Here is a 288,358-nt window from a genome sequence, read left to right as displayed (position 1 = left end):
CATTTTTGTTTGGTTCTCTGCCTCGTGTGACATACATTTTCTAGGAAGTACAAATCACTGTCCCTTGCCCAGTCCAGTAGTTCAGTGTCTCGCTACCAGGTGGCTACGAGCAGTGTTCCCGATGTTACTCGACTGCAGTGAACGAGCTTCGGGGGTCCCCCGTGATCGTGGGATGATACGTACAACCTGTTTGGCAGACGAATATACTGAGGTGATACAAGTCATGAGGCAACGGCCTTGCCACAGTGGATACACCGGTTCCCGTGAGATCACCGCAGTTAAGCGCTGTCGGGCGTGGCCGGCGCTTGGATGGGTCACCCTCCCGCCGCCACGTGCTGTTGCCATTTTTCGGGGTGCACTCAGCCTCGTGATGCCAATTGAGGAGCTACTCGACCGAATAGTAGCGGCTCCGGTCAAAGAAAACCGTCATAACGACCGGGAGAGCGGTGTGCTGACCCCATGCCCCTCCTATCCGCATCCTCACCTGAGGATGATACGGCGGTCGGATGGTCCCGATGGGTCGCTTGCGGCCTGTAGACGGAGTTCGATACAAGTCATGGGACAGCGATATGCACATATAGAAATGCCAGTAGTGAAACTTCCTGGCAGATTAAAACTGTGTGCCCGACCGAGACTCGAACTCGGGACCTTTGCCTTTCGCGGGAAAGTGCTCTACCATCTGAGCCACCGAAGCACGACTCACGCCCGGCACTCACAGCTTTACTTCTGCCAGTATCTCGTCTCCTACCTTCCATACTTTACAGAAGCTCTTCTGCGAACCTTGCAGAACTAGCACTCCTGAAAGACAGGATATTGCGGAGACATGGCTGGGCACAGTTCTGCAAGGTTCGCAGGAGAGCTTTTGTGCAGTTTGGAAGGTAGGAGACGAGATACTGGCAGAAGTAAAGCTGTGAGTGCCGGGCGTGAGTCGTGCTTCGGTAGCTCAGATGGTAGAGCACTTGCCCGCGAAAGGCAAAGGTCCCGAGTTCGAGTCTCGGTCTGGCACACAGTTTTAATCTGCCAGGAAGTTTCATATCAGCGCACACACCGCTGCAGAGTGAAAATCTCATTCTGGAAACATCCCCCAGGCTGTGGCTAAGCCATGTCTCCACTATATCCTTTCTTTCAGGAGTGCTAGTTCTGCAAGGTTCGCAGGAGAGCTTCTGTAAAGTTTGGAAGGTAGGAGACGAGATACTGGCAGAAGTAAAGCTGTGAGTATCGGGCGTGAGTCGTGCTTCGGTAGCTCAGATGGTAGAGCACTTGCCCGCGAAAGGCAAAGGTCCTGAGTTCGAGTCTCGGTCGGGCACACAGTTTCAATCTGCCAGGAAGTTTCATATCAGCGCACACTCCGCTGCAGAGTGAAAATCTCATTCTGGAAACATCCCCCAGGCTGTGGCTAAGCCATGTCTCCACTATATCCTTTCTTTCAGGAGTGCTAGTTCTGCAAGGTTCGCAGGAGAGCTTCTGTAAAGTTTGGAAGGTAGGAGACGAGATACTGGCAGAAGTAAAGCTGTGAGTGCCGGGCGTGAGTCGTGCATCGGTAGCTCAGATGGTAGAGCACTTGCCCGCGAAAGGCAAAGGTCCCGAGTTCGAGTCTCGGTCGGGCACACAGTTTTAATCTGCCAGGAAGTTTCATATCAGCGCACACTCCGCTGCAGAGTGAGAATCTCATTCTGGAAACAATGCCGGTAGTGTTGTGAACACAGGGCATAAAGGCGCAGTGCATTGGCGCAATTATCACTTGTACTCCGATGATGCATGTGAAGAGGTTTTCGACGTGATCATGGCCGCACAATGGGAATTAACAGACTTTGAACCACAAAGGTAGTCGGAGCTAGATGCATGGAACATTCCATTTCGGAAATCGTTAGGGAATTCAATGTTCCGAGATCCACAGTGTGAAGAGGGTGCGAGCATACCTAGTTTCAGGCATTACCACTCAGCACTGACAACGCAGTGGTCGACGGCCTTCACTTAACGACCGAGAGGAGCAGCGTTTGCCGATACTTGTCAGTACTAACAGACAAGAACACTGCAAAACTCAGTTGGGACGTACGACGAAATATCCGTCAGCACAGTGCGGCATAATGTGGCATTAATGGGCTAAGACAGCAGACGATCGACGCCAATATCTTCGCAGAGAGCGCTATATCGCCTGCAGCGCCTCTATTGGGCTCAAGACGATCTCGATTGCACCCTAGGCGACTGGAAAACCGCGGCCTGGTTTCAGTTGGTAAGATATGATGTTGCGGTTAGAGTGTGGCGGAAACCCCAGGAAGTCAGGGACCCAAGTTGTCAACAAGGCCATGTACAATTTCGTGGTGGCTCCAGAATGGTGTGGATTGTGCTTATATGGAATGGACTGGGTCCTCTCGTTATGTTCTGCTACCTGGAGACCATCTGCAGCCATTAACGTAGTTCACATTCTCAGACAACGACAGAATTATTATGGATGACAATGCGCCATGTCGCCGGGCCACAGTTGTTTGCGACTGGTTTGAAGAACATTGTAGACAGTTCGAGCGCATGATATGGCCACTCTGTTGACCCTACATGAATCCCGTGGAATATTTATGGGACATAATGGAGAGGTCAGTAAGTGCACAAAATCCTGCACCAGCAACACTTTTGCATCTATAGACGGCTATAAAGGCAGCATGGCTCAGTATTTCCAAAGGGGTCTTCCAACAACTTGCCGAGTCCACGCCATGTCGAGACGCTGCATTATGTCGAGCGAAACGAGGTCCGACACGATATTAGGAGATACCCCACGACTTAAGTCTCCACCGTGTGTGGCTCAAGTGAACGTCCATGCTAATGAGTTCCAGTATCGGCCACCCGTGGCGCTGCCATAATGCGCTGGTGGCTATATGCCAAGGCACAGCTGTCACGAGGTGGTGATAGCTGCTACCATAGTAGTGCCAGAGCCTTGCATGTTGGGCATACCTCAACGGTGCAGCGTGAGATGTGGTGGCGGTAAGTTGCTGTTACGCTGTGTCCGACGCTGGCAGGTACCCAGCGCCTCGGTGAGCAGGAGGGCATTAATTCGCCCCTCGCTTCAAGCAGTAGCAGTTTGCATCAAGATGAAAGTCGGCTCCCGCACGTCGCAAGCCAGTACACAGCGGACGCCGATTTGAACCCAGTTGTGGTGAACCGCGCGAGCCTGGCCGGACCGTCTGCTTCTACACGAGACAAGGCAGGGGTTGATGCGGTTGACGTCACGTACGGAGCCGGCCCAGCAGCGCCGACAAGCCTCGAAATGCCAGTGACTGCCACGGGCCTCTGGTCATGTCGTTGCTGGTATGGCGTAAATGTTGAACTTGCAGATGTTGTAAAGCGTTAATATTTGGCCAATGGACCCCTTCTTGTGCCTACGGCGGTCTGATGATCACTGACATAAAATAAAAACTGGCCCGGAGCGAGAGGAACTCGCACTCCGTGGGTTCCGAACAAACTTAATAACGCATAAACACTGAAGAGCCAAAGAAAGTGGTACTCCTGTCTAATATCGTCTAGGACTCCAGCGAACACGCAGAAATGCCACAGTACGACGTGGCATGGACTCGACTGATGTCTGAATTAGTGCTGGAGGGAACTGACAGCATGAATCCTGCAGGGCTGTCCATAAATCCGTAAGACTACGAGAGGGTGGAGATCTCTTCTGAACAGTACATTGCAAGGCATCCCAGACATGTTCAATAATGTTTTTTGTCTGGAGCGTTTGGTGGATAGTCGAAGTTTTTCTGGCCTTAGTGGTGTGACGTTGTCCTGCTGGAATTGCCCAAGTCCGTCGGTATGCACAATGGACATGAATGGATGCAGGTGATCAGACAGGATGCTTACGTATGTGTCACCTGTCATAGTCGTATCTAGATGTATCAGGAGTACCATATCACTCCAACTGTACCCGTCTCACGCCATTACTGAGCCTCCACCAGCTTGAACAGTCCCATGCTGACATGCAGGGCCCATTGATTCATGAGGCTGTCTCCATATCCGTGAGCGTGCTTCCACTCGATACAATTTGAAATGAGACCCGTCCGACCAGGCAATATATTTACAGTCATCAACAGTCCAATGTCGGTGTCGACGGGCCCAGGCGAGGCGTAAAGCTTAGTGTCGCGCACTCATCAAGGGTACACGAGTGGGCCTTCAGCTCCGAAAACCCATATCGATATATTTCGTTAATGGCCCACAACTGAAATCTGCAGCAATTTGTGGAAGAGTTGCACTTCTGTCACGTTGAACGATTCTCTTCAGTCGTCGTTGGTCCCGTTCTTGCAGGATAATTTTCTAGCCGCAGCGATGTCTGAGATTTTATGTTTTAAAGGATTCCTTATACGAGTATTCACGGTACTCTCGTAAAATGGTCGTACGGGAAAATCCCCACTTCATCCATACCTCGGAAATGCTGTGTCCTATCGCCCGTGCGCCGACTATAGCACCACTTTCAGACTCATTTAAATCTTGATAACCAGCCATTGCAGCAGCAGTAACCGATCTAATAACTGCGCCAAATACTTGCTGTCTTACATAGGCGTTGCCGACCGCAGCGCCGAATTCGGCTTGTTTACATATCTCTATACGAATTACTTTGGCGCTTCAAGGTAGAAAGTTCACGCTTTCCGGTAATGCAGAATTTCGACGATTTCTGACTGGCTGAACATTGATACAGGTTACATACCGATCAGTTGTATCCCAAGATTTTCTGGAATATCTTAATTTCAAGTTTGAGGTATTTTACTAAGTGACAAAAGAAATAGTTTTTCGTGTGACAGAATTAAAAATACCAACTTTCTGATTTTTTCCATGTCTTATGAAACCTCGCCTATTTTTCAAATTTCAGGATTGTAATTCGGAGGGAAGTACCCTATAGGTTTTAATGAGTGACTTTGCAAGTGTCAAAATATGCGACATATATGGCCGCATTCTTGGTTACATTGACTTAGAAGCTTTACTTTCTTTCACCACCAAGGGACTATAGATCTTAGTATGAAGTTCAACTTGACACGTTTACCCGTCCCTGAGAAAGAACCTGTTTCAACAGACTTCCGAACAGAGAGACAGTCGGATAGCACATGACAAAAAGGTTTTTCTTTTGTGTGATACAACTAAAACCTAACAGTTTCGGATTTTCCTCTTTATTTGTAATATGTACAGTTTCCTCTTACCAAATGTCAAGATTCTGCACCAACAGGAAGCGCTCTTTAGGTTTTGGTGAGTGAAATAGCCAGTATATAACTAGGCAACACAAATGACCGTATCTTTCACTGCACTGATTTCGCAGCTAATGTTTATTACAGCGCCTAGGAACCATATACCTTAGTATGTGATATAAATTTCATCTTGACAGATGTACTCGTTTTTGAGGAAAAGAGTTTCTAGCAGTCGGACAGACAGACGACGGACCACCAAGTGAGCCCATAACAGTTCCGTTTTTATCGGTTGAGACACGGAAGTCTAAAAATTACATTATTTTCAATTTCTCACTTGAGTTTCGCCACTGTGGAGACCGTGGGAAGTCCACATGTTGTTACCTACATTTGTTCGGACCGGTGTGGAATTTTGATAATATTTCGGAATAAGAGGTAAAATATTCACGAAGCAAGGCCACATCACATTGATCGACATCAAGAAAACACTAACGTCATAGAAAAGTAGTTTTTAAAATTATTGAACGTAAATGAAAGTTCTCCTACTGCATCGATTATTCTGAGAGTTAATTAAATATCCGATACCTGTGTAGTTATATATCATCAGGCACAGAAGTCGTTGTTGGAAAGTGGAAAAGCTTCGTAACACATAAATGTGTTAATATCTATCTCCCATGCAACAAAATGAGCTTCAGGAGAATAACAGCGACAATCGGACTTCGTAAAAAACGTTAGATTGCACGCTCGAATTTTTAAAATTTAAATGCATACACGATAACGCGCTGATTACATCTTCATCGCTGGTGTTAATATATCCTGAGGAGTTATCGTCAGGTTGAAACGGGAAAAACGTATCCATTGTCACTTCAGTCCAGCGATCGTGGAGCAGAAGCAATGATGTGAAGCCTGGAGTCTTTCTTCACCGTGTTGTATATGAGTGTTATATCCCAGTTTCTCTGTTAACATCGTCGTAAATCGAGAGCACATCTGCTTCGCTGTTTACCGCCAAGTTGCCTGCGGCTGACGCGACGTCCGGGGGGCGCAGGCCGCGTTTCTAAGTGGCGCCGAGATCGCTGTAAACAGCGGTGCAGTCGCGTGGGACCCACAGTACTCGAAATGAGAATAAAGGCGGGGGTCCTACGGAACTAAACATTGTAAACTAGTTCACAACGTCTAAAGCAACATGTGTTTCACTATCCTGTTGTTGTATTGCATTTTTAGTACTTTTACTAGTCTCTGTTCTTACCAGTTACCTCAAAAATTCTTTTCGGCACTGATTTTATTAGGGTTTGTAATTCTTGCAGTGAAATTCTCTCATACTCTTCTTACATACGGCCTCAAATTGCCTTCTATTGTAATAAACACGCCTCGAAAGTATTCCCGAAAGGTTTTCTACGCGCTACAGATCCGGGTACGTGCAGGGATCTTTATTCTCAAACCACTTTTTGGTTGCAACAGAAACTTGCACAGACGCATTTTATCGTAGGAGCATTAGGGTTTGGTCTCCTAGGTCACCATACATTCTAATCAGTTCAGTTCCTACCATCTCAGCGCACATGTCCGAGTTCCTTCTAGCTTTCAGCCCTTAGCGCAGAGGGCTGCTAAAATCATAACTCTAACACCACCCAAAATTCCGTTCCGTCCATGTCGTGCACCTAATCTAACGACAGTATCATTCACTGTATTTGAATGGTTGATATTCTTAGCAATTTGACGGGTAGGGTGTTCCGTTTCCTTCTACGCACAGATTTTTGGTTTTTCATCACAAGGCAACTGTTTTCCGGGCGGCACTGTTACAGTCGTGGCTTATGTACACAACACTCACTGTCACTAATGGTGTCCGTTTCCTGTCTGTAATAAAGACTCGTACACAACACTAACACCGCACATTGCCGACTGCCTTTATACCCAGTTCCACCCTGTGCCACCTGAATAGTTGACGAGTTCTTATGTACTGTAGTAGTGACGTCAAATGCGATACCAATTGAGTGGATTCGTCGGTATTCTGTATCTCATCCTATTACATATACAGGGCTATTACAAATGATTGAAGCGATTTCATAAATTCACTGTAGCTCCATTCATTGACATATGGTCACGACACACTACAAATACGTAGAAAAACTCATAAAGATTTGTTCGGCTGAAGCCGCACTTCAGGTTTCTGCCGCCAGAGTACTCGAGAGCGCAGTGAGACAAAATGGCGACAGGAGCCGAGAAAGCGTATGTCGTGCTTGAAATGCACTCACATCAGTCAGTCATAACAGTGAAGTGAACAGACACAATGTGCGAATCTGGGCGGTAGAGAATCCTCACGCATTCGTGCAACAAATTCGAAATTCACCAAAAGTTAACGTGTTTTGTGCAACCTCACGGTTTAAAGTTTACGGCCCCTTTTTCTTCTGCGAAAAAAACGTTACAGGACACGCGTATCTGGACATGCTGGAAAATTGGCTCATGCCGCAACTGGAGACCGACAGCGCCGACTCCATCTTTCAACAGGATGGTGCTCCACCGCACTTCCATCATGATGTTCGGCATTTCTTAAACAGGAGATTGGAAAGCCGATGGATCGGTCGTGGTGGAGATCATGATCAGCAATTCATGTCATGGCCTCCACGCTCTCCCGACTTAACCCCATGCGATTTCTTTCTGTGGGGTTATGTGAAAGATTCAGTGTTTAAACATCCTCTACCAAGAAACGTGCCAGAACTGCGAGCTCGCATCAACGATGCTTTCGAACTCATTGATGGGGACATGCTGCGCCGAGTGTGGGAGGAACTTGATTATCGGCTTGATGTCTGCCGAATCACTAAATGGGCACATATCGAACATTTGTGAACGCCTAAAAAAACTTTTTGAGTTTTTGTATGTGTGTGCAAAGCATTGTGAAAATATCTCAAATAATAAAGTTATTGTAGAGCTGTGAAATCGCTTCAATCATTTGTAATAACCCTGTACTTACACACCGTGCACAAGTATTCGAACCGACAATGGTAATTTCCCAACGAATACTCACTACCTTCCACTACTGTACTCGCGTCCACCCGGTCACGAGCCCACGTTACCCCGCGCTAGTATTCCTACGCGCGTGTGCTTATTTGGCCCTCCGATCTCCTCGTCGCCCAGTTTAACCCCAGCTTTAAAAACGGATCCTCAGCCACGCAGCGAGATTACGCCTGCAGCTGCTGCAACACCACCGGCATTGCCGTTTCGCTCCGCCACCGGACTAGCAGGCACTACTGTACGGCAGCCTCGGAGGATCGAGCTCCCACAGCTCATAGCCTCTATCAATGATCAACACTTCTTCCTGGAGGGCCGGCTACGTAATCACCACAGTGGTTGATTCCACTGTATTCTTCAGCCGTCACAGAAGTAATTTTTCAGTTTTACTGGATGCGTGGACTTCGTCCTCAACTGTACAAAACTGAGTTCATGTTCGATAAACAGTGCTTCTTCAAGCGTACCACCGGCCGCGGTAGTCGAGCGGTTCTAGGCGCTTCAGTCTGGAACCACGCGGCTGCTGCGGTCGCAGGTTCGAATCCTGCCTCGGCCATGGATGTGTGTGATGTCCTTAGTTTTAAGTGATTCTAAGTGTAGGGGACCGATGACCTCTGATGTTAAGTCCCATAGTGCCTAGAGCCATTTGAATTTCAAGCGTACCAATCTATCACTTCCTTGGTACATCACTCGACAGGAAACTTCAGAAAGAATCAGCTGTCCCGCCTATTACCGTTTCCCTGCTACCAGATAAAAGAATTCTCATCTGCCACTGTTCTGTCCGCTGGCCGTGAATATATCGGACCTAGAAGAGATGAGACAGGGAGAGGGGGCGGGGGTGAGGTGCAGACAGCAATTGAATAATATCAGAATATATGGTTCGTCCGAAACAGAGTAAATCTGAGATAGTCCTGTGACCTAACAAGACCGAAATAAAGCCACAACTGATGATTACTTGGTGCGCAACCGTTTTGCTGTACGAAAAGGAAAGTACATGAGATGGTATCAAACAAAATGTCGTCGATCAGTTTCAACACTTAGAACTGAAAGCGCGGTTAATATAGTAGCAATGTAAAACCTGAATAGAGCTTCCCGATAGAGATGCTATTTATACAAACATCAATTATTCCAGAATATACGAGGGTTGTTCAATAAGTAATGCCCCACATTTTTTTCTCAGAATATATTTATTTTTAAGAGTCAGAATTTTGTGACAATATACATCAACATGTATATTGAAAAATCCACCACGGTTGCGAAAATTTTCTGGTCTTTACCCAGGTTTCGGCTAGAATAATCTAGCCTTCTTCAGAAACATAAAATTACCATAACATGACAGAGTAAGGCACAGCTACCATTAAAAATTAAAACCTATAGTACCGTGGTAGTTTTAATTCGACATGGTACCACGGTACTATACGTTTTAAATTTTAATGTTGGCTGTGCCTTACTCTGGCATTCGACATGGCACCACGGTACAATACGTTTTAATTTTAAATGTTGGCTGTGCCTTACTCTGGCATTCGACATGGTACCAAGGTACTATACGTTTTAATTTTTAATGTTGGCTGTGCCTTACTCTGGCATGTTATAGTAATTTTATGTTTCTGAAGAAGGCTAGATTATTCTAGCCAAAACCTGTGCAAAGAGAAGGATTTTTCAATGTATTAGTCTATCACAGTTTATGACGGGGCTGCAATATGCTAAAAATTCTTACATGAACATATCTTGTCCATCACGTTCTATGGCCGTACGCCAACGATATGGAAGAGTATATATTCCCTGCTGCTAAAAGCTCTTGTCCTGTACGCGTAGCTACGTTTTCACTGCGTGACTGACACTCTCGTCATCTTCAAAGTGTGTTCCCCATAGAGAATCTCTAAGCGGCCCAAAGAGAGGAAGCCGAGTGTGTAAGGTCTGGACTGTAGGGTGAATGAGGCAGTGATGTCCAACCCAATAAGGCGATGTGTTCCCAGGTGAGCACCTCTTTGAATATCCGAGAGTCTCGAACATTGCAGACGCACTTCCAATGCTGACCGACAGCTGTAGAGCCAATTGTCGATTTGTAATGCGCCGGTCGGCACGAATAATGGCATCCGCACGATTCAGCATGACTGTGACAGGAAGTCCCGACCATGGAATTATGTTTCTGCATTTCCTCAGACTGTAACTTTCCTTACCCATCGCCCAACTGTACTCCTATCAACGGCAGCATCACCACGCGTTGCACATAAACGTTTATGGATGCTCACCACGGGTTCTATCTCTGAACACTAGAATTCGATAACAGCACGCTGATTCTAGCGTGAGTCGTATGTAGAAGCCATTTTGACGCTTTACTACGGCTCTGCCATCTGTCAGAACGGTTCGAAACTTCACCGGCGCACAGAACAAACATCAAATGTGAAGCACTAACAAGGAAGTTTGTCTATGTATATTAATGGATTGAAAAAATGTGGGTCATTACTAACTGAATGTCCTTCGTACAAATATGATAAACATAAGCTGTTTCAAGAACCGTCCAGGAATGATAAACACTAAATAGCGGCTGGTCGTCCGGGTTGAATTTGCGACCTGTAGCACACCAGCCATGATAACGACTACGTCACTCAGCAAGCACCAGAACTCACCGCAGTACCGAACATGAAAAGCAAGGACCCAGACAGATATCCGTTGGGCACACCTGATTTATCTCTACTTCTGTTTATAACTCTACATCCAACATAACATGGTGCTGTTGTACTACCACGAAATCATCAGCTTAGTCGTAAATATCCTTTGACACCCAATACGATAGCACTTTCGGTAATAACTGTAGTGTGGTGGTGAGTCAAATGCTTTTTGGAAGTCAAGAGGTATTGCATCTATCTGGAGGGATAGAAGGGTGTTAGCGCGTGACGCTAAAAAACCGCGAACTGGGTGCTAGACATCCATACTGGCTGCCATAGTGGAGGTCAATCTTTTTGAGGTACCGCATTGTGTTTGATCTCAGAATCTGAAAGATACCACAACGGATGTCAAAGATATTAGACAGTAGATTTATGGATCACTTGTGCTACCCTCATTATTGACGGTTGTGATATATGCCTTTTGTCCAATTACTGGGTACAGTTTTTGTTTGACGGACCTACTTTGTGTTATATTTAAAATAACAGCTAACGCAGGCGTAATTTCTGCATAGAATCTGACAAGAATTCCATAGAGTCTCGGAGCATTGTTCAGTTTTATCGATTTCAACTACTTCTCGACGCCACTGACACTAATCGCTAGTCTTGGTAATACACAGATCGGCCTCCTAACGTACTTTGCATATTTCCACGTAATAATGACCTATGGAATAGTTTTCTGGGGTGACTCACCACTTAGACATTAAGTATTGATTTCACAAAAGAGAGCAGTGAGAATAATTAGTGGTGTTCACACAAGGACGTCATGTAGGCACCTTTTCAAGGAATTAGGCATTTTAACTGCACAATCAGAATACATATATTTGCTAAAGAAATTAGTTACAAATAATCCATCTCAGTTCGCGAAGAACAGTGATGTACATACGCACAACACTAGAGGGAAAAATGACCTTTCCTATCTTTTATTAAAGCTGTCAGTTGCTCAAAAAGGAGTACTATATTCAGCAATAAAAATTGTTGTTCATTTACCCAACAACATAAAGTGTCTGGCAGGCAGCAGATCAAGTTTTAAATCTAGCTTCCAATCATTTCTTTTGGACAACTCCTTCTACTCCATGGACGAGTTTCTGTTTCAGAAAGGCTAAAAAAAAAAAAAAAAAAAAAAAAAAATTGTACCTCTAAATGTAGTTGCATGTGTAGAACTAAAAATTTCAGTAATATTAATATTAGCACTACTCATGTGTGTATATATATCTTGTAATATTACTTGTTCCACATCATATCGATAAAATAATCAGGAAAATGATCTATGGAACACGACCTAACTAAAACTAAACTAAAACTAATATCTGCATCATTCACCTTTGCAGCATACTGCAAATTGAACTGGGGCAATAATGCTTGATTTTCCTTTATTGAGAAGCATTTGAAAACGGAGGTCAGCACCCCCACTTTTGCCTTGCTACCCTCAGTTTCAGTGCCTGTGTCATCCTTGAGTGTTGGACACGAACACTTTGATACCACTAGGAGCCACTGCATTTGACCTGACTTTCTTTGACATTTGTGAGAGTTCTTTGGAAAATATTCCACTATGGTAGTCACTGAAGGCATGACGATTTGCCCACGTAATAGAAAAATACGTTTTACTTAGCGTTTCTCTGTGTGCAGACCTATGCTTCGTTTCTATTTGTATTGGCTGTACGCCATAGAGCAGTGGTTCCCAACCTGAGTGTAATTACCACCTGAGGGGTGAAATGAAACTTTCTGAGGGGTAAAATCAAAACCATTCGATTCTCTTTCAGTCACGAAACTAAATTATTTTCAAAAGATAATTACTATTATCACAATTTTATATGGCTATATAACTGATTATGTAAGTTACCAATAATTACTTTTTCTCAGTCAGCAGCAGTAATGCGGTGCAAGTTACAGTTTGCTCACATAGTCCCCACACTACGCACCTTATGTTGTGCCTTGTCCCGTAAAAATGCTAAATATATCAAGAAAATGTCTCTTCCAAGTTGTAGATAGTGGCTGCAGTAGTCCAGAAATTGATTCATTAATCGCTTCTAAACAGATAAATGAGTTAATTGACAGCACGACACAGCAGTAACTTCATAAGAACTACTATAGTGCTGAACACAGTATTGTTATTATTATTATTATTATTATTAGTGACTGTTGCCAGGCAAAAAGCATGAACAGCCTGAAGACTTCCAATTTTTCACAGTTTAGAAGTAAGGAGTGCAGCAACTTAGGAACAGTAAGTATAGTGTACACACTTAAACTTCGTTGATTTTAAGTGGGGTTGCAGTGTGCAGATCAAACCTGTGCCGCAGTGGAGAGGAATAACAAACGAAAAGTATGTTTTGTATTAAGTGTCTACCGTCTCTGTGGATAGTTAGTTTTCTTATCTGAGAAAGAGTTGTGAGTAGCGTATGCGAAGCACCACGAATTCCTTCGTCATTCGTTCTAACAGCTTCCCCCCCCTCTCTCCCCCTGTCCCTCCCCACCACTCACTCACACACACACACACACACACACACACACACTAAATATCAATCATCTTTGATCATTTTAAAAATAAAAGTGTTCCAAGAAAAGTCTTTAATTCTACAATTTAGTTAGGTGCTAAAGAAGGTGGTAATGTGGGGGGAGGGGATCAACAGATGACGTGGAGGGGAGGGGGCGAGGTCGGGGGTACTACATGATGTCTAATTGCGTTGAGGGGCAAAAGTCTAAGAAATGTTGTTCAGAAGCACTGCCATAGGGGGTCCCTCCCATCATGATTTTTCCAACTTAACTATCCAATGCATGTTCAAATATTCTACACTTGAGCCATAGTGTTTCTACATGCTCCTGCCCAGAAGTCCAAGTTCTTCATTAAGATGACAATACTGCCTGTGTATCTAGTTTCTCAATATGTAAATCTTTCAACTTGTTTTAGTTTCTGTTTCTGTTTTGGCAGTCATTATTGCTACAACCAAAGGAAGGAAGATCAGTCGTTTACACCCTACCGACGACAAGATCGTTAGAGACAGAGGACAAGCTCACAACTGTAAAAGGCTGCGAAAGGAATTCGGTCCGGTTTTCCCCAAAGAAACTATTACCGCTCTTGCCTTTAACAATTTAAGGGAAGAACGGAGAACTTAAATTTAGAAGGTCCAATGAGAATTTGGACCGCCATTTTCCGGTATCTCTGCAACAGCCTCACTACAACTGTTACCAACGAAACACGAATCTCTGACATGAGCTGAGAGAAAGTTCGATGTGAGGAAGACAGAAGTAAGCGATGTCCTTGTTCGCCCGTCTTAGGCTGCCATTAACTGCCTGTAAATACCGAAGATCTAGCAGGCACGCTTGTAAACGACATTATCTACTACTGAGTTACAGTATGATCAATAATCTAATGAAGTTAAATATTCGGCATTGGTAATCGTATCTTTGATTACCCTCATTGATTTGGAGGATAAACTGGAAGTAGACTAGATGCAGACGACTCAATTACATAACCTCTCTGACATTCCGCATTACACGTACCAACAGACGTTAAACCTGAAGCACTTCAGAGGCCCAAACGTGGGAATTGCTCGCACTCTATGCACTACTTCGCCATCCGTCTAGGAATCAAGTGTGATATGACGATACTGATTGATAACATGTCGTTGTGCGACCCTTAATAATTGCATTATGTGTTGTACCTGCCAGGATTTCCTGGGAGGCCAGCAGCGCAGGTGTTTGCAAAATTCTGTGGTCACTAAAATTCCTCGCTGGTTGGACGAGAGACGCTTGAGGCTTACTGTAGTTGAATAGCGGCGCGTCGCAGAATTTTAGCATGGATGAACCAAGCTGAATGAGACAGCTGGCCGAAAGGGTTATTCTCTGGCCGGTGGTACTGCTAGCCGCCAGCCGCCATTCTGCTGCGTGCTGGGCTGTTCTTCGGGTGGCTCCTGAAGACCTTGAGAAACATAATTGGGAATTACCTGGAAGTATAGCAGATGAGATACCGTTGCCATATTTTCGCACACCGTGTGTCAAACGAGAGACGTTTTGCACGGAAAAGTGCAGCCAAAAGGACAGAGAGCACGACCTATTGCCAACTTCTGGTTAGTCTATGTCAATACAACAAAAGCAAACTAGAAAATTTTGGCAAGCCTTCCCTGCAAATCGGGGTAAAAAACGAAATTCACGCTTGTCGTGGTGGCAAATCTGGGGACTGGCTCTCTCCATGTGTGGGAGCAGAGGGGGGTGAACTGGAGTCAGGGAGCAGGCAGGTTGCTGGACCGTCCTACCTGTCACCGCCCAGGCTGGCTGCACGTTGTGTCCGGTCGAGCCAGGCGCTTCCTTTTGCTGTTACGAGTAAGTGACAGGAACAGCATCTGCGCTACTTGCAGTACGCGCAGGTTTCAACTCGCTGGTGCTTCCCGAAACTTGGTGATTTTGCTATTTGGTTCAGCGTTGGTACTACGAAGATCTTGTTCTGAGCTTCACCAGCTGCATTTTGTGAGCCGCCCAGGCTGTGACAAGTAGTTTGGGCAAGAAGTTAACGGTATGCCAGATAGATTTCACGTACCTTCTGTTCTCAAATAATAATTTCAAAGTTACTTTTTAATTAATTTCCCCGAATACCTGGATTCTCGCTCAGTGATTTTAACTGATTGAGAAAATATATTTTCCAAAAATGGATACGTGAATAAATTCAATTTGCGTCAATGATTTCACGTTCATTTTAAAGATTATTTTTATTCCAGCTATCCTACAACTACTTTGATGAGGTCACCCTCTATTAATTTAAAATAAACATCATCAGGCGGTCTTATGGCTCTGAATTGTGTGCTTACTGTGTCGGCTTTTCAGTGTTCAACAGGTGCCACTACCTGGAACATTACTGGTTAACCAGGCGAAGAGAATTACTTCACTTCCGCTTTAAATAAATACTTTTATTAATTTTTCTTACTGATAATTTGAAATTCTATTTCCGCACGTAGCAGAACGATTGTTCTGCTCTTTCAGTATAATTTTGTGGTCTGATAATTTCACAAGATACTAATTTGCTGATAGAATCAGTCGTGAGTGGAGTTCGCTAGAGTGCTAGGCAGATTGCACTATTTACCGCCGAGCGTGTCACACGTTCCACGGTTGAGCTTATTGGGTGTGAATTTGCTGGTAAATTTAAGTGTGCTTTCAGACCGCGAGTGTGGCAGGCCGACTGCAGTGACCTCTGCCGAACACCGAGCGACCGCAGACGCACAACACAAAAAGGGAAAGAAAAAAAAACGACAAGGAATAAAATAAGAGTTTAAAAGTGCCATGTAACTTTTTGTGATACGACTGACACTGGAGAAAGGAATCTGTTCTTTACTTTGCTGCTAATGGCTTCTTTAATTTTTATCATCAAATATGAAATGCGTCAAAGGGGTTCAGAGCAATACAGTCGACGCTGACATATTTTGAGACTCATCGTTTACTTTAGCACATCTTTTACAAAAACGGGAGAGCGCAAACTGTGCAAGAGAGCGCTTAATTGATAACGAGGAACATTTACCGAGGAAAATAAAGACTAGACTTTATATATAGCCATACAACTAAATGGAAGGACTTACTGTAGCATGACAGGACACGTATAACAAGTTTCCAGAAATGGCTCTGAGCACCATGGGACTTAACATCTGAGGTCATCAGTCCCCTAGAACTTAGAACTACTTGAACCTAACTAACCTAAGGACCCCTGCCCGAGGCAGGATTCGAACCTGCAACCGTGGCAGTCGCGCGGTTCCAGACTGAAGCGCCTAGAACCGCTGTGCCTCAGCGGCCTGCGGCCACTTTTGTCCCTGTGCACATAACAAGTAAATTGAACTGCCTTACCTCTAAAGCTACAACGGTGGAACGCGATATATTCTGGTCTTTCATAAAAAAATAAAAATATGCTATCTACAGGCTCAGTGGTGCGCAGTGCTGGCGGTAATCCTTTGAAATTCACATGAAATTCTTTTGACTGATAAATGAAAACATTTAAGAAAAATCTAACGTCTTTGAAAAACATACGACCTGGACAGGGAGGAGGTACTGACTGTGGTGAATTAGTAACACTGATTTTTTTGTGAAATTATATTCCAAGTTAAGTTCGGCTTTTCAGAACATCTGACAAGTGAAATTACATTCCTCAGAAAAACATTCTTTTTACTAATTGACTGACAAACAATGAGATGTATACAGCAAGTACTACGTAACCTCACTGAAAATGCATGAACACAAATCATCAAATTACATATAACCGTTTTAATAAATCTTAGAAACATAACAAAAGGGAAATATCAAATTACCCTTTACATCAGATCAGTTTACATACATTCTGGGATCACTCAACAATTACAAATTATCAACCAACTCATCTATACTAGCACGCTGACAAAACAAAAATTACTGTTTAGCATCTTTATTTTGCTGCTTGCATGTTGTCGTAATTCCTACCTTAATCTAACACTCGATGGCTTCACAGAGCACACAAACTGCATACTTTATCCTCCTTCGCTCACAGACAGCTACCCACTACTGGGCACCATACGCTCTCTTACTCCAACACTACAATCTAAGACCAGAAGCAGTATCTCTGGCTCTGCGGTCGTGCACAGGCAGCGATGCGCACTATAAAGCCTATCAGAGAAACACATCGTTTATAATATAATAATTTCATTTTAGTTTACATTAATATTATTACCAAATTCGGGTGGCACATACAAGTGTTCCCAAATAGACTCCTTTCAGTCCATGGCAGCAGAACACTGACGCGGGTGCCTTTGTTAACACCATGACATCGACAGCATTGTCTTTCCTGGGCTCGTGACCATGTCGGTTGGATCCTAGACGACTGCAAACTGTAGCCTGGTCACATGAGTCCTGATTTTAGGTGGTAAGAGCTGATAGTGCGGCTAGAGTGTGGCTCAGACCGCATGAAACGATGGATGCAGGTTGTCAACAAGGCAAGCTGGCGGTGGCTCCATAATGATGTGGGCTGTGTTGACATGGAAGGGACTGAGCCCTCTGGTCGAACTGAACCAGTCATAGACTGGAAATTGTTATGTTCGGCTACTGGGATACCATTTGCAACCGCTCTTGAACTTCATGTTCCACAACAACGAGGGAATTTTTATAGATGGGAGGCGCGTCATGTCACAGGGGCACAATTGTTCGTGACTGATTTGAAGAACATTTTGGGCATCTCCAATGAATAATTTCCACTCAGATCAGCCGACGTGAATTCCATCGAACATTTAAGGGACATAATCTAGATCACAGTTCGTACACAAAATCCGTCCGCGGTGATATTGTCGCAATTATGGACGGGTATAGAGGCGATAATGGGGAAGACAAGAGACCTTTATAAGAAAATTAGAGAAATTAAAGGAAAATTCCAGGCACAAATTGGAATGATAAAAGATAGAAACGGGGAAGATCTGAGTGAAGCAGAGGATGTTAAGGAAAGATGGGCAGAATATGTAGAAGACCTATACAAGAAAGAACTGCATCATGACAGGGCTCCTACTGCTGATGTTAATGTTAATTTAGAACTAGAGCCAGATATTTTGGAGAGCGAAATCCAGTGGGCCCTTGAAAATATGGCTGATAACAAAACTAGTGGACATGATGAAATACCAGCAGAATTGTTTAAAGTCACTGGAAAGGATGCAGTGAAAGTGCTGCACTCAATATGTCAAAAAATATGGATCACGCAGCAGTGGCCAGAAGACTGGAAAAGATCAGTATTCATCCCCATTCCAAAGAAGAAAAGTTCTAAAGAATGCTCAGATTACCGAACAATCGCACTTATTTCACATGCTAGCAAAGTTATGTTGAAAATCTTACAAAATAGACTTCGCCAATATCTAGATCGAGAGCTGCCAGAAGAACAAGCTGGATTTAGGAAAGGAAGAGGAACTAGAGATCAAATTGCTAACATTCGGTGGATTATGGAAAAAGCAAGAGAATTCCAGAAAGATGTGTACCTCTGCTTTATTGACTACGCCAAAGCCTTTGACTGCGTCGATCACAACAAATTATGGAATGTACTGAAAAACAAGGGTGTACCAGATCACCTCATTCATCTGATACGGAGTTTATACCTTGACCAAGAAGCCACGGTGAGAACTATGTATGGAACAACGAAATGGATAAAGATTCAGAAAGGGGTCCGGCAAAGCTGCATACTGTCACCGTACTTATTCAATCTGTATGCAGAACATGTCATGAGGAATGCGAGGCTAGATGAAGGAGAAACAGGAATTAAAATAGCTGGAATAAATGTAAACAACCTCAGGTACGCGGATGATACGATCGTGTTGGCAGAAAGTGAAGAAGAATTGAGAACACTCTTACTGAAGGTGAAAGACGAAAGTGAAAAGGCTGGTCTTATGCTGAATGTGAAGAAAACGAAAATTATGGCAACTACACCTACCAATTCGTGGGATATAGCAGGACAAACCATGGAGGTAGTGACCACATTCAGTTATCTCGGCTCCCAGATCTCTGCTGATTGCGACTGCAGCCATAAAATCCGGAGACGCCTGTTGCTCGGTAGACAGGCGATGTCAAACCTTGACAAGGTTATGAGGTCCAGAGATATAACACTAGCAACAAAGATGCGTATTGTGAGGGCTATGGTCTTTCCAGTTGTGATGTATGGATGTGAGACCTGGACCATTAGAAAGGCTGAACGGCGAAGAATTGACTCCTTCGAATTGTGGTGTTGGAGGAAACTTCTTAGAGTTCCATAGACTGCAAAGAGAACCAACAGATCAATATTGGAGCAAATTAAACCAGATTTCTCCCTGGAAGGTCTAATCTTAAAACAAAAGCTGACCTACTTTGGACACACAATGCGAAGGCATGCCTCGCTGGAAAAAACATTAATGCTGGGGAAGATTGAAGGAACTAGAAGAAGAGGACGTCAGAGGATGAGATGGTTCGATGGCATCACAGAAGCAATGTGTTCCAACCTGGAAGGTCTACGGGAGAAAGTGCAAGACAGGAAAAAGTGGTGTGATTTGGTTCATGGGGTCACGAAGAGTCGGAACCGACTAAACGAATAGAGAGAGAGAGATAGAGGCGATATGGTTCAGTGTTTCTGCAGGGGATTTCTAACGACTTGTTGTGTCCATGTGAGGTCGAGTTGCTGCACTAAACCAGTCGAAAGGACATCCGACATGATATTGGGCGGTATCCCACTACTTTTTCGCCTCTGTCTAAGACAGTTCCTGTATTACGGCTTTCTAAGTATGATAACAGCTGCACGGCAAGAACAGTTATTCTCGGAAATAGTACTTACTTCTCTGCTGTTTTAAAATTTTTTTCGTTACCGACAGCTTGCCTTTGGTGTATTACGCCATATTACCTTTCATGGTGATGTGCCACTCATTATTACATAAAAAGGTATCTGATCAAAATATATGAAGTTAGTATAGTAACAAAATATAAATATAACTATAACGACACTTCCCCTCATAAAAAAACCAAAATTACGAGTAGTAGTAATAAAGTTGTGATGATCACGTCGAAAAATAAAATCACGAAATAAATTTTTTGTTTGGTTGCCTCTACATGTCTGCAGTTATGGTACTCACTAAAATCTCTCTGCTATAATACCACAGGATACGAGTAGAGGGGCCAAAACAAAATCGATTTTCTCCTCTGTCCTTTCTCCTCTGTTATCGTATCAGTCCACTTAATACTCACTAACTTTCTGTTTGGTTGCCTCTGCGTGTCTGCAGTTATGTACACACTAAAATCTCTCTGCCATAATGACACAGCACACGAGTAGAGGAGCCAAAACTAAATCAATTGGCTAATCTTTTCTTTCTCCGCTGTTATCAGTTCACTTAATAATCACTAACTTTCTGTTGACACAAAATATCAAATGCTTCGTTTCTGTTTTTTGCTCTTCTTCCATGGTCCGTGATTCACCTAATACCGCTGAAGTTCCTGATCGTATCCTCAATGTGATCCTTTGTCATTTTTAATGAACTGGTTCCCATTTTGGTATCGCCAACGGAACGGTTCCTTGCACCATAGGCGGCGGCGGCCTTTCCCGAACAAAACATGCTCATCAGGGTGAGCTGGGCTGCAACAGTAGGAGGTACGACAGAACACGCCCACATTGTCGTTCCGCTCACATTGAGGGCTAACCCTTTACGGGCCAATTTCGTACTCGCATCTCTCCGTCTAAATGAAAAGGTGTGAGACAGCCGTCTCGCTAAGTGGTCCCTCGCAACTTTTTCGCGCCAGTATTGTAAACGCACCTGTATAGAAAGAGGTGACTGTAGAATAAAGTAAAAAAGGAGCAAACCCCCTTCAATTGGAGCACAAAACAATAGGATGAGATTAATAACATACAAGGGAAGATATTAGAATTGTCAGTGGTATTCAAGAAAAAAATGCATAAACAGCCGTGGTGGCCGTGCGGTTCTAGGCGCTGCAGTCCGGAACTGCGGGATTCCTACGGTCGCAGGTTCGAATCCTGCCTCGGGCATGGATGTGTGTGATGTCCTTAAGTTAGTTAGGTTTAAGTAGTTCTAACTTCTAGGGGACTGATGACCTAAGATGTTAAGTCCCATAGTGCTCGGAGCCATTTGAACCATTTTTTTTTAAACAGCGCAAAATACACTCCTGGAAATGGAAAAAAGAACACATTGACACCGGTGTGTCACACCCACCATACTTGCTCCGGACACTGCGAGAGGGCTGTACAAGCAATGATCACACGCACGGCACAGCGGACACACCAGGAACCGCGGTGTTGGCCGTCGAATGGCGCTAGCTGCGCAGCATTTGTGCACCGCCGCCGTCAGCGTCAGCCAGTTTGCCGTGGCATACGGAGCTCCATCGCAGTCTTTAACACTGGTAGCATGCCGCGACAGCGTGGACGTGAACCGTATGTGCAGTTGACGGACTTTGAGCGAGGGCGTATAGAGGGCATGCGGGAGGCCGGGTGGACGTACCGCCGAATTGCTCAACACGTGGGGCGTGAGGTCTCCACAGCACATCGATGTTGTCGCCAGTGGTCGGCGGAAGGTGCACGTGCCCGTCGACCTGGGACCGGACCGCAGCGACGCACGGATGCACGCCAAGACCGTAGGATCCTACGCAGTGCCGTAGGGGACCGCACCGCCACTTCCCAGCATATTAGGGACACTGTTGCTCCTGGGGTATCGGCGAGGACCATTCGCAACTGTCTCCATGAAGCTGGGCTACGGTCCCGCACACCGTTAGGCCGTCTTCCGCTCACGCCCCAACATCGTGCAGCCCGCCTCCAGTGGTGTCGCGACAGGCGTGAATGGAGGGACGAATGGAGACGTGTCGTCTTCAGCGATGAGAGTCGCTTCTGCCTTGGTGCCAATGATGGTCGTATGCGTGTTTGGCGCCGTGCAGGTGAGCGCCACAATCAGGGCTGCATACGACCGAGGCACACAGGGCCAACACCCGGCATCATGGTGTGGGGAGCGATCTCCTACACCGGCCGTACACCACTGGTGATCGTCGAGGGGACACTGAATAGTGCACAGTACATCCAAACCGTCATCGAACCCATCGTTCTACCATTCCTAGACCGGCAAGGGAACTTGCTGTTCCAACAGGACAATGCACGTCCGCATGTATCCCGTGCCACCCAACGTGCTCTAGAAGGTGTAAGTCAACTACCCTGGCCAGCAAGATCTCCGGATCTGTCCCCCATTGAGCATGTTTGGGACTGGATGAAGCGTCGTCTCACGCGGTCTGCACGTCCAGCACGAACGCTGGTCCAACTGAGGCGCCAGGTGGAAATGGCATGGCAAGCCGTTCCACAGGACTACATCCAGCATCTCTACGATCGTCTCCATGGGAGAATAGCAGCCTGCATTGCTGCGAAAGGTGGATATACACTCTACTAGTGCCGACATTGTGCATGCTCTGTTGCCTGTGTCTATGTGCCTGTGGTTCTGTCAGTGTGATCATGTGATGTATCTGACCCCAGGAATGTGTCAATAAAGTTTCCTCTTCCTGGGACATGAATTCACGGTGTTCTTATTTCAATTTCCAGGAGTGTAGAACGAGCAGAGCTTCAGTATATAATTCATTGAGAACCTACCAGGAAGCAGAATCAGATGGGAAGTTGCAAGAAATGCATAGGTAGTTTCAGAAGAACGAACAGAGGTATAGTACAAAACTGAGATTATAATACATACACCTTCAAAGAAGGAGATAAAAGGAATGTTTTAAAAATCGTTGCTTGTTGTGGTAAAAGATAGATGTCGCGGAACAGAGCAGTAGGAAGGAAGGGTGGCACCAATTCATTGAGTTGTCTTACAAATACAGAAACTTATACAGGGTGAATCAGGAGGAATGGTACTTGCTTTGATGGGTGATACTAGTAGTGATTCTGAACAAAAAACTCCTAATAAACTTATGCCCTTCTCTTAACCGTTTCCGGGTAAATGAATGAAAACAACTAGGAACGAGAATCGTGTAGTGTCGTCCTTACTAACCGTGTCAGCACGCAGTTCACTTGCCGGCCGCTGTGATCGAGCGGTTCTAGGCACTTTAGTCCGGAACCGCGCTGCTTCTACGGTCGCAGGTTTGAATCCTGCCTCGGGCATGGCTGTGTGTGTTGTCCTTAGGTTAGTTAGGCTTAAGTAGTTCTAAGTCTAGGGGACTGATGACTTCAGATGGTTCAAAAATGGCTCTGAGCACTATGGGACTCAACTGCCGAGGTCATTAGTCCCCTAGAACTTAGAACTAGTTAAACCTAACTAACCTAAGGACATCACAAACATCCATGCCCGAGGCAGGATTCGAACCTGCGACCGTAGCGGTCTTGCGGTTCCAGACTGCAACGCCTTTAACCGCACGGCCACTTCGGCCGGCTGACTTCAGATGTTAAGTCCCATAGTGCTTAGAGTCATTTGAACCGTTTGAGCAGTTCACTTGCGCATGGTGCAGCTGTTTATTTCAAGTCTCAGTCCGACCTTGCTTGTCGTAGTGCACGGTACTACGGTGTTGTTACGTGAACAACGAATACAGTTTTGTGTAGTGAAAATGCCATGGATCTTCATACGTGCAGAGTACGCTGACATGGTGTTTGTCTATGGTTTCTCCAATGGGAACTCCAGAGCTGCTGTGCGAGAATACCAACAACGATTTCCGAGTCGCAGAGTGCCAGATAGCAGCGTGTTTAGCAGTGGGTTTCAAGGATTGCTTGAGCGTGGTACGCATCCCAGCGTTGATGTTGTCTTTGAACGTCCCGTACAACAAACTCTTCATGAAGTTGAGAACATTTTTCAAGTAGTGGAAAGCAACCCTATTACTAGCTCTACAAGAATTGCTGCCAACTCGGCATGCCACAAACACGAGTGATACGTACACTACACGAGCACGGTCTGTATCCCTTTCATCCGCAGAGTGTACAACATCTGCATGAAGGAGATGCTGCCACCTGGCAAGAATTCTGTCAGTGGATCATTGCCAATGAGCGATAAATTCCACGCATTCTGTTAACTGATAAGTCAACATTTATCCACAACGGAATCAACAACACGCGCAACTCTCAAGTATAGGCAAATGAAAATGAGCACGCTACTGTTGAAATGAATTTTCGAAGACGTTTCTCAGTCAACGTGTGGTGCGGTATTATTGATGACCAACTCATCGGTCCAGTTGTTTCAGATAACCGTCTTACTGACACCCGGTACCATGTGTTTCTTCAAAATGTGTTACCAAAATACGTGGAGGATATCCTTTTGGCAACACGATCTTTCAGCATGACGGAGCTCCTACACATTCCGTATGGCCTGAACTACACAATGTATCCTGGTCGTTGGATCGGTCACCGTGGAGTCATTGCTTGGCCACCGAGGCCACCCGATCTTACCCCATTGGATTACTGTTGGTGGGGGTGTCTGAAGAGAGACACACGAGAGTAACTTCTCGCTCGTATTTTACATGCTTGTGCCCAGGTAAACGATGCTACGGTCGCAGGTTCGAATCCTGCCTCGGGCATGGGTGTGTGTGATGTCCTTAGGTTAGTTAGGTTTAAGTAGTTCTAAGTTCTAGGGGACTTATGACCTAAGATGTTGAGTCCCATAGTGCTCAGAGCCAGGTAAACGAATGCAAAGCTGAGCTCCCACCGGCGACACAACATCTGTCTACAAGAGTAGCAAAAGTGCATTGAAGTTGACGGTGAACTGTTTGAACATCTTCTGTGAGGAAACGTACACAAGTAACCAAACCATAACATAACAGTATCTTAATTTACCGTCATGAGCACCTTTCCCGTTTCTAGCTGTTTTCATTGGTTTACCCGGAAACGGTTAAGAAAAGGGCACATATTTATTAGAAGCTTTTTGTTGATAATCACCAGCAGTCTGGTGTTAAGCGCATCTTCCTAGTGAGCAGGAGACCTGGGTTCGAATGCTGGCCTTGGTACCAACTTTCAATCATCGTTTCAGTCTGCATATATCCATCACAGGTGTTTGTGGCTTAAGAAGGTCTCGGGAACCATTTAGTTTCTTTTGATTATGTGGACACTAACGGACAGAAATCACAACACAAAGAAATAGTTAATGTACATTAATGAAATTTCTGGATGCGTTTGTTTACACAACATATTTAAGTGAATAATATTGCAAGATGACATAAGCGTGACATAATCCATGGCAGATGTGAAATCCTATTACATTAATAACCGGTGTATCCACCAAGACGTTGAATGCAGCCATGGAAATGTGCATGAATTGTGTCCCACAGGTGCCGGATATTAGTGTGTTGGATGGAGTTCCATGCCTGTAGCACTTGGTCGTTCAATACAAGGAAGATCAATGCTGAATGTGGATGACACTGGAGTGGTCGTCCAACGATGTCCCCATACATACTCAACTGGAGACAGATCTGGAGACCGAACAGGCCAGTGCAACATGTTGACACTCTGTCGGGTCACAACAGCGGTATGCGGCCGAGCGTTATCCTGTTAGAGAACATCCCATGGAATGCAGTTCATGAATGGCAGCACAACAGGTCGGATCACAAGACTGACGTAAAAATTTGCAGTCAGGGTTTGTAGAACAATCGCAAGAGGGCTCCTGCTGTTACACGAAATCGCACCCCAGACCATAATACCAGATTTAGGTCCAGAGTGTCTAGCACACAGACATGTTGGTTGCAGCCCCTCAACTGGCCTCCTAAACAACACACGGCCATCACTGACATAAGGTAGATCCAGATATAATTAGAAAACACAACAGATATTCAACCTTCCCTCAAATGATATCTCGCTTGATACAACTGAATTCGCAAATGACAGTGGTTTAGGGTCGGTTGAATACGCGCTACAGGGCGTCTGGCTCGGAGGTGTCCTTGAAGTAACAGAGTTGTAACAGTTCATTGTGCCACTGTGGTGCCAGCAGCAGCTCAAATTGTTGCTGCTGGTGCGATACGATGCGCCCGAGCCATACACCAAACACGATGGTCTTCCTTCAAGCCTGTTCTTCTTACGAACGTAGGCGTCTCTGTTGCCTTAAAGGCATTCTTGCCTAAATCTGTCGGCACACGGACCGTGCATCAGAACGTTGAGCGTTGAGCGTGCCGAGTTTCTGACGTCATAGCATGGAATAGCACGTTCGGGAGTCTTTCCGAAAGTGCAGAGCAATATGTAGCATGTCAGATATTCTGAGCGTGCGTCTGAGCGTTGACCAATGAGATGGCACAACGCCACCTACGTCACATGCACGCCATCTCTTTTCAACACATAGTTGTGAGGCGCCATATTGGTATTCATTTCAAGCCTGTACGTATATATGCCATTTCTGCGCACCAGCAAATTGAGAATCACTCGAAAACCCATTGTTAACTGAGGGATTCGTTGCAAAATGATAATAAGAGACATCTTATTCGTGGCAATAGTATTATTGTAACTTGAGTGTTATGAGAGTATGCCATTTGAAGGCAACAAAACACTGAGGATCCACGAAAAACCCATTTACAATTTGTTATAATTAAATTTCAATTAGTAACATAGGTACGATTAAAGCTTTTAACAAATGGGAATACATTAGGATTGGCCATTCGAGCGTTGTTGTCAGTTTAAAGTAGTGAGTAGCGTTACAGACTTATCAATTTTTTTCCCATAATATTCGCGTAATAGCTTCTGACGCAGTATTATTAGTTTAATATAAGTAAATACTATAGTATTTGATGTTATGTAAGTATAAGTTCACCTTTTTTTTTGAGGACAGAGTTTGTTCTATTGGCTTAATCTACAGGACAGCTTGCGCTACTTGTATAATTATAGTTTGCTGCTTTTTCTTTTACGTTTCGTAATTCACATGTTGCAAAAATTCTGCTGCTGGGTAGGAACAGTGATCAAGTAAGAATTACCTTAGGGTTTTGCTAAAATGTGGGAATGCTGAAATAATGCTTATCTTATGTAGAGAACTATTGCAAAATTTGTAGTATAACTTTTATAAGCCTTACTTGTTGGACATGGTACTTTCCTTTTCGTCTTCAAACATGTACATGGATAGTGAAGTTTTTATTTGTGTATATTACATATAGAACAAAGTGACTAGCCTATGAGCAGTGAAGGAAATGTACGTTTTGATAGGGTTAATGTGGGAATTTTAAGCTCAACCGTTTGGTAAACAGTGTGATTTACCTCGAAACATCCCGCAACTGACGCTGGAGTGCGTTGTGATCGCGTATACCACGTTGAGGCCCACGTACCGTATGCACAAGTCGCATCGTTCCTGAGCGTTCAGCACCACGTTGAACTCGGCACGCTCAACGTTGACGTTCGACAGCACGGTCCGTGTGCCGACGGCTTTACATCGACTCACCAAGTTCAGTCTCAAAGGTAACTAACGCTCACGACCCTTACAGCTAGTACATAAATCAAAACTCATTTCCATCCTCATAGTGGTGCTACTGGCGCCACTCTTATGCGACTGGTGCGAGATCTGGATAATCGACTTTCAGGTGTAGGAACACGCCTATTAACTTTCGTTTATGTCGCACCATTCCTTCTTGGTGTTGCGATTTTTTTTCTGCCAGAGAAAATTCGAAATCATCCTATGTCTCCAGACCTCTTGCACTTACGCAACCTATTTTCAAGAATCTTGAACCCAATTTCAGCGATGGTTAAATTTCGCTCTGTGTAAAATTATACCAGGACGCTTCCTCTTTAACACTTTTCCCTCTTTCCACGTCCCCCACTGTTTTTCATTCCCTCTATTTTACTACAATCGTATTATAACTTCCCATCACAATTGAATTTTCGTTTTCTTAAGTATCTCAATAATTATCTTTCTCTCATTACACATTTTTTCAGACTTTTCATCATCTGCGGGTTTAGTTGCTGTGTGCTGGTATAGAAGCTTACACACATTCATGTTTTATGGTTCATTAATAGACCTGCTACTGCTAGTTAGTTAGTTACTTAGTTAGTTAGTTACGTGTTCCATATATCATTTGAACAATTCTTTAGCCGAAATAATATGGAATGAGTCAGTTTACAGGCTATGTATACATGATTAATGTCAACATTCTTAAAAGCTCCGTCTTTAGGCCACAAGTGGCCCTTCCGGGACCGTCCGGCCGCCGTGTCATCTTCCGAGGAGGATGCGGATAAGGAGGGGCGTGTGGTCAGCACACCGCACTCCCGACCGTTAGGACGGTATTCTTTGACCGAAGCCGCTACTAATCGGTCGAGTAGCTCCTCAATTGGCATCACGAGGCTGAGTGCACCCCGAAAAATGGCAACAGCACGTGGCGGCGGGATGGTGACCCATCCAAGCGCCGGCCACGCCCGACAGCGCTTAACTTCGGTGATCTCACGGGAACCGGTGTAGCCACTGCGGCAAGGCCGTTGCCAATGTCAACATTAATGAACAAATTATTATTTGTAGCCCTACTCATGCAACTGCACTTAAATATCTTCCTTGTCTAGTGGAAATGATTCTAAATTAAATTTAAAAGTGGCTTCGCTACCTGTCAGACATTTTATATTATTCGGCGAACGATCAAATTTTTGCTGCAGCATATTGCACTCTTGTCTGAGTACTGTCAGCTTTAACAATAGGTAACAAAGATCATTTTTCCCTCTAGTCTTGTAGGTACGTGCATCACTGTTCTTCTCAAATAGTGATGGATTATCTATGATGAATTTATTTTTCGACTATAAGTATCGTGACGGCGAAGTTAAAATGTACAGCTCCTTGAAGGGCTAGCTACATAACGTCCGTGAGTGAGCAGCGCATAAATATTCTTACTGATCGCTTTTGTGTAGTCAGTACTTTCTAACTGATTCCAGAAAATTATTCTGTACGACATTACTGAGTGGAAATGTGCAAAATATATCAGGCGTATGATACGTTGGTTTCCGAAATTAGCAACTGTATGAAGAGAAAAAGTAGCTGAACTTAATTCTTTGCGAATCTCAGTAATATGCTTCCTCCAGTTCAGGTTCTTATCAATAGGTACACCCAGAAATTTGGGGCTTTCTACCCTGTTTACTGTCTCCTGCTTATGTGCTACATCAGTTTTTGGTATTACCCTATTTGTTAAACAGTACTGGATGAAGTGTTATTTTCAAACGTTAGGGGGAAACCATTTTCACAGAACCACTTGCTAATTAGCCAGGAAATATCGTTTACCAACTCTTCTGTTGCTTTCTCTCTAATTGGATTTATCATAACACTAGTGTTTCCTGCCAAAAGTATCAATTTTGCTCATTCACACACATAAGGAACAGAAATACACCCAACATTGAACCCTGTGGAACTGCCTTTGTGACTGTCCCTCAGTAACTAATATTTTCCACCTTTCTGACACTAACTTATTCAGCAAAACTCTTTGCATTTTGTTTGTTAAGTTTGATTCAAACCACCTGATTGAAAAACCATCAGTTCCATAAAACGTAAGTTTTTCTAAGAGACTATCATGATATACACAATCAAACGCCATAGAAAGATAACAAAAAAAAAACCCGCTGGCGATATTTTATTATTTAAGGCTTCTAATATTCTATGAGTGAATGTATAAATACGAGGGTTGCTCGGAAAAAAATTAACCGCCTTTTTTTCCAGGGCGAAAACAATGCTATGAATGTGAAACATTAGGTATGAATTATTTGAAGTCTCTTCAGTGAGAGTGCCAAGTTTCCGTCACTTCCGACAGATAGCGTAGCTGCAGAACAGTTCCCAAATGGTGGTTGTAGGTGACTGCAAGCAACTTGTCGTCACTGAATTTCTCACTGCAGAGATAAAAACTGTGGGGGATATTCACAAACGCTTGTACAAAGTCTGATGTCGTCAGAAGCACAGTTATTCGCTGGGCACGAAGGATGAGGTCATCAGACGGTGGTTCGGCAGAGCTCCACGATTTGCAGCGGTCAGGGAGACCATCCCCGGTTGTCACACTCGGCATGTTACAGTGAGCTGATGTTGTCATTCCCGATGATAGACGCATTACGATTTGGCAGTTGGCGTTGCATCTGTCAGTCAGAAAAGGAAGTGGGGATGCAGTTATCCACACTTTTGAACATTCAAAAGTCTATGCAAGATGGGTTCCGCAGTGCCTTAACGACGGATCACAAATCGCACAGAAAAAAACACTTCTGCTGATTTGTCGCAAAGTTTTGGAGCTGAGGAGGAGCTCTTCTTGTCCCTGATTGCGACAGGTGATGAAACCTGGATCACCGTTTTGAGTCCGAAGCAAAGCGACAGTCGATGAAATGGCGCCTCTCCCACTCGCGAAGCAGGAAAAAATAAAAATAAAAAAATAAAAAAAACAATTGCTTCCGCCGGTAAGGTCATGGTCACTGTATTCTGGGACTGTGAAGGTGTGAATCCCATTGATGTGATGCCGAGAGGCGAAACCATGAATTGAGAAGCAAATTTCAACACATTAGAAAAACCGAATACGCGCTTCCGGCGACTTCGGCGCCACAGCAACCCAGGAGATGTTATGCTGCAACACGATAACGTTCGATATTTTAAACATGGGTGCAACAGCAACTGTTAAAATTCTTCACGATAAAGGATGACAGCCAATACAGTTGGAGGATAAAGATTTATTAAAATTCCTGACCAAGGTTTCCGTACATATAAATAAACCGTCATCAGAAGTAAAAAATCCTGAACAGGAAGACACTTTCATTAGAAAAGCCTTAGCATCGGAAGTGAGAAACACAAGAGCTTAAGTAACGGTGAAATTACCAGAGAAATACAGGCACAAAATCTTTTAGTTACTTACTAAAATTACATCATGCAATGGAGATTAATAAATCAATTGTGCCAAAGGCGTCGTCAATAATTAAGACATCTTCTCCATTTGTAAAACATGACTATGGGCAGAGGGTAAATGCGAACAGTTTAGCACCAGTACTTCGCCTATGAACTATCAAGACAAGCGTGTGAAAGAACTGGGGCTGATGGTTTCGCCGAGAGAGGGCACTTGTGGTATGTGCCAGACACTCGCGCATATTAAAATCCATGAATACCTACATAAGCGCATCAAAAATTATTAAAAGTTGTGTTAATTCAAACCTTCTGTCTCAATAAATAAAACATATCAGACATTTAAAAACATTTATGTAAAATAGAAAATATAGAACCAATTTACCTGTGTCCTAGTGTCAAACAGATGAAGCTTGCACTATGGAGCACATCTAACGAGAGAGGGCATTAGTGTAATGCGCGAGAATGTCGCGTAGCGTAGGAGCTGAAATACATACTAGCGAAAAGAACCAAAATGTTATAATAAAACGAAACCACCTGTCGTTGTGAATAAAAACATACTGGTCAATTAACCACACATACACATCTAAAATCACAAACAGCAAACATCAAAAATACGTAAAATCTCAACAAGACAGGAAAAGCGCATTTCACCGGCATCAACAAGCAAGAAAACTAACTTCTACAGACTATATTACGTTAAGGCAAGGAGGGGTTTGAAACTGCCTAAAAAATTTTTGTTTCTAAGCTGCACCTGTTCATTAAGAACAAAACAATCTTTTAGAGACAGATGCTTGAAAATCTCTAATTCTTCGAGCGAGTCCAGTTTGTAACCCTTATTCGCTTCATGAAGCAACTCTACGTCGTCTAGTTCACGTAGCGTATGCTGTAAGAGCCATAGATGTTCGGCAAACGTGGAATTATGTACGTTTTCCCCATTTTTGCCTAACATGTGTTCTTTATACCTTACTTTAATGGGTCTACCTGTCTGTCCAATGTAATAGTTTGGGCAGTCGTTACAAATAATTTTGTATACACCGGACTTAGTGCCGAGTTCTTCCCGTGTTCAAATAGTATGAATTACTCTTTGTTTCAGGCTATTATTTACGGAAAAGGCAACTCTATAACCGTATTGTTTCTGAAAAAGTCTTCTTATCTTATATGAAACGTTCCCCAAAAATGGAATAGAAATAAAGTTATTAGCCTCATTCTTTTTCGCCTTGTTATCTCCTAAAGTTGAACATTTTACTGCTGTTTTTAACAATTTGTATTTCTCTGGTAAATTAACTGTTACTTAAACTTTTGTGTTTCTCACTTCCGATGCTAAGGTTTTTCTAATGAAAGTGTCTTCCTGTTCAGGATTTTTTACTTCTGATGAAGGTATATTTATATGTACCGAAACCTTGGTCAAGAATTTTAATAAATCTTTATCCTGCAACTGTTTTGGCTGTCATCCTTTATCGTGAACGATAACGTTCGGCCTCACACAAGTCTGAGGACTGCTGAACACATCGCTAATCAGAGTAGGACATTGTTATCCCATCCACCACACAGCCCTGACCTAGCCTCCTCGGACTTCCACTTGTTTGGGCCATCAAAGGATGCCATTCGTGGAAGACATTTTGAGGACGATGAGGAGGTGATTCACACCGTGAAGCACTGGCTCCATCGCCAGGACAAGAATTAGTACCCTTTTCGCCCCGGAGGAAAGCCTTAGAACGGAATGGTGATTACGTGAAAAAATAGGGTGTGAAGATAAGACACCATTCTCTCGTGTGTGTATTTCTCATTATGTTCGATAAGGAATCGTTGAAGAAAAAGAAAATGAGGTGCATCACTTTCTGGGCAATCCTCGTGCCAGTCACAGTCGAACAAGCCTTCTGTAAATCAAACTGCGATATGCTAAGCAAATAGTTTCCACTTAAGTGTGTGAGTATCCTTAAATACATAACTTTTTTGAATATTTTAAAAAAAGAAGTCAGTAAGGAGATTCGACGATGACTGTTTACGTCTGTCTTACCACCTTTATTTTGAAGTGGTTTAATAACTGCGAATTTTAAAAAGTCTTAATAATTCCCTGATATGTTGCATATATTACTAAGCACATTACTAATTAAATTCTAACAACTTTTCAGAATTTTGTTCGAAAATCTATCACGCCTACATGACCTATTGCCTTTTAGAATTTTTATAATTGTATGACTTTCAGTGAAGGTTGTTGATGTCACTCCTAGTTGCTTAAACCTTGATGGAATGACATTTTCAATATACTCTATTGCTTCTTCAACTGAACCATTTAATTGTATGTTTGCTGCTACGTTGAGAAAGTGTTTGTTAAAAGTACTTGCAACTTGTAAATTATCCGGCACAATATTATCATTTAGTTTAATTGCTATGGAGTCTTGTACATTCAGTGACTGTCTTGTCTCCCATTTGACAGTGTCGCATATAGTTTTTTTTTAATTTCTATTCACTTTATTTATTTCTGTCTGGACTTGCATACTTCTGGACATTTTAACGACTTCCCTTAAAATGCAATAACATTTTTTGCAGTATGCAAGTAATGTGGTATATTGACTTACTCTGGCCCATACAATAATTTCTCTCTTCCTTATACATGAGATTTTAATTCGCTCAGTTATCCACAGCTTAGTTGTTTTTAATAGATCTTTTGGATATTTTTTTAGGAAATAAAATTGACAAATTTACTATGCAATAAACTGAATTTGACATTACCATCACTTTTCTACGTATGTATCACTCATCATACCCCTTTTAGCCTACTCTTAGAAAATGGATCCTGTTCTTATTAATAAGCGTCATGGCTTTTTATAAACCTTGCTTAGGGTTTTAAGGTGTCATACTATTTATTTCCACTAAGTACTCATCATCATCAGATAGTCCAATAGCAACTGTTTCAGCCTGATCGTAGTCTATGAAAATGTTATCAATTAGTGTCCTAATATTTGGCTGTACTCGAGTTGGAAAATTGACTTCTGAAATTAGATTGAAACACCCAAATAATAATGATAGTTTATTTTTGCTGTTCGTATCTTTTAAGAAATCTACATCGAAATCTACACAAACCATGTTTCTTCTTGTCTGACACATAGCTCAATAATGCATCTACATTTCTCATAAATACCTGAAAGCTTCGTAGAGGACATCTATAGACTCTTACGATTACCAGAGGAGTATTCTGCAATAACAACTCACAAGCATAACCTTGTAACTTGACTCTAATCTACGAAACGTACCATTTTGATTCCGGTACTCAGAGGGATTTTGTCTTGTGTGCCTGTTGCTCCTTTACATTTTTTGCAAGGTGCTCAGCTAATCTTTCCTTCCACCTCCTATTCAGATGCAGGCCATGATTAGTAAGTCCTCATCTCCCAAACGCAGAATAAGACATGGAATAGATATGAGACTATTTTTCAGTCAAAAGTCACTCAACCCTTTGTTGACACGGCTAACAGGTAGGTTAACCTAGGGCGGGTCATGTCGTTGTTGTTGCTCCTATTTCTTCCAGGTCACCTTCAATGTTATTTTCTAAGCTGCTTGGCAGGGTGTTTCTGGCTCATCTTACTATAACTACCTTATCCTCGCCCCAAAAATCTGTACACAAGGCCCCTAAATTCTCTGTCATCTGTCTAAGCTTGGCGCTATGTTTCACGATGCTTGTGACCTGATATTCTAAATCTAGCTTTTCCTGCAGCAGTTGTCTTGCACTTCTCCCGTGACTGCTCCCTAGTACCAAGACTCTTTTCTTTCAATGTTACTTCTCTACCGACCTAGCCGTAAAGTTGTTCCTAAGAGTCTGTTGCACCCTATTAAGCTCAAAAACTAGCTGAGGGTCTTCCCCTACTTCAGGTAATAAGCCAGACCGATTACTAACTAAAATTTTGAATGTTATTGCTGAGGTTTACTCCTTTTGCCTATTGCTTGCCACCTTCTCCCAGCGCTCTTTGTCTCTTTTCCGGTCACCGTATCTAATTTGAAACATGCCACTTACAAGTCTGCGTGGAGGGTACAAATCTTTAACTCGTGTTTCACGAATTTCTTGTCTCGGCTACATAATCTACAACTCCATCGAAGAGCCTCATCTAACACTTTTATTCTTCCCTGTTGCATTCTTCCCAGTGAAACACCAATCCACAGTCCAGAAATGTTTCTCCCTTACAAATTAGCCCACCGAAACACCCACATGTTTCACACATGAGTCTACTGTTATAGTAAACTAATAAGTCCTACAACATACTTAAACTGCATTAAAATAATCAACAGTAAAAACTTACCTTTCGGTGAGTTGTGCAGCTTACTTCCGAGCGTCAGGCAAACATAGAATAACACGATCAAAGTTCGTTGAACCCGGGTAGTACCAGATACGAAGTGAATTAAAACTAAAAAAAAACGATATTTTCTAACAACGCTCTTAAATCGAAATTAAAAATCAATTATTTAAAGCACTGCAAAGGATTCAAGACAACACGCAACGATATATGCTGAGTAGAAGTTAACACTAGCTTGTAAACACAACACTCATTTTCACTTAACGTAGGTTTTGAACCACAGAAGACACGAAACGAATGAAAATTCTAAACGCACGATATTTCTATGAACAGAATTAAACAGACACAATCCGGAAAGTATTAAGAGCACTGCGCCGGCCGGAGTGGCCGTGCGGTTCTAGGCGCTACAGTCTGGAGCCACGAGATCGCTATGTTCGCAGGTTCGAATCCTGCCTCGGACACGGATGTGTGTGATGTCAAATGGCTCTGAGCACTATGGGACTCAACTGCTGAGGTCATTAGTCCCCTAGAACTTAGAACTAGTTAAACCTAACTAACCTAAGGACATCACAAACATCCATGCCCGAGGCAGGATTCGAACCTGCGACCGTAGCGGTCTTGCGGTTCCAGACTGCAGCGCCTTTAACCGCACGGCCACTTCGGCCGGCTGTGTGTGATGTCCCTAGGTTAGTTAGGTTTAAGTAGTTCTAAGTTCTAGGGGACTGATGACCTCAGAAGTTGAGTCCCATAGTGCACAGAGCCATTTGAACCATTAAGAGCACTGCGCTGTATTCAAAACAACTAGTAATGCTCCGCTACTGCTGTTGTTTACTCCTGAGCGCTTCGGTGCGTCCGACCGCCACGGCTACCAACTCCCAACCTGCATCACTTCTGTTTGATTTTGTGTTTGTAGCCATGTACTTAGCTGACCAGAAATTCTGATCCTCCTCTTACCTCAATTCAGTATTTTCCATTATATTTAACCTCAGCTTATCCACTTACCTTCCTTAAATTCTCTTGCGTATCTACCTGACTATGAGACGTAACTTTTCACCGAGCGAGGTGGCGCAGTGGTTAGCACACTAGACTCGCACGTCGGAGGACGACGGTTCACACTCGCGACCGGCCATCTTGATTTTGTTTTCCGTGATGTCCCTAAATCGCTCCAGGGAAATGCCGAGGTGGTTTCGTTGAAACGACACGACCGGATTCCTTCCCCACCCTTCCCTAATCAGATGTGACTGACGACCTCAGTCTATGGTCCCCTCACCCCACATCAATCACCCAACAAACCTAACTTTTCACACTCTCAGCCGTGGGAAGCCACTTTGGTTTTCCTGATGACGACGTCCTTTTAAGTAGACCCCACTCGGAAATTCAAGTTGTGGACTATTTTATCTCCGCAATATTTTATCGAACTGGATGCCATAATAATTCAACGATACATTAGAGCTGCCTGCCCTCAGAATAAATAAAGGCTGTAGTTTCTCCTCGCTTTCAGTCGTTTACTGGCCGCTGTGGCTGAGCGGTTCTAGGCGCTTCAGTCTAGAACTGCGCTGCTGCTATAGTCGCAAGTTCGTATCCTGCCTCGGGCATGGATGTGTGTGATGTCTTTAGATTAGTTAGGTGTAAGTAGTTCTAAGTCTAGGTGATTGATGACCTCAGATGTTAAGTCCCATAGTGCTCAGAGCCATTTGAACCATTTTTTTCAGTCGTTCACAGTGGCAGCACAGCAACACCATGTTGCTACACTGTCAAGTCAGTCAGTCATTCAGATTGCTGCCCTGCAGCTGCCGCTGCCACTGCCCATTTTCGGAAAACACAAATTAGATCTCTCCATACACCGTAGATATCACTCCGCTGTGACTGTACCTACGGTGCAGCTATCTGTATGGTTGAGGCACGCAAGCCACACCACCTCGTTAAGGTCAATAGTTCATGGAGGGTGGGGGACGTTGAACTGTGTCAGAGTTCAGTTGGGTACGTGTATGATGTCGTCTGCCCTGTTTCGAATGTTATCGAGCTATCTAGAGCAGCTTACGCTTTAACTCTACGTAAGTAGTGTTAGTATTCAGCAGACTATAAGAATGACACTCATCGCGCTCTTATTTGACACACATATACCCATCAAAATTAAAATCATTTTTATACGTGATGCGCAGTCGCTTCCGACTACTTTCACAGTGTCCAGTGTGCGACAAAAAGTCAACCGTTGTGGGATTAGTTCAGCTGAGATGACTTTAACTATTATTCCTAATCTCGGTTAGACTCCGGTTCTTGACAATGGCTTGAAGAGGTAATAACACCACGTGACACTCAGAGTTTACATGTGAACACAAGGAGCCAGTATTGTCACTTTCAGACCTACACACAACGTATACGTAACAGCTTTAATTACGTAATGTATTATCAAAACTACTGGTGTAATGGCTGTTCCGCTATTTGCAAACACTCCCAAAAACCATTTTAATTACTATGGCAAAGGTATTCTCAATAGAAAACCACTGTAATTAATGCAATGTCTTATCTCCACGTGACGATAATACGACGTAATTAAATTTAATTAATCCAGCAAAATGTTAAGGGATCGTCGGTTTATTCTCTCATACCATTACTGACTGCAAAATATTTTGACGCCCTTGTTAAAATAACTGAGATTAAATTGCTTTGATACTTTTTGTACGTAATTATTTCTCGAGTCTTGTTATTTAGCGTAAAAATATAGCCTTCTTTTGTTGATTCAGAGATATGATAAACTCTCTTACTCAGATGCCACTATTACGTAAATAGTGTGTGTGATCTAGAATTCTTATTACTAAAATATTAACGATAATTTAATTTTATTTTATTCTTTTATCTCCACTTTGGAGTCTCTTCCTGTTAAATATGACACATTTTAATAACTTTCGAGTTTTGTATTTTTAATTACTGTGAATTCATCGACGTAAAGCAAACAATAAAAATATCTTTGATTCAGAAAACTGTTACACGTCACGTGTATTGGTAGGCAGTTTCTCATATGTACATCTTTTTTCAAATAACTGGAAACTATACTTGGAATTTTGTCGTACTGCTGTATATTATGTCAATAAAGACCTTTTCAAATAACACGACAAATATGCACATTACTTAAAATTTGTTGCATCTCAAGCACACGTTAACACACACTACGAAATTAGAAGACGAGTTTTTAAGTTTTGCTTGCTTTGGCAGTCTCGTGTATCTTTTTTACTCATTGATAAAAGCTCAATTATTATTACATACTTCGTATACATATGTGACAAAAAAGCTGTGTCCCCTCAAATGAAATACAAAAAGAACTAACTGGTAATATGATGGCAACTTTCTGACTTTCAGATCCTTTTCTTTACACGTTAGACAGATCGCAAACTTCACATAAGACGCTGCGTTCAGCAGCAAAATAAAACATCGTTCCCAATATATGAATCATTAGCGACTGGAAAACGAAATATAAAGTACATCGAGACCTCCTCTCGGAAACCACAGTAATCCTACAACCAACAACCACGGAAAAAGCACGAACTCTGTCACCTCAGAGGTGGCCAACAGATTCGTTAACACTCTGAAGGACCCTTAAAGTCCAAATAAACTACCTTCCATTGGAATTATCCAGCATCACAGATACACAGCTTACACCACCAGCATTTAAGTGCATTCTGCCCTTAATTAGTCAAATTGTAGCATGCGGAACCTCACAATTAGGAGAACTACTAAATTTCCTAAACTATACAGGTTTCGGAACCAGCTAACCGCGACATTCAGCCGTTAGACTTATCGATCAAGGAAAACTATTACCAATATTATATCCCGTCGGACGATCTGCTGTATCCTAAGGCAAATCGGTGAACCAACTGTCTGACAATGTCAAGATCTCCAGGAATCGTATTACAGACAAAAGGTAACGATTTTTTGACTTAACAATAATGTTGAAATTGCAGAAAATAGCTCTCACGGCGTCGTATAGCGGCTAGATAACTGTTATGGCGGACTATCTCTGGACTCCGCCGTCGCCGCTGCCCAACCTCTAATTTGCTGCACAGTTGATGGGTCTTGCAGCCGTTTGACGAGCTGGATATCTGCAACATATATACAAAAACGCTTAGGCAACAATTACAACATGATTACATGAAAACCCGTCGTATTTGTTCTCTATAAAGCACGTAACGTAGCACGTATGTGGAGGCGAACAACGTCTTTAGATGTTCGTTAAATCTGACACAGTTCAGCCACCAAATCCGTAAATGCTATAAATCTAGGTGTGGCTGTCAGTCTTACTTCTAAGTCGTAGGGTTCGTTTCGCGTCGTGCGTCCCAATAGGTTTTCACAACCAAACGTTATCTTCCCAAAGTTCGGCTTCTGCTACGTTTTTATTAAATAACCCTAGTCAGTGTTCCACAGTCATGAGTTGTTCGTCTAACGAAGTGGTAATATTCACACCTGTCAACACCTATGGTAACTGCATTTATTACATTCTTCTTGAAGTCTCAGGCTATTTCATCAATGTCATATATCTTGCAAGCTTGGCGTAACAGTCTGGTCGTGGTATGATCTCTAAAAAATTTCAGAAATTCGGAAGGAATTTCGTGCCCTCCATGTGCCTTCATTCGACATACCTTTCAACGCTCTGTCAAATTAACTTTTTCTGGCGGTATTACATCTTCGACTCATGTTCATTTGCTTCTTCTTGCTTTTCAATAGTACTATCTTGATACACAGACACACACACACACATACACACGCACACACACACACACACACACACATACACATACACATTTTTTATTTTTGTCCGCAATGCTGGATAACTAACACACATAAATAAATAAAAAGTAAATCCTGCCCCCAGGTTTCGATGAAGGTTTTCGGAAAGTTTCCCTTGGAAGCTCCTCTGTCCCAGTCAAAGCTTACTGGGACATCCGCTGTGAAGCACAGTGTTGTTAAAAGACCGAAGTTCTAGAACAGCCGATCCAAGCCCTATGAGTAACAAATTAAATATTGGAGTTGGTTGGGTTGTTTGGGGAAGAGACCAAACAGCGAGGTCATCGGTCTCATTGGATTAGGGAAAGATAGGGAAGGAAGTCGGCCGTGCCCTTTCAAAGGTACCATCCCGGCATTCGCCTGAAGCGATTTAGGGAAATCACGGAAAACCTAACTCAGGATGGCCGGAAGTGGGATTGAACCGTCGTCCTCCCGAATGCGAGTCCAGTGTGCTAACCACTGCGCCACCTCCCTCGGTATAAATTAAATATGACAGAGGCAAAAACTTCAAAGTTGTTTCCTTATTATAGCACTTCCAAGATGACTACCTAGAACAACTAAAGTGTATAATGTCACTTTCTAATTTGGGAATTGGTGGTTTTTGTAGTTTATGGCATACGCCCTCGGATACTACAGTGTTGGTAAATACCGCCTCACGAATGATTAAGATAAGAGAAATTTTAGTGGTCACTGGAGTATAGGCGTCACAGCGCGCTCCAGATACCGTCACGTCACGCCCGGCTGAGTGATGGACAGCTGGGGGAGACACGTATTATGTGATGGCCCCCTAGCGTGACACCGGCTTAAGGCCCGTCTCCTTCGTGTCCGTCGCGCCACGCCATGTGATTAACTAAATACAGCCCACATGCTACACGGGAGGCGCATTACCCCAAATACCTCGGCATGCGAATGCTGCCCACTTGGAACCGGCTTGCAAAAGCGGTGACAGCAGGGAAGTTCTGCCAATAACGAGCTACACTGTCCTTCGTTGCTTTGTCTCTCTAATGAGGCGTCCATCTGTGTGTCAAAAGATCTAGTCCGCATAGAGTCCCTATGTAGACAGTGGCATTCAAATCCATGCATATTATTAAAATGTATGCATGTGTGTGTGTGTGTGTGTGTGTGTGTGTGTGTGTGTGTGTGTGTGTGTTTGTAGGTGGCTGGGTGGGTATGTCCCACTTCTCCTAACCAGTGGACCGATTTCAACCAAACTTGGTACACACGTTCCTTACTGTCAGTCAGCAATCGCCGTTTGCGTAAGAACCACCTATCTATAATAGTTCATGTATAACGTTTAAATTCATTACGAGGGTAATCCCAAAAATAAGGTCTCCTATTTTTTTATAAGTACATAGACCTGTTTCTTTCTACAGTGGTTTACATCAGTTTACAGCTTGGACATTTAGCTACTTTTCGACATAAGCACCATTTCTGTCGACGCATTTTTGTAGACGCTGTGGCAGTTTTTGTATGCCCATGTCATACTAGCTCGCCGCCATGCTGTTCAAAAAGTTATGAACCTCTTCTTTCACCTCGTCGTCGCAGCTGAATAGCTTTCCGGTCACATGTTCTTTTAACCTAGGGAACAGATGATAGTCACTGGGCGCCAAGTCAGGACTATAGGGTGGGTGGGTGATTATGTTCCACAGAAACTGTTGCAGGAGAGCAAAGGTTAGCCGAGCGATGTGTGGGCGAGCGTTGTCATGGAGAATGTGTACGCCCTTGCTAACTTTCCACTTCTCCGGTTCTGAATTGCCAGTTTGAGTTTTTTCAGAGTCTCACAGTGCCTGTCATCGTTAATTGTGGTCCCAGTGGGCATAAAGCCGACCAACCATACCCCTTTCCGATCCCAAAAAACGGTTGTCATGGCTTTACCGGCAGACTGTGTTTGTTTTAATTTCCGCGGCTTTGGCGAAGAAGGATGCCGCCACTGGCGTGATTGTTGGTTGGTCTAAGGTGTAAAGTGGTATGCCCAGGTTTCATCACCCGTGACAATTGAGTCCTGACAGTTGTCCTGTTCGGCTGCAAGGCGGTGAAGAAATGCGCGGGAAGCATCAACTCGTTGCCACATGTGGTCCTCAGTCAGCATGCGTGGCACCCATCTTGTGCACACCTTCCGGTAGTTCAATGTTTCCGTTAAAATTCTGTGAGCGGTGCTTCGGGAAACCTCAGGAACCAGCGTGCAGAGATCATCCAGGGTGATCCGCCGATCTCCACGCATGCTTATGCTTTGCTCAACCTTCAGCACTGTCTCCTCAGAAATAGACAGTCTCTCCCGCTCCTTTGTTCGTCGTGAATTGCAGTCCTACCAGCTGCAAACTCTCTACACCACTTAGCAACATTTTTGACATCCATGCACAACTCACCTTACAATTCCATCAATTGGCTATGGAATTCAATCGGCGCAGTGCCCTTTGCGTTCGAAAACAGATTAACTGCGCGCAATTCGCACTTGGCGGTAACACCCAACGGCAGCTCCATTCTCAACGGCTGACAAGCCAAGACTGAACGCCTCAGCGCAGCGTGCGCATGTTTACACACAGCCCGCGAAGCACTCTTCATAACAGTGTGACCAACTGCCACACAGAGTTCTGTACTTATACAAAAATAGGATACCTTACTCTTGAGATTACCCTCGTACTTCTGTGCTACTAACTTAATTCTCAATAAATTCCACACACAGTATCCATACACGCCTGTAAATGCTTCTACAAAATCTTATCGTGGTATCAGACATGATACAGTAGATATGACGTCATAAATACTGAGGTACAAAAAAACTGTCACATTGTTGGTGAATTTTAAATTTATTACTTCTTTGCTACTATCAATATCGAACGGCAGCTGACGTCTTAACTCTAATTGCAACATATTTCACAGACGCTATTTCCATATGTCGCTAAATATACATACACATGTATGTCATTGTACGTCAAGTAGTTCAAGATATACGACGTCATAAACATGTGCCATTCATCGCGTTTTAATACATTTGTTCCTTACTACTAGGACACTCCTACGGTCGAATCATTTTAAGAAAATTCGTGACACTCGGCAGCACTTTTGACAATCTTCAACCACGAAGCAAAAACGACAGTAGACGAGAAGAATAGCCGTATGTAGAGCTATGAAGAGGCGCTGCCATAGAGACGTTCACAAAAACGCGTTCTAGACACGCGAATCAGCTGCTGTTACACATTTGTACATTATGCATATTTCATTGTCTGAATGTTTCATAATTTCAAAAGTGTTTTCACAAATGTATGGAAATAAAACTTTTTCGATATCACGCTACAAACACATATCATTGTTCGTTTCCGTTTCTGACAGAAAACTGGGAAAAGGAATACCCGGGCAACGCCGGGTTTGTCAGCTAGGGTATGCACGTTTTCTCTACTACTACCAATTACATCCACTACGGACTAAACCTCTCTTTCAGCTCACATTCTGCTACAAGGAATTTTCAATACTTGTCACTAAGCACATATATGTAAAAGATGCCTTTATTTCATGATGACAATGGTGATGGTGATGATTATCATGATATAACCATAGAGTCGCGTAATGGTTTAAGTAAAAGCTTGTGACTGACGCAGAATTATCCGTATTTATTTCACCCACTGGCGTGTGATGCTTAGTGTATTGATTTGAGTTTCTTATGGTAAATATTAAAATTCTTGACGTGTACGCCACTTTTCATGGTATCTTAATATGTCAGGCTGATGCTTTCATACAGTACAAACTTCAAGGAAGGTATAGACAGTCGTACGCATTGCTCAAAAGGTGGACGGTACCAAAGTTTATTAGACGACTCGTATCTGCAGTTTCCGACCAGGCTCCTCCTTCCTCCATCACACTGTCATTTGTGGCGATGCTGGAACGTTCCAACGCAGTACATAAAGGCTACACACCAAGTAACATAACACATTTATAGTAACATACCTGTATCTCACAAGTAGTTCTTTCACAGGGTTGAACTGTTTACAAGCTACTCTCTTACATGAATCGGATCACCTTCACCGTCTACAGATCTCTGTTTCGTCAGAATTATTAAGCGTTTTCTGTTGCAATAATCACTTATTTGCAGAAATCACAATGATATGATCAGGATCAGAGTATAATAGACAGCATGATATTTTCAATGTTAATTCTTATGTTCTTATGATGCAGTTCACTCTTCAATAAAGCAGCTCAATCAGCGCGGCGCGGCAGATCTATTTGACCATAATTTATAACACGCGCGACATGTCTTAAATTGTGTATTGAAATGTGTTTCTGGTCCATTGCGCGGCATATATATGCATGTACAACTAGTTACTTGCTTTTTTACCGTTTAAATACGTCTTTTAACGTGACGTTCCACATCATGATTCCTTGGCCAAGCCAAGCACACCTACCTCTTTGTACTGAGGTATGCCGACACTTTCTGGATTCCCTGGGCAACAGCCATCGATCGTGCGCCAAACGAAAAAACGTGACGCTAACGGCTGACAATCGACAGCCTCAACAAAGATGAATTTTCGTTTACTGGTGTTAAAGACAACGGTAATAACAGTTTCATATAACACTATAGATCTAAACGTACGTATTACCTTTTTTGTATGTTTTTCAGAATGACTCTCTACCGAGCTTCTCACTTACGACCTGCTCACGGAAAGAGGTACTTCGGAGAAGTCAGCGGAGAGGAGAAAAAAAAAAAAAAAAAAAGAAGTTGAAGAAACGGTAGAAAAGAACGAAAGACTGATATAAGCGTAGTTTCTATGCAAGAGGTCCCAGTGCTCTCTTGGACACGAAGTACTGCCCGAAATTTTACCGAAAGGTGTACGACGTGGATGACGATGGCAAATTATGTTCCCGCTATGAATTTAATGCGGGTTTTGCTAATACGTAAGCCACTGGGTAATTATTTTGAGCGTAACTGTCACCAGAGCAAAGTTTAGTGCTATCAAAATTTTTGGAAGATTGTCTTAGGAAAAACAGTGTTATTTATTACATTATAGCTTCTTTCAAAACACACTTTTATTTTCAGATGACCAGCTTAGGTCTTTTAAGACGTCACCTTCAAATCTTACATACCTTGACGAGGAATTGTTGGCGAGGCGCAGGACCATCAGTGCAAACGTGGAATACTCCATTATAAAGTCGATACAGACCAGCTGACAATAAGAAAAAAACAACTTAAATGTGATCACGACTGTGCGTATCGGAATAAGTTTTCGTGTTATGCCTAAGTTTGGCCGGCCGGTGTGGCCGAGGGGTTCTAGGCACTTCAGTCTGGAACCGCGAGACCGCTGCGGTCGCAGGTTCGAATCCTGCCTCGGGCATGAATGTTTGTGATGTCCTTATGTTAGTCGGTTTAAGTAGTTCTAAGTTCTAGGGGACTGATGACCTCAGAAGTGAAGTCCCATAGTGCTCAGAGCCAACCTAAGTATGGCACAGGCAATGATCACGATAAATATTGCATGACAGTTATGTTTTGGCAAGAATCATCTGACATAAAAGGTGATGCTAGAGGGATACTGTAGTGGGGCGCGAAATTGAAGCGTCACCCCTCCACCAGTGTCAGCCCAGTTTGCAGGTGAATATAGGTTTAATTTAATTTTTGTTTATGTATTTTTTGTAATATTTGTAATGGTTGTGAACTGTCTAAAGTTTGTATTTATTTTTTATGTTTCATGTACGGAGAGGGCGGCGCAACGAACGAAGACAGCATCTTCGTTGCCGGGACCAGAGAGAAAATTGCTCGCCACTATACGTCGCGGGTCGACAGCCAAAGAGCAACAGAAGATCCTGAAACCGAGTTGTTGCGTCGTGCTTCTAAAAATTGAAAAATTATAATTTTTTAATGTTTTGTATAACAATGACGTCATTGAAAGTTTAATCATGTGTAAGTAGTCAGTCCTATCCTGTCAAGGCTCAGGTTCACGTCTATATGTATGAAGCTAATAAAGTAGTGTATACTACTATACGTGTTCCGAGAATTTATTTATGAATAATTATGTGAATGAATTAATAATCTATTTGACAAGATCATTAATTTTGACAACGTTCATCGAGAGTTTGAGTCTTGAAAGTTTATGGAATGTGGTTCTAATATTTATTAAATCAGATAACTTACGTTAATATAACTTCTGAGAAGAAACAAAACGACATCTAAATTGAGAAAAAGTTTGCGCAAACCAATAGGACTGAGTGACGTAATTCTGCGCATACGAATCAAATGATGATGTTTTAATTACAGTTTCGTTCAAGAACCATTCAGAGACAAATTTTAAAAAGAGTTTAAATAATTTTGAAGTGTGTTGTAACTGACGTAGGTGACGAAGTCTGCACATGGTCATATGTCAAATGAAAATCATTTAAACAAATCTATACGTCGTTACGCTACAATACGTCTACGGAGAAAATGACGTAGAGGACATAGCACGTAAAAGTGAGAGTTACAACAATCCTTGTTTAATATTACAGCCAACAAAAGCGAAATATGAGAGGCATGTTTTACTGAAGTGCTCGTGACTATATTTAAGTACTACAAGAAAGGTGAAAATGATGGTGGTTCGCAGAGGAAACGGAAACACCTGAGGGTGAGCCTGTACCCATTATCTGGGCCAGGGAGGGACGGTGGGGGTGGGGGGTGGAGTCGAGGGAGGGCGGCTGAGGAAGGGGGTGTTGCAAGGCATCTGATTTTCGATCCGTGGAAGGATGTCCTCTAATCACCAAACGAACTGACGCTACTGCGTTACAGTAGTTAAATATTGTCTGCGGAATCCTTTACTAAAAGTAATTAGCTTGAGAATTGTACATATCATTTTGCTCTCAAGCTTGTAACATTTAGACATTCAGATACATGCAATACTTTCTATACTCACATTCTTAAATGCTTTTCTCAGTAGTTGCTAATACGAAAAGAAAACAAGGCCGTGTCCTTAGTAAAGTGACAGAACCGCCCGACAGCGCACATTACCTCAGACGACGAAACAACTGCAGGTATAGTTACGAAAGTGTTCAAGAAAAGTGACGTCCGCGGTGCTGCATGTCCTCCGCTACAGTTTACGAACTTTGAATTCAAAAATGTTTGTATCTTCTCACTGCAGTGCTCGCAGACAGTGAGAACACCAGGTATGAGTCTTCTAAGCAAAGTGCTGGAGTGGGCGTGACGGCTGTTTTGAAATATTTATCGTCCGTTTTGGAGAAAACTATTCGGTGAAAAAATTTGATTCTTCCAGATCTTCCAGTTGGATATCTTCGCTCGATAAACGACTGAATTTATTTTCATTATTCGTCATAGTTAGTGTGCTGCACGAATCTAAGTAAAGTACTGCACGAAAGTTATAAAAGTTAGCGGAGGCATGTATGCATTACGTAGATTTCGCGTGTTGTTCATTTTACGTCATATATGTGCGTGGATGAAATGTAGCCAAGATACTGAGATTGTATTTAAAGATGAAAACAGAAATATATGTCTGTTAGTGCTCAAGACTTTGATTCAATACGTGGCGGACGGCCGCGCGCAGTCCGCTCTTATCCATCACTGAGCATCGCGAATCATGTGATCGAAGAAACCGTCAGAGTACGTAAACGGTTCAGTATAAATCACAGCACTCACAAAGGACGTACTTCGTTGCATAATTAACAATCGAAACCTTTTGGTCAATTCTTCGAGCAGAGCAAAAGCAGGACCGCCTATAAATTACAGAATGGGTTCTTGTACAAATTTTCAAAGCCAAACGAGTAGTGACGAATGGGCAACTGGGGCATCAAAGCGACCAGCGTGAGGTCTAGATTTGGAGAAAACTATTTAGTTGTTGGATAGTAATGAGGGTATTTAAGGAAAACTTAATTATTGATTTCAGGGGAAATTGAAATATTTTAAGATCACTTTCGCCTATCAATGTAAATGAAGTGTCTGAAAGTACATCTCTTCAAGGCCTAGGTGTTTTGCTCATAAAAAGACACATTGGTGTGATATTAAACTATCAGAAAGGCTTCCTTCCAACCAAATATTAAATTCAGACATTTCAAGAACAGAGGATGCTAGGAAGAAATTTGAAGTTTCAGTAAGCTCATGCTTTCTTAATAAAAGTTTTAATTAAAGAATGAAAGAAATCGGTCAAATAATTTGTGAAGTGATCTGTGTAAAAGGAGTAAAAATAGACTAATGAAACATTTGAAATGCCTTTGAATGATGCTCGAAATCATGTACAGCGAATGAGTTTCATCAATTGTTTCTCGAGTCCATTTTAATTCATACTTTTATACAAATCATTTCACAGAACGTTCGACCTTTGTTTTCAAAAATTTATATGCTTTATTTATGCAGACTATTTAGATTAATTGAAACAATTGGCTTTAATACCGACTGCTTATAAATGACATTGCCAGCAATCAAATAACAGTAAAATTTCATGGTTGTTCAGTGTGATTTGTTAGAAATTCAATGTATGTGATATATTGGAAAAGATGTGTTTGTACTTAAGGATGAAGCACTTTGGCGAGGTCTTAAAAATATACTATGAGATGCAATGTAAAGGATATAGATAAAACTTAGTACACAGAACATGTGATAGGATTGTAGTTGAGTAAGTTAAGATGTATAAAGAAACCAAGGCCAAAAGAAGGACCCATGACGATTCATATTACAAGCCAAAGACGGTACCACCAGACCATGAACACCTCATGACCACAATACTCACTTTGTCGTATATACATTAGTCACTCACTCTTCCACATTTATCGGATGTTCAAAGGCTTAGATCACTTAAGGAGAGACAGAAGACAAGTGGCCTTCAAAAATTCGATTTTTAAATTTTAGCATATTTGAAATGCGTTGTCTTCCCTGTGTGAAACAGTTTATGTTTTATATAAATACGACAATTTTTTTCTTGAGATATGATGGTTTTCCTGACGCTCTGTACAATTTGGCATTTAAACGCCATGCCTTACTTTTTGCACCATGTAGAGATAATGCGCAGCATTCTTTTACTCCATGTATATTATTTCATATTTTCATTAGTAATGGATGAAATTAAACCCATATTTAGAGACCTTTGTAAAGATACTTTGATGGAGAAATGTCTTCATGAGAATGCCCAAAACTTAAATGAATGTGTGAATTCTGTCGTTTGGAACCGGTTACCGAAAACTTCAATGATTGTATAATAAGAAAACTGGATGTTTTGGAATTATTGGGCATAAAATCTACTAGGAATACTGCAAAATCCTTGGTGCAAATAGATAAAGAGAGAATCGGCAAAGTAGATATTACTAATTTAAAATGCACAAAAGAAGGCAGACAGAAATGAAGAGGGACCAAGAGAAGAAGAGAAGATCAGTATGATTCAGATGTTGCTCAGTACGATGCAGGAAAATATTAGTGGTAAGTAATTCTCATCAATAACTACTAGAATAGCAATATTAAAGTTTAAATGGATTGTTCCCAAAACTACATTTTTTTTTTACTTTCAAGTACCATTATTTGATAAACTAATGGGGTTAGAAACATAAAATCTGGTCAATTTGTGCTGCAGATGGTAATAAGTTATTACAAGTAAATTGAGAACCACCAAACAATCAGAAACTGTTTTATAATTATTAATGTACAAAAAAAGTTAAATTTTACAAGTGAAAGAATTTTTTTTCCTTCAAAACCATAAGAGGTATTATGTTCATTTTACTTGTAAATTGAGGCATATATATATATATATATATATATATATATATATATATATATATATATATATATATGCAGAAAAGATTTCATTGTTTTATCACTTATAGTTCTTTTGAAATGTGTATGTATTCAAAGGGTAATACAGCATTGCGAGAACAGAGATAAAAATTGCCTTCTGTCACCCCTTAAGAAACACTTGTCTTTAATGCATTAATGAGACAGTCGAACATATCTCTGCTTAGCTGTGTAAATTCAAATAATGTGTCTGGTACTCTCCATAGTTTATTGTATAAATTAACAAATTCTCCTTGAAGATTCCTTCCTTTGGATTTTCCTGCGCAGTGCTCCTTTATCGCCGTGTTTTCCTAAGTGAAGCTAATTTTTCTGTCTTATTGTCGGGCTGCAGTATTCTACTGTGTATGGGCGCCGCTTCATAGAAGCAGTTTGTCAGCTCTGCTAGCAGTCTTGTAGCAAGGGTTCGTCGCTCGCAAGCAGGACACCAGGGCATTTCGACAGACGCTGCTGCTTGTAGCTTAAAGATCGCGTTTCCAGGCATCACGCGCTGTCGGTAGCTTCCGTCGCTTACGTAGGACGTGGCCCAACGTGAACTGAAGGTAGTTGCAATGCTACGGGTAGCTTTTAGAGCCCAGAGGCGTCTGTCATTTTTAGTTGCACGGAAAACTGCGTTGAATGCGGAATGACTCTGAGATTTTACGACAAGTGGCTGTCGGTACACCAGACGTGACACCTCTCCATTTCTTTTTATGGGAAGTCATCAAGGATACCGTGTTTCTTGTACCTCCTGTACCGGCTTCTCTACCTGAACTTGAGAATGAATTTACGTCGACACTGAGCAAGTTACACCAGCAATGGTAAGGCGAGTCTGGGACGAAACTGACTTTCGATGGGATCTGCGCAGGATAACCAACGGAAGCCACACAGAACATCTTTAGTTTAGGGTAACAAAATCTGATGTGTTTCCCTACAAAATAACATTAAACCCAGCTCTATACCTTCTTTCAATAAATTTATATGACTTTTTGAAGTTGTGAAGTCATTTTTGAAACAGACTGTACTATTACATGATGCTAACTGCACGTAAATAATTTCTAATGAAGACTTGCGGAAGTAAGGCTCTGACTGCGTGTTGTGAATCGTGGTTGGATATTTTAATCAGTAGTGATAGCCCATGGAAGGAAAAAATTCCAAGTTCGAGTCCCAGTCTGGCAAGCAATTGTGATCTGACAGGAAGCTTCAAACCGTAACTCTACCCGTTAACTGTCCCTTATGTGAAAAAGACACTGAAGTACGAGGTGCATTCAAGCTCTAAGGCCTCCGATTTTTTTTCTCCAGACTGGAAAGAGATAGAAACATCCGCATTGTTTTAAAATGAGGCCGCATTTATTGCCAATACGTCCCAGAGATGGCAGCACCGTACGGCAGATGGAATTTTACAGTCAGTGGCGAGAATGAGAACTGTTTTAAATACTTAAAATGGCGACGTTTTCCTTACTTGAACAGCTTGCAATCATTCGTTTTCTGAATTTGCGTGGTGTGAAACCAATTGAAATTCATCGACAGTTGAAGGAGACATGTGGTGATGGAGTTATGGATGTGTCGAAAGTGCGTTAATGGGTGCAACAGTTTAATGAAGGCAGAACATCGTGTGACAACAAACCGAAACAACCTCGGGCTGACACAAGCCGGTCTGACGACATGATCGAGAACGTGGAGAGAATTGTTCTGGGGGATCGCCGAATGACTGTTGAACAGATCGCCTCCAGAGTTGACATTTCTGTGGGTTCTGTGCACACAATCCTGCATGACGACCTGAAAATGCTAAAAGTGTCATCCAGGTGGGTGCCACGAATGCTGACGGACGACCACATGGTTGCCCGTGTGGCATGTTGCCAAGCAATGTTGACGCGCAACGACAGCATGAATGGGACTTTCTTTTCGTCGGTTGTGACAATGGATGAGACGTGGATGCCATTTTTCATTCCAGAAACAAAGTGCCAGTCAGCTCAATGGAAGCACACAGATTCACCGCCACCAAAAAAATTTCGGGTAACCGCCTGTGCTGAAAAAATGATGGTGTCCATGTACTGGGACAGCGAGGGCGTAATCCTTACCCATTGCGTTCCAAAGGGCACTACAGTAACAGGTGCATCCTACGAAAATGTTTTGAAGAACAAATTCCTTCCTGCACTGCAACAAAAACGTCCGGGAATGGCTACGCGTGTGCTGTTTCACCAAGACAACGCACCCGCACATCGAGCTAACGTTACGCAACAGTTTCTTCGTGATAACAACTTTGAAGTGATTCCTCATGCTCCCTACTCACCTGACCTGGCTCCTAGTGACTTTTGGCTTTTTCCAACAATGAAAGACACTCTCCGTGGCCGCACATTCACCAGTCGTGCTGCTATTGCCTCAGCGATTTTCCAGTGGTCAAAACAGACTCCTAAAGAAGCCTTCGCCGCTGCCATGGAATCATGGCGTCAGCGTTATGAAAAATGTGTACGTCTGCAGGGCGATTACGTCGAGAAGTAACGCCAGTTTCATCGATTTCGGGTGAGTAGTTAATTAGAAAAAAAAAATCGGAGGCCTTAGAACTTGAATGCACCTTGTACAGTGTGTGCTCATAAAGATTTACTCGATCTCGAGAAGCTGTATGTTCTACAAGAACAACGACAGACACTTGGGGTACATGTTGACACGTTGACTTATGTTCAGAGTTTGTATTTAGAAAAGAAACATCTGCTTTTAGAATGATGTACTTCTTACATATATGCATATATAACCTTGGGGTATATTTAACAGTTACGTTTAGGATAAATATTGTCATTTACCTTTCGCAAATGTTTAGTGTGCTCTCAACCGGACATCCCATAAAATTCTAGAGGACAACAAAACTCATACTGCTGCGTACAAATTTGGATTTATTGCGATCATGATGGAAGCTGAAGAAATGAATTAAAATTCGTACCCCAGTGGGATACACCATTACAGTACTACAGTCAAGATATCTGCACGAACAGTCCAAGTCGAATGCCCTCCCCAACACAAATTTCAGTTTAAATCTTCAGCTTATTTTCCCCTTTACTTGTCACTATTTCCAGGGCTCTCCGACATTGGAATAGCAATAGTGACAATTAAAGGGGAAAATAAGCTGAAGATATGAAAGTAAAGTTGTGTTGGGGAGGACATTCGACTTGGATAGTTCGTGCAGCAGAGGTGACCATAGTCCTGCGGTGGTGTAATGTACAGCATTTTTTGTTCTGCGTAATAAGCAAGAAGTTCAGGATTCGTGTCCGCCCGTGACACAAATTTTAATTCATTTCCTCAGCTTCCATCATTACAGTAGATAAAGATGTGGCTTAGATGTCTCGGGGAAAATTTAACTATAAGATTTATGGATTTATTGCATTCACTGCTGTCGCTGTGCTGTGTCACACTTCGCTCAAAGTTTGTGGAAGGAGATTACGCACTGATAGATTCTTTCACAAATCCGATAGAAACAAAATATCACGTCATGTGAGATCTGGGGACGTAAGGCGCCAGTAGTTCGGTACGAAGTCAGTGTGTAACACGGACCGCGTATTCGAAAGTCAACGTAGAGCGTGCCGAGTTTCTGACGCCACTTCGTGGAAAATGACCTTTCGGGAGTCCTTGCGAATGTGTAGAACAATATCAAGCATGACAGATATTGTGAACATGCGTTTGAACGTAAATGGGATGGAAGAACGCCACCTACGTCACACGCACACCCTTTCAGCACAGATGTGGGAAATGTCACATTAGCTATCAGTCGGAGCCGATATTTGATGGGTTTTATATTATTATTTACCTCCTATGAATATAAACCATTTCAAAGCACCACAAAATCGATCTTTTGGAAACCTGTCGTTTTATTGTTGAGATTAAATGGTGGGTAATGTTATATTGGTCAAATAAATTTCGAATTTTATGTCAACGGCCGTGTTATGAAGGTATATCGTCTCCAGGCAAAGGCACATTGAAGTTCCACCGAGACACATTTTCCTGCTACGATTTTTTATAGTTAAATATCGGTTAATAATATATCTGCGATTACAGCCTTCATAATATAATATATGTAAATGTAAGTACGCTCTTTCTCAGGAGTGTGTGTATTCAATTGGCCTTATGTACAAGGTAACTAGCGCTAGTTGCAGTATGATGTTTTGTGGTTTCTTGTTTAGCATCCTTTATGGATAAAAGTCTTTTAGTCAGGTGAATACAGGGTTATAAACACAAAATGAAATAGGGGTAATGCAGGAGTAGGTTTAATAATGAATAAAAAATATGAGTGCGGGTTAGCTACTACAGCATAGTGAACGCATTATTGTGGCCAAGGTAGACACGGAGCCCACGCCTACTACAGTAGTACAAGTTTATATGCCAACTAGCTCTGAAGATGATGAAGAAATTGAAGAAATGTATAATGAGATAAAAGAAATTATTCAGGTAGTAAAGGGAGACGAAAATTTAATAGTCATGGGTGACTGGAATTCGACAGCAGGAAAAGGGAGAGAAGGAAACATAGTAGGTGAATATGGATTGGGGCTAAGAAATGAAAGAGGAAGCCGCCTGGTAGAGTTTTGCACAGACCATAACTTAATCATAGCTAACACTTGATTCAAGAATCATGAAAGAAGGTTGTATACATGGAAGAACCCTGGAGATACTAGAAGGTATCAGACAGAGTATATAATGGTAAGACAGAGATTTAGGAACCAGGTTTTAAATTGTAAGTCATTTCCAGAGGCAGATGTGGACTCTGACCACAATCTATTGGTTATGAACTGTGGATTAAAACCGAAAAACTGCAAAAAGGTGGGAATTTAAGGAGATGGGACCTGGATAAACTGAAAGAACCAGAGGTTGTACAGACTTTCAGGGAGAGCATAAGGGAACAATTGACAGGAATGGGGGAAAGAAGGACAGTAGAAGAAGAATGAGTAGCTCTGAGGGATGAAGTAGTGAAGGCAGCAGAGGATCAAGTAGGTAAAAAGACGAGGGCTAGTAGAACTCATTGGGTAACAGAAGAAATATTGAATTTAATTGATGAAAGGGCAAAAAATAAAAATGCAGTAAATGAAGCAGGCAAAAAGGAATACAAACGTCCCAAAAATGAGATCGACAGGAAGTGCAAAATGGCTAAGCAGGGATGGCTAGAGGAGAAATGTAAGGATGTGGAGGCTTATCTCACTAGGGATCAAATAGATACTGCCTACAGGAAAATTAAGGAGACCTTTGGAGAAAAGATAACCACTTGTATGAATATCAAGAGCTCAGATGGAAACCCAGTTCTAAGCAAAGAAGGGAAAGCAGAAAGGTGGAAGGAGTATATAGAGGGTCTATACAAGGGCGATGTACTTGAGGACAATATTATGGAAATGGAAGAGGATTTAGATGAAGATGAAATGGGAGATACGATACTGCGTGAAGAGTTTGACAGGGCACTGAAAGGCCTGAGTCGAAACAAGGCCCCGGGAGTAGACAACATTCCATTAGAACTACTGAAGGCCTTGGGAGAGCCAGTCCTGACAAAACTCTACCATCTGGTGAGCAAGATATATGAGACAGGCGAAATACCCCCAGACTTCAAGAAGAATATAATAATTCCAATCCCAAAGGAAGCAGGTGTTGACAGATGTGAAAAATACCGAACTATCAGTTACATAAGTCACAGCTGCGAAATATTAACGCGAATTCTTTACAGACGAATGGAAAAACTGGTAGAACCCGACCTCGGGGAAGATCAGTTTGGATTCCGTAGAAATGATGGAACACGTGAGGCAATACTAACCTTACGACTTATCTTAGAAGAAAGATTAAGGAAAGGCAAACCTACGTTTCTAGCATTTGTAGACTTGGAGAAAGCTTTTGACAATGTTGACAGGAACACTCTCTTTCAAATTCTAAAGGTGGCAGGGGTAAAATACAGGGAGCGAAAGACTATTTACAATTTGTACAGAAACCAGATGGCCGTTATAAGAGTCGAGGGGCACGAAAGGGAAGCAGTGGTTCGGAAGGGAGTGAGACAGGGCTGTAGCCTCTCCCTGTTGTTATTCAATCTGTATATTGAGCAAGCAGTAAAAGAAACAAAAGAAAAATTCGGAGTAGGTATTAAAATCCACGGAGAAGAAATAAAAACTTTGAGGTTCGCCGATGACGTTGTAATTCTGTCAGAGACAGCAAAGGACTTGGAAGAGCAGTTGAACGGAATGGATAGTGTCTTGAATGGAGGATATCAGATGAACATCAACAAAAGCAAAACGAGGATAATGGAATGCGGTTGAATTATGTCGGGTGATGCTGAGGGAATTGTATTAGGAAATGAGACACTTAAAGTAGTAAAGGAGTTTTGCTATTTCGGGAGCAAAATAACTGATGATGGTCGAAGTAGAGAAGATATAAAATGTAGACTGGCAATGGCAAGGAAAGCGTTTCTGAAGAAGAGAAATTTGTTAACATCGAGTATAGATTTAAGTGTCAGGAAGTCGTTTCTGAAAGTATTTGTATGGAGTGTAGCCATGTATGGAAGTGGAACATAAACGATAAATAGTTTGGACAAGAAGTGAATAGAAGCTTTCGAAATGTGGTGCTACAGAAGAATGCTGAAGATTAGATGGGTAGATCACATAACTAACGATGAATTATTGAATGGACTTGGGGAGAGGAGGAGTTTGTGACACAACTTGGCAAAAAGAAGGCACCGGTTAGTAGGACATGTTCTGAGGCATCAAGGGATCACAAATTTAGCATCGGAGGGCAGAGTTGAGGCTAAAAATCGTAGATGGAGACCGAGAGATGAATACACTAAGCAGATTCAGAAGGATGTGGGTTGCAGTAAGTACTGGGAGATGAAGAAGCTTGCACAGGATAGGGTAGCATGGAGAGCTGCATCAAACCAGTCTCAGAACTGAAGACTACAACAACAACAACATGGATAAAATACTCTGATCAGCCACAATATTATTACCACCTCTCTAATAGCCGGTACGTCCACCTTTGGCACAGTTAACAGCGGCGACGCGTCGTGGCCTGAAAGCAATAAGGCCTCAGTGAGTCGTTGGAGGCAGATGTCACCACATCTGCACACACAAGTCACCCAATTCCCGTAAATACCGGGGAGAGGTGCGGTGAGCTCTGACGCCATATTCAGTCACATCCTAGATGCGTTCTATCGGGTTCAGATCTGGCGAGCTGGGGGGGAGGGGGGTTAGCATGTCAATTGAAAGTCGCAACTGAGTTCCACGAACCACTCCATCACACTTCTGGCCTTGTGACACAGCGCATTGTAAAATGCCACTACCGTCAGGAAACTTGATAGTCGTGAAGGGATGTAAGTGGTGTGCAACCAGTTTACGATACTCCTTGGCCGTCGTAGTGCCTTGCACGATTTTAACTTGATCGATGGATGCCCAGCCGGCCGGAGTGGCTGAGCGGTTAAAGGCGCTACAGTCTGGAACCGCACGACCGCTACGGTCGCAGGTTCGAATCCTGCCTCGGGCATGGATGTGTGTGATGTCCTTAGGTTAGTTAGGTTTAAGTAGTTCTAAGTTCTAGGGGACTTATGACCACAGCAGTTGAGTCCCATAGTGCTCAGAGCCATTTGAACCATTTTTGATGGATGCCCACGTGAATGTTCCTTAGAGCATAATGGAGCTCCACCAGCTGGTCTCCATCCCGGCGCACAGGTGTCAAGGGGCTGTTGCCCTGGAAGGCAAAGGATTCGTGCCATTCAATCGGCTTGATGAAGAAGGTATTGGGATTCATCAGGTCATGCAACGCACTGCTCATGTATGCATTTCAGTCACAGCTGCCGATGTCGTGATGTTAACATTGGGATTTTCGTGGGTAGTCGGCTGCAGAGGAGCATCGTTACGAACGTTCGGTCGACTATGTGTTCAGTTACACTTGTACTCAGCCCAACATGAAAGTCTGTTGTTAGCTCCGCTATAGTTCACCGCCTGTCCTGTTTTAGCAGTCTGCCCAGCCTCCGACGTCCGGTATCTGTAATGAAGGGTGGTCGCCTAACCCCACGACGTGGTTTAGCCACGTCTTGAAGACATTCACCACAGCACTCCTCAAACACGTGACAAGTCGTGGAGTTCCCGAAATGCTAGTGCCAAACGTCCGGGCTATCACAATGTGCCTTCCTCGTTCTAGACATGCGCAGCACGCTGACGGATACTATGTAGACCGTGCGTTTGTCTGACTAACAGTCATTGCTCGACAGTTACGCTGATATCGCCTGTACGGATTTATATCGGTAGTAGGTCGGTGGTCAAAATTTTGTGAGTGATCAGTGTATCTTAAAAATTTAAAATCCTGTTATTATCTACTCTTTAAGAACTATCATCTTATTTTGAAAGATTAATAGACTAAGACAAATATTAAACATAGAAAATGCGTTTGTCTTGTCGTAGCGTTAGTTACGGCGCACAAATACTCGGACTTTATTCATCCAGTTTTTGACTTTATTCATCCAGTTTTTGAGAATGACAGCACTTAGAGACTTCCAACAAACATTAACTATAGTACTTAGAGACTTCCAACAAACATTAATTATAGTTTTAAAGCGTCCCAAACTTCTTCTCGCTTGCATGCCTGAAGTCAAATATTTAACTCGTTTAAGTCAAATATTAAACTCACTGGAGTTCTATTCTTTAAGGAGTTTACTGGCTTATCAGAAATGATGTTACATCCAGATGTCATGTGGTGATGCTCTGTTCCTTGGAAGTAAATTAATTTTCCCCATGTCGCTGCAACTCTGGGAAAGTCCACACTCCAAACGTGTGTCATGTCGCCGTCGGATACCAGAAATTGCTTTCCCGGTATTGAATCTCCTGCAACGTCGGCATAAGTGCTTCCAACGTACCCAACGTACCAAATATGTCAAATTCCTCACAGTTTTTGAAATGATGGAACAGTATGAAAATTAATATGAAACTACAAATGTTTAACACCAGACTAACAACGAGAATTTACGGTATGTTTGAAGATATAAGGTCTGATAAATGACCATTCACCGTGGCAAAACCAAATGAGGGAAATGTACATACTGAAATCAAACGAAGTTCAAATGCTTTTATCTATATGTTTTTATAAATAAATATTGAAATTTCATTTCAAATCGAAATACTAGAGGAAATATTGTCATGTATTATATGGAACGCAGTTTTATTCTAATATCGCAAATATTTCGTAAGACAAAACTTAACTACTTTCAACATTCACCATGGATTACACTGTTAATTTTGTTCTTTGATCACCGTTGGATATCTTCGTTTGTACACCGAAAACGTATTCACTTTTAGCCGTTAACAATGTTACGTCTTATCTTTTTCTAAATATCTAACCACCTGTATGTAAGAAATCCCTTACTCATCCATTTAGAATTGTAAGTTGTATTACCCAAGTATCGACTTGAAATGGAATGTGGAGAGTAATCAACGCAGTAAACGCGCACAATTTTATGGAAACTGTAATTTCCCGAAAACATTTGATAGTATAATTATGGAGAAATTTTGTTGAACAATTTTAAACAAAAGTCGTTTTTCAGTGCACTATGTACCTCAACACCTGTTCTTTACCTTTTGCACTTAACCTGTTGAGTCATTGCTGTGATTAAGAAAGATATCAGTCCTGTCACACCTGAATTATTTTTATTTTTTATTTTTTTGAATGAAGGTAAATTTTTCTTAATGTGGTAATACTTGTAGGTGGTTTTTAATGATATTAGATGCAAGATTTATACAAAAGTATGTACCCGTATTCAAAACATACTTAGCACACCTCGTTCATTTTATGGTTTCCAATAACTAACTACGAAATATTCGCTATTGCAGCAAATAGCTAAATGATCATTCAATAATTAACATGCAGAATAAAAAAAATACAGTGGAGTATAGCGAACCAACCACATCTGTGTATTCTGGTGGTCACCAGTTGATGCATACTGCTACAGTGACTTGCTGACGTTTTCCTAGTGATGCCCAACATTGGCAGCACTTGCACGTCATAACAGGCTGAATCTTCAAAAATGTGTACCTCAGGTGTCCACTGCGAAAAAATACTTCTGTTGCAGCTAAGACACAGTAAAAGTTAATGTGCACAATTGGAATAAAGGGTTAAATAGACCTAAAGTAATTATCTGTTATCCATTCTCGGTCTTGTGCAATAAATGCTTTCCTACGTTCTGCTTCGTGTTACAACGCTTGTGGTAGTGGTATTCACAGTTTTTCCAGATCTACGTGTTGCTATGTCTGTATTTAAACCATACGTTCGTTATTTGGCGATAAGTTCAGCTTTTGCAGCATGGTACAGAACCGGGTTTGTATTAGCCCGTTCGAATACTAGGGCATATGAATTCACCACAGTGTCGTTTAGTGCGCCTTGAAGGTACATTAAATTTCTTTTGTTTAAATCTTTCAGTTGTGGTGATCTATTGTACCACGACCTCGTCGCATAATGTAGCAATCTTTAAACGCAGCTCTTCTCTGATTCAGATTAATATTTTTCCCAACTGAATCAATTTATGATTTAACACCTCAGACGTAAGTCAGCAATTCCTATTTTTCACCTGAGATCGAGGATAGTCTATTTTCTGCACAAGGTTATCAGTTATTGGTAACAGCATATTCCAGCCGGGCAATTTTTGTGCCTTAGCGACTTTAGCCTCACCATTACGAATTACCGTTTGCCGTCTCCTATTTCATCAACTGCTACAATTATACACTGATTTATTCCTATAACAGAGGCTTTTTCAATTAAATCAGTTCCTATTTTCCTTGTTCTGTCCCTGCGGCATTTCGTATCTACGCTGCCTCTGTACCATACATCATGAGCTAAAAATTATCAATGAAGAGCGCCGCATTTCGTTTGCCTTCATCAGAGACACAGGAATTTTCCGTTAGCCACGACTCGGTGCCACAGTTGACTGAAAAGCGGCAGCAGGGCTTTGCCTCTGTGCTTCGGGCGTGTTTGCTTAGCATAATGCTAGTGAACGGTGTTCTCCTAATGTCCTCTGCTGCACCAAGAATGCGAGGAAAAATAACACGAAGTCCGCAACCGACAAGAAGCAGCCTGGTATTTCGTTCTGCTGATGGCGTCTCTTCTCTGTACACAGACGTTGCAGAATGTATACCAAACGCTGAACCTGCCCCACAGCAACTTGCACATTAATTTGCGCTGTTAAGCTCACAAGCTATTTGCACAGCGCTGTATACAATGTTTGCTCGCTGTATACGCCAGATATTTGCCAGTGTGCTGTGTAACCCAGTGATTTAAGTAACTACAACGTATCCTAGACCATAATTATAGCCTGTAATGTAACAATACTTTATTTGTTTTACTTGCTATTACCTGTTGTCCTTTTTCATGTTCAGTGACCTCCATGTCGTCACAATTTGTAGTTTTTTTCTTTTTAATGATATTATTTTTTTCTATTTGCCACCCGTTTACATTTCAGTACTAGGAGGCAGACTGGCAGCGACCAAACTGTCACACTTCAGCCATAGCATTTTAAAATTATACATCTATAATGTAAACATATTTTTAGTCGGTACAGTAGACAATTCTATTGAAATCTTGTTGCGTATTTTTTAATTCGGATTACGTCCAGATATATAACCTGTATTTAGCCCTGAATAAATGCTCTATTCTATTTAATTTTTAAGCCCAAAAATTATATCTCACAGCTGTTCAATACAAATACAGCGCGGTGACAAAAGTCGTGGGACACATCCTAATGTGATGTCGGAGTTCGTTTTTCCCAGCTTAGTGAAGCGCTTTGAAATTCTATAGGTGGCAGGGGTAAAATACAGGAAGCGAAAGGCTATTTACAATTTGTACAGAAACCAGATGGCAGTTATAAGAGTCGAGGGACATGAAAGGGAAGCAGTGGTTGGGAAGGGAGTGAGTCAGGGTTGTAGCCTCTCCCCGTCGTTATTCAATCTGTATATTGAGCAAGCAGAAAAGGAAACAAAAGAAAAATTCGGAGTAGGTATTAAAATCCATGGAGAAGAAATAAAAACTGTGAGGTTTGCCGACGACATTGTAATTCTGTCAGAGACAGCAAAGGACTTGGAAGAGTAGTTGAACGGAATTGACAGTGCCTTGAAAGGAGGTTATAAGATAAACATCAATAAAAGCAAAACGAGGATAATGGACTGTAGTCGAATTAAGTCGGGTGATGCTGCGGGAATTAGATTAGGAAATGAGACACTTGAAGTAGTAAAGTAGTTTTGGTATTTGGGGAGGAAAATAACTGATGATGGTCGAAGTAGAGAGGATATAAAATGTAGACTGACAATAGCACGGAAAGCGTTTCTGAAGAAGCGAAATTTGTTAACATCGAGTATAGATTTAAGTGTCACGAAGTCGTTTCTGAAAGTATTTGTATGGAGTGTAGCCATGTATGGAAGTGAAACATGGACGATAAATAGTTTAGACAAAAAGAGAATAGAAGCTTTCGAAATGTGGTGCTACAGAAGAATGCTGAAGATTAGATGGGAAGATCACGTAACTAATGAGGAGGTATTGAATAGAATTGGGGAGAAGAGGATTTTGTGGCACAACTTGACTAGAAGAAGGGATCGGTTGGTAGGACATGTGCTGAGACATCAAGGGATCACCAATTTAGTATTGGAGGGCAGCGTGGAGGGTAAAAATCGTAGAGGGAGACCAATAGATGAATACACTAAGCATATTCAGAAGGATGTAGGCTGCAATAGGTACTGGGAGATGAAGAAGCTTGCACAGGATAGAGTAGCATGGAGAGCTGCATCAAACCAGTCTCAGGACTGAAGACCACAACAACAACAGTGCAACATCTCGCCCTGTCATGGTCTCAATAAGTCCTTGGAAGTCCCCTGCAGAAATACTAAGCTATGCTGCCTCTGTAGTTTTCCACAATTACGAAAGTGTTGCCATTGCAAGATTTTATGCACGGTATGACCTCTGGATTATGCCTCATATATGTTCGATGTGATGGCGTTCTGTGTGGCCAACGTATTCGCTCGAACTGTCCAGAATATTCTTCAAACCAATCACGAGCAACTCTGTCCCGGTTACAATTTCATCATTGTTTGGGAACATGGCTTCCATGAAAGGCTGCAGTTGGGGTTCAAGTAGCCGAATATAACCATTTCCAGTCAATGATCGGTTCAGTTGGACCAGATGACCCAGTCCATTGCATGTAAACACGACCCAAACCACTACGAAGCCACCACCAGCTTACACAATGCCTTGTTGACGACTTGGGTCCATGGCTTCACGGAGTCTGCGCCACACTCGAACCAACAGCAGTCAGGACTCATCCAACCAGGTCACGGTTTTCCAGTCACATAGGCTCCAACAGATATGGTCACGAGCCCAGGAGAGGCACTGCACGCGATGTCGTGCTGTTAGGAAAGGCATTCGTGTCGCGCTGTCCACCGCTGCCACAGCTCATTAAGAACAAATTCCCCCACACTGCCCTAACAGATTCGTTCGTCGTACGTCCCACATTGGTTTCTGCGGTTATTTCAAGCAGTGTCGCTTGTCTGTTAGCACTGACTGCTGTACGCAAACGCAACTGCTCTCGGTCGTTAAGTGAAGGCCGTAGCTCACTGCGTCATCCGTGGTGAGATGTCCGAAATTTGGTCTTCTCGGAACAGCCTTAACACTGTGGATCTCGGAATATTGAGTCCTTAACGATTTCCGAAACTGAATGTCTCATGCGACTAGTTCAAACTACCATTCCTCGTTTAAAGTCTGTCAATTCCCGTTCTACGGCTATAATCACATCGAATACCTTTCCACATGAGTCACCTGAGTAAAAATGACAGCTCCACTAAAGCACTCCCCTTTTATACCTAGTGTACATGACAGTACCACCATTTATATATGTGCTTATCGCTATCCCATGAAGTTCATCACCTCAGTGTAGTTAAGGGAAAAGACAAAAAGAATACGAAGAGTACCTTACATTTCACAACATAATAGTAATGGGCATAAATGAACATTCACTTAATTCTGTGTATGTACTGACTTGTGATAAACTCATAGGTTTGCTTCATAGATACGTAGACAGCAAAGCCTATAGAGAAGTTACGTGCAGTGAGCATGTTTAGTTCAATTGTCAACGGGGCTTTCAGTTTCTACAAACCTGGAAATTTAAGAAAGAAAGCAATCACATCGAGTATACGTTGATGAACTGCCACTCTCTCTCTCTCTCTCTCTCTCTCTCTCTCTCTCTCTCTCTCTCTATATATATATATATATATATATATATATATATATATATATTCGGTTCACCTGGCTCCTGCCCACCAGGGGAGTAACTGCTGATATCACGATTAAACAGTTGACCTCGGTTTTTTCTTGGTTTGGCCCACCCCGCTCCTGATTGCAGTGCAGTGTTGGCCCAGTATTATTAGTACCTCTACTGGAGATAGCAATCATACAATATATATATATATATATATATATATATATATATATATATATATATATATATATATATAAAACTTCACTGCTGACTTACCTTTTATCCTGAAAAAAAAAACCATGCAAAGAAATATTCATTCGAAGAGTCCTGTCGATTGTAGCTTTGACGAACATGTATTCTGATTTCCTGATTTCAGTGTTTGCCCAGTATTATTAGTACCTCTACTGAAGATAGCAAACATACAATATTAATGTAGAGCACTTACCCGCGAAAGGCAAAGGTCCCGAGTTCGAGTCTCGGTGCGGCACACAGTTTTAATCTGCCAGGAAGTTTCATATCAGCGCACACTCTGCAGCAGAGTGAAAATCTCATTCTGGAAACATCCCCCAGTCTGTGGCTAAGCCATGTATCCGCAATATCGTTTCTTTCAGGAGTGCTAGTTCTGCAAGGTTCGCAGGAGAGCTTCTGTAAAGTTTGGAAGGTAGGAGACGAGGTACTGGCAGAAGTAAAGCTGTGAGTATGGGGCGTGAGTCGTGCTTGGGTAGCTCAGTTTGTAGAGCACTTGCACGCGAAAGGCAAAGGTCCCGAGTTCGAGTCTCGGTCTGCCACACAGTTTTAATCTGCCAGGAAGCTTCATATCAGCACACACTCCACTGCAGAGTGAAAATCTCATTCTGGAAACATACAATATTGTGTAAAATTTGCTAGATACCAATAGCAATGTGCATAATCAATTGTAGAGACATCAGATGAATAGCAAGAAATCACAAATGAACTTCCGTAATTTTTAACAAGAAGATGAAACTGCATTTAAAGCTTCCAACATGTGTGCATGGAGGCCATGGTACGAACAATCACCAAGAGTGAAAGATACAAACGGAAACAGCTTCTTATGTATTAGAAAATATTGGAAAACGCCCATTAAAAGAGGGTGTGTTGAATTCAAACGCTCCAGTATTCAGAGGGACTAAAATAAACTCTACTCTTTATCATGCCTGAAAAACTGAAGCTGTGAATACCACTGGTAACAGCGAATACCCTATTCAAAAATCACAAGAAGACGAGGTAAACTTGGAAAAGGACGAGAGATACAGAAAGTTTCCATTTCGATAACATCATGGTCAGGCAGAGATTCATAAATGAGATATTGGTTTGTAAGGTCTACCTAGTGGCAGATATCGACTCAGATCACAATCTAGTAAAGATGAAGAGTAGACTGAAGTCTAAGAGAAGAGTGAGAAAGGATCAATGCACAAAGAAGCGAGATACGGATGTATTAAGGAATAAAGAATTACTCTCGAAGTTCTCTGAGGCTGTACCTACTGTAAAAATGTGTAGCTCAGAGCGCAGTTGAGTTACAGGTGAATGGATATTCCTAAAACGGCTAACAGGACAACCACAAGAGTTGCAAAGGCCGAGCGGTCTAAGGCGGTGCAGTCATAGACTGTGTGGCTGGTCCCGGCGGAGGTCCGAGTCCTCCGTCGGGCATGGGTGTGTGTTTGTTCTTCGGATAATTTAGGGCAAGTAGTGTGTAAGCTTAGGGACTGCTGACCTTAACATTTAAGTCCCATAAGATTTCACACACATTTGAACATTTTTTTGAGATGCAAAGAAAAAATAGGTACAAGGAAGGCAATTACGAAGAAATTATCGGTAACAGAAGAAATGTTTCGTTTCATTGATGAAAGGAGAAAGTACACAAAATTGAGGAGGCCATTGAAATTCGCGTAACGGACAATCTCATAAGCCGAGACACAGGTTTTGAACTAAGCAAGGCATGGCAACCATTACTTAACTCCATCAAGGAGTCACGCGACAAGCGGACACAAGACCCTTCTACGACGGCCGCAGAGGACACTCCACGGGATTCTGCATCTTCCACCACCCGCCGCGACGCCGCGTTGGGCGCGAATCTGGGTCGGCGCCCCCAAACGAAATGTCGGCGGTCGCAACCGGAAGTTCGGCGGCCGCAATCGGACCGTCGGCGCAGGGAATCGAAGCCCGACTGACGGACAAAGATAACACTGACAATGAGCAGACAGACCAAACGCCTTCTGTTGTTCCCCATTCAGCAGACCTCACTAGGGAACAGATAATACCGAAAGAGCAGTTTGGCTTTCAAAGAAATCACTCTGCGACACAACAGCTGATGAGGGTAGTAGAGGCCGCTACCCTAGCACACAGCTAGCAAAGGCTACTGTGGAATGGTTATGCTAGATGTAGGAAGAGCCTTTGATACGGTCTGGTACATAGGATTACTGTATAAGCCATACACCCAAGGTTTCCCTGGGGCATTGGTCAAACTAATAAGAAGTTATCTCACAGGACGAACTTTTGTAGTCAAAATCGACGACAAATGTTCCACCAAAAGGGACATACGAGCGGGAGTACCCCAGGGATCGATATTAGGGCCCACCCTGTACAACTGCTACACAGCAGAGACCCCCCACAGCCCAGCATGTTAAAAATGCACAGTTCGCGGACGACACCGCCTTCCTCTTTCTCAGTGGGAATCGCAATGTCGCTACTGCGCGCCTTCAGTGCATCCTAAACAAAACGGAGGCGTGGGCCAAAAAGTGGCGTATCACACTCAATGCCGACAAGACCCAAGCAATAATGTTTACAAACAAGCTAGGGAAAAGACCTCGCCGGCCGCGGTGGTCTCGCGGTTCTAGGCGCTCAGTCCGGAACCGCGCGACTGCTACGGTCGCAGGTTCCAATCCTGCCTCGGGCATGGATGTGTGTAATGTCCTTAGGTTAGTTAGGTTTAAGTAGTTCTAAGTTCTAGGGGACTGATGACCACAGATGTTAAGTCCCATAGTGCTCAGAGCCATTTGAACAGACCTCCCAGATACCGACCTCCCCCCGTGCTGACATTCCAAGGCAGGAATCTACCATGGAGGAACCCTGAGCAGTTCCTCGGGGTCACGTTAGTTAAACGCCTCACTTGGCAAACACATATAGCTAACCTGAGAAAAAAGGCAAGCACCAGACTGCAGGTTCTATATCCAATCTTAAACGCCAGTAGCGGCCTTTCCGGCTAACCTAGCAATCAGGGTCTACTGAAGCCTGATCAGGCCCACATTAGAATATGCGTGCCCAGTGTGGGGCTACGCAACAAAATGTCACCTGAAGAAGCTCCAAACCCTACAAAATAGAGCACTTAAAAGAGCCATACACGTTGACACTCAGTTCCATGTAAAGATCTCCACGACATAATTGGTTTAAAACCAGTAAGAGAGCGCTTCAAAGAACTCTCCATAGCATTTTACAGGCAGGCCCATCGCTCACAAAATGAGTTCATCAGCGGTCTAGGGCAATACGACCCACTACAGTTTAGGTGTAAGAGGCAAAAAATACTTACACTAGATGACAAATAAAAACACGAAAACCCCACAAAAAATATATATACACGCACACTACATAAAAAAACATAAAAATAAATGTTTAAAAAACACACAAAAAACTTTAAAACACACAGAAAAACGCAGCAAAATGTCACCTGAAGAAGCTCCAAACCATACAAAATAGAGCACTTAAAAGAGCCATACACGTTGACACTCGGTTCCATGTAAAGATCTCCACGACAAAATAGGTCTAAAACCACTAAGAGAGCGCTTCAAAGAACTCTCCATAGCATTTTACAGGCAGGCCCACCGCTCACAAAATGAGTTCATCAGCGGTCTAGGGCAATACGACCCACTGCAGTTTAGGTGTAAGAGGCAAAAAATTCTTACACTAGATGACAAATAAAAACACGTAAACCCCACAAAAAAAAACAAAAATACACGCAAAATACATAAAAAATGCATAAAAAGAAATGTTTTAAAAATCACAAAACAACTTAAAAACACACAAAAAAACTCAGCAAAATGTCACCTGAAGAAGCTCCAAACCATACAAAATAGAGCACTTAAAAGAGCCATACACGTTCACACTCGGTTCCATATAAAAGGTCTCCACGACATAACAGGTCTAAAACCACTAAGAGAGCGCTTCAAAGAACTCTCCATAGCATTTTACAGGCAGGCCCACCGCTCACAAAATGAGTTCATCAGCGGTCTAGGGCAATACGACCGACTACAGTTTAGATGTAAGAGGCCAAAAATACACTAGATGACAATTAAAAACACGAAAACCCCACAAAAAAACAAAAATACACACAAAACACATAAAAAATACAAAAAAATAAATGTTTAAAAAACACACAAAAACAACTTCAAGACACAAAAAACAATAAAAAGAAAAAAAGGAAAAAAGGCATGAAAACCGGCAATCTGCCCCACAGGACATACAAGAATCGTGTTCACTGGACATCCAGGACATACCTAAAATAGGCCAACATTAGTAACACAAATTCCACTCTAGGCAGGAGGAAATGTCTACAGACAACACCCTGCACACAAAACCGGCTCTCAAATATGAGGCCAAAGTTTAGTGAAAGCAGCAGCAGCAGACAGACCATTCCATCAGAACCACCTGATGATGGCGGAAAGGGTATTCTCCGAAATATAGTGGGACTTCAACGATCGCATCCGGCTGGACACCCGTGAGCCCTGGAAACAACGTATACGCCGGGAAAGCCTCCGATCACATAAGTACAAAAATGTTCAAGGAAATTCAGGAATACAGAAGTGCAAGTCACTTGCGAATGAAGTAATGGAAGTGCAGGTTAGCTGGGGTAAAACAGCTACATGAAAATTGTGAACAACTCAAAAAAGAAATGATAGTCTCAAGAACTGGCTCAGTACACAGAAAGATCAAAACAACCTTCGCGAAAGTAAAAACATGGGCGGTAACACTAGGAGTGTATTGGAGATTCCACTGTTAAATGCAGAGGAGAGAGCGGATAGTTCTAAAGAGTACATTGAACCCCTGTGTGAGGAGGAGTTTAGATGGGGCCCCTCCACGCCCGCACCAACGTGGTGACCAAACCAAAAGTTCTCCTGTCACCCCCGTCAACATGTTAGTTATCTAGTAAGTGGATCACAGGATGCTGGGCTGTGATGTTATCCCAGCGTCTGGGTAAGACTACGCATTGACACGATCCATCAGGTGATAGTGGACGAAACGCGAGTGAGGGTAGCGATTTGAAGAGCAGAAGGAAAAAAGTGCCAAGGCTCGTGCGGAGGTAATAAAACCTCTGCGACAGTGGGATGGGTAGTAAAAGCAGTAGTGGCTTACTAGCTGCGATAGTTCATGCAAGGTTGGATTTGTTAGTATGGGTATCATGCATCATTACCGTGGCAAGCGATGGCGATGTACCCAGTTGCTGCAGCCGCTACATTCCTGGAACAATCAAGATCGTTGTATAGTAGTGGGAGATTGGCCATAGATCATCTCACTGTGTGGGGGGGTGTGTGGAGCTTGTCTCCATGCAGTGTACGGTACGGCTTCCCTGCCTGGTGCCAGTTATTCGGCAGTGTGTTCCAGCTGGGAATCCAGTAATGGCGTCTGATTAACAGGGGCTCACCTGTACCGTTGTGTTTGCGTGTGCTTGGCCGTAGATGTTAGGAGAACAAGTTTGATGACATTACAGGAGATGGAACAGGAGTCGACAGCGAAGAGCTAGGAGATCGAGTATTAGAATTCGAATGTCAAATATGTCAGTAGGGATACATAACATTCCATCAGAATTTCTACAGACGTAGGGGGAAGTGACAACAAAACGACTATTCACGTTGGAAAGCAGAATATATAGACTAGTGATATACCATCAGACTTTCGGAGAAACCTTATCAACACAATTCCGAAGATAGCCAGAACTTACAAGTATTGAAATTATTGCACAATCGGGTTAACAGCTCATGTGTCGAAGTTGTCTACAGGAATAATATACAGAAGAATAGAAAAGAAAATTGTGGATCACTTATATGACTTTGGGAAAGATAAAGGCGCCACAGAGACAGTTCTGACGTTGCAGTTGATAATGGAAGCAATACGTTTGTGGAATTCATCGAAATAGCTGGAAAAAGCGCCAGACAATGTCAGGAGGTGCAGGTAGTCCAGCGATGTAGACATTTTGCTAAAATTGTGCAAACGTTACAAGAAACAAGAAATAACTCTAACAGTTCTACGAATTTTTCTAATTAAATTCCAGAATAAAAATAGAGCAGCTCCCAATTTCTAAGAAAATATGCACAGTAATGTGTAAGTAGGCTGTTTATGTTTTCTTATTGGCAACGCTACATAGCGCTCTGTATGAAAATCACTGACTGTGCTGTGTGCGGTCTGTGGCTAGTTTGCATTGTTGTCAGCTAGTGTAGTGTTGGGCAGCTGGATGTTAACAGCGCGTAGCATTGCGCAGTTGGAGGTTAGCCGCCAGCAGTGGTAGATGTGGGGAGAGAAATGGCGGAGTTTTGAAATTTGTAAGACTGGATGTCATGAACTGCTATGTATATTATGATTTTTCAACACTATTAAGGTAAATACATTGTTTGTTCTCTATTAAAATCTTTCATTTGCTAACTATGCCTATCAGTAGTTAGTGGCTTCCGTAGTTTGAATCTTTTATTTAGCTGGCAGTAGTGGCACTCGCTGTATTGCAGTAGTTCGAGTAACGAAGATTTTTGTGAGGTAAGTGATTTGTGAAAGGTATAGGTTAATGTTAGTCAGGGCCATTCTTTTGTAGGGATTTTTGAAAGTCAGATTGCGTTGCGCTAAAAATATTGTGGGTCAGTTTAAGCACAGTCATGTACAATTTTTCTAAGGGAACGTTTCATATGTCGACCCTTAGCCGAGGATACCTCACTGGAATCTTCTGATTTTCTTTCTTGTAGTTTGTGTAATTAGTGTAGCTATTGTTTATTGCTAGCGCGTAATTGTAGAGAGAATCTCCTTTGTAGTTGCAGTCTTTCACAGTTGTTGTGGCATGCATGTAGATTTGCACCAAGTACACTCCTGGAAATGGAAAAAAGAACACATTGACACCGGTGTGTCAGACCCACCATACTTGCTCCGGACACTGCGAGAGGGCTGTACAAGCAATGATCACACGCACGGCACAGCGGACACACCAGGAACCGCGATGTTGGCCGTCGAATGGCGCTAGCTGCGCAGCATATGTGCACCGCCGCCGTCAGTGTCAGCCAGTTTGCCGTGGCATACGGAGCTCCATCGCAGTCTTTAACACTGGTAGCATGCCGCGACAGCGTGGACGTGAACCGTATGTGCAGTTGACGGACTTTGAGCGAGGGCGTATAATGGCCATGCGGGAGGCCGGGTGGACGTACCGCCGAATTGCTCAACACGTGGGGCGTGAGGTCTCCACAGTACATCGATGTTGTCGCCAGTGGTCGGCGGAAGGTGCACGTGCCCGTCGACCTGGGACGGGACCGCAGCGACGCACGGATGCACGCCAAGACCGTAGGATCCTACGCAGTGCCGTAGGGGACCGCACCGCCACTTCCCAGCAAATTAGGGACACTGTTGCTCCTGGGGTATCGGCGAGGACCATTCGCAACCGTCTCCATGAAGCTGGGCTACGGTCCCGCACACCGTTAGGCCGTCTTCCGCTCACGCCCCAACATCGTGCAGCCCGCCTCCAGTGGTGTCGCGACAGGCGTGAATGGAGGGAAGAATGGAGACGTGTCGTCTTCAGCGATGAGAGTCGCTTCTGCCTTGGTGCCAATGATGGTCGTATGCGTGTTTGGCGCCGTGCAGGTGAGCGCCACAATCAGGACTGCATACGACCGAGGCACACAGGGCCAACACCCGGCATCATGGTGTGGGGAGCAATCTCCTACACTGGCCGTACACCACTGGTGATCGTCGAGGGGACACTGAATAGTGCACGGTACATCCAAACCGTCATCGAACCCATCGTTCTACCATTCCTAGACCGGCAAGGGAACTTGCTGTTCCAACAGGACAATGCACGTCCGCATGTATCCCGTGCCACCCAACGTGCTCTAGAAGGTGTAAGTCAACTACCCTGGCCAGCAAGATCTCCGGATCTGTCCCCCATTGAGCATGTTTGGGACTGGATGAAGCGTCGTCTCACGCGGTCTGCACGTCCAGCACGAACGCTGGTCCAACTGAGGCGCCAGGTGGAAATGGCATGGCAAGCCGTTCCACAGGACTACATCCAGCATCTCTACGATCGTCTCCATGGGAGAATAGCAGCCTGCATTGCTGCGAAAGGTGGATATACACTGTACTAGTGCCGACATTGTGCATGCTCTGTTGCCTGTGTCTATGTGCCTGTGGTTCTGTCAGTGTGATCATGTGATGTATCTGACCCCAGGAATGTGTCAATAAAGTTTCCCCTTCCTGGGACAATGAATTCATGGTGTTCTTATTTCAATTTCCAAGAGTGTATTTCGCAGCTGCGCTTGCAATTAACTAGATATTATTTTCAGTGCTATGTTAATGTGTTTTCTTATGTTGCTCTTCAAGTTGTGGTTTTCTGTGTTAGTGTGACAATAATGGCGTGTGAAATACGTAATACTAGGCTCCAAAGTAGACTGAGAAATGACAGTGAAGACGAAAGCAGTATGTTAGTGCCACCGAGTAATGAATTAACTAATGTTCAAAGTAGTAATTTGGTAATTGTGAATAGGGAAATGGAGCGCGCGGCAAACAATGGTGTAGACAGTGAATCAATTAGTGAACAGGGAAGCATTATCGATCGATCGGTCAGCAACAGTTCGCCTCAGGAATCCGAAATGGCAGGACACAATCTTGCAAATACTGTAGATTCAGGTTTTGGGTCCTCACCGTTTTCTCAAATAAGTCAAGACACATTTTCTGCTTTTCAAAATGCGAATATTGCCGGTTCAAATGCACTGCCGAATAGCACTGAGGAACATGTTTCAGACACCAGTGCATTGTTATTACAGTTAATTCAACAAATGGGACAAAGGCCACAAAAGTTAGACACAACGCTTGAACAAAATCACAATGGAACAACACCAGAGACAAACACAGCAATGGAACAAAATCTTCACACCACGCTTGAATAAACACGTGAAGATTTAACTACTGAGTTACATAAAATCGAATCGAAATGTCAAAAAGTCTGTAATGACGTAAAAACACAAATTTGTGAGCATTTACAACCTATTTTTCCGCGTCATGAAAATGCATTACAGAATCACGAAGCAGCCATAAAAGAACTGCAAACTATTGTTCATGAAAATCATGAGACCTTGCAAGCTGAAATTGACTCAGTTACATCTACCGATTCAGTTACGCAACTTGCAAAACTCAGGAGAACTTAAAGGACACACTAGATACTCTGAAAATTGGTTCAGAAAGACACATGGAGGAAATTAGTTCATTATCAGAGAAAGTAGTTGAACTTTCGGATCAGCTAAATAATTTATCTACGAAGGTAGATGATAATCTGAATGACACAAAACCTGTAGTCTTTAATGACACAGAAGAGTGCGAACAAATTAGGAAATTCAAACAAAATCAGAACCAAATTAATACACAACACCAAAGAGAAATCCGGGAAGTACAAGATCAGCTGACACAGGTAAAACAAGAATTACGTATTTCAGAGGACACTCGCGCCCCAATATGGGAAGAGGGACATAGAAATACTGAATAGCCACAAAATAATAACACAGCGCATTTCGGAAATTATGAAAAAATTGGCAAGGTCCACCGAATTTTCAAATGGAACCGCTGAAACGACGTAACAATGACCAATATGTGACTCGCCGACATGATGATTTTGACTATAAACTGCTCATTACTACACGTAAATAAACATTTAAGAATTCTGGCAACGACATTCATCCACAAGCGTGGCTCCATCAATTGTCTCACTGTTTTCCTCCCAACTGGTCATTAGAGCACAGATTAGAATTTATGTGTGGCTATTTAGAGAATGAACCAGCTGTAAGAATGAGATCGGTCATTATGTCTTCCTCTCAGCATATTGGTCTCAAGCTACACAAGACCGAGTAAAACATAGCATCATAATGATGAAGCATTTCGAACAATCTGAATTTTCCAGTCTTTTGAAATATTTTGAAGACATGTTGCACAAGAATCAGTACCTGTCAAACCCATACAGCCCCTCAGAACACATCCGCATTTGCTTAATCAAATTACCTGAACATTTACGACATATTATTTTGGCAGGACGTTGCAAAGACGACATTGAAGCTTTTCAGGGACTCTTACCAGAATTAGAAATTGACACTGAGAATCGCGGAACGCAAAAACAGGAGCACAACAATTACAGGTCACGTCCGTCGCAATTCCGCGATGAAATAAATAATAACTGGACACGACGAGGCTGTTCTCACAACACAAATCGTGACCAAAACAGACACCACCCGTATGACAACCACCGGCAGAGTAATAGTTACAGAGAAAGTTTGCATTTCCGTAGTAATAAATATGACAGAGAAAATCATAGAAACAGACAATATGATAACCAGAACTATTATTATCAAGGGAGACAGAATAATTTCAGACGCAACAGTTCAGTGCGCAGTTACGATTCAGGGAGAAATTCTCCACCATATGACCGACAAACAAGAAACTATGTGAACTACCGACAAAACGGCAGACCTGAATTCCATCAGAACTGGCGATCTTCAAACAGGACAGGGCCTTCTCGTCAAGGTGAATTTGTGGAAGTTAGGTCTCCTAATCCCAATAACGGCGCGCGCCAACAAAGAGACAGATAATGACTTGCACCGCAGGCAGCCACGTGCGCCGGCTGGCTCAGAGAAAAATAACATAGATGCTAACCTTGAGAAAAATTCCAGTATTCTTTACCGACATATACCACACGGTGATCCCGTTGAAGCTGGTGCTCTGCATAGTAGTAAGAGTAAAGGTTTACACCCCATTTCACATGTAAAACCGGTTATTGAAAGATAATTTGCTTTTTAACTTTGTCTTGGCCATATAACTTTTCACTTTACATTACTAGTATGCTTTGTCAGACTTAGAATCTGTTAACATTCATCAATGTTTGAAGTTAAATATCCAGTCAAGAACCAAGAGAACTTATTTAAACAGAAATTACGAATGCATTGTTATAGTGAACAGACGACACAGTGTTGTTATTTGTACATTCTTGCTTGTTAGTTGCACGATTACGTGACTATAAGGCTTACATACTTAGAACATATACTGGTACTGCTAATGAGATTTTAATGCAACATTTTGGTTACTTGAAAATACATTCTGGATTTCAAGTACTTTCTGTGAGATACCAGATGACACAGTGGTTAGTTTATGTGACAGCTACACGATTTTATCACGACGCTACTGAGTGACAATTTACAATGTTGCTTTTGCGGTGTTTCTGTTTTATATCTGCACAGTTTTTCTGTATTATTCTGGAAAGTAAAACATGTTTTAGTAGTAACTTTTGTGGTATAGCTACAATGAGACAGCCTTTTCTGTAGCACAACAATACGTTACAGCACAGTACTTTCTTCATCACAGCAATAAGCGTAATAACTAAGATATCTATACGGAAATCATTTCACTTTTGTTTATCATGAGGTAAGTACATTGACTTTTGCGGAACTTAGCTTTCGGAGGACGATAACTACGACACTTCCACAGAGATCATCTTACAACAAGACGCACAGTTTAGTGCTACAGTACACGTATTTGAGTGTTTAATTTTGTACTTAAAACATTTATTTTTAAAGATATTTGAAGTACAATGATACAAAGGTTTTCCGTGATACATTTCGTTCCATTGCTGTAATCTGTAACACCTGAGGGTATAATTACATTAATCCTCAGGGGGTACATGCCTACCTTGTGTACCATGTGTTTGGCAATCACAAGGAGCCCTAGCTAATATGGTATTTGCTTATACAACTTTACACATCGGTACCATATTTCTCTAACACTTAAATGACACAGCTATCTGATTATTTAACAGAGAAACAAACATTTTTTTTACTACATCAGTGACACATGTTTACACAATTACGCAGTTGGATAACTTCACACTTATGAAGCTGTATTTTGTCTGTACTGTATGAACTGTTCATAATTTTTTGGAACCATTGTGATACTATGAGAGCTCTGAATAATGTATTTGGTATGGGGTCATGATTTTTAAAGTACGTTGGAGGTAGATGAGACTGTTGAAATGAGCAGAGGTTTTTTTATTTAGGTTTTGACATTATTGCAGAAAGCTATAACGTTTTTGAGATTTGACTGAGGTGTTATGATGTTATTATTACGATGACTACGTGTATTATGCTGTTGCGGTATGTTTATGATCAATAAGCTGATGCTGTATGAGTTATTTGATTATGCTACGTATATGTTATGATGAAATATTGAAGAAGTGTCGACGAATTAGGTAAGGAATAATGAGTAGTGGTTAGGGACTCTGATTTGTGGAAAAGGTTGTTGGAAACCAAGAATCGTACTTTAAGAGTTATGAAATGTATGTAAATGTGTGAGTGTATTACAATGCCAACGAAAATTTTTTGGACACTGTTATATCAATAGGATTTTGTTTCTACAGATTTGTAACGCAAATTCTTGACCTGTGAAATATTTTATATGAGACTGTCACTGTAGCGGAAACTGCTGTCATAAATATTTCGGTAAGAAAGTTAAGTGACCACCTTCACGTAATGCGTCGTGGGCACCCAGCTGCGCCACAGATGCCTGGAAAAAAAGCCATTAGTGTGTGCCTTTCAGAGGCACAGGTGGAGAAGAAAAAAAAAGAGGCCATTATCCTCGCTATTGACATTCCTTTGTAGAAAGCATCGTAAATACGACACCCTCAAACTTGAAAACATGATTACACTGTAGAGTTCTTAATTTATGATGTTTACTGAAATGAAATGATGAGAAACATTTCATGTCTATTGTCTTGCTAGTTGAAAGATTGTTTACTGCATTACGAAATGCCATATGGCTAGTGAATGACGTTTCACGCCTTGCTTTGCCTATTTTGTTTAATATCTAGTTTCTAGCTGCACTGCAACATTGGTTAAAATAAAATTTTATAGATGTACTAATATAGATATTTTCTGTCTATAGATGCAGTAAATAATAATTTTGTGATACTTCCAAAAAAAATGAGGGAGCACAAAAAGACATTTCCCTTCACAGGAACTGCATACATAATTTTCTTTTCAGGTATTTGGTAATTTATTTCATAGAATAAGTTTTTGTGATGTACCACTTTAATGACATAGACATTAAGATATGAATAGACATTTCCCTTATCTGCATTGTTGTCTTTACTGTAATATTTTTCTGCTTTAGCTTTGTCACGTTTATATATAAGTTATTGCATTTGCTTCTGCTGTTTGCCAGGCATAGTGCTACTAAATTTCACTTTGTATTACTCTGTTAACCCAGTTTTACTACTGATTTATTTTCCTTGTTGCTGCACATTGGCTCATATTAGTTTTAATATTGCATTTGCTTGGTAATTTAGATTTACTGTAGCTTGCTTTGACAGTTTCCATTTTTTTATTGCTGTTTGTATTAATTGTTTTGCGCTGCTGCATTGCCTCGTCCTTTAGTTTAGCATCTGAGCTCAGTAGATTTATGTTAGCTTAAGAGGGGGTAGCCTATATAAGAGAATGAGTTGCGATGCATTGGAAGAAATGCATTGAGAAGTTATACAAAAAAAGTATAGAAAGCAGGTATAGATGGGACTTTTTGGAAATGATGAAGAACGAAGGGAGATCTCCGAGAAGTAAAGAAAGTTTTGTTTGCAAAATACTGCAGTAAAACAAACCCTGTCCTTTCCTTGTGTTATCCCACTATGTGTTTGTGTACCCTTGGGTATTTGCGTTCTTCCTGTCTTTATGTGTTTATCTGATGAGAGTTCAATTGTACAATTTTTTCTGATAATATGTTATTTACTTAGTAAAGGTGTTTATACATTATTTATTCTGTTTTGTTTTAATGCTCATGTGTGAAGTTGATGTTTCAAAAGTTATTCTGATCTTTTATGTATTTACTTATGTCATAATTCCTGCAACACTGATGTATATGTTTATTTCTATTCTTTTGTAAAGCCCCTATTACTACAAATGTTACCTGTATTGTTATGTTCTTTAATGATGTATTCTGTATCTTTGTAATTGTATTCTTATGTTATAAAATTGTAATGGACACCAGTTCATCAGATTAAGTAACTTGTAAGTTACATTTCACTGCACATGTTTCTGTTGGTCATAGTATATGGACAATATGTGAGAAGTAGGGACTGATAGTGTTTGCACGTGTGTTAATAATTCAGCAAGGGACTGGATAACAGCATTGCTGGTTCTAAGGACAATTCCAGAAACTTTGTGAGTTCACAAGTGGTGGTTATGGACTTGCTATATTATCTGCAAGACTCTTCAATGGTGATTGTGCACCTGCACAGTCACAACAGATGGCTGCTGGCCATCTCTACAAGGACTACAGTGGGTCTACATCTTTGATGACCCACCAATACCATTATTTCTACAAGGACTGCAGTGGGTCTGCACCTCTGGTGGCCCACCAATACCGTAATCTCTACCAGATTTACAGTGGGTCAGCTCTGTGATGACCTACCTACCAATACTCTTCAAAACGTCGAATGACTCTGCTGTGGGTTTGCTCTGTTGTGGCCCATTACCTGTCAGCATGTCAAGAGTTAGCACTGACTTTCCGTTGGAAGGACAACACTACTTCTTCAAGGCTGCATGGAAATCCACTACTTCTGTGTGCATTGTCTTTTACTGCTCAGACTTTGAGAAAAGAAACGGCAGTTTTACTGTGATGAATGATCAGGACTGTCTTTATGGAGTGTGAGAAAATTTTAGCATTCGACCAACATTGTAACAATAAGTGTGTGCATTTGATTTCTTTGTTACTGTAATTGTGAAAAAATTTTTAACAAATATGTATTGGGCAGTGCCCAAAACAATTTGTAAAATTTTTTGTGGGGAGCATGGGGGCTACGTAAGTAGGCTGTTTATGTTTTATTATTGGCAACGTTACGTAGCGCTCTGTATGAAAATCACTGGCTGTGCTGTGTGCAGTCTGTGGCTAGTTTGCATTGTTGTCTGCTAGTGTAGTGTTGGGCAGCTGGATGTTAACAGCGCGTAGCATTGCGCAGTTGGAGGTGAGCCGCCAGCAGTGGTGGATGTGGGGAGAGAAATGGCGGAGTTTTGAAATTTGTAAGACTGGATGTCATGAACTGCTATGTATATTATGATTTTTCAACACTATTAAGGTAAATACATTGTTTGTTCTCTATGAAAATCTTTCATTTGCTAACTATGCCTATCAGTAGTTAGTGGCTTCCGTAGTTTGAATCTTTTATTTAGCTGGCAGTAGTGGCACTCGCTGTATTGCAGTAGTTCGAGTAACGAAGATTTTTGTGAGGTAAGTGATTTGTGAAAGGTATAGGTTAATGTTAGTCAGGGCCATTCTTTTGTAGGGATTTTTGAAAGTCTGACTGCATTGCGCTAAAAATATTGTGTGTCAGTTTAAGCACAGACAATGACTCGCACCGCAGGCAGCCACTTGCGCCGGCTGGCTCAGAGAAAAATAACATAGACGCTGACATTGAGAAAAATTCCAGTATTCTTTACCGACGTATACCACATGATAATTGCGTCGAAGTTGAAACACTGCGTACTAGGAAGAGTAAAGGTTTACTCCACATTTCATTTGTAAAATCATTTATTGAGAGATAATCTGCATTTTAACTTAGTCTTTGCTATAAAATTTTTCACTTTACATTACTAGTATGCTTTGTCAGACTTAGAATCTGTTAACATGCAACAATGTCTGAAGTGAAATATCCAGTCAAGAACCAAGAGAACTTATTTAAACAGAAATTACCACTGCATTGTGATAGTGAACAGAGGACACAGTGTTACTGTGTGTGTGTACATTCTTGCTTGTTAGTTGCACGATTACGTAACGACTATAAGGCTTACATACTTAGAAAATATACTGCTAATGAGATTTTAATGCAACATTTTGGTTTACTTGAAAAGACATTCCTTATTTGAAGTAGCTTTTGTGAGATTAAAGATGACTTAGTATTTGGTTTCTTTGACAGCTACACGATTATATCACGACGCTACTAATGTGTGACACAATTTACATTGTTGCTTTTGCGGTGTTTCTGTTTTATATCTGCACAGTTTTTCTGAATTACTCTGGAAAGTAAAACATGTTTTAGGAGTAACTTTTGTGGTATAGCTACAATGAGACAGCCTTTTTCGTAGCACAACAATACGTTACATTATAGTACTTTCTTGATCACGGTAAGGTACGTAATAACTACGATATCTATAAGCAAAGCATTTCACTTTCGTTTATGATGAGGTAAGTACATTGACTTCAGCAAAACTTTGCTTACAGAGGACGATAACTACGACACTTCCACAGAATTATCTTACAGAAAGACGCACATTTAGCGCTACAGGACACGCATTTGAGTGCTTCATTTTGTACTTAAACCATTTATTTTTCAAGATTTTTGAATTACAAAGAACGTTTATAACACTCCCTGTCTTATACCGCTACACCATAACCTTAAAGCTGGAAACAGGTTTTGAAATAAAACTATTTTGTTATAGCAATTATTGTATAAAGCATCAGAGCAGTGTTACCCTCTGAGAGGAATTTTGTTATGTTGACCGTGTTATTCCTAACGGAGGTGGCTTATCGGAAATGAAAGTCAGAATTACGTAAATAATTAAACAGTAACAAACAAGATTTTTGCCTATCTGCACTGTTTAACATATAAAGAAAACGGTCGCCAGCCTAACTAGGCAAGAGAATGATTAACATTCTCGTTTAAGAAAGTAGGTATAAGTAACTATAACGGACAAACACAACCTAGACTTGGCCACACGCGAGTGCAATGAACTTTGACACACATATATATTTTAAGATTGAAGCTAACAACTGGAGCAGCACAAACTATTTGCAAAATTATAAGAGATACCGAAACACCCTATTACTTTCAGGCTTACATAAAGTGAGTGGTCTTTATAACATTACTATTAATATGCACTTCTAATACACAAGATAGACAAACACTTAGCAAACATGAGTATGTAATTTCCTACTATGCAGTTTTCCACTTTTACTACCGTGAGACATAAAATTAACATAAATGTAAGATACTGACCCACTTTCTGAGATTAACAACAGGCAGTAATGTGATCATTTACTAAGCAAAACTCTATAAGCCTCAGTCTTGAGAAATTTTAATTAGAAGTTGGCAACAACACATTAATAAGTAGTTTTACTAGGAAAATTATTTCAGCAAGCATCATTAACTTTAACTCACTCTCTTGCCACATTAACTTTAACTTTCTCTTTACTATGTTCAAAGGGGGCATTAATTAGAAAACTGGGTTTTAATGTACTTTCAGTAAGGACACTCGGTAATCACTTTAGTTCAAATGGAGAGGACCCTGAGAGGTGTTATGATGAGGAGAAAAGTCAAGGTAGGTACACAAATTCAGATACAAATTACCTTATATTTCAGCACATTAGCACATCCATTAAGCTGATCCTTCACTGTACATCATTATAGTATTACGTTGCAATGATTGTGCAATGTGGTGGCAATTGCATGTTGGTAGGTGGAATTGCAGGCATAATTGCTGGACTCTTGTCATTTCTTGGTGGCGATGATAGATACAAATTCCAGAATAGTTCCAGCTATTTATCCATCCATCCGAGGCCTTGGAAAGAAGCAGGAAAAGCCTCTCTCGGAATCAACACAATATGCATCTTTTGCATGGCAGTGCACGGACTCGTAGCTCGTCCCCGACTCGTGCTCGTCCCCGACTGCTGGCTCGTCCCCGACTGACTATCAGTTCCACCTTTCCCACCTAGGCCAACCACAATTTCCGCGCGCTACACAGTTCCGTTCCCGAGGGGAACCACAACAACTTTTACTTACAGAATAACTAAGAATCCTAAGTGAGGATCAGCAATTTACATAACAGCAACCAAATACATTAAATAAAACAGAACATTTGCACATATTGACGTTTCTACAAAAAATTATTCCCACAAAATTATAATCATATACAGTAAGTTTTGTTTCCTCCAAATGGGTCAAAGCATTTAAACGAGAGATACGCTACACAGCATACAATCAAATCATGACATGAAAGTTTTAACAAAGAAAGGAGTATACAGTTTTGTGTTATCTATTCAAACAAACACATTTACAGAAGCACAGCAATGTAACATTAAATGAAACAAAGGCAAAATAAATCAGCACAGCATTAGAGCTATGGTGTTAACATGCCCCATGTTTCGTTGAAGTTTCCTGTAAGGGATACTTCAAGGATACATCTATAACACCTAAGTGGTGTCGGGTACAAAAACAAAATTTTTACCATCCAACTTCAGTTGGGACAAAAAAAAATACATATTACAGACATACAGTATAAACACTAAGATATTTCCTACATTTTTTTCCAAAACATTTTTAAAATAAGACATTTACAGTAATTTTCATATTCACACTAGTTTAAGGAAACTAATTTTCATCATTACTCAAGATCTCTTTAAGCATGTTCATTTCATACACACCCAGTTCAAATAATACACAAACAGTACACAAAATAATCGGCACATTAGCAGAATATGTATAGCCTTCAAATATAATAAAAAAATAAATACATATACAAAAGCTCAGTACATTTTAGCTTAACAAAGCAGGAATTTGTCTTTCAATATTTTCAAAGAAAGTAAATATTCACAGAAACACAAGCATGTTAATGATCATAGTACATTTTCCAAGGTTCAGCAATTAATGAGATTTTGAAAATTTCAGTTTGCATTCACATGTGCACAAATATCTAAACAATCAGCTATGGAAACCTATCCAAACTGACTCCTTAAATACCAAAGTATCTTTGCAAGGTTTTTTTTCAAAGTAATTAACTTTAAAGCTGCCCTTCAATAATAGCAGTCCAAAATGTGTGTTGCACATAAATACACTAACCTATTCAGAACCTATCTTTAATCATCACTGCTGTATTTTTAAAACAAGGCAGTCCAAAACTTCAAGTTATTCCAGAAAACCTAGTATCAAAAACATCTACATCCATTTGAATAAGAATGCATATATGTTTTATAAAAACTTTTCACTGTCCTCAATAAGAATAGTCAGTTCATAACACATTGACCAATAAGCCTAACTTACTTCACTGCTTGCCTCAGCACTAGCAGTCCATATTACACATTCTGCCCATTATTGGTTTGGCAGTCTTTGTATGTAAACATTTAGACACAAAATATACAATTTTAGATTAAGAACACTAAAAGACACGTTTTTAAATTAATACACTGCCCCATCCTCTAGGTTTGGCAGTTCATGACCACTTATCAGCTCCTTGCCCCACAATGGCAAGTCCTTTAGCTACTGTTCACATAGCATATTTGGTAGCCCTCAACTTCAGGACCACAACATTTTTATTCTTTTGTCTTGTTTTGCTGCCCAACAACATATTTTTGAGCAGTTTATTGTCATCCCTTTTGAGGTTTTCATAATTATGTCACATCTTTGGAAAAATTTGCATTAATGGTATAAAACATAAAACCTGTAACTTCAAAACAGTAATTAGACACTGCAACAAAACCATTTCTTTTCAAATGACAACATCAGGTAACATATACATTAATCAAGAAAAATTTAGATGTCGTTTTCGGTATAATGACAATGTTCAGTAGTTATTTGAGAATCCCAGATTTGTGGTTTTTCTCCCCACTTTCTTATTTTTTCAGTAATATTTCTTTTAAAGTCAGTATCAAGTTTAACTACACATTTAGGTCATCAGATATGTCAAGCTCAGAACAATAATTTTACATCCTACTGTAAGTGATTTCTGCCTACTCTTTGTGGCACTAGACACATATATTTCATATCTACTTTACACATATTAATCAGGTTTCTCTCCTCAGTTATGACACAGAACATTTTTCATCATCGTTCTTACCCATTTCTATACAACCATCTTTAGACATTAATCATATTAGATTATTCACTTTAAACATTACCTTTATTCACACTTGCATCTTTCTGCATAGAACCATTTATTCATTTTCTTTAACTGCATGTTCCTATTCCTTTTTACTGTACCCACTATATTTTCATTATTCCTAGCCATTTTCTAGTGTACCCATATTATTTATCCATTTACTTGTCCACAAGCAATACACAGTATGTTACATTATTTCTACACGATGCAGTTTATTCTGATAGAGAAGAAGGAAACAAGATAGTAAAAGTTCTGAATGATGAAGAGGAAGGTTGGCAGCACGAAAAGAAACGGAAGTAGTACTGGCAACGACTGAAGTACCTAGTGTTCGTCAGACACTTGACAATGCAAAGAGTGCATGTCCCCTGAGGCTTAAGAACCCTCATCTGAGGACATGTACCTTTAAATACACAACATAGTGCAAACATAAGCTCTTTTTGATCTGTAAGTATATTATAAATTAATTATTATCTTATGGAATTCTTTGCACTTTCATAAAGTTACCATAAGCATAATCATTCATAAAGTTTTCAGGTTTCTCACACTACATGGCCCTCTCTTCATAATTAGACTGGCAACAATATGTATTCATTTCAAAATAAACAGTTCCTAAGCAAAGTCAAACAGTACACTACAGTAAATAAGCAACAACCTGCCACAGGCCTCACGATCAACAAAACAATAATTCATTTTCAGGTAACACTCAGATATAATAATAATAATAAAGTCATGCATAATATTAATAATATATACAAATACAGCATCCTGCCCCCAGTCTCTTTATTAACATGGCAGTCTTTTATGGTTCATGAAACAGTCACTTAAGTCTGGTGGTTTTTAGGCCTCCTATTTTCTACATCTTTCACTAACCTATTCAGATCTTGCCAACGTTTTGTTTCATCGGGTGGCTTTTTAGGTTTTGGAATTTCAAAGTCTTTAGCAAGGTAAAACATTTCTTGTTTTGCTATCATTTTATCAGGTGGTTCTTTTTGTTCCTGTAATTCACACTCCTTCAAAACATTTATTAAGGCTTGCCGCAGTATAGTATCATCTGGAGGTTTCTGTAAATTATGCCCCTGTGTTACATTAATAAATAATTCACTCGGTTTTGGCCCAGTTTCACTTTCTGTATCTTGCTGTGGTAAAATGTCACTAATTTTTTCGTACCCTCTGTCAGTAAATGTATATTCACTTTCGTTTACACCTGAAAATTCATCTTCACTGGAGTCATCACTACTCTCTTCCTCACCATCAGATTCACTTAAGTACGCTACTTTTGAACAACAGGGAAAGTTAGTATATTCATTCTTATCTGTATTCATATACCCTTCATCACCTGAACTATCACTGATTTCATTTTCGTCATCAGATTCGAGCAGGAAAGCAACTTTTAGACAATGGAGCAGATTATCTCTAGATCTTTCAGCCACTTCGTTTTTCGATTCACTTTCTACACAATGCACACCGTTTGGACACTCAGGTACTTCTGTTCTATCACTTTGTACGATTTCAGCCTTAACTTCATACATAGTATAATCGTCGTAGACTTCGATAACTTTCATTTCATTTTCCCCTTTGTTATCATTTTCAGATAATTGTGCGAAATTCCTACCAGACTCCTCTGCATCAAAACCACAAAACACCTTTCCATTAACAATAATTTCATCTGCACTGCTTATAATATCATATTTACTAACGTCCTCCTCTACATCATTTTCACCTATTATTAATTGTGCACACGTCTTTTGCGTGGCATATTCTACCTCCATTTCCTCTTTATTCATCATAACCTCCCCCACATCTCCGTCTTTTACCTCATACACATCATTAACAGCACAAATATTCTCCTTTTCACTCGCCTTTCCTGGCTCCCTTTCATTCTTTAATAAAGTCTTTTCGCACGATTCCGATACTGAGCTATCTTTATCATATGACATATTAACTTTATTTCCATTTTTACATTCATTTACTACTGAAACCGGCCAACGGAAGTGTCCGATCCCGCCTCTTCTGTTTCTCTCTACGGCAGCCATCTTGTTCTGACGTCTGCCATTTGTGTGTGCTGGCAAGTGCAATGTACGGTGTTCCAGCAAGCGCTGGCCCGAGCACGAACGGTCACGTGACTTCACATTGGGAACTCCACTATGTGTCACTCCGCGCCCGTCTCCTATAAGTGCATCCTTAACCTCCCTGCCCTGTAGTTTACATCTTTCCTTCTCGAATTTATTATTTGACATCTTTTCTTTGGGCCCAAAACCGGTTTCCGCGTGAATCCGGCCCATAACACACGCGGTTTTCAGTTTTCCATTTCGTCTCTAGTTTGGAAATTCCGCGGCATGTATCCTCTGCCGCGCATAGTATAATTTTCTCTACCTCTCGCGCGACCTCTCTGAATTGTGTTTACACGAAACCTATCATTTTCATGTCGTTCAGCTTGGTCATTATTTTCTCGCGAATGATTGTTGTTATTATGAGGACGGGGCTCGCGATTCCTTCGCCAGTGATCTTCATCCTCTACCCTTTCCAAAAACGCAGAAAAACTTCTGTGTGTACTTCCAACATATCGTTTAGAATCCTCAGGCAGTTTCTGCCAAAGAACCCTGCCCATTAAAAACTCACGCCACAACTGGTCTTGTTTTTGTTCTGACCAGTATTCGTCAATAAATTTTTGCTTAAAATTTTCAAAAGACATCTGGTTTGTATCCAGATTCAACCCCCACCTTTTAGCTTCTCCCGTTAATGCACTGATGACAACATTGATTTTTTCCTGGTCGGACAAATATTCAGGAAAATTTCTTTCGCAATTCTTTACAAAGTCTAGGGGGTGCCATCCGTTATGCCTCTTTGCAGGGTCGAATTTCTCTTCGCCCTCTAATATTTTACTGAAAAGCATTCTTTCAGTAAGATGTGTAGGTCCGGTTTGTATTTTTCTTTCCAAGTCATACATTTTGCCTTGGATTTGTGAAGTGTTATGGTCACACTACCTTTCGCAAGTAAGAATCTGTTTGGTTAGAGCTCTGCTTGTTTCTGTTACAGACTGTTTAATCTGTGCAAATTCCGCGTTACATTCGGTTTGTATTTCGGATTTAATACCGAATATCTTTTCGACAACCTTAGTACAGACTAAGGGTTCTATTTGATTTGGAATTTTAATTACTTCAGTGTCAAATCTTTCGTTAATGTCATCAATTTGTCCCTGTATGTTGGCAATATTGCCATTGATGACAGTAATTTCGCTTTTGAGGTTTTTAATTTCATTACTCACACTGTCTACTTTTACATCAACCTCCTCAATCTGTTTACTTAGATTCTTTCCTTGCTCTTGCATTTGTTTACTAATATCACTATCCTGTGTTGTAATTAGCTGCCTTTGTGCTGCAATTTGATGCCCCTGTGCTGCAATTTGTGCCTTAATATTGTCATTTTGTGCAGCGTTTTGTTGTCCTTGTGCTGCAATTTGTGCAGACAACATTTTTAACAATTCTATCATATCTAAATTCTTTTCACTTTTAGGTTCTGCTACATTTTCGTGTTCAAGTTCTACTTTCCTTTCAGTTTTTGGTGATTCAAACATATCCCGAGATTCATTAACATAACCACTGTCTTCCACAACATCACTCATACTGTCTTGCTTAGTACACGCGACACACATAGCTTCGATCTGTTTATTGACGTCTGCGTGATAACATACATAATTTAACTCGCACGTAATGCCATCTGTTGGTGTGCTGCCTGAACTGCTCTCGATTGCATTCTGTTCTCGCGTGTCTAGATTTATTTCTAGTTTCCTATCCATTTTAGCTATTACTATGTACTGATACCTTTTTTTTAATTTAAACTGAACTTTCACTATCCGTTCTGTCAAATAATGTACAGGTTCGTGCCGCTGAACGTTTTATGTTCACTCTATGTTTGTAAAATGCTAACTACATATAATTTTTTCCGTCTGTAGGTGCAAACTGAACAACGTCCTGTCACGCGGCGCCACATATAACACTCTCTGTCTGCTACCGCTACACCATAACCTTAAAGCTGGAAACAGGTTTTGAAATAAAACTATTTTGTTATAGCAATTATGGTATAAAGCAACAGAGCAGTGTTACCCTCTGAGAGGAATTTTGTTATGTTGACTGTGTTATTCCAAACGGAGGTGGCTTATCGGAAATGAAAGTCAGAATTACGTAAATAATTAAACAGTAACAAACAAGATTTTTGCCTATCTGCACCGTTTAACATATAAAGAAAACGGTCGCCAGCCTAACTAGGCAAGAGAATGATTAACATTCTCGTTTAAGAAAGTAGGTATAAGTAACTATAACGGACAAACACAACCTAGACTTGGCCACACACGAGTGCAATGAACTTTGACACACATATATATTTTAAGATTGAAGCTAACAACTGGAGCAGCACAAACTATTTGCAAAATTATAAGAGATACCGAAACACCCTATTACTTTCAGGCTTACATAAAGTGAATGGTCTTTATAACATTACTATTAATATGCACTTCTAATACACAAGATAGACAAACACTTAGCAAACATGAGTATATAATTTCCTACTATGCAGTTTTCCACTTTTACTACCGTGAGACATAAAATTAACATAAATGTAAGATACTGACCCACTTTCTGAGATTAACAACAGGCAGTAATGTGATCATTTACTAAGCAAAACTCTATAAGCCTCAGTCTTGAGAAATTTTAATTAGAAGTTGGCAACAACACATTAATAAGTAGTTTTACTAGGAAAATTATTTCAGCAAGCATCATTAACTTTAACTCACTCTCTTGCCACATTAACTTTAACTTTCTCTTTACTATGTTCAAAGGGGGCATTAATTAGAAAACTGGGTTTTAATGTACTTTCAGTAAGGACACTCGGTAATCACTTTAGTTCAAATGGAGAGGACCCTGAGAGGTGTTATGATGAGGAGAAAAGTCAAGGTAGGTACACAAATTCAGATATAAATTACCTTATATTTCAGCACATTAGCACATCCATTAAGCTGATCCTTCACTGTACATCATTATAGTATTACGTTGCAATGATTGTGCAATGTGGTGGCAATTGCATGTTGGTAGGTGGAATTGCAGGCATAATTGCTGGACTCTTGTCATTTCTTGGTGGCGATGATAGATACAAATTCCAGAATAGTTCCAGCTATTTATCCATCCATCCGAGGCCTTGGAAAGAAGCAGGAAAAGCCTCTCTCGGAATCAACACAATATGCATCTTTTACATGGCAGTGCACGGACTCGTAGCTCGTCCCCGACTCGTGCTCGTCCCCGACTGCTGGCTCGTCCCCGACTGACTATCAGTTCCACCTTTCCTACCTAGGCCAACCACAATTTGCGCGCACTACACAGTTCCGTTCCCGAGGGGAACCACAACAACTTTTACATACAGAATAACTAAGAATCCTAAGTGAGGATCAGCAATTTACATAACAGCAACCAAATACATTAAATAAAACAGAACATTTGCACATATTGACGTTTCTACAAAAAATTATTCCCACAAAATTATAATCATATACAGTAAGTTTTGTTTCCTCCAAATGGGTCAAAGCATTTAAACAAGAGATACGCTACACAGCATACAATCAAATCATGACATGAAAGTTTTAACAAAGAAAGGAGTATACAGTTTTGTGTTATCTATTCAAACACATTTACAGAAGCACAGCAATGTAACATTAAATGAAACAAAAGCAAAATAAATCAGCACAGCATTAGAGCTATGGTGTTACACGTTTTCCGTGATACATTTCATTCCATTGCTGTAATCTGTAACACCTGAGGGTATTATTACATTAATCCTCAGGGGGGGGTACACAGTTACTTTGTGTATCATGTGTTTGGCAAGCGCAAGGAGCCCTAGCTAATATGGTATTTGCTTACACAACTTTACACATCGGTACCATATTTCTCTAACACATAATTACACAGCTATCTGATCATTTAACTGAGAGAGACAAACTTTTTTACTACGGCAGTGACAGATGTTTACGTAATTACACGGTTGGATAACTTCACACTTACGAAATTGTATTTTGTTTGTACTTTGTGAACTGTTCATATATTTTCGGACCCATTGTGATATTATGAGAGCTTTGAATGATATATTTGGTATGGGATCACGATTTTTAAAGTACGTTTGAGGCAGATGACACTTTTGACATGAGCAGAGAATTTTTTTTAGGTTTTGAAATTATTGGAGGAAGCTACGACGATTTTGAGAGTTGACTGAGGTGTTATGATGTTATTATTACGATGACTATGTGTATTATGCTGTTGCGGTATGTTTATGATCAATAAGGTGATGCTGTATGAGTTATTTGATTATGCTACATATCTGTTATGATGAAATATTGTAGAAGTGTCGACGATGTGTATATGTATAATAAGGTAAGGAATAATGAGTAGTGGTTAGGGACTCTGATTTGTGGAAAAGGTTGTTGGAAACCAAGAATCGTACTTTAAGAGTTATGAAATGTATGTAAATGCGTGAGTGTATTACAATGCTGACGAAAATTTTTTGGACGCTGTTATATCAATAGGATTTTGTTTCTACAGATTTGTAACGCAAATTCTTGACCTGTGAAATATTTTTATATGAGACTGTCACTGTAATGGAAACTGCTGTCGTAAATATTTCGGTAAGAAAGTTAAGTGACCACCTTCACGTAATACGTCATGGGCAACCAGCTGTGCAACAGACGCCTGGAGGACGACGAAAAGATTGTTAATGCAGTTAGGTTCTTTCGGTAACAAATTGTGTGATTCAGCATGTCACTAAAAGTTTTTCAGCAGCATCAAGCATTTTCAAAAAATTGTTGGACAATATAATTTCAGATAACTGTTTGTCATTTTGCTTGTGTATATAAAAAAACTGATTTGCATCGTCATAGTGGCGCTCCTCCTGCATTCTTACTCGACTGACAGGGTGGTCCATTGATAGTGACCGGGCCAAATATCTCACGAAATAAGCATCAAACGAAAAAAAACTACTAAGAACGAAACTGGTCTAGGTTGAAGGGGGAAACCAGATGGCGCTTTAGTTGGCCCGCTAGATGGCGCTGCCATAGGCTAAACGGATATCAACTGCATTTTTTAAAAAAGGAACCCCCATTTTTATTACATATTCGTGCAGTACGTAAAGAGATATGAATGTTTAAGTTGGACCACTTTTTTCGCTTTGTGACACATGTCGCTGTAATAGTCACAAACGTATCAGATACGTGGTATCACGTAACATCACCCCAGTTCGGACGGTATTTGCTTCGTGATACATAACCCGTGTCAAAATGGACCGTTTACCAACTGCGGCATAGGTCGATATCGTGTTGATGTATGGCTATTGTGATCAAAATGCCCAACGGGCGTGTGCTATGTATGTTGCTCGGTATCCTGAACGACATCATCCAAGTGTCCGGACCGTTCGCCAGATAGTTAGGTAAATTAAGGAAACAGAAAGTGTTCAGCCACATGTGAAACGTCAACCACGACCTTCAACAAATGATGATACCCAAGTAGGTGTTTTAGTTGCTGTCGCGGCTAATCCGCACGTCAGTACACGACAAATTGCGCGAGAATCGGGAATTTCAAAAACGTCGGTGTTGAGAATGTTACATCAACACCGATTGCACCCGTACCATATTTCTATGCACCAGGAATTGAATGGTGACGACTTTGAACGTCGTGTACAGTTCTGCCAGTGGGCACAAGAGAAATTACGGGGCAATGAAAAATTTTTTGCACACGTTCTATTTAGCGACGAAGCGTCATTCACCAACAGCGATAACGTAAACCGGCATAATATGCACTATTGGGCAACAGAAAATCCACGATGGCTGCGACAAGTGCATCATCAGCGACCTTGGCGGGATAATGTATGGTGCGGCATTATGGGAGGAAGGATAATTGGCCCCCATTTTATCAATGGCAATCTAAATGGTGCAATGTATGCTGATTTCCTACGTAATGTTCTATCGATGTTACTACAAGATGTTTAACTGCAGGACAGATTGGCGATGTACATCCAACATGATGGATGCCCGGCACATAGCTCGCGTGCGGTTGAAGCGGTACTGAATAGCATATTTCATGACAGGTTGATTGGTCGTCGAAGCACCATACCATGTCCCGCACATTCACCGGATCTGACGTCCCCGGATTTCTTTCTGTGGGGAAAGTTGAAGGACATTTGCTATCGTGATCCACCGACAACGGCTGACAACATGCGTCTGCGCATTGTCAATGCATGTGCGAACATTTATTGCATTAATATGGTATTTACAGGAAATCACGCTGAAACAGCGTGCGTTCTCAGAAATGATAAGTTCACAAAGGTACATTTATCACATTGGAACAACCGAAATAAAATGTTCAAACGTACCTACGTTCTGTATTTTAATTTAAAAAAAACCTAGCTGTTACCAATTGTTCGTCTAAAACTGTGAGCCATATGTTTGGGACTATTACAGCGCCATGTATCACAAAGCGAAAAAAGTGGTCCAACTAAAACATTCATATTTCTTTACGTACTACACGAATATGTAATAAAAAATGGAGGTTCCTATTTAAAAAAACGCAGTTTGACCTATGGCAGCGCCATCTAGGGGGCCATCATCGCGCCATCTGGTTTCCCCCGTCAAGCTAGACATGTTTCGTTCTTTGTAGTTTTTTCATTTTATGCTTATTTCGCGAGATATTTCGTGCGTTCACGATCAGTGGATCACTCTGTAAAGATGGAGTGGAAATTTCATTTTGATTGAAGTGGGATGGGTAGAGTGATCTACAACTGGAGGAAGGGTATGTTTCAGGGTTGAGTTTTTGGTCTGGAAGGGGAAGACAATTAAATTCACTTTGGGAATGGAAATGGAGAGTCTGGAGAATGAAGGAAGATGCCATGAGGTAACGGAGTGGCTGTAATGAGCAAGGGTTGTTCTGCATGATCAAGGCCGTAGGGTGCTGCGACTCGAGTTTACGGGAGGTGAGGGAGAAACGAAAGGGTTGTGAGAGTTTGAGGAAGTTTGGGAGCTTAATGAGCTGGTCCAGAATACTAGTTGGAGACGGTAACTGGATACAGAAAGCGAGCTGGAGTTTACATCCTTACAGGAATCGGAGGGAGCGGTACACAATCCCACACGAGCTAATAAGAACAGTTCCTTCCCGGTAATTATGTAGTTCCATCGCATTGCGCAAAATGTCCAAATGAGCTAAAAAGCATTGTTCCTCCTCGGTAATTATGAGGTTCAGTCCCACTGCCCTTTACGTAACATCAACATATCAGGTGAAAAGAGAATAAGTTAGTGGCCACAATATTTACTCAAAGACGCCGTACAGTAGTTTTAAAAGCGTCTAATAAGTTAGGAGATGCAAGATATCATCTCACGCCGTCTATGATCCAATAATTAAATGAGTATAGTGCGGAGCCACCTGGAGCTAGAATGAAGAATGAATGGATCAAACTGTGGTAGTTGGCCCTGAGCGTAAATAAATGTTACATATTGCACATAGATTGGAAGAGACATCTACCACTGCACAATTACACTATTGATGACAAACTGATGGAAACAGCACCTACGTAAAATATTTACGAATGACTATCCAGAGCAACCTTAAGTAGAATGATCAAGTAAAGAAAGTAGTAGGGGAAATAAATGCCACACTGAGATTCATAGGAAGAATCTTATGGAAATTTAACTAACTCGTGAAGGATGTGGCGTACAAGGCTCTCTTCTTGAGTGTAGTTCGTCTATCTGGGACCCTTACCATGTAGAACTGATAGAAGAGAAAGAGAGAGAGAGAGAGAGAGAGAGAGAGAGACAGAGAGAGAGAGAGAAGATCCTACGACGAGTGGCGCATTTCGTTATGGGATCGTTTAGTCGGCGCGAGAGCGTTACACAGATTCTCAACAAACTCAAAAGTGGCAGACGTTACAAGGGAGGCAAAAAGCGTCGCACAGAAGGTTACAATTGAAATTTATAGAGAGCACTTTCCCCAAAGAGTCAGACAACATATTGCTTATAGAAACACAATAGTATTTTTTAATTATTTTCTTGGTTAACTGAAATTATTTTCTCTTATCTTTAAGAGCAGAATTAAGAGGCTGTCTACGAAATGCGTTATTTTAACAACAAATAAGAAAATGGAGGGCATACACATGTAAAATATAAAACCCTAGAATTGGAATGTTCGAATTTCGGAGGAATGTATGGAATGACAACATTTTCCCTGTAAATTAATGCTTGTCTTTTGTCTGATACCCTTCAAATGTCTCTTCTTTCTTCATCTTTTCTTTTGTCCTTCTACTGTTAAGACAAATGCGTTAACGCAAGTGTGTTTGAACAACTGGTCTCACACACTGGGTAATACTTTTCCGTTAGGTACTAATAATATCCTTTGTATGTTATTAACGTTTTCTTAGGGTAATCTCGGAAATAACAGGCTTAGACAAAGTTTTCATGGCCGCCATTCCGGCTGTGTCATTGAGGTAGTTACATTGAGCAGTTATTATTCAGAACCCTGTAGTGGTTTAATTTGTCAGTGCGAACAATATTGACACACCTGAGATATTCAAAAGTTCTTACGGCTGCGAAAACATGAAACGAAGCCAATTAATAATACACTCCTGGAAATTGAAATAAGAACACCGTGAATTCATTGTCCCAGGAAGGGGAAACTTTATTGACACATTCCTGGGGTCAGATACATCACATGATCACACTGACAGAACCACAGGCACATAGACACAGGCAACAGAGCATGCACAATGTCGGCACTAGTACAGTGTATATCCACTTTTCGCAGCGATGCAGGCTGCTATTCTCCCATGGAGACGATCGTAGAGATGCTGGATGTAGTCCTGTGGAACGGCTTGCCATGCCATTTCCACCTGGCGCCTCAGTTGGACCAGCGGTCGTGCTGGACGTGCAGACCGCGTGAGACGACGCTTCATCCAGTCCCAAACATGCTCAATGGGGGACAGATCCGGAGATCTTGCTGGCCAGGGTAGTTGACTTACACCTTCTAGAGCACGTTGGGTGGCACGGGATACATGCGGACGTGCATTGTCCTGTTGGAACAGCAAGTTCCCTTGCCGGTCTAGGAATGGTAGAACGATGGGTTCGATGACGGTTTGGATGTACCGTGCACTATTCAGTGTCCCCTCGACGATCACCAGTGGTGTACGGCCAGTGTAGGAGATCGCTCCCCACACCATGATGCCGGGTGTTGTCCCTGTGTGCCTCGGTCGTATGCAGTCCTGATTGTGGCGCTCACCTGCACGGCGCCAAACACGCATACGACCATCATTGGCACCGAGGCAGAAGCGACTCTCATCGCTGAAGACGACACGTCTCCATTCGTCCCTCCATTCACGCCTGTCGCGACACCACTGGAGGCGGGCTGCACGATGTTGGGGCGTGAGCGGAAGACGGCCTAACGGTGTGCGGGACCGTAGCCCAGCTTCATGGAGACGGTTGCGAATGGTCCTCGCCGATACCCCAGGAGCAACAGTGTCCCTAATTTGCTGGGAAGTGGCGGTGCGGTCCCCTACGGCACTGCGTAGGATCCTACGGTCTTGGCGTGCATCCGTGCGTCGCTGCGGTCCGGTCCCAGGTCGACGGGCACGTGCACCTTCCGCCGACCACTGGCGACAACATCGATGTACTGTGGAGACCTCACGCCCCACGTGTTGAGCAATTCGGCGGTACGTCCACCCGGCCTCCCGCATGCCCACTATACGCCGTCGCTCAAAGTCCGTCAACTGCACATACGGTTCACGTCCACGCTGTCGCGGCATGCTACCAGTGTTAAAGACTGCGATGGAGCTCCGTATGCCACGGCAAACTGGCTGACACTGACGGCGGCGGTGCACAAATGCTGCGCAGCTAGCGCCATTCGACGGCCAACACCGCGGTTCCTGGTGTGTCCGCTGTGCCGTGCGTGTGATCATTGCTTGTACAGCCCTCTCGCAGTGTCCGGAGCAAGTATGGTGGGTCTGACACACCGGTGTCAATGTGTTCTTTTTTCCATTTCCAGGAGTGTATTTCGTAGAAGCTTAGAATTTTGAATTACTCATCAACTTAACTCTCAGGCTTTGGAGAGTTTGAATACTACATGTTACTTCCCCGCAAGTAAATTTCGCGAAACGAGCACGACGAGAAAATTCGAGAAATTGTAGCAAATAGAGAGGCTTACCGACAATTCTTCTTCGTTACATTAGATTGAGTTTTCGTTCCATAGACCAAAAGAATGAAATGATTTTCGTGGGTGTGGAACATGTCAGAAAGCATAGCATTAAAAACTTAAAACATTTTAATATAATATTTACTACCCCGATAATTTGTCGATAGATTGTCAAAATAGGTGAACAGAATACAGTAAACTGGAACAGCTATTATTTACAGAATTAATACGCTATCACAAAGAAACATTGTTATGCACTATTAATAAAATTATCATACACAAAATACCTAATCTTGACTGTTGTGTCCAAGTGCTGTCAAAACTGAAATCTGGAAGACATTTTTGCTTAAGCCGGCCTAACAGTCTCTGTTAAAACAGTCATCTGTAGAGTAGAAGGCGTTGCGTATCAAAATGTCTTTGAAAGTCTATTTAAATCGAGCTTTATCTGAAACCAAGTTTTTAATTGTTGCTGGCAATTTATTTACAATGTATGTTCCTGAATAGTGGACCCCTTTTTGGACTAAGGTAAGTGATTTTCAGTTTTTATGTAGGTTGTTATTATTCCTAGTATTGATACTATGTATTGAGCTATTGGCTGGAAACAGTGATATATTACTTGCAACAAGTTTCATTGAGGAATAAATATACTGCATAGCAGTGGTTAGAATACAAAGTTCCTAGAAGAGATTTCTACATGATATTCTTGAATTTACACCACAAATGATTCTTATTGCACGCTTTTGCACGTTAAACACTTACCCAGTTTGATGAGTTACCCCAAAACATGATCCTTTATGACACAATAGAATTAAAATAAGCAAAGGATGCAAGTTCTTTAATATTTATATCTCCTACGCCTGACATCATTCTCACTGCAAATATAGACTTGTTTAGGCGCTTAAGCAAGTCTGTGATATGCCCTTCTCAACTGAATTTATTATCGAGTTGTAATCCCAGGTTCGAATCCTGCCTCGGGCATGGATGTGTGTGATGTCCTCAGGTTAGTTACGTTTAAGTAGTTCTAAGTTCTAGGGGACTGATGACCTCAGACGTTAAGTCCCATAGTGCTCAGAGCCATTTTTGTAAACCCAGAAATTTAACGCCGTCAACCTCTTTGATCTGCATGTCTTCAATTGTTACACACATGCTGGAAGGAAATCTCTTACATGTTCTGAACTGCATATAGTGGGTCTTTTCAAAGTTTAATGACAGTGAATTAGCTTTAAACCATTTATTAATATAAGGGAAAATTTTATTAGGAGCTATTTCTAAATCTGTATTTGGCTTGCTACTTATTGCAATGTTTGTATCAGCTGCAAACAAAACAAACTTAGCAGCTGGCAATGAAACAAATAAATGTATACCAGAAAAATCAGTAGACCCAAGATGGAACCTAGAGGAACATCACATGTAATTAATTCACTATCAGATGAAGACTGACTGCAGGTATTTCGCAACGATACCCTTTGTTTCCTGTTAGATAAGACTCAAAAACTTTCGCATCACTGCCGGTGACGCCATAATATTCTAATTTGCTGAAGAGAATGGTGTGGTTCACGCAGTCAAAGGATTTTGACAGGTCACAGAAAATGCCTGTAGCCTCTAATTTATTATCTAATGATTCGCTTGTCGGAATAATGAAGGGGGGCATCAGTTAGTGGTATCTGAAGTATCTTCCGCCGTACATCGTTAGGTGACTTGTAGAATATAATGTGGATGTTAGCATGTTCAGTGAATATAATGCAGCGTTGAGAATAAAGTTGGGTATCCTGTTTCCATTCTCTCGCTTTAATGTTCTACATAAATTGAGAGATAAAATTTGAAATTCGTTTTCCAGGGCAATACTTTCATTCAGTTGTGTAGTGTAGCTAAATACTTATGTAACACGACGGCACATAAAGACTCAAAATTTACCTACATCCTTTCGCATAGACCCCATCGTGACTTCAGCTTTCGCTGTCGAAATTCGTTTCCTGGCAAATGTGGAAGAGACACGTTCCCACCAGAATAACATCTATTTGCACTCCAGACAATACCAGCTTTTTGTCTGGAGTCTGAAACGCATCACAGATAGACAGGAATTAGTTGTCTTTTACGCACTGAATTGTTCTGTACGCTCCAGAAGAGCTATCACAGGAAATCCTGTCTCTGCACTTTTACTCCTATCCGTAAAACAAGAAATCGTAGGATGTACGGAGATCACAGCTGTTCCAGTTTGAAACACAAAGGCAACCCCTTACATGCCAGGCGTTCTTATATCAGCGCCGTCCAATGCCACAAAATCGATAGCGCCTGCTAGTCGCAGCGATCTATGATTGATGCTCGTACCGTAGATGCGAGAGGCGGCTGCATTAACTCTGGCTCTTTGCCCGACACAGTGGTATACAGTCGACTGCTCAGCGCAGTAACAGTCATTACATTCTGTACAAATCTATTTCTTATATGCGCGGCTATTCTCCTGGTATCTGTTGCTGTTCACGATGGAACACTACACTTGGCACATGACTGAAGCGAATCAGTTATGTGAATGCGTGGTGTCTGTTCTTTTGGACTTGTCTGACATATCCGAAAGAACAGCCACTACACTTTCATGTAACTGATTTGCCTTGATGGGCAGTGAATCCACAGCCTTCAGCGGGGATGCAAGTTTACTTTCGACCTCCAACAAGACTCTAAAATTAGCGAGCATGGAGGATATGGATGGTGACTGTGAATAGTTCGTGCCAGGTCGGATTGTGGGTTGGCTGGGAAACGTGCCGCTATAGTCGACGCAGTTGCGATAAACACCGTGTGTGGGTGGCACAGTGGCTCATGCAGCTGCCTTGTGAGTGGGAAATCCTGTGTTCGAGTCCCAGTCCGGCACACATTTTCACTCGTCGTCACTGATATGGCGCAAAGTCCCGATGCAGCTCACATAATAAATTCCTTCCCTTTCCTTTCTCCCTCCCCCCTACAGTTTACGTAACATGGCTGAGCGTTCACTTGCTGGCTCTCCGTATGGTGCTTCTGGCTCTGTCGTACGCAGTCCGTTTACGAGGCAGCTCCGCTGCTGACGCTCATGAATCCTAACTTATGAGTCCACGTTCCTTCTCAACTGGCGACGAGTACCTTACTCAGGGAGTCAGAGATGCCTCAGATCTCCGGTCTCTTCGAGGCAGCAGTTAATCTTATGGCAGCAGCTTAGGCAGCATCTCTAGAGTTGCTGCGGCCTCTTTCCAAATAGAAGACGATGACGCCAGGAGCGTCTCCTTCTGCAGTATTTATGTGCTCTGAAGATGTTAATGAAAGCCGGTACCCACATCTGCATCGCTCCCTTCTCCACTTCAAGGCTAGTAACCTTTAGATTAGCGAACGGCGAAGTGGGTATCTTCAGGAAGGTTGTTAAACCGCGTCCGTAGTTGGCAAGTTGCGAATGTTTTTGGAAGCTAATAGTCTTTTGTTCAAAGAATCGTGAGACGTGCTGGCAGATCATTTATGTCCCGAAAATCACATCGTGACTGCAAGATTCTAGTTTAGTGAATACGCAGAAATATTTCGTCAATGTTACGTGATGCGGGCTGCGGAATCGCAAGTTCTCTTACAAGACTGTAACTTTTCGTGCTTATCTTGTGAACCATTTGTTGTGGAGTCACTAATCAGAGACGTATTAATCAAACTCGCTACCGACACGGACTTTATAGCTGAGGTACTGGAAGTGTCGGACCAAACCCCTGCAAATATTCTTAAAAATGCTTAGGCATTTGAACCTCGGAGCTGAGTCGTAATCGGCGTCATCTGATGACACTTATTTTGCAGCTCATCACTGCTCCCCTGTGTAGCAGCAACGGATAGTAAAGTAGATACACTACGTGATCAAAAGTATCCGGACAGGTGGCTGAAAATGACTTACAAATTCGTGGCGCCCTCCACCGGTAACGCTGGAATTCAATACGGTTTTGGCCCACCCTTAGTCTTGATGACAGCTTCCACTCTCGGAGGTATACGTTCAATCAGATGCTGGAAGGTTTCTTGGGGAATGTCAGCCCATTCTTCACGAAGTGCTGCACTGAGGAGAGGTATCGATGTCGGTCGGTGAGGCCTGGCACGAAGTCGGCGTTCCAAAACATACTAAAGGTGTTCTGTAGGATTCAGGTCAGGGCTCTTTGCAGGCCAGTCCATTACAGGCATGTTATTGTCGTGTAATTACTCCGCCACAAACCGTGTAATATGAACAGGTGGTCGATCGTGTTGAAAGATGCAATCGTAATCCCCGAATGACTCTTCAACAGCTGGAAACAAGAAGGTGCTTCAAACATCAATGTAGGCCTGTGCTATGTTAGTGCCACGCCAAACAACAAGGGGAGCAAGCCCCCTCCACGAAAAGAACACGACCACATCATAACACAACCGCCTCCGAATTTTACTGTTGGCACTACACACGGTGGCAGATGACGTTCACCGGGCCTTCGCCATACCCTCACCCTGCCATCGGATCACCACATTGTGTACCATGATTTCATACAACATTTCCCCACTGTTCAAGCGTCCAATGTTCACGCTCCTTACACCAAGCGAGGCGTCGTTTGGCATTTACCGGCGTGATGTGTGGCTTATGAACAGCCGCTCGACCCTGAAATCCAAGTTTACTCACCTCTCGCCTAAATGTCATAGTACTTGCAATGGATCCTGATGCAGTTTGGAATTCCTGTGTGATTGTCTGGAGAGACGTCTGTCTAATACACATTACGATCCTCTTCAACTGTCGGCATTCTGTAAGACAACAGACGAAATCTGCCTGTACGCTTTAGTGCTGTACGTGTCCTTTCACGTTTCTACTTCACTATCACATCGCAAACAGGGCACCTAGGGATATTTAGGAGTGCGGAAATCTCGTGCACAGACGTATTACACGAGTAACGCACAATCGCCTGACCACGTTCAAAGTCCGGTAGTTACGTGGAGCACCCCATTCTGCTCTCTCACGATTTCTAATGACTACTGAGGTCGCTGATATGGAGTACCTGGCAATAGGTGGCAGCACAATGCACCTAATGTGAAAAACATAGGTTTTTGGGAGTGTCCAGATATTTTGATCACATAGTGTAGCTCGTTAATTAGATAAACAGTGCCTGCCGTATCACCCACGTCGTCGGTAGATGCTAGGAAAGTGAGTTTAGAGTACAACGTCGATTTAGTCGAATGTGTACTGGTGCATTTGGAAACCGCCCCTCCGTTGGTGTTAACCAAACCTGGTAGCTTGTGTGGTATCTCGTATCGATACAGTCCCATGGGCGTGAGTCTTTGCTCGCTTGAAAAGTAAGTCAAGTAAATCTTGTGTTTACTGTGTTAACTTCTTCGCTAATCATTTCTGATCCTGTTCAGCTTCCCTTTGATGACAGTTGCTGCACCATTGTGTGGCCCAACTCTCCTTACCACTGTGTACGAAGTCGCATGCAGCAGCTTAGAGCCTAGGAAATGATGTTCGCATTGCCGTCAGAGGCATGTCGGATGTCCGTGCCCATGCCGTGACGTCAAATATGATGAGTGCCGGAGGAAAGGGGCAGTAGCTACCGAACGTAGGCCAATAGGCTGTCGAGCGGCTCGGCCACAGTCTGGTACCAATATCGGCGCTATCACATCAGTAGACACAGTATCCGACGGAACTCCGACATTGTTGATAATCACCTTAGATGCATGTGGCCCTTGTTCGATTCTGAACCGGATCGGATATTTTCTCTGCTCAGGTACTATGTGTTGTGTTGTCCTTACGTTCGTATCGTCACCTCAAACACTCTATCGTACCATCTTTACCCTATTGTGATGGCTACATGGGCACGAAACAAAAGCCAATAAATGGGAATTAAGAAAGGTAACACAGAGGTATAGCCATATTTCTGATCAACTTGGAGACATACCATACGTTCACATACGTTATATAAGCCGCAGGAGAGGGTAGTGGACTACAACAATCAAAATATTCTATTGACAGGCCAGATGAAATTGCCAGAGAAGTGTAAAGATCGGCATCGAACGTTTTTCGTAGTTACTTCACCATTTTAGTTTGTACCGCAGATATTTCCATTGTTTTTGTTTATACATGGAATATAACTAACGTCGACTTGTGTATCACTGAAAGCCTTAGGTTAAGTTATGTGATTGAATTCGCTCTATGTTTTGTAAGCTGTGACGTGAATATCCAAGGGCCAAGTGGCGGGCTGGGAGCATGGCGTCCAGCAACGACAAGCAAGATGCATAGTATAGCTGTGTACACCAGAAACGCGTACATAGCGCTGTATATTTATTAAAGTGTCAGCTCCGACGTCTACAAAAAATGCGAGATACAGCTCTCAAGTGTAACGGCTATACGGAAGATTGTGATAACGCCACCATAGCATGGAGGGTTGTCATAATGTATGAATGACTTTGATGTCGTTTTAAGTAGATCTAAGGCGCTTATTTCGATAAAATAATACCCATAAACTAGACGTTGGTCATCAGTCCAGTCTTTAAGCTTCCACTGTAGTAATAGTAAACGGCTCATGATATCCGTTGTTTCTAAGGGCACCCAACAACAGTAACAGTTTACTAATCGATTTCCTAGTTAAATAATTAAAATTATAGGCAGATGGCTAACGTTCTGCACACGTTCAAACGCAAATAATCGATTACCCATATTGAAATTAAGTGCAGTTGCAAGAGATGGACTAAAAATACTAACGAGTTCTTTAATGTTAACATTAATCATGTGTGTGTATCCTGTAAACTGACTCGTTGTTGTTGTTGTGGTCTTCAGTCCTGAGACTGGTTTGATGCAGCTCTCCATGCTACTCTATCCTGTGCAAGCTTCTTCATCTCCCAGTACCTACTGCAACCCACATCCTACTGAATCTGCTTAGTGTATTGATCTCTTGGTCTCCCTCTACGATTTTTACCCTCCACGCTGCCCTCCAATGCTAAAGTTGTGATCCCTTGATGCCTCAAAACATGTCCTACCAACCGATCCCTTCTTTTAGTCAAGTTGTGCCACAAACTTCTCTTCTCCCCAATCCTATTCAATACCTCCTCATTAGTTACGTGATCTACCCACCTTATCTTCAGCATTCTTCTGTAGCACCACATTTCGAAAGCTTCTATTCTCTTCTTGTCCAAACTAGTTATCGTCCATGTCTCACTTCCATACATGGCTACACTCCATACAAATACTTTCAGAAACGACTTCCTGACACCTAAATCTATACTCGATGTTAACAAATTTCTCTTCTTGAGAAACGCTTTCCTTGCCATTGCCAGTCTACATTTTATATCCTCTCTACTTCGACCATCATCGGTTATTTTACTCCCTAAATAGCAAAACTCCTTTACTACTTTAAGTGTCTCATTTCCTAATCTAATTCCCTCAGCATCACCCGACTTAATTTGACTACATTCCATTATCCTCGTTTTGCTTTTGTTGATGTTCATCTTATATCCTCCTTTCAAGACATTGTCCATTCCGTTCAACTGCTCTTCCAAGTCCTTTGCTGTCTCTGACAGAATTACAATGTCATCGGCGAACCTCAAAGTTTTTACTTCTTCTCCATGAATTTTAATACCTACTCCGAACTTTTCTTTTGTTTCCTTTACTGCTTGCTCAATATACAGATTGAATAACATCGGGGAGAGGCTACAACCCTGTCTCACTCCTTTCCCAACCACTGCTTCCCTTTCATGCCCCTCGACTCTTATAACTGCCATCTGGTTTCTGTACAAATTGTAAATAGCCTTTCGCTCCCTGTATTTTACCCCTGCCACCTTCAGAAACTGACTCATTGCACATCATTTCGATAAAAGAATCATTCGAAAGATCCATAGAACATGTAACTAACTAATTAATTAAGTAAGTTATGTGAATGATATAAGCAAGTCTTGCTCACTCAGTCGGTTGTCGTAGGAATTCGTAGGCACATATCAAGTTAGAGGCACAAACCCGCCTTGTCGCTCCAGCCCAATAAAATTCGCAATCCGCGACTTAAATTTCAAAAGGGGTTTTACGGTAACGGAGAGCTGAGGATCATGACCGCCATTCTTGCTAGCCGTTGGGAGATCCAATGGCCATCATGAAGAAACCAAAAGATTCTAATTTTGTGTGACCTATGGATATCGCTGTTGAGGCGTATGGACTTTTTTGGTGAGCTCATGTATGTACAGACAACATGAGTTACTGTTTGGAGCTATCCGCTGTGTGATAGGGTTCTTTATACCATGTTCTTCAGGTCTGGGTTAATCTGTTTTTATTAAAAGAATTTACTAATTGTGCAAACTGACATTGATTCAATTCCTTAAGTTACTCTAATTTCTGTCTATCAGGATCGAGCCTCGTTCGTAGTTTATACATATTGTTGACCCCGATTTTATCCAATTGATTTATTGCTAAAGATTAATTTTCCTGATTACTGTGTCAAGGTTAGCTTTGACGGTGCTCTTATTGAAATTTTATTTATACATTTATTTAAAAAAGTCAGCTGACCAACATCTATTTAGATTCAAGCTAAGTATATTGCTACTTGTTCTTTGGCTGAGATTATAATTTTAGTTATTTATGATCGGTCAGATAGTGTTTCTCCGATCAGAGTTTCACATTGATTTATAGTCATTCCTTGTCTGTTTTGATTTGCTGTGTTTACACCCATCAACTGAACCGTTAACTAAATGTTTCTTGATGACTGATGTATTCATACGGTGCTACATTGAATTTACATGTGGCAGGACTACCGGCATGAGAGCATGATTTACACGACTTCAACATTTCTAATTTCAACTTTTTTTGTTGGTCATATCTTGCATTTATCTCAGCTTGTAAATTTATAATGTTAAAATAAATTTCTAACAACAGCTTCAGAATATTTTTATTAATAACGCTTTTCGTCGGTAAAGTGTTCAGCTTATTGTGGCATGTCACCTTACCACTCCCAACCTGGTCGCTTCCTGAAGAATATTAAAGGTAGCAGAGTTTGGTTGTAGTGGTGAGTGAGCTGAAATACCAGAAATCAATAAAACGCAAAGTTCGTTTTAAACAAGTATTTTTGGGTGCTGTGTAATGTTCAAGAACTTTTTTACTTTTTCCAGTTGATTCTGTTTTCAGTTACGGTTGTAAGAATTGTAGTAGGGACTGGGCCTCATGAGAAAAACCTATTAGCTTATGAATTACAAATACTCAATTAGCCACTGAAAGCCAGTGTTAACGAATTCGCACAGCACTTCCGCGGCGCGTTGGACTGCCCTTCGTAGCTGAGCTTCAATATCCCTGGCTGGGAAACTCAGGCCATAGTTGTTTGCCTCACAGTATTGACCGGATTCACGATAAGTATCTCCCATAGTCTCAATTATTTTGGGTGCAAGCCCATCTCGATTACTCAAATAATCACATACGGGATTTGCGTAAAGCTAACAGTGACATATAGCAGAGCGTAGGAATCGAAGGGTTGCAACAGAAGTTTACGGAACTATAGCATCTCGGCAATGTATTACAACTGGAGGACCTCTGACAATAAGATAACGGCAAAGCATGATTGTGAGCCCAAGTTTGTTTTGCGAAATGGCGATGGCATGAAGATTTGGAAACATTTTAATCGTTTACCAAACACTATTATGGTTATTATATTAGGAATCACTAAATTGTTAATGGAGACTATTGATCAAATTGTAAAACTTCTGTGTTTGTCGATTGAGTAACGACAGCAGGCTACTGCACTTCAAATTGCAGGTCTTGTAGTTCTTCACATCATTTACTCACTAACTCAAGAGGGGTTAGCTGGCATCGTTGAATAGGTTATTCGAGAATGCGATACCTTCACTGGTTTGCTTAGTAAGATTGTTAAGCAATGTTTTTCACATAGAATGAGAAATGTATTAATTGACAAATATCTTTTGGGCTAAGAGATCGACATGAAACCATTGTAAATTATATTGAGTTTAATAGCCGTGATCAGTTATCATTATGTGTTCAAGTCAGCGAAAATCAGGTTGTCGGTAATACAATCGAAGTCTAGCCTCCGGGCAGTACAATGTATCCACAGCTTAACAAGATATAACATGCGCATTGGCGTCAGGCATTTCAGAGAAACGCTATCAGCTTCTCTGGCTGTGCAAAGTCAAGCCCCTGGTCGCAGATAACTTCGTTAGATATGGCATCGTAAACACTACCAACTGTGACTTTATTGAGTGACTAGTGGATCACCAAGCAAACACCAAGGAAGTAAGAAGTTTCTTTTTTCTATCTCGTTGAAGGTAACATGCTGGGGAGTGGGTGGGGGGCACGAATAGTCCAAAATTGGTAGACGGGCTATGACATAGGACTTGAGATCCACTTTCTAGAGGGGCAGTCGTAACAGTCGCCTGATCTGGACGATTGCACTGAAGTAATATGGGGCACAAGTGCGGTATACACATTCAGGCTTGGACATTTGGTATGACTGTGACCATACTAGAACATCTGTAAATTGTTAGCAAGTGATAAACTTTTTAACAAAGTGAAGACTACTGCAGATTTTAGATTAGTATGTTCATCAGTACACTGACGGGAAAAAATCGCAACACCAAGAAGTAATTAATGTACAGTAATGAATTTTTCGGATTATTTTCGTCTAGGTAACGTTGCACGTTCATAGGTTAATGTACTCGTACGCACGAGAAAACCATTGCAAATGTGAAATGCTGGTACATTAATAGCCTGTGTAACAGCCACAATGTTGAATGGAAGCATGCAAACGTCCGTGCATTCTATCTTACAAGTGAGAGATGCCAGTTTGTTCCATGCCCTTAGAATTTGGTCAGTCAATAGAGGGACTGGTTGTGAATGACGCATAAGTTCTCATCCGACGATGAGCCATATGAACTCGATTTGAGATGGATATAGTGATCGAGTAGACCAAGCAAAAATGTCAACACATTGTAGGATTGGGTTACAGCAGCACTATGTGGACGAGCTTTAGCCTCTTGGAAAACAGCTCCTCCAATGCTGTTCAAATGGTTCAAATGGCTCTGAGCACTATGCGACTTAACTTCTGAGGTCATCAGTCGCCTAGAACTTAGAACTAATTAAACCTAATTAACCTAAGGACATCACACACATCCATGCCCGAGGCAGGATTCGAACCTGTGACCGTAGCCGTCACGCGGTTCCAGACTGAAGCGCCTTTAACCGCACGGCCACACCGGCCGGCAAATGCTGTTCATGAATGGCAGCAGAACAGATCGAAACAGCAGATTCACGTACAAATTTGCTATCATGGTGCGTATAATAACCCAGAGAGTGCTCCTGCTGTCATACAAAATCGCAACCCAGACCATAAATCCAAGTATTGGTCCAGCGTGTCTAGCACACGGGACAGGTTGGTTGCAGGCCCTCAACTGACTTCCTTCTAACCAACAAACGGCCACTGCTGTCCACTCCACCTTCAATGGCCTCTCAAATGACACCATTGAAGCCGCAAACGGCGGCGATTTGGGGTCAGTGCGATTCACGCTCCAGGGCGTCTGGCTCAGAGCTGTCCTTAAATAATCGATTTGTAACAGTTGCTTTTTTCACTGCGGTGGAAACTACTGCACGAATTGCTGTTTTGGTTGCAGTTACGATGCACCAGAGCCACACGCCGAACACGGTGGTCTTCCCTCTCCATAGTGACATGTGGCGGTCCGGAACCCGTTGTTCTGGCGGCGGTACTTTGCCGTAACAACCGCTGCCAGTATTCATGTACAGTGACTACATCCCTACCAAACCTTTCTGCAATATCCCGGAAAGAACATCCAGCTTCTTGTAGCACTATTGCTCGACCCTGTTCAAACTGAGTTGTTCATAATGGCATCTTCGTCGTCTTAAAAATAATGCATTCTTGACTACTGTCAACTCACTACGGTCAATCTCAAAGTTACACTCTCATATATACACAGAACTGCTTCTTGGTGTTGGCATTTTTTTCATCAGTGTTCCATTGACATTAATTAGTTTAGAAATAATTTAAAAGCCAAGATCGCTTAAATACTGTTTACTGGGTAAGCGGTTTCAACATGCTAAAGGTGCCATCATCGGATCTGAATGTAGATTAACATTTATAAACCATTTGGATATAACGATACATGAGGCAGACCAGCTGATATAAAATCATTCTCACAAAAATTGAAAAACAACTTCTGTCATTGTCATTCTTTTCCATAAGATCTATTTTGTACATGACCCCTGCTCTACTGACAACGGTCGGCATGACACTGCCCTATTCCGCGCAGGTATCCCTGCTGCGATACTAGTGGTTCACCACCTTCACAGTGAAGAAATCATTGTATGACTACATCTAAAGCAGAACCATCAGGGACCAGCAGTATCCTTCAACCAGTCAGGACCTGCAGTGGACCTGCCCCCCAACCTCTCAGTGAGAACAAAGACACCCCCTTTCCAGGAGACCAGAAACAGAAGTGATGACCTTCAACCGGTGGAGACTCGAGGAGTGCCAGCAACGATGCCAATAAGATATAAAACCGACATGCGCAGAGCACAGTATGACCTCCACAAGAGAATTTCAGGGAGATAACACGTGTGAACTATGAGTTTGCCACATCAGTAGGTCTGAAACCTCGCAATAACGTCGTTCGAAATAATGAAAGCAGTAAAGTATGACGAGCATATAATACGTCAGCAAAGGGATGGTACCACTACAGTGGGATCACGGCTTCCACGTAATGCTTTACCATTCCTCTTTCGTGAGATATAGTATGAATGTAGGCATAGCATCAACTCTTAAAATGTATGTCTCTGATTCTCCTTCGGATTTGAGTGGTTTACGAAGTGCTGGGTGGTACATAGACGAGTCAGTGGGTAGAACAGCTGAAGAGTACAGGAGATTCACTGAACGTGAACCTCTAAAACTGCTTGTGGGATACTTTGAAAATATGCAACAACTTATTTATATTCTAAACAGGAACTTATTCTGGAAAGGAGTGCAACAAATAACAACTCATACATTCAGGGCGCACAAGAGGAGAATGAGAACACCATCAACAAAATAGTATGGAAAGTTTTACATATTACTTTATTAGATGAGTAGCATTTGAAAGCTGTTAATGCAGGTGTATGTCTGCTATTATCTTTCCGTTCATAGGAGCTTATTGAAAAATCAGTTATCTCTACTGGAAGCAGACAAATAAGGACTATTTAAATCTCTGCTCAATTGAAGAGAACTAGATTTATTATACTTGCGTTCCAGACCAACAGAAGAACTAATATAGCAAATGATTTCACCAAATTTGATAGATGTTTAACAAATGACAAAGTCTGCCTGAACTCTGAATTCTACCCATACGACAACATATACCTGCAATGGAATGCAAGTGTATACAGCCAAGCATTTAACATGTATGTGGAGTTCTGTGTTTCTTACTATGAAGAAGAAAGGTATGTTCTCAGATCATGGAAATTCAAGGATATGGTGCCAGTCATAGTAATAGACTGCTCAAAACAGAATGAGATAGTTAAACTGGAGCTTGTAGATGTGAGAATTGAATCTGAATTTTCAGCAAATTTCCCTGAGCACACTGAAGCACCTGCTCTAGTTCTACTTGACCATGCAATTAACTATAGCCCACTTACTGATGTTGTGCAACGATGTGTGTAAATGAATAAGTGCTGAGCCATACCCAAAGCATTTCTCAGTGGTACCTCAAGGTGTGATGATCACTGCTGACATTCAGGGTTTCTGTGATGAAGAGAGGGAAGCTCATATTTAAACATGTTGTATTCATAGCATATACAGAAGATGCTGGTATAATAGAGACATTCTCAGCGTGCATTGCGTCGCTTAGACCTTTCAAGAATGTGAAGTGTTTTAAAATATGGAGGAGAACTAAGTGGTTAACACATTTCTGCCATGCAGTTCACAGGGATGATCCTCATGCACCCTAGAAAGATATGGTGACACTACGAGTATTTGACCACACAGATACCATCATCTACATCAAAGGTGAGGATAAGGTCACAAGGATGCGTCGAATGTTCACATTTGCTGCTGTTCAAGACCGGGAATTCTGTGGGAGCTCTGCTCTCCATCACTGAAGAGGAAGGCGTTATGGGAAAATAGTGTAGCGTCTCCTTACGAAAATGTAAAATTACTTTGTATAAGATAAATGAATTTTTACCTCATAATCTGTGTGTACTTCATTTCTTTCACACTTTGTCAGTACTTCTCCTGAAAGACATAATATTAGATATGAAATATATAATATTAAATACTTTATTATAAAATTAAATATGTAATATACACTCCTGGAAATGGAAAACAGAACACATTGACACCGGTGTGTCAGACCCACCACACTTGCTCCGGACACTGTGAGAGGGCTGTACAAGCAATGATCACACGCACGGCACAGCGGACACACCAGGACCCGCGGTGTTGACCGTCGAATGGCGCTAGCTGCGCAGCATTTGTGCACCGCCGCCGTCAGTGTCAGCCAGTTTGCCGTGGCATACGGAGCTCCATCGCAGTCTTTAACACTGGTAGCATGCCGCGACAGCGTGGACGTGAACCGTATGTGCAGTTGACGGACTTTGAGCGACGGCGTATAGTGGGCATGCGGGAGGCCGGGTGGACGTACCACCGAATTGCTCAACACGTGGGGCGTGAGGTCTCCACAGTACATCGATGTTGTCGCCAGTGGTCGGCGGAAGGTGCACGTGCCCGTCGACCTGGGACCGGACCACAGCGACGCACGGATGCACGCCAAGACCGTAGGATCCTACGCAGTGCCGTAGGGGACCGCACCGCCACTTCCCAGCAAATTAGGGACACTGTTGCTCCTGGGGTATCGGCGAGGACCATTCGCAACCGTCTCCATGAAGCTGGGCTACGGTCCCGCACACCGTTAGGCCGTCTTCCGCTCACGCCCCAACGTCGTGCAGCCCGCCTCCAGTGGTGTCGCGACAGGCGTGAATGGAGGGACGAATGGAGACGTGTCGTCTTCAGCGATGAGAGTCGCTTCTGCCTTGGTGCCAATGATGGTCGTATGCGTGTTTGGCGCCGTGCAGGTGAGCGCCACAATCAGGACTGCATACGACCGAGGCACACAGGGCCAACACCCGGCATCATGGTGTGGGGAGCGATCTCCTACACTGGCCGTACACCACTGGTGATCGTCGAGGAGACACTGAAGAGTGCACGGTACATCCAAACCGTCATCGAACCCATCGTTCTACCATTCCTAGACCGGCAAGGGAACTTGCTGTTCCAACAGGACAATGCACGTCCGCATGTATCCCGTGCCACCCAACGTGCTCTAGAAGGTGTAAGTCAACTACCCTGGCCAGCAAGATCTCCGGATCTGTCCCCCATTGAGCATGTTTGGGACTGGATGAAGCGTCGTCTCACGCGGTCTGCACGTCCAGCACGAACGCTGGTCCAACTGAGGCGTCAGGTGGAAATGGCATGGCAAGCCGTTCCACAGGACCTCATCCAGCATCTCTACGATCGTCTCCATGTATGTATGTGCAGTTGACGGACTTTGAGCGAGGGCGTATAGTGGGCATGCGGGAGGCCGGGTGGACATACCGCCGAATTGCTCAACATGTGGGGCGTGAGGTCTCCACAGTAGATCGATGTTGTCGCCAGTGGTCGGCGGAAGGTGCACGTGCCCGTCGACCTGGGATCTGTCCCCCATTGAGCATGTTTGGGACTGGATGAAGCGACGTCTCACGCGGTCTGCACGTCCAGCACGAACGCTGGTCCAACTGAGGCGCCAGGTGGAAATGGCATGGCAAGCCGTTCCACAGGACTACATCCAGCATCTCTACGATCGTCTCCATGGGAGAATAGCAGCCTGCATTGCTGCGAAAGGTGGATATACACTGTACTAGTGCCGACATTGTGCATGCTCTGTTGCCTGTGCCTATGTGCCTGTGGTTCTGTCAGTGTGATCATGTGATGTATCTGACACCAGGAATGTGTCAATAAAGTTTCCCCTTCCTGGGACAATGAATTCACGGTGTTCTTATTTCAATTTCCAGGAGTGTATGTATGTAATTATATATATATATATATATATATATATATATATATATATATATAATATTTGATGTTTGTTATATGTCTTCAGAAGGAGGAGTGGTCATGTTCCATCTGCTCCCAAAACAAAACACGTGCATCACGGTAGGCATAGTCATAAGCAATCATTACTTATACATCGTTATTACGATACGATACGTGAATGTCATCCTCCGACCGATAGTATAACCATATCGACAGTATATGGGTGAGGCATTCGTCTTCATGGTCGACAATTCGCACCCCCATCGTGCACATTTCGTGAATGACTTCCTTTACGATAATGACATTGCTCTACTACAGTAGCCAGCATGTTCTCCAGACATGAACCCTATCGAACATGCCAGGGATAGATTAATGGACGTCGTGACCCACCAACCACTCTGAGCGATCTACGCCGAATCGCCGTTCAGGAGTGGGACAATCTGGATTAACAGTGCCTCGATGAACTTATGGATAGTATGCCACTACGAATACAGGCGTGAATCAATGCAAGAGGACGTGCTACTGGGTATCAGGAATACCGGTGTGTACAGCAATCTGGATCACCACCTCTGAAGGTCTCGCTTTATGGTGGTACAACATGCGATGTGTGGTTTCCATGAGCAATGAAAAGGCGGAAGTGATGTTTATGTTGATCTCTATTCCAGTGCGTGTGTTGTCCTTTGAGTAACTTAGGTTAAGTAGTGTGTAAGTCTAGGCACCAATGACCTAAGCAGTTTAGTACCTTAGGAATTCATACACATTTGATCGTTTGGAAGTGGAATTTTCCAAACTGTTGTGGCGCTAATGATGGGAAACAGATAACAGTTCAAGCACCAACAAATTGCGGTAGTGATTACTATAATTAATCAGCAGCAAATAGTGCTTATGGCCATCGTGGATCACGATTATGTTTAAGATGGTTCAGATGGCTCTGAGCACTATGGGACTTAACATCTAAGGTCATCAGTCCCCTAGAACTTAGAACTACTTAAACCTAATTAACCTAAGGACATCACACAACACCCAGTCATCACGAGGCAGAGAAAATCCCTGACCCCGCCGGGAATCGAACCCGGGAACCTGGTCGCGGGAAGCGAGAACGCTACCGCACGACCACGAGCTGCGGACATTATGTTTTAGATATGCAGATACAGGCTCAAATGGTCTTAAAGCAGATGGTGGGGAATTCCAATACTACTAGTTATATCCTTACCTAGAAAACAAGTTTTTGTTGCCTGGAAATGGTGTTCTAGTTGGTGATGATACTTTCCCTTTAAAGCCGTGCTTACGAAAGCCCTATAGACGTACACAAAGTATATGAGAAGAGATCTGTAATTATAGATTGAGCAGAACAAGAAGAACTGTTGAGAATGGGTTTAGCATTGTAGCACCTCGGTTTCGTGTTTTTGCGAAACCAATTCAAGTTAAAGAGGACACTGCGATGAAGATCGTCTTACGTGCATGTGCGTTACGCACTCCATTATATACCACCAGGATCGACAGATTATGAAAACATAATGAAGTTTCAGATCTATTTGGGGCAGTGGAGGTCAGAAACTCATGAATAACGAAGCATGCATCCCTCGCGGATCAGTAGTAGGTCCTAAGCAATAGGACGAAATAGGCGAGATAAATATAAAAATTACTTCAATGGCGAGGGAGCAGTTACTTGACAAACTAAAATGCTAGCACCAGTGATTATAAATATTATAAATATGATTGTGTGATTGCAAATAAAAGTATAAAAGACACCATAAATAAAATACTATATAATAATAACATACTTACCAAATTACTTGTTGTATGTTTTTCTTTTATTTTTGTTATTTTCATCATGGAATCCATAGCATCAAACCATTTCATGGACGGTTTATCCATTTGGTTTACTTTCGTCAACTTTCAGTAACTCCTGGTTATATGTAGAACGTAAATTTTTGATATTGTTAGTTCATCCGTATCTTGTAAGCCCTGTTCCACGCGAATGTGTTCAAGCAAAACTTTACGCAAATCTCTGTTCATATAATGGGGATTCAAACAAGTCTATAGGTTGGTCTGGTCCTTGTATAATTCCACAAACTTTATATTTGGTTCGGATGTCCATCTACCCGTCGTTTATTTTTATTTTAACAGCTCTTAGAAACACACACACAAACACCAAAAAAAAAAACACAGAAAAATATCCAGCAACGAATAATGCACCCGACGGGCTCCCGGTCACATTGTCATTTCACAACAACGTGCAGCTTGACGTCAGAGTCTCATGCGAGCTGCTGCTTGCGGTGTGGTGCTGTAAGGCAAGAGGCGAGTAAAAACTGAGTAATTTGTGGTGACTTGGGTGCGAGCTACTGACGGACAGTAATTCGCATGATGCTGTCACACGGAGCTATTAGCCGCACAGCAGTAACTACACTCCTGGAAATGGAAAAAAGAACACATTGACACCGGTGTGTCAGATCCACCATACTTGCTCCGGACACTGCGAGAGGGCGGTACAAGCAATGATCACACGCACGGCACAGCGGACACACCAGGAACCGCGGTGTTGGTCGTCGAATGGCGCTAGCTGCGCTGCATTTGTGCACCGCCGCCGTCAGTGTCAGCCAGTTTGTCGTGGCATACGGAGCTCCATCGCAGTCTTTAACACTGGTAGCATGCCGCGACAGCGTGGACGTGAACCGTATGTGCAGTTGACGGACTTTGAGCGAGGGCGTATAGTGGACATGCGGGAGGCCGGGTGGACGTACCGCCGAATTGCTCAACACGTGGGGCGTGAGGTCTCCACAGTACATCGATGTTGTCGCCAGTGGTCGGCGGAAGGTGCACGTGCCCGTCGACCTGGGACCGGACCGCAGCGACGCACAGATGCACGCCAAGACCGTAGGATCCTACGCAGTGCCGTAGGGGACCGCACCGCCACTTCCCAGCAAATTAGGGACACTGTTGCTCCTGGGGTATCGGCGAGGACCATTCGCAACCGTCTCCATGAAGCTGGGCTACGGTCCCGCACACCGGTAGGCCGTCTTCCGCTCACGCCCCAACATCGTGCAGCCCGCCTCCAGTGGTGTCGCGACAGGCGTGAATGGAGGGACGAATGGAGACGTGTCGTCTTCAGCGATGAGAGTCGCTTCTGCCTTGGTGCCAATGATGGTCGTATGCGTGTTTGGCACCGTGCAGGTGAGCGCCACAATCAGCACTGCATACGACCGAGGCACACAGGGCCAACACCCGGCATCATGGTGTGGGGAGCGATCTCCTACACTGGCCGTACACCACTGGTGATCGTCGAGGGGACACTGAATAGTGCACGGTACATCCAAACCGTCATCGAACCCATCGTTCTACCATTCATAGACCGGCAAGGGAACTTGCTGTTCCAACAGGACAATGCACGTCCGCATGTATCCCGTGCCACCCAACGTGCTCTAGAAGGTGTAAGTCAACTACCCTGGCCAGCAAGATCTCCGGATCTGTCCCCCATTGAGCATGTTTGGGACTGGATGAAGCGTCGTCTCACGCGGTCTGCATGTCCAGCACGAACGCTGGTCCAACTGAGGCGCCAGGTGGAAATGGCATGGCAAGCCGTTCCACAGGACTACATCCAGCATCTCTACGATCGTCTCCATGTAGGTATGTGCAGTTGACGGACTTTGAGCGAGGGCGTATAGTGGGCATGCGGGAGGCCGGGTGGACGTACCGCCGAATTGCTCAACACGTGGGGCGTGAGGTCTCCACAGCAGATCGATGTTGTCGCCAGTGGTCGGCGGAAGGTGCACGTGCTCGTCGACCTGGGATCTGTCCCCCATTGAGCATGTTTGGGACTGGATGAAGCGTCGTCTCACGCGGTCTGCACGTCCAGCACGAACGCTGGTCCAACTGAGGCGCCAGGTGGAAATGGCATGGCAAGCCGTTCCACAGGACTACATCCAGCATCTCTACGATCGTCTCCATGGGAGAATAGCAGCCTGCATTGCTGCGAAAGGTGGATATACACTGTACTAGTGCCGACATTGTGCATGCTCTGTTGCCTGTGTCTATGTGCCTGTGGTTCTGTCAGTGTGATCATGTGATGTATCTGACCCCAGGAATGTGTCAATAAAGTTTCCCCTTCCTGGGACAATGAATTCACGGTGTTCTTATTTCAATTTCCAGGAGTGTATGTAATTTTTATATATATATATATATATATATATATATATATATATATATATATATATATAATATTTGATGTTTGTTATATGTCTTCAGAAGGAGGAGTGGTCATGTTCCATCTGCTCCCAAAACAAAACACGTGCATCACGGTAGGCATAGTCATAAGCAATCATTACTTATACATCGTTATTCTCCATATTAAACTTCATCGCTTCATCTCCTTGATAGGACTCATGTTGAAAACTAATAATACTTGTCTCCTATACATCCTTTATGTAAACAGATAAGCTATGTTTTCTGTAAACAACAGCAATAAAGACGTATGGTAGCGAATTTCTTTCATTTATTCAATTCTTACAAACAGAATTTGATTCCTTATATAGAATTTATTTCTTGAGATACAATTTGGTTCTTTTAGACACACACACAGATGCATGTCAGTGTTCTGTGATACTATTTGGTTCCCTTTACACAATGTTTCGTGACATACAATTCACAGATAAAATTTCTTTCATGTGATACATTGTAGTGCAGTATTAGGAAACAGATACATTTTTGATACTTTGCATAATAGTTACAATTTGGTGCTCTTAGAAAACAGATACTTTCATTTTTACAATGTGATGGGACAGTCAAGCAGAGCTACTTTTTTCTCTAACTCGTACAGATGCTAATAATAGCTATAGCCTGCAGTCCAAGCAATTTTTAGAAACATGACAATTTTTGACAATGAACTGTTATATAAAACAAACGTGTACAGATACAGAAAAAATATTTATTGTACCAAAATCTGCAACCGTTAAACCAGTTTTCTACATAGCTTCCTAAATTTTGTAGGCACTTATCATAGTGTACCACAAGTTTTTGTAAGCCTTCTTCATAGAATGTTGCCACCATGTGGTAACATGTTCTTTCAGCTCGTCATCATTGTTGAAGTTTTGACCACTAAGGACAGATTTTATGTGTAAGAAATGAAAGTCGCTAGGAGCGAGGTCCGGGCTGTACAGAGGATGATCAAAGCCGTCCCAGTGTGAACCGTTGCATCAGTAACCACAGACGGGCGTCCACTACTTTCTTCATCGTGCACTTGATCACGTCCTTCACTGAACAATCTCACCCATCTTCTAACCACTGAATCAATACATAGCATTTTGTCCGTAAACCTAACAGATTTGCCAATGAATTTCCTCTGGTTTAAATATCTTTACATTTAGAAAACGAATCACAGATGTGATTTCACACTCGGTGGCATTTCCAATTACGGCTGACATTATAGAGAAGCACTACAAAGCACACGTCGACAGCAGCGATCTGAAAATGGCGTACACGTCTCCTCCTTGAGTCAGAGTAATGGCCGCGCATGCTCGTAACTGCGATCGTAGTGCTGCAGTGGATAGAAATAGAAACAGAATTTACTTTGGGAACGACTCTCGTATTACAGTAGCAGCACTGGAAGCACCCGAAACATCTACATGTTTCGTTGGATTGGGATAATTAATATTGAAAAGCTGATCGGACTAGGATGGTTGATAGCAGGCAAAACTTAAAATTAGACTATTTACACATGTACCTGGCACACATTTTTATATGGTGTTCTGTCAGACAATTTACGAAAATGAAATATGTTGCAGTTAATTTTTTCATTCAGACTTTTGCCGGCCGCGGTAGCCGAGCGGTTTTAGGCGCTTCAGTCCGGAACCGCGCGACTGCTACGGTCGCGGGTTCGAATCCTGCCTCGGGCATGGATGTGTGTGATGTCCTTAGTTAGGTTTAAGTAGTTCTAAGCTCTAGGGGACTGATGACCTCAGATACTAAGTCCAATAGTGTTCAGAGTCATTTGAACCATTTTTGAACCATTCGGACTTTTAATATTTTTTTCGTTCTATCGTTTTTTTCTATATAGGCACACAACAATTATATACAAGGCACACATGCAGTGCAGCAAAAGTGTAATACACATGGTGTGCATGAAAAAACAAATATTAACTCAGTGCAGTATGCATGAAAAAAAAAACTGTTTACACTGTAGCACATACGGTGCACAGTCTACTACTAATTGCACACTATGATAAATGGGTCAAATTATTCCACAAACATTCATTCCTCTTACAACCTGATGCACTCCCTGTTGTTCCATCCACCCACATCATGAAGTGAATGGTGCGAGTATTGGCAGGTTTCAACCCTGTCCTTACAAATGACCCACTTATCGTCACAAGGCTACAGGTGAATTTTAGACTGTGGCACATATTACGTCCCAGCAGCACAGATACCTCTCATGCCCTCGTGATTGAATACTAGTTTGCCACACCATGTTCTATGGCTGAGGTGAAGCACCATAGGCAACACCATAGAGTCACCACAAGTGATCTTCAGTCATGAGGGCCTTTGATACAACTTGATGCGCACCCTTAGTATATCTCTGGGTGAGATATACATACATCTTGGATCATTCGAAATCGACCATCGGCAGAACATTCGCCCTGTCTTTCATTAGGCCAATAATATTCTAGTTCTGTGGGACATTATCGGCTATGCACGATGACATGTCGAATTCGTCGCCATGGTACCTAATCACTTCACCCGGATTGCAACTCTTCACCGAGAAGGTGAAACTATTTGTATACATATAAAGTAGCTTTGAACAATCGAAATGACTTTTTGCAAACAAGTAATGAAAGCGGTACATGTTGACTCTGTGTAGATCTAGTACACACATTGGCACATACGGAAGATTTGCGAACTCTGCTGCCGTCTTCACCATCTGCACAGCGACCAAATTCTTTTCGACAATGGTGGCCCATTAGAAATTTGGTCTGGTAATGCATTACATTACACCATAACACCCACCTATATTAACAATATCATGGTGGTTTCTTAAATTCTCCATAGTTTCACCGAAAATATTTATTAATTTAAAAAATCTTTTTCAGTCACACGTCGAGAGAGGCCTCTCTCTCATGTTCAGATCAATTTATTCCTTCAACAAGATTTTCTGATTGAAAGAGATAGCGCGCCTAGTTCCAATCAAATCCACCCCCAATCGAAGACACTGCTACGGTAATGAAGAACATACCTCTCCATGTCCTCCAGCACTGTTATCAGCTTCGGGATGGAACCTGTGCCTTGCAGAACTAGTCGTCCTACACATAGCGCCAAATCTGCATGTGCAACCTTTCATAGATATTTCACCTACTCCTTTAAGATTTTCTTTGGGCACAAATGAAACCCATGGATCGGCAGTGATTATTGCCGATATACGATATAACTACGCTCATCAGACCTTCTCGTTTCGATTGGATTCTTTCATTTTCTCTTTCAGTCTGGTTCCCAGTTAGTTTTACGCCGTTCTACTTTCCCCGACTCCGTTGTCCTTAACCCGAGATTTGTTAGCATGAGGAAAATGGGACTGATCACCCTGTGGTTTGGCCCCTTTACTCCCAAACCAACCAGTCAACTTTCCCCGACTCCTTTTGGGAACGGTTTTAACCCGAGACCTGTTTGCTTGATGAAAAATGGACTGATGACCCCTAGACTCATCAGGTACGTTGAACACCTCACCCATCTGCGGGTTATTTGCCCAGGCGTGCCTATGGGCACATTGACAGAGTCCCTCACAGATCCCTCGCTCAAGGAAAAGAAGCATGTCCACAATGGTCAAAAGCTCCATCATTTTGTTCGTTTTTTTGAGCACTGCATCGCAAGACAGCCTCGGTGCTGTGTAATAAAAGCTAGGGTCGAGTTTATATGTTGTCATACATACAGTCAAAAATTTCCCGACAAATCCGCAAGCAAACGTAAGTTCATGTACATGTACAGTTTTGCGTAAGTTGGAATATCAAATTCGTGCCAGACCTTCGCAGAACGCTTACATTTTGGCGTCACCCATGAGAGTATTGGAGAATACAGATATGTCCCGTAGCGGAAAATTCCATTCCTAGTTACATGTTGGAACTTTCCTTCGTCGGGAAATGCAGGTCAAGTGAAATGCGTAGTCTTCAGGAGCAGAATTTCAACAGGTTTCTGGAGTGGTGCATGCATGAAAGTTGGCGAATGGAGGAAGCGGAGCATAATTCTAGGAGTCATTTATTTGGAGAGTGAAATATATTTCTCAACGTTCTCAGACAGGACACCGACCTAATCATTCTTAATGCTGAATTTAGCCAAGTGCTCAGCAAGGAACTGAGCATCACACCCGCTCAAATTATGGAAGAAAACGGATAAGCATTGCGGTAATTGATACTTGAGGTTGCATGCATTATAGGCTGCACCGCGAAATTTCCCCGTAATATGGCAGTGGTCGTTACGAGGAATTTCCGCTTTCCAATCAAACGGCAACTCACAAATACGACAGTCAACCGTGTTGTTGTATAGGTCAACATTGTTCTGCGATTCGGTCAAGGGAATGTTGGTACTGCATAGTTTATCAACCACTCATGAAAGTTTCTCGAGCTCAGTGAGCAACCAAATCGCAGGATTATCCCCGACATATGGTCTGTGGCGACTGAGACTGTAATCAAAGTTGCATACCACCCGGTATGCCATCGCATACGGTATGTATTTCTCAGTGAAGGTCGTATGTGAGGCTGTAGAATCACCTTCACATCGAGTCTCAAGTCCGAGGAGGCACTCAAAGTCATCGAAGTGAGCACACACTATAGAGGGAAATCGCTCCTGGTAGTGGTGGTTCTTAAACTTTAAGAATTTGTTTTCCTCTGTCGGTATTTCAACACGTATCGCAACCATCGAAGAGCAATCAATAGTATGTTCTACTAATGAGTCGCTTGAAGAAAAGTACTTGGGGTACCTGTAGCAAATGTGCTTTCTGTTCTTGTGTTTATTCTGTTTGCAGGAAAGGGGCCGCGACGTATCCTCGACCCAAACGTAGTGTTGATTTTTATTCACATCTGAAATAGGCATCATGTTACCATGCGACTTGGGTAGACTTGTAAAATCAGATAAATATAGGGGTCTGACGACTTTGTGTGTGACCACACTGCTGTCATCGTCATCATCATTTGGCTTGTCCTTCTGCAGACCAAAAATTTTAACCGAAATCCTTCATTCTGCCTCTAGGATTTGGGTATGTCTTGAAGTTTGATGGGGAAATCAATACCATCGAAGTTGTAATACCCACGAATATTATCACCTGCATTGTATTATTTAGGATGCTGCGGATTTTGATCATAATATCTTTCTGAAGCCAGGATTGACCTTGCGAAACAGGCATTGTCTGTTTTATTCTTGACATTAATGCACGTCTTCTTGTCAGCTGCTTCTTTCGGTAGCGTGATATTGTTGGACCCTCCATTTATTGGGTCTTGGAGATATGAATGTTGACTTGTAGAACATAGCTGAGTGCTTTATCATATTCTCTACTGGCCATCTCTGAAAGCTTGGTCCTAGTATCACCTCAGGTGAGGTTATGGAACCACTCAATGATCGAGTTGCTCTGCAGTATCACACCGTTTTCCCCTCAAAGATATAAAATATTTCTCTCTTCGAGCGCGCCTTCCTCTTCGCGAGGATGCGATAGTTCGTAGCGTAGTATAGCGCTGCCTTTCATTGAGGATATCGCGGATCATTTACGAGTTTGATGAGCTCTCTCTGCATGACAGGGCGGCACGCTAACAGGAAGCATGCAACATGCTTGTATCACCCTGCCCGATTCTAGATCTTCAAACACGTCCTCGATCGCTGTGTAGTCTAGTTCTGGCATGACGTTTGTAATGTGGTGTCCTGTAATCAGACGGGGCAGGAGGCTGGTCATATCCATATCACTATCAGCGTTACTACCACCAGAAGTAAAGGAAGGCAATGGTGGTGTCTGTGGCATTGTACGCCAGTGATAAAACAGTCAGGCTGCGTAGGTGGTAGCCTGCGGGATGCGATGCCGTTGTTTCTCTGACCGGCAGCGTGCAGGCCAGTCCGTGACGGGTCCAGCAAGTTATTCACGTGACACCTGCACAGGGGTCAAGTGCAGAGGTAACGCGACGCCAGATACTGCTGGTTGACTAGTTGTTGAATGAAAAAGTACGTGAATTAAACATATAAACGCGTTAGCTGTAGAGGGAGGAAGAAAAAGACATTAATTTAAAAAAAAAAACACTGATACGACAAGGCGATATAGAAAATGTGTGAATACTGTAATTTATCTGAGTCAGCAGCGCCACTGATGTCATTGTTCTGTGGCTAGGAGCCGATCATCTCCCTCAAATCCTCAGGCATCGTACGGGTCCATTCAGGTAGGGAGAGAGCTGGAACCCAGATTGATCCCGGTTCTCGGCTAATCTCGACATCTCAGAGTCCGAGGAACCCTGCAGCCGTTGGCCAGCTTTGCCGAAACAGGGGGCTGTAGAGAAAGATACCCTCTATCTTATACTACACGAACGAAATATATTTTAACACTACAGATTTTTTTTTATTTCTACTTACGAGGCTGCTCCGACATCTCATTATCTGCTTGAGGCTGTCCCAGCATCTGTTGTTGCTGGCGCACAGTCTCCAGCCGCCTGTCCATAAGGTCAAGTGCCTCTAGATTGGTAGCTGTAACAACCCGAAGCATAATTTTTTTTAAGTTGAATTATACACACATACAGAAACATTACACAGATACTTCAGAGATATAATTTTTTCTGTACTTACGCAACTGTTGCTGCTGAGTTTTTTACAGCCTCCAGCATTACCTCCAGCTCAGCCTGAATTCCTAACACGTAAGCTGTAACAAGAGCAAGTATGAAATAAATTTTTAAACGTCAAATCACCGCTGCTGCTACTGTTACTACTATGGGAACAATTACAGAAAGAAAATTGTGTTTAAAAGGCCTGACTATTGGTTTTGCGCAGGAGGTTGGACCTCAACAGGAAGAGGTGGAAGAGTCTGCCACGGTCCAGCCTCCTTATACTGTCTTTCCTCACACTCCAGAATAAAATCCTGGAGATACAGTGTAATGATTGAAAAGGAACGGAGTTACTGACGAGAAATCCACAGAAATTAACATATCAAATTTTTCTAAATTCCAAACCATAACCACAGATCTACGGAAAAATTTTCTTACGTGGTGCCAGCGTGGTTAGCTCGGTGGTAACATGCGTACTTCCCATGCAAGTCGGCCCGGGTTCGATTCCCGACCGGGTTAGAGATTTTCTCCGCTCGGGGACAGGGTGTTGCGTCGTCCTTATCATTATCTCGTCCTCAGCACCGGCGCGTAAGTCGCCCAATGTGGCGTCGACTGAAATATGACTTGCACTTGGCGGCTGAACTTCCCCGGATGGGGCCTCCCGGCCAACGATGCCATACGCTCATTTCATTTAGTTTTCTTCTTACGTAGTGGTCCATCTTCTAAAATTCTACGGCGCTTGTGTCTAACGTTGGCGTTACTGCTGCTACATTTCGTTTTTAAAGACACACACATGCACACAGACGGAGAAAGCAGACAAATAGCTGCAGCCACCTCAGCGGATAGGGGTAGAGTGAGGATGAGGGAGGTGGTTGGGGGTTATATACACTCACAACTTTCCATTGATAGCCAATCAGATTGCCTAATTTTGAATGGACGGCCACAAAAGGACAGTTGACTGGAATTTCCCAACGAGTATTTTGAGGAGTCAATGTCATTCAAACTTTGACCAGAAGTTAGAATCATCCCTTCTTCTACTGTAAGGTGGTATGATCTGTGACGTCACACTTGTCTGTCAGAGTGAGACAAGTCTTTCTCTCTCTTTCTTTCTGTCTCTCTAATTCACCACCCAGCAGGTGTTTGCCCTTGACCTGTCGTCCACTACAACTCACCCATTCGAAAGCAGACAGCGCCAACGACTAATCGCACGATGTACAGTGGTCCCATTCCATTTCATGAAAGCACGCACAGTGGCAGAGTGCAGTATTCGAAGGTTTCCCTGGACAGTGAGGTATGTTTTGTGATTATTATTACCAAAATTTTCGTTCCTTCCCAGGTAGGACGGTGCATTGTGGTGATTAGATAGATGACTTTGTTTCCTTTCACAGTTTTCTCTGCCGTAGGACTGTGCCACGAGTTCCATTGTCTTTTGAAACACATGGTTTAACAGTGCAATGCGCACCAGCGCTGACACTCCCAGTACCAGGCCAGCATGCTGTACGGCCCCGGAGCTGGGACTGGCAGCTGACGCCACAGCCAGCCCCGTTCAGTTAACCAAGGCACGGGAATAAGTTTGGGTGTGTCCAGTAGATTCTTACCCTCCTGGTGCTTGAGAGTCCAGTTTGAACTTTAATTTAGAGTGTGGTGGCACGGAGGTGTGTGTGTGTGGTTCTGTGGTGAGGTTTATGTTACTCTCGTCCATTCCACTCACTTCTTTTTTTTTACAATCATAATACAGTAGCGAACACAGTATCTTGGCGATAAGAAGCGTTCTCCAACACCGGTGACGTGGCGAGGGCAGCAGTACGCATGGCCCTGCTTGCTGTCTAAGGTAGCGCGCAGCCGTGACATTACCGTGACTGTTTTCGGATAGTTCACAGGTTGTGAATTTACCGGAAGAGGTGCTGCCCCAGAGTGATGTTTGAGACACAGTTGTCCCTATCCTAACTTTTCTCTTGGTGGTGATACCATGGACAGGGTGCTGGTAGATTTCTCGACCTGTATGGTAATCGTGAACTTCGCAATCATAGGATAGGGAGCTGTGTTCCAGCAAGGTTTGTTTAAATAAAGATGCGAGTGTTCCTATTACACAGCATACACTTTGGACTTTAACTTAGTGGAATAGTTTGGGGCCGCTGCCTGGTGGTGCGGCGTAGTAGGTGGTGGCTCCACGCCACAACAGAGAGTGGCAGCAGCCACAAATATGATTCGCAAGTCAGAGTGGTAATCAGCCTTTTTCGTTGTGGAATGTAACAGACAATGACAGATTTTTTTCACAAGGTGAGACAATACTTAGGGGAAATATAGCCTATGACATAATGCTGTACAGGATTTTCGCGATACTTCAACGATATGAAAACACGTATGCTGCAATTCAATTTCGTCAGTCGTTACGAATCAGGTGCGGAACATTTAGGAAGGGGTGGTCAGCAGGCGGAAATTTTGTTCTTGTATATTAGGGCAGCATGGGTCAGTTAGCAGAAAGCATTTCCCTGACGGTTGAGGAATGTCTTTGAAGCCTGAATGCTTAACGGTTTATGAGATATTATAGACAGGATTTATGTTTACAAATAACTGTTTGGTTTCCACAGGTATTGCCTCCCCCCCCCCCCTCTCTCTCTCTCTTTCTCTCTCTCTCTCTCTCTGCTGCTCTGCTACACTTGCTGAGAAAGTTTTTAGTATTAATCGTAGAATGCTCCGGAAATGGCCATGTTATTAGAGGCTGCTGACGAAAGTTTTGACAACGGGGAGATTAGAGCTGCATCACAGGAAGGACTTTGTTTGTGGAAACTATCGGCAGAGTCTGGTATTTACAAATACAGGAAACCACTGGCGACGTACCATACACACACATATATTAAGAAAGTATGCTATTGTTCTAGACCGGCGATAGATTCTCTTTCCTCTTATCTATCTACATGTGAAGCTGAGTGGATATTTGTGTTTGGGTCCTGCAGAACCATAACAGTCTGGTGAAATCATACCACATCTCCACATGCTGTCTCACACAGCAGCCGCATGGACTACTCCGCTGAGCGCCTTGCTATGTCTCCGCTGGGAAATGTCGAGTATTGCAACAGTCGGGTAGCACGCGCGGCAGCCCTGCTACAACTTGCAGTCGCCGGCAGAGCGCTGAGCGAGCCACACCACCACCCCAGCATGATGTGTCACCCCTTCCGGTAGCGCGGAACCTCGTACAATGCCACACTGTGCATTAAATACGTGATTATGAGTGTCGTGTGTAGTACTTTTTAACCTGCACTGCGCTATTACCCAGTAATATACAAAGCTTTTTCTAGTCGGTTTTATATCCCTCAGAATAAAGCTCTAATCTACAAAGTGATGTTATTCTTTACCCAGTAGTTTTCAGCATGGTGTTATTTTCAGTAGCAGGTATGTGTAGCGAGATTTTTAACATCGTCGCGGTTCTTGTTTTTTAACACGCAGTAATTTCTATGTATATATCATTTTAGAGGAATGTTTCAGTTATCGTTTTAGACCAAGTCTTTTTCCCACCAACTCACAAGTGCAGCAGAGAGATTTATTTCGACTTGTAGCTGAAAGGAGCGTCATATGTAGTGTTACTATTTACTCTGAGTCCATGTGCTACTATATTCGAGTCATATTGTCAATTTTCTTCCCAGCAGGATAAAACCAGTTGTGTGACAACGCCAATTTTGTACCATATTGCAATTTTCGGCACCCGTGTACAACTGTAGGAATATATGTCGAATCAGGAGCGATCCTTACTTCAGTTTGCACCAAAAATAAATAAAGGTCACTAAGCTAAATTTCCCCTTTGGTATCTGGGCAGCGTCTGATCATTTCCCACCATTTCCAGGAGTTGAGTGTTGGTGGTGGTGGGTGACATCATAGGAGTGGGGGGAGGGACAGGGGGAGTTCGGTTAGTAGAGGTACACCAATTGCCCTATTTCTCACCAAAATTTAAATTTTCCACCATGAAATCGGTGGGACATTGCCACATCAATGGCCATCATAATACATCCCCAAACTTGGTTAAGTTTGGCAACAATGGAAGGTGTGCCTGGACGACAACTTAACATGTCTTCCTTAACAATCTGAATAATGTGCTATATCTCATCATACATTCTTTGAATCTCTTCTTCATCAACGGAGCTAATAGCAATATACATTGAGGTGGCAAAACTCACGGAATAACACCCAATATCGTGTTGGACACCCTTTTCCCAGTGTGGTGCAGCAACTCGATGTGTCATGGACTCAAGAAGTCATTTGAAAGTCCCTGCAGTAAAACTGAGCCATGCTTACTCTACAGTCGTCCATAATCGCGAAAGTGTTGCTAGCGCAGGACTCTGTGCACGAACTGACCTCTCGATTATGTCCCATAAATAATGGAGGGGACTCATGTCGGCCCATCAGGGTGCCCAAATCCTTCTCTTGTCCACAATGTTCTTCAAAACAATCGTGAGTAACTGTGGCCCAGTGACATGGTATAGCGTTGTTTGGGAACTTGAGGTCTGTCAATGGTTGCAGATAATCTTCAAGTAGCTGAACGTAACCATTTCCAGTCAGTGATCGGTTCACTGGGATGAGAGTACACAGTCCATTCCGTGTAAACGGAGTCCCCACTATTGTGGAACCCCCACCAACTTGCTCTGTGTCTTGTTGGCAACCTGGGTCCATGGCTTCATGCGATCTGCACCACACTCGATTTCTACCGTCAGCTCTTACCAAGAGAAATCGGGACTCACCTGTGCAGGGCACGGTTTTCCTGTCGCATAGGGACCAACCAGTATGGTCAGGACACCAGAAGAGGTGCTGCAGGAGGTTTCGTGATGTTGGCAAAGGCACTCGCTCGGTCGACTGCTGCCATACCCCATTAACGTGAAATTTTATAGCATTCCAGTATTCAGAATTTATGTTCTTTTCCCCTTTTAATATATAAATCATATTAATCCTTGCTGTACTTTACAATAAATCTTTCTTCATCTAACAGATACCCTAATAGCACCACTGAATATGTCCGTCACCTACCACACTTCAACTAAGAATGTATTAGATTGCGCAGAGGCAAATACTGTGCCACAGTAAGACCAAAGATTGTTTAACAGTAACATAATTTGCTCTCTCTCTGACGTCCACATCGATAGCTTAGAGAAGCTAAGGTGACATGCCCACCTTATAATGTGAGCTTGGACACCATCTCGCTGAACCATGTCCTTTACTTATAAATCTGGTAACGAGAGCCGCGGGTTTCGAATCCGTGCCAGATGCCATGGACCTCGATTACCACTAGAGGTCTCTGCAGCCGTCGCGCCGTAAGCCTTGGCTGCGCTCGTTCCTGGCCCGCGTATAACGTGAGGGCGCCACGGTGGAGCACGTGGCCCCAGCAGCCAATAGCGACGTACTCTTTCTTGTGTTTAATCGTATGCCTCCCGCTCAGCGAGTCCCCCCCCCCCCCCCCGCCCACCCTCCCATCGTTCTTCCTGTCCTTCCCCCCCCCCCCCCTTTTATTTTCTCATCAACTGTCCAGTTTCAAACCACCTGCTCTCTGCTGTGGTATATTTGCCAACTTTTTAGAGCAGTGTTCAGATGAATGTTCAGTGTCGTTCGTCTTTCCCAAGTGTTGCGAACAGAAACCATGCTGTCGCTGGGTGTGAATTTTATGTCTTTTGCGAACAGAAACCAGACTGTCGCCGTGTTTTTTAAATGTCTGTCTATTATTTTACCTGTCTGCTTCATATGTATTTTATTAACATCATCATCCCTTTGTTCTATGTTTTACGTTACATGATTTTTCGCCATATTACCATTTAAGTCTCAGATTTTATCGCCTGTTTTTATTATTTATTATCTTCATCTTTTTAAAACAATGTCTGTAGGCTGAAGAGCGGCATACTATGCTGCTGCCAGTCCGCCCCCTTCGGGGCAATCGAAACTCAATAAAGAAAAAAGAAAGGAAAAAAAAAGCTCAGCGAGGCAGGCTGATATTCGCGTGAGTCTGTCGATATCTCGCCTACAGACAACGTGTTTACATTACTTCGTTTCCGTGTACTAGTGGACGTTGTGGATTCATGAGGTTGTCGCTTGTGACCCCGTTGCTTCTTGCCTGTTGTTTTTCGTAAGGTCTTGCTCGGTCGTCCGTCGTTGTTCGTGTCTGTAATTTCCCGTTCGTTTGTTTGTTCGCGGACCGCTACCGTTTGATTACTTTCCGCATAAGAGGAACACTGGAGCATCATTTATGTTTGCAATCCACTATCAAAGCAAAATTTCCTCCATGCTACAGTCGCTGAGTCACCGTTGTTGTAAAATTGTCTCACACAGAACACGCGGTCCCCTCCCGAGTGACTGACTTCCTAAAGGCCAAGCAAGCAATGAACGTACCGCCCACTCTCCTCCGATTTGTGTCGCATGTGCAGAGAGCTCTTCAAATATAAACGTTATTTTGAGACATCTTCTATAAGTTAAATAAAGCGCACCATTTCAGCAACTCGAAACTTGTCTCATTTAGAGCTACCGCAAACAGAATATTTCAAGATTATTTATGGAACAGTTAAATAGAATATCGTAGAAACGAGACGAATTGGTGGAAATGTTCTCCGCACAGATTACGGAGATAAATGTACAAACTTATGAGTTAACGCAGAACGAGCTGGCGGAAAAATTTATTCCTCAGGTGACGTAGCACTGAGAGATGTCTTCTTGAGGATGCTTCCACCCAATATGTCGAGGAGAGTGCGCAGAGAGAATCCGAAGAATTAGGCTTTCACCCTACTAGAGGAAGCAGATATGCCAACAACAGTGCAAAATAAGCGAAACGGATTTTTCCTCGGTAGTAAAATTTTATAGGTGTGGAAGTCTGGGTCACATTCAGAAATAATTTTACAGCACCAGGAACTGGAACGGTTCCGTGTAAGATGGTGGAGGATTGCGTCTGACCAGCTGAATGGAGGATTATTGTGAGACACTTACATTTATTCTGCGTGGCGAGTCCGTTTTACTACTGTATGGAGGGTTGGATGAAGCATAGCTTATACATATTTCCATTTTCCTTCCTTAAAACATAAATGTTACTATCCATTCAACTGTCCTTTAATTTGATGTGCCGCGTCTCTATTTCGAGACCTGTGTGTTCCTGATTTTAATCTCTCTAAGATGAAAATTTTCTTCATGCAGCTTAACGACTTCTAGAACATGAACAATACATTTGCATTAAAGAAACTGAGGCTGGTATTGATCACCACACTTGAGCATGCCCTACAAAAATGCAGTATTTCTATTTATAGAAAGTGATTGTACTTGATGACCCATGGTCTATGGAAAAGCTGGCACGGTAGCTCAGCGTGTTCGATCAGAGGGCTGACTGCCCCCCGTACTAAGGTAACAGAGTGAAGGATTCAACTTGAATGGCTGTCATCTGATGAACGCTCAGACCAAATCCGATAACAGTGACGAAAAAAAAGGTGTAATGTCTTTGACTAGTAATGAAAACGACATGCGTCCCGAGTTAGAACGTTGCCACTCCATAAATTTTGAATAAAAGTCTTCAGCAATGGCGGTCGAAGCCTTTCGGAGTAAGAAGTCACCCTCACTCTGGCAATGGAATTGTAAATAGGGCGGGGAGCGCACAGAATTTCAGGGAGTTCTTTTGTCCTTGGGGTTGGAAACTGCCCTTAAAAAGTGGAAGAATCAGCTATGATCAACGGCATGAGGATGCAGAAGGCAGTGGCCACTACTGCATTATAGACCCATAATGTGTACCCACAGGACAAGTACCATGATGTTCTTTCCATTACAAAAATATTCTTGACTAGCCCCCATTAGGATCTCTGGGAGGAGGCTGCCATGAGAAGGTGACGAATGAGAAAACGAGTCAATAGCCGACGCAAGGAAACGTTCAATGAGTCGCGGTGTGTAATATGAGAAGGTCGAACATGATAGGGAAGACAGAAAACCTGAAAGGGGAAATGCTAAAGCTCAATCTAGATATAGTGGGAGTCAGTATAGTGAAATGGAAAGAAGACAAGGATTTCTCGTCAGACGAGTACAGGATAATATCAACAGCAGCAGCAAATGGTAATAACTGAGTAGACTTCGTCGTAAATAAAAAGGTAGGGCAGAGAGTGAGTTGCTGTGAACAATTCCCTGACAGGGTTGCTCTCATCACAATAGATAGCATGCCGATATCGACAACAGTAGTTTAGGTATACTTGCCGTCGTCCCAAACAGAAGATGAAGAGATAGAAAAAGTATATGAGGATACTGAATGGGTCATTCACTAAGTAATCTTACAGTTACGGTCTACAGGAATGCGCTTGTAGTTAAGGAAAGGTTACGGGAGAACATGGGAATGGTAGTAGAAATGAAACTAATTGAGTTCTACAACCAATTTCAGATAGTAATAGCGAATACGCTGTTCAAGAATCACCTACATCTACATCCACATCTACATTTATACTCCGCAAGCCACCTAACGGTGTGTGGCGAGGGCACTTTACGTGCCACTGTCATTACCTCCCTTTTCTGTTCCAGTCGCGTATGGTTCGCGGGAAGAACGACTGTCTGAAAGCCTCCGTGCGCGCTCGAATCTCTCTAATTTTACTTTCGTGATCTGCTCGGGAGGTATAAGTAGGGGGAAGCAATATATTCGATACCTCATCCAGAAACGCACCCTCTCGAAACCTGGACAACAAGTTACACCGCGATGCAGAGCGCCTCTCCTGCAGAGTCTGCCACTTGAGTTTGCTAAACATCTCCGTAACGCTATCACGGTTACCAAATAACCCTGTGACGAAACGCGCCGCTCTTCTTTGGATCTTTTCTATCTCCTCCGTCAACCCGATCTGGTACGGATCCCACACTGATGAGCAATACTCAAGTATAGGTCGAACGAGTGTTTTGTAAGCCACCTCCTTTGTTGATGGACTACATTTTCTAAGGACTCTCCCAATGAATCTCAACCTGGTACCCGCCTTACCAACAATTAATTTTATATGATCATTCCACTTCAAATCGTTCCGCACGCATACTTCCAGATATTTTACAGAAGCAACTGCTACCAGTGTTTGTTCCGCTATCATATAATCATACAATAAAGGATCCTTCCTTCTATGTATTCGCAATACATTACATTTGTCTAGGTTAAGGGTCAGTTGCCACTCCCTGCACCAAGTGCCTATCCGCTGCAGATCTTCCTGCATTTCGCTACAATTTTCTAAGAGGTATACTTACAAGAGGCCGGGACATACGAGAAGATACAGTTAGATTACTTTATGGTGAGGCAGAGGTCCCGAACCAGATACTGGATCGTAAGCGGTACTCCTAGCAGATGTAGTGTCAGACCACAATTGAGCAATGACGAAGAGCAGACTGAAGTTTAAGAGACTAGTCAGGAAGTGTGATACGGAAGTACTAAGGAATGAAGAGGTACTTTTGAAGTTCTCTCAGACTACAAATATTGCGATAGTGCCAGTTCACTTGAAAAGGAAGAAGAATATCTAAAAAGCTCCATCACGAAATCTGAAAAGAAAAACATAGGCAAATGCAAGGTCACAGCGAAGAAATCATGTGTAACAGAAGAAATACTTCAGCCGATCGATGAAAGAAGGAAATACTAAAATTTTTAGGGGAATTCAGGAATATAGAAATACAACTCACTTAGGAATAAGATAAACTGGAAGTGCAGGGAAGCTAAGGCGAAATGGTTACAAGGACAATGTGAAGAAATCGAAAAAGGAATGATTATGAGAAAAACTCACAGAGCGAGTAGGAAAGTGAAAACGACAGTGGGTGAAATCAAAGACAAGGGAGGTCACATTAAGGATTCGATGAGAATCCCATTGTTAAATACAGAGGAGAGAGCGAATGGGTGGGAAGAGTACATTCAGTGCTTCTATGAAGGGGAGGACTTGCCTGATGACGTGAGAGATGATGAAGCATTAGAAGCAGAATTTAAAAGAGCTCTGACGGCTTAAGATCAAATAGCGAAGAACGGATACATAATGTTGCATCAGAATTTCTAAAATCCTTTGGAAAACAGGCAACTAAACGAATATGCTCGTTGGTGTGTGGAATGTATGAGACCGTCTACCAGTATCAAACTTTCTAAAAATATCATCCACACAATTCTGAAGACTGCAAGAGTTGACAAGTGCGAGAACTATCGCACAGTCAGGTTAACAGCTCACAACCACTGTACTAGCCGGCCGGGGTGGCTGAGCGGTTCTAGGCGCTTCAGTCTGGAACCGCGCGACCGCTAGGTTTGCAGGTTCGAATCCTGCCTCGGGCATGGATGTGTGTGATGTCCTTAGGTTAGTTAGGTTTAAGTAGTTCTAAGTTCTAGGGGACTGATGACCTCAGCAGTTAAGTCCCATAGTGCTCAGAGCCATTTGAACCACTTTAGCCACTGTGTTACCGCGTGCGTCTGCTCGGAGCCGGCACGAGTCCGGCGTGCTGTTTGTCGGGTAGCGCGAGGTCTGACAGCATCACGTACCTCTGCGAGCACCTTTCATGCCGCTTCGTCAGATCCCTCAGTTGAGTTTGCCTTTCCATGTGTAACCTCTATTCGCTTGTTCCTCAGTGCCTCACGTACTGAGATTCTGTCTAGCCCCTTGATCGTGTGACATTAAGGAATTACTGCCCTTGACTTAAACACTTGCTAGTCAACTGTATTTTTGCTATTTAATTCATTCTCTTAAAAGGGACCTTTCTTAAATATTGTTGTTCTGAAATTGTTTCGGGGCCCACTGATAACTTGCTATTCGTTTAAATGCAATTTTAGGCTTTCTACCCGCTTGGGTTCGTTAAATTCACAAGTTATTCAGTACTGATTATTTGTCCAGCACCTTATTTATCGATTCTATAGTTGTTCTAATCGTCATTCAGCACTGTCTCAAGTAAGAACTTAAATTTTTTGTGCTCCCTTTGTTTATAAAAAGAAAAAAACTGGATTGCGAAGCACAGTACTTGAAATTGTAATGTAATGAACTGTTCTACAATTGCTCGAATTCTTTGGGGAAAATTAGCCCTTGTGATTAGCAAAAAATTCTGATTTTGAGAAATGATGAGTGATGTCGTAACTGCGCCTTAGCTTTCCACGAGGAGTTCCTAACCGCGCCCTATTCTTGAGGATTTTACCCTTCTTATGCCACTGTTGTCATTTATTATCGTTAGATTTAGTACTTCTTCATTACTGATCCGAAACACCCATTTAATCCTCTAAATTCTTATGTTACACTAATTTCAGAAGCTTTCATTCCCATCTTATTTGAACGATTTATCGTTTCTCCTTCGTAGGAGACTATAGTTGACATCAACGTCTTCAACAAAGACTACCTAGTATTTAACGTTATTTTCGATCTTAACAAAACATGTCTTTTTCAGAAATATCGCGAGTCTGCATCTTATATCCTCTTTACGTAAGCCATCACTAATTTAACAAAATTCATTTACTATTTGAAGTGTCTCATTCCAGATCTAATTCTCTCCTGACCATAACCCGTGTTTTACAATTCAAGCAATATGTACCTACAAAACCATTGGCCTAACTCTGACTGTGTGTTGAGAGCAACCACCGATCCTCCAATCTGGCGTTGTTTGCTTACTCGGTGGATTGGGCTTTTATCCAATACGGGCATGCGTACAGATTACATACGGAATCCGAGAACCCTAGGAGATTAAGGAACAAGATCCCACGATGTAAACTCTATGCAATGAATAGAAAGTATAGGTGACATACCTGGCTTGTGCTATTGCAATTCAGGTACAAATATCGGCACTTTCCTGCTTATCTTCCAACATAATTAAATTAGGTACAACATACACTATTTGAAATCAAAAGCAGATCAATTTCGGTAAGATAAAAGAGAGATAAGTGGTCAGTTCCCATTAATATTCCCACAGTCGGTAATACGCAGGATGGCCTGCAAATATTCTGCACTAAATGATGGCCAGTCTAACTTAGAAGAGTCGCTGCAGAAAAGCTTTTGCAATCCTAGTCGTAAATAGTTCATAAACACAATTTTTCAGCGGCTCAAAATGGTTCATATGGCTCTAAGCATTATGGGACTTAACATCTGAGGTCATTAGTCCCCTAGACATTGAACTACTTAAACCTAACTAACATAAGGACATCACACACATCAATGCCCGAGGCAGAATTCGATCCTGCGAACGTAGTAGCAGCGCGGTTCCGGACTGAGGCACCTAGAACTGCTCGGTGACAATGGCGGGCTGTTCTTCAGTGGCTTAATATTGGACGTTCACCTATAAACTGTTCAGACTACAAAGTTCTAACTTCTGGAAGAGACTGCCATCTGTCTCGTTACAATAGGACGAAACAAGTTCCCTTGAGAAGCTCGGGACAGAGATCATACAATTAACAGTGCTCCAATATATACAATATAAGAATTATAATGATACACGTGGGACCGTTTGCGTTGGTTGCATCTGGCGAGGAAAACACGCAACACTTTTGTGATGTTCTTTTCGATCATTCCATGTTATTTAGAATTAAATTGGATGCGTGCGGACACGTACGGAGGCTAGCGTTCTTTAAGTTTCTTTCAGTGAATCTTTTATTGTTGAGCGTCGTTCTTTCTTTATCTCTGATGTCAACAGTAACCTTCCAGAGTCGTCCTCCACAACTGTAACCCAATTTTTTCCTAATTTTTAAGACCTTATGCCATCGTATTATACAACAAACTTAGCGCCCGGTGCTTCGCTCGGGTAGACTGTATGGTCCGCACAGATGTTTTTTGTCTGTCGTTAATAGTTAGTTTATGTTGTTCACAAATTCCACATCATCTAAACTTTTCACACTAATTAAGGCCATAGAAGCATGTCATTTCCGAATGTACTTCTGACAAAAAAACGAATCTGGTAGTTGGATTCAGAAGTATTTTTTAATTCTTCTTTTGAGTTCTTGTGGTGATACTTCCATAGAAACCTTCATTCCCTAATGCAAATATTTTCATCATTTATTTCAAGTCCTTAGGGATGAAGTTTAGAATAGTCCCTCCTTAAACTATGCCTGCAGCCTCTCCAAATTTCAAATTTCTGTCATTGGTGGTTTGGGTTGTGCCATGATGAGTCAATGAATCAGTCTGGCCCTGTCCGCCCCGGTAGCTGAGTGGTCAGCGTGACAGACTGTCAATCCAAAGGGCCAGTCCGCTGTTAGCAGCGGTGGGGCAAGGTCGTCGTGCCTGTGTCCCCCTGTTAGCGCACCGCGCGCGCGAGTGTTTAGTGTTTACCTTCCGCTGCGGCGAGTGTCACGCTTCCGTGTCTCGGTAGCGCCATGGCGCACTGGTATCGCAAGTCCACCATTCAGATCACATTTCAAGCGGACTATGCAAGACCTCGAGCACTTGACATTGAACGTTTCATCCGGGAAGAACTTCATATTGCACCTCACGACATCATTGGGATCCACTTTTCTATAACACAAAGTGTCGTCTACATAAAAATGATCAATGAAAAGGAGTGCACTGATGTTGTGTGTCGACACGCTCATGGACTTAAATTCAAGCATTCTGATGGTCACATAGGAACTGTCACGATCGACCACGCTGGATTAGGCCTTCGCACTCTGAGGGTCTTCGAGCTGCCATTCGAAGTCCCGCCAGATGTTGTGGTGACAGCTTTCAAACCACACGGCAACGTGCTAAGCCACTTGGCTGAAAAATGGCAAACGTTTGAAACGTACCCCGTCCTAAATGGAGTGCGACAAATTAAGATTACACTGACGAAGCATGTGCCATCCTATTTAGTAATTGGCGGCTGCAGAGCCATTGTCATGTACGACGGACAACCGCGTACTTGCGCCGGCTGTGGCCAGGAAGGACATGTTCGATCGGCCTGCATTCAACGCCGACTGACTCAGACACCGGTTGGTGAAGTTCCATCCCCGGCGACGCCTACTTCACTCCCCATCACTTATGCAGCGGCTGCAACCGCAACAGCTGTTCCTGCCCAGGATCGTAACACCTTATTGCAGTCAGTGGTCGATGACAGTGTGGCGGACAGCATATCCCCCTCTACGACGTCATCGGCAGACTTGCCTCAAGACGGTGATCAATTGTGCCTCCAAGACGAGCCTAAAGAGAAGATGGAAGTAGAAACTGAAATTGTCCCGACCTCTGCCTTCCTACCAATGGAGACCGCATCAGATGATTGTCGCCCGCACTCTGACACAGAACAACATGTCCGGAAACAACGGTCCCCTCGCAAACGCAAGAAACGGCGCCATACGCCATCCGATGATTGCCTGCTTCGGATGTGTGACTCGGACGAACATCCGGCGTCGGACGACAATCAGGACTCTACCACCACAACTCACCCTTCCCGTCACGATGCTACGGCGGATACAATTTCTGAGCCTCAGTCTGACAACATCACTTCTGCTACTGAACATGCGCGCGAGCGCTCTACTGACAGCACTCATCAACAGTTACCAATTGCTTCATCAGATTCTCGGGCGGATGATGTCGAGGATGAGCCACAGCACCAGGAGGATGCCGAAGGCTGTACCGAGCACCGACCAACAACAGTGACTACGGCTGTATCGTCAGCCTCTGTGGGGCCGCCCCTGCCGCCCACACCTGGCCTCCTACACAACCCAGCTGCCGACGTGGCTGACCAAACGTACCGTCTAGCGACGATTAACATCAACAACATACGTGCCCGACATAAACTTAAGATGCTACAGGACCTGCTCAACGCAGCAGACATCGACATTGCGCTCCTTCAAGAGGTGTATGTCACAGACTTCAAGGGACCCTATGGCTACAAGACTTGGGTCTCACATGCGTCTGCAAATGGCAGTGGTGTGGCGATCCTCCTCCACGAAGGAATATCCGCAGACGACGTCGAGTATCTCCCTGACGCCAGAGGCATGGCTCTTACTATCAAAGGAGTCAAACTTATTAACATCTATGCACCGTCAGGATCTGGTCGGCGTCGGGAACGATCCACCTTTTTCGCTCATACAATCACGCCCCTCTTTATGGGCCGTCAGGAGGCCTTGATAATGGGAGGGGACTTTAACTGTAGCCAAGCACCTAAGGATCAGTTACCACATCATTCTCCCTGCGCAGAACTTACGACAATTATAAATAATCTTCAATTGGTGGAGTCCTGGGAACATGTTTGTGGCGATCGGCCCGGATTTACTCACTACACCAGCCATTCCTCCAGCCGCATCGACCGGATTTACATCTCGCGCTCCATAGCGGTGGGGACAAGAGCTGCCGAAGTTTGGCCCACAGCTTTTTCTGACCACGAGGCCTACATCTGCGCTATTACCCTCGGCCGCCAGAAGGTATGGCACAACCGTGGTCCTTGGAAGTTGAACGTCGCCCACCTCGCTTCTCAGGAATGCCGCCGCCTTATAGAGAACACGTGAGACTCTTGTAGCCGCCGGCGTGGCACCTACCGGTCTACACTGTCGTGGTGGTTACTCTGCGCCAAACCAGCCCTCCGGAAGACCTTGATAGGCTACGGCCGAGATGTTGCAGCATGGAAGAGACATACCATGGACTTTTACTACAGCATCTTAAGGGAATGTACAACACTGCCGTACTCACCTGCACGGCAGATGACGGTGAACCGTGCCAAGGCACAGATCATCAGATTAACACGTTGCCACCTTGAGGGTGCGATCGTCAGAGCGCGCACTCACGACAGAGTGGCCCAGGAGGAACCGTCTATGTACCACGTCATTGCAGAACGACGGCGCCGACGCAGGACACTGATCCACGCTATCACGACGGAAGATGGACGACGCCTTGATACCCAGCGCGACATAGGAAACGCCCTTCATGCTCACTACACTAGGCTGTACTCGGAACATCGACATCCCCCAGAGGTGATCGCCGAAGTCTCTCAACTCACTTATGGCTCGATCTCTCCGACAGCGGCGGCGGATTTGACTGCAGATGTAACGGAAGAGGAAATCATTGAAGCAATACAGGCTGGGGCTGCTCATAAGTCCCCGGGACCTGATGTCCTTCCTCTGGAATTTTACCGGACGTATCAACAATTGCTGGCACCAGCATGGACTGATATTTGCCGCGATCTTATGTCTCCTACGACGCAGATACCTGGGGCCTTCCTAGAAGGACTGATTGTGCCTATACACAAACCACGAGGCGGATCCAGGATCAGTGACTATCGGCCCTTGACCTTACTCAACAGTGACTTGAAGATTTTCACCCGGCTTCTGGCGGCACGCCTAAAGCGATCAGTACGATGTGTTGTGTCGCAGGACCAGGCATCGTTAGGTGGTGACCATAATATTCGCACTGCATTGTGCCGATATAGAGATATGATCGCGCTAGCCAAAGCTCGCCAACTGCCAGGAGTTTTGGCCTCACTCGACTTTAGCCAGGCCTTTGACAGAGTCGACCACACATTTTTGATGGAGGTACTGCGACACATGGGGTATCCGGCCGTCATAGTTAATGTACTGATGCGTCTCCTACGCGGCGTGACGTCCAAGGTGTTATATAATGGCCGTCTTACGCCGCCGATACAGATCCAGCGATCGGTGCGACAAGGCTGCCCTCTTTCGGCGATATTGTACGCCCTCGTCTTGGAACCACTCCTCTGCGGCCTCCGACAACGCCTGACTGGAATATCCCTTGGTGGACACACTTTTTGCTGCACTGCCTATGCGGATGATCTGGTACTCCTTCTTCGCAATAATGACGAAGTTCGTGCAGCACTGGCGTGGGTGGCGACCTACGGCGCGGCATCGGGGAGCCATCTCAATCTCCACAAATCACACGCCCTGTCTATAGGCAGAGGCCTACCCGACGAGAGTGTCGCACCGCTAAGAATCAGTGACACAATCCGCTGTCTTGGCATTGATTTCACATCTGACATGAAGCGTTCAACAGCCCTTAACTACAGGCGCTTATTGAATCAGATGAGAGCAGGAATAAGTGACCACCGTCTGCGACATCTAGACCTCCTGCAACGGACACGATATGCTAACGTCTATTTGGCGTCACGTATCCCCCATTTTGCACAGATACTCCCCGTACCACCTACCCTGGCTCACCGCATGTTGGCGGTTTTGGGATCATTTGTTAATACGGGCATGTTATTTAAGATTCGTTACGAGTCCCTAACCCTCCCGAGTAGCAGAGGGGGTTTAGGCCTTTGTCATGTTCAGAACAGAGCGAAGGCCCTGTTCGTCAGCTGTCACCTGCAACTGTGGCGACGAAGTCCGACGTGCCTCACCAGTCTCTTACTGGAAGCCTTACGACCAATCTCACTCGCACCCCCTGTGATGATATCGGACATCCCAGCACCTTTCTTCTACATTAGCCAGTTCTTCCTTGAATTAAGCTACATCCGCACCGTACTACTACCCACACGCTTGAAGATGACGAGGGCGGTATATGCTGCCATGCAAATGAACAGGATGCCGAATGTGATTGAAAGCAAACACCCCAACACCAAGTGGCGCGCGGTGTGGCAGGCAGTGAATGCCACCACCCTTGATACTAACGTGCAATCTGCGTGGTACGTAACTGTTAATGGGAAACAGTTGTGCCAGTCCCGCCTACATCACATCCACCTAGCTGATTCACCCTTGTGTGCCACATGCCAAGTGACTGACACGGATGAACATCGTTTCGAATGCGGGTCGGCAAAGGACGTTTGGTATTTGGTGCGTCAGATATTGGCTTTTCTCACACGCACGACTCCCGACAGGATAACTACCCGATCACTTCTTTTCCCTGATAAGATTTATTTCCCAAGAGCAAAAACGAACTCTGTGACGTGGATGGCTGTTCAAATGGCTCTGAGCACTATGGGACTCAACTGCTGAGGTCATTGGTCCCCTAGAACTTAGAACTAGTTAAACCTAACTAACCTAAGGACATCACAAACATCCATGCCCGAGGCAGGATTCGAACCTGCGACCGTAGCGGTCTTGCGGTTCCAGACTGCAGCGCCTTTAACCGCACGGCCACTTCGGCCGGCAATGTGACGTGGATCAGCGGCCACGCTGTTCACTACCTCTTCGGTAATGACGAAAAGACGGTACCCGATTTTTGGTATTACATCAACGAACGACATTGTGCGATCGTCAAGAACCCTAAATTTTCTTTGGAGCGCATTCCATAATCCGCCTCGCAGCTGGATTATCGATGACATGAGAAGATAACCATAGCACCTCTTCCCAGTTCCTTTTTTTTATAAGATTGAACAAACAACGGAAACAACACAGCAACGAGAAGACAGTCATCGAAAAATTCGCAGCGGGCTATAGTATGGAGCATCCTTTGTCGTAACGGGACGACTTCCTATTATTCTGTTTATGTAGCCGAAGAGGAACGTCATTCCTTTTATCCATTTGTATAAAAATAAAATAAAATAAAAATAAAAAAGCAGAAAAACAAACCTTCCAAAACCATTTTTCCCTTTTTTCATTTTGTAAAAAAAAAAAAAAAAAGGGCCCGGGTTCGATTCCCGGCTGGGTCGGAAATTTTCTTCGCTCAGGGACTGGGTGTTGTGTTGTCCTAATCATCATCATTTCATCCCCATCAACACGCAAGTCGCCGAAGTGGCGTCAAATCGAAAGACCTGCACCAGGCGAACGGTCTACCCGACGGGAGGCCCTAGCCACACAGCATTTCCATTTCAGTCCGGCCCTATTTTACCTCCTAATGGGTGAAATTTCAAAAAGCACTGAAACTCTTATGTTTTCACTTCCAACCTCGAAGTCAAATAGCTTTAAATATGCTTTCACAATGAAATATTTTCAACAGACATATCATCTCTTATTCCCCCTCCCCTCTCCCACGTGGGTTGAATTTCCAAAAACGGAGAGATGCTTATTTTTTTTCTAATGAAGAAGTAAGATATAAAATTGAGATTCGGCTTCAAGAAATTCCTTCATAACGAAATATTTTTATAAAACATTTAATCCCCTATATCGCTCTCTTAGTGGCTGTATTTCCAAATACAGTGTAACGTATTTTTTTATTTGTAACCGTGAATACAAATGCCAATTTTCATAGATGTAACTTTAATGATACTTTATTAGTTCTTTAATAATTATTAATTAAAAAAATCACCCACTATTTCAACTCCACAGGGACTGAATTTTCAAATATGATGAAATACGTGTTCCTTTATTTCTGACCGAGGAACCAAATAACATAATATTTTGAGAATCCTTTACCTTAATTACAGAAAGACGGAGAGGAAATGACATGCATGATTTGTGGTTTAGATGGTAAAGTACTGTCATGGGGAATGAGAATGGATTATTGTTGTAAGACTTTCGATGAATTTGTCACTGCTTTTCTAAGCCAATACTGGTCACATACTGCACCAAATAGTGTGCGCTATGACATTTTTATGGGTCCAAATTTCATTGATAGTGGATGTCACAGCTATAAAGAGTTCTTCCAAAATTACTTGGAAAATATTTATAATTAGACAATCCTTTGTAAGAAAGGGACCAATTTCCATTGTGCTAATTAAATTTCCTGTGAGTGTGCGAGATAAATTATTAGGAAATCCGAAGTGCAATGTCGATAGCATTTTGCATCCTATTGCTGGATGAATTCGCTATGTGGCGTACATAAACATAAATAAGGATGGCGAGGTAACGGATGGAGGCAAAGAAACAAAGATGAAATACGAAGAGATTATCATAATGGAGGCAAAATAACAAAGATGAAAGACGAAGAGATTATCGTAGGGATAATTTTAAAGGACAGCCTATTAGAGGCAGAAATGGATGGAATGATGGAAATTATAGTTGTAACAGCGAACGTAATCAAACAGAGGAGAGAAATGAAGAATAAATAAACGATAGGATAGAAATGGACAGGCCACTGCAGTAAAAATAATTAGGAGTTCTGATGAGATCCAGTCGAGAACTGAATTTGAATAAGGGCCAGTCAATGTAACTACTTAGGATATGAGGAATGAGATACTTTTAAGATAGACTTTATGTCTGAAGAGGAAAAGAAGATTAACAGGGGTCATCAACCTACACTGAAGGTACAGTTACATGGTATAGAAGTGTTAGTAGTTCTAGACTCAAGAAGTGACGATTGTGTGGTAAATAAAGAACTTTACTCTAAAACTGCAAGTGCAAGGAGTAAGAACTTTTGAAGCCATTGGTGCTAAGATTAAGGTAATAAGGAGCCAAGCGATGTTGGAAACTCAGATTATAGGCAGGACGTTTAATACAAATGTAATGATTTTTAAAGTACTATGCATTAGATTGACAGTGTGAATGAACTGGTTAATAGGAACGTGTGCTGTTGTAGATTTAACAAAAGTAGTTGTCAGAGTAAAGACTGGAGAAGAGAAAGGAGAACTTACGTTTGAGGGGTGTGTAATCTTAAAGAGTAAACAGACTGAGGATTTTGTTAAAATATTAAAGGACAACGTTAATGATTGCCATGATGAGAGTGGAAATGGAATAATAGCAATAACACATTACAGAAATGCAGCTTATGGAGATTTTTTTTTGTTGGGCTTTAGGGCGCTCAGCTACTGAGGTCATTTGTGCCCAGTCACAAATGTAAGTGCACATATAATCTGGTAAAACTCAAGGGGAGGGGGGACACCAGAAAATACTTACAAAGACACAGATAAAATAATCAAAAGAGTTAGATTTCTTTGGACAAGTCCGTCAAAGTAATAAAACGAAGAACACGAGCCTCTGCTCGAGCGTCATCAGCTAAAATTTCCTGTAAAGTAGATGGCAGAGACAGGGCAACACGAGATTTATTAAAACGGGGACACGACAATAAAACATGGCGCACTGTCAATGCATGACCACAAGGGCACTGTGTGGCTGGGTCACCGGATAGCAGGTAGCAGTAGCTAAATCGGCAATGCACAATCCGCAACCTTGCCAAAAGGACCTCCTCTCGCTGAGATGGTCAGGAGGAGGTTGTCCAAGCTGTTGGGAACGGTTTATGGCCCGGAGCTTATTTTCTTGAAGTGACGACCAAGCATCCCACCATAATGAAACAATCCTCTTACAAACATCCCCACTAATGTCAGACGATGGGACACAAAGGGAGGCTGGCCGAGGCAGGAGGACTGCAGCCTTGGCCGCAGCATCAGGAGCCTCATTCCCAGGCACTCCTACATGGCCTGGAACCCACATAAAGCTGGCAGGATAGCCATCATCAGCAAAAGAATGGAGGGATTGCTGGATCCGTTGCACCAAGGGATGGACCGGATGCTCTGAAGAGCACTGAGTGAATCAGAGCAGAGTATATACGGAGAATGGCGGTGGCGGCGGACATACTGAACGTCCTGACTGAGAGCAAAGAGCTCGGCCATAAAGCTGGAACATTGGTCGAGGAGCCGGTATTTAAAGGCGACGTCCCTGACGACAAAGGCACAGCCGACACCATCGTCCGTTTTGGAGCCATCAGTGTAAATAAAGGTGTTACTGGCAAGTCGCGCACGAAGTTCGACAAACCGTTAGCAATACACTGCATCCGGAGTACCCTCCTTCAGGAGCGAGCTGAGATCAAGATGAATGTGAACCGGAGCCTGGAGCCAAGTTGGTGTCGGGCTCTCACTCTCTCTGAAGGTGGTAGGGAGGGAAAAATCCAATTGTCGAAGTAGGTGACGAAAGCGGACTCCAGGGGGCAGCAGGGCAGACACATACAACCCATACCGACGGTCGAGAGAATCGGCGAAGAAGGACTGGTAAGAGGGGTGGTCGGGCATTGACAACAGCTGGCAGGCATACCGACAAAGCAGTACGTCGCGCTGGTAGGTCAATGGTAATTCGGCAGCTTCAGCATAGAGACTCTCGACGGGACTAGTATAGAATGCTCCGGTTTCAAGACGTAGCCCCCGATGATGGATGGAGTTGAGACGGCGTAAGAGGGATGGCCGAGCAGACGAGTAGACGAGGCTCCCATAATCCAGCTTTGATCGGACTACGGACCGATATAAGCGAAGCAGGACAGTGCGATCCGCTCCCCAAGATGAACTACTAAGAACACGGAGGACATTAAGGGAACGTGTACAACGGGCAGCCAAATAAGAGACATGTGGAGACCAACATAGTTTCCTGTCCAGTGTGAGCCCTAAAAACTTCGTTGTCTCCACGAATGGGAGAACAAAGGGTCCGAGATGTAAGGATGGTGGAAGGAATGCTTTATATCGCCAAAAGTTGATGCAAACCGTCTTCTCTTCAGAGAACCGGAAGGCAGCGCTCCAGGAGGTATGTTCTCTGGGCACTTCAGTAGATGGCGAAGTCATCGACGAAAAGAGAGCCTGAGACGTTAGGTGGAATGCTATCCATAACTGGATTGATCGCTATGGCAAAAAGGGCTACGCTGAAAACGGAGCCCTGAGGCACTCCGTTCTCCTGGAGGAAGACGTCGGACAATACGGAACCCACACGTACTCTAAACATTCGATCTGTTAAAAATGAATCAATAAAAAGGGGCAGGCGACCACGTAGGCCCCACCTGTGCATAGTTCGGAGGATACCTCCTCTCCAACAGGTACCGTAAGCGTTCTCCAAATCTAAGAACACAGCTACCGTTTGGCGCTTTCGCAAAAAGTTGTTCATGATGAACGTTGACAAGGTCACAAGGTGGTCAACAGCGGAGCGGTGTCGACGAAAGCCGCATTGAACATTGGTAGGTAGCTGTCGAGATTCAAGATTCCAAACCAACCGAGCGTTAACCATGCGCTCAATCACCTTACAGACACAGCTTGTAAGAGAAATGGGGCGGTAACTAGAAGGAAGGTGTCTATCCTTCCTGGGTATGGGAACAACGACGGCCCCACGCCAACGAATGGGGACCTGACCTTCTGTCCAGACGCGATTATAGTTACGAAGAAGAAAGCATTTGCCGGAGAAAGGTGTATCAGCATCTGAACGGGAATGGCATCTGGCCCCAGAGCAGAGGACCGGGACAGTGCAAGTGCAAGTTCGAGTTCCCACTTGGTAAAGGGGGTATTATAATCTTCCAGATTCAGCGAGTGGAAGGAAGGTCGCCGAGCCTCTTCTGCCTCTTTTCTGGGAAGGAAGGCAGGGTGGTAATGGGCGGAGCTTGAAACCTCCGCGAAAAAGCGGCCGAAGGCGTTGGAGACATCCACAGGGTCCACCAGTACCTCATTACCTGAAGTCAGGCCAGGTATCGAGGAGTGGACCTTAATGCCCGACAGCCGGCGCAGGCCACCTCAGACGACAGAAGAGGGAGTAAAACTGTTAAAGGAGCTTGTGAAAGAGGCCCAAGAAGCTTTTCTGCTGTCTTTGATGACTCGACGACATTGCGCTCGGTAGTCGTTTGTAATGAATACAATTCGCCAGCGTAGGATGGCGGCGAAAGGTGCGTAAAGCACGTCGTCGAGCACGGATAGCGTCTCTGCAAGCCTCATTCCACCAGGGGACTGAAAGGCGACGTAAAGAAGAGGTAGTACGACGAATGGAACGTTCGGCAGCATTGATGATAACAGCCGTGAGATATTCGACCTGACTGTCACAGCTGAGAAAATCTTGGTCCAGAAAGGTCACCAGGGAGGAATAAAGTCCCCAGTTAGCTTTCGGTATGTTCCAGCCCGAGGGATGTGGGGATGGGGTGTGGTGCAGGAGACGAATGACACAGGGGAAATGGTCGCTCGAATAGTTGTCAGAAAGGACATACCACTTAAACTGACGGGCGAGAGTGGTAGAATAGATCGAGAGGTCCAAGTGGGAGTAGGTATGAGTAGAGTCCAAGAGGAAAGTCAGGGCGCCAGTATTGAGGCAGACAAGATTGAGATGGTTGAAAACATCCACCAAGAGGGAGCCTCTCAGACAGGATGCAGGATAACCCCAAAGGGGGCGATGGGCATTGAAGTTGCCAAACAATAAAAACGGCGGAGGACGGTGAGCAATGAGGTGCATCATGTCAGCCCGACTAACTGCGGATGACGATGGAGTGTACACAGCACTAACAGAAAAAGGCAGAAAGAGTAATACAGACCGCTATGGCTTGGAGCGGGGTGGTCAATGGGATGAGATGGTAACAGACATCGTCCCAAACGAGCAACATGACCCCACCATGAGCTGGAATACCGTCCACAGGGGTTAGGTCAGATCACTCGGGGGTATAGTGGGTAAAAGTAATATGGTCAGTTGGGTGTAACTTCGTTTCCTGGAGACCAATGACGAGCGGACAGTGGAGGCAGAGGAGCAGGTGCAATTCCTCCCGATTAGATCTAATACCTCTTATGTTCCAATGTAACAGAGCCATCGAAAATCAGAGAAATGGAGAACGAAACAGGTGAAGAGCTGGTCACCTCGACGGCCACGGAGGGCCAGGTTTCGAGGGAACATCGCTATAACCGTCGGCAGGCGGATCCTGTTCCATCGAGTCGTCGCCAGCTGTGGACACATTCCTGGGTTGTGCAGGAGAGGCAGCATCGTCCGTCGTCGACAGGCCAGCTCAGCGCCTGGCAGCAGAGCGTCCCGGCGAAACTGAGGATGGCCGGGAACAACGACTGTCGGATGGAGCATCAGACGAAAGGCGCCGGGGTGGAGAGGGGGATAAAGACTTCTTCTTTGAGGCCTTCTTGGAAGACCGATGAGTCACAGGAATGGTGGGCTGTGGGGGCTGGACCCGAAGAAAGTCCTCACTCTCAGGGTCCTTTTTGGAATGCCGGACCTCAGAAGTGGGGGTCTGAAACGTTTCCCCGAGGGACGCCTGAGAAGAAGATCGCTTCTCAGGCGGCAGCGGAGGAGGAGGAGGAGGAGAAGGAGGAGGAAGGGTGGCCCCTGGGGCAATGGGGGCAGGGGCCGTGAGGGGGAGGATTTGGAATGGAGGGATTTGGGAGGTGGAGGTATAGACCCCGGATTGGGTGAGGAGGTGGAGGGGGGACCGGATAGTGGTGAGGATACTACGGAAGGAGTGGACACGACCGAACCAAACGATGTTGTCAACATCACAGGATGGTCATATTTCTTCCTGGCCTCAGAATAAGACAGATGGTCCAAGGCTTTCAATTCTTGTATCTTCTCCTTCTCATATGCGGGGCAGTCAAAAGATCTAGGCGAGTGGAGGCCAGGACAAGTGACGCAATGAGGTGGTGGGGTGGATGTATGTCCCTCACGAAGAGGACGTCCACGATCGCCACAAAGGGGCTCAGCTTCACACCGTGACGACATGTGTCCGAAGTGCAAACATCTAAAGCATTGCATAGGAGGCAGGACGTTAGGTTGCACGTCGCACGGGTAGCACATCACCTTTACCTTCTCCGGGAGAACATCCCCTCGAAAGCGAGGATAAGGGCCCCAGTGTCGACGCAACTGTCTTTGGGGCCGCGCTGGACTTGCCGGACGAAATGCACGCCACGGCGCTCCAGGTTAGCCCTGAGCTCCTCATCAGATTGCAGCAAGAGGTCCCGATGCAAAATAATCCACTGTGTCCTATTGAGATCCAGATGTAGGACAATGGACACTGGGATGTCCCCTAGTCAGTCGCATGCCTGGAGCGCCGCCGACTGTGAGGTGGTCTTTATGAGAATGGACCCCGAACGCATTTTACTAAGAGCCTCGATTTCTCCAAAGATATCCTCGATATGCTGTACAAAGAACATGGGCTTGGAGGTGGCGAACGTCCCTCCATCGGTCCGAGAACAGACTAAATAGCGGGGGAAGTATTTCGCCCCAAACCGGTGGGCCTGTCCTTCCTCCCAGGGAGTGGCCAAGGGGGAAAAGGCAGAAGTACCAGAACCAGAGACAGAGACAGAACGTTTCCTCTTAGAAGACGCGGCTGCAGAGCGACCTGATGCATGTTGACGTTTCATCTGCGAAACGTCCACCCCGATACCACCCACTCCTACCAGGGCTCTCCCCATGGGCGCCACCCAGCCTCAGCAAGGGCCACCTGGCAGGATGATCGTTGGCGGGAGTCCTGATGCCCCAGGTAGATGGGCATCTACTCCCTGGCTGACATAGGGAGGGTGATGCTCAGGTATCGGCAGGACGATCCCTGTGTTGTCAGGGAGCGCCCTGACCTAGGGGGTACATGACGACCCCACCACAATGGGCTGGCTACCACGCTAGATTTCGGGTGCCACGGAAAGTCCATCATGACTGTAGGTGCAGATGGGAACGCACTATGCACTTGTGCAACCCATCAGGTGTTTAGGCCCAAATTGATGAACAGTGGGTGCAGTTATGATGATGAGTTTCAAGGTCTTAGTGCACTGAGGACCAGTGATACACCACGTAAGGTGTCCTTCCCCAAAAGGCTCTTACTTCAGTATGATTTTGAAAAAATGGATGTCAATCCCCAATGGGGACCATCACATTGAAGGCCGAAATGGTTGAAACTCCTTTTAGTCGCCTCTTACGACAGGCAGGAATACCTCGGGCCTATTCTTACCCCGGCCCCACAGGGGGAGCTTATGGAGATAGGTGACCTGTAATATACTTAATGAAGAGGAAATGTTAGATAACATAGGAGAGGACAGTGGGCTTGGAATACGTAAATGTATGGTAAGTTTAACACCATCTCAAGAAAACGTTGACATTATAACAGATGAGAAAAGAGATCAATAGGAAGGCGTGGGGTATGAAGGGAAGGAAGCACTAAAGAGGTTGTTGAGGAAAGATGCAAAAGAATTTTCTGATAGACTTGATCTATGGAAGGACTATGTCTACCCATTTGAGGTGAAGTAACAGAATAGGCCTTTCAAGCTGCGGCCACATGTTGTTCTTACAGCAAAACGAGAGGACGTTGGTAAAGAAATTAAACTTATGTTGGAGTGGAACGTTATTAAAACAGAGACAGTATTGCAATACGTTTGTATTGGTCTTAAAGAAAGACGGGTCAATGCAGATAACGCGGGAGGTGAGAGCGATGCACGAAATAATTATTCCACAAACGGATTCACCAGAAATATTAGAGGAACTGATTAAAAGATTTAATAATATCCAAATTATGAGTAATATTAACTTGACGGCTAGTTTCTGGCACATCCCTTGCAAAGTAATGTTGAATGCACACAGTATTTGTTTACATGGGTAGGTGTTATCATTTTAGTCTCGTACCATTTCAGTAACATATCAGCATTTATTCGAATGTTGGATGATACACTAGGATATGAGTTACTATCAAATGTGGCATGTTACACAGATGACGTATTGATTCCAGCCAACAGCTGGATGAAACGCGACGAAGTTTTACACAAGGTAACGAGCGGTTTCTCTGGTTAGAAAATCTGAATTTGGACGAAAAGAAGTTAAATTTTTGGGACACTTTATTTCGGCAGAGAGAATTAGGGCAAATCCAGACAAGAGAAAGCAGTAAAGGAAGCACCAGAATCTAGAGATAGAAAGCAAGTTAAGGCATTTCTCAGGTTGTGTAATTTCTATAGAATATCTCCAAATAATGAGGCCCTGAATACACAAGTATTTCTACAATTAATTATAACAAATAACCTCATGGGTTTAGACTGAACAATGTAAACAAGGCTTTCAGAGAACAAAAGGAACTTTACCTGAAAGAAAGAGGTTGTCCCACCCACATTTCTCTAAGGATATGTGTATCGCCATGGATAGTTCGGAATACGGAACTGCAGCTGAAATGTTAAAAGAACAGTAACCCGAGATGGAGGCGAATAAAAAACGTTAATCTCTTGTTCTCCATTTATTTCAACATTATAATCATCGATTGTATTACCAATATGATTTACACTGTCATTAACACTTTGTTCCCCATTTACCTCAACAGTTTCGTTATATGCTGCATTATGAGATTCATTCAAAGGTACACTACTGGCCATTAAAACTGCTACACCACGAAGATGATGTGCTACAGACGCGAAATTTACCCGACAGGAAGAAGATGCTGTAATATGCAAATGATTAGCTTTTCAGAGCATTCACACAAGGTTGGCACCGGTGGCGACACCTACTACGTGCTGACATGAGGAAATTTCCAACCGATTTCTCATGCACAAACAGCAGTTGACCGGCGTTGCCTGGTGAAACGTTGTTGTGATGCCTCGTGTAAGAAGGAGAAATGCGTACCATCACGTTTCGACTTCGATAATGGTAGGATTGTAGCCTATCGCGATTGCGGTTTGTGTATCGCGACATTGTTGCTCGCGTTGGTCGAGATCCAATGACTGTTAGCAGAATATGGAATTGGTGGGTTCAGGAGGGTAATATGGAACGCCGTGCTGAATCCCAACGGCCTCGTATCACTAGCAGTCGAGATGACAGGCATCTTATCCGCATGGCTGTAACGGATCGTGCAGCCACGTCTCGATCCCTGAGTCAACAGATGGGGACGTTTGCAAGACAGCAACCATCTGCACGAACAGTTCGACGACGTTTGCAGCAGCACGGACTATAAGCTCGGAGACCACGGCTGCGGTTACCCTTGACGCTGCATCACAGACAGGAGCGTCTGCGATGGTGTACTTAACGACGAACCTGGGTGCACGAATGGCAAAACGTCATTTTTTCGGATGAATCCAGTTCGCGTCCGTGTTTGGCGACATCGCGGTGAACGCACATTGGAAGCGTGTATTCGCCATACTGGCTTATCACCCGGCGTGATTGTATGGAGTGCCATTGGTTACACGTCTCGGTCACCTCTTGTTCGCATTGACGGCACTTGGAACAGTGGACGTTACATTTCAGATGTGTTACGACCTGTGGCTCTGCCCTTCATTCGATCCCACCGAAACCCTACATTTCAGCAGGATGATGCACGACCGCATGTTGCAGGTCCTATACGGGCCTTTCTGGATACAGAAATTGTTCGACGGATGCCCTGGCGAGCACATTCTACAGATCTCTCACCAATTGAAAACGTCTGGTCAGTGGTGGCCGAGCAACTGGCTCGTCACAATACGCGAGTCACTACTCTTGATGAACTGTGGTATCGTGTTGAAGCTGCATGGGCAGCTGTACCCGTACATGGCATCCAAGCTCTGGTTGACTCAATGCCCAGGCGTATCAAGGCCCTTATTACGGCCAGACGTGGTTGTTCTGGGTACTGATTTCTCAGGATATATGCACCCAAATTGGGTGAAAACGTAATCACATGTCAGTTCTAGTATAATATATTTGTCCAATGAATACCCGTTTATCATCTGCATTTCTTCTTGGTGTAGCAATTTTAATGGACAGTAGTGTAGTACATTATTATTTTCTTTATTAATTAACTCATTAATATTTTCTTCGATAGTAGCAACATCTGATGTTGTCACCCATATCGTCATCACCATTATACATCTTGCATCATAAATAATTAACAGAACACACAACTAACAAATTATAAACTTGCAAGATGAAATCCCCTGAAGTTACAACCAAAGTTACCTTCTTCCACAGTCTCGTAAGTACAGCTTGACGTTAATTACAGCGAAGTGAGGCACCGCCTCCAAGCTGTCACGGTATCCGCCACGCGCGTCGAGTTGCCAACACGGCCAAACCTCCCGTCACTCGCCAGCACCGTGCTGACTTCCGCACGTGAAGTACACCTCTTGCCGCCGAAGCCGCCAACTTGCAGGAGCTCCCGACGTTTAGCTCAGGGCTTGGTTACACAGTAGAAGGTGCTGACCTGACAGTGAAGAGCTATTTCTGCACCAGTGTGCCGCGAGATAGTGGCTCCACTCACCGATCCTGGTCACACAAGTGAAACTAGACAATTACCGCACGAGATTACTCGCATCTTTTCAGAAGCCATGCCTCGTGCAATATTGTCGCAAGACACAACGTGGGTCACAGTTCATATCGCAATAAAATCGGTTACAAAAATACTTTGCGCTGAGATACTTCGGGCTGAAAGTGTTGTATAAAAAAGAAGGAAAAAAAAGAACGATTTGAGTGAGGAATGCGATACAAAGAAAAGGAGCAAAGCATAAAATATTTAAAGAACTACATAGTGAAGATCCTCGAGAATATAAAGTAGTAATGAGAGTGACGTCTACAGAAGTGAAAATACTTTTAAATTTAATGGCTCAAAAATTCAACGTATAGATACACAGATGAGGGATACTATACATGCAAAAGTCATGTTGGAAAAAACCCTGGTACACCCTTCAACTGGAGTATCGTACAGACTGTTGTCAATTTTTTCTTACTTTCCAAAGCATGCGTAATTAAATTAATAACAGAAGTTTATGATGCTGTAAGGGAAAGTCGAAAAGGTTTTTCAAAGTAAGTAATGTTTATCACTCATGATGAAATCCACAACTGATTTGTTTTTATTGCATGTATTAAAAATGAACCTAGCATATTAATGAAGTACTTCATAGCTTAGTTCATCCTATTAGAGAATGTCAGTGCTGCATGAAGTACATCCTTTGCGAGTATTGTTAGGGAGGATTGTTCCAATTGTATGGGATGAGAAGACACTGAAGATTAATCACGCTGACAGAGTGCAGAGGTTAGTGGTGATCTTGGTGAGAACCCTACAGTCGGTTATGGTAATGGAGCAGAGTCGGAACTGTAATTGGTGGGTGCATACTTAGTTCTACCACAGAGGACATTCTTCTGGCATCTGGAGAGTATTGCACGTGCTATGTCCTTCGCATCAGTTCTGTCAGTTGGCGGCAACTGTCTAAGTTGCAGTGCCACATGCCTTCTAATTACATCACATTCATCTTATGATTATCCTGGACTCAGGAAAGACATTGTTAAACTGTTACTTAGTTCGCTGAGTGCATTCACGGCTGCTCGAATTTCAGTCCGTTCTGGTGACAATTTTTGTTCTTTGATCCTGGTCTTTTTGGTGCTTTCTGCTGTATCGGCGGTAGAAGAGACAATTCGCTAACAGTATTCCTCAATCTGATATTATTGGGAAAATCAATAAACCAGAACATTGCTGATGTCGACAAAATACTCGAAATGATGCTCAATTTAAGCAAGAAGAAAAGTATGGATCCTTTTTCGGATCTTAAAAGAATAACGAAATAAAAGGTTTTCCTCACAAGTCTCTCGCTCGAGAAAATCTTTCCTAGACCGAAACAAAACTACCAGAGAGTGGTCGGCTCAGCACTACCACAGAGCTCTCCAGGCAGGCAGACCACCGTTACACAACACTATTGAGTCACAATTCGAAGCTACCACTCCTGACGATGCGCGACTGCCAGTAGACGAGGGGCGTGGGCGTTGCGGCCGGCATGGCAGATACCTAAGAACCAGGTGACGTGTCGAACTGCCTTCTGGCCGCCGGTGCGCCGGCTATGGCCGGCAGGTGGATGGATCTTCTGCGCTTGTTTCCGATCACGTGGGCGGCGTAGGAAAATAGTTCGCTTGTTGATCGCGACGTGTGAGTCCGCGGTGCTCGGGTAGCGGACTCTAGCGGGAGTCGGCTGACAGAAGACGCTGTGTTTTCGTCTTCGGCAGCGGCCTCGGCTGAACCGTAAATATCTGCTATGGTTTCACTCGCTGTGATGAGGGCATAACGCATATATTTTCTGCCATGCGGAACGCATGGAAAGGCCACAGGACCTGATGGGATACCAATTCGATTTTACACAGAGTACGCGAAGGAACTTGCCCCCCTTCTTGCAGCGGTGTACTGTAGGTCTCTAGAAGAGCGCAGCGTTCCAAAAGACTGGAAAAGGGCACAGGTCATCCCCGTTTTCAAGAAGGGACGTCGAACAGATGTGGAGAGCTATAGACCTACATCTCTAACGTCGATTAGCTGTAGAATTTTGGAACACGTATTATGTTCGAGTATAATGACTTTTCTGGAGGCTAGAAATCTACTCTGCAGGAATCAGCATGGGTTTCGAACACGACGATCGTGTGAAACCCAGCTCGAGCTGTTCGTCCACGAGACTCCGACGGCCATAGACACGGGTTCCCAGGTAGATGCCGTGTTTCTTGACTTATGCAAGGCGTTTGATACAGTTCCCCACAGTCGTTTAATGAACAAAGTAAGAGCATATGGACTATCAGACCAATTCCGTGATTGCATTGAAGAGTTCCTAGATAACAGAACGCAGCATGTCATTCTCAATGGAGAGAAGTCTTCCGAAGTAAGAGTGCCGCAGGGGAGTGTTGTAGGACCGTTGCTCTTCACAATATATATAAATGACCTTGTGGATAACATCCGAAGTTCACTGAGGCTTTTTGCGGATGATGCTGTAGTATATCGAGAGGTTGTGACAAAGGAAAATTGTACTGAAATGCAGGAGGATCTGCAAGGAATTGACGCGTGGTGCACGGAATGGCAATTGAATCTCAATGTAGACAAGTGTAGTGTGCTGCGAATACATAGAAAGAAAAATCCTTTATCGTTTAGCTACAATATAGCAGGTCAGCAACTGGAAGCAGTTAATTCCATAAATTATCTGGGAGTAGGCATTAGAAGTGATGTAAAATGGAATGACCATATAAAATTAATCGTCGGTAAAGCAGATGCCAGACTGAGATTCATTGGAAGAATCCTAAGGAAATGCTGTCCGAAAACAAAGGAAGTAGGTTACAGTACACTTGTTCGCCCACTGCTTGAATACTGCTCACCGGTGTGGGATCCGAACCAGATAGGGGTGATAGAGGAGATGTAAAAGATCCAACGGAGAGCAACGTGCTGCACTACAGGATCATTTGGTAATAGTGAAAGCGTTACAGAGATGACAGATAAACTCCAGTGGAAGATTCTGCAAGAGAGACGCTCAGTAGCTCGGTACGGGCTTTTGTTGAAGTTTCGAGAACATACCTTCACCGAGGAGTCAAGCGGTATATTGCTCCCTCCTACGTGTATCTCGTGAAGAGGCCATAAGGATAAAATCACAGAGATTAGAGCCCACACAGACGCATACCGACAGTATTTCTTTCCACACACAATACGAGACTGGAATAGAAGGGAGAACCGATAGAGGTACTCAAGGTACCCTTCGCCACACATCGTCCGGTGGCTTGTGGAGTATGGATGTAGATGTAGATGCCGGTGTCACAGGCGGACGGGACGGATGCTGCAGTTTTCTTGGTTGTATTTCCACGGTGTTGTTGCTATTGCTATATCAAGCCCCTTGTTAGTAGTTTTTGAAGAGTCTTCAGGCAAACCATTATCTGATGTTGATACATAGCGTTGTTCCTCAAGTTAACAGTACTATCCACATCAAAAAAGCTTTGCATCACCCTGGTTCCCAGAACTCCTGAAGATAGACGATGACTGTGGTTATTGTATCAGAGACACAGTTCCTTTGACTGTTCAGAGATGTCACTAAACACACCCAAAGATGTAAATAACCTCTCAGGAGCAGCGCCTATTAGACGGAGGGCGTCCGACAGCCGATCGGTTCCAGTCATTCCGCCAGGATGGAGGTATACGGCTTGTCTTTTAGTTCAAACATGCCTAGACTGTCAATACCACGGTTCGATAGCGTCCGCATTGTTACTTTGTGCCAGGGAGAGCTCTCAACAAGGGAAATGTCCAGGTTTCTCGGAGTGAACCATAGCAATGTTGTTCGGACATGGAGGAGATACAGAGAGACAGGAACTGTCGATGACATGCCCCGCTCAGGCCACCCAATGGCTACTACTGCAGTGGATGACCGCTACCTAAGGATTACGCCTCAGAGGAGCCCTAACAGTAACCCAACCATGTTGAATAATGCTTTTCGTGCAGCCACAGGACGTCGTGTTACGACTCAAGCCGTACGCAATAGGCTGCAAGTTGCGCAACTTCACTTCCGACGTCCATGGCGAGGTCCATCTTTGCAACGACGACACCATGCAGCGCGGTACAGATGTGCCCAACAACGTCCCGAATGGACCGCTCAGGATTGGCATTACGTTCTCTTCACCGATGAGTGTCGTATATACCTTCAACAGGACAATCGTGGGAGATATGTTTGGAGGCAACCCGGTCAGCGAGTGCAGCAAGGTGGAGATTCCCTGCTGCTTTATGGTGGCATTACGTGGGGCCGACGTATGCCGCTGGTGGTAATGGAAGACGCCGTAACAACTGTACGATACGTGAATGCCATCCTCCGACCGATAGTGCAACCATATCGACAGCATATGAGTGAGGCATTCGTCTTCATGGTCGACAATTCGCGCCCCCATCGTGCACATTTCGTGAATGACTTCCTTCACGATAATGACATTGCTCTACTACAGTAGCCAGCATGTTCTCCAGACATGAACCCTATCGAATATGCCAGGGATAGATTTATGGACGCCGTTCAGGAGTGGGACAATCTGGTTCAACAGTGCCTCGATGAACTTATGGATAGTATGCCACTACGAATACAGGCATGCATCAATGCAAGAGGACGTGCTACTGGGTATCAGGAATACCGGTGTGTACAGCAATCTGGATCACCACCTCTGAAGGTCTCGCTTTATGGTGGTACAACATGCGATGTGTGGTTTCCATGAGCAATAAGAAGGCGGAAGTGATGTTTATGTTGATCTCTATTCCAGTGCGTGTGTTGTCCTTTGAGTAACTTAGGTTAAGTAGTGTGTAAGTCTAGGGACCAATGACCTGAGCAGTTTAGTACCTTAGGAATTCACACACATTTGATCGTTTGGAAGTGGAATTTTCCGAACTGTTGTGGCGCTAATGATGGGAAACACATAACAGTTCAAGCACCAACAAATTGCGGTAGTGATTACTACAATTAAACAGTAGCAAAGAGTATAGTGCTTATGGCCATCGTGGATCACGATTATGTTTTAGATATGCAGATACAGGCTCATATGGTCTTAAAGCAGATGGTGGGGAATTCCAATACTACTAGTTATATCCTTACCTAGAAAAGTTATTGTTGCCTGGAAATGGTGTTCTAGTTGGTGATGATACTTTCCCTTTAAAGCCGTGCTTACGAAAGCCCTATAGACGTACACAAAGTATACGAGAAGAGATCTGTAATTATAGATTGAGCAGAACGAGAAGAACTGTTGAGAATGAGTTTAGCATTCTAGCATCTCGGTTTAGTGTTTTTGCGAAACCAATTCAAGTTAAAGAGGACACTGCGATGAAGATCGTCTTACGTGCATGTGCGTTACGCAACTGATTAAATAGCACTCCATTATATACCACCAGGAACGACAGATTATGAAAACATAATGAAGTTTCAGATCTATTTGGGGTAGTGGAGGTCAGAAACTGATGAATTACAAAGCATACATCGCTCGCGGATCAGTAGTAGTTCTAAAGCAATAGGACGAAATAGGCGAGATAAATAGAAAAATTACTTCAATGGCGAGGGAGCAGTTACTTGACAAACTAACATGCTAGTGTGATTATAAATATTATAAATATGATTGTGTGATTGCATTTAAAATTATAAAAGACACCATAAATAAAATACTATATAATAATAACAGACTTACCAAATTACTTGTTGTATGTTTTTCTTTTACATTTGTTATTTTCATAATGTAATCCATGGCATCAAACCATTTAATGGACGGTTTATCCATTTGGTTTACTTTCGTCAACATTCAGTAACTCCTGGTTATACGTAGAACGTAAATTTTTGCTATTGTTAGTTCATCCGTATCTTGTAAGCCCTATTCCACGCGAATGTGTTCAAGCGAGACTTTACGCAAATCTCTGTTCATATAATGGGGATTCAAACAAGTCTATAGGTTGGTCTGGTCCTTGTATAATTCCACAAACTTTATATTTGGTTCGGATGTCCATCTATCCGTCGTTTATTTTTATTTTAACAGCTCTTAGAAACTCACACACAAACACAAAAAAACACAGAAAAACATCTAGCAACGAAGAATGCACCCGACGGGCTCCCGGTCACATTGTCATTTCACAACAACGTGCAGCTTGACGTCAGAGTCACATGCGAGCTGCTGCTTGGGGGTGTGATGTTGTAAGGCAAGAGGCGAGTAAAAACTGAGTAATTTGTAGTGACTTGTGTGCGAGCTACTGACCGACAGTAATTCGTATGATGCAGTCACACGGAGGTATTAGCCGCACAGCAGTAACTAACTAGGCCAGCTCGTCTGCTAGCTCGCTCTGAGTAACCAGGCGCTTGTAAACCTGCCGCACCGCCCCCAGTTACCGGTACTGCGCCTCTGCCACCTCCGCACTCGAAGTCCCCCACGCCGTCCGATGCTGACGTTGTCTTCACTCGCTCAGCTCCATTCACAGTATACACGCCGCAATCAGATTAAGATCGTGCCAATAACCATCCCTGCATAGTTCATATATCCACAGTTCAAAACCGAGTTTTCCTCTAAAATCGCTCACCCGTGAGAAATAACATCAAGCCTTTCCAATAGTCACTCATGGTCCACAATCCCATAATACACAATTAAAAAATTCACAGTTCTTTTCTAATATACACTGTTAAAACTTACTGTCACTTCAATTATAAGTTCAAACATGATTTCAACTCTGCAAGTTTATTGTCCCAGAACAGCTCCTGCCACATCAATTACACACCACCGACCGTACGTTTCTCCCCAGTTAAGGATGCCATTGTAACGAATATCATAGCGGTGGTAATATGTAGTCACACAGTAAACGCGGATTTGACCCCCATAAGCTACGCAGTGGGTTACAGTAAATAAAACTTGCCACCTTTAAAATATGCCGAGGTTAAGAAACACAGTGGTTTTAGCAAGAAATATTTGCTATCACTTTCCCCAGCATAACTGGAGGCAACTTGTAAGTAGGCTGTTTAGGTTTTTACTTTGGTAACACCACGTAGCGCTCTGTATGAAAATCACTGGCTGTGGAGTGTACATTCTTTGGCTGATTGGCATTGTTGGAATATTTGCCATTGTAGTGTTGGGCAGTTGGAGGTGAGCAGCCAGTAGTGGTGGATGTGGGGAGAGAGATGGCAGAATTTTGAGAGCAGACGATCTGGACGTGCAGAAAGAGTAAATTTGTAATACTGGATATCATGAACTGATATATATATATATACTGGAATTGGAAAAAAGAACACATTGACACCGGTGTGTCAGACCCACCATACTTGCTCCGGACACTGCGAGAGGGCTGTACAAGCAATGATAACACGCACGGCACAGCGGACACACCAGGAACCGCGGTGTTGGCCGTCGAATGGCGCTAGCTGCGCAGCATTTGTGCACCGCCGCCGACAGTGTCAGCCAGTTTGCCGTGGCATACGGAGCTCCATCGCAGTCTTTAACACTGGTAGCATGCCGCGACAGCGTGGACGTGAACCGTATGTGCAGTTGACGGACTTTGAGCGAGGGCGTATAGTGGGCATGCGGGAGGCCGGGTGGACGTACCGCCGAATTGCTCAACACGTGGGGCGTGAGGTCTCCACAGTACATCGATGTTGTTGCCAGTGGTCGGCGGAAGGTGCACGTGCCCGTCGACCTGGGACCGGACCGCAGCGACGCACGGATGCACGCCAAGACCGTAGGATCCTACGCAGTGCCGTAGGGGACCGCACCGCCACTTCCCAGCAAATTAGGGACACTGTTGCTCCTGGGGTATCGGCGAGGACCATTCGCAACCGTCTCCATGAAGCTGGGCTACGGTCCCGCACACCGTTAGGCCGTCTTCCGCTCACGCCCCAACATCGTGCAGCCCGCCTCCAGTGGTGTCGCGACAGGCGTGAATGGAGGGACGAATGGAGACGTGTCGTCTTCAGCGATGAGAGTCGCTTCTGCCTTGGTGCCAATGATGGTCGTATGCGTGTTTAGCGCCGTGCAGGTGAGCGCCACAATCAGGACTGCATACGACCGAGGCACACAGTGCCAACACCCGGCATCATGGTGTGGGGAGCGATCTCCTACACTGGCCGTACACCACTGGTGATCGTCGAGGGGACACTGAATAGTGCACGGTACATCCAAACCGTCATCGAACCCATCGTTCTACCATTCCTAGACCGGCAAGGGAACTTGCTGTTCCAACAGGACAATGCACGTCCGCATGTATCCCGTGCCACCCAACATGGTCTAGAAGGTGTAAGTCAACTACCCTGGCCAGCAAGATCTCCGGATCTGTCCCCCATTGAGCATGTTTGGGATTGGATGAAGCGTCGTCTCACGCGGTCTGCACGTCCAGCACGAACGCTGGTCCAACTGAGGCGCCGTTCCACAGGACTACATCCAGCATCTCTACGATCGTCTGCATGGGAGAATAGCAGCCTGCATTGCTGCGAAAGGTGGATATACACTGTACTAGTGCCGACATTGTGCATGTTCTGTTGCCTATGTGCCTGTGGTTCTGTCAGTGTGATCATGTGATGTATCTGACCCCAGGAATGTGTCAATAAAGTTTCCCCTTCCTGGGACAATGGATTCTCGGTGTTCTTATTTCAATTTCCAATGACTTTTGAACTTTATTAAGGTAAATTCATTGTTTGTTCTCTATCAAAATCTTTCATTTGCTAACTATGCCTATCAGTAGTTAGTGCCTTCAGTAGTTAGAATCTATTGTTTACCTGGCAGTAGTGGCGCTCGCTGTATTGCAGTAGTTCGAGTAACGAAGATTTTTGTGAGGTAACTCATTCATGAAAGGTATAGGTTATTGTTAGTCGGGGCCGTTCTTTTGTAGGGATTTTTTAAATTTAGATTACGTTGTGGTAAAAATATTGTGTGTCAGTTTAGTGTTGATCAGAATAAGTAAAGAGAGTAATGTCTGAGTACGTTCACTTTTGCTCAGCTGTTTGAAAATCAAATAACGTAGACGTTGATTAGCACAGTAATTCATTAATTTTTCTAAGGGGACGTTTCAAACTAGCTTACCTCACACCTTCTAAAGATGTCCCAAAGCCATTTTCTCGCTTGGTTCTGCTCCGTCGGTCTCGAGCTCTTAAGCATGTGCTATAAACAGTGCATAATAATGCGACAAATGGGTAGGTTTAAATGCTAAGCGTAATAAGAGTCAGTGTGTCGTTAATATTTATAACAAGATTCCGGCCATTAATCATAGTGTCCAGAGCTTTCAAATGCCCCCATAAATGAAAGTCAAGAGGGTTGAGGTCAGGAGAGCGTGGAGGCCATGGAATTGGTCCGCCTCTACCAATCCATCGGTCACCGAATCTGTTGTTGAGACGCGTACGAACACTTCGACTGAAATGTGCAGGAGCTCCATCGTGCGTGAACCATATGTTGTGTCGTACTTGTAAAGGCATATGTTCTAGCAGCACAGGTAGAGTATCCCGTATGCAATCATGATAACGTGCTCCATTGAGCGTAGGTGGAAGAAACTAAAATGAGCTCTAACATGGAAATTAAGCGTTTCCGGACACATATCCACATAACATCTTTTCTTTGTTTGTGTGTGAGGAATTTTTCCTGAAAGTTTGGCCGTACCTTTTTGTAACACCCTGTATATAGGAGTCATCTGTGCTTTTTGAGCTGCTTGAAGCTTCGCGCTCTCCATCCGAACCTGGCGACCTATTTTTTCAACTCTTTCAGTTGTTTCTCTCCCCCAGGGACCATTATTACTGTGTCTTCACACGAGAGCCCATTTTTTGGTCAAAAGATGCTATGTTCGTACAGTTCTCCTGTGTGAACGATTTCTTAAACGGGAAATTTAAATCTTCTGTTTTGATTTTGCTCTCCTCTACTGCCATACCGGACTGGTCAACGAGTAACTAGATGGAAGCCATAGGCCAGCTTAGCGATTTTGCATGGGACCAAAATTTTCTCTTGTTCTCTGGGAGATCTTTTGCTAAGATTTCACGGTGGTAGTTGCGTGCTTCGCGCATTTATCTTTTTACAGAACCACGAATCTCTACTAACCATTGGCTGTCGTCATTTGCTCAATATATCGTGAACCGACAATGCAACAACCATTGTTTACTCTGCATCTTCCGAATTTCGTTATTAAACCACGGTGGTTAATTAACTAATCACAAAAAAGACAACGATTTTTCTCAAAACGAAAAGACCACTTAAGTTTATTTTAAACGCAGATATAAAATGAATTCCTGAGAAGTAGCTGGATACTGTAAATTCGTGCTTTTATGCGAAGCACTATAACAGAGTAACTTTATGATTGTCAATTCTGTTTCTAAGTGTTACAATGAAACGGATGGCGTAATAAGTACGCACGATGTATGTGATAATTACAAACAGGGACATAAATATCGTATACATTCATTGGAACTGATTGTCGGAGTAAAGATCCAGAAGTCCAACTGCTACTGAAATGTGAGCTGTCCAGAAGAACGTAATATCGAATTGTGAGACATTCTATGACACGTAATAGTTGAGCATCTGATAACCCACAAGATTGTCTGAATGATTGCTTTTCAGTCTGAATTAACTATCCGTCTGCCACGAGCATTAACCTTGATACAGATAGCTCTTTCTGAAGGGATATACATACAAGAAAAAGCACTCCAAGGTCTACCCATGTCTTGAAATAAAACGATGGCAGATTTGAGACAAGGGTACATTCCTTAAATGCAAAGCTGCAGAGCGCTAAATGACTTTTTTTTTACTTTACGAAGCCTAAAATAATTTCTTTCACTAACTGGTTAAAAGAATATGACTGATAGTAGGTAAATATAGATTTGGTTGTGTTTAAGACGGTCTTTTGTAAGGTGGACAGCAACCGACTAAATGAACTACACAGACTGATGTGTGCTTAACCTGTGTATGATTAGAGAAAATATAACTGTGCGGTCACTTAAGTTTGAACTAAACGAAATAACAAAAGATATAAGTACACAGGCCGAGAGCTGAATGACAACAAATGAACACTAACCGTTAGTTGCGATATTTTACGTGAAAAAACTAGACACTTCGCAAGTGATTTTGCGTGTGAAGGGAAAACACCAGATATGAACGCCTACTATAGTGTCTGTGAAGGAGAGACTGTGTCTTCTGTATGCTGCATAGCCAGAAAAAACTGCAACTGACATGTGCCACGGGGAGCAGTCACTATGAGCAATAAACGACATGGTCATGGAAACAAAGTTAATCAGCTGTTTCCAGACTGGGCTGTGCACAAAGATCAAGTCTAATGTGAAACTACAGCTTGAAACTTATGTGTAGTCGTCTGTATCTTTCCTGCCACATGTTTTCCTTTACTCAAATGTGTACCGAATGAACTCTTGTTTTCGTTGTACATATCTTCTTTAAAACGAGTTCATAAATACCTCCCCGTCTGACCAATACAAAACCTTTCACAGTCTTGGCTGCTGATCATGTCGACACCGCATTCCGAATATTTGTTGCTGTAGTTACTAAGTTTGTAGCTGAACACAGAGGCAATTCAACTTCTCGTTTGAAATCAGTTTTTACCCTCGTTTCTCTCAATGGTTCTGAACTTCTCTCGGAGAGTGTACTTTTGAATGACGTAGAAACAAACCTCTTCCCACCTGAACCTATAGTCTGCCGCTTCTCATGTATTTATGACGTTAGTTTGTTAGAAAGGTTCGTTACATCCCCTTCTGCCCTAGCTACTTATTTAACCATGCTCAATCTTTTCGTTCCGTATTTATGGGTGAGTAGTAGTTCCAGCATCCTATTGATCATGGATCTAAGGTACGTCTATGTATGCTTTTTAGTGTGACACGTTTCACATTTATAATCGTATCAGTAGCCCTTGCCTTTCAAAATCCGCAATTTTGTATCTTTCTTTTGAGGATTTAGCTTCAGCTAATTGAACTCAGTATATATACGAAGATGGTATCTGTTCTTTCGGACATGTCCTAAAGAAATGATACCATCTTAATATATATATAGTTAAGGCTCACCGGCCACTTGACCATCTCTTCTTCTTCTGTGCGGATGCACAAACAGTGCCCGAACTCTTGCAGGGATCGGCAACGCGCTGCGAGTAATGAGTATAATGGGCGGGGACGCTACAAATGTAGTATGGGACAATACGTTGAGAATGTGAGTCTCGCGGGAGGCGTGCCAGAGGTAAATCCCTGCAGTCGCTCTATCCTCTGTGTCCTCGGTGGCTCCGATGGATAGAGCGTCTGCCATGTAAGCAGGAGATCCCGGGTTCGAGTCCCGGTCGGGTCACACATTTTCATCTGTCCCCGTTGACATATGTCAACCTCTCTAAGCAGCTAAGGGTTGTAATTTCATAATAATTTCATTCTTCGGACATGTCCGAAAGAACAGACACGAACAGTGCCCGAAGTCTTGCAGGAATCGGCAATGCGCTGCGAGTGATGAGTATAATAGGCGCGGGCACTACAAATGTAGTGCGGGACAATACGTTGAGAATGTGAGTCTCGCGGGAGGTGTGCCAGAGATAAATAAATCTCTGCAGTCACACCATCCTCTGTGTCCTCTGTGGCTCAGATGGATAGAACGTCTGCCATGTAAGCAGGAGATCCCGGGTTCGAGTCCCAGTCGGGGCACACATTTTCATCTGTCCCCGTTGACATATGTCAACGTGTGTAAGCAGCTAAGGGCCGTAATTTCATAGTAATTGAACTCAGATTTTTACGCCACTCTTTTTCTATTTGTGATAGAACTGAAGATTGCAGTATCCGAACCCGGTAATTGTGAATTGCACAAGTTATGTGATCAAGACTGTTTTTTACAAGTAATACCCAGTTTTGCGCCAGACACCACACTTGCTAGGTGGTAGCCTTTAAATCGGCCGCGGTCCGTTAGTATACGTCGGACCCGCGTGTCGCCACTGTCAGTGATTGCAGACCGAGCGCCGCCACATTGCAGGTCTAGTCTAGAGACTCCCTAGCACTCGCCCCAGTTGTACAGCCGACTTTGCTAGCGATGGTTCACTGTCTACATACGCTCTCATTTGCAGAGACAACAGTTTAGCATAGCCTTCAACTACGTCATTTGCTACGACCTAGCAAGGCGCCATTTTCAGTTACTATAATCTGAATAGATAATATTGTGACTCGTGTACCGTCAAGAGCGACGTTCATCATCAATGGATTAAAGTTAAGTATCAAACTAATTACGTCCACTTCATGAGTTCTAATTCCTTGTCATGTTCCAGACCTCACGTCAGTATAGTTCTTCCCTCCTCACGCCAGCCTGCGTGAGCTAAAACGCGTGCATTTCGGCCTCCTCTAACAAGGTGTTGGCTCTTCAGCCAACACAACACTGAGCATAGCATGTGCCAGTGATCTAAAATCGCGCTTTGCTGCTGGATCCGTGGATCGATATCCACCTTCCAGTATCGCCAGAAGTGCTCTAGGGTCTGTCATATCAACTACAGGCACGATAAATGAAATGCACTGCCTTTAGAAGTCTTCTGACCCACGCCATCCCACCATCCTCCAATATCCACATCCTCTTCATTCTACTGCACTCATCTCACTTTCGACTTTTCACAAATATTCCTATTTCAAAAAGACGTGATTAATAATTGTGGTGGCAGGATACGACAAATGGACCCACCTACCACCTTCTGACAACAAAATAAGAGGTGTCATGGTCGTTTCCAGGTGCAATATTTCGCAAATTATATTCCAGTTTTAGCATTATTCATCCCTGATAACTAGCGATTAAAGCTGTTAGCTATTATCCAGTAGCCCTCCTGAGTTTCTGTTACAAGCCTTTAGAAAGACCCATCTTTACCAAAACTGATCCAGATATCTGTGAACTTATCCCCAATGAACTATCAGGATGCAGACCAAACAGAAGCTGTACATATAAGAAATAGAGGGAAACAAGGCTAAAGTGGGCAGGTTGGGAAAAATGGCGACTGCTCCTTTGATTCTTCAACAGTGCCACTTCCTACCGAGAAGTGGCCAAACTAGGTATAATGGATGCCATTAGCGTTGTTAGTGACGTTGACAAAGGAAGCTTGCTTTGTTATCTTTCTGTTAAAACGTTTAGGTATTTCGATCCTTTGACCTAAGACAGGTCACTTATATTAGTTCAGGTGCTTCACCTTTACACAGGGCAAGAGGTTTTTGCGATATCATCGTTCATGCAATGTCTTTCGGCTTATAAATGTAAGTGAACGTCGTTTCCTTCAGTTGTACTGTTTCGCGTGTGAACCACTGATACATACAAGGCGTCCTATCGGGATAACTGGGCACTCGACACGGCGGTAAAAATGGACAAAGTGGCCTACGAATGGTCGATATCCCCAACACTTCATTTTGATTAGGTTTACCCCAATGAGAATTAGCTAATTCCATGTTTAAGTATAGTATAACAACTGAAATTAAAATATTATAAATTGTTATATACGTAGGTTGGAACTTAAATAGTGGCAACACTCTTATGGAGACACTATGCAGTGGAATCTACTACTGTCGCTAACGTACCTACCTTACCTCCGAGCAAATGGACTCACCCGCCCCACGTCACCGGCGTGGGCACAATCGAGGGAAAAACAGTCACTTGTGAGTGAGAGGTCTAACGTAACGCTGTCACTATGATTTCAAACAGGAACAACAGAGATGGATCAAGAATGAATGTGCCAGAGGTTGTACAGCACGACAGTGTCATCAGGGTCTTCAAGAGGTGTGCGGGCAATCGGCATTGCCGTACAGAACAGTGTCTCGTTGGGTAAAAGCCTTCGGCGAAGGTCGGCAAACTGTGGCAGACATGTATCGGGCAGGTCGTCTCTGAAGCAGAAACGCGTGCTGTTGCCGCGTTAGTGGACAGTGATCGACGCCATACGATTCGTGAGCTCGCCCTCGAAACCGGATTAGCGCATACGACTGTGCTTCGCATCCTGAAGGACCGTCTAGGCATGCGAAAAATTGCATCACGACGGGTTCCGCATGAACTGGCGGGTATGGAGGAAGGGATGCGTCACGCCGCTGCTCAGACGCACTTGGAGCGCCATTAGCGCGAAAGAGAGGCTTTCTTACGCCGTATCGTAACACTGGATGAGACATGGACCACACCGCACGAGCCAAAACTGAAACGCCAATCCAACGAATGCCGTCATTATGGGTCGCCGCGAAAGTCGAAAGTGCATGAGAGCCCCAGTATGGTGAAAGTTGTGGTGATTCTCGTGTAAGACTCTGATGGTGTTATCCTAACGCATTATGTTCCTCCACGGCAGACAGTCAGTGCACAGTATTACTGTTCGTTTTTGGAACATAATTCGCGACTAGCTTTGTGAAAAAAGCGGTGACACTCTCTGCGTAGCCCACCCATCATTTTGTACGACAATGCGCGGGTGCATACAGTGCAAGCTGTGGCTGCTCTGTTCGGTCGATGGGACTGGGAAGTACTGTACCACCCACCATACTCCCGGACTTAAGTCCTTGTGACTTTGATTTGACTCCGAAGATGAAGGAACCACTTCGTGGCATTCGCGTCAGAACTGTTCCAGAGATTCGACAGGCAGTAGATCGCTCGATTCGCACCATCAACAGAACAGGCTCTGCTAACGGTAGTCTACTCCTTCCACATCGCTGTCAACGGGTTCTATACAACGCTGGTGACTACTTTGAAGGACAGTAATGGGTGCAAACATGTAACTCTTTTGAATCAGTTTTGAATAAATAGTTGCCACTATTTAAGTTCCAACCCTCCTACACAAAACTAATATCCGTTATTCTGCTTTCTGCTAGGATTTACAAGAGCTAAGAAAACACAACTAGGAAACAGAGCAACTAACATGGATGCTGCTACGATGCAAAAGGCAATTGAAGCGTTAAGGATGATAACGTGCCTTTCTCATCAGCAACAAAACAACATTCCATGTAATAAGGTTAAACGAAGAGTTCTAGGGAAATATAGAGATGCAATTGGCAGCAAAAAGATTACGGGTAGCTAAAGAACAGTGTTCAGTGAAGAACAAGAGCACGAAATGAAAATCGATTTTATGTAATTACAGTGAATGACCAACGGCGATTAGAATTCCAGTGGGTAGAACGTAACAAAATATCAGATCACATCGTAAGTAGCCTGTTTGTATGTTTGCATGTTGGCAGCGCTATAAATTGTGTTAATATCGCTGACAGAGCTCTGCGCCCTCGGCAAGAGACTCTGTGGTTGAACAGACTATCAGTTGCGGAGTATGGACATGTTTTTTCTTAGTGGAGACTCTGTGTTGATAGGACATGCATTGTAAAATGAGACACAAGGAAATGTAAAATGAGGATGGATGTTGTTGTTAATGTTTGGGTTGTGGAATTATTGACAACTATATAATTTTTGGAGCTGAATATCACACGAATAAGGTAAAATTTTCTAAATACATTGTTTGCACTTCAACAAAATCTTTAGTTAACCGTATGCCTCCTAGTAGAATCCTAGTAGGACCTCCTAGTAGAGACTATAGTAGTTAGAATCTTTTTATTTAGCTTGGAGCTGTAGTTGCTACTTGTTGTAATTGCTGTAGTTCGTGTTCTGAAGATTTTCTGTGAGGTAAGTGACATTTAAGAAAATGAGGTTCGTGACTGAAATGAGTTTAGGCAATTAACGGAGCTAGAGGTAGTTTCATATTCCTTTAACTTCATATATTTTGGCTTTCTATTAATGTTAGAATTTCTTGCAATTCAGGATCATTCTGTTGTGTTAATAAGACATGTTGTCACTATATAGCAGTCAGGTTACGTTGGGCTTGTATATTGTGGGTAATAAATGAATATGTTAAGCTTGAGCTATCTTTGGTAGGGAAAATTCTGTAGGTCAGTGTTTAAATGATAAAATATAAGTAAAGAAGCACGGGTGAAACTGATGTTTCTGAACAGTGCTGTCACTTTCTATAGCTTCTTTAAATAAATGGGCACCAAGACCAACTTTAGAAGAATCCGTGCAAAGACGGAAATCCTGTGACAGATCGGGGTGAGATAAGATTTGCGCATTGTGTAGCGCTTCTTTCAGAAAATCAAATTCCAATTGTGCCTGTTCGTCCCAGTTCCAAATAGCGTTATTGACAGTGAGAGAATTAACTTTTGAAGTTACTACTTATAAAATGTGCACATTCAGTAAACGACGGTAGAAATTCACGAAACCTAGAAAACTGTGAACTTGCCTTTTTGTGGATGGAACAGGAATAGCTCTGATTGCTTCAAACTTTTCAGGATCTGGCTGAATACCCTCAGAAGAAATAATGTGAGCCAAAAACTTCACCTCTGTCCTACCGAATTCAGGTTTTTCCAAGTTAACTGTAATTCCAGATTCAATAAAAACGTTACAAACTCTTGAGGATACGATTATGATGGTCCCAAGAGGATTCTGCTATTAAAATGCCCTCCAAGTACGAGGTGATGTGTCGTTTTAAAAACTCAGGTAATAAAAACTTTAGTTCACGAATGAATGCTGCCGAAGAATTGTTCAAACCAAAAGGAAGTTTCCGAAATTGATAACAAACGCAGAAACAAAGAAAATCCGTATATTTTCAACATTCTGGATGAAGTTCAATTTGATAAAAACTGGATCTGAGATCAATAGAGGACAACACGTTCACGCCATTGAAATTTTGAAGGAGTTCTTCCAACGATAGCGGCCTGTCTGTTTCAGGAATGATTATGCTTTTATTTGTCTGGAATCTAAGACAAGGCTGATGGATCCGTTTTTCTTCTCAACAACAGGTAAAGGATTATTGTATGAGCTTACTGCTGGGTCAATAATGCCATCATCAAGCATAGATCGCACAGGCCAACAATGGAAAATTTTTTTGCTGAAAAGACCTTATTTTTATGTTTTTTAGGGTGAGAAATCCTGATATGATATTTAAAAAACTGTATCACCTACCATTTCTTTACATTTTACAGTTAAATTTATTAAATTCATTGACTTTTGAAAGAATTTAACAGCTTTTATATAGTTAAAATAATTTTAAATGGGCGTTTAATGAATGTAGATGACGTTGATAGCACTACTGAAAAACATTTGCTGGCGAAAAAAGTTCGATTCTGTTTTTGTGTTAACAGATGATGTTTTGTTTACTTCAACCTAACCTTACTTTCCTGTTTCTTGTACATGTGTTCAGGAAAATGTCTAATCATGGTTGTAAAAACTCTGCTGACAGTTTTTGTTATATTTGTGCTGAATTTGTGATTAAAAAAAACCAAAGAAACATTACCGATTTTGTGAAAAAGGTTTATCTATCATACTTTGGATTTAAACTTGGTGATCAAGATAAATCTTGGGCGCCACATAAGGTATGTTATTGTGTGTTGAAAATCTGAGAATGTGGTCCAAAAAGGAAGAAAAATCCTTTAGATTTGCTGTTTCTATGATATGGAGGGAGCCAAGAAATCATTCTGATGATTGCTACTTTTGCAGTGTTGATATTGCTGGAAATATATCGAAAAACAAGAGGGTAATAAACTACCCTAACCTTCCTTCCGCCATCCGACCAGTAGGACATGGTGTAGATTCGCCGGTTCCTGAACCACCAGATGATTTAAATTCTATTCCAACAGAAGTATTTTCTGATGTACAACCTGATTCACATAAACCATATGATGATGAATTTCATTGTAACACAGGAAGTGTAAAGCCCAGATTGTTTACTCAGAAAGAGCTTAACGATCCGGTAAGGTACCTGGGCTTAACGAAAGAAAAAGCTGAATTGCTTGGCTCTAGATTAAAAGAAAAGAAGTTACTGGCAGTTGCAACCACCATGTTCATGTGCAGAAAGAGAGAGCAGCAATTTTTCAAGTTTTTTCAACAAGAATGTGATTTAGTGTACTGCTCAGACATTCCTGGTCTGATGAAAGGCTTTGTTATTAAATACAAAAAGAAAGACTGGAGGCTGTTTATTGATTCATTCTGTGTTGTCACCGCCAGACACCACACTTGCTAGGTGGTAGCCTTTAAATCGGCCGCGGTCCGTTAGTATACGTCGGACCCGCGTGTCGCCACTGTCAGTGATTGCAGACCGAGCGCCGCCACACGGCAGGTCTAGAGAGACTTCCTAGCACTCGCCCCAGTTGTACAGCCGACTTTGCTAGCGATGGTTCACTGACAAATTACGCTCTCATTTGCCGAGACGATAGTTAGCATAGCCTTCAGCTACGTCATTTGCTACGACCTAGCAAGGCGCCATTATCATTTGCTATTTATCTTGTGATGAATGTACCGTCAGACCGATGTTCACCAATTATGGATTAAAGTTAAGTATTCCAGAAGCTCCGTACTTTCTTTACTAGACTCAATTCCTTTAACTGTTCCAGACCTCACGCCAGCCTGCGTGAGCTTAAACGCGTGCCTTTCGGCTATCTCCTAGTGGCTTGGCTGTCTTGCCAAGTCACAATACATTCAAAACTAGTTTAATGGCTCTTTTATTACACATTGGTAACATGTATGCATCTATATTTATTGGACCTTCTGTGCATATGAAAGAAAGCTACGAAAACCTAGACACAGTGCTAAATAAAATAGGCTATTCTGCTCATGGCTGGATGATTTGCGGCGATCTAAAAGTAACATACATGTTTCTTGCAAGGTGGCTTTACGAAATTTCCATGTTTATTATGGGAATGAGACAGTAGGGCTAGGGATCAACACTGGTGCGGAAAGAACTGTCCTGTGAGGGAGTCTTTAAAAGCTGGTGAGAACATTCCACGCAAAAACCTTATAGATCCAATAAACGTACCGTACTCCTATCACCTCTACATATAAAGCTAGGCCTAATTAAACAGCTTGTAAAGGCCTTGCCTAAAGATGTACCATGTTTTAAGTATGTCTGCCGAAAGTTTTCACACCTTTCAGAGGCTATACTAAAAGAAGGCGTCTATGTTGGAACTGACATTAGAAAACTGATGCTTGATGTTAACTTTTGATTCCACAATGACTTTAAATGAGGAAGAAGGATGGGTATTATTCAATCAAGTCGTTACAAAGTTCTTAGGACATGAAATAGACCCAGAATTTGTTTCTAATATAGCTACAATGTTAAAGAAGTTTAAAACTTTAGGATGTTTAATGAGCCTCGAAGTTCACTTTTTGAACAGTCACTTTGGTTACTTCCCGGGTAATATGGGAGATGTTAGTGAGGAGCAGGGAGAGCGTTTTCACCAGGACATTAAAGTGATGGGAAAACGCCACCAAGACTCCTGGTACACCAACATGATGGAGGACTACTGTTGGTCACTTCCCCAAGAAGTTCAGCAAGCGACTCATTGTACAAAAAGTTACACAAGAAGCTTCAAAGAAAAAAGAGAAAGAAAATACAAACCCATTACAGCTGACAAGTGAAATCTCTATTAATACATATCATTGTTTTAAGCAGCTTACTGTAAATACAATCCATGCTTACGTTGTAACAAAGCGTTTCATTAATTTCCCAGTTTACCGTATTGCGTAGGATTTTTATACTGCATAATAACAAGCAAATTGCTCGAAAACTATGGTTGATACAAAAAAAAAAAAAAAAAAAAACTAAGGCTTGATTTGGATTCAGCTCATAAAAATCTATAAAGATCAGCTATCAAAGCAAAAAACGTTCTTAAAAATGTTTTCGTTGACCTGTGTTGTATTTCCGTTCTAACAAGGTCCCTATGATGTGACGGAATTACGTATGGTCTGACGCAAGATTTTGCATGCTCACGAACACGAAATTTGTACTGAAATCTTTAATTGTTCCTTTTACGTGAGCAAAAACTGTGGAATGTACTTGTAAGATGTCAAAAAGGACCTGCCTATCAATGTCATTACAGTACTCAGTTGTTTGAATTTTAGTAGTATCTACACTACTGGCCATTAAAATTGCTACACCAAGAAGAAATGTAGACGATAAACGGGTATTCATTGGACAAATATATTAAACTATAACTGAAATGTGATTACGGCCTTGATACGCCTGGGCATTGAGTCAAACAGAGCTTGGATGGCGTGTACAGGTACAGCTGCCCATGCAGCTTCAACACGATAGCCGGCCGAAGTGGCCGAGCGGTTCTGGGGACTACAGTCTGGAGCCGCGCGACCGCTGCGGTCGCAGGTTCGAATCCTGCCTCGGGCATGGATGTGTGTGATGTCCTTAGGTTAGTTAGGTTTAAGTAGTTCTACGTTCTAGGGGACTTATGACATCAGCAGTTGAGTCCCATAGTGCTCAGAGCCATTTTTTTTTTTCAACACGATACCACAGTTCATCAAGAGTAGTGACTGGCGTATTGTGACGAGCCAGTTGATCGGCCACCATTGACCAGAGGTTTTCAATTGGTGAGGGATCTGGAGAATGTGCTGGCCAGGGCAGCAGTCGAACCTTTTCTGTATCCAGAATGGCCCGTACAGGACCTACAACATGAGGTCGTGCATTATCCTGCTGAAGTGTAGGGTTTCACAGGGATCGAATGAAGGGTAGAGCGACGGGTCGTAACACATCTGAAATGTTACGTCCACTGTTCAAAGTGCCGTCAATGCGAACAAGAGGTGACGAGACGTGTAACCAATGGCACCCCATACCATCACGCCGGCTGATACGCCAGTATGGCGATGACGAATACACGCTTCCAATGTGCGTTCACCGCGATGTCGCCAAACACGGATGCGACCATCACGATGCTGTAAACAGAACCAGATTTCATCCGAAAAAATGACGTTATGCCATTCGTGCACCCAGGTTCGTCGTCGCAGGCGCCCCTGTCTGTGATGCAGCGTCAAGGGTAACAGCAGCCATAGTCTCCTAGCTGATAGTCCTTGCTGCTGCAAACGTCGTCGAACTGTTCATGGAAATGGTTGTTGTCTTGAAAACGTCCCCATCTGTTGACTCAGGGATCGAGACGTGGCTGCACGATCCGTTACAGCCATGCGAATAAAATGCCTGTCATCTCGACTGCTAGTGATACGAGGCCGTTGGGATCCAGCACGGCGTTCCGTATTACTCTTCTGAAGCCACCGATTCCATATTCTGCTAACGGTCAGTGGATCTCGACCAAAGCAAGCAGCAATGTCGCGATACGATAAACAGCAATCGCGATAGGCTACAACCCGACCTTTATGAAAGTCGGTTACGTGTTGGTACGCATTTCTCCTTCTTACACTAGGCACCACAACAACGTTTCACCAGACAACGCCGGTCAACTGCTGTTTGTGTATGAGAAATCGGTTGGAAACTTTCCTCATGTCAGCACCTTGTAGGTGTCGCCATTGGCGCTCTGAAAAGCTTATCATTTGCATATCACTGCATCTTCTTCCTGTCAGTTAAATTTCGCGCCTGTTGCACGTCATCTTCGAGTTTTAGCAATTTTAATGGCCAGTAGTGTAATATGTCATCAGTATCATTCCTGTCAGTATTTGCAACGTGATCATTAGTGTCAAATTCCGACGAAAGTTCCAAATTATGATCTGACAAAAGGTAATGCCGATTGATTTCAAAGCTATTGACTTACCTTCTTTCTCTAAACTCATTTCAGCGTCATAAAAGTTTAAAATTGCTTTATACTCATTCAAGAAATCTGATGTGTCGGCAGCTGGGCCAACACCTTGTAGATAGAGGTGGCTTAAAAGGCACGCTGGACTAACGCAGACGGGCGTGAAGTACTGGAACAGGATACGTAATTAATGCTATGAAGAAAAGTACGTAGCTGGTATAATACTTATCTTTAATCAATCATTGTGGTACATCGCACAAAGGAGACTTTAATTACAATCACTGTAAGGCTAATGACGCCTTGCTAGTTCGTAGCCATTAACTTAGCTGAAGTCTATTCTGTCTCTCGGCTAATGAGAGAGAAAGGCTTCGTACGTGTAGTCGCTAGCTCTGTCGTCCGTACAACTGGGCTGAGTTCGAGTCAGTCTCTCGAGACCTGCCTTGTGGTGGCGCTAGGTTTGCGATCACACAGTGGCGACACGCGGGTCCGACATGTACTACAGGACCGCGGCCGATTTAAGCTACCACCTAGCACGTGTGGTGTCTGGCTGTGACACCACAAAATCTACACCTAATATTATCTCCGTCGGCAGTAATGGAACAATAAGAAAGTTCATAATAAATCTGTGGCTTTCACAAAAGAATTCTAAGTAGTTTGTTGGCGTACATCTACACTTTTTCCAAAAATTGAATCATGTGATTTAATCTTATGCAAAGTAAGTGTTGGGCAATCGTTCGATTTGTTGCATTTACTGAAAGCTGTTTCACTAATTATCGAAATAGGACAACTGAAGTCAAGTACTGCCATAAATTTTATGTCCTTTGTTGTGATGTGAATTACAGGATATGCACTACTGTTGTTTCATGTCACGTTCCTGGAGTAAAATGTCCATAATGTCTTCCATTTTCATATAATTAATAGTCATGGCAGCTACGTTGTCGTCTTAATAAGTACGTTTTGTGGCTGCCAGCGTTGCGAGTCATTATCTCTTTGTTGTCGCACGTCGTTACTGGGATTTGGAAGTCTAATTTCTACAATTTCAACTTGTCGAGAGGGCCCTATCCTATTTGAATCACGTCAGCTCTGATTAAATTCAGGTCTGTTGTCATGAATATAGCGTCAGTCGTCTTGTCGATAATTTCTGTAATTTTTTCTTGTCGATTAAGTGGTGGAGAATTTCTCCCAGGATCGTAATTACGAGGTGGTCTGTTGCGTCTGAAGTCATTTGCTCTCCGTTTATAATAGTTATTCTGGTTCCCGTATTGTCTATTTCTACGGCTGTCTCTGTCATAGTCATTACCACAGAAATGAGATCTTTCTGTGTAATTATTGTTATTCTGTCAATTGTTGTCATGTGGGTGGTATCTGCTTTGGTCACGATTTGCGTTATAACAGTAGACTCGTCGTGTATGGTTACTTTTTCTGTCGTCACGAAATTGTGATGGGTGTGACCTGAAATTGTTGTTGTTTCCCTGTTTTCGCTTCATGCTATTGTCTGAGACGATTTCCGGTTCTTGCTATAGGCCCTGAAAACCTTCGATATCGTCTTTACAACCTCCAGCCAATATAATATGTCTTAATTGTTGAGCCAATCTGGTTAGCCAAATGCGAATAAGTTCCGAGGGGCTGTACGGGTTTGACAAATACTGTGTAAACATATCTTCAAAATATTTTACAGGCCTGAGAAATTCAGACTGTTCGAAATGCTTCATCTTTATAATACTGTGTTTTACTCAATCATGAGTAGTCTGAGACCAATATGCAGAAAGGAGGGCATGATAAAAATCTCCTTCACTGTGACAGTCGCGAGTAACCGATCGCATTCTTACAGCTGGTTCATTTTGTAAATAGCCACGCATAAATTCAGATGTATGCTCTAACGACCAATTAGGAGGAAAACGATGAGAAAATTGATGAAGCCAAGCTTGTGGATATATGTCATTACGAGAATTCTTGAATGTCTTAAATTTACGCTTTGTGATGAAGAGTTTACACTCAAAGTCATCGTGTCGCCGAGTCGCTAATCAGTCATTGTTACGTCGTGTCGGCGGTTCCATCTCAAGGCTCGGCCCACCTTGCAGACGCCTTTCAAAATCTCCGAAATGCCATGTATTATTCACTGCCCCCCCCCCCCCTCGCAAACGACAGGCGTGACTCTAACGGCTGGACCCTCAGCGTTAGTGCGCAAGCGCACACAGCTGAATTCTAATCTGCTGCCAACTATATGTTCTGAACTTAGATTCTGGTGTGGTTTCAAGTTTTATAAACATTTCGGTCACGAACTATTTTTTTATGAAGTCAGTTTATTTACACTGTTCGTAGGTTGGTACGACGCACTGGCTAACGTCTCTGTATACACTCCCGGATATGGAAAAAAGGAACACATTGACACCGGTGTGTCAGACCCACCATACTTGCTCCGGACACTGCGAGAGGGCTGTACAAGCAATGATCACACGCACGGCACAGCGGACACACCAGGAACCGCGGTGTTTGCCGTGGCATACGGAGCTCCATCGCAGTCTTTAACACTGGTAGCATGCCGCGACAGCGTGGACGTGAACCGTATGTGCAGTTGACGGACTTTGAGCGAGGGCGTATAGTGGGCATGCGGGAGGCCGGGTGGACGTACCGCCGAATTGCTCAACACGTGGGGCGTGAGGTCTCCACAGTACATCGATGTTGTCGCCAGTGGTCGGCGGAAGGTGCACATGCCCGTCGACCTGGGACCGGACCGCAGCGACGCACGGATGCACGCCAAGACCGTAGGATCCTACGCAGTGCCGTAGGGGACCGCACCGCCACTTCCCAGCAAATTAGGGACACTGTTGCTCCTGGGGTATCGGCGAGGACCATTCGCAACCGTCTCCATGAAGCTGGGCTACGGTCCCGCACACCGTTAGGCCGTCTTCCGCTCACGCCCCAACATCGTGCAGCCCGCCTCCAGTGGTGTCGCGACAGGCGTGAATGGAGGGACGAATGGAGACGTGTCGTCTTCAGCGATGAGAGTCGCTTCTGCCTTGGTGCCAATGATGGTCGTATGCGTGTTTGGCGCCGTGCAGGTGAGCGCCACAATCAGGACTGCATACGACCGAGGCACACAGGGCCAACACCCGGCATCATGGTGTGGGGAGCGATCTCCTACACTGGCCGTACACCACTGGTGATCGTCGAGGGGACACTGAATAGTGCACGGTACATCCAAACCGTCATCGAACCCATCGTTCTACCATTCCTAGGCCGGCAAGGGAACTTGCTGTTCCAACAGGACAATGCACGTCCACATGTATCCCGCGCCACCCAACGGGCTCTAGAAGGTGTAAGTCAACTACCCTGGCCAGCAAGATCTCCGGATCTGTCCCCCATTGAGCATGTTTGGGACTGGATGAAGCGTCGTCTCACGCGGTCTGCACGTCCAGCACGAACGCTGGTCCAACTGAGGCGCCAGGTGGAAATGGCATGGCAAGCCGTTCCACAGGACTACATCCAGCATCTCTACGATCGTCTCCATGGGAGAATAGCAGCCTGCATTGCTGCGAAAGGTGGATATACACTGTACTAGTGCCGACATTGTGCATGCTCTGTTGCCTGTGTCTATGTGCCTGTGGTTCTGTCAGTGTGATCATGTGATGTATCTGACCCCAGGAATGTGTCAATAAAGTTTCCCCTTCCTGGGACAATGAATTCACGGTGTTCTTATTTCAATTTCCAGGAGTGTACAATACTGTTCAAAACATTTAACTCCAAACACATACATTACGTTGCCCTACAGAGCAGTAGTGTTTGTGAAACATAGTTTTATATTACATTAACGCCACACGCAGTACTAGAGCGTCCTTATATGGCTTTACAGTACCTTTTTTCAGAACATCCGCAGCAGAGTTGTGACGTTCAATAATGTACACACCGTGACAAGAATTAGTTTATAGTCGAGATCGTGTCCATCGGCTACCACGCTTTGGCAGGCGACTTCTGAATTCTCATACTAATTAATTCGTCACTCGTGTTTCTCATTCGGTGATAGTGGTTTGTGAACCGTGAACTACCTGCAACATCACAGGGTTACAGTGTCCAGAGGATTCACAACGCAGCAGTATATCATCCGAACAAACCCGGATAGGGATGAGTAAACACCACTAAGTTATTCACTTTATAATGTTATGTGTCTATATGTCCCACACGACAGTCTCTAGTTCATAACAACGGTGTTTTCATAGATTTCAACTTCATAAAAGTATACATTAGTCAGATACAAATGGTCATTTTTCTAGCTTGGAATATTCTTAGCCACAAAAATAGACATAAAGTCCGGTGTATTTTCCAAATCTGGAATCAGTCATTCAGTCGGACACTAACAGACGGACCATGGTCTAATAAATATCCGAACAGAAATAAAGGTTAGGAAATCATGCCTCCTGAACCTGTACATGACAGAAAGTCAAACAAAACGACCAAAGCCAGCAAAAACCGCAAGGCTCGCGAACACCAACACGGCAGTACGACGGAAGTTAAATTTACCTGACATACTCTGAACATCTACTCAATAACTCATATCCTGGATTGTGTTCAGAACATAACTAAGAGTAGACAATTATATACACTAAGTATGGATACAAATACACTTAATAAAAAAAAGCACATCATGGTAATCCACTGGAGTGAACACAGAAATTTAAAATTTGCGTACTATTTAGGTATCTAAGAATTACTTTCTCATACCAGAGTTCAGCTCATAGTTCTTAAAAATTGCTATATACAGGTGAAGCTTACAGACCGAAATCTCATGAATCATCAGAGAATAGCAATAAACGCTAAGTCCATGTTTGCTACGGTTTGTAGCTTATACAGAAACTTTGCACGAGTGTCAGTATTCATTGTACACAAACCACAGAAATCATTCTCCTTCAGGTAATCATTGTGTCCTTTTCATAGACTGCTAACACAGTTCGTACAAGGATAAGATTCCCTATGACTAAATGCTACATTACTAACAAATGAACATTACTATAAAAATAACAAAATAGAAAATATGTAGTAAGATTTTGCTTACGAAACTAAAGTTCGTAGTGCAGAAGGCACTAGCTTGTGTGTAGCACATACAGTCCTCAATATATGAATAAACATAACAACATAGTATAAATTATTATGAAACCTCAAATCATTTGCTGGTACATAGTTTATGGCTCTCCCTGAGCCTCGTTATCAGTATTTCGAGCAGCAAGCTTTTTCTTCCAACAATTATACGACAAGTTGCCAAATGTTTACATATAGGTTGACATAGAAATACTTATTCTAGGCCGGCCGAAGTGGCCGTGTGGTTAAAGGCGCTGCAGTCTGGAACCGCAAGACCGCTACCGTGGCAGGTTCGAATCCTGCCTCGGGCATGGATGTTTGTGATGTCCTTAGGTTAGTTAGGTTTAACTAGTTCTAAGTTCTAGGGGACTAATGACCTCAGCAGTTGAGTCCCATAGTGCTCAGAGCCATTTGAACCATTTTTTTGAACTTATTCTAGTTCATAATTCTTGATTAACGGCCTCCCTGCGGGCCCACGGGATTGCATAGGTCTTGTTGCAGTAAGTATCATGAGGAACAATATTCATGTGGTATATGTATCCTTTGATAATACCCGGCTTCTTAGAAGAGACACGTACATACATGGTTAACAGATGCGTAACATCATTCTTTTGTCGTTCGCTAAGACACTCAGATTCTCGTGCCTTAGCGCGTATTTTGCTTACGTCGGGTAGCTCATCATCTGCATATGCCGACACCGAATCTGATTGGTTGTGGGGTAAGTTGAAACATCCCCTCACAAAAATTTATGAATTACTGTGCTAATGAACCTCTTACATTATTTGATTTTCAAACAGCAGAGCAGAACTGAACTTACTCAGACATTTCGCTCTTTACCTATTCTGATCAACACTAAACTGACACACAATATTTTTAGCGCAACGCAATCTGACTTTGAATATCTCTACAAAAGAATGGCCCTGACTAACAATAACTTATACCTTTCATGAATCACTTAGCTCACAAAAATCTTCGTTACTCGAACTACTGCAATACAGCGAGCGCCAGTACCGCCAGCTAAATAAAAGATTCTAACTACTGAAGGCACTAACTACTGATAGGCATAGTTAGCAAATGAAAGATTTTGATAGAGAGTAAATAATGTATTTTCCTTAATAGTATTCAAAAGTCATTATATATATATATATATATATATATATATATATATATATATATATATATATATATATTTATATATATATATATATCAGTTCATGACATCCAGTCTTACAAATTTACTGTCTCTGATGGACACACGTCCAGGTCATCCGCTCTCAAAACTCTGCCAACTCTCTCCCCACAACCACCATGGCGAGCGGCTCACCTCCAACTGCGCAACGCAATGCGCTGTTGACATTCAACTGCCCAACACTAGAATAGCATATATTCCAACAATGCCAACCAGCCACACACTTCACACAGCACAGTCACTGATTTTCATATAGAGAGCTACGTGGCGTTACCAACATAAAAACCTAAAGAGCCTACTTACAAAGTGACTGTCTGCCCCAAGTACATTTACATTTTGGAGGTTGATACACGCATTCCTCCGTCTTAGGAACTCCATCCCTAACAAGCACGGCACCGTCAATCCCTTCACTATTAAGAATGTGCACTCCACGGTTCCGCTCTCGAATTCAATTAAGACCACTACCTGCTTTTCTACCCTTTGTGTATGGGCGCCAATAGCCCCCGACACAACGCAATTCTGTACGGGCAACGTTGGTACTTTTGTGTTTTCCTTTATTCTTTTCAGAAAATGAGTAGCCATTACACTCATACTCTCACCGGTGTCGGTTATAATGGTAACCGAAATACCTCGAACTACCCCATTTACAGCTGCTTCCACCTGACCTACCCAAATATCTGTACAAGATATCGGATCACCCGGCAGTTCTACCCGAATATCTGCATCATCGTTGTGACGAAGCATATTCGCTACATGAACAGTACTGTTGCCCCCATTATATCCCGCGGTCACGATCAGAGAGCGCGATGAGACCGCAGCTAGTTTTACGCATCCGAAGTTTGCGGAGGGCGCCCGTCTGCGCACTCCACAATTTGCACTGTCTCATTTCTGGGATTTGGTGATCTTGGCTCGGAAACAGTTTGATTTCAGCCCGCGTGGGTGTTGGGCGGATTATTATTATTTTGCGGGAAGTTTTGCGGCCACTGGTTACTTGTGTTCTGTCCGGACGACCACTGTTCTGCATTTGATCAGTTCCGACCGTTATGATAACAAGGGTTAAATCTATTATTTTTATTTCGACGTTGAAATCCAGCACCGTTACGAGGCTGTTGATTACCGTTTGCATTTTGCTGCGTGTCTTGGGTGGGCGGGGCCGCATATTTATTAGCAGCGCCTTTCCGACCATTGTTGATATAGTTGCAAGACTGCACTGCTCGTGCTCTACCGTTGCCGTTTGCGTGGCGCACGTCATCGTGGATTAAATCAACGCATCTACGACCGATAAAAATCTTTCCATGTCATCTTCCGGGGCGTTAATTAATTTTTCATGGATATCAACCGGTAACTTGCCTTTTAATATCCCGATCACATCTTTCGATGCGATGGGGTTGTCCCAGTACCTCCACTACTGCCCATTAAAATTGCTACACCAAGAAGAAATGCAGATGATAAACGGGTATTCATTGGACAAATATATTATACTAGAACTGACATGAGATTACATATTCACGCCATTTGGGTGCATAGATCCTGAGAAATCAGTACCCAGAACAACCACCTCCGGCCGTAATAACGGCCTTGATACGCCTGAACATTGAGTCAAACAGAGCTTGGATGGCGTGTACAGGTGCAGCTGCCCATGCAGCTTCAACACCATACCACAGTTCATCAAGAGTAGTGACTGGCGTATTGAGACGAGCCAGTTGCTCGGCCACCACTGACCAGACGTTTTCAATTGGTGAGAGATCTGGAGAATGCGCTCGCCAGGTCAGCAGTCGAAGATTTTCTGTATCCAGAAAGGCCCGTACAGGACCTGCAACATGCGGTCGTGCATTATCCTGCTGAAACGTAGGGCTTCGCCGGGATCGAATGAAGGGTAGAGCTACGGCTCGTAACCCACCTGAAATGTAACGTCCACTGTTCAAAGTGCCGTCAGTGCGAACAAGAGGTGACCGAGACATGTAACCAATGGCATCCCATACCATCAATCCGGGTGATATGCCAGTATGGCGATGACGAATACACGCTTCCAATGTGCGTTTACCGCAATGTCGCCAAACACGGATGCGACCATCATGATGCTGTAAACAGAACCTGGATTCATCCGAAAAAATGACGTTTTGCCATTAGTGCAGTCAGGTTCGTCGTTAAGTACACCATCGCAGGCGCTTCGGGTCTGTGATGCAGCGTCAAGGGTAACCGTAGCCATGGTCTCCGAGCAGATAGTCCATGCTGCTGAAAACGTCGTCGAATTGTTCGTGCAGATGGTTGTTGTCTTGCAACCGTCCCCATCTGTTGACTCAGGGATCGAGACGTGGCTGCACGATCCGTTACAGCCATGCGGATAAGATGCCTGTCATCTCGACTGCTAGTGATACGAGGTCGTTGGGATCCAGCACGGCGTTCCGTATAACCCTCCTGAACCCACCGATTCCATATTCTGCTAACAGTCATTGGATCTCGACCAACGCGACCAGCAATGTCGCGATACGATAAACCGCAATCGCGATAGGCCACAGTCCGACCTTTATCAAAGTCGGAAACGTGGTGGTACGCTTTTCTCCTCCTTACACGAGGCATCACAACAACGTTTCACCAGGCAACGCCGGTCGACTGCTGTTTGTGTATGAGAAATCGGTTGGAAACTTTCCTCTTGTCGGCACGATGTATGTGTCGCCACCGGCGCCAAACTTGTGTGAATGCTCTGAAAAGCTAATCATTTGCATATGACTGCAACTTCTTCCGGTCGGTTAAATTTCGCGTCTGTAGCACGTCATCTTGGTGGTGTAGTAATTTTAACGGCCAGTAGTGTAGTTTTGTTAATATACCGCTCGAAGTACTTTCGAAGCTTTCCCTGTTTAAGTGGTACGTTTCAGGGTTAAATACACCTCGTCTCAATCTGGCCTGCGCGTGTGGTGACCAACACTTGGCCAAAAACGTCTGCTCCAACTGTTGGTACGTTGTACAATGTTCGTCAGTGGCTGCAGAACACAGCAACACCGTAGTTAAAACATTCGCTGTCCCCACAGATTCGAGTGGAGAATTGCCATACGGACTGTAAGGTCCAGTATGTCGCGGTGTCGTCTTATTATTCTGTGTTGCCCCCCGCCGGAATATTTTGCAAAAACAGCGGTCATGAATCTGGCACGCGTGGCGATTCTTGCATCTGACGAATTTTGTTTTTTTAAATCATTCGCTTGTTGCTGCCACCCAGGCAACCCATTTTTCTATTTTGAATGTGACCAAGTTCATTCCGCAACGATTCGCCAGATGCGCCTGGTTCAGGCAGTACCTCTGCACCAACAGCTTGTACTACGGCGCGTATTTCTGTCTCGGCTTTTTGAATTATGTATTTATTGCCTTCTGATACCATTCGCCATATTCCCTATTTAATCTTTTGCCCTGAGCGTCGAGGTTTTGCTACAATTTGCGTTCTTGCTGAAGTGAAAGTTCTGCGAATAGGTCTGTCAAATTTGACATTTTCGCTTGCATGGTTGTCTGCGTATCCTTCACATCGTCAGACAACCGTTTATCCTCATCCGGAATCTCACGATATGCGTCAATTAAGCTCGAGATTTCAGTTCGGATTTGCGCTAGGTTTGCATCCAGTTAGCTGTTCAGATCAGTCACTGTATCATCAAATTTTATAGGAATTTTTTTAGATAAGCCTTGAAATTTTGCATCTAATACAGTACTTTGCTCACTAAAACTTTCCTGAATGTTTTTAGTCAAATCTGCAAATTTTGCATTAGACTCAGTACTTTGTTCATCAAAACTTTCTCGAATATTTTTAGTCAAATTTTCAAATTTTGTGTCAGACGCAGCGCATTGTGCGTCAAATTTCCCTTGTAAGTCAGTACGTTGTTCATTGAATTTCTGATCCAGATTTTTCGACATATTGGAAGAGATGTTATTGAACGTATCTGTTAATCTTCGAAACATATCTTCGAACGACGCAATCGGCTTGCGTCGCTTGCGCAGTTTCTTCACTCGTTCCCGGTCGCGTGTCTTCGGATTCCAATACATTTTTCGCATTTGCGCTTCCGGTTTCCGAAAGTTCAATTTCGAAACCCGTTCGCGCCGTTATCGAATCGGCAGCAGTGCCGTAATCCGCATGCGATTATCTATGTGTCTCGTCGCCGATATTCATAGTGGAAAATTTTTCGTATTTCAGAACTGACTGATAGGATAGGTAAAATATGGTAATACTGACTTTCAATTATAATCAAATGAAGGTGGACAACGTACTGAGGTTTTAACACTACGCGCAGCTGCAATATAATTACTAAGCAAGGACAAGATGGCAGCCTGAATGGCAAAGTAAAACAATACAAAGATGAATGTGCCAACTTGTCGCGGCGCAGCGCAATGGCAGGCATGTTTGACAAACTTTTAACAATGGAAGTTAACATTAAAATGCAAATTAACACCAATGGTGTAGTTAACGGAAAATATGCCAAAATATGAGTTACTGAGCACACGTTTAAAGTTGTCAAACATGCAAAACAGGCTGAGAACGATGATATCGCTTAGTTTTTTACAGGTGTGAAGCGCAGTGCCGTGCTTTCGTAACTCCAGGATTGTACAATATTTCCTCTTTCACTGGCCGTCCAAACAATTTGCCATGAATGTCCCGTTATTTTCAGAGACAGCAATTCCTCACAACAGGTTGGCCCTCGTAACATAGACCATGAAATATAGAACAAAACATGTATTATCACAACAATAATGATATCTGGCCCCACGCTGGGCGCCATAATGACGGGTTTCCTAGCCTTAAAGGTGAATCAAAAATGTAAATTAGCATTCCAAATGAATCAAGAAGAAGGAAAGTGCCATTAGATGGCGGTCGCGCGCGTATTGTCGCCCGCAGTACGGACGGCGCAGCGCAGTGAAACTGCAACACTCCGTGCCGAGTTCGGCATGAAGCGGCTAGTATAAATTCAAAAATAAAAAATGGACCACCATCAATAATTTGAACGATGCGAGGTCTGTGTCCGACTGGTGTAGGTCGCACAACGACGTCACTGTTAGTGGACGGCGGGCCGAATCATTCTTTGCGTCACTCGCGTGAAAACGGAGGCAAGATGCAAATGAAATGATCGGCGCACCGATTTCAAGGACGTGGAGCGATATACGCGGTTTGAAATTAATGACTGAACACGAGAAGTGTTCGGTCATATACGTCCACTAACTATGGGTTGTCGGCGCCTCTTTTGCAGCCGTGATCGTCTGGAAAAAAAAAAAAAAAAAAAAAAAAAAAACGTTAATCATAAAATTTTAATAACGAAGTGATATGGAGGGTTCAAATTTAGAAATGAAAATGATAGCGAAGTTATCTTTGACTATATCACAAGCACTTAAGGTACATTTTAACATAGATTCATACAGAGAGTCATGACAATGCGTCCGTACCTAATCAGAGCAAGGGCAGAACAGAACAGAACAAAAACCAGCGGGCGCTAGACAAAAGAATTAGACATAAAAATATCAATCTAAACTAAACAAAGGCTGTAAGTCAGCAGATACATCGATGAGTACACACAGCTGAAACTATAAGGATGTAATATAGAATCTCTGATCCCGCAAACGTCAGAAATAATTTTAAAAGCAAAATAAATACTACTAATTAAAAAGTAATACTACAACGTTCTTATCTGCTTTTCGTCGGTGCGTTTGTACCGGCAATATTCGCATTTTGAAAAGCAGAGAATGTGTCTTGACTTAATTGAGAAAATTGTACTGATGCAAAACCTGAATCTACGGTATTTGCTAGATTTTGATGTCTTATTTCGCATCGATCATCAATAAGTTCCCTGTACACTGTTTCAATTTCTACGCCGTTATTTACTGTCTGTTCCATGCCACTAAGCACTATTACCAAATTATTATCTTGAACATTTGTCACTTCGTTACAAGGTGGTGATAACAAGCTACACTCGTCGTCACTGTCATTTCTCAATTGACTTTGCAGCCCAGCGTTACGCTTTTCACTTGCAATGGTTGTCACACTATTTTGCACAATAACACACAAAAAACAGTTTGAAAAGCAAAAATAAACAGAAACACAAAAACAGCACTGAAAATAATGAATATCTAATTAGTTGCAAAAGCGACTGTGACATACGTAGTGCAAACCCACTTGCTTGCCATAACTACTTCTCTCATGACAATACAGTACAACAATAAGAAACTACAACCATAAAGGAAACTACATGCATACAGTTATGCGCTAGCAGTAAACAATAACTAATTTCTAATCGTGCACAAATTGTTCAAACTACAAGGAAATGAGAAGATTCTAGTGAAGTGTCCTGGGCTAAGGTTCGACAGGTGCAACTGATGTCTTTACTTATATTTTATCATTTAAACACTGACCTACAGAATTTTCGCTGACAAAGACGACTCAAGCTTACATATTCATTTATTACCCACAATATACAAGCCCAACGCAGTCTGACTGATATGTAGTGACAACATTCCTTCCAATAATTAACACAAAAGAATAGTCCTCAATTGCAAGAAATCCTAACAATAATAAAAATCCAAAAATATGAAATTAAGAAATACGAATCTACCTCCAACACTCTTAATTGCCTAAACTCATTTCAACCACGAACATCATTTTTTTTATAAGTCACTTACTTTCATAACACGACCTACAGCAATTACAGACGGCAGCAACTACGGCCAGCTAAATAAAAAGGTTCTAACTACTATAGACTCTAACTACTAGGAGGCATCTGGTTAGCTAAAGATTTTGTTGAAAAGCAAACAATGTATTTAGAAAATTTTACCTTATTCATGTGACATCCAGGTCCAAAAAATATATACTTGTCAATAATTCCAGAACACAAACATTACCAACAACATCTGTCCTAATTTTACATTTCCTTGTGTCTCACTTTACAATGCATGTCCTACCAACACAGGGCCTCCACTAAGAAAAAACATGCATACAGACATACATACATTAATCCTTGTTCCATGGATCATGAATACGACATTTCGTAATCATGTGGAATGCGTCACTTTAATGTAAGTTTTCTTTACACAAAATTATTAATTAAGTTTTATTTACAGTTACTACTTCATATCTAAGAATTCACCTATTAAGTAGAAGGAGTTGCCATTCAGAAATTCTTTTAATTTGTTTTTAAATGTTGGCTGGCTATATGTCAGACTTTTAATACTATGTGGCATATGACCCAAGATTTTTGTGGCAGCATAATTGACCCCTTTCTATGCCAAAATAAGATTTAATCCAGAATAGTGAATATAACCCTTTCTCCTAATGTTGTAGCTATGCACTTAACTGTTAGTTCTGAATTGGGATGGGTTACTAGTAACAAATTTCATAAGTGAGTATATTTATTGCGAAGGTACTGTGAATATTCCAAGTTCTTTAAATAAATGTCTCCAAGGTGATCTTGGGTGGGCTCCAGCTATTATACTGATTACACACTTTTGTTCAAAAAATGGCTCTGAGCAGTATGGGACTTAACATCTCAGGTCATCAGTCCCCTATAACTTAGAACTACTTAAACCTAACTAACCTAAGGACATCACACCCATCCATGCCCGAGGCAGGATTCGAACCTGCGACCGCAGCGGTCGCGCGGTTCAAGACTGAACCGCCTAGAACCGCTCGACCACCAGCGGCCGGCTACACGCCTTTGTGAAATGAATACTTTCTCTCTTAATGACGAATTGCCCGAAAATAGGATACCATATGAAAGCAGTGAATGAAAATAGGCTAATTTACTGATATGTTTATCACCAAAATTTGCAATAATCCTAATAGCATAATAGCTGAACCTAACTGTTTCAGCAGATCATCGATGTGTTCCTTCCAATTCAATTTCTCATCAATGCCCACACTCAGATATTTTGAGTATTCTGCCTTAGAAACAGACTTCCGTTCATAGCCTATATTTATCGACGGTTTTATGCCATTTACTGTACAGAATTGTATAAACTGTTTTTTCTCAAAATTTAGTGAGAGTCCATTTGCAGAGAAGGAAATGATTTGCAATTTCCTCAGCTGATTGTTGCTTGTTGGGTGTAATAACTATACTTTTATCATCAGCATCAATATAGAGTGGCAAGTGATTAATATATATTAAGAACAAGAAGGGACTCAAGACTCAACTCTGCTAGTTTTTGCAGACAATCTGTATTGTTAATTTCAACCTTCTGCATTCTTCCAGTTAAGTAAGAATTAAACCATTCGTACACTGTCCCACCCATAACACAATACTTAAGCTTACCAAGAAGAATTTAGTTATTCACATAATCAAAAGCCTTATTCAGTGCATTTAATTTTTGATCAGTGAAAGGATATATAGCATTTTCTGTTGAGAAGCCTTTCTGAAAACAAAACTAACATTTTGTGAGTTCTTCATTTTTACAAATATGTAATGCTACTATTGAATGCATTGCTTTTTCAATAAATTTGGATAAAACTGTGAGAAATGAGATTGGGCGGTAGTTGTTAGCATCAGATATATCCCCTTTTTTATGTGATGGTTTAACATTAGCTTATTTCAGGACATCTGGAAAAACTCCCTGTTTCAGTGAGCTACTACATATATGGCTGAGAATCCTACTTATTTGTTGGGAACAAGCTTTTAGTACTCTCTTTGAAATGTCATCAATTCCATGTGAGCATTCACTTTTGAGTGAATTTATTATTTTCCTAATGTCAATAGGAGAGGTGAGTTGAATTTCAGTTTTATCAGATTGCATAGGTACTGCCTCTTCCATATAATGCCTTGCATTTTCTAATTAATAGCTGGATCCTATTTTCTCTACAACACTTACAAAATGATTGTTAAAAATCTTTTCTTCTTCTGACACCTTGTTAACAAATTTTCATTGTGTTTGAGTAAAATATAGTCTTTCTGTGCTCTCTGTTGCCCTGTTCCCCTTGAAACGTCCCCTTAGAAAAATTATACATGACTGTGCTTTAACTGTCACACAATATTTTTGGCGCAACGCAATCTGACTTTCAGTAGCTGTCACATAAACTAACCACTGTGTCATCTGGTATCTCACAGAAAGTACTTTAAATCCAGAATGTATTTTCAAGTAAACCAAAATGTTGCATTAAAATCTCTTTAGCAGTACTGGTAAATGTTCTAAGTATGTGAGCCTTATAGTCGTTACGTAATCGTGCAACTAACAAGCAAGACTGTACAAATAACAACACTCTGTCGTCTGTTCACTATAACAATGCATTCGTAATTTCTGTTGAAATAAGTTTTCTTGGTTCTTGACTAGATATTTAACTTCAAACATTGTTGCATGTTAACAGACTCTAAGTCTGACAAAGCATACTGGTAATGTAAAGTGAAAAGTTATACGGCAAAGACAAAGTTAAATAGCAGATTATCTTTCAATAAACGGTTTTACATGTGAAATGTGGTGTAAACCTTTACTCTTCCTAGTACGTAGAGTTTCAGCTTCAACGCAATTATTATGTGGTATACGTCGGATTCTGTAAGGTCCATTGTAAACTAGAGAGAATTTGTGACTCAAGTGTATCTTCTTATGTGACAATGAATGAGCTTTAATGAGAACTTTCTGACCAAAATATAATTTCTTTGCATTTGCTTTACCGTGTAGTTTTCTCCTTTTGTCTGCTGCAGATTTTATATTTCTAATAGCCAAAACAATTATGTCTTTGTGGCGAAGTTTACGTGTATTCGGGAAATGTACAAGCTCTCTGATTCTGTTCGGTGGTTCTTCATTCTTCAGTACAAGAGTAGGTGGTAAAGCAGTGGAGTCATGAGGCATTTCATTCAGCACGTTTTGAAATAAGTATAAATATCTGTCCCAATGCTGATGCTTTCTCTGGCAACAAAGTCTGCAAAGCTTATTGATTTCTTTCATAACCCGTTCGGAGGGGTTACAATGTGGTGAGTACAATGAGATAAAAACAGGTTTTATTTTATGATTCCGAAGCATGCGTGACCAAATAGCAGATCTGCATTGCGGTCCGTTATCTGAAATGACTTTACGAACGTGTCCAAGTTCACGTAAGTAATTTTTAACAAAGGCGTTGGATACAGACCGTCCAGTGGCTTTACGTAACGGTGTGAAAGAAAAAAATTTTGAGGTAAGTTCAACAGCGACTAGAACATACGAAAATCCATTAGATGTTCTGACAAGCGGTCCCAAGAGATCAACAGCAGCAAATTCTTTTAATTTAGAAGGAATGATAGGAAACAGCGGAGCACGACGGGAGATAGTAGATGGTTTCGCCTTTTGACAAAGTTTACAAATAGACAAGACTCTTCAAATTCTCTTTTCCATATTGTTAAAATAACAAGTCGTTCGAAGAATATGATATTTTCGTGAGCCAAAATATGCATAGCTGAAATGAATGTACCAAATGAACCTATTAACAAAATCGTCAGGAATGCAAAGTACCCATAGCTTGTCATCAACAGTGCAGCGTTTGAACAGTATGTTGTTTCTAACCAGATAATAATGCCGAATCTGTGTGCGTGTCTTTTTCATGCCATTTGCTTTTGATGTCTTTCCAAATCGGATCTTCATCTTGTTCATGAGCAATGTCCTTTAAAGATGTGGTGATGAAGTTTTCAAAGGCGAATTTCTGAATGTAAAGAATACTGAAATTTTTCTCGAGGTTGCCTTCTGTGTTACTTTTCTCAAGCCCAGCAGGTGCGCGTGACAGTGCGCCCGCAACAATGCTCTACTTGCCGGGAATGTAGACTATTGTGAAGTGGAATTCTTGCTGAAACAATGCCCAACGTTTTAACCTCTCATGATTTAATTTTGAAGACATAAGATATTGTAATGCACGAAGATCACTGTATACTTTTACGTGCTTACCAGAAAGAAAGAAACGGAATTTGTTAAATGCCCAAACGATAGCTAAAGCTTCTAATTGAGTAACGGAATAATGTTTTTCAGATTTTGTTAGCACTCAGCTAGCAAAAGCAATGGTTTTCTGAACAGCAGTGTCATTTTCTATGGCTTCTTGAAATAAATAGGCACCAAGACCGACTTTAGAAAATCCGTGCTAAGGCAGAAATCTTGTGACAGACCTGGATGAGCTAGTATTGGCGCGTCAAGTAGCGAATCTTTCAAAGAATTGAATTCCAACTGTGCTTGTTCGTCCCAGTTCCAAATATTATTTTTTCCAATGAGAGAACAAAGTTTTGGTGTAACAAGAATTTGCACATTCAGAAAACGATGGTAAAAATTTACGAGACCTAGAAAACTGCGGACTTGTTTTTTTGTGGATGGAACTGGAATGGCTCTGATTGCTTCTAACTTTTCAGGATCCGGCTGAATGCCTTCAGAAGAAATAATATGTCCCAAAAACTTCACCTTTGTCCTACCGAATTCAGACTTTTCCAAGTTAACTGTAATTCCAGATTCTACAAAAATATGTAACACGCTGTTGAGGATGCGATTGTGTTGTTCCCATGAGGCTTCTGCTATCAGAATATCGTCCACATATAAGGTGATGTGACGCTTTAAGAACTCAGGTAATATGGAATTTAGCCCGCGAATGAATGCTGTCGAAGAAATGTTCAGACCAAAAGGAAGTTTCCGAAACTGATAACAAACGCCGAAACAACGGAAAGTGTGTATTTTCTACATTCTGGATGAAGTTCGATCTGATAAAAGCTAGATCTGAGATCAATAGAAGACAACAGTTTTACACCATTAAAATTTTGAAGAAGTTCTTCTAACGTTTGCGGCCTGTCTGTTTCAGGAATGATGATAGTATTGATTTGTCTCGAGTCTAAGACAAGCCTGATTGATCAATTTTTCTTCTCAACAACATGTAATGGATTGTTGTATGAGCTTACTGCAGGCTCAATAATGCCCTCGTCAAGCATAGATTGTACTTCTGTTCTAACACGGTCCCTATAATACGCCGGAATTACGTATGGTCTAACACAAAATTTAGTACGCACACGAACACGAAATTGGTATTGATATCCCTTGATTGTTCCTGTTTTGTGAGTAAAAACTGTGGAATGTGCTTGTAAAATCTCAAAAAAGGTCTTGCCTATCAGCGTCATTACAATTCTCAATTGTTTGAATTTTATTCTGAATTAACTCATTAGTTTCAAATATGCCGTCGGTATCATCCCTGTCAGTACTTGCAGAGTGATTGTTAGTGTCTAGTTCCGTAGAAAATTCCGAACTGTTGTCTAACAGAAGGTAAAGCCGATTAATTTCCTCGTCATGGTTTGTGAGCCAATCTCCAAATTTCAAAGCTATTGACTTACCTTCTTTCTCTAAACTAATTTCAGCATCGTGAAAGTTTAAGATTGCTTTGTATTCATTCAAAAAGTCTACTCCCAGTATAATTTCCGTCGACAGTAATGGAACAATAAGAAAGTTCATAGAGAAGCTGTGGCTTTGACAAAAGAATTCTAAGTTGGTTTGTTGGCGTACATCTACACTTTTTCCAATCATTGCACCTTGTAATTTAATCTTACGTAACGGAAGTGTGGATCAGGACTGTCTTTATGGACTGTGAGAAAATTTTAGCTTTTGACCAACAATGTATCAATAAGTGTGTGCATTTGATTTCTTTGTGATTGTAATTGTGAAAAATTTTTTAACAAATATGTATTGGCCAGTGCCCAAAACAAATAGTAAAATTTTTTTGTGGGGAGCATGGGAGCTATGTAAGTAGGCTGTTTAGGTTTTTATATTGGTAACGCCACGTAGCGCTCTGTATGAATATCACTGGCTGTGCTGTGTGCAGTCTGTGGCTGGTTTGCATTGTTGTAATATTCGCCATTGTAGTGTTGGACAGTTGGCTGTGAACAGTGCGTAGCGTTGCGCAGGTGGAGGTGAGCCGCCAGCAGTGGTGGATGTGGGGAAGTGAGATGGCGGATTTTTGAGAATGGATAATCTGGAGGTGCGTCCATCAGAAACAGTAGATTTGTAAGACTGGATGTCATGAACTGCTATATATATTATGACTTTTGAACACTATTAAGGTAAATACACTCCTGGAAATGGAAAAAAGAACACATTGACACCGGTGTGTCAGACCCACCATACTTGCTCCGGACACTGCGAGAGGGCTGTACAAGCAATGATCACACGCACGGCACAGCGGACACACCAGGAACCGCGGTGTTGGCCGTCGAATGGCGCTAGCTGCACAGCATTTGTGCACCGCCGCCGTCAGTGTCAGCCAGTTTGCCGTGGCATACGGAGCTCCATCGCACTCTTTAACACTGGTAGCATGCCGCGACAGCGTGGACGTGAACCGTATGTGCAGTTGACGGACTTTGAGCGAGGGCGTATAGTGGGCATGCGGGAGGCCGGGTGGACGTACCGCCGAATTGCTCAACACGTGGGGCGTGAGGTCTCCACAGTACATCGATGTTGTTGCCAGTGGTCGGCTGAAGGTGCACGTGCCCGTCGACCTGGGACCGGACCGCAGCGACGCACGGATGCACGCCAAGACCGTAGGCTCCTACGCAGTGCCGTAGGGGACCGCACCGCCACTTCCCAGCAAATTGGGGACACTGTTGCTCCTGGGGTATCGGCGAGGACCATTCGCAACCGTCTCCATGAAGCTGGGCTACGGTCCCGCACACCGTTAGGCCGTCTTCCGCTCACGCCCCAACATCGTGCAGCCCGCCTCCAGTGGTGTCGCGACAGGCGTGAATGGAGGGACGAATGGAGACGTGTCGTCTTCAGCGATGAGAGTCGCTTCTGCCTTGGTGCCAATGATGGTCGTATGCGTGTTTGGCGCCGTGCAGGTGAGCGCCACAATCAGGACTGCATACGACCGAGGCACACAGGGCCAACACCCGGCATCATGGTGTGGGGAGCGATCTCCTACACTGGCCGTACACCACTGGTGATCGTCGAGGGGACACTGAATAGTGCACGGTACATCCAAACCGTCATCGAACCCATCGTTCTACCATTCCTAGACCGGCAAGGGAACTTGCTGTTCCAGCAGGACAATGCACGTCCGCATGTATCCCGTGCCACCCAACGTGCTCTAGAAGGTGTAAGTCAACTACCCTGGCCAGCAAGATCTCCGGATCTGTCCCCCATTGAGCATGTTTGGGACTGGATGAAGCGTCGTCTCACGCGGTCTGCACGTCCAGCACGAACGCTGGTCCAACTGAGGCGCCAGGTGGAAATGGCATGGCAAGCCGTTCCACAGGACTACATCCAGCATCTCTACGATCGTCTCCATGGGAGAATAGCAGCCTGCATTGCTGCGAAAGGTGGATATACACTGTTCTAGTGCCGACATTGTGCATGCTCTGTTGCCTGTGTCTATGTGCCTGTGGTTCTGTCAGTGTGATCATGTGATGTATCTGACCCCAGGAATGTGTCAATAAAGTTTCCCCTTCCTGGGACAATGAATTCCCGATGTTCTTATTTCAATTTCCAGGACTGTACATTGTTTGATCTCTATCAAAATCTTTCATTTGCTAACTATGCCTATCTGTAGTTAGTGCCTTCAGTAGTTAGACTCTTTTATTTAGCTGGCAGTAGTGGCGCTCGCTGTATTGCAGTAGTTCGTGTAACGAAGGTTTTTGTGAGGTAAGTGATTCATGAAAGGTATAGGTTAATGTTAGTCAGGGTCATTGTTTTGTAGGGATTTTTGAAAGTCAGATTGCGTTGCGCTAAAAATATTGTGTGTCAGTTTAAGCACAGTCATGTATAATTTTTCTAAGGGGACGTTTCACCCTTTACACAATATTCCAAATTGTTTTAATTTTGCTATCAGAAGTGCTAGTCTCAGACATGATTCACATACTTCTGGACTTTTAAATAATAATCTTAATACAGTGCTGTAGTTTTTATAATGTTTCACTGTTCCAGGATCATTACTCCTCCTAGCTAAAAGATAAATTTTCTTTTCTGTTTACAAGATATTTTTATCCCTTTAGTAAGCCATAGCTTTTTACAGGGTTTCTTACAATAATATTTCACTGTTTTCTAAAGGAAACTGTTTTCAAATATACTCACAAAGATATCAAGGAATACGGTATGTTAAATTTTAAACTAGCGTCATGTTCCTTGTACACATTGTTAATTGACTATGCTATTTTGGAGGACAAGTTTTGCATTACTGTATGGAGCAATACCATATACTGTGACTAGCTGTGCATTATGGTCAGACAGACCATCCTTAACAGGAAAAGTTTTTATTTGATGAAAATTATCTTGGTCTATGAAAATGTTATCTATCAGTTTGCTGCTTTCCTGTACTACCAGAGTATGAAAATCAATAGCTTATGTCAGATTGAAAGAACCAGTTAATAGTTGAAGGTGAAGCTTTCTATCGGACTCTTGCAAAAAAATCTACACTGAAATCCACACAAACAATAATTTGCTTTCATCTGTCTGACAGATAGTACAACAAAGAATCCAAGTTTTTCAAAAATAGTCTTAAATTTCCCAATGTGGACATATACATGGCTACAATTATAAAAGTGACATTATTCAGTTTAAGCTCACATGCACATTCTTCTATATGTTGTTCTATCCAAAAATTTTTACTTTGCAAATTTTTCACACTGTGACTGATTTTAACATATATGCATCTCCTCCTGTCTCCATAGTGTCTCTACTTACAAGTGCTGAAAGCTTATATACATTTACAGTTACCATTTCCATACCTGTGTTCAGACAGACAGAGTAGATACACTTCTCCATCCACTCACTAACTGCTACTGTGTTCAACCACAGACTCTCCTGCCACGGGCACAGAGTGCTGTCAGCGGTATTAGGTCAGTCTGTAGCGCTGACAACAAAGATACAGGCTACTTACAACTTAAAAAATTTTGAAATGACAGCGAATGGCTGGGTGGCGTGCTTTATAGAACGGCATCCTAACATTAGGAGGCCAGAATCTATCTGCATGGTTAGAGCACCAAGCGTATTCAAATATCCTTGAGACATTGAAAGATAAACGATTTCATCCTGCTTATTGTACTCGTATTTATAATGTAGATGAAACCGGTATTCTGACAGTTCAGTCAAATAACAGCAAAGTCTTCAGGGTATTTTTGTTCCGTCTTTTTGTTGCAACTACAAAATGCAGTATTTTTTTCACCACACGCGTTTCGCTTTATTGAGGTAAAGCATCGTCAGTGTTCTGTAAATACGTTATTTACATGTTGATTTGCTTTTAGATCGAAAAACAGTTCGTTAAGAATAAATTTATTTACACTTACGGTGATTTTCGGCTAATTTCTTGCTTATATCGGGAACTGCCGTCTGCTAGCACATAGTTGTTTTTCTGTGTTAGACACTGATAATTTTTGGGCTAATTTTTAGATGTTCTGTAGCAGTATTCTGTTTCGGCAACAGTTCTGTTCAACTTACATACACATGATCTCACTGTAAGGAAATTGAGGAAGGTAACCAGACGTTTTGGCGTTGGCAAATCACCAGAGATGTTTGAAGCTTGTAAAGGCATAGTCATCAAAGATCTAAGTAATCGTATATTGCATGAATACTTCAGAAAGCGGAAGTTAATAAGAAATCCAACGATGAGCGAAGTTAGTTGCATTCATTTGTACAATACATTGGCCATTGCAAAGATAAGTATCACCTTCAATGATCAAGCCCTCTGCCAATGAAACTTCCCCAAATATTTAAGTTTAACTCTCGATAGAAATTTTATCTACAAGAAGCACTCTGAAAACACCGCCGAAAAGCTGAAATCATGCCATACCATCATAGATAAACTCAGTTGTACCTCTTAGGGCGCTAAGGCTATAACAATTCGATGTTCTTCTTTGAAACTCATCTGCTCTGCTGCCGAATACCGTGCTCCAGTATAGCGTAACTACTGACATTTGAGAAAAATCGATGATCAGTTAATGGAACAATAAGGGCAATAACAGAATGCGTTAGGCCTACTCCTCTCCAGTGGTAATTCACATTGCGCCACCAGATCTGCGATGACAGATGACACAGGTAGCCGTGGAATGGATTGAAAATTTAGATATTAATGTGTGGATTTACTATATTAGTTCTATTTCCGATAGTAAGTGAATATGTAAAACGAAGAACACAGCTATCAGTAGCAAATAATCCGAATTAATTGCTGATCGATTCGACCATAGAATAGTCATCATCAGTGCTAGAGGTAACAGAACCAAATAAAATACAACCATATACAAGTGAGTGTAACACAGAAGAAGTACAAATGAGAAAAAATTTTGCCATATATCACTGAATATGGTACTCGGACACATATATCTTTTAAATCTTAATACAAAGTGACACGTATAAACAGACTGCCGGAAAGAAGCACCTTTTCTGACAGACTGCGAACATGAACTGAAGTTACTGTTTACAGCACCAACGATTTGGCCACCTCGACCAAGAGCGCCTTCTGTGTGGACAAACAGTCATGTTGTAGTTTGTGTTTGTAAAAATACCAAGTTAGGTGTATTTCATTACATACAAATTGCTACATAAGGACACAGCATACACGGTTAATTTTAGAGGTTGTCTGATAATTTGCAAAATGTAAATTACCACTGCTAATGCAAATAGAGAATTAAGTGGCTCAGTACACCCAATTAACAGTTGCAAAAATCTGAGAAGTGCAATCCATAAATGCACAAAATTTAAAAAAAGAGACTTAGGCACGTAACATGTTACGAAACTTAATAAGACAATTATTTTACGCAAAACTCGAAACAGTGACACAGAAAGGACGAAGATGTCGAAAACATGGCCATCTATAGAGGACTCAAGAAAACGATTCTATGTGAATACGCTCCTGTTCACAAAAACAAACTGATGGCGCTGATAGACAAACCACCGTAAAAAGTGACAAACTCTAAATAAGATTTTTTACAAAATAAAAAGAACTATAAAAGGAGCTGTTTAGAGCTAAACTGTTTGCTACTTTATCTTGACATTAATTTAACAAGAAAAATATGGCAATCTAGAGGATATAAAAATGTGGTTGAACTAAAATGCAAAGATATGCGCCATGAAATAAGAGGAAACGTGCTTACTTATCAGTAAGGTCCCTGTTAACTGCAAAGCATTCCATTGACTCACTGGTGATAACTCCACACATCAATACCAGCTTTTTCACGCTAACCATCCCTTAAATGATAACCTGAGCAAAGCCAACCACTTTGCATCCTATCCGTCTGGCATCTTCTCCATCCCTGATGACCAACATTTTGTTTACCCTTCCCCCAGTCACGACAGCATTACTTATCGACACCTCAATGAATGCCCCATCTCCTTTATCACCCTTGCATCCGTTTACACTACTATGCACTCCACACGTTACTATCCTCAGCAATGACAAACATCCAAAATCCTATTTTTCCTCAGACTCCACAAACCAAAATATAATACCATCGCCTACTGTCACATTTGCCTGACTTCAGTGTTTTGTAAGGGTTTCGAATCCATCCTCTCCCAATGCATTCGTCAACACTTGATCCAAAGCCACCTTCTTCCCATTAACCAGTGTGGATTCCATCTCAATTTCTCTCTGATGAACAGCTCCTGCACCTCACTCATCTCCGATCGCACTGACTCAACTCCACTGTAAATCTGTTTTTATCTCCCTCTACCTATAAAGGCTTATAACTAAGTATCGCAATCCGGTCTCCTTTCCAAACACCAGACATACTCTGTTCCAATTAACTCTGCCTGTCTTATTGTATCCTTACTATATAATCGGGCATTCTTTGTCACTATTAACAATACCAATTCCCATACCTTCTGTGGAATCGATAGCCACGATGCCACGGCGTAGGGTGGCAGTACGACACAAACACCGACGACTGCGCGCTCTAGCCGGTTCCGTGCTCTACGAGCTCCGCTCCAGTTTCAGCCCGTTAGATCAAGAGCAGACGGTCGGGACCGAGCGAGGTGGCGCAGTGGTTAGCACACTGGACTCGCATTCGGGAGGACGACAGTTCAATCCCGAATCCGGCCATCCTGATTTAGGTTTTCGTGATTTCCCTATAACGCTTCAGGCAAATGCTGGGATGGTTCCTTTGACAGGGCACGGCCGACTTCCTTCCCTAATCCGATGAGACCGATGACGTCGCTCTTTGGTCTCTTCCCCCCCCCCCCCAAATCAACCCCAACCCAGACGGCCGGGACACTTCGCTTCAGCTTCGCACCTCAGGGCAAAGTTATGTATTACTCATGTTGCTCAAGTAAAGGTGATTTTAATTCACACTGCAGTACCGAGAGATTTTCACCTTTTCCTACTCCTGTTCCTACCCACGCCCCGCCTTCAAAGGGAGGATACAAAACATTCCACCCCAGTGCAAGTGTGCCCCCAGGCTCTATCCTCTACCCTATCCTTTATCCCCTCTACACTGTTAATACCCCCTAACCACTCCCTCCACATCAACTCCTTCAGTGTGCTGATGATGCCACTTCCCTCACCATTTGTCTTACACTCTAGAAATCCCAACGATCCTTCCAAATCCAACTAGATCAATTTGCCAATGGCTCCTCAAGATACACCCCTCCAAAACCCAGGCATTAACTGTAGGACAAACCATTCACACCTTCTACCTCCATGGCCTCTCACTTACTACTTACGACCATCCTATCCTATTAACCAACACACTAAAATATCTTGGATTAACCCAGAACCAACAACTAACGTAGAAACATCACCTGCTAACTATCCAACAGAAATCCCACATGTTGTTTTTGTTGTGATCTTCAGTTCTGAGACTGGTTTGATGGAGCTCTCCATGCTAATCTATCCTGTACAAGTTTCTTCATCTCCCACTACCTCCCGCAACCTACATCCTTCTGGTCCTGCTTAGAGTATTCATCTCTTTGTCTCCCTCTACGATTTTTACCTTCCACGCTGCCCTCGAACACTAAATTGATGATCCCGTGACGCCTCAGAACACGTCCTACCAACCGATCCCTTCCTCTAGTCAAGTTGTGCCACAAACTCCTCTTCTCCACAATTCTATTCAATACCTCCTCATTAGTTACGTCATCTACCCATCTAATCTTCAGTATTCTTCTGTAGCACCACATTTCGAAAGCTTCTACCCTCTTCCTCTCCAAACTACTTATCGCCCATGTTTCACTGCCAGACATGGCTACACTCCATACAAATACTTTCAGAAACGACTTCGTGGCACTTAAATCTATGTTTGATGTTAACAAATTTCTCTTCTTCAGAAACGCTTTCCTTGCCATTGCCAGTCTATATTTTATAGCCTCTCTACTTCGACCAACATCAGTTATTTTGCTCCCCAAATAGCAAAACCCCTTTACTACTTTAAGTGTCTCATTTCCTAATCTAATTCCCTTAGCATCACTCAATTTAATGCGACTACATTCCATTATCCTCGTTTTGCTTTTGTTGATGTTCATCTTATATCCTCCTTTCAAGACACTGTCCATTCCGTTCAACTGCTCTTTCAAGTCCTTTGCTGTCTCTGACAGAATTACAATGTCATCGGCGAAACTCAAAGTTTTATTTCTTCTCCATGGATTTTAATACTACTCCTAATTTCTCTTTTGTTTACTATACTGCTTGCTCAATATACAGACTGAATCACATCGAGGAGAGGCTACAACCCTTTCTCACTCCCTTCCCAACCACTGTTTCCCTTTCATGTCCCTCGACTCATATAACTGCCATCTGGTTTTTGTACAAATTGTAAATAGCCTTGCGCTGCCTGTATTTTACCCCTGCCACCTTCAGAATTTGAAAGAGAGTATTCCAGTCAACATTGTCAAAAGCTTTCTCTAAGTCTACAAATGCTAGAAACGTAGATTTGCCTTTCCTTAATCTATTTTCTAAGATAAGTCATAGGGTCAGTATTGCATCACGTGTTTCAATATTTCCATGGAATCCAAACTGATCGTCCCAGAGGTTGGCTTCTACCAGTTCTTCCAATTGTCTGTAAAGAATATGCGTTATTATATTGCAGCTGTGACTTATTAAACTGATAGTTCGGTAATTTTCACATCTGTCAACACCTGCTTCGTTTGAGATTTGAATTATTACATTCTTCTTGAGGTCTGAGGGTATCTCGCCTGTCTCATACATCTTGCTCACCAGATGGTAGAGTTTTGTCATGGCTGGCTCACCCAAGGCTATCAGTAGTTCTAATGGAATGTTGTCTACTCCCGGGGCTTGTTTCGTTTTAGGTCTTTCTGTGTTCTGTCAAACTCTTCACGCAGTATCATATCTCCCATATCATCTTCTTCCACCTCCTCTTCCATTTCCATAATAGTGTCAAGTACATCGCCCTTGTATGGATCCTCTATATAGTCCTTCCACCTTTCTGCTTTCCCTTCTTTGCTTAGAACTGGGTTTCCATCTGATCACTTGATATTCATGCAAGTGGTTCTTTTTTCTCCAAAGGTCTCTTACACTTCCCTGTAGGCAGTATCTATCTTACCCCTAGTGAGATTCGCCTCTATATCCTTACATTTGTCCTCTAGCCATCCCTGCTTAGCCATTTTGCACTTCCTGTCGATCTCATTTTTGAGACGTTTGTATTCCTTTTTCCTGCTTCATTTACTGCATTTCTGTATTTTCTCCTTTCATCAACTAAATTCAATATGTCTTCTGTTACCCAAGGATTTCTACTAGCTCTCATCTCTTTACCTACTTGATCCTCTGCTGCCTTCACTACTTCATCCCTCAGAGCTACCCATTCTTCTTCTACTGTATTTCTTTCCCCCAATCCTGTCAATTGTTCCCTTATGCTCTCCCTGAAACTCTATGCAACCTCTTGTTTAGTCAGTTTATCCAGGTCCCATCTCCTTAAATTCCCACCTTTTTGCAGTTTCTTCAGTTTTAATCTACAGTTCATAACCACTAGATTGTGGTCAGAGCCCACGTCTGTCCCTGGAAATGTCTTACAGTTTGAAACCTGGTTACTAAATCTCTGTCTTACCATCATGTAATCTATCTGATACCGTCTAGTATCTCCAGAATTGTTCCAAGTATATAGCCTTCTTTCATGATTCTTGAACCAGGTGTCAGCTATGATTAAGGTATGCTCTATGCAAAATTCTACCAGACGGCTTTCTCTTTCATTTCTTACGCCCAATCCCTATTCACCTACTATGTTTCCTTCTCTCCCTTTTCCTACTCTAGAATTCCAGTCACACATGACAATTAGATTTTCGTCTCCCTTCAGTATCTGAATAATTTCTTTTATCTCATCATATATTTCATCAATTTCTTCGTCATCTGCAGAGCTAGTTGGCACATAAACTTGTACTACTGTAGTAGGAATGGGCTTCGTGTCTATCTTGGCCACAATAATGCTTTTACTGTGCTTTTTGTATTAGCTTACCCGCACTCCTATTTGTTAATTCATTATTAAATCTTCTCCTGCATTACCCCTATTTGATTTTGTATTTATAACCCTGTATTCACCTGGCCAAAAGTCTTGTTCCTCCTGCCACCGAACTTCGCTAACTCCCACTACATCTAACTTTAAGCTATCCATTTCCCTTTTTAAAGTTTCTGACCCACCTCACCGATTAAGGGATCTGCTATTCCATGCTCTGGTCCATAGAACGCCAGTTTTCTTTTCCCTGATAACGACGTCCTCTTGAGTAGTTCCACACAGGGATCCGAATGGGGGACTATTTTACCTCCGGAATATTTTGCCCCAGAGGACGTCATCATCATTTAACAATACAGTAAAGCTGCATGCCCTCGGGAAAAATTACGGCTGTAGTTTCCCCTTGCTTTCAGCCGTTTGCAATACCACCAAAGAAAGGCTGTGTTGGTTAGCGTTAGAAGACCAGATCAGTCGATCATCCAGACTGTTGCCCCTGCAACTACTGAAAAGGCTGCTGCCCCTCTTCAGGAACCACACGTTTGTCTGGCCTCTCAACAGATACCCCTCCATTGTGACTGCATCTATGCTATGGCTATCTGTATCGCTGAGGCACGCAAGCGTCCCCACCAATGGCAAGGTCCTGGTTCATTTGGGGGCGGGAGGGGGTGGGGGAAAGCCCACACAATACACTAAATTTACTAAAACTACTAACAGGCCAAACTTGGGGATCGCAACCTTCCACTATTCTCGACATCTACATAACCTGATCGAAACTATCACCAATCAAAATTCTGTAGTTCCACCAAATCCTCGAATGCCATGCACTCCGTCTTGCTGTCCACATTTATTTACCTTCCCTCACATGTATCTTCTACTGTCTCATCAAAGTCCCCTCCCTCCACATCTACATGGATCGCCTCTGCATCTCCTACACTATTTGAAAACTAGATTCCAATAACCCTTTTGTCTCCGCCCTGATCACCTACCCACCATTCCACAATGTCTCCCCTATGATTACCAACCCTGATATATTGCTTCTTCACAAACACATTAAACCTTCTGTACACCTCGAAACACTCCATCTCCTCGCCCAACTCCCTCTCCCAAACAATGAGACCTGCCGTGATAGATCCCTCCCACTAACTGTAAGTCTTCCCTGGACAACTTACTCAACATTGGAGCTCCTCTCTCGTCCTCCCTTTCCATCCATCCCCAAGCCTTTACCCTTGTTACCATGTCATTAGTCTCACACCACACTACTACTCACCCTCCCTCCATCCCATTATCAACCGCAACTCCTGCCTGTCATATCCATAGCTTTCCTAGTTAACAAACCCCTAACTTTTTAGCCACACCCCCAAACCGTATGGAACATATGCCCTCTTCCCACAATACTTCTTACCCAGACCAGGACCTTCAGATTTTAAGGAAAGTGTAGCGCTGACAGCCACCCTAACCCATATGGGCAGAGGAGGATGATATAAAAATAAAAGAAAGAAACTGACGTATCGTACACACTACGGTTTATGACACCTGCCCCTATCTAACAGATGGTCCGCAAACTACCAACAGCTCATTGGGCAGGTGAAATTCAGATGACCTACGGCTGCAGAAAATGTCTTTCTTCTCATAGACATCCATAAACCTACTGTTATCAGAACTGCACGATAGTGTCACGTGCGAGTCAACAGCTGGAACATAATGTCCACTCTCAGTCAGGTGAGTGGCAAAATCTGTAATCTATTTATTACAATGATAAATTTCCGTCTGTATAGTTCTATTTATTACACTGATGAATTTCCGTCCATATAGTTCAGTTTGAGTAATTTTTTTTTCTGTAACACTACATTTTTATACAACCTTCGTAACGAATTCGAAAAGCCTTGATTCTGTGCAGCAAAAAATTTGCTAAAAGGTAGGTTTTTCCGGGGGGGGTGGGGGGGGGGGGGTGGGTGGGAGCGTGAGGGCCAGCTTTGGCAGTTCTCTCAAGGGCTCAGTGTAACTTTGGTACAGCTGTATGCACGATATCGTATGTATTACCATGACTACTCTGCAACTACTCTGCATATGGCTTGCCACATTACCAACAGTCACTCGTCCCTTATTCAGCATCAAGACCCGAATATGTTCAGTATTGGCATCAATTGCAAACTGTGTTCTTCCACGATGCAAACAGAGGGTGACACAGCCATTTTACTTCACAATAGAGTGGAGCGAACTGATGTGATAACGCTGCAACCTACCACACGTGACGACAGCGATGCCATCTAGCAGATGGTTAGTATAATAAGCCGTAGAACCAACCTAACGACAATTAGAGTTTGAGTGACCAGCATTTGATCATGCTTTTGAGGGAGATGACCAACATCTGACAATTATTTGAAGGGAGATGTTGTAACGACCCAGTTCCAAATAGTATTTTTTTCCAGTGAGAGAACAAAGTTTTGGTGTAACTAGTATTTGCATATTCAGAAAATGACGGTAAATAATTTACGAGACCTAGATTACTGCAGACTTGTTTTTTTTTTGTGGATTGAACTTGAGTCGCTCTGATTGCTTCTAACTTTTCAGGATCGGTCTGAATGCTTTCAGAAGATATAATGTGTCCCAAAAACTTCACCTTTGTCCTACCGAATTGAGACTTTTCCAACTTAACTGTAATTCCAGATTCTGCAAAAATACATAACACACTGTTGGGGATGCGTTTATGTTGTTCCCATGAGGCTTCTGCTATTGGAATATCGGCCACATACTCTTTGAATCCCGCCAGTTATGATGAAATTCAGGTGTGTCGTTATGATTATAATGTCTGCCGACATGTCGGTAGTTTGCATAGTTTCTGTCTTGTCGGTCATGTGGTGGAGAATTTCTTCCGTAATCGTAACTGCGCGGTGGACCGTTGCGTCTGAAGTTATTCTGTCTCCCTTGATAAAAATTGTGTTGGTTCCCATATTGTCTGATTCTCTGTCTCTGTTATAGTCATTCCCGCTGAGAGGTGCTCTTTCCCTGTAATTATTACTACTCTGCCAACGGTTGTCATACGGGTGGTGCTTGTTTTGGTCACGATTTGCCTTGTAAGAATAGCCTTGTCGAATCCAGTTATTATTTCTGTCACCGCGGAATTGTGACAGATTTGACCTGTAATTGTTGTGTTCCTGTTCGCGCGTCCGGCGATTGTCAGTGTCAATTTCCAATTCTTGTAACAGTCCCTGAAAGGCTTCGATGTCGTCTTTGCAACGTCCTGCCAAAATAATATGTAGTAAATGTTCAAGCAATTTTATTAAGCAAATGCGAATAAGTTCTGAGGGGCTGTATGGGTTTGACAGATACTGATTATTGTGCTACATGTCTTCAAAATGTTTGACGAGACTCGAAAATTCAGATTGTTCGAAATGTTTCATCATTATGATCGTATGTTTTACGTGATCTTGAGTAGCTTGAGGCCAATATGCTGAGAGGAAGGCATGATAAAATTCTCCTTCACTGTGACAATCGTGAATGACAGATCGCATTCATACAGCTGGTTCATTCTCTAAGTAGCCACACATAAATTCTAGTCTGTGCTCTAATGACCAGTTGGGAGAAAAACAATAAGAGAATTAGAGAAGCCATGCATGTGGATGAATGTCGTTGCCGGAATTCTTAAAGGTTTTTAATTTACATGTAGTAATGAACAGCTTATAGCCAAAATCATCATGTCGGCAAATCGCATATCGGTCATTGTTAAGTCGTATCGGCGGTTCCATCTCAAAATTCGGTGTACCTTGCCAATTTCTTTCATAATTTCCGGAATGTCCTGTGCTATTATTTTGTGGCTATTCCGTACTTCTATGTCCCTCTTCCCGTATTGGAGCGCGAGTGTCCTCTCAAATATGTAGTTATGTATTACATGTGCCAACTGATCTTGTACTTCCCGGATTTCTCTTTTGTGTTGCGTATTAATTTGATTTTGATTTTCTTTAAATTTCTTAATTTGTTCATACTCTTCTGTGTCAGTGAAGGCTACGGGTCGTGTGTCATTCAGATCATCATCTACCTTCGCAGATAAGTTAGTGAACTGATCCGAAAGTTCGGTTGCTTTCTCCGATAATGATCTCATTTCCTCAGTGTGTTTATCTGAACCAAGTTTCAGAGTATCCATTTGTGTTGAAATCATATCTACTGTGTCCTTTAAGTTTTCCTGAGTTTTTGCAAGTTGCGTAACCAAATCGGTAGATGCAACTGAGTCAATTTTAGCTTGCAAGGTGTCGTGATTTTCATGAACAATAGTTTGCTGCTCTTTAATGGCTGCTTCGTGATTCTGTAATGCATTTTCATGATGTGAAAAAATAGGTTGAAAATGCTCACAAATTTGTGTTTTTACGTCATTACAGACTTTTTGACATTTCGATTTGATGTTATGTAACTCAGTAGTTAAATTTTCATGTGTCTGTTGAAGAGTTTCTTTAATTTATTTCTGATCTTGTTCCATTTGTTGCTGTGTTTGTCTCTGATTTTGTTCCATTTGTTTTTGATTTTGTTTCATTTGTTGCATTAGTTTGCAATAATATTGTGTTAGTGTCTGGAATCTGTTCCTCTATGCTTTTCAGCAGTGCATTTGCACCGGCAACTTTTGCATTTTGAAAAGCAGAAAATGTTTCTTGACTTAGCTGAGGAAAAGGTGAGGCTGCAAAACCTGAATCTACGGTATTTTCAAGATTGTGTCCAGTCATTTCGGGTTCCTGAGGTGAGCTGTTCCTGACCGATCGATCGACAATACTACTCTCTTCACTAGCTGTTTCACTGTCTACACGATTATTTATTGCCTGGTCCATTCCCCTATGCACAATTACTAAATTGCTATATTGAATATCAGTTAATTCATTACACAGTGGCGCTAACATACTACTCCCGTCTTCACTGTCATTTCTCACTTTACTTTGGAGCCTAGTATTACGTTTTTCACACGCCATAATTGTCACAATATTTTACATGATAATACAGAAAATCACAATTTGAAGAGTAAAATGTGAAAACACATTAACATAGCACTGAGAACAATATCTAGTTAATTGAAAGTGCAGCTGCGAAATACTTGATGCAAATCTACAAGCATGCCACAACTGTTTTACAGTACGCCAAAGAAAAACTATAACTACAAAGGAGATTCTCTCTACAGTTATGGGCTAGTAATAAACAATAGCTATATTAATTACACAGATTACAAGAAAAATCAGAAGATTCCAATGAGGTATCCAGGCAGGGTCGCCATATTTAACGTCCCCTTTGGAAAATTATAAATTACTGTGCTGATAAACCTCTTACGTTATTTTATTTTCAAACAGCTGAGCAAAACTGAACATATTCAAACATTTCTCTCTTTACTTATTCTGATCCTGACACACAATATTTTTAGCACAACGCAGTCTGACTTTCAATAATCCCTACAAAAGGATGGCTGTGACTAACAATAACCTATACCTTTCATGAATCACTTACCTCACAAAAATCTTTGTTGCTCGAACTACTGCAATACAGCGAGCGCCAATACTGCCAACTAAATAAAAGATTCTAACTACTGAAGGCACTACCTACTGATAGGCATAGTTAGCGAATGAAAGATTTTGATTGAGAACAAACAATGTATTTACCTTAATAATGTTCAAAAGTCAATATATATATATATATATATATATATATATATATATATATATATATATATATATATATATATATCAATCAGTTCATGATATCCAGTATTACAAATTTACTCTTTCTGCACGTCCAGATCGTCCGCTCTCAAAATTCTGCCATCTATCTCCCCACATCCACCACTGCTGGCGGCTCATCTTCAACTGCACAACGCTATGCGCTGTTCACATCCAACTGCCCAACACTACAATAGCAAATATTCCAACAATGCAAACCAGCATAGTCAGTGATTTTCATACGGAGTGCTATGTGACGTTACCAAAATAAAAACCTAAATAAGCCTACTTACAATGTAAGGGAGATTTTATCGCAAAATTTCAACTGCTCCAATATATCGCCTTTTCTTCCAATGGGTGATACACAGAAATGTCCATGTATTTTCAAGACAAGCATTTGAATATCTACCTTTAATGCATCACATGCATGTGTTTTTGCATGAGGCAGTATATGATTTAAGCACTTCGTTCCACAAAATGCTTGTTGTCTTCAAATACAGAAATTTGCTTCTCGTAATTTACTTGTTCATTATCTTTAAATAGAAGGCAGTGAGGTGCTTTAGATGTGAACTATGATACTTCAGTGAAGGTTTCATCAGACTGTGAATACCATTAGCTGTCTCATCAGCCTCTTGAATGAAGTCCAAAACACATCTTATTATTACTTTCTCAGGATCAAAATAAAGTACAAACAGAAGAAAATCTTTCTGTTTTTGTGATTGGAGGCATAGGTTTGATTGGAGAAAATTAGCTTCGTTTAGGCGGATTTTTGAAGAAGTCAGTGAAATTATCAACACTTTTTGGAGTCAGATCCTTTTTTCGCAGTTGATTATGCCTTAGTTTGACCACATGTCAACATCTAAGCTGAGTTAGAGTCATATAAAACGTCCTTCGTTAATTTATTTCCCCATTCCACACTTCTGTAGATGACATTATGTCTCTCACCTGCAACGTTCTTAATGTATTTTCTGCCATTACATTTACATCTAGATCGTACTCCACAAACCACTTAATGGTGTGTGATGGAGGGTACTTTTGATACCACTAGATACCACTATCTGACCTCTCTAACCCTGCTCTACTCGCGAATAGTGCATGAGAAGAAAGCTTGTTGGTAATCCTCTGTATTGGCCCTAAATTCTCGAATTTTGTCCTCGTGGCCAATAGGCGAGATGTACACTCCTGGAAATGGAAAAAAGAACACATTGACACCGGTGTGTCAGACCCACCATACTTGCTCCGGACACTGCGAGAGGGCTGTACAAGCAATGATCACACGCACGGCACAGCGGACACACCAGGAACCGCGGTGTTGGCCGTCGAATGGCGCTAGCTGCGCAGCATTTGTGCACCGCCGCCGTCAGTGTCAGCCAGTTTGCCGTGGCATACGGAGCTCCATCGCACTCTTTAACACTGGTAGCATGCCGCGACAGCGTGGACGTGAACCGTATGTGCAGTTGACGGACTTTGAGCGAGGGCGTATAGTGGGCATGCGGGAGGCCGGGTGGACGTACCGCCGAATTGCTCAACACGTGGAACGTGAGGTCTCCACAGTACATCGATGTTGTCGTCAGTGGTCGGCGGAAGGTGCACGTGCCCGTCGACCTGGGACCGGACCGCAGCGACGCACGGATGCACGCCAAGACCGTAGGCTCCTACGCAGTGCCGTAGGGGACCGCACCGCCACTTCCCAGCAAATTGGGGACACTGTTGCTCCTGGGGTATCGGCGAGGACCATTCGCAACTGTCTCCATGAAGCTGGGCTACGGTCCCGCACACCGTTAGGCCGTCTTCCGCTCACGCCCCAACATCGTGCAGCCCGCCTCCAGTGGTGTCAAAATGGTTCAAATGGCTCTGAGCACTATGGGACTCAACTGCTGAGGTCATAAGTCCCCTAGAACTTAGAACTAGTTAAACCTAACCAACCTAAGGACAACACACACATCCATGCCCGAGGCAGGATTCGAACCTGCGACCGTAGCGGTCGCGCGGTTCCAGACTGTAGCGCCAGAACCGCTCGGCCACCAGCGGCCGGCCCAGTGGTGTCGCGACAGGCGTGAATGGAGGGACGAATGGAGACGTGTCGTCTTCAGCGATGAGAGTCGCTTCTGCCTTGGTGCCAATGATGGTCGTATGCGTGTTTGGCGCCGTGCAGGTGAGCGCCACAATCAGGACTGCATACGACCGAGGCACACAGGGCCAACACCCGGCATCATGGTGTGGGGAGCGATCTCCTACACTGGCCGTACACCACTGGTGATCGTCGAGGGGACACTGAATAGTGCACGGTACATCCAAACCGTCATCGAACCCATCGTTCTACCATTCCTAGACCGGCAAGGGAACTTGCTGTTCCAACAGGACAATGCACGTCCGCATGTATCCCGTGCCACCCAACGTGCTCTAGAAGGTGTAAGTCAACTACCCTGGCCAGCAAGATCTCCGGATCTGTCCCCCATTGAGCATGTTTGGGACTGGATGAAGCGTCGTCTCACGCGGTCTGCACGTCCAGCACGAACGCTGGTCCAACTGAGGCGTCAGGTGGAAATGGCATGGCAAGCCGTTCCACAGGACTACATCCAGCATCTCTACGATCGTCTCCATGGGAGAATAGCAGCCTGCATTGCTGCGAAGGTTGGATATACACTGTACTAATGCCGACATTGCGCATGCTCCGTTGCCTGTGTCTATGTGCCTGTGGTTCTGTCAGTGTGATCATGTGATGTATCTGACCCCAGGAATGTGTCAATAAAGTTTCCCCTTCCTGGGACAATGAATTCACGCTGTTCTTATTTCAATTTCCAGGAGTGTATGTGGGAGGAAGTAATATGTTGTCCGACTCCTCCTGAAAAATGCTGTCTCGAGGTTTCAATGCACAACGTCTCTCTTGTAACGTCTGACAGTGAAATTTGCTTAGCATCTGCGTAACGTTTCCTCTCCAGCTAAACGATTCCGTGACGAAACGCGCCGCTCTTCGTTGGAACTTCTCTATCTCCTCTATAATTCCTATCTGATAGGGATCCCAAATAGATTTACAATACCCCAGAATTGGGCGAACAAGCGCCTTATAAGTCACTTCTTCCTTGGATGAGTTACATTTCCTTACAATTCTTCCGATGAGTCTGAGTCTGGCGCCTGTTTTTCACACTATCTCGTTTATGTTTTCATTCCACTTAAGGTCGCTCTAGATAGTTATGCCTAGATATTTCACGGCAGACGCAGTCTCCAGCTGTTTGTCGTCAATAGTGTAGCTGTACAGTAGTGGATTTCCTTTCCTATGTATGCGCAATATGTTCAGGGTCAACTGCCAGAGCTTGCGCCTTTCATCACTTCTCTGCAGGTCGTTCTGCAAATTCTTACTCTCTTCTGGCGTTGCTACTTTGGTATAGACAACTACATCATCTGCGAATAGCCTTAAAGAGCAACCGAAACTTTCTACTAGATCATTTATATATATTGTAAATAGCAACGGTTCCATCACACTTCTGTGTTGTACCCCGGATATTACCTTTGATTCTATCGATTTTGTTCCATTAAGAGCGACGTTTTGAGTTCTATCTGCAAGAAAGTCTTGAATCCTATCTCAAGTCTGCTACGATGCTCCGTAAGCTCGTTTTTTTTTTTTTTCGTTAAACAGCAATGCGGGGCTGTGACAAATGCCTTACTGAAATCAAGGAACACGGCATCAACCTGCGCGTCGTTGTCCACTGTGCTGTGGCTCTCATGGAGTAACAGAGCGAGCTGAGTTTCACTGGTGCTCTTTTTCAGGACTCCGTGCTGATTTTTATAGAAGAGATGTTCATTTTCCAAAAAGTCATCATTCGTGAGCATAAAACATGTTCCATAACTCTACAACAGATTGACGTCAACGATGTAGGTCTATAATTGTGTGCATCTGTCTTATGCCATTTATTAAAAAGGAGAATGACTTGGGCTTTTTCCAATCTCCGATAAATTACTCCTAGAAGGGGAGCAAGCTCTTTCGCATAAACTTTATAGAATCTTACAGGTATCTCATCTGGTCCCGACGCCATTTCACTAACAAGCGATTGTAGCTGCTTTTCAATTCCGTGATCGATTATCTCAACTTCTGCCATTTCGACGTTCTTACGACGATTGAAGGGAAGAACAGTGTTACGACCTTCTGCGGTGAAACAACTTCGGAAGACCGAATACAGTATTTCGGCCTTCTCTCTGTTATCTTCCGTTTCGGTGCTGGTGTGATCGCTGAGAGAATGAGTAGATGATTTTGACCCAGTTATTGATTTTACATACGACCAAAATCTCTTAGGGTTTTTACTCAGGTTGGTTGACTACGTCTTATTTTTAAAATCATTGAACGCTTGTCTTATTGCTCTGCTTGCGCTCATTTTCGCTTCGTTCAGCTTTTGTTTGTCAGCTAGGTTATTACTTCTCTTGAATCTGAGATTACCAAGATATTTAAGTATATCTGAGGTTTGCTTCACTTCTCTTTCGTTCTGGGTGTGCAGGTCTGTACAAGGATGTTTGCTGCAGTCGGCATTACCGCTATAGCGATGCTGAAGACATGGTTACATAGCTCACATTAAGCTTGTGTGAGTCAAATGAGAAGTAAATAATGTGACAAATGTGTTTAAACGTGAATGTCTTTATAATCCGCTTTCTCAAGTTCTAGTTATTTCCGTGCCTTATTTATACTATAAGTATGCTGATCGGTGCAAGGTGACCAAGTCTGTGCGTTACCAATACCTGACTCACGACTCCCCTAGTCGCGTAGGCTATGTCATTCTTTCCTCGCTCTTCGCATTCCCTTGAGCCAAACTACCTTTTTCTCGTAGAAGCATTAACAGAAAAACGACTCTATGTTGACAATAGTATCGATAATTGTAAGAAGATGTTTCAAGATTTGTCTGTCAGGAATTTGAAAGATCGATAGTACTTCGCGGGATTAACAGTATGTATAAGAGTGCTCACTGACGAAGTATACGGGAGGAAGAGGCGGTCAATAAGGGAGCCAGAAGGATTAAAGAAAAATTGCTGTAATATGAAAAGTCCCGTGAAAAATCGGAAAGTTGGTCGTCCTAATTAGAGCAAAATTGCACACACTTATTCTGTCGAATATTTTAAAACTATGCAATTCATGTATATTACTGGCACTTCATATCCTATTGTCATATGGTAAAAAAATAAATCAGCCAAGGTCCCGTCCGTTTTTCCACTTGAATCATATACGTAGGTATAAGGAATGTGTAGATTTAGACGACGAACTATACGAACAGTATCGACTGTGTAATCGATTTCTGATCAAATATTTATTCATATTAGTGTTTGTGCACGACCAAGTTTCTCCGTCTGCGTTCGTCATTTCGACTGCCACAATACTGCCAGTGGTATGGTCGTTGATGGCCATCTGATATTCATTTCTCCTCAGCCGGTCAGACTTTACGACTCTCCACGGCTCCACCCACCACCGCAGCTGATTTCTCCAGGGGCGACAGCCTACGCGCTCCCACCGTCTTTCCTACATAATTTCGAATGCCTCAGCCAATCGGTGGGACCGGCCAACCTGGTAATTCTTTGGATTCAAAAAATGATTGCTACTCATAACTTTGGGAGAAGCGCTGTCACCATGTCTTCAAAACTGTTCTGAATCACTGGAGACGTCACAAAGCCTAAAGACAAATGTCCTGACTGGAAGAAGCCTGGAACCACACCCATTCATACGAACAGATCATAATCCAGCGACCAAACTCAAGAAAGAGTAGAATTTTCACCAGTAGCAAGGTGGTGAAATTAGAAGCAGTTAAAGTGCGTATTTGCGTTCTTGGAAGCTTCAGATAAATAAAGTTAGTTTTATTCAGGTTGAATTGTTTCTATGACTGGAATTCTTTAGATTTTAGCTCATTCACTGTGTATTAGCTGAATAATCTCACCAAACTATGCATCGACTTACTGTGTACAAGTCTGTTTCTCCGCTGTACGAAGTACATTACTAACTTTTTGGTGCTGTAGACGACGTAGCGTCACTGCGAAAGCAACTATTGCATACTGCGTCTCATGTACTCCTTACCTTCTGACGTCCATTTATTGTGTGTGCTGTAAAGTAAGCTGTAACAATATGGTTACCGAGTATCGTATCACGTTACTCCGTGTTACCACGGATGGCGTATCACTTATCCCATTTTTTATGAGGTAAGGTGTCTAGATGCTTTCACCACCCTGAGTGAAACACATTGAGTTCTGTTAATATTCACCAACTTTCAGTCTTCTAAAGATATCCACTGCACAGAAAAGAGCACGTAGGTCGTAGATCCGTTGGTATAAGGCAGCAGTAAACCGTTAGTGTGGAACTTATGTTACGTAAATAGATGGTTCGTTCACTATTTAGGGATGTCACTCGTATTTATTTTAGTAGAACACGGGAAGTCGCATGTTACGGGCTCTATCCACAGTCTTTCGAACAAGTCACACTTTACCAACAAAGTCAAAAGCTTTCCTCTTCAACATAAATAACTACGTTCATAAACTGATCCGGACTCAACATTTCTACGTAAAACTAAGTTAAAACCGGCCACACCAATTCTGTACCCCATGACTGCCCAATCCGATCTGATTAGCGCTTTATCGAATCTGGATGAATTTAGACGTAACTAATATCACCAGATGAAACGTCCGTCTATCATGACTGCCACTTCTGATCTGATTTGGCAGCGCCGCTACTTCGCTAGGGAGCCTAGTCTAGGCAGAGCTCTGATGATAAAAAAAGCTTCGTCTGCCTTTTCATTTAGCTCTTATTTTTAGTTTTATGTAATTCTCACTTTCGAAATAAGTAGGTAATAGCTTGCTATTTAGAGATACCTATTTCAGAAAGTTAAGTAAGTTTGATGCACCGTTGTTAATATATTAATGAACGAAAATTAGTAGTTTGGCGCACGACCTCTGAATGTGTCAGCCAGTCACACTGAAAGACTACAACTCTAGCGGTCTTTCCCACAAGAAAGGTACCACCTGCTATTGATATCTCACGTCACTAATTACATCATATACATAATACTGCGACCTCTACTTCTCTGAGGAAAGAAGCTAGATATGATGGCTGCTAAAACCAGAACTATCACCCATACCATTCCTATTGAGATTGCCAAAGACTGGAATGTTGTTGAAGACAACACTCATTTTGGAAATAAGTAACCTAAATGAATCTTGAATAAAACTAAAAGTGAGTATCTCTCAATGGTCATGCTATCCCATTAATCAGATATTTGGATTCTAATATTTAAAAAAAAATCTTTTTACGATGAATTAGTAATGATCATTAATAATCTTGTAATATGAAAATGGTATCCTCAGTATATATATCTACAACCTTATACTCTGCATAATTGAAAGTTAGACACATCTCTTAATACTAGTAACTATCCCATCTGTTTTGCGTTCCATCAGTTTGTTAATGCTAGTTATACAATATGAATTATGAAACTTCCTGACAGACTAAAACTGTGTGCCGGACCGAGACACGAACTCGGGAGGAGTTCGAGTCTCGGTCCGGCACACAGTTTTAATCTGTCAGGAAGTTTCATATCAGAGCACACTCCACTGCAGAGTGAAAATCTCAATATGAATTATTATGATCTCATAATAGGTATAGGCAGTTTATTTTTAACCTGTTCTGTCGATTGCTGCTATAAAGGCACATGTTATGAAAAGACATTATGAAGGCAATTTGTGCAAGAATCTCTCTTCTATCAGCGCACTGTCATCTTTTGAGGTCTTTTTCTTGTTATTTACAACGTTCAAATATCGTCACACTTTCATCATGAGTTGCATATCAGCACAATGTCATCCTTTTCATAATTCAACACTCGCTTACATCAAGCAGACATTTCACTTGAAAGAGTAAATATAGAGAAAGCTCTATGTACGTTTCGTATAGACGTGGAGACAAGGAGTCAAATTTGCAGTCACATATTTGAGATAAATTAATGCAGACAACCCACAATAGCAACTCATGGGCGTGATTCTATTGACTGGTTGTGAAATCACATTGTTTGATTTGAAATTTGTCCTATTAGTCTTTGGTTCAATAACTGTCTGTTCAGCATCCTGTCTGCATCAGCATACCTTTTCATGTAACAATATTAATTGAAATTAATTTCTTAATAATTCAAAACAGAAATCTGAAACACACACATGATTATTTTACACATAAATATAAATATATATGATTATTGTTTCTTCATTAAGCGTAGCTGTTTGACATTCTACCACTACCACTGTTCGTTTACTACGAGGGCATTGCTGATATCATACCCGAGCGTTTTGGCCGCTAGCCACCCTTTGTCGCTAGTGCCCAATCACGCTGCAGCCCAGTGTATTCTCTCTTGTGACTTAACAGTGACTGGCAGCTAGGCGATGTAGCACCTGTTTCATTTTGGAGCATTACTCGTCTCTTTTGGTCATCATTCCAAAACCATCTTTAAGTACTTACGTCCCCTAATCAGTGTTACTTAGGATTACTTTTCTCCACAGATTTTTCAAATATTAATTATTTATCTTTAGTCTTCACCATAGCATTACTTTGCTTTTTCTCAGACATAAAATGGCGATTCGAAGACATATTGAGAGAACACTGCTAATGCTTTGCTTCTATTAAACACAAACCAATACTCATTTCCAAACACATCGCTTAAGTCGAGAGTATGGGTTTGTTACTCGTTTTCTTCTTGTGACTTACTGTTGTCGTTATCAACATTGCCAGTCGAACTAATTTGATGTGTACGATCTACACCTAGCTGCCAACGTTTAGTATTACAATGTTTTCTGGGGCTGATTATATTTCTCATGGTCTTGTTTTCCTATTATTTTGGTTAAGTGCATAACATTACTTTATCTGCCTTATCTCTTGTAGCCTCATACCCAAATATTATGTATAGCATGTTTATGTCCATTTGAGATGCTCATAATTTATTCCTGTGCCTTTCATATGTCAATTATATGTGCCTATTTCATCATATTTCATAAAAAGTTGGCAGAAAAAACTTCGAACTGTAAATTTCATTTTTCCTTTCCTCTAAATAACTGGCCGATTTACCTGCCGCCTTGTACATTTCAATACGATAAACATTTGCTAGACAAAAACGTCGTCTTATTCATCTCAAAAAGCGTAATCCAATGGCCGATTTACCTGTCACCTACTAATTAATTCCACTTCACAATAAACCTAATTCGCAGGACCATCTCTTAGCTATCAACTTATAATAATTTATTTTGGCAGAAACTACTTTACCTTATTTATTCAGATTTTATTCAGATTCGGATGTATAGCATTTATCTATTTAGTATGACACAACCTTCATTTGATTCTAATCTCGAGATGACATACAATGAGTTCCCTTTTTTGCCACCTAATCCTCCATTCTCTCTTAATTCAGCATTTGTACTTACCTGGTTCAGGGCAGTCCTCTTCTTCTCCCGCTTATTCCTATTATTATGCAACTTAGTCTTGTTACTCGCATATTCCATTACAATAGATCTAGTACTTTTCATATTAAGAATACAATCTTTTCACTTTACAATTTGATATCGATGCTTGTTTGTTTGGACTTAAGTAGAGCGCAAGTATTTCTAAATGCAACTTTATACTGTGGTCTTTTGCCTTCGCATTTATGATTCCTTTTATTATGGCCTAGCTATGTATTGTCAAAGTTTGTTTGCTTCTTTATCTTCACCTGTGCTTTGCAGATATTTGTTCTCTTGGGTTACTTGTGATCACTTAATTTCCATTTATGTATATACTGTTATATCCGGTATACAGTGTTCTTGTTCTAGCTTTTACCTTTTCCGGTGATGAAGAAGGTTAAAGATGACGAATCTAGTTCAGAATAATCGAGGTGGAAGAAGTAACAACATCAAAGGGAACTGAAGTGGCGTCATCAGTTAACTCGGGTACCTGGTAATCGTTAATTAGTTCACAGAGCAGAGAGTGCAATGGCCTCCTCAGGTAGTCGTGTCTTCATTTCAATCGTGGAATGAGGCACTTCATTCACAACATTCTCAAACTCATCCACTTATAACTGAACTGTTAGCTTCGTCCTCCACAGACGAAAACAGTGTATCTTTGACCTTTCTTTGCCAGGAGCCTTTGATAGAAGCTGGCTGTCAAGCCTATGTTTATTGATATGTTGACAGCACTGAATTTTGGTACAGACCCTTCTATTTCCTCAGGCCTATCCATTTGCGATTTAATGACTTTGTTATTTACAACGTATCTGCTCTCTAGTAGTTTACTCCCTACGGTGTTTTGTGTGCTCCAAGATAAGTATTGATACAGGAACACTCGTATGATTAATTTTGTGTGAAACCTTATGGGACTTAACTGCTAAGGTCATCAGTCCCTAAGCTTACAAACTACTTAAGCTAAATTATCCTAAGGACAAACACACACGCCCATGCCAGAGGGAGGACTCGAAACTCCGCCGGGACCAGCCTGCCGCACAGTCAATGACTGCAGCGCCTAAGACCGCTTGGCTAATCCCGCGCGGTACACTCGTATGAATTCGTCATATGTCTTACATGTGTTAATAACTTCTATTCCCCATAATATCAATTATCCTTTAAAGGCAGTAGCCTCCCATTTCATTTTTAGTTGTTCTGGCCAGCGTTCTGGAATAATTCCCTCAAACTGTCAAACGAAAGCAACCAGGTGTAATTTACATGTGTTTGGATAAAATGATAAGCTTCTGAATCATTAACATGAACATGACCTTCCTTCCTTTCTTGTTCGTTCTCTGCCACTAATCTTTGTTTATTTTCATCTTCTGTTTTACGTACTTATTTAGTTACTGCGTTTATTTCACGAAGCTCTTCTACCTTCTGCTCGATATCTCTCAATTTACCTAGAATTACACTTGTATTGACTTTACAAGAGGCACTCGATGGCTAGGAACAACATCATTACTTTTAACATTATGTAATTCACTCACCTGATGATTGTGTCTATTTATTGCATGCTTTATTGACTCTGATTTGATTATTTCATCACCTGTTTCTTGTGGAACAATATGCTGTGCCTGTATACTACTAGTTGCCTTTTTGAGTTCAGTATCATTTTGTTTGATTTCAGGTTTACAGTCATCTAGTATTTTACCCTATTCCTCTGTTTCTTTATTTACCCACTTGAAATATCCACTGTTTTAGCTTCAAGTTTTCTAAATTTTTGTTCTAAAGCCCCAAAATTACTGTTAATATGACTTACTACTGTGTAGAACGTCCTCATATTCTTTTTTGTTTCTTCTTGCTCCCTACGCTCTGCATCTACTTCCTCTCCCATTTCCTCTTTCAGTTTCTTAGACACCAACCACATAACACAACACTTCAAGACATTTTTGGGCTTTTGTATGATCAGTGGTCTTTTCAGTCAGACGGACATACGGAGCGGCAGCAGCAATGGGGAAGTAACCGATTTTGTGATATTTATCCATTCCTAACCAGAAGCGAATCGTATGGTTTCATCTGTGTCTTTTGGTAGTTTACATACTTGAATTTCTACTTGCTATTTTAATATTTAATAGACATAGTTCACGTGTTTACGTTTGTGTCGGAAAGTAAAACGACTTCGTGACATATTACAAGTTCCTGATCAAGAGCGAATTATTTAGTTTCACCTGAGTACTTTGGTAGTTTAGTTTTTGAATCTGAGTGTTACTCTAACGTATTAGACATTGTTCTTATGTTTTCGTCAGTGTCTACGGTAGGGTGATGCAGCGCATGTCGATAGTCTTTTGTTTGTCCGTTCAGTGTAGTTTCCACGTCTTTAGTATGGATAGGGACAATGACTGCTGTGTGCGGATGCGAGCCGAGTTGGTGACAGTTCGCTCTCAGCTTCAGGCTATGATGGCTTTGGTTACACAGGCTGAATCTGCAGTGGATGCGAATCACTGTTGTGGGCTGACTGTACGGATCCAACGGACGTCCAGCACATCTGAGTCCTCCGATCGGTCCACACTGCTGGCCAGTACAGTATCTGCTCGCACTGAAGTTGACCACTCACCCGGGGTTAGTGGGAGGTCGCCCCAGGGCGTGGTAGGCGGCGAAATACTTCTCAGGGGGCCGTACATAAGGCCTCCCCGGTTAGTCTGACAAACAGGTTCCAGACGCTGTCTGTGGGTGACACTATCTCGCAGCCAGATGCAGTTGCTTGTCCTATTTCACGGGAAACCTTACAGCCTACAAGATACAAGCAGTCACAGTTGGTGGGATTAGTAGTGGTTGGGAGCTCCAATGTTAGGCGCGTTATGGGGCCCCTTAGGGACATGACTGCCGAGGAGAAGAAAGCCAGTGTGCAACACGTATGCAAACCGGACAGAGGCATTCCAGAATAGGAATGGAGCCATCTGGATGCCATGAAGAGCGCAGGATTCTGCCAATTGCAGGTGATGGCTCACGTCGGTATCAGTGAGGTGTGTCGCTTTGGATCGGAAGAGGTTCTGTCTGGTTTCGAGCGGCTACCAGAAGTGGTAATGACTGCTTCTCTTGCTTGCGAGATGAAAGCAGGGCTCTCAATTTGCAGCATAGCCGACAGTAATGATTGCGGATCTCTAGTAATGGGCCGAATGGTGGGTCAGAATCAGACGCTCAGACGATTCTGCGACTGTGTAGGCTGCAGGTTCCTCGACTTACGCCAGAGGGTGGCAGGGTTTCAGGTTTCGCTAAATAGCTCACGAATCCACTACTCACTGGAGGTGGCTACACGGATAGCAGGGGCTGTGTGGCGTGGACTGGGGAGCACAGAAAGGGCTTCAGTCTCTAAGGGGGGTGGTAGGAAACAGGAAGAACGTATATCGAGGAACCATCGGTATAACAGTTGTAATTGTCCTAGCTGTTTCGGGAAAGCACCAGAGCTCCAAGCGCTAGTAGAAACCAGTGATGCTCGTTGTAGGCACGGAGAGCTGGCTAAAGCAGAGATGACTTCAGTCGAAATTCTTTGAGAAGGACCTAGCCGTGTTCAGGAAGGATAGGCTAAACGCAGTTGGCAGTAGCGTGTTTGTTGCTCTTAGAAGTAGTTTATCTTGCAGCGAAATTGAAGTAGATACTTCCTGTCAGTAAGTATTAGTAGAGGTCATTCTTGGCAACCGGAATAAAATGATAATTGGATGCTTTTAACGACCTCTCAACCCAGATGACACAATTGCTGAAAGGTTCAAGAAAAACTTGAGTGTAATTTGAAACATGTGCCCGACTCATACAACTATTGTTGGTGGTGACTTCAATTTATCATAGATATGATAGCGAAAATACATACTTAACACTGCCGTTCTATTAGGATCTCTATGACCCGAAATGGTTATAAATTTCGTCTCTTATAGTTTAAATAACAAACTAACATTACGAAATCTCACGACTTTGTCTGAAAATGAAAGTGCAGTATGTTATTAAAAAAAATTTTAAATATTTTAAGTCATCTGGTCATAAATTTTAAGAGCTATATACGTAATGTTAGGGTCAATGTGCCCCGACATTAATATGATTACTCTCTAGTTAAATACATTCTGGATGTCTCATATTTTTTAGTAGTAATTACTTTCGCTGTTCATACTTACTCTCAGTATTCAAGATGTCAACAAAGGCGCTGCATTTCCAACAATGGACTTGTCATTAAGACTTGTCAATTGTTCGATTTATCCATGGTTTCTGCTCGTATTTGTGTTCTTTATCGTTAGTGATCAGTCTGAATTAAGACATCATGACGATTACAACATTGAATGACGCTGAGTTTGAAGAATTAGTAAATAGCTCATCAGACGATGGATCACTTTCCGAGTTCGAAGATCATGTCACTAATGTATCTGAAAGAGAGTGTTCTGATGACATTGACGACAGTCCACAGGCTGTTCAAAGTAGTGTACAGACTTCTGCTTCTAAAAATGGAAACATAGAATGGCAGCTGCAACCACCAGCAGATCACGGCCCCCTATCTGCTTCGAACGTCATCAGGAGTACCCCGGGAGTTAACAGGTAGTCAAGCAGCAGAATAAGTGATGTAAGAAGTTCATTTGAAGTAGTGTTTTCTACGAATTTCGGAATAAAATAACAGAGATCTCAAATATTGAGGGGGAACGAGTTTATGGCAAACGATGGTCAAACTTCGATTATACACTTTTTCACGCATACTTAGGACTCCTATTCATCGCGTATGTATATCGCTCACATGGGGAATCCACAGAACGTTTGTAAGGTAAGGATACTGGACGGAACATATTTCGAGCCACCATATCCCTAGAAACATTCTGTAGATATCGCGCGTCGTGCGATTTGATAAGGAATCTACAAGAGAGGAAAGACGAATACTGATAAAACCGCAGCAGTTCGCAGTATCTGGGAGAAGCGGTTAGAAGTCCTTCATAAACTGTATAATCCAGGGGAAAATGTAACCGTCTGTAATGAGAGTAGTTGCTGATCTTACCTCTGATTTGCGAGGTCAGAATATAACATGAACAAGCTTTTTACGACAAACAATTTGGGGCAGCTAGGCCTAAAAAGGACACAGGCAATGTTAGGTACCATACGTAAAAATAAGCCAGAGCTTCCACAAAATATGACCAATTAGGAGGTTAACAGCTCTTCATTTTACTTCGCAAATGACACTACGGTGAGAAATAAGAATTTTGTACTAATGAGCACTCTCCACCATTGTGGGGAAATAAGTGACAGGGCTGATAAGCCAAAAATTATTTTAGATTATAGTTCACCTAAAGGGGCTGCAGACACTTGATCAGCTAAGAGGTACATATACATGCAAACGAAAAACAAATAGATGGCCCAGGATAGTTTTATACAATATTCTTGACGTTGCTGCCTTTAACGCATATGTCCTGTGGACTTCCATTGACCCTAACTGGAATGCAAGAAAATTGACTAGCAGGAGAATATTTTTGGAGGAACTTGGAAAGTCACTGGTTGCAGAGCACATTGCACCAAGGAAGCATTTTCCAAAAACAGATGTTTCTTTGAGAACAGGAGCACCCAAGACCCTGAAGGAGTGGCAAATGTGGCTAGATCAGTAGCTACAAGAAAAGCTGCTAAACATCCACGCTGTCAGTTCTGTCCTTCAAGCAATGACAGTAAAACAGATATGTTGTGTGGAAAGTGTAATAAACATGTATGCAAAACATACATCTCCTATTTGTGTCCAAACTGCAGTAAAAAGGAAAGAAAGTGATATGGAAAGACGGATAGATAGTTGTTTGAATGACTCTTTGGTGTAAATGTGTGTTTTTCCTAATATACGCTGCATGAATATCAAAACAATAAATTTTCTTTAGTGAAGTCCTTTGTATTATTATTATCTTTATTACTATCATTATTATCGGTATGATGATTAACAACATACTGTTATATAACAGTGTTGATGGCTTTCAACTGTACGAAAAATACGTATGAGTGGAAGTTTTTTTCAGCATTTTACTATGTCGGGTCGTCTTGACCTGAAAAGTACATTTGTGTAGTAATAGTGGACAGAACAGCGGGGTTAAATTCGGATAAAACATTGTTCGAAATTGTGCTAAACACTTTCTCTGAAATTTATTTCGAGCAGTTAGTTCATGAGCCCACTCGAATAGTAAACCGTTGTGGAAACACATTTGACCTCTTAGCAACAAATACTCCTGAAATAACAAGCATTAAGTCGGATGCAGGGGTTAGTGAACACAGTGTTGTCGTAGCGAGACTGAATATTGTAACTCCCAAAGCCTCCAAAAATAAACGAAAACTATACCCACTCAAAAAAAGCGGATCAAAATTCACTTGACCCCTTCCTGAGAGACAGTCCCCACTCTTTCCAAATTAACTATGTAAGTGTAGACCAGACGTAGCTTGACATCAAAGAAATAATATAACAGCAATTGAGAGATTTATACTAAATAACAAACGACGATGTTAATCCCCCTCGGTACACAAAACGGGTTAGAAACAACGAAAAAGCGTGCCAAATTTAAACAAGAGCATCTCTCCAAGACTGACGATTTTGTACAGAAGCTCGACATTTAGCGCGGACTTCAATGCGAAATGCTTGTAACAGTTTCCACCACGAAACTTTGTTTCGATAGTGCTGCTAAAGCAGAGTTACTGAACACAGCCTTCCAAAATTCCTTCAACAAAGAAGACGTAGCAAGTATTCTAGAATTAGGATCAAGGACAGCTGGCCAACACGTCTAACTTAGAAGTACATACTTTCGGAATAGTGAAGTAACTTAAATCAATTAATAAAAGCAACTCTTTTGGTCCACGCTGTATATCATTAGGCTCCTTTCAGAGTATGCTGATGCAATAGCTCCGTACTTAACGGTCCTATACAACCGCTCCCTCGACGAAAGATCCGTACCGAAAGACTGGAAAGTGGCACAGGTCACACCAATATTCAAGAAAGTATAAATAATACACCAATTTACAGACCCATACTGTTAAAGTGAATTTACAGCAAGATTTTGGAACATATATTGTGTCCTAACATTATGAATTATTTCGAAGAGAAGGGTCTATTGACATACAGTTAATAAAAAGATTTAGAACACATTGATTTTGTGAAACAAACTAGTTCTTTACTCACATCAAGTGTTGAGTGCTATCGGCAAAGGAATTCAAATTTATTCCGTATTTCTAGATTTTCAAAAGGCATGCGACATCATACTTTACATGTGGCTTGTAATGAAATTGCATGCTTATGGAATACCGTCTCAGTTATGTGACTGGATTCGTGATTTCCTGTCAGAGAGGTCACAGTTCGCAGTAACTGACGGAAAGTCATCGAGTAAAACACGAGTGATTTCTGGCGTTCCCCAAGGTAGTGTTGTAGGTCCTCTGCTGTTCCTTATCCATATAAATGATTTAGGAGCCAATCTGAGGAGCCGTTTTAGCTTGCTTGGAGATGATCGTCTAGTAAAGTTATCAGAAGATTTAAAAAATTGCAAAACGATTTAGAAAATATGTCTGTGTGGTGCGAAAATTAACAAATAATACTAAATAATGAAAAGTGTTAGATCATCCACATGAGTGCTAAAAAGAATCCGTCAAACTTCGGTTCCACGATAAATCAGTCAACTCTAAAGGCCGTAAATTCAAGTAAATACCTTGGAATTACAATTACGAACACAAATAAATTGGAAATAACACGTAGAAAAAATTGCTGGTAAGGCGTACCAATGACTGTGTTTTATTGGCAGAACTCTTACAAGATGCAGGAGATCCACTAATGTTGCGCGGTGTGGTATCCTTACCAGACAGGATTAACGGAATACATCGAGGAAGTTCAAAGAAGAGCAGCACGTTGTGTATTATCGAGAAATAGGAGGGAGAGTGTCACGGACATATACAGGATTTGGGGTGGGCGTCATTAAAACAAAAGCGTTTTTCGTTGCAGCGCGATCTTTTCACAAAATTTCAATCACCAGTTTCCTCCTCCAAATATGAACAGATTTTACTGACGCCGACCTACATAGGTAGAAACGATCATCATAATAAAATAAGGAAAATCAGAATTCGTGCGGATATATATACGTGTTTGCTTTTTTCATGCACCATACGAGATTGGAATAATAGAGAATCATTATGAAGGTACTTCGATGAACACTCTGTCACGGACTTAAGTGTGATTTGAAGAGTATCGATGTATATGGAGGTGTACACCAGATTTGAAGGACCGGGTTCTACAGGTTATCGAAGCGAACTCTGGTAGGACCCTCAAGCTAGCTGCCCGCCAACATGGTGTAAGCCAAAATATGATTATATATATCACGCATGACAACCACTACTATGCCTATCACCTGCATCCCCATGGAGTCCACTTTGAATATTATATATATCTACGTAAAAGCACAGCTGTATTAGAATGCAACGTTCTGTCAAAAATTCAAAGAAATCGGTCAAGAACCATCACAGATACACGATTTTGAACAAACGAACATTTACGCTTTTCTTTACCTAGATTAAATTATATAAATATCCTCCAAAAACGGTGTCCAAAAATTATCCATGGCTATAATCCTAGGTTTTATTGATTTTGAGAAAATACCCACTCGCAGCCTCAACATGATTTTACTGTAATGTCTACTGTGTTGATAAGTTATAGAATTTCTTACAGAAGCTCCATTGAGCCTATTATCTGTACGAAGGCGTCACTGTGCGAGTAATAATTCATAGTGGAATAATGACTATTTGATATATTTCCTGTGGTAAGGTATTATGCCACCTCTCATTCTGTGTTGTAAATGCCTTTGAGTTTTCGCAGTTGTCATAATTTCAGACAATTCTTCACTTTTTGCATTATTAGAAATGTTATGACATAGCGATTTTATTAAATATATTTCTGTAAAAAATGTGAATAATCAATGTGTAGGTAATTGATCAGTTCTTCTATCGGATGGTATGAAACATATACAGCAGTCAGTAATGATGAAAGTTTTATAGTTATATAGCACAGTATTGTGATTCGAATAGTATGTAGAGATTTTAATCTTATTCAAACATTACGTTCCACAAAATTCGTTTCTTATGGAGGTTATCGGATAATTTCAGGTAGGATCTCAGTCTATTCAACCTCATAGTCAGATTTTAATCAAATTATTTATTCAGTAAAGCCAATCTTGTAACTAGAATATTTATGATTATGCACAATAATCCGTTTTGTATATTCTGTGTGTAGTTCCTTGGAATAATAATGAAACTCTACCAAATTCCCAATTTTGAATCTAACGAGTTGTGGACGACACTAAATGTAAGTGGTACTCTGAGATGAAAAGTTTTGCACAGGAGAAGAATTTGTACTGGACCACATCTTACCAGTCAGAGGACTAATGATGAAAAGATAGTTCTGAACTTCTAAAAGATTCTATTAGTTTGCAGTTATTTAGACTGTTATAGAGACTGTAATGTACATAGTCAATTAAAAAGCGTTTCCTTAACTTGTCTGTATTGTTGCTATTCTAACTGGCATTCTTTTGAGGGTTCTAACATTTCACTGTACTAAAATACTATATACTTCAAAAATTCTTTAAAGAGCTACAACTGACGAGATATCCTAAGCGATATACAATGCGTTATTTTAAAGTAAATACCGTTTTGAAACAAAAGTAAAACAAATAAGCTTTTCTTACCAATTTGATCATTATATGAAAGCCTGTACTTTAACCAACTTTTCTAAAAAATTCCCACAAATGTTTGGCGTGTTTACGTTTGTTTGTGTATTTGAAATGTGTCTTCCGATTGATAATCTCGCCGACAGTGAAACAAGCGCTGCGACTCGTTTTCGCAGTGCTAAAGGCGTGAAGCAGCTACAATTCGTAGTAATACCACTCAAGTGTATGGAGAAAGCAATATGAGTGATAGCGTGGTACGGGAATGGGTAAGAGCTTTCTAAGAGGCCGTGCGAACGCGAATGATGGGCATGAGGTGGGCGACTTTCAGTCATTACTGGTGATTTGGTGCAGAAAGCTGATGAAGAATTGAGAGAGAAAAGATGCTTTACTATTTCAACATGATGTTATACGTTTCCTCAAGTGTCAATGAAGTGTGCTTCAAGCAGTGATTACCTAATCAGGCGTCAGATCTGTACAAGGGTGGTATTCAAAAGCTGGTTTTACGATACAATAAATGCCTTACTTTCGGTGAGGATTATGTAGAAAAGTAGATGAAAGCACTGGGCTTCATGTAAAAATGAAACTGCAAAGAACAGTCTATATGTCTTGCTTTTCTTTTGAAAGAGTATTTAAAAAAACATTCCTCTGATTTTATTCCACTCTCATCAGCTAAGATTTTTATATATATATATATATATATATATATATATATATATATATATATATATATATATATATATATATATTGAAAGGTGGCTACACTGAGCCACAGCGCCAGAGAGTATTATTCCGCCGCCTCCACTGGCAGTGATTATTGAGAAGTAGCGGTGAGCAGTGCTTGCTGAGATGTCGTAGTGAAGAGTTCTTGTCGAGATGTGGCAGTAGTCAGTTCTTGTCGAGAGGTCGTAGTAGGGAGTGCTTGTGGAGATGTTGTAGTAGTGAGTGCTTATTCCATGTTTTATGCAGTTGTTTGATGGGCTAGACAGCAGATGTTGTTCGAATGGAGATATTGTAATGATCAGAGTGCTTTTCATCAATATATATGAAGGTAACAAAACTCGCTTTTTTTCTCATTATTTCAATGTCTTGAATAATGCGTCATTACAGGTTCAGTCAACAAAGCATCTGGCTTGTGTTCTTGTATTAGAGTGTAATTCTGGTTTTCTTGCGCAATTATAGTATTTCTATTTTCTTTAATTACTTCATTATAAATGATATTTGAAATTTCTTGTCTTATTGAAGAAGAACCGTGCCAGATGTGTACGTTGAGTCATACTTCCACACACAGAACAGTTATACTTGTGCTTTGGTTTCGTAGGTTTTATAGTTGCTGGGGACTTAATTAATTAATTGTGTTAACGGAAATTTCATTTCATTCTTTGTTGTTGTTTTATGCAGTCAGATTGCGTACAAATACTAGTCAGGGCCAACCGTTTACGAGACTTCGTAATCGGACAGACAGCTACTAAATCAAAAATTAAAAGTATTTGCATTCATTTTTAAATAATTAAGCCCCCATGCACGTGGCGACCGCTGCTTCGGATCGTCCCTTGGAATCTTCTGATTGTAAAAATAGTAGACAGTAGTATTGTTGTAGTAATTTGTAGTTTAGTAATTGTAGTCTATATTGCATGTGTAGATTTGGTAATTGGGATTCTTCTAATGGTATTTTGCAAAATTTAATTTCTGTTGTCTTGTCTATGGGTTTGACAATTTAGTGCAATTATTTCAATTGTTCGATTAATCGTGTTTGAGGGAAACATTTCGTGTGAATGGTATTGTTGGAGATGAAGAGTCATTGTGTGTAATTTTCATATAGTGACGAATTATGTATATTTTGTAAATGATTACGCGATCGATGAGAAAGGCAAAAATGATGGATAGTCAGAATGACGAAATTGTTGACATGGCGAACTCGCCAACACAGGAGAACAGTATGATGAATAATGAAGTGGAAAACAATTTAATAAGTCGGGAAAATAGTCCGGAACCATTTCAAAATTTTTCACAATCAAAAAATTTTCAGAATACGAGATTAACGACAGAAGACTCTGGAATAGCATCGAACACAGATAGCTTCACGGCTATATCGAAGGAAGCTGGTTTTGCGGGAAATGTTATGGGCGAAAAGAATTTTGAAACAGTTAATATGGAGCAGTTGATGGGTGTAATATTAAATTTGGGATCTGAATTAAAAACAGTGGCAACACGGTTAGACTCACAAATAGGAACAATTAAAACAGAGATAGGAACAATTAAAACAGAGATGGGAACTTTGGGATCTGAATTAAAAACTGATATGGGAACAATGGAAACACGGTTAGACTCACGAATAGGGACATGTTTCAAAAACATGAAAGATGAATTAAAGAAAGAAATTAGAGAAGAAGTACAACTGATTTTGAATTCTCACAATAATAGATTAATTGCAGTAGAGATTAGACAAAAGGAACAGGATAGAGAAGAGGAGGAAAGAGATCGCGTGATAGTACAGAAATTTTCCGAGTTAAATTTACAACGTGCACACGATAAGGAAGAAATATTTGAGAGAATCGAGGAATCCGTACTAAATGACAGAATAAATAACCTAACACAACAATATGAACAGTTAACTACCAAATGTGTTAATACTGAAACCCGAGTCGCGACACTTACAGAAGACGTAAATAAACAGAAAGAACAAATGGGTGATTTATCGGAAAGAGTTGAGGAGATTTCAGATAGATTGACAAGTCTTAGCTTAAATGGGGACAGAGATTTGGATGATACAGCTCCATTACCATTTGCAGAAACTGAAGAGTATCAGAACATAAATAAACATGTTGAAAATCAGGGAAAAATTAATGAACGCGTTAAAAGGGAAGCTGAGGCATTACGAAAGCAAGTCAAACAAATTGAAGGCGAAATCGTAGGAAAAGACAGCAAAAGAAATTTGGAATCACAGATAGCAGAGGGGTTTGAAGAAAGTAATTTGTTTCATTTACGGGATGTAACAAGAGAGCGCCAGGCGCGCGATCTTGACAATAATCGACATTGGTACTGGGACAGACGTGGTAGGTCTTTGTCGCCACGAGGCGAAAACTTTTACTATAAACAATTTTTGACTGTTCGGAAATTTAAGATCTTTCGCAATTCTAAGAACGACATACATCCAGGTGCATGGTCAGGTCAATTTGCGTACGCACTTCCGCCAAATTTGCCACTAAGTCACAAACTGGAAATTATGTGCGGCTATTAAGGTCCTCAGGTGATTCACTACACTAAGTGAATATGTGCCATAGCGTGCATAGGGCCCCGAGCTGTAGTGGTGCTATTTCCCTTTTAGTTTTCTGCACCGCTGCCTACTCTTTCACTATTCTTTGTATCTATAAAAACAACTATTCTACTATAAATCTATCTATGTAGTAGGTAAAGATTAACCGGATATGACTATTTTACCCAAAAGTGATTTCGAAAATTACCGTTTGGACTTACTGTATCTTTAGCAGCATTCATTCGTAGTTTAAACGAAATTTTACCTGTTTATCTTCGTGACAATATTACTTCATATGTTGACGATATTCTTATTGCTAAACATTCTTGGAGTGAGCACAACAAAATTTTGGATTCATTATTACGTATTTTTGCAAGAGTTGGTATTACAGTGAACTTAGAAAAATCTGAATTTGGTCGTTCTCAGGTGAAATTTCTCGGTCACATTATTTCTACAGAAGGTATTCTTCCTGATCCAGAGAAATTAGATGCTATTCGTAATTATGCTGTTCCTACCACAAAACGTGATGTTCGTAGTTTCCTTGGTGTCTGTAATTTTCTTAGACGCTTTGTTAGATTGGACGATTTGGCCACACCTCGTTTATGTGAACTATCTGGAAAGAATTCTAATTGGTGTTGGGATGAGGAAGCTCAATCAGAATTTGAAAAACTTCGTGATGCTTTAGTTGCTGCCCCACTTCTTTCACATCCGGATTTATCTAAAGATTTTTGTTTGGCGACGGACTCATCATACAAAGGCCTAGGTGCACATTTATTTCAAGAGATAGAAGAAAACGGCGTTGTAGTACAGAAGACTATTGCATTTGGAAGTCGTGTTCTCTCTAAATCAGAAAAGAATTACTCGATTACGGAACTTGAAGCTTTGGCTGTTATTTGGGCTTTCACAAAATTTCGGACATTTTTGTTTGGCAGACATACTAAGGTTTACACCGATCATCGAGCTCTGGAATTTCTTATGTCAACAAAATTAACTCATGGCAGATTATCAAGATGGGCGTTGTACCTACAGGAATTTGATTTTAGTATTGTTTACATACAGGGTTCTTCAAATATTGTTGCTGATGCTTTATCATGTGTACCTGTGGGTTTGAAACAAAGTGCTGAGGAGGACTGCAAAGAAAACAATTATTGTTTGATGTATATTCAAGGTGTTGCGTTTGAGAATTTTATTTTGTCTTCGCTCCAGGACATCGCTAAGGAGCAAAATAAGGATCCAATCTGGAAGGACATTAAGGAGAAGTGGAGGAGAAAGGAAAGCGTAGCGATTAGACAGTATTATCTAGTTTGCAATGATATTCTTTTTAAACGAAAATCGGTCGACAACTCTGTTTGGTTAGTTTGTATTCCTGATGAGTGGGTCAATAAACTGATTTGGTACACACATTTCAGTTATGCACACTTTGGTCCCAGAAAATGCTTTCATAAATTACGAGAAAAATGTTACTTCAGTAATATGGAAAAGCGTATTCGATCCGTTCTTGCCAAATGCAAATTATGTCAAAAGGCTAAGCCGTCAACTATTTCTCACAGAGCACCGTTGTTTCCTATCATTCCAGCGAAATTAAGGGACATGGCTGCAGTCGATTTGTTCGGTCCAGTGGTTCGTTCTACTAATGGTTTTGCGTATATTTTGGTAGCAGTGGAACTGACATCAAAATATGTGTGTTTTACACCTTTACGCAAAGCAACAGCTCGTTCAGTATCTAAAGCTTTCATCAAACATTTTTTTAAAGAAGTTGGTCATGTTGATAAGGTTATATCAGATAATGGATCACGGTTTCGTTCTAAAATTTGACTTCGTACTCTACGGCGTCATAAGATTAAACCAATTTTCTTTTCACTTTTTCACCCTCAATCTAACGCTTCAGAGAGATGGATGAAGGAAATCAATAAATTGTGTCGTCTTTATTGTCATCAGAATCACAGAACGTGGGATCAGTATCTTCATATTTTTCAAAACATTATGAATGAACTTCCTAATGACTCAACTTCTTTACCGCCTATACTGATATTAAAAAACAAAGCACCGACAAATCGCATTTCTGAAATCGTTCCTTTTCCGCCTTCACGGAAACTGCGGCATTCTGAAGTTGTCAGCCTGGCTCTGCAAAATATTGCATCTGCGGCTGCTAGAAGAGAGAAATCAGCTAAACATCCTGGTCGTTTAAAAATCTTGTCAGTTGGTCAAAAGGTGTTAATTAAGTCTCACCGTTTGTCTCATAAAGGAAAAGGCTTGTGTCGCAATTTTTTTCTGCTTTATAACGGTCCATATAGGATTCGCAAAATTATTCATGATAACACTGTTGAAGTAGAAACTCTTAAATCGCCACGCTCTAAGGGAATACATCACATATCTAACGTTAAAATTTTTGTGGAATGACATACCTTTGGGACATCAACAGTTATACGTAAACACACGGAGAGTACAAGGATACCGCGCCGTGTTCCGGCGGCGGCACGTACTCAAAGCAACAGTGAAGTCTGCGCGCCGCAAAAGGCAGTCGTTGACCGCAAACAATTACTTCCTATGTCACGCGCCTACAGCTGATCGAGCGCTCAGTGCGAATGCACTGACAGCCGTAAACAAATACACAGCCTAATTTCTCCGATTAAATTCAGTATAAAGCTATAGTGACTTGATGAATTATGTTATTAACGTTCAGTATTTTTCAGGATACGGTTGTATAAAATATTTAAGACCTTCAGGTAAATACTGTGGGTGTCCGACGTTAAGAGGACTTGCTATCGAGAAAATTTCAGGAAGAATGTAATTTCGAAGAAGAAAGTAATAAACTAAAAAGGTAACGATTAATTGATTTTATTTTTCAGGTAACATATTTCCACTTAGGTACGTACTTTAGACGTAATTTGCTGCTTGCGATTACGTGATTCATACATTGTGCTAATTTTATGTTCTATGAATTTACTTGTGAAGCGACGTGCTTGCGTACATTAACTGATTTTGACAATGATTGATTAATGAACAGGGTTGTTACTTGTGTATATTATGCATCGCTTGGCTGCACTGCTTTTTCACTGATGTCATATTTTTTTTATTATGTGCCTGCTGTGCTTATTTATTAAAATTATAATTGTCACCTGATTAATCGTGCTGATATGGTTATGTATGTAAGTTAAACTGTGATTTATCTGCTTGCGCCTTCATGTTTACTTATTAAGATTACATATGAACATTTATTTGCTTATGCTGATATGATGCTAATGACCTGTTTATTATGTAAGATATATATTTGCTGCTTTGCGTATGGATTGCATATTTACACATTTCTGTTTTGTTGTCATAACTACTCTTCAATTTAGAATATAGCAATGCTGATATACTGTGTACGAACATAGAGTTTAGGTCACACTATTGTATTAATTATAGATTGTTTGCTTGGCAGAGCCTCGTGGTAGGAATTGTGCTGCATCCACTTGTTGACATTCCGTTCTCTACTGGTATATTTACTCGCTGTTGCATGTTTTGCTTACGCTCAGTGTCTTATATTTTAAGATAAGAAAATGAACTGCAGTAATTCGACGAACGACATTAGTACAAGAAACGTCATAGAAGTCACATGAGCTGGAGGTTTTATGGAAGCTGTATAAATGTAATAGGAAGGAAGCTAACGACATGACATACCAACACTAGGTTTGGACCGTTGACAGTTATTACACTGCATTCTTCGTGAGCAATTGAAATAGCAAGTGACACTTGACACAAGAAATACTCCACATGTTTGCTTCTGTTATTTTGCCATAATTCTTGAAGTGGTGTACACACTGAAATATCACGATTATTCACAGTTCGTAATCGTACTTACTTACTGAAAGTTCTTCAAACTAAAGGCTGTTAGAAGTCATGTATGCATTTCTTTTATTTAATGATGGAGAAGGTAACCAAAATGTATTTTATGATTCATAATGAGGAGAAGATTTGGGTCAGATGGATTACACAGAGGTTGTGTGTGGACACTGTGTCTTCGGATTGTATGGGATGCTGAATTGAAGTTTGCACTAGGATTTTGTCTGTACTTGTTCGAGGAGACTGACTAGAGGAAAGAGTTCTTATGGAAGTGAAATGATATTGGTGCTGAGGTTTATATGTAATGACGTACTGAAGAGGTATTATTGAGGTATTGAGATTATGTGAAGTTGATGATTATTGGAGTTTTCGTGGACAAGAGGTAAGGTAAATGATATTGATGATAAGGTTTATATGTATCGACGTAAGAGGTATTATTGAAGTATTAAGATTATGTGATGCTGATGATTATTGGAGTTTTGGTGGATAAGAGGTAAAGTAAGTGAGGAGCATATTTTTTATGTTGGTCTATATGGAACAAGAAGGATGAAGATGGCAGACTAGAACACTCAAGTAGAAGGAAGATTGTCTACACACACACTTTGTTAAATCAATAAGCAGTATATACTTTTTTTGAGAGAGGAAGCATTTGCATATCTTGGCACACTGACAGTTGTTCAGCAACCGTACATTTTGATCTGGCTTGGCAAACATTGGTCTTGACATGATGACTATGACGTTAACTAACTATTATTGACTGTTATACATTGCTGCCACTACTACTTGATACACATGATGAACATAAAATTTTGACAGAATTGCATTTACACAGTTAACACTATTCACCTACACAGTAGCACTTAATGTGGATGAAAGATGAGTGAGTGTGTTTTGTGTGTTTTACTTTTATAATCCCAGATAATTGGTACCAACTTATCTCCTAAATATTATTTTACTTGTTTGTTGTGGCTTGCACTGACACCCATAAATATTATAGGTTTACTGGTATTTGTGTATTTTTGTAATATTTAATATGACAATTATCTGATATCATTTGTGTGTTTATTATAATTTGTATGTTTAGTGTAAGAGCATTGATAATAATTTTGTAAAAGCAGTTGTGTGTGCATTCAAACTATTGTTCATGACTGAACTGTCTCATTAGTGATGGTGAATATTATGGACTGTTACCTGCACTTGTTCAACATAATGGGTGTCACTTGGAAATGTTTAATTTGTGCTAATGAACTCTGATTAACTGACTGATTAGTGGTAGCGAATGTTATGGACTGTTATCTGCACTTGCTCAATATTAATGGGTGCCACTTAGAAATGTTTAATTTCTGCTGATGAACTGTGTGATTAGTGATAGTGAATATTATGGGCTGTTACTTGCACTTTTTCTACGTGATTGGTGCCACTAGGACATCTTTCATTTCTGCTGATAAACTCTGATGAACAGTGTAATTAGTGATAGTGAATATTATGGACTGTTACTTGCACTTTTTCTACGTGATTGGTGCTACTAGGACATGCTTCATTCCTGCTGATATACTCTAATGAACAGTGTGATTAGTGATAGTGAATATTATGGACTGCGGTCTGCACCTGTTCAACATTGCTGGGTGCCACTGATGGACTGCTTCTACTGAAGATGTCACTTGTTGGTGTCTGCACCTGCTCAACATTGCTGGGTGCCACTGGTGGAACTGCTTCTACTGAAATGAAGTCACTTGTGGTGTCTGCACCTACTCAACATTGCTGGGTACCACTAATGGAACTGTTTCTGCTGAATGATGTCACTTGTTGCTGTCTGCACCTATTCAACATTGCTGGGTGCCACTAATGGATCTGCTTATACTGAAAATGTCACTTGTTGATGTCTGCACTTGCTCAACATTGCTGGGTGCCACTGATGGACTGCTTCTACTGAAAAGATGTCACTTGCTGATGTCTGCACCTCTGCACCTGCTCAACATTGCTGGGTGCCACTGATGGAACTGCTTCTACTAAAATGGTGTCACTTGTTGCTGTAGCACCTGTTCAACATTGCTGGGTGCAACTGATGGAACTGATTCTACTGAAATGATGTCACTTGTTGCTGTAGCACCTGTTCAACATTGCTGGGTGCAACTGATGGAACTGATTCTACTGAGATGATGTCACCTGTTGATGTCTGCACTTGCTCCACAATGCTGGGTGCCACTGATGGACTGCTTCTACTGAAATGGTGTCACTTGTTGCTGAAGCACCTGTTCAACATTGCTGGGTGCAACTGATGGAACTGATTCTACTGAGATGATGTCACTTGTTGCTGTAGCACCTGCTCAACATTGCTGGGTGCCACTGATGGAACTGCTTCTACTAAAATGATGTCACTTGTTGGTATTTGCACCTGTTGACCATTGCTGGGTGCTACTGCTGGAACTGTCAACTACTTGTTTCTTGAATTATGGAAATCATTTATGTGAATATTTGTATAAACTGATTTTTTGTGTATTACTGTTTGTGAAATGTTATGAGATTCTTACCTGCAAATATTCGTCATGGCTGACGCTATTGATTGAACTGTTTAACCACATAATACTTGTGTAAACTATTATGTAAAGTCACATGTATGAAAGAATTTGTATTGCTTACTGTATTTTATTTATTAGGTTATTGAAAGGTCAGTGCAAAGCCAAAATTTTATCTAGTTATATGATATTTACGTATTAATATTATCTTTTATTTTTGTCTGTATTTTTTTGACGAATTTGGTGGTATTTTCACCACCAATGCTGGCAAAAATACCATCAAATTTTAGCCCGTGGAGGAGGGGCATATAAAAGGTGGCTACACTGAGCCACAGCGCCAGAGATCGCGCCAGAGAGTATTATTCCGCCGCCTCCACTGGCAGTGATTATTGAGAAGTAGCGGTGAGCAGTGCTTGCTGAGATGTCGTAGTGAAGAGTTCTTGTCGAGATGTGGCAGTAGTCAGTTCTTGTCGAGAGGTCGTAGTAGGGAGTGCTTGTGGAGATGTTGTAGTAGTGAGTGCTTATTCCATGTTTTATGCAGTTGTTTGATGGGCTAGACAGCAGATGTTGTTCGAATGGAGATATTGTAATGATCAGAGTGCTTTTCATCAATATATATGAAGGTAACAAAACTCGCTTTTTTTCTCATTATTTCAATGTCTTGAATAATGCGTCATTACAGGTTCAGTCAACAAAGCATCTGGCTTGTGTTCTTGTATTAGAGTGTAATTCTGGTTTTCTTGCGCAATTATAGTATTTCTATTTTTTTTAATTACTTCAGTATAAATGATATTTGAAATTTCTTGTCTTATTGAAGAAGAACCGTGCCAGATGTGTACGTTGAGTCATACTTCCACACACAGAACAGTTATACTTGTGCTTTGGTTTCGTAGGTTTTATAGTTGCTGGGGACTTAATTAATTAATTGTGTTAACGGAAATTTCATTTCATTCTTTGTTGTTGTTTTATGCAGTCAGATTGCGTACAAATACTAGTCAGGGCCAACCGTTTACGAGACTTCGTAATCGGACAGACAGCTACGAAAAATAAAAAGTATTTGCATTTCATATTTATGTAATTAAGCCCCCATGCAATATATGACAGGATGTATAAGATAGTTTGGCAAACTACCATCTCCTCCAGTTATACCTCAGCCGACGCTCTACAGTCTCAACACCACTCCTTTGTTGAAAGTAAATGGCATAGTTTAATTGCTCGTTTATTCTGTACTGACAAGCTAAACCTTTCATTCATGCAGCCCCAGAAGGAAATATGTTGAATAACGTTCTGAATTTTCTCATAGTTCTTGATTCATAGCATCTGGCGTTTCAGGTTTGTTATTTTTCTTCTGTCCATCAGAAGTTCCCGTTTTCACTATTTTCACTCATCTGAAGTTTCGTATAATCCTTTGTCTCCCAGGAAAAATGGCGACCAGCAGTACCTTGCTATGTTACAAAACTTGTTGTTTCCGAGAGTGAACAAGAGAGGTTTCGTTTTTCAACAGGAGATAGGATACCCTCTTACTGGAGTCACCAAGTGCTGTAAATACGTGAATGCAATGCTATCATTTTTATCATTCCTAATTACACTGAACAATCAACAAAGCATTTGCATTTACAGCAGTTTGCTTTTTTCTTGCTTTTTGTGGAAGAACTTCTCAATTATTTGAAACTTTAATACTTTTGCTCAGCCTCGATTGTTACACCTTTGCAATTAGATCACTGAATAATAATGAGGTGAAAGAATTAGTAAATTTCTCAGTGGGTGAAGAACAATTCCCAGGTGTGAAGATCATGGAAGTAATGCATCTAAAACAAGTTTTCTGATGACAGTGAAGACACTCCACAGCCTGTACCAAATAGTGTACAATATTTTATTTCCAAAAATCGGAATACAGAATGCAGTTACACCCAGCAGCACATCATGGCCGCCCATAAGAATTTAATATTTCCATGAGTACCGCAGGAGTTATCAGGTATTTTGTACAGTGCTCGAAAATGAAATAACAGAGGTGTCAAATACTAAAGGGCAGAATATTCTTGGAGAAACTAGGAAAGTCACTGGTAACAGTACACATTGCCCCAAGTAAGCATTTTCCAAGAATACGAGGTTATCTTAGAATGGTCATGTGTCAGAATCAGTGACAAAATACGCACTCTGCAAGCTGTATCCAGAGAGCAGTTCCGATAAACAAATGAATTGTGGGCGAAGTCTTAATAAGATATTTGCAAAACATGTCACCTACTTGTCTACCAACAGAAATGAATAAGAATAAAAGTTAAAAAGTAAATATTGTGCTTTTAGAAATAATTACCTGTATTGACAACTGCATGATATTGTCGATATTTGTATGACTACGTGTGCCTGAACTACAATCAGAAAAGTAAAATACGAAGGGTGGACAGAAAATAATGTAATGCTTTCTAAGAAGGATGCCATATTGTAAAATGTGCTTTTGCAAATGTACCCTATATGATTATTAAAATAAGCAACTTTCTTGAGTAAAGTTATATAATATATTATTATTATTTTTACATTATTATTATTATTATTATTATTATTTCCAACAATATATTGCTAAATGACAACGTCAACAACAGTACGAAAAATGTCAGTTATTAGACTTTTTTGCAGTATTTGTATAGTAAAAACGAACGGAACATCAGGGTTATCCAGATGAAGTTTATTATTCGGAAGGTATCTTCAGCGTCATTGAGTTCGCAAAGTGCAGAAAACAATCAACGAGAAGATGACTATCGAGATTTATGATGTCCTCTATCCATTATGGAAACTGGTGGAGAATACAGTGTTAAAGGTGAATAGATTGTAAACGCCTTCAATTCCAACGGGATAGATACTAATTTCCCTTTCTCAGCAAAGAGCCTAGGGATAATACAGATGAAAACCTAAACTGAGATAGGCACACAATAAATGTGCAAGAAGACATCAGCATACTTCCCTGCCCTATAACAATGTATGAAGCTCTTCGCCTTTGACCTGAAAAACAGTCACAAAACATGATCTTCCAGTTGATGATTGGAGCGGAGTTACTCTGCAACGTCTATCTCAGGAAAGCTCGCGGCGCCTGGAGATGGCGATGAACGCCTGCGTACGATATGTCTGCGACGTTTGACTTTTTGATTATATTTTACCATCTTATGCACAGCTATTCTGGGTATGCGCAGATTAGTGCAGAGTTTCCAAACACCCTGTCTCCTCTGTCGTCTTATCAATGTTTAGAGTGCCTCATATCTCTGCGTGACACTGACACTCTTGTCTAAACAGCGCTGCACAAATACTCGTCTGCATTAGAGTAAAAGCTTTCCTCTCTCACTCCATCATTCAACATCTTTCTCTAAGTCCTTGTCAGTAGCTATTGCACTCACAACCTCAGAGAACTGAATAACATCTTCCACTTCAAAAGACTGTTAATAAATTTTCTAATAAAATGACAGTGATGTCTGCTTCAGTTCCCGTACACACTCCTGACAACAACGTAATTAAGTATACTTCAATCTAGTTAAACTTCCCTTTTTCCCAAACCCATTAACTGGTACAGACAACCTAAATTACTCTCATTGATAACTCGTTATGCCACAAAATACCACTTATATACAACTACAAATACATCGTTACCAAGAATGAAGTTCAGTCAAATGAAACCTGGTCCGTGCTTCTAGCTTTGCCTTATACGTAAGGTGGCACCGCGTAACTGTGGGTATGGTGGCACTATCTATTGGTAGAGAGACTGAGGCGCGCACACCGTTTGATGTTGCACAGGGCCAGTGTGGTTTCAAGCCGAAGAGACGGTGGTCACACCAGTTATCGCCCACTACCTAACATGCAGGCGAGTAAGCAGGAACAACAACGAGGGAGGGAGCTGAAAGCCGTGAAATGTATCAACAGATGAAGACTGTGTACGGTGAGTACAGTCTGAGTCATTGAAGTGTAGTGGAATGGCGCAAACGATTGTTTGAGGCTCGCGAGTCACTGGAAGACGATGCTCGTCCTGGACAGGCTCATCGTTGGCAGCAGTTTCGGTGGGAAACGCTGGAACATACACCGTACAGGTCCGACATTTCCCCATGTTACTTTCATGTGTTTAGACCTCTGAAACAAACTTTTCGTGGACATCGATTCACAACAGACGACGAAGTGTGTGACTGGGTACACGCCCAGATCCGACAGCAGCCTACTAGCTTCTTCGAGGGTGGAATCGACCTGCTAGTGTCGCAATGGGATAAATGTGCTAACAGTTTTGGCGACTATTTTTGAGTATGTGTACAGTTTATAACTACAATTTTGAATTAATAAAATCGTTACCTTTACTTTACACTAGTCACCGGGTTTCATTTGAATGCCCCTTGTAGTATCACGACGACAAGGTGGCCTGGTGGTAAAGAGCGTGCCTAGAAACTGACAGGTCGTCGTCTTACGAATTTCCATTCTGGTTTTAAACTAATTTTCTCAACGATATGAAGATTCGCCAGAGTCAGTATGTTATCTGGATCCCACATTAAACATTACGTCCCCTTTCCCCGGTATGATTAATGGGGTAGACTAAGAATACGCAAATCGCGGAAGCAACCTCCAACTGAAAGGCTTGCACCGGACCGTTGAACCACGTGCAGTTATTATTATGCCACCATTAATAGTATTATTATAATTATAATTATCATTAGCAGCGGCAGTAGTACGTGTAGCACCGCCATTATTGTTAACACTAATAGTTTCTAAGCAGTAGTGTTACTCGCATTCTCTTTCGATACATTCAAATTATATTTAATTCACTTAAACTGGGTGCGATGGCGTAGTGGCTAGCACGCTGGACTCACATTCGAGAGGACGAGGGTTCAAATTTCCGACCGACTATCCTGATTTAGGGTTTCCGCGACTCCCCTGAATCGCTCCCACCAAATGCGGGGATGGTTCCTTTGAAACGGCACGGCAGATTTTCTTCCTCATCCTTGAAACAATCCGATATTGTGCTCCGCCTCTAGTGACCTCGTTGTTGACGGGACGTTATTCATTTCCTGCTCGACTGGACATAAAAGTCGCGTCCACTTTATGGAGTCGTAAAACAACGTGGAGCTGAATTCATGCATTGGCATTCTCTCTGGAAATCTGAGGACCTTTGTTGTAGGACAGGAAATTCTTTGGTTTATGATAGTTCGATATCTCTGTTCACTGATGTCAGGAAAAAACGACAGTCTATCGTACCGCTGTGTTTTCCCTTCCATCATGAGAGTTTATTGGCCCGTCAAACGTCGAAGGACGTTATTGTGAGCATTTTGATGTTTATAATCCCCTTTAGCATTCTTCTAGTTAATATTAATGTCAGCTGTTGCTGTTAATACAATAAGCAAATAACACTATCAGATGCGATGAATATATCCTAACGCTACTGAAAAGCACCATTTCTGTTTTGCACATATATTAAAATCATAATTGTACTAAAATGCACTAATTTGTTTTTAATTGCATTGGCTGTATTGGACCTAAATATTAAATACTTTGGTAAATTTTTTCATAGTGTTGAGGGAAATGTTTAAACCTTACTCTTCCTTCCTTTCTTTTAATTTAGTTAATACGATTTTAAGCAATTATCATATCAAAATTATGGTCTTACTTAGTAACTACAATGTAAAAAGTGCTGCATGTGCTAAATCCTTGTCCGATGTAACAGTGGGCCTGAACGCTTAATGATTCACTGTGTAAACGTAATATAAGCAATTTATTAGTTGTGTCTAAAGGTTTTGCTAGTTTGCATTTCCAGGTTTTACAGAACGGAAACGCTGGCCAGATTTTAACTCTTATTTCATTGTAGCGATTACGTGTATGAAGGTCTTTTGTAGTCCCTACAGTGTTATGATAGTAGAAAATAAACAGTCCTTTCTGTCGATGTAACAGCTCCCATAAATTCACAGTAATTCTCTATCATGAAATTTTGGTGCGTTGTACGCACCGAACTGTTGTCTAAGACATCGAGTCCTAAATGGGCAATATGTATAACTCGGAATGTGTCAGTGATCATTTTTTTAATACAAACAAATTTTTCCAGAGGAAAAATTTCTACTGTAAATGTATGCTGCATTGGAAACACTACTTATTTGTTCATAGCCATGTGACAATAAAATCTTTCCCTTCTTCGTTCTAACGCACAATGTGCCTCGTTTGAGTTTCCAGACATGTGTACCTATGGAAACTCGTGCCTGGTTGAATAATGTTTCTAAGGAGTTATACAATCTAAATGTGCAGTAATAGGCAGTTTTCAAACACATCAAAGTAAATTCTGGTTACTTGAAGGTATTGCACAGTATACTGACAAACTAAGAATAAAAACTTGTTCCAGAATGTGACTTTCACTCTGCAGCGGAGTGTGCGCTGATATGAAACTTCCTGGCAGATTAAAACTGTGTGCCGGACCGAGACTCGAACTCGGGACCTTTGCCTTTCGCGGACAAGTGCTCTACCATCTCAGCTACCCAAGCACGACTCACAACCCGTCCTCATAGCTTTCCTGGTTCTCAGGAGAGCTTCTGTAAAGTTTGGAAGGTAGGAGATGAGATACTCGCAGAAGTAAAGCTGTGACGACTGGGAGCGACTCGTGCTTGGGTAGCTCAGATGGTAGAGCACTTACCCGCGAAAAGCAAAGGTCCAGAGTTCGAGTCTCGGTCCGGCATGCAGTTGAAAACTTGTTGTCAGGCAAAGAACTGTCATTTTACTTTGTGCCATGACTGTTGTATGTGATGTGCCACATGCTAGGATTTACTAGAAGGACTCTTAGAGAAAACGTAGTTCCTCGCTCCTAGCGGCAACGTATAAATCTGGAAGGAAACTGAATTTTCCTATTATGTGGCTCATTGCTTTAAGTGGACTTCTAATATCCACCATGGTTAATCTTTGGGCCAATTTACGGCCCGCCAACGACATTACTGTCATGATATTTTAAGCATTGTATTTCTCTAAGACTGGCTTAATGGCTGGCCAATGTGGCCGAGTGGTTCTAGGCGCTGGAGTCCGGAACCGCGCGACCGCTACGGTCGCAGGTTCGAATCTTGCCTCGAGCATGGATGTGTGTGGTGTCCTTAGGTTAGTTAGGTTTAAGTAGTTCTAAGTTCTAGGGGACTGATGACCTCAGATGTTAAGTCCCATAGTGCTCAGAGCCATTTGAACCATTTGAACTGGCTTAATGCTATGCACCAGTATCGTTCACAGGTTTTCGCGAATTACTCAGAGACATTCATAAAGCGGATATACAAATGTCTCTATACCAGTGTCTAAGGTCTCAGAATGCTGAAGCCTTCGAATCGCCAATCTACGTGCATGCTAATTGTCTTATCATACCTCGCAATGGAATGTTGCTGCCATATTATCAAGAGATTTCCAGTGACGCTACTCTGCTAGTTACTTACGAAACCTTAACCATAGTTCCAAGTGATTGTCTTGCTCTTGCATTTTAGTGTGCTGGTAACAGTATTAAAAACCCTGTTTACTGCCGTGATCGATGCTTGTGTGACGTCGAGAGACTGCTGACCGAGTGTCTTCTGATGACGCCAACAGCAAATGCCAAGATGCACAGCGTGAAAAGTGCCTGCAAGACATCAGGGAAGGTGGGTATGATGTCAGCTCGCTGAGTGCCATTTTCCTGGTACCGACGGTGGTTATCTTTGAAGCAACCACTTCTCAGTTATATTTCAACGCCACTTCAACATAAGTGCTAAAACTACTCAAAATAAGCGGTTTCTAAAATAACCGATTTTCAATTTTTTATGTCCTGTAAGAAACGTGGAAATGGAAAATTTTGACTGACAATGAGTTTCAAGATACACTGAATCAAAGTATTAAATTGATAAGGCAAATACAAGCAAACTTAGCACGTCCACAATTCGTTGCTTTACTCAGAAAATGATAAGTGGTTGAATAGTACGAATAAATCACGAGTAATTTCCTACTGATTCCAATTTTTTGAGCTTCTGGTTAAATGTTCAAAAATGTTCAATTGTGTGAGAAATCTTATGGGACGTAACTGCTAAGGCCATCTGTCCCAAAGCTTACACACTACTTAACCTAAATTATCCTAATGACAAACACACACACCCATGCCCAAGGGAGGACTCGAACCTCCGCCGGGACAAGAGCTTCTGGTCAAAACCATGTTGTAATAGAGGGCTATACCACTTCTTCTCCATTGCGAATAGTCAATGCTAAAGGGTGAAATCTAAAGATGTAGAATTCTATATTTCTTCTTTATTAGTCCGTTTCCAAGAGCTACAAGAAGATAAAGGCATATTACGCAGATACAGGCAACAGATAAGCTACATGCTGTTTTTATTGTATACTAAATTATGTGATGACACAAGTTTGCTGTGGCTCCTCCCATTCTTGTGATACTGTGTAATTCTGTAATACGACTACCGTCCGAAGACAACAGAAAGAGCCGCGCGGGATTAGCCGAGCAGTCAGGGGCGCTGCAGTCGTAGACTTTGGGCTGGTCCCCGCGGAGGTTCGAGTCCTCCCTCGGGCAGGGTGTTAGTGTTTGTCCTTAGGATAATTTAGGTTAAGTAGTGTGTAAGCTAAGGGACTGATGACCTTAGCAATTAAGTCCCATAAGATTTCACACACATTTGAACATTTGAACAACAGCGAGAAATTACCATACAGATTATCGCACACTCCATGTACATACTTACAATTTAATAGGGTCACGACGCGTAGTGACAGATACATTATTGACTCAACAGTGCTGCGCCAACTCTGTTTATTTTTCGTTTTACTGGCTTTCGAGGTGTGTCCATTCAGCCATCTCAATAGTACTGTCAATTACGACGAATGGAAAGTAACGGCAACACAACACCCACCCCCCGAGTATAGAAAATCTCCGACCCGGCCGGAAATCGAATCTTGGCCCCTTTGCTTAGCAATCCACCGCGCTCACTAGGCACCTGTTGAGGCGGACAACCAATTCTTATGCCACGTGTTTGTTGCTCATTTCTCGTGGCATTGGTTTTGAAACAGCATTGATCATTTTTTCCATCTTCTATAATAATACAAGAATTGAAGGCAATGGAAATTTTCGGAATAACCGTTACAAGTTTTTTGAAACTGGTTTATTTAAAAAGAAAGTTTTAGCACTGCTGCTATGCCTCATTGATGTTTCGGTTTTTAACCTGTTATTAGAAAGAAAATGAACCAATGATCGAAATAGAAGAAAAGTTCGCGAGTGGAATTAAAATTCAAGGTGAAAGAATATCAGTGATACGGTTTGTTGACGAAATTGCTGTTCTGAGTGAAAGTGAAGATGAATTACATGACCTCCTGAGTGGATTGAACAATGTAATGAATACAGAATAGGAATTGAGAGTAAATCGAGGACAGACAAAGGTAATGAGAAACAGCAGAAATGAGAACAACGAAAAATTTAACATCAGGATTGATCGTCATCAGGTAGATGAAGTAAAGGAAATCTACTGCCTAGGCAGCAAAATAACCCCTGACGGCGAAAGGAGGACATAAAAAGCAGACTAGGACTGGCAATGGGAGCATTCTCGGCCAAGAGAAGTCTACTTGTATCAAACATAGGTCTTAATCTGAGGAAGAAATTTCTGAGAATATACGTTTGGAGCACAGCATTGTATGGTAGCGAAACGCGGACTGTGGGAAAACCGGATCAGAAGAGAATCGAAGCATTTGTGATGTGTGCTATAGGTGAATGTTGAAAATTAGGTGAACTGATAAGGTAAGGAATGAGGAGGTTATCTGCAGAATTGGAGAGGAAAGAAATATGTGGAAAATACTGACAAGGAGGAGGAACAGGATGATAGGACATTGGCTAAGACAACAGGAAATTACTTGCATGGCACTAGAGGGAGATGTAGAGGCAAAAACTGTAGAGGAAGACAGAGACTGGAATACAGTCAGAAGACTGATGACTCAAAAAATAAATAAATAAAATAAATAAATGTATATAAATAAAAATAAGAAAAACACCTGCTGTAACGGAGGCCAAACATATACCGAAAACATCGGTTATTCTGAACTAAAATGCCGCTATTGGTCTTACTCGGTCGGTTTTTCCTATCGCTAGGTCCTGATGCTGTGCAGTGACAGTGTGAAGTCTGTGGTAAGGGGGTTCGAGTCCTCCCTCGGGCGTGGGTGTTTGTGTGTGTTTGTCCCTAGGATACTTCAGATTAAGTAGTGTGTAAGCTTAGGCACTGATGACCTTAGCAGTTAAGTCCCATAAGATTTCACACACATTTGAACATTTTTTTTGTGGTTAGGGGTACGCCGCGTGTGTCTTGGAGTGGCTGAACGGTGTGACCGAGCGGTTCTAGGCGCTTCAGTTTGGAACCGCGCGACCGCTACGGTCGCAGGTTCGAATCCTGCTTTGGGCATTGATGTGTGTGATGTCCTTAGGTTAGTTAGGTTTAAGTAGTTCTAAGTTCTAGGGGAATGATGACCTCAGATGTTAAGTCCCATAGTGCTCAGAGCCATTTTTGTGTTTGAGTGTGGTAACACTTTGGACAGCCAGTAACTATTCTTCAGAGCTGGAAGATTTCCTGAGGGAGCTGGAGGAACAACCTCCTGTAGTGTTAGAGATAGGATTCGTTGTTATGTTAGTTCTTACTTTGGTCGGCTACATTACTGCCCTTAAACCCTTCCAAAATCATATGTGAATTCATTGAAGTGACCTAGATGCCAGATTGCAGTGAACTGTGATTTTATTACAGATTCAGATTCCATGTCATTTGCAGTGAATCCTGTTTTTTCTTAACTGGGGAGTTAGAAACACTATTCATGCAGTGCTCTACCTGTTAAACAAACGAAAACTACTAGCTGGATTTCCCTGATATCTGGCACAATATCCAAGGATACGTCTTTCAGTTAGAGAAAGTGTCACTTGGTACTACAAACTGTTTGAAAGATAAAGTGCCCCTCACATCTCTCGACGATTCAAGTATATTTAAAATTGAAGAAGTATAACGATGCAAGAAACAGTAAAGCACTGAGCAACACTGATGTATCTTCCAATTGCAGGTTGCTAGACACAAAATAATATAGTGACAGGAGAATGGATAAACAGAGCCGGAGATAGCTACAATATTGTACTGAGAAGTGTGGGAAAGAAAGCAAATTATATTCTAATGACGTCATTTACTAACTCTCAGCAGTCAAAAGACCGAATTTCTGTAATTCTCATACTTTGCTACCTAACGCTTAGGACAGTATATTGAGATTTTCTCGATAGCCAAAGAAGACAGACAGGTGTTGTTTAACTCAAACCTCTGCTTCACACTGAAAGAGGTGTCCTGCTGAAAGACTGACTGACAGGTGTGAGACCGCCTGTCTCTGAGCTGTGAGATACTTTAACAGGTGATATAAGGCAATCCCAATACGAAGAAACCCAGTTCTTAAAACTGCATCATTCTTATTTGCTGAACAACACGGAGGACCTTATCAAAATCCAGCATATAAACATCAAGTCAAATTCCGGCCAACAGTGGTAGGTCCAGCTACGGGACACTGCTTGAGAACAACCACCAGAGACTCTGTGTTGAACACTAGCTGCCGACCAGGTATATTTGAAAGGTACATCAGAAAGTTAGGATTCCTGTAATGAAGACTGGCAAAGGTGGTTGCCGGCGTTGATAGTTCATAGAGTCCCATTGAAAAAGACGATACAATGGAAAAATCAGCTCCCTTGAAGACAGAAGGGGGGGGGGGGGGAATTAATAAAACTGCTGAGCAGGGGCAGAGCAATTAGAAGATCATTCTAAGTTCACATTAGAAGTTTATTTTAATCAAGTTGGTTTATTTGGTGACCACTCGGAGTCTACAGTGAGGAATTTAATTGAAAGACGATTGGAAAAGCTATCTGGGACCTACAAGAGTCCATTCAGAGGTGACACGGGAGTCGCACAGGCGATTGTTTCATGAAATTCCTATGCATCGTACTAAGTAATTTACATGCTACTTTGCGTGAAGTGTTCCGACTCTGCCTTCTGGGGGCATGCGTGTCTTTCTTTCTACTGTTTTCTGACTTTGAGTCTGACGTCTATTGGGGCTTTGTGACATCTTCATGTTCCATTTTGTGTTGGATAGTCTTTGATGTCGCCGATGGTTGAACCTTTAAGAATTGGTCTCTGCTCCTCTCGTCTGACCTCAACTTCGAAATATGACATGGACATTGCGTTTGCGGTGTAATTACTGCAGATAATACACAATGCGTTATTGTTGGCAGACAGCAGGTGTAGGAAAATTGAATTACTTTGGCCATTGAGTGCCATCTCACCTGGAGAGTGATTAGGCAGGAATCCTGGAATGAGGATGGTATTAAGCTGTTATGAGTGTCGCCTCCAAAGCCACGGTGCAAGAAGATGAAAGCTGCCAGCCGTAATGCAATGGCCACACGACCCCACGAGAGATTCGGTGGGAATTCGACATGCCGTACCAACTTCACTAGGTGCTCACGCTTTGATGTAACACGTATTCCGTCATGTGATGACATAAATTACTAAAAACAGTTAAATTTGTGTAACACACTTCAGAGGGCCAACTATTAGTTTGTTAAACTAAGTCATAATCACTATTCCAAAATGTTTTTTAGTGCTTGTAGAATAATTTCACTAGCGTGTTATTAACCGATACGGAGATGTTTTGGCGACACCGCATTTCCTGTGTAAGTACTGTTATGCGATGTCCTTTCTTCAAGGGTTTCGGTTAGGGGTTTCACCTCCAGTTTTTCTTATACTGTAAGATTCCACTGTGTTCAGAATTCCCGCACTCAGTTCATTTGTGTTCGGAGATTCCTTGCTTGTTTGTATGCAACACTGCGTTAAAAACACACTTTCATTATATTTCAAAGGGAACTTTGAACAAGGAACCAGTTCCCATACTTATGTTATGATAGTAAATGAGACATACACCTCCTATGAGCTTACGCGCTAGCTTCCTCAGCGTCACTAATTATCTCCTGATTCTCTTATTTGCTGTCGAGTGGATGTTAACACAACCCACAATGTCGCACAAGTTTTCCTAGTAGTGTGCCTCACGAATGATGAACACGAATCTCTTTTGTTTTTTATTTAAAAATACTTTCTCTTTGAAAGATTCTAATTTTTTTACTTTCACTAACAATTATAACAAGTTTATTACATGTCAGGAGGGAAAACAATGATTGTCATCATTATTTCTTTTCGAAAGCGAAGATTCACTTGAAGCCTGTAAAATAGAACTGAAAGAATCTGATGCAATTATGGAGCATACGCAAAAATGTCGCAAAAAAATAAAGCTGGATAAAACATTATCAAAAAGTAGATTAGTGTACAAAAAAGAGTTTGTTTACTTAAGCATTGTGAATGAATATTGAATAAAAAATTTCTTCCAGAAATCGCTATCTCGAATGTCTCCTTTAGCCCCGGCACAGCATAAGTACGTCCACATTTAACGCGTGACACATTTAACCCATACCTCTCTGCAGATGTCTTGAAAGAACTTTTCGTCACTAAAGGTACAGGTTTCATCGCTCATGGCTGTTGTATCCCCGTCGTTGATATCCAGGCCGCTATCCTTGTCCACGAGGACAGCGTCGCAGGAATCTGATGAAAAATCAGGTAGTTTCGTGGGAGTGATTTTTATTCTTCTGAAGACCGTCGATTTCCCACTCCTGCCCACTACCGAGTCTCCAGCCCCGGAAAAACTCAAGCACTACTTCTTGACATTACTTGCTCAACAGATCCCAATATGGTGTCTAGTGATGAGGCTGAGGGTTGTAGTTTTGGGTCTCCCTTCTCTTGTTAAAGATACGGACAGAAGATATGTCGAACACAGAAACGGCATTTGTAATCCTCATGGAATATTTCGGTGTATAAAGGAGCCCCATCTTTACACTAACCCGCCTAAACAAAATGGCCTAAAGGCGTGGGTGACTAAAGATGTGTATCTCAAAGTAGCTTAGGATCCTGCACTCGGAATATCATTGTGAAATGATTTTAAAAATAACCACAAGGATATGAAATGGATACGTACCAAGGGTTTGCAACATAGAACAAAAACCAGTTCGCACAATAACAGGCTCTGCATCCCCCCAACTTGAAAGGAAGATTCCAGCTGCTCGCTAGTGTCTTCTATCAGCAATTGGTATCGTTCAAAGTCCTGGCCGCTGTGACCGAGCGGCTCTAGGCGCTTCAGTCCCGAACCGCACGACTGCTGCGGTCGCAGGTTCGAATCCTGCCTCGGGCACGGATGTGTGTGATGTCCTTATGATAGTTGGGTTTAGGATCTAGGGGGACTGATGAATTCAGATGTTAAGTCCCATAGTGGTCAGAGCCATTTGAACCATTTGAACCAGTCTGCAGCACCTCTCATACCCCTTTGCGGAGGAGTGCCCTTATTTACAACTATAACCGTTTTTACATCTTCTCCTCTATTTACTAGGGCGTACAATAAGTCAGGCATCACATTTTTTTCTCGGCCAGTTTCGGTTGAAAAAACGCGGAATCTGCTGTGGGAGAGCATGGAATAGTCTTGCTTCAGCCCCTGTGGTTATAGAAAGTTACCATAGATGGCGGCGCTATATGTAGCCTTCAAAATGTTTCTGTAACGGAGGTGCGTTCCAAGCAGAGCCTGTCTTTGAATTTCTTTGGGCGGATAACCAGCGCATCGCAGGTATTCATAGACTCGTGTTGGCCGCAACTGTGACTCCAGCAGTGTTGGAATTAGCGGATACTCTCATTCAAGGTGACTCACAGGTCGCATCCAGACGCATCGTTACCCACCTGGACGTCCCTGTTGGTAGTGCTGACACACGCGTCCACCAGTTGCGGTACTCAGACGTGTATGCCTTCTGCGTTCCTCACCGCCTAACAGAATACCTTAAACAAGAATCATGTTTGTGGAGTTGCTTAAGCTTTCGAGGCTGTGACAACTTTTTGTCTACTATCGTCACAGGCGATGAAAGGAAACGGCAATCCGTGGAATGCAGTCCAACCACCCCTCTTCCGACGAGCAAGTTCAAAGCCACAGTCTCAGCCTGTAAAGCCATGGCGACGGTCATCTGGGACTCTGAAGGGTTTATTCTATTTGATGTCTTTCCTCATGATGCCACGATGAGATCTGAAGTGTATTGTGCTGGAATGAAAATGAAGTCCCATGCTTCTTGACGAAGCGTAGGGGAACGAAGCGGTAGACCCGCACCGCCGTACTAGGCAAGGTCCTCATGGAGGTGGTCTGCCGTTGCCTTCCTCCGACCGTAATGGGGATGAATGATGATGAAGAAAACGCCACAACAACACCCAGTCATCTCGGGTCAGGTGATAATCCCTGATCCCGCCGGGAATCGAACCCGGGACCCCCTGCTTGGGAAGCGAGAACGCTGCCGCAGGACCACGAGCTGCGAACTGTATTGTGCAACTCTCAGGAAACTGCAGAACGTCTTCAACGAGTTCGTCACCACAAAAATAGAAACTAACTTTTCGTTCTCAGTGACAACGCAACACGGGGTCCCGGGTTCGATTCCCGGCTGTGTTGGGGATTTTACGTGCCTGGAGTCTGGGTGTTTGTGTGGCCCTTATCATTTAATCATCATCATCATCACCATCATCATCATCATTCGTGAGAGTGGGCAGATTGGGCTGTGAAAAAATCTGGACTGCGTAAGAGTTGGGACTATGTACGGGCGCTGATGACCACGCTGTTGAGCGCCCTACAAACAAAACACCATCAACATCATAACAATGCAAGGCCTCACGCAGATCTGCCCACCCGAGAGCAGCACACAACATTTCATTGGACAATTCTGCCTCATCCACCCAAAGCCCGGATTTTGAACTTTCCGAGTTCCATCTGTTTGAGGCCAATGAAGCATGCACGTCACGGGAAGCAGTATGGGGACGATGGGAACGTTATTGATGCAGCAAGACGTTGGCTTCGACGTCGACCAGTAGAGTGGTACCATGGGGGCATACAGGCACTCCAAGTTGGCGTAAGGCCGTCGTATTGAACTGAAATTATGTTGAAAAACGTGATTTTGTAGCCAAAGGATTCTTGAATAATATGGTGTATTGGAATCCTAAATAAAATCAACCTGTTTTCTGAAAAAAAAAGAGTTGCATTACTTACTGAATGCCCCTCGTATATACCGTACTAAACACCTCCCAAACAGGCCGTGACGGCCCAACGGTACCGATCGGCCACCGTGTCATCGTCAGCCCATAAGCGTCACTGGATGCGGATGTGGAGGGACATGTGGTCAGCACACCACTTTCCTGCCTGTAGGTCAGTTTCCGAGACCGGAGCCGGTACTTCTCAATCAAGTATCTCCTCAGTTTGCCTCAGGAGGGGCCGGCCGGGGTGGCCGAGCGGTTCTAGGCGCTACAGCTGGAACCGCGCGACCGCTCCGGTCCCAGGTTCGAATCCTGCCTCGGACATGGATGTGTGTGATGTCCTTAGGTTAGTTAGGTTTAATTAGCTCTAAGTTATAGGGGACTGATGACCTCAGAAGTTAAGTCCCATAGTGCTCAGAGCCATTTGAACCATTTGAACCTCACAAGGGCTGAGTGGAACCCGCTTTCCAACAGCGCTCGGCAGACTGGATGGTAACCCATCCAAGTGCTAGCCCAGCCCGACAGCGCTTAACGTCGGTGATCTGACGAGAACCGGTGTTACCACTGCGGCAAGTCCGTTTAATGTCATTTCACTTTGGACTGGATTTTAGCACGATCTTAGAGACAAGAGTGAGCGAGGCCATTAATATCAAACTCGGCGAAGAAGACAGAGATGTCGACAGTGTGAAACTGGTCTAAGGCATGGGACCAAGTTCAGCGCAATGTAAGCAAGTGCAATTCACTACAACATAGCCTATGATCAAATAAATGTTTACTGGAAAAATCCTTGACGATGTATATTGAATAAATACAGAACAGCAAATGGCTGCAACAACATGACGCAAAAACGAGTACCAATGTGGACGCATATCATGAATGGGTGATAGACTTTGGTACTCTAGAGTACATTGCAGTTGCTAAAGATGGAAGTTTACTTAACTTTATGATAAAGCATAATTGACAAATTGAGGAAATGGGCAGTAACTATTAACAATAGTGTAGCCTTGTTTTACAGCGTGTTTAGTAATTTACTGTTTATATTATTCTTACTCGAATATATACCTGTCTACGAAGGCTAGACTTACAGCATATAATGTAATTTTTACTTTTATTATCTCTGAAGAACGGAATACCTGCCTCATTATGAAGACTATCAGACGTCAAACATCAGCAGGGAAACAGTACTTTAATTCTTAACATGAAGATTGTTTGACTCTGACAGAGATGAAAGAAATGCCATCGGCAGTGGCAGAAAAGAAATAGTAGACGATGTAACAGAAAAAAGGGTGACACCTTTTAGTAATGATTCAGAATTCACGTAATACTGATGTTAATTCAGCTGTTACTGCTATTTTCCAAATAAGCTACTCTAACAATGTCTTACAGAAGTTTGTAGTCAGACACTGGTAATAAACTCCAGTTAAATGGTGTGATTTTGAAACAAGATACCTGGAAATAAATACCTGATCGGTATTTTAATATCACTTTGCCGATACTTTTATCAGGCAAGTGCAGTAACATAAAAAGCACGAAAAAATGTCGACGTGTTTGTGAATGGTAATATTGATTTCTTTCTCGAATTTGCTTGTGCAGTAGAACACCACACAACTCATCACCATTTTCCTCGACGTTGAGTGGATTGTGTAAATAGTACATCTACGACTAACAAATATAGTATATATGCTCTAGTAAATGTACAATCTTTGACCAGTGCCTTTCCAGGCTTACAAAACATCTGTGTTCTCCGGACTCTTGCCACAGCAACAGTGTCCAGCCGAATGTTCAAAATATCCCACGAATAAAAAGCCCTATGGAGTTTCCTTACTTTTACAAGATATTTGGTAACAACGTAGAATGCGCCACCTACGTATGCACTATTTCCATGATTCCATCATGACGTAACCCAACCAATCAGATGACGACCTCTAGGCATAAAAGTGACAGCCTCCTCAGTTTCACTACAATCGTATTTCACGCCCCGACGATGGTGATGGAGGCAATCAGCGAAAGCTCGATATTTTATCCGAAAGTGACACGGCAAGTAAACCGAGAACTCTTATCAAAGAATTGCGTCGCTAATTACTTCATGGCCAAATGCATTTTTAAGAAGATTCCTGTGTTCATAAACCCTTTCGCATACCCAGTCAAAATAATGTAGTAAATTGTGTTTTGATATCCACACTCATATTGCCGCTCTGGAACCAGTTCATGAGGCAGCTCTGCAAGTATGATCGAAACGATTCCCACTGATGCTGTGTATCTCCATTTCGAACAATGTGTGCAGTTATTCTTTCAGAGGAAACTTTTAGTAACATTAATCTTGCGACCTTATATTATACATCAGTGACCTGTAAGCGATTAGTTTACGTCAGATGGAGACCAACAGACGGTACTGCGGCATCGGCCGCCATCCAGTCGGACGCACTTTAAAATACACGTGCCCGCCAGTCACGCCACCGCGTTTTCTGCAGGCGTCACCGCGGCGTAGCCGAGCTGCCACGAACGCTACCGCCGTTGCCCTCCAGCGGCGGGTCTACTTAAGTTCGAATATCAGTGCACAGTGTACCCATTTCGTGTGTCTGCCATTTCATAATATTTACAGACTTTAACAGCGGTCAGGGCTAATCATCTTCGGAATAGTCATTGTATTGAAGAGTGTCCGCCTCCGGTAGCTGAGTGGTGCGCTGTGGAGTTGGTGCAGAGGATATGGTTTTGAGGGTTAGCTGCCCTCTGTAATAAAAAAACTGAGTTAATCGATCAACTACGAACTTAAACGGGTGTCTTACGACGTCCGCCCCGAGCAGATGCAACGAACGAATGCGGAAAAAAAAAGAAAAAAATTGTCAGCGCGACAGAATGTCAATACTAAGGGCCCGGGTTCGATTCCCGGCTGGGGCGGAGATTTTCTCCGCTTAGAGGCTTGGTGTTGTATTGTTCTAATCATCATCATTTCATCCCCATCGACGCGCAAGTCGCCGACTTGGCGTCAAATCGAAAGACTTGCACCCGGCGAACGCCCTACCCGGCGGGAGGCCCTAGTCACACGACATTATTATTGAAGAGTGACCGTATTCTAAGCCGTTCTATGTATTTCAGCATTTTAACCTACTGTATGTACGCTGCAACTACAGTAAACGCAGTTGTGTACTACTTTCACTATTTGGTATTAGATGTAGAATAAATTAATATCTGAACTGGCTATCCACGAAACGCATCTGTTCCTCGCTCCTGTATCCACTAATGAACCACGAAGCGTGCAAAGGAATTTACAACCGGTACTACAGCATGATCTAGCGCGATTGTGCTAACAATCCAGAACGTATATGAAAGGCCAATAACGGTTTTGTCCTGTTTTCAGATCTGCGCTTTGCGGTCCAGAAGTCGCTGTTTACGATATCATGAACAAATTGAGATGTTTTTGTCAATAGAAAAGGAAGGTTATATTAGATTCTAAGAATTCGCTGAAGTAGTGAATATTCACTTCGGCGCATTTCTTACTTGAAACTGTGTTTGTTTGACACTATGAGTTGACAGGGTAAGTTATCTGAAATATTGTTGCATTTTTATGTTCTTTCTTTGATTTTGTTGGTGTTGTGTAAACTACTGCTGATCAATGACTATGTTTGATATGAACAAAGATGGTACACTAATTATGCATAGTATCTGGTTCCAGGCGGTTTGAATTTACTTTCTACCACTGCCTGCACCCGTGTTTCATATTTGTGAGACACACTGCGTGAAGTACCATCATTCTACAAATTATACGCTTTGTACATCGATTTACCACATCTCTGGTAAGGTGAGAAGATGTAGGTACAATTAGAATAAAGCTCTCTTACATACTTCTGTAATATGTTGTTCTAAGGAAGTATTTATCAGGTACCCAGTATATAACAGAATCCATCCAGTGGTCGGCGCTATTCTTGACTGATTTTGTGTGTGGGGTCTCTGGGACGTGTGCATTATGCTTTTACAAGTCTCCATATTAACTCTTATTTTACAGTTGTTACAATTATTTTTCTCAATGTGTCTTTGAAGCCTAATGCTTGTGTATTTAAGATTGAGGAGTTTGTTCCCTGCTTTCTGTTTCTGTATTGTTGCGTTGCAGGAAGGTATCCTGGGTGTAGTAAAATTTTTTGAATTCTCTCGCTGGTCAGCATCGTACCAAACCAAGGCAGGCTTGTGCACATCTGCATTGGAATGTCAAGCGGGCAGGAGAGCCGATACTGCCATTGGCGTATGACACAATCAAGGCCATTGCTACACAACCCTTCGAGCGAGATGCCTGAGTCGCCAATCCAGCAAAATGATCTCACTCTGAAAGGAGCATAGCGTCATTCTGTCAACCAGACACTGTGGAGTTACTAAACGTGTATCACATACAAAAACCGATACATCAGAAAGTAACTAGCTGAAACCTGAAATGAGAGCTTGGGACACGACGTTACGCTGAAGAATGCTGATAGGTGCAGAAAACCATATCACATTCGGTCATCCTCAGTAAAGGGTAACGTCATTGTTCCCGGGAGGCAGCTACAAATACTTGGTCGCCTGAGTCAGTCCACTATTCAGTTGCAGTGAGCCAGTCCCAAAGCAGGATCTGTGATGAGTTGACTACCATTCGTCAGGTGACTACTACCTTCGAGATAGCAGCCATTCCCCGCTGGCTGGATTTAGTAAAGTGAAGTCCTGGAGGCTAGGATGGCGGCGTCGAAGAACTGGCTCTTCGCCTAACAAATATAACGTCGCCGATAGTGGGAAACCATGTCTCAGAATTCGACGAAAAGGTCGTGAGGTGTGTTGGTGTTGATTGATCCTAATTCTGGTATTAGTGTGTTAGATACATCCCATTAAATTCTGAACGATGTTGGGCAGAAAGCCGTAAGTCAACAGGTACTCTCTTAGACAGGAGTTCTCGATACAATCGTGGACATTTTTAGTCTATAAATGCATACACACCGTTGATGCAACCTCTCTGTGTAGTACAACAAGTCTCCTACGAATTAACTCGGTACTGCACTGATACTCTCCCAATATTAGCGGGGTGACTGTCCACATTAGAGCACAAAGTGCATCGATATAAAGCTTGAAGACAGCGTTAGGACACATGATAGGCCGATAATGCTGTAACATTGTTGGTTCGGCCTGTTTTGCTATAAGGATGGCGATTCCGTAAGTGAAAGTCTCCGGTAATGGTACATCATTCGAAACTTCTTTACAGATCGGCAAGAGATGTGGTCCAAAGTGTGCCACAGTCTTTGAGGTGTGGTCCAACGGGTGCCAAAACCTTTTATAAAAGCTCGGAGGAACTTATTAACTGGATTACATACCTTCACCGAAGAGTCCAGCAGTATATTGCTCCCTCCTACGTATATCTCGCGAAGAGACCATGAGGATAAAATCAGAGAGATTAGAGCCCACACAGAAGCATACCGACAATCCTTCTTTCCACGAACAATACGAGACGGGAATGGAAGGGAGAACCGATAGAGGTACTCAGGGTACCCTCCTCCACACACCGTCAGGTGGCTTGCGGAGTATGGATGTAGATGTAGATGTAGATTCTTGTGTAATATTTGTGTTAGTTGTTCGAGGTCGCAGGTTTTAAAAAGTCTGGTGTTTACTTCCTCCATCTCCCGCATATGGTCACGGGTTCGAACAAGCTATGTCGGAACGTGCATAGCAGGGCCACCTGCGCTAGTGTATAGTCCTTGAAAGTGCTGAGTTATGTAGTCTTTAATTGCGTTTTGTGTATTCTGAACTTGACGTAGCCGATCCACCAATGAGCCAGGGAGTTCTTGCTTGATTCGACTGTATAATCTAATTGCATTTTATATAGTTGTGGTTTGATTGAATTTTATCCCTCAACCAAATTACATATCCTTTCTAGTAAAGTGGAGAATTTTAGTGTTGTATTGTTTGAAATGCGATAGATTCTGTTGTAGATGGTAACAATTTTCATGCCTGACGGTGCGTAAATGTTTATAGTCTGTAAGTCAGAGATTTTGCAATTGATGCCTCTGCCAGATGGGAGTAAAGCTGTTGGTGTGCATGGTATTATTTGCGTGAACACGACCGCTGTACCTACTACTGGTTCGATATTGGTAACTTAGTGAAACCGGCTATCGTCTGCTGCGTTAGAAGAACTTACGCCCTGCAAAAGGGCGACGTAGACATATGTTCTCCGCAAATGCTACCACAAATCACGTCTTCTGGTGGTAAAAGACATCCTGTTTACATTTATAGTAACTATACGATATGTTTGGGAGTTCATGAACTTCGTCTAGGCAGACACGTCTTCAGCCAGAATATCTCTGTGTCGTACTGCAAGTCCGGGAGAGCGGAAAAAATAGTACATCTGGAAACGCGACGTCTATTTTGAACCCATTACGACATATGCCACCCGGGGAATAGAGGATGTACTGAGAATGGCTTCAACGTCGTCCGCCAACAGAGAGCGTGGTGACTTAGCTACCAAATAGGTATCTGTGTCTTGCCCTTAATAGGGAATGCTCACAGCCTGAAGGCTCAGTTTAGTGCAAACATGTGACGCAAGCAGGCAACCATGTCATGGAGATGCACCCTCGCTTCCTACAGCCAAATGAGCGAGTTTGAAAGGGATCAAACTGTGGAGTGGCGGCATGATCCTTTCGCACAACTGCCACACAAGTTGGACGTGCTACATCAGTTTTTGAACCATCTGTGGTCACGTGAACCTTCTCTCACCCTTTTACCAAGTTCTGGAAGTCTACGCGAACAGACGCCGTCGTATTTTAAGGGCGGCGTCGACAGATTTTACAGCTGCCACAGCACAGATAAGAGGGCTTCTGAGCCCAGACGTGTCAATTACCTTTTCATAACCGTGATTCACAGTCATGTAAAATATTTTGAAAGACATCATGTCTACGCCAGTGACTGTTAAACTTTTAATTTCCACTATCGCAATTTCGGCCTTAGTTATTAGCAGTGGGACTACAGGAACGCACGTCTCTAGCCCGTCTGCCACTCAAGACGCAGCACTGACGTGCACAGTTCAGATGGTCCCGTCAGAGGATCACTTGGAAATTAGAAAGCAGATTCTGTCTGCACCAAAAGCACGAAAACGATACTCGTTTGCGCGTACGAAGTAGACCTGGTGGTTACAGTCTCGTAGAATGAGTTTGTCCAAGACACAATGGCGCAACCCGATGGTCTGGGGTGAGATAAGCTACAACTCTTGTTGACCTTCGGTGTTTCTAGAGGACACGATAATCAGGGCTTGGTAAGTCAGAATGTTGTTAGACCCATTCTTTTGCCTTTCTTTGAACGGGAAGTTGGTGTGTTGTTCCAACAGGATAATGCTATATCTACGTCTACATCGACATTTATACTCCGCAAGCCACTCAACGGTGTGTGTCGGAGGGCACTTTACATGCCACTGTCATTACCTCACTTTACTGTTCCAGTCGCGTATGGTTCGCGGGAAGAACGACTGCCGGAAATCCTCCGTGCGCGCTCGAATCTCTAATTTTACATTCTTGATGTCCTCGGGAGGTATAAGTAGGGGGAAGCAATATATTGGATACCTCATCCAGAAACGCACCCTCTCGAAACCTGGACAACAAGTTACACCGCGATGCAGAGCGCCTCTCTTGCAGAGTCTGCCACTTGAGTTTGCTAAACATCTCCCTAACGCTATCACCTTTACCAAATATCCCTGTGACGAAACGCGCCGCTCTTCTTTGGATCTTCTCTATCTCCTCCGTCAACCTGATCTGGTACGGATCCCACACTAATGAGCAATACTCAAGTATAGGTCGAACGAGTGTTTTGTAAGCCACCTCCTTTGTTGATGGACTACATTTTCTAAGGACTCTCCCAATGAATTCGTTTCGCACGCATACTACCAGATATTTTACAGAAGTAACTGCTATCAGTGTTTGTTCCGCTATCATATAATCATACAATAAAGGATCCTTCTTTCTATGCATTCGCAATACATTACATTTGTCTATGTTAAGGGTCAGTTGCCACTCCCTGCACCAAGTGCCTATCCGCTGCAGATCTTCCTGCATTTCGCTACGCTGCTCTCCAACACACTGCCCCTTAACACAACGTGGTCTGCAAGACGTGCAGTAACTTAGCTGGTTAACACGACTTCTTCTCTCCCGTTGAGCACGTGTAGGGTATGATGAGACCAGAAGTGACTCGTGCAACTAACCAACCAACTTCTCTTACAGAACTACATTAACAGGTCGTGGGGGCGTAACTTATCCGAGGAGAGTATTCGCCGTCTGTACGATACACTGGATGGCAGAGTCAGCGCCTGCATTGGCGCCCGTCGAGTCCACACCACGTACTGATTTGGGCATTATATCTGCGGTCGAAACCTGGGGCTTCAGAACGGCTTGTGCTAGTGATCTAATATAATCATTTAATTCACTCCATATTCATAGCTGCAGCAATAAATCTTGGTTCAATGGAACCTCTAAAAGGGTGTACTAAATATTTTTTCCGACACTATATTTTCTGATTTTGTTGAAGATAATGAACGCGTATTCACAACAGCATTTGTCTTTACATCGTTTTAACTCACATCGAAATAGCTCCATTTTGCATTTTACGTGATTTCCTAGTTTTCCGTTGTTTTCTGTCCTGTTTTGTGGAACTCATTTTGCAAGCCGTCAGTTCCTTTAGTCATAAATATACGTCTGAGTGATGCTAAGTTTTATTGTTTTTACATAAAGAAAAGTATTATCTTCTCAATAACGTTCAAATCGTGAACTACACCTTTAATTTTTATTTATGTAGTAGTGTATTTACTCATGGCACTTTTGTAGCCTGTGCCTGTGGTCACTTTCAGAACTCATATTACTACCCAAATTCACTAATTTAAAAAGACTGAACGTTAAATGGTTTCTGTACCCATGTACCACCACAATTTAAGTTTACAAAATAATGATAAGTTTTATTAAACCTTTTGTAATTACAAATAGGAGATAAATCTTACACAAAAATGACAAACACAAACCAGAAAAGGAATGGTGTTTGATTGGCAAAGCTTATATCTGGGTGGAAGCTACACAAATTCTCCCCTGAATAAACCCCTTTTACAATGCAGTCTGACTTTGTTTACATGAGTCCACTGTGAGATCGAACTCTATTCAAATGGGGTAAACTACGACCAAGTATATCATAAACTGCAGTTCACATGAGAACATGGAGCCGTGAATATTATTAAACAATCCTACGCATGTTCCGCAGTATTTTACCCTCTCAATTCGATTCAGGCGGCAGCAGAAAACGGCATGCTGTGGGCGAGAAGCGGCGCGCTACTGCAGCTGAACTGTTCTAACACTTCAGCGAAAATTTCAAACTATACGGTCGGGCGCTGTGATTATGAGAACACGGCAAACTTCCGTATCAGGCCCCTGAGATCCTGGATGTTTTCAGTGTGAAACGCACTCATTGGCTGCTGTGGTCAATCCAATTTCATTCACAGGCCTGACGGTGCATGCTGGAACTGTCAAACTTCAGACGGCCAGCTGAGTACAAATAAGTCCACCCTCATGGCACGTGATATGTCCGATACAGAGTTCCACTGTCGTTACAGTTGGAAACTTCCACTGCCTCTTAGTCTACTACAAGATACATACCACAAGTCTCACTCACTAAGGAAAGATCTATATTTCAACACCATGGGAGGACAAGAAGACGCAAAAAAGTAAAAAATCACAACCACGCTCCACCAAGCCTCAGAGCAGGAGCTGAATTAGCGATACGAAACTACACTCACGTTGCACAAGCCAATCGAGCTATACGCCACTCAGTGAATCTCCCCTCTTGACTCTTCTGTTGGCCTGGTAGCCAATCCAGACATAGCACGGGATTCCCACGTTGGAGACAGAACCTCCACTGAGAGGAGCCAATCAGCGACTCAAAATCTTTCTTGTCTAAAAAACGAAGATTTTAGACGAGGCCGGCCGTTGTGACCGAGCGGCTCTAGGCGCTTCAATCTGGAAACGCGCGACCGCTATGGTCGCAGGATGGAATCCTGCCTCGGGCATGGATGTGTGTGATGTCCTTAGGTTAGTTAGGTTTAAGCAGTTCTAAGTTCTAGGGGACTGATGACCTCAGATATTCAGTCCCATAGTGCTCAGAGCTATTTGAGCCCTTTTTTTAGACTAGGGAGGCGTCATTCTCACAGTAAGCATGGATATGTTTCGGCAAAAAACGTCTGCCAGGATGTTGTAAGGTGTGGGGTTGAGCTGTTATTCTGCGCAACGGATTAATCTGAAATGTACCCTTTACCCTGTGGCTCCTGCAAGATGCAATTTCCACCCCCACACTACTACAGAAGTCAGACAGACACTACTAACGTTCTAAAGAGAAATGCCTGAAAAACTTTCAGCAATAAATAACTGCTGGAGTCGTCCGCTATACGGAAATGACACAAAAATTCACAAAATTTCTTACATAACCAGTGGGATACTTGGGTACTGGAGTAGTGCTAGTTAGTGTAAAAAAAAACATGAAACTAACGAAAGTTATTATATATTTTGCAAAAATTCTGAGAAATCACAATGGCACTTTTAGTTATGAACTGAACAAGTTATATCCTGGTTCTTTTCGGAATGTGAAGTTACCTCTCAAGAATAGGATTTGCTAATGAAATTTCTATACAAAGTTTAAGATGGTTGTTGACTTGGCAGAATGGCTAAGAGCCGCGCCTAGTCAACGTGAATAATTACCCTTTAGAATGTTGACGGTCGAGGCTGTCGCGTGTGAAATGCAGCGAAGTGTACTGTTGTGGAGGAAATATGGGGCTCGCAATAGAGGTAGCGCACAATACCGTAAGCTGCGATGACTGCTGCCTGCGCCGCTCGCTGCTGACAAATAAGATAACTCTCGTTCTATCTGGATTGACCTTCGCCAATCAAACTCTCCCTACGCCTTGATGAAGTCAAGGATTCCTTTTTTCTTTTTGATCATGTCTACTGACTGGTTTGATGCGGCCCGCCACGAATTCCTTTCCTGTGCTAACCTCTTCATCTCAGAGTAGCACTTGCAACCTACGTCCTCAATTATTTGCTTGACGTATTCCAATCTCTGTCTTCCTCTACAGTTTTTGCCCTCTACAGCTCCCTCTAGTACCATGGAAGTCATTCCCTCATGTCTTAGCAGATGTCCTATCATCCTGTCCCTTCTCCTTCTCAGTGTTTTCCACATATTCCTTTCCTCTCCGATTCTGCGTAGAACCTCCTCATTCCTTACATTATCAGTCCACCTAATTTTCAACATCCGTCTATAGCACCACATCTCAAATGCTTCGATTCTTTTCTCTTCCGGTTTTCCCACAGTCCATGTTTCACTACCATACAATGCTGTACTCCAGACGTACATCCTCAGAAATTTCTTCCTCAAATTAAGGCCGGTATTTGATATTAGTAGACTTCTCTTGGCCAGAAATGCCTTTCTTGCCATAGCGAGTCTGCTTTTGATGTCCTTCTTGCTCCATCCGTCACTGGTTATTTTACTGCCTAGGTAGCAGAATTCCTTAACTTCATTGACTTCGTGACCATCAATCCTGATGTTAAGTTTCTCGCTGTTCTCATTTCTACTACTTCTCATTACCTTCGTCTTTCTCCGATTTACTCTCAAACCATACTGTGTACTCATTAGACTGTTCATTCCGTTCAGCAGATCATTTAATTCTTGTTCACTTTCACTCAGGATAGCAATGTCATCAGCGAATCGTATCATTGATATCCTTTCACCTTGTATTTTAATTCCACTCCTGAACCTTTCTTTTATTTCCATCATTGCTTGCTCGATGTACAGATTGAAAAGTAGGGGCGAAAGGCTACAGCCTTGTCTTACACCCTTCTCAATACGAGCACTTCGTTCTTGATCGTCCACTCTTATTATTCCCTCTTGGTTGTTGTACATATTGTATATGACCCGTCTCTCCCTATAGCTTACCCCTACTTTTTTCAGAATCTCGAACAGCTTGCACCATTTTATATTGTCGAACGCTTTTTCCAGGTCGACAAATCCTATGAAAGTGTCTTGATTTTTCTTTAGCCTTGTTTCCATTGTTAGGCGTAACGTCAGAATTGCCTCTCTCGTCCCTTTACTTTTCCTAAAGCCAAACTGATCGTCACTTAGCGCATTCTCAATTTTCTTTTCCATTCTTCTGTATATTATTCTTGTAAGCAGCTTCGATGCATGAGCTGTTAAGCTGATTGTGCGATAGTTTTCGCACTTGTCAGCTCTTGCCGTCTTCGGAATTGTGTGGATGATGCTTTTCCGAAAGTCAGATGGTATGTCGCCAGACTCATATATTCTACACACCAACTTGAATAGTCGTTTTGTTGCCACTTCCCCCAATGATTTTAGAAATTCTGATGGAATGTTATCTATCCCTTCTGCCTTATTTGGCCGTAAGTCCTCCAAAGCTCTTTTAAATTCCGATTCTAATACTGGATCCCCTATCTCTTCTAAATCGACTCCTGTTGCTTCTACTATCACATCAGACATAGAGGCTTTCAATGTATTCTTTCCACCAGTGGAATTCCCGTTGCACTCTTAATATTACCACCGTTGCTTTTAATGTCATCAAAGGTTGTTTTGACTTTCCTGTATGCTGAGTCTGTCCTTCCGACAATCATATCTTTCTCGATGTCTTCACATTTTTCCTGCAGCCATTTCGTCTTAGCTTCCCTGCACTTCCTATTTATTTCATTCCTCAGCGACTTGTATTTCTGTATTCCTGATTTTCCCGGAACATGTTTGTACTTCCTCCTTTCATCAATCAACTGAAGTATTTCTTCTGTTACCCATGGTTTCTTCGCAGCTACCATCTTTGTACCTATGTTTTCCTTCCCAAGTTCTGTGATGGCCCTTTTTAGAGCTGTCCATTCCTCTTCAACTGTACTGCCTACTGCGCTATTCCTTATCTATAGCGTTAGAGAACTTCAAACGTATCTCGTCATTCCTTAGCACTTCCGTATCCCACTTCTTTGCGTATTGATTCTTCCTGACTAATGTCTTCAACTTCAGCCTACTCTTCATCACTACTATATTGTGATCTGAGTCTATATCTGCTCCTGGGTACGCCTTACAGTCCAGTATCTGATTTCGGAATCTCTGTCTGACCATGATGTAATCTAATTGAAATCTTCCCGTATCTCCCGGCCTTTTCCAATTATACCTCCTCCTCTTGTGATTCTTGAACAGGGTATTCGCTATTACTAGCTGAAACTTGTTACAGAACTCAATTAGTCTTTCTCCTCTTTCATTCCTTGTCCCAAGCCCATATTCTTCTGTAACCTTTTCTTCTACTCCTTCCCCTACAACTGCATTCCAGTCGCCCATGACTATTAGATTTTGGTCCCCCTTTACATACTGCATTACCCTTTCAATATCCTCATACACTTTCTCTATCTGTTCATCTTCAGCTTGCGACGTCGGCATGTATAACTGAACTATCGTTGTCGGTGTTGGTCTGGTGTCGATTCTGATTAGAACAACCCGGTCACTGAACTGTTCACAGTAACACACCCTCTGCCCTACCTTCCTATTCATAACGAATCCTACACGTCTTATACAATTTTCTGCTGCTGTTGATATTACCCGATACTCATCTGACCAGAAATCCTTGTCTTCCTTCCACTTCACTTCACTGACCCCTACTATATTTAGATTGAGCCTTTGCATTTCCCTTTTCAGATTTTCTAGTTTCCCTAGCACGTTCAAGCTTCTGACATTCCACGCCCCGACTCGTAGAACGTTATCCTTTTGTTGATTATTCAATCTTTTTCTCATGGTAACCTCCCCCTTGGCAATCCCCTCCCGGAGATCCGAATGGGGGACTATTCCGGGGCCGGCCGAAGTGGCCGTGCGGTTAAAGGCGCTGCAGTCTGGAACCGCAAGACCGCTACGGTCGCAGGTTCGAATCCTGCCTCGGACATGGATGTTTGTGATGTCCTTAGGTTAGTTAGGTTTAACTAGTTCTAAGTTCTAGGGGACTAATGACCTCAGCAGTTGAGTCCCATAGTGCTCAGAGCCATTTGAACCATTTTTGACTATTCCGGAATCTTTTGCCAATGGAGAGACCATCATGACACTTCTTCAATTACAGGCCACATGTCCTGTGGATACACGTTATGTGTCTTTAATGCAGTGGTTTCCATTGCCTTCTGCATCCTCATGTCGTTTGATCATTGCTGATTCTTCCGCCTTTAGGGGCAATTTCCCACCCCTAGGACAAGAGAGTGCCCTGAACCTCTATCCGCTCCTCCGCCCTCTTTGACAAGGCCGTTGGCAGAATGAGGCTGACTTCTTATGCCGGAAGTCTTCGGCCGCCAATGCTGATTATTTACCAAAATTTAGGCAGTGGCGGGAATTGAACCTGGGACCGAAGACGTTTTGATTATGAATCAAAGACGCTACCCCTAGACCGCGTGTACACCTATTCGCATATTCACCCCTAGTCTAACTATTGGCATGGTACACTGGTTAGATAACCAGTCCACCGCGATGCCACTCAAAAATTCGCTCGCAGGCATTTAACTATAACTCTGACCATTCACACCACACAAAAAGTGTGTCGACCAACACAGTGAACAACGCTTAATCGCAAGGACTCAATATTGAGTAGCACTTCGATTCGCTCTCGACAGAGGTGCTCTCCCAGCGAAGTACTGAGGAGAGACTTGTTCCTCGCTCCAAGAGCGACAACGGAACAGCGCCTCTTCACGCCAGACATGAAGAGGTATATCTTTCGGTCTCTTTCATTATTCCTTCAGCTCAAGGTGTCAGAAATATCGTCTGCCCTTCAGCATTGCTCTTCTAAAACGGTAGAATGACGTTTCGTTCAAGGCGACCAATCCGGAAACCTGTAGCATTGGCGTTTGGCATTTGCTGTCTCCCTGTGAAAATCTCTGAAACTGTGTGCTATGTGTAAAGAATGCGTAGGCTGTCCGGTCCCACACAATGTAGTGGAATTTGATTTTAACCCTTAAATGCATGATTTTTTATTTCAAGCTGTAAAAATTACCATGTTTAGTTTATAGTGCCTACATTTCGAAAAAAATATTGAAAAATTTTTTAAATTAAATTAACAAAGCACTATTGTTGAAAATCGCTTTGTAGCTGATCAGCTACATTTTGAGTTAACACCTTACGAGCCACAATAAATGTGCTTATTTTGCTCCCTCAATTTTCACCAAATCTCTCGTAATTTAATTGTTGATTATGATTAAATACTTTGTATAGGAAGGGAAAAATCCTAAAATAATAAATAGGACATTAATGTTGTAAATATTGAGCATTTATTGTATATTTTATACACTTTTATATATGAACGATAAGGTATCTAGTTCCAACAGGTTTGTACCCAAGCATGTGATTATCACTTTACATGAAAAGTTTGAAAACAGTTCTTTTGTTTGTGCAAACACAATGCAACTGCACATTTATTACACTGCACCCAGGAAAATCCCTTGCATCCTGGCATTTTGCACCTCTGTCTCACTTTCAAGTACGAAGGCAGGTGACCTACTTGATCCAGCCTTACATCTTGTGGAGGTACATGTGCTGTGGGCCCCTTTGTCTTCTTAGCTTGTATTTGGTTTTCGAGTTCATTACTTGGCCTTCCACGTTTTGCTGAAGTTTGACCTGAGCGACACAAACAGTGAGCAATTTCCATTCGAAATGCGGAGAGTTTCATAGTTCTCCTAATCCCTTTGGTTTCTGCTACTCTCCTATACAACAGCCAGGAATTGACTACTCCCATGTCCAGGAGATGGTAAAACAATCTTATATACCATTTTCGACTTTTCACAAGAATTTTATGTCGACCCATTATGCTGTCAAGAAGGTCAACACCTCCCATATGTTTATTGTAGAGCTTAATTATTTGTGGACAAGGTATTGTTATTCTTGACTTTGTTTTTTTGTCATACCTCCCTGCTTCATGAATAGGCTGCTGTCCAGCAAGTGTAGAAAGCAACATCACACTCTTGTTATCTTTCCACACTACATTTGATATGTCGACACCATCCACTGTTGCGACGCGCTCTACTGATGCACCTCGTGCCATTTTCTTCAGCTCAGCTTCTGAAGGGAGCTTGCAGTCTGGCACTCTGTTTCTTCTGACTGTCCCAAGCGAGTAAATTCCTTGTTTATGTAACCATACAAGCAGTGGCAGACTTGTGTAATAATTGTCACAGTACAGTTTGTGGTTCATATTTCTTGGTAGTATCCTACTGAGTCGAACTACAACATTTGCACTTGCTCCCAAGTCTTCATCCCCAGTCACTCTTTTTTCTGGTTCATTTTCATCTCCAGTGAAAATCTCAAAATCGTAGGCATAACCAGATATGCCACTAATAACAAATAATTTGTATCCATATTTATGAGGCTTGTTTGGCATGTATTGTTTCAAATAACTTCTAGCCTTTGTTGAACATATCTGTTCATCAACAGAAACACACTCCTCAACAGGTATTGTTTGAAACCGAGATCTCATCAATTCTATTATGGGTCTTATCTTGAAGAGTCTATCACGACCTTTTTCACCCCTGGGTATCATTGCACTGTTGTCATTGAAGTGAAGAAACTTACGTATTTGCTCATACTGATTCACTGTCATTGTTGTCTTGATCAGATGAGTACCAGTAACTTCTCCCCAGTAATCCCTCGTATTAGGTACATGAACTATTGACATTATGAGACAGATGCCAATAAATTTTTTTATGTCATCACAGGATAAATCTATTGGTCTAACAGGATTACACTGCACACTGTATCTATGAGACTCTTCGACAATTAGATCAAACAATTTAGATGGAAATATATGTTTGAAGAATTGGTATGGAGTATCTAAGTTTATTACTTCTTCTGGTAACGAAGTATTGCCATGAAATTTTGACTGCAGTTCGGGAATAATCAACTGTTTATCTTTCCAAACCACACTCCTGCTGTTTTTGGTAACATTTTTGCTGCTGCATGGCAGTTTCAGAGCATTATCAGACAACTGTGACGTCGATTCCTTCATTATAACATCAGATTGTCTTGTTCCAGAAACATCTTCAGTCCTAATTACTGGTACTTGACTTTCTTCGTCACTACTGTCACTATCACAATCAACAGATTCTGGAGCAACATATGTCTCATCTTGAATGGAATCGTCAGAGAAACACTCAAGATCGTCATCACTGCTTAGTGGAATCTCTAACCATTCCATAAGCATTTCTTCTTGACTCTTTCGAGACATTTTTACGTCAGCGCCTGAAATGCAGTAAATGAAAAATGTAGCTGATAAGCTACATACACAAAAACAGGCCTCATTTCAAATCTATCACAAAGACACTCGAATTAACTGTTTACACCATATCTACTTACGTTTTCAAAATGAAAAAGTAATTTTCAAACCCAGAAATCAGTGCACAAACACCAAAAACACACCTCAACTTTCCGCCAAAACACACACTTGGCAGTATGTCCACACAGCTCACTGTCGAACTGCTTCAGCTCGTCCTGCCATCTATGATCGCTATGAAGAACTACTAGAAACTGCTGCGGAGTGTGTACACTTAGCTACATAACGAATTTGATCGAAAATGTTTCTCCATATGGAATAAATAGAAGAAATGAGGTCTGCAGCTTATCAGCTACAGTATGCATTAAAGGGTTAAGCCGAACACGGGGTTGCTCTCCCCTTTCACTCGGGCCCACGCTGTCCGCTACACGGGCGGTCACTGGCCAACATAAGCTGGGTTGTCCTCTGAAGGGACCGGCGTCCCGTTGTGTGGGTTTCTCTCACGAACTAAATCTTCTGTGACCGTCATGTCTGGAATGTATGTGTGTACGCCAGCCTCTAGTATTTCAACCACGGTGCACTTACTTGTTAATTTCAAATCGTTTACTTGAATTCATACAATATTGACTTTATCTTATCGAGTTTGGGTTCGAGTGAAGCGTTGTGATGTGCAGTATATGATTGTGAGGGCGGAATATGTAAGCAATGAAGGTCAGGTGACCACGACGTCTTACAATGTGACCAAAGTCTCTTATTTATGCAGAGATCTAATCTTTCCAGACCAACCATTTTCAGTTGCTGAAAGAAGGCTGTGAAGGTTTCCAGACAGTTGTATCCATGAAATATCTGTTTTTGCCATTATCTAAGAGAAAGTGGCGACTTCCTGGCGTCAGGGGGGTTACAGTCTTGCCTCCACTAAGGACGTACACCAGACACTCTGTCCATATCGCCCCAGCTTCTGACATGAGAATGCGTGGAGTTTTACGACCTCCCACTGTTTGCATAAAAGTTGAGTTACTGCAGTCTCTCTTAAGCGGCTTTCTCCAATCACTTTCCGCCAACTGGCCACCTTCACAACAGACAGTCACCTGGCCCAGGTGAAATGTTTTGTAGCCCGACGCCCTTCTCTCTCACGCTAAGCAGAAGGAGGAGAGGACTTGACCAAAAGTCCCTCCACAGCTACGATCCACTGAGCACTGTTTCCCAGAATTACTCTCACACATTGGTCGCTTCACTTAGCAATTGTGGGCCCGTATTCGTCACTCTTCCTGTTCTCCATCGTCTCTAATACGGCCCCTAGTGTACAAGTTCTCTACAGGATACACATGCAGTTATAAGAACATCCTTCCCACAATTTCCTCACGTAATAAAAGCCCTAAACCACACATACCAAATGTAGTCCAAGGTAACACCGAGATGATGACCTAAAATATTGAAGTTAATCCCATTGACAAAGTTGTTTAAACTGAGAGAGTAGCTTTGTACTTCTCAACTTCCTGGTGTAACGTGGGCACCCCATCGGATCTTGACTGTGCTCGTTTTTTTCCAGTTGAGAGAAAGACATAGCTTTGTACACATTGTCGTTTTACACTGAGCTGACCAAAGACATAGGATAGTGATACATATATATACCAATGGCGGCAGAGTCATGTACATAATGTATAAACCGGCAGTAAATTGACAAGCTATCATTTGTACTCAGTCGATGCGTGTGATAAGGTTTCCGATGTGGTTATGGCCGTACAACGGGAACTGACATTCTTTGTATGCGGAATGGTAGTTGGAGTTACGCACAAGGGACATTCCATTTCGGGTATCGTTATGGAATTCAGTATTTCTGGACCCAGGCATTACCTCTCACCACAGCAAAGCAGTCGCCGACGGCCTTCACTTAATGATCGAGTGCAGTTGTGTTGTTGCAGAGTTATCAGTGCTAACAGACAAGCAACACAGCATGAAATAATTGCAGAAATCAATTTGGCACGTACGACATTTGGTGTTAATGGGGCATGGCGGCAGACGATCGACGTGAGTGCCTTTTCTAATAGCACCTCATCGCCTTCAGCGCCTCTCATGTGCTCGTGACTATATCGATTAGACCACGGACGAATGAAAAAACGTGGTCTTGTCAGATGAATCCCGATTTCAGTTGGTAAGAGCTGACGGTATGGTTAGAGTATGGCGCAGAAACCACCAAGCCATGGACCTAAGTTGTCAACAAGCCACTTTGCAAGCCGGTGGTAGTTCCATAACGGTGTGGCTGTATTTACATGGAGTGGACTGGGTTCTCTGGTCCAACTAAACCGATCATTGACTGTAAAGTTATTCATGGACTTCATGTTCCCAAACAACTTCGGAATGTTTATGGATGACAATGCGCCCCGTTACCAAACCACAACTGTTCGTGATTGGTATGAAGAACATTCTGGACAGTTCTAGCCAGTGATTTGACCACCCAGATTGTCTGACGCAATTCCATCGAACAATTAAGGGATATGAATGAAATTTTCACTCTGCAGTGGAGTGTGTGCTGATATGAAACTTCCCGGCAGATTAAATCTGTGTGCCTGACCGGGACTTGAAATTGGGAACTTTGCCTTTCGCGGGCGAGTGCTGTACCATCTGAACTACCCAAGCACGACTCACTTCCCGTCCTCACAGCCTTCGAAACTTCACAGAAGCTCTCCTGCGAAACTAGCAAGGAGAGCTTCTGTGAAGTTTGGTAGGTAGTAGACGAGGTACTGGTGGACGTAAAGCTGTGAGGACGGGCCGTGTGTTGTGCTTGGGTAGCTCTGATGGTAGACCACTTTCCCGCGAAAAGCAAAGGTCCCGAGTTCGAGTCTCGGTCCGGCACACAGTTTTAATGAGAGAGAACAATTCGCGCACTAAATCCAGCACCGGCAACGCTTTTGCAATTATGGACATCTTTAGAGGCAGCGTGCCTCATTACTTTTGCCAGGGACTCCCAACGACTTGTTGAGTCCATGCCACTTCGAGCTGCTGCTCTGCGATGGGCAAAATGTAGGTCCGGCACTATATTAGGAGGTATCTCATTTCTTTTCTAACCTCAGATGTTATATTGATGGGTTGTACCTATTTGAGTTCCAGCGATTATCCGAAACTGATGATCAGTTGGTGACTCAATCGGATTCATGTCTTCCGTCTACGTCAGGGAGGATTATAACTTTTCAACCCTAACACTCAGTCCATCGACCTCAAACAGGCTTCTCGTTGTCAGACCCTTCATTCTGCATTGATACGTTCTGATTCAGTTCACATAAGCAGCTTCGAAGAAAAATCGACTAAATTCCTACTAAGCGAATGTTGCGTGACTCAAGCTTGGACTCAGCATCTGAAAGTTTGTAAAATTATTAGTCTTTCGTAATTCTAAAGAACTTGATTGATAATGCTTTAAAGTCTACCTAATGATCTTTTATTGCCTCCGAAACATGTTTTAAATCGCTATCAATCTCGTATTTACTGTACAACTAATATTGATGCAAGTTAATCACTATTGTACTAGAATTTCTTCACACGAAAGCAGCAGTAAGTTCATCATTCCGACCCAAATGATGTTAACATTCCACACAGTTACCGACTCACAACAATTCGTGAAAACTGCATCAAGTCGTTCAGTGCCTCCTTGAAAAGAAGTACTGCCCATAGTATGACACGAAACACAGCATGCGGAGATTTAAGTACAACAATAAAGTTCACACCAAATAACTTCCAATGTAAGTCACTCAAAATTTCCAAATTTTCAAGAAAAAGTTGAAAACTGTTGTCGGTATTCAACTGCGATATAAGAGCCGACGACATGCATAATTTCTTACATCTTAACACAACTCTTTGTAGTACGGCTGAACACTGGCGTACACAGTACGCTGGTTCCCTAGCGACTCGCAGACATACAGAACTTCAGCTTAAAGCCTTACTCAAAACGCGGAACGGGCTTTATGTCTAGAGGCTTCTGAGTTAAGCAGCCAATTAGATAAGCTCGAGCACTTCAGTACTGGCGATATTCATTAGCTCATGTAATAAGATTACCGAAAGCAATCAATAGAAGTAATTATATATTCACGAAACCAAATTCAATTTTTAAAAAACAGGGTTTTATCCCCAGTAACGAAATACTAGTTTATTTAACATCTAACATTTCTTCTGGCTGATTTTGTACAAAACTATGCACACTAGAACACACGTTTCATACAACACATGACTCGTGGTTGCACGACATTTTACGTAGCTCTTGATGGAACACATTGAAGCGCGAAAGAAACTGGTTTAGGCATGCGTATTCAAATACAGAGATATGTAAACAGGCGAAATACGGCGCTGCGGTCTGCAACGCCCATATAAGAAAACAAGTGTCTGGCGCAGTTGTTAGATTAGTTACTGCTGCTTAAATGTCAGGTTATCAGGATTTAAGTGAGTTTGAACGTGGTGTTATAGTCGGCGCATGAACGGTGGGTCACAGCATCGCCGACGTAGCGATAAAGTGGCGATTTCGCCGTACGACCCTTTCACGAGTGTACCGCGAATATCACGAACCCGGTAAAACACCAAATCTCCGACATCACTGTGGCTGGAAAAAGATCCTGCAAGAACGGGACGAACAACGACTGAAAAGAATCGTCCAACGTGACAGAAATGCAACCCTTCCGCAGATTGCTGCGGATTTCAAGACTGGGCAATCAACAAATGTCATTCAGCAAAACATCTTCGATATGGGTTTTCGGAGCCGAAAGTTTACTCGTGTAGTTGTGAAGACAGCACGACACAAAGCTTTACGCCTCTCCTGGGCCCGTCAACACCGACATTGGACTGTTGATGACTGGAAACATGTTGCCTGGTCGGGCGAGTATCGTTTCAAATTGTAGATAGCACGTACGTAAGCATCCTGTCTGATCATCTTCATCCATTCATTTCAAGTGTGTATTCTGACGGACTTGTGCAATTCCAGCTGGACAATGCGACACTCCACACGTCGAGAACTGCCGCAGAGTGGCTCTTCTGAGTTCAAACACTTCCGCTAGCCACGAAACTCCCCAGACATGAACACTATTGAGCATATCTGGGATGCCTTGTAACGTACTGTTCAGAACAGATCTCCATCCCATCGTAGTCTTACGGACTTTTGGACAGTTCTGCGGGATTCATGGTGTCACTACTTGAGACATTAGTCGAGTTTACGCCACATCGGAGGCCCTACATGATTTGGCGCAAGTGTACCAGTTTCTTTGGCTCTTCAGTGTAAAATACCTACATTTTACGTATGTCCTCCGTACACGTTCTCCTGTTCCCTATAATACCCTCCAACTAAATGTAGTTACATACAAACTTTTGAAAGCGATTACTATCGCATCAGAAATCTGTGAAATGGAAGTAAAGATATTATGGAAGAAGAACTTCTAAAATCTGAATCCTTTTAGTTATAGTTCGAACATATCATAAATGAATACCTTACAATCCTTAGCTTAGTTTAGTAACAGAAAAGTTCTTTTGATTTTTAGATAAAATTTCATATTTGGGAACGTATTGAAGAGACTGAAGCAAGATTTTTACTATATAGTTGGATTATCATTCCATGCCTGTATACGGATTAGGAAAGAGATCAAATAAAATTTAATACTGATTCAAAAATCGTACTAAAGCGATGGCGAGCACCTTGCCCCAGGGCTTGCACCAACCGCGCAGATGTCAGAGCAAATAAGAAAAAAAAAGCTGACCTCGCATTGTGTCAGTGACGTGTTCCTGTGTTCATTAAGTGGTTGAAGTGTCGATGTCGTTGGCGGGGCCGTTGCTAGATGTTTTGCCGCCATAGGTGACAACTGAAAAATTACGCCTCTTTTTTACTACCATCGGTCTCCCGATAGACCCCACCTCCTCCACTATCACCAACATCCAACTGCACAACAATGAAAATCTGCTGCTGTCCTCCGTTTTTCAGATTTCTCAAAATAATTGGCCCTGGATTACGGATGGGTGATTTCTTATAGCACACTGACTTGTTCACGTTGATTGTTAAAAATGATGGTTCAGTCCATCTTTTTCACTGAACTGTTTCTGGAATTCTGTACAGTAAATTTTTGACTTTATATTTTTTCTTGTACCGAATCGCACTGAATTTCAATACGATATCAAAAATTAACTCTGTCCTTATGTGTTGCCCCCTGCTAGTAATATTTAAAATGTATCTGAAGTAATACTTTGAATCATAGTATTTTATTCTTGTGTCATACTTCTTTCGCACGAAAGGATCACTCAGATTCATCGTACGTTTACTGGACAATCATGATACATTTCATAAATTCGGGGCTATATTTTGGCATTACTGTAATACGCCAAGCGTCCTCAAATATGTCGTTACTTTTAAAGATAATTCTATTTAAAAATTTTGCATTGACACTGAGAACAAATGTCATTTTGTCCTCAATTCATGCCCAAAGATTTGTCCACCTTACTTTAAACCTGTAAATTACACTTATGTTTTAACACTTACATTAGTAATAATGTAAAATTAGGGTGTTGGGAATAGTACAACAATTTCTACATGGAGTAATTGTTGAAGTTCAACATTTTGTATGTTTTAAGTAATATTTTTGAAGCAATATTGCGAAGTACAACATTGGATCATACACACTGACACTAGAAAGCTTAAAGGCATTAGATATAAAATAACTTGAATTCAAAATTAAACAGTATGAACAATAAGACATATCAAATATTAAACAACCAAATAAGCAATGTCAGTGACATTCATGTCGTTTTCTAATTTCTTTCTTTTTACTTCAGTTGCGTTTTGCGTTCTTCCTCTTAATCCAGTAGCACCTTCCTTTGCTTCATTCCAGCAAAGTTTTTTAGTAAGGTCTCCAATGTCAAGCTGGCATGCCATATCATTTCCTGCTGAAATTGTGGCTAGATTCATGAGTCTCTCTTGGCTTACAGAACTCCTCAGATAGGTTTTTATTGAGTGGATTTATGAGAAACTCCTCCCCATACTTGCCTATCAAACGGATAGGAAGAGTTACGACCAAATTAGGAAACCCATTTTCCAGCTGGTTATGTTGCAGCTAGTTCAGTTCGTATCCAGGATTCACATTTTCTTTTGTATTCGATGAATTATTCGTGAAATTTCAGAGCAGCGAGCTGCTACGTCAACGTCCTTTGGAAAAGATGGGATTTCTCCTGAACTAGGTCTAATTAGAGTTGTTTCCAGCTTGATGTACAAATCCATGAGTTCTTTGGAAGTTTTCGTACTGAGACCACTTATATTGCATAGAAAACAAAATAATCTTGCAATTTCATTCAACTGCATGTCTTTGACTTCTACAGAACTAATTGCTGTATCCAGTACTGCAAAATAGTAGTTTACTCTGAACTCTTTGGGATCAGTGACGAATTAATCTTCTGATTCGCAAGCGAACAGTTTCCGTTTCCTCTGCCTTATCTCTGGATGAAAAATTGTCTGAATTTCTTCAGCTAGCTGTCGAGCATCAAGAAAAGTTCTCCCAAATTCCACGTCACTCCTTATGTTTTTTAAGTACTCCTTTGTATTTTTAAGATCATTTACTATTTTCTCTAGAGTAAAATGCTTCTCTTGCAGCAGTTTACTGTCCAAATTGATTTTAAATAACGTACTGTGCCATGTTTCAACAGGCACAACAAGCTTCAATGAAGATTTGCTGTTTAAAAGACCTCCAGATTCAAACTTGTAGTTATAGTACCAGAAGAGCCTTTGAGAGCTGTATCTTCAGAAATTTCAAACGACACATCGCACACACGCGGTAAATAGTATCTGACGGGCTTTAAGGTATCGATCCTGCTTGACCAACTAGTATCAAATTCTAATGGTTCAAATGACTCTGAACACTATGGGACTTAACATCTGAGGTCATCAGTACCATAGAACTTAGATTTACTTAAACCTAACTAACCTAAGGACATCACACACATCCATGCCCGAGGCAGGATTCGAACCTGCGACCTTAGCGGTCTCGCGGTTCCAGAGTGAAGCGCCTGGAACCGTTCTGTCACAGCGGCCGGCCTACCGAGTATCACTCTGAAGTTTTAGAGAGGGTATATGACGTTGCAGTACATCCCACAGACGTGGTGCTGCAGCAAAGAATGCGTACAGTCGCTGTATGGCGCCAAAAAAAGGCTCCTACTTCAACGCATCACGAAGCAGGGTCACTGACCGCAAGTTCCAGGGTGTGGGAGCTGTAAGGGACACAGAAGGCATATGGATTAATAATCAGAATGTCCTTCTGCAGACCATTTCCTTTGCCCCTCATGTTTTTCCCATTATCATAGCCCTGAGCTCGTAAGTTTTCAACTGACAATGACAAGCTTTGCAACTAATCGAACATGTCTTAATGAATTCAAAAATGTTCAAATGTGTGTGAATTTCTAAGGGACCAAACTGCTGAGGTCATATGTCCCTAGAATTACAAACTACATAAATTAACTTATGCTAAGAACAACACACATACCCACACCCGAGGGAGGACTAGAACCTCCGGCTGGAGGGGCTGCGCAATCCGTGACATGGCGCCTGAAACCTCGCGGCTGCTCCTCGCGGCTCTTACTGATTTATCAGAGTTTTCGTTTATGGGCACAAATCCCAGGAGGTGTTCCTTTAGTTGCACAAGGCGGCTTTCTTGAAACCGTTCATCAGAAGACTGGAAGGACTTCGTTTCTGAAGATTGCGCGATGTCCACAGATCTTATGATCATTGTCATTTGTTCCGTGTGGCTGATTTCTGGGGTGCAATCGAGAATGTTTGAAAACTACTTTTCATTTTTTGCCACTGAAATTATTTTGTTTTTGATCGTGTTTGATAGCGCTTGGATCAATTCGTTTTGAATTCGTTTTGAATAACGTTGCTAAATACTGAGAATGTCTTCTGTTCTAATTTCGTGTCATCCTGAGATGTTCATTCATAAGAGGACCAAACAAGGCGAGAAGTTTCACAGTTTTAAGAAAATTACCATATACAATCTGGAGCTGGTATTTTTCTTCTCCTTCAAGCTTTTTTGTATCTACAGTTAACGTCTTGTTTTAGACTTGTATATAGGCCCTTCCAGTTATGGAAGTTGTTAATATGTTTAACACACCAAGCTTTTTTGTATCTACAGTTAACGTCTTGTTTTAGACTTGTATACAGGCCCTTCCAGTTATGGAAGTTGTTAATATGTTTAACACACTTTCCGCGTTAGAACAGAATCGCTGATATGTCATTCGTTGCATCCATTCTGATTAAGACATGATTTCAGTTTACGCCAAATATGTTGCAGCAAAAACAGAAAACTTTATAGGCTGACACAGAATACACAGAATACTGGAGGTATTAACGGTAAACTTCTTTTTTTCACATGTTCCGGCCCATTTTCAAAATTTTTCTCCATTTGTTGGTAAATCAGCAGGAGACAGGATCTGACGCTTCCTTCAGTGATTTTCAGGCGTTTACTTTGATGACCTTCTTCATCTTCAAAGCATTACTTTGCAGTGTCACTATAAGTGTTCTTCTTGCTTTAGGTTAAAATGGTTCAAATGGCTCTGAGCACTATGGGACTCAACTGCTGAGGTCATTAGTCCCCTAGAACTTAGAACTAGTTAAACCTAACTAACCTAAGGACATCACAAACATCCATGCCCGAGGCAGGATTCGAACCTGCGACCGTAGCGGTCTTGCGGTTCCAGACTGCAGCGCCTTTAACCGCACGGCCACTTCGGTTGCTTTAGGCTATTAGCTTCTGTGTCCAAGGTTGGTAGCCCTATGTTCTCATCTTTTTGTGACGTTTAAGTTGGTGCTGCATCGGTTTCAGAACTCCCTGGAAGACCCATAAACTTTTTAATATCCAAAATTAAGAATGCTTCCAGGAACTCTTGTCCTAATAGTGCACGAAACCTACCCTCTTTAAAGGGGAAAATGTCCTTTCTCGTATTGCTAGCGTAAATGCAACAGTCAGCAAAGGGCAATATGCAACATAGACATTGAAGTATGCGCTAATGTCTGACTTATGCTGAGAGAACAGCTCGCAAACTTAACGCACAAAATTGCTACAATTGTGCCCCGTCCATAAACAAGTCATGACACTGTCTCCCTCGTTATTATTTGTGGATGTGTCAAATTTTAAGAGAACGAGAGCTAATTTGTTTGGGAAAAGACGATGTAGTTCTTTTCTCGTGCTGTGAGTCTTTCAGACAGACACTAACTCACTTTTATATATGGGCATGCTGAACTGCACTTACCTTTACTCCTTTTAGATATGTTGAAAGAGATATACAAAACCCAGCTTGTGAATAGGTGATAGATTATACACAGGAAATAATAGCAAACTTGGCCGGCCGAAGTGGCCGTGCGGTTAAAGGCGCTGCAGTCTGGAACCGCAAGACCGCTACGGTCGGAGGTTCGAATCCTGCCTCGGGCATGGATGTTTGTGATGTCCTTAGGTTAGTTAGGTTTAACTAATTCTAAGTTCTAGGGGACTAATGACCTCAGCAGTTGAGTCCCATAGTGCTCAGAGCCATTTGAACCATTTTTTGAATAGCAAACTTAAAAACATCAACAGAACAACTCATTACAAAAGACGCTTGACAGGTTATCTGCAGAGATCAAATGAGAAAGAGGGACTCTGAGAGGTACGGTATCAAGTAGAACATGATCGCAAGTCGGCGCACATGTCCCCTTCCAGCGCTAAGCAGAGACAAATCAAGGTCACGTTTCTTTCCGTACGCAGTAGAGGCTACTCCACTTTTGAGGTACGTAGAGGCAATGTGTTTACATTCGTCAACCTAATTACAGACTTATAAGGATATGCTTTTGAAACCAACTACGTATTTTTCCTATTTTTCATTTTTCTCCTCATTTGCTCAATTTTTCCGCTGTTAGATTTGTAATTAGCTTGTCGCGCTATTGCTTCCCCTAAAATTTTCCCGTCCTAGGGGGCCACCTAGTCTTACCTTATGGTACAAACGGCCCTGGTTGTGGGTCATCGTAAATTTTCTTCGTTTGTTTGTCGTTGTGTGTGGTCTGCGGTTTGTTGTAATGTGTTGCTGGCCGGATTCACCTGTTGGACTGACATAGTTACGGCTGCATATGTAGGTTCCGTTATTATTTTGTGGGTGTCTTCCATACTTCTGTCTGACAATAGATCAAGGAGCGTGCAAAGCGAGCACCTTGCGCTCGTAACTAGTCAACTTGTCCACGTACAAGACATACTTAGAATTGACATACACTGCCAGGGACCGAAAACTTTTCACGTCAATCTTGAGCAGCTCGAACACCGGCGAAAACATTTAATGGGTATTCGTTCTCCACTTGTTGTATTTGAATTACTCTGCTATAAGTCGTCAGTACCAACTAAATGTCTTCCGCTTTCAAAGGAATGTTATGTTCCCCAATGGTCCGTAATCTCATTCCAGACAGCGATACTGATATCTTGATAAATTCCCCAGAGTAGGTTCCAAAATCAGCCTCTCCTTTAGTCTTTAATGAATCGGTGGTATATTTTTACTGAAGTGACTTTATCAAAATCTGTGTTCTGAAGTAAATCAAATCCATGTGAATCTTTGGCATGTTAACCTAGGTTATCCCGCTCTTGCTAGCCACGCGATATAATGCGCTGCTTCCCGAGTGGGAAGCGTGTCGGTCTGTCCAGCGGATTAGTGTCGAGGAAGTCCTGTGTACCGGCCAGCCTGTGGATGGTTTTTAAGGCGATTTTCCATCTGCTCGGCGAATGCGGGCTGGTTACCCTTTTTCCGCCTGTTACACTACGTCGGCGATTGCTGCCCAACACTGTCTCACATATGCGTACACTATAATTACTCTACCACGCAAACATTTGGGGTTACACTCGTCTGGTATGAGACGTTCCAGGAATGAGAGGTTGGGAGGGGGGGGGGGGGGCACTGGGGGCCGAACCGGACGGTAACCGTGGGTTCGGTGTGGGGTGGCGATGGGGTGAGTGGACTGCTGTAGCCTGTTGTGGGGTAGTGAACCACCGAGGGCTACAGCGGGGACGAAACCTCTCTGTCGTTCCTAGGTCCCCAGGTCAATACAAAATACAAAAATACAACCCTAGGTTCACAATAAACCAATCGTCAGTCACGGCTATCCGAAGCTTGGAGTAATGATTTGGGAAGTTAAATGTGATTGCTTTCTTCATAATTTTTTCCGTTCAGTAAGTGCTCAGCAAACGCTTGCTTAGGCCCGTATTAGCCGAGGAAAACCTGTCACGCCACTTTTGACTCCACGACTGGCGTCGCTACGTGCCAGTTGGGTGCAAGGTGTCTCCTTAGCAGTGGCGGGAGTATATGAGCCGATGGAAATTAGCGGCGCTATTGATCCACTATCTACCGCGCCAGTCAATGTCAAGGGCCACTGAAGTATGTGGGAGCCCATTAGCCGTGGATGGACCACTGGTGGCCCCACCTGTCGCCCGATACTTGAACAACTCGTTGCTACAATGCGGCGAACATTGTATTTGTTGCAGTCCGTTACGATAATGTATATGTTTCAATAAGTAAATAAATTTGTAACACCTGATGAGGTAGACTGAGAGAAATGAATAAGCTATTCGGAAGTACAGTAAATAAAGATATGTATTTTCTGTGACTGAAAAGAAACCTTTAATCTGCGATTCCACAACAGAAGCGCACCCTGACAAAACAGAGAAACCGAGTCTCTATTACAATATTATGAAGAATCTCATTCCAGAATACGAGGAGAGACCTGCGAGCGAGGAGAATGTTTTAGCTGAGTTTTCTACTAATTTTCCTACCTCAGCGTAGAAATAGCTGTCGTCTCAACACCTGGTTTAATATTATTTCCACTGATGTCTGTCGATTCTTGAATATACAGGGTGTTACAAAAAGGTACGGCCAAACTTTCAGGAAACATTCCTCACACACAAATAAAGAAAAGATGTTATGTGGACATGTGTCCGGAAACGCTTAATTTCCATGTCAGAGCTCATTTTAGTTTAGTCCACCTACGCTCTATGGAGCAGGTAATCATGATTTCATACGGGATACTCTACCTGTGCTGCTAGAACATATGCCTTTACAAGTACGACACAACATGTGGTTCATGCACGATGGAGCTCCTGCACATTTCAGTCGAAGTGTTCGTACGCTTCTCAACAACAGATTCGGTGACCGATGGATTGGTAGAGGTGGACCAATTCCATGGCCTCCACGCTCTCCTGACCTCAATCCTCTTGACTTTCATTTATGGGGGCATTTGAAAGCTCTTGTCTACGCAACGCCGGTACCAAATGTAGAGACTCTTCGTGCTCGTATTGTGGACGGCTGTGATACAATACGCGATTCTCCAGGGCTGCATCAGCGCATCAGGGATTCCATGCGACGGAGGGTGGATGCATGTATCCTCGCTAACGGAGGACATTTTGAACATTTCCTGTAACAAAGTGTTTGAAGTCACGATAGTACGTTTTGTTGCTGTGTGTTTCCATTCCATGATTAATGTGATTTGAAGAGAAGTAATAAAATGAGTTCTGACAAAGTAAGCGTTTCCGGACACATATTTTCTTTCTTTGTGTGTGAGGAATGTTTCCTGAAAGTTTGGCCGTACCTTTTTGTAACACCCTGTAGATATGCAGCACGGGAGACAATGAACAAGCCAGACCGATCACGAACATTACTATTAATGAATGAGTAAGAGCAAACATGAACTAAGCAATAGTCTCTGCACTGCACTAAGGCTCTCCCCTTTGAATTACAACGTTCTCTTAGCATGCGTTTCTTTTTAATATTTTCCGCGATTACGAACACAACGCTAGGTGACACCACAGGTATCCATCTTTTTGTCGCGTACAGCTAAGCAACCCGTAAAACTACGATTTCGACATTCGAAGATAACTGAGAAACTGACTGTCGTCCTTATTTAGACCGTCAGACAGCGTGTAATACATCTGGACAGTCAACTAATGTACATTGCATGTTTTCTTTTTCTTACCCTTGTCGGTTTCTCTTTTTTAATAGCAGAAGTAGCTCTTCTTACGACATCATGCTCTCAACTAACTATTTCACGATGAGTAGTGAGGTATTATTAAAAAAGTGCTGTCACCAGTTGCCCGGTTCATAAAACCTCTGACAGCTAGCCGCGCCTCTTGCGCCCCTCAGCTATTATTAATAAGGGCGGCACAGTCGCTGCCGTCCAGCGACTTAGTTTCAGTACCCTCCTGCGGTGTGCTTGTCTCGCCCGACCGCCGCTGCGCCCCTAGGACGTAAAAAAGGCACGTCCTCGCAGGACGACCGCTACAGGCAGACTTAATAAACCACGAGCTGCAGACTCATATTTTAAGGCTGGCGCACTTTGCCCAACCACCTTTCTCCTCTCCGACGTGCTCGCCGTTAGCAGCAGACGTTGAAGCCCACAACAGCCGCATTCCTCGGGCTATGTTGGACAAGAAGTAATATCTGCAGACGTAAGATACAGTACGTAGAGAACGTCAGTATGGCACCCGATTCAGCTGTCACCGCGCATTGCATCAGTTACGAAACTGAAATTATATCCGCAGATACTGCAACCACGGCGCAGGCTGAACTTCTGGGACACAGTAAGAGAGGAGGCTATCGAGGTGACAATAAATTCCTAACCCGCCTGAACAGAACAGCTAGAGCAAATGTCGAAATATCATCAGCAAATTATGACATTCTCTAGACTGGACACTCGGAAGGCTGGAGCTTATGGGCAAAACTGAAGAGAAGGAAGATTATGGTTGAAGGTCCAATTGACGAAGAGAGCATCGGATTTCTGAGGGACGGAACGGAAGCTTGGATTTACACTGTTTCTCGCTCAGCTACTGTGGGGAGAGATAGCGTCTAGTTGTTTAACGTTTTATTGTTCCCCATTTTACAATGACGATATGCCGATCAAACGTTTACTGTCTATATGACGCTACCGACTATAAGAAGCACCTTAATTTTGAAGCAATTTTGCCGGCCGCTCTGGCCGAGCGGTTGTAGGCACTTCAGTCCGGAATCGTGTTGGTGCTACGGTCGCAGGTTCGAATCCTGCCTCGGGCATGGATGTGTGTGATGTCCTTAGGTTAGTTAGGTTTAAGTAGTTCTAAGTTCTAGGGGACTGATGACCACAGATGTTAAGTCCCATAGTGCTCAGAGCCATTTAAACCATTTTTTTGTACTGTTACCAGTAACACATATCACTCTCAGTTCAAATTCACTGGCACCGTAGACTGCAGTGACACATCATAGGCAAGATACTCTTCTAGCTTTGAGATGGCGGGGTGGAAGGGAGACAATGTTAGCAACCTTGTCAGTCCCCGCAACTCATGTTCGTTGCATCGGTGCCAGTTGAATCCAATATTGCCAGATAGAGAAAGGATTTCCGCGGCATCGAATATAAGTCCCTTTTTAAGACCGTGGGGAATTTTAAATGAAACACTGGACATTTTTATACTAATTTCGAGTATAATACGTACCTCAATTTTGGAGGCAATTTTTAGAAGAAAAGAAGTCTATAAAATACGGTACCACTCTTTCTTTTTCTTAGAGTTTATACCAGACGTACGGGGTCCGCTGTTGGCACAATTTCGTTCTATTATTGACATCAACATTATGCATGACCCACCGCTTTATTGGTCTTTAACGTGGTGTCACGTCTCCTGAGCCACGTTGTCTTCGCAAACTTGTCCTGCATTCTAATTGCTTGTCTGTACCGGCGGAGAGGAGTTTCCCTCACTTTATTAACCATTTGAATGAAACTAAATCTTTGTATGACATCCTAATTTCTTACGTCATCATATCGAATCAGTCCAAGAGTCTTTCAAAGCATCTGCATCTACGCTGTATGAAGAGCATGTTCATGATTTTTCGCCAAGAGTTACACAGTGTCTTTAAAAATCTTCCACGTTCAAGAATTACAAGGGCAGAGAAATGAAAACAAGATGGAAGGGGAAATAGTAAGTAAACTGTTTATTAGGCTGAAAGTTTAAAAAAATGGCTCTGAGCACTATGGGACTTAACTTCTGAGGTCATCAGGCTCCTAGAACTTAGAACTACTTAAACCTAACTAACCTATGGACATCCCACATATCCACGCCCGACGCTGGATTCGAACCTGTGACCGTAGCGGTCGCGCGGTTCCAGACTGTAGCACCTAGAACCGCTCGGCCACCACGGCCGGCTTAGGTCGAAAGTAATTACCGTAACTGTTAATATATTTATCGCACTGTTACACAATGCGGTCAATGCCTTCATGGAAGAAAAATCTGCAGTTGCCTACGGAACAGTGATTGTACCCGGGCGTGCACCTCTTCGTCCGAAACGAATCTACGACCACTAATTTCTTTCTTCAGGGCTCCAAAAATGTGGATATCGCATGGAGAGAGACTGGGACCGTATGGATAATGTGTGTAGGTGCTTCCCAGTGAAAGATCTGCCGTATAGTCGAGACAAACTTGATTACATATAGGAGGAAAAGAGGCGGAAAAGGGCTGGACTGGGAAATGTGCGTCTAGGCACGGTCTATCGTTCACAACATATTGTAAAGCCGTTTAACCGTGTTGTAGTCATTTGGTGATGAGTTAATGAATGAACAGAGTGTTACTGCACCTCTCTCACCTTTAATTGTGTTACTTGTAAGTAACCTACAGATCTCTCCTCCATGTGATGTTACTTGTGGAGAGGGCTAAACTGTATGGAGCCACT

General features: G+C 42.4%; 1 protein-coding gene across 1 annotated transcript; it reads right to left on the bottom strand.

Annotated features, from left to right (window-relative positions):
* Positions 1–114,687: 114,687 nt before the first annotated feature.
* Positions 114,688–271,615, bottom strand: LOC126199495 (piggyBac transposable element-derived protein 2-like). Its single transcript, XM_049936417.1, has 3 exons — positions 269,821–271,615; positions 123,014–123,124; positions 114,688–114,716 (listed from the first exon to the last, which is right to left on the bottom strand). The coding sequence occupies exons 1-3, from the start codon at positions 271,613–271,615 to the stop codon at positions 114,688–114,690; spliced, it is 1,935 nt and encodes a 644-aa protein (XP_049792374.1).
* Positions 271,616–288,358: the final 16,743 nt, after the last annotated feature.

Source organism: Schistocerca nitens, chromosome 8 (genome assembly GCF_023898315.1).
Source record: "Schistocerca nitens isolate TAMUIC-IGC-003100 chromosome 8, iqSchNite1.1, whole genome shotgun sequence".
Classification (NCBI taxonomy): Eukaryota; Metazoa; Arthropoda; class Insecta; order Orthoptera; family Acrididae; genus Schistocerca; species Schistocerca nitens.
The sequence above is the reverse complement of the archived record's forward strand: the minus strand, read 5'-3'. Positions and strand labels throughout refer to the sequence as shown.

Bases quoted from the DNA above. Each gene is read 5' to 3' on its own strand.
- LOC126199495 (XM_049936417.1), bottom strand. From the start codon at position 271,615: ATGTCTCGAAAGAGTCAAGAAGAAATGCTTATGGAATGGTTAGAGATT. The intron at 123,125-269,820 runs GTAATAAATGTG...GGGTTGTTACAG, and splicing joins GGGATTTTCCTGGGTGCAGT to CTACCAATCTAGAGGCACTT. The intron at 114,717-123,013 runs GTAAGTAGAAAT...CTTGCCTTACAG, and splicing joins TGAGATGTCGGAGCAGCCTC to CACCACACCGCAAGCAGCAG.